Genomic DNA, 288358 nt, shown 5'->3' on the forward strand with positions numbered 1-288358 from the left:
TTTAACATAGAAAACTTTCAAGCTTGGGTTTCTACCTATAAATAGAAGAAATAGTTTCAGCCACTCCTGTTAGACTAGTACTGTGAATATGGAATTTCTAGTAAAGGTACCCATAGTGATAAATTCAGCCTGATCTAAAATACATTCTGCCTTCCTTGGCCTAGCACCCACAAGCTTATTCTCACAGGAGTTGGCCAGATTTTTATCAACATACATTAGCAAAATCTAGTGGTAATTTATTTGGTCTTTAACTTTTCTCCTTCCACTGGTGGTACAGTGGTTAGAGTAACTGACTGCTAACCAAAAGGTCAGCAGTTCGAAACCATCATCAGCTCCAAGGGAGAAAGATACGGCAGTCTGCTTCTGTAAAGATTTACAGCCTTAGAAACTCTTTGGGGTTGTTACGAGTCGGAATCGACTCAATGGCAGTGGGTTTGGTTTTTTGTTTTTTTCAAATTTAACTTGGTATTTGCCCCTCCCTGCTATTAGTCTGCCACCACCCATCTTTCAGTTTGTTGTACTGTGATGGTCTGTGTGTTGCTAAGATGCTGGAAGCTATGCCACCAGTATTTCAAAGCTGGCAAGGTCACCCATGGTGAACAGGCTTTATCAGAGCTTTCAGACTAAGACAGATTAGGAAGCAAGGCCTTGTGATCTACTTCCAAAAATTAGCCAATGAAAGCCGTAGAGATTACAACAGCGTGTTGTCCACTCTAGTGCTGGACATCATCAGGGAAGACCAACAGCTAGAAAAGGGCATCATGATTGGTAAAGTGAAGGGCCAGCAAAAATGAGGGAAACACTGAATGAGACGGATTGGTACAATGGCTGCAGTAATGGACTTGAACATACCAACGATTATGAGGATAGTGCAGGGCCGGGTTATGTTTCTTTCGTTATACATTTGATGGTTATAAGTCGGAGCCAATCGAATGACAACTAACAACAGCTGTATTTAGAGGTCTGAAGACAAAGAACAATAAAAGTGGGTGGGACGTGAGGAGAATTGACTTCTCCTTACAGGGTTCCTTGCTCAGGCAAGGACCTTTTTTATGGTCTTCAATCAGACAGTAACAACCTCATAAAATAGGAAAGAGAGAATGTATCAGTTGGCCAGGAACTATCAGTGGAGGCTGGAGATTCAGGGTAATCCCAATCATCCGAATCTTCTAACATATCCTCATTTCAATATGTGGGATCCCTTTTTTTTTTTTTACATCAGCACCCTAGTTTTCACATAAGAGACCTGGTGTTCCTGTGAAGTCACCCAATACTATAACCGCAAACTTACAGGGTCAAACTTTTAATTTGGCTTCTAGCCAGTTTAGCCTTACAACTTCAAGAAACTGGCCAGTTTAACCTTACAACTTCAAGAAATTAGAGTCCTCTAAAATTGTTATGTACCGGGTCAGCAAAAAAGAGGAAGATCCTCAACAAAACAGATTGACACAGTGGCTGCAACACTGGGCTCAAAAATAGCAATGGCACAGGACCAGGCCGTGTTTCGTTCTGATATGCTTGGAATCACTATGGGTCAGAACAAACTCAGTGGTACCTAATAACAGTAACTACAATATTGTCATAGAAAACCTTTGGGTTTCAATTCATACCTTAAGCCAAGAATCTGAAAATTTAAGTTTGCCATTCTCTTTCATTAAACCATCTTGCACTTTTATAAACAACCACCTATCTCACAGACTTTGAATGACTCATGCACTTTAATACTCTTCTATGAACAACCGTGTGGTCTCCAAAGCCTTGCATTCACTGCTCACTTTATTCCAGGAAAACGGGGTCGATTTTTTATTAACTGTTTCACCCTTGTACATAAACAGAGATGTTCCACCCTCTAGAGTCAATTCAATTTTTACTGCTTTCAGCCTCAACCAGGTCAAAAACCAATCCCAGATTGACTCATTTCCCTGATGTTAGTTTTCTTGCAATGTTCCTGGTTTTGATTTCAATTTATTTCACTGAAAGTCAGAGAAATCAATTCTGACAATTCTGGACCCTGGCAGGGGTCAACAGTTGTCAATTTGAGGTCTTTGCACATTCCTGTGATTAGTGGAGCCTGAGTTATATGCCCATTCCTGGCTGCAAAGAAGGAGAGAAATGTGAGTTCCTCAAACATACAAGGTACGTTCAGGTGCCAGGCAGCAAAATAATGGAAAATATCACCATGAACTTGCTCTGTGGACTCATTTTTTCCCTCTGGGGTAACTGATACGTATATCATTTGACCTTGAGTTCTCAACCCAAAGTGAAAGGTAAAAAGTCCCATTTTAATTTCCTGTTACATTAATCATAGAATTATAATTTGTACTTCTCCAGCCTGTCGAGCTACAGAGATTATTCACAATAATGGGTAACTTACAATAAAGAATTACCTACAAAAAATATAAGGGAAATTTAGACCCACCCTGAAGAATCTCTGACCTCCCAGTTCTGCAGAGTGTGTCGGTCTCTAAAAGTAACAGGAAAGTTGTATACTATTCAGGGCAGCAGCTGAAGGCCAGGACGTTCATCTTCTCTTTACTCCATCCGTATGTGTGTTCCCAAGAGAAAGGGTTTGATGGGTAATTTTGGCACCTGTCAGTATGAAACCCCAATATTTAGTAAAATTAGTATCAACCACTTTTGGCTGCCTTGTGGCATGTTCAACCCATCTGTGGCTGCCTTCAATTCAGGCAAAGTTTCTTCTACCAATTGATAGGGGCGGCAATGGCTATCTCTACATCCTAATACAGGATGTACACAAGCAATGTAAACTAGAGTTGGGGAGGAGGAAACAAAAAGCAAAACTTCTCAAAATGTGGCAGACCTTTCATGAACTCTTCCTTCAAATCATCTTTCTTGTGACTTTTATAAAATGTGTTTCAACTTTTTGAAATCTGTTTAACTATGTCCAGTGTACATTTATTTGCCTGTTACACAACCTAAAATGGTTGGTCACTGTCTTACTTATCTAGAGCTATTATAACAGAAATACCACAAGTGGATGGATTTAACAAACAGCAATTTATTCTCTCTCAGTTTAGGATGTTAGAAGTCTGAATTCAGGGTGCCAGCTTCAGGGGAATTCTGTCTCCATCAGCTCCAGGGAAAGGTCCTTGTCATCAATCTTCCCCTGGTCTAGGAGCTGCTCAGCACAGAGACCCTGGGTCCAAAAGATACCTTCCACTTCTGGCACTTCTTTGTTGATGGTATGAGGTCCCTTTACTCTCTGCTCAATTCTCTTTTATATATCAAAAGAGATTGTCTCAATATACAACCTAATCCTGTAGATTTGAATCCTGTCTCAATAACATAACTGCCTCTAATCCTGCCTCATTAACATCATAGAGGCTAGGATTTACCACACATAGGATAATCATATCAGGTCACAAAATGGTGGACAACCACACACTACTGGGAATCATGGCCTAGCCAAATTGACACACATATTTGGGGGATACAATTCAATCCATAATAGTCACTTTGACCTAATTTAGAACTTCCAGTTCTAAATAATCTTTTCTTAGGGCTCAAAATTAAGTACAAGTTAGTAGTTTCCCCCATTGTTTCCTCTTTCTTCTGCTAGATGAAATGGAGAGCAGGATTTTTGGTCAAGAATTTAACAAACAAGGACAAATATTGTGTGAGATCACTATTACAAGAACGCAAAAAAATGTTTACACACAGAAAAAAACATTCTTTGATGGTTACAAGGGTGGGGAGGGAGGAGGAGAGGGAATCGTTAACTAGACAGTAGACAAGTGTCAACTTTGGTGAAGGGAAAGATAACACATAATATAGGGGAAGTCAGCACAACCTAACCAAAGCAAAGGCATTGAAGTTTCCTAGACACATACACTTTGAGGCACCAAGTTGGGGACTGGGGGCTGGGAACCATAGTCTTGGGGGACATCTAGGTCAATTGACGTAACCAAACCAAAAAAACCCAAACCCACTGCTGCCAAGTCGATTTTGACATAACATAGTTCATGAAGGAAATGTTCTACATCCAAGAATAGAAAAAAAGAATTTAACAAACGGTCTGCTTCCAAATGTGCCAGGAGGTTGAGGTTCCCCAACACTTCCATATTTTGCTGCTATGCCCTTTTTGTGATTTGTACTTAGAAAATATCATCTGTATCTTCCACATGGCCAGGTTATTTCTAATATAGTCTGCATGAGCATTGACTCATGTAAATTCTTCCTTTTATACTAATGTTATGAAGTGCTTCAGGAAAATCTCTAATGAGACTGAGAGCCTCAATTTCAACTTGTGTCAATTTTTCTTTGCCATAGAAAGTAGATGTGATTTACAGGCTGTAATTACTGTGTATTATTTTTAAGCAAGTTACTGCAAAAATGCAAGTGTCTCTTCCCAGAAGATAATGTATCTCCAATAAGGAAAAGAATATTGACTCTGCTTTAAGCTCTTTTTTTCCCCCCTTGAAATCACTTGCTGCATTCCAAGCAGAAGAACTAGTGTATATGAAGTCCTGGAGTCGAGGATGATCCCTTTGAGAAACTATACGGTGTTTCAGACATGTGATAGAATAGCCAGGAACAAAAACTGAGAAGCAAGCAGGAACCACAGTATGGAGTGTCTGGATGGCCCAGCTACAGAGCTTGGATTTTACTCATCTCAGCCCTTGAAGGTTTTTTAACAGAAGAATAACATTTATTTGTAACCCAGCTCACTCAAAAATTTCAAGAGGCAAAAAGGAAATGACATAAATTGGTATGTGTTTTATAAAGATCACTCAGAGGACATTAGTTTAGACGTGTATTAGATTCAGGGGTCTGGAGACTGGAAAATCAGATAGGAGGCTTTTCCAATAACTTCATAAGAGAAGGCACAAGATGAGAGAGGTATTTAGGAGGTAATTGCTTCAGCACTTGGTGACAGACTGAATGCGAGGGCTAAGGGAAAAAGAGAAGCTGTGGAAACACTGGCGTGTAGTGGTTAAGTGCTATGGCTGCTAACCAAAGGGTCGGCAGTTTGAATCCACCAGGTGCTCCTTGGAAACTCTATGGGGCAGTTCTACTCTGTCCTATAGGGTTGCTATGAGTCAGAATCCACGAGACAGCACTGGGTTTGGTTTTTTAGATTGGTGACTCCCAAGTTTCTTTCTGGCTGGGGCAAGAAGGTGGATGGTGGCAACCCAAAATGAAGAGTATCTTTAAGAAGAAAGGAGGACAGAGTAAATTTAGAATGGCTGAGTTTGAGATGACTGTAAGATTTCCTCACGAATACATGTCTAGGAGGCAGTTATATACCCAAGCCTGGAGTTTAGGGAAGCCATGATTGGCGATAATAATCTGAAAGTCCTCTGACATAAATAAAAGTTAAAAGCCACGGTGGATGAGATCACTAAGATACCAAAAACAAAAGCAAACCCACTGAACAGAAGCGTTGAGATCCTCAACTCTTAAGGTGTGTACGAGAAAAAGCAGCCATGCAAAGACCGAAAAACAGGGGAGTGGTCTATCTGGCTCAGCCACTTTAGTAAAATTCAGCGTCTACAACAATTAGGGTTTAAGAGCAAATCAGCAACTACTCCGTCTTCCCTCTCTTTACACTTTGTCCCACTCTCAAAACACATCAAACGCGTCCACTTTCCAGAGACTCTTCACTCCAGCCTTCCCCTTTTTGCAAAGTTGTCTCCCACGTCCTATCACCCGCCAGAATCCTAAGCACCCTTCAGAGTTGCTGGAGTGAGGGCTCGGGAAGTTTCCCTGATGGGGCTCCCTTTATTATTCTCACATCTTACAATTCTCTTTAAGGAAACTCGACGGTGAGTCCCTGAAGGAGCTGCATTTTCCTCAGTCGAAGTCCCACAAGACTTGGCACCCAAGTGTGCAGAAGGGAAGGAAACAGGCCTCTTACTTTTTCTCACGCGCTCCCAGTGAAATTCCCGTTTCCTCACCTTCTCTTGGAAGCCTTATCTACACTGCCTAGGCTAAAGTTACACGAGGAAACCCTCTCCTGAGACACGTTCTGTACCCATCCAGCCTTAAGGGTGAAACTGCCTCAGCGCCTACTTCAACGGGCCTGCACCACGCCCCACGCCCCGCCCCTCCCTCCCAAGGCTCCGCAAACCCTGCCCCTCGTTCTGGAGGAGAAAGCCGTGCCGGGCGCACGCCCCACCCACGCCCCGCCCCCCTGGCCCGGCGGAGGAGGAGCCGCGACGGCCGCAAGCCAGGCTCTCGGGGCGCTCCCGATGCCTGATGGAGGCGGGGCTGCGCCTCGCGCAGGCTCCGCCCCCTTGACGTCCGCGCCCGGCGCCTTCCACGAGCAGACCTGAGCTAGCGGACATGGCGAATCAGGTATCTCAAGCCTTGCCCGGGGCCCGAGTGCGGGGAAGGGAGGAAGAGCATGAGTGGAACCAGGCGGCTGGCTTCGGGGGTCACGCGGGGTGCGCTCTGGGACGGGTTCCGACTGCCAGAGCTGAAACGAGGCCTCTAGCGAGGCAAGCGGCTCAGCAGGAAGGGAGAGAAGAAAGCTTTTTTTCGCTCCTCTTTTGGGAGGGTTTTGCTGCTTCTGGAACAGCCGGAGCGGGGCGAGGGGAGAGAAGGGGAGGAAATCGGATACTGGGGGAAGGGTTGTTGTGTGATGGCTTTCGTCTGTTGAGCGCCAGGCTTTGCCCTTTGCGCAAAACTAACTTGCCTGCTGTTCAAATAGCCAAAAGGTGGAAACAGCGTAAATGCTTATCAACAGATGAATCCTGTTGCCATAGTCAATTCAGACTCATAGCTACCCTATAGGACAGAGTAGAACTGCCCCTGTGGTTTCCAAGGAGCGGCTGGTGGATTGCAACTGCCAAGCTTTTGGTTAGCAATCAAAGGTCAGCAGTCGTTGCTCTTAATCGCAGCACCACCAGGGCTCCAAACGGATGAAATGGTAAAATATAGTACATACATACAATAGGGAAACCCTGGTGGCGTGGTGGTTAAGTGCTATGGCTGCTAACCAAAGGGTCGGCAGTTTGAATCCACCAGGTGCTCCTTGGAAACTCTGTGGGGCAGTTCTACTCTGTCCTGTAGGGTCACTATGAGGCGGAATCGACTCTACGGCAATGGGACATACAATAGAATACTACTCAGCCAATATGAGAAATGAAGTCTTGGTACATACTACAGTGTGGATGGAGCTTGAAGACATGCTGAGCAAAATAAGCCAGTCACAAAAGGACAAATATTGTGTGACCTCACTTACATAAGAACACGAGAAAAGACAAATGTATAAGAGGCCAAAGTTTTTCAGTGATTACCAGGGTGAGAGGGAGGGGAAAAGGGGGTTCACAGTGATAGAAAAATTGCATTGATTAAGGGTAGAGTTACACAGCCGATTATTGTAATTACTGTCAATAAGTTGTATACTTGTAAAAAGTACTATTGGCAAAAGTTGTCTGATGGATACATTTATAACAACAACAACAAAAAAGATTAACTGCTGAGGCTGCTTATGTACAACCAAACACCTCATGGGATTTGATTCCTTGGTTTGGAGGCTCAGGGTCGTGGTTTCATGGGACATCTCAGTTAATTGGCCTAATAACGTGTTAGTGCTTCTGTTCTACCTCCTAGTTTGTGCATAGTGTCTGGGGTCTTAAAAGTTTGCAAGTGGCCATCCAAGGCACAGTTGGTCTCTATTCACTTGGAGTAACAGAAGAAGGAGGAGAGTCAGGAATAGGAGGAGGACATGTAATGTGTAGTTAATTGCTTCCATGAACAACTGCTTCCTTTGCCATGAGACTAGAAGAACTTGATGGTGCCCAACTACCATTACTGAACATTTTAATCAAAGATTCCCTAGAAGAATCCTGATCAAAAAGGAGAAAATGCAGAACAGAATTTCAGATTCTCATGGACTGTAGAGTTTCTGGAGCCATGGAGGGTAGATGAATTCCTAAAACTACTCCCTTGAGAAAATCTTTAAACCTTAAACCAAAAATATTCCCAGAAGTCATCTTAAAACCAAACAATAGTTCAGCTTAACTAGTAAAAAAAGGTCTGCCTTGAGCATTACGCTCTTTTAAGAACTATCTTTACAGAATCAAAATTGACAACAGCAACTTAAAAGATGAGATAGGAACCTTACGGGGCAGTGAGTTTATGTTAATGAGAGAGGAACAGCTCAGAAAAGATGGGGAAAATAGTTGCACAACTCGAAAAATGTAATCAGTGTCACTAGATTGTACATGTAGAAACTCGATTTTGGTACATGTTTTGCTGTGTATATTCTCAACAACAACAAAATAAAGTTTAGAGAAAAAACTAACTTGCCTGGGGTCATGCTCTTAAGTGGCAAAGTAGCTGCAGAGCCTGTGCACCTAGATTGTCTTCCATTTCATAATTATAATTCATAATTGAGCCTAAACTCAAGTACTGTGCCACCAAGGAGTGTATTTGAGGAAGTCTCCTAGGTCCCTTTCTGTAACATTTTTGAGCACTTAGGCACTAGAAGTGTTATATCTTCTTCATTCTTATATAACACCTTGAGATATTATCCCTTTTTCTCAGAGCAGAAACTAAGGCTTAGAGATTGGTTGTGCTTGGTGGTCACACAAGGGATAGATAGTGAGGTGGAATTCCCACCCATGTCTGTCCCTTTGCAACAGAAACTATTCCAGGATCCTGCAATACAAGTTAGTCTATAAAGAAGGGTGGAAATACACCAAATTACATGAATAAATCAAAAGTTGCTAATTGTTTTAATACTTTGCAAATTATAGACATTTTCTAGAAAAGTTTATGACCTTAAATGTTGACATTTAAAAGAAAAGGTAAACTCTAAAACGATCTTTCAGATTTCACAAATGAGCAGTTGTTTTTCCATATTACCAAGCATCTTTATTCAGAGAAGATGGAAAAATATTCCTTTGATATTACCAGGAGTGGGAAGGAGGGGAAAAGGGGGTTAACAGTGACAGAAAAATTGCATTGATTAAGGGTATATTTTACTTCAGCTGTTGAAGTAAAGTAGTTGTCTGTGGATTTAAAGTGGGTTTTGTTTTGCTTAGAATTGTCATTGAAAGGAAAAGGTTAAGCTCCTTCAGTAGATTGTTTTTTTAAATAAAACTTAAAACTTAGATTTTGGATGAGTTGTTTATTCTTGTTGCTTCCGAAGTAACTCTGGGTTACATGACGTCATTGTTAGTATTCTGAATTTGACCTTTGGGATTTTGTTTTGAGATTTCTGGCATCTTGAGGTGAAAAAGATTGTAATGCAGTGTCTGAATTCTTTGTACAATTGGGTTTAATATCTACACTTCAGTATTAGAACTGCCAATTTCCAGCCTCACCAGTTTACACAGACCATTCCTTAGACCTATATATACAGTAGTTTACCTCTCTTTTTCCTCCATTCTTTGTTCTACTGCTACTAATAACTAGTAACTTTTGTTTGCAAAGCTACACTGTGCCGAGGACTGTATTACAGGCTTCATATTCATTTTCATTTACTTTTTAAATTATCTTCTCTGGGTGTTTTATCACCATTGTAACTCTTCCTCATCTATCCCACCCAATCCCTGCAACCAAACACTCTTTCCCCACTTTTTGCTTTCTGTAGCGCTTTGTGCAAATCTCTTTAATCACACCGTTTTATAATTATTGACTTTTCAGGCCTGTCATAAACCCAGTGGTTTGTGACCTTTAATCTTTCAACACATTCTCTAAGCATTATATGAATTGATCCGTACCTTCCTCATTATGCTTGATTCTCTGGTTGTGAAGGACTGCAGTGACTGGAATCTAAAGCAGCTTATCCTATAGAATTTTTTTTCTTAATGTTTTCCTTATTTTTTAAAAAAAATTTTGTGTTTTAAGTGAAACCTCTAGAAATATATGAATCAATACGTAATTTTAAATTTTCTAATAACCACATTCAAAAAAAGGAACAAATGAAATTAATTTTAATAAAAGGTTTATTTAATCTGGTATAGTATTCAGCATTACTATTTCAACACCTAATCAATATCTTTTTTTTTTTTTAATGTTAGTAATGAGATATTTTTACTTTTTTTGGTACTAAGTCTTCAAAATCCGGGCTTATTTTACACTGAGAGCATCCTCAGTTCAGTCTAGCCACTCTTCATGTGTTCAGCACCACATGTGGCTAGTGGCTACTGTCTTGAACAATGCAGTTAGAAGGGACAGATGTCATTTTAAAACGTTCCTCTATCCTGCTACTCCTTTTCCCCCTTCCCACCCTGCACTTATTATACTAAGCCATTGACACTTAAATCATCTTGAAGAAAAGAATTCCATAGGGCACATGTTGAGCATACAGATTCCTTTTCCCTCATGCCAGACCTACTGAATCAGATGTTCCTGGAACCTGTATTCTTAACCTGCTCCTGCTTACGCATTGTGGAGAATCGTTAAATTTTTGTCAAATAAAATTTTTAACCAAAAGAGGCATTTGTATCTTATTTTATGTGTGGTCATCTCAGTTTTTTTTTAATGTATGACATACATGAAATCTAAAAACATGGAAACAGTTCTTCGTTTCACTTAGGGGTACATGTTTCTTTGTGAATCTCTGATACATTTTCCAAGATTTGCATTCAGCAGTACTAAACTGACTAAAAAAAAAAAAAAAAATTGACTACTAAGTACTTTATTATTATTTTAGGAGAATAAACTGCTTGCTCTTTCTCCTCATTTTAGGTTATCAAGTGCAAGGCTGCAGTAGCCTGGGAAGCTGGAAAGCCCCTCTCCATAGAGGAGGTAGAGGTGGCACCCCCAAAGGCTCATGAAGTTCGAATTAAGGTAGAGATAAATCTAAGGCACTGAAGAAGAAAACTTACTATTAGGTCTCTTGATAGATGAGTAGATCTGAGGTCTGCAGCAGATAAATCCCAAAGGACAGTGTCAAGGAGAGGGTATCACAACAGCCTCTCCTTCTTTCTCTCATGTCTGCAGCACTCTTTTAGCTTTGAGCTTGGGCAGAGCAGCGCCATCCACACAGATCACCGGGTTACTGCAATTTATCTTCTGTAGCCTGGGTTTAAAGTGACGTTGTAAGATGCCTCCCTTTCTGCTGAGTCTATAAATTAAAATATCTATGACATACTAGAAACAAAAGAAGAACCGGCCCTTAATTTTGTTAGAAAGGACTTCAGATAACATTCGTGAATGGAGTCCTGACTGGCTGGTGCAACAAGCAAGTGAAATGTTGCTTAGAGAGCTTTAAAATGTACTGACACTTGGAGACAAGGCCAGAGTTCAGGAGATTCATTATTCAGTGCATCTCAACTCTGCTGTGACAGAGGAATTAAGTTACCCCTGAAGAGAGGCGTATCGCACAAGCACCCAGCTGGAAAGATCTTTGAAGCCTTGAAATTTATGAAACCTACTTCATGTCTCCAGCATTGTATTCTGTGCTTGTTTGGATGTGAAATTAATGCTTTAGAAGTAGTCACCATTGCTTAAAACTAATATTTTAAAGGAATAACCTTTTTTTTTGTTGTGGCTTTGGGTATACGTCCCCTCATCTGACCTCCAAACACACACTACACGTATTCTGTCCCTCTCCCAGGATCACACACTTAACGGGAGCTCAGGGCCAGATAACTGTTCAAAGTCCTTTTCAATCCATGCTCAGGATCTGAAATCTCGACAGTAGTTAGTATTTTTTCCTTTAAGTTCAGAAATTAAGCTGATTGTGATTTTGCCACAGATGGAAGAAATTGTTTGTCCTGGATGTACAGAAATGAGCTGGATGGGGCATACTGAGTTCAGCAGTCTTCCCTGAGAGATTGTTAACACGTAGCAAAAGAATGTTACATTTTACACGGTTATGTGGGTGGGAAGCAGAGCAACATAAATACAATACATTCCAAGACTTTGCATTTCTGTCCTTTCGGTGATTTAGAAAAATAAGAGATCCTTGAGAACCAGGGAGATTAAGGGCTTCTTTAAGTAGAAGTTGTGTGTGGCTGCTAATAAAGCAAGTTGGTGCAACTAAAAGCTGTGAGTTTTGGTCCAGACCCAAGCAGGCGAGCATATTTCAGAAATATTAAACTTTTTAGGAATGACATTTCCTAACAGTCAGAAGGACGCCAGCAGTGGGATAGCTCCACCTGTTTTTCCCAAAGTGATGTTCCTCTGCACACCTGAAGGCCCTGTGCCCCGTAGTCACCTTGCTTACCTTCTTTTGTTAAAACGCTCTGAAAAGCAGAGTAGAGTACCTTGTTTCATTGCATATAAACACATCGATTATAAGATGCACCATTATTTTTATGCACCACTGAAAATACTGCCAATTGTTAAGATGCCATTGATTGTAAGCATGCTAAATTTTACCAAAAAAAAAACCCCAAACCCACTGCCATCAAGTTGATTCCGACTCATAGCAACACTATAGGACAGAGTAGAACTGCCGCATAGAGTTTCCAAGGAGCGCTTGGTGGATTTGAGCTGCCGACCTTTTGATTAGCAGCCATAGCACTTAACCGCTATGCCACCTATGCCACCCGGGTTTCCATGCTGATTTTAGAAAGGTTAAAATGTGAAAGAAATGTATCTTAGAATCAATGCAATGTGATACTAGAGTAACTGTCTTTCCTTTGACCCCATACCTTATTCTAGATTGCGTGCACACATGCTCACTTTAGCGCTGTTTATCTCTTAACATCCTCATAGATTATTGCCACTGCAGTTTGCCACACTGATGCCTACACTTTGAGCGGGGCTGACCCAGAGGGCTGTTTTCCAGTGATCCTGGGACATGAAGGAGCTGGGATTGTGGAGAGTGTTGGCGAAGGAGTTACTAAGCTGAAAGCAGGTAAGGAGAGTATTTGAATCACTTACTTGATGATTTTGGCTTAATTCTATAGGGAATCTATTTTTTCATACACTTCACACTATTTATTTATGAACAGGTTATTGCCTAAGTGAGTTGTCAGGATTGGTTTTGCTCTTCATCTGGGAAGCACAAATACTTGTTTTTATCTCCAATGTTGTAGGTGTGGCTTGTCTGAAGCAATAAAAGGACATTTCCAAAGCCAGTTTTGCCCAAGCAAGTTAAAACTTTTAGAGATGTATCAATGAGTCAGTATTTTGAAGCACACGACCTCCTTTTTCTCCAGTTAATATTGTAAGAGTTTTATTTAGAAAAAAATTTGGAAACTTGTGTTTTTGCATGGTCATGGAGTGTGTGAATGATGTTGTGTAGGTAAAGTTCTAAGCCTTGAAGTTGTTAACTTGCAAAGCAGCATAAATTAACAGAAATGGGAATTTGCAAGGGCTGATGTATTCATTTAGGAACAGATGCTACCTATTCAGGATGATGTTTTTGCATTTGTTTCCTAGGTGATACCGTCATCCCACTTTACGTCCCACAGTGTGGAGAATGCAAATTTTGCCTAAATCCTAAAACAAACCTTTGCCAGAAGATAAGGTTAGTATCTTATTTTTTTCTTAAAACATGAGTTCATTTAAGAATGATAATAAGTAATTGTGTGGCAATTTACAAAGTACTTTTTATGTGAATTATTTCATTCCGTCTTTATAGCAACTTCACTATCATTATTAGTATCCCCATTTTCATAGATGAGATAAATAAGACTCAAAACTTAAGTGGTTTACCCAGTATCACCAGCATTTAAGAGAGAAAACCGAGCTTCCTGAGCCCATTCTCTTTCCATAACATGAGACTAAATTTGCCAAAATGTAGAGCAAGGGGGAACATGCTTATGAGATTAAATAAAATCATTTTTATCAGCCATTTTATTATCCTTTAAATCAAAGTAATAAAACTTACCTCATGAGGTTATTGGGAAGACTGCAAGAGGTAACGTAACCCCTTGACACAGAAAAGGTAGTTATTTTATTATAGTAAGGTAGAAGCGCTTAAATACTATTTGGAGGCAACTTAATATGTTTTTGTGTTTGTTTCTTTTTTAATAACATACATATAACAAAGTACTTAAAGTATATAGACCTTAAAGGTATAGCTCAGTGAATGTTTATGTATATACTCACCTGATGGTTATAATCATCACCTAGACTAAGATAGTCCTTTCAGCACCCCACAAAATCTCATATCCCTTCCAAGCAGACACCCTCCTGACTCAAAGATAACCACTATTCTGATTTCTTTTACTGTAAAACTTCATATATATAGAATCATGCAGCATGTACTCTTTTGTCTGATTTCTCACTCTTTGTAATGTCTGTGAGTTGTATCTAAGTTGCTGTGTACACCAGTAGTTCTTTTTTATTGCTGTGACATAGTCCATTCTAAATACCACTTTTTATCCATTTTTCTGTTGATGGGTATTTAAGCTGCTCCCAGTTCAGGGCTATAATTATTAATATTGCTGGAAACATTCTTATACATATCTTCTGGTGGTTATGCACACTACTTCCTCCTGGGTATTTTCCTGTCATAGGATTGCTGAGTTATGTGTATATACATATCTCCAGTAGGATTGTACCACTTTTCACTCCCACCAGCAGGCATGGGAGATCCAGTTGTCCTTGCATTCATTTTCTAATGCCATTGGCAAAATTAGATTATTTTTGGAAAACAAGATTCCATTTATTTTATAATGTAAATCTGGTTATCTTCGTTAAAGCTAGAACCAAAACCAGTCTAGTCATTTTGAAATGGAATTTTAAACAGTCTAAAACATTTTGCAATATATCAGGTATAGTAATGGTAATGTGCCTTTTTGTGACTATCTGTAACCTTTTAAAGGGAGAGGTTCTTTCAAAGCATAAAAGTATCTTACATTGCCTTTTTTTTCTTTCCCAAGGAACTCCTCTGCAACAGAAGTGATTTCTCACACTGATAAGGGCCAAACAGACTTAAATTTCTCTCATAAAGATAAAACAGTTATTTTTGGTTGGATTTGTCATCCTGTTGTTCTCTGTTTCTTGTTGTATTTTTATTTTTTTCTCAAAGCAACTGTTAACAGACATATTATCAGGAGGGTCCAGTCCTTGGAGTAGGACATCATCCTTGGTAAGGTAGAGAGGGTCAGTAAAAAAGAAGACGACCCTCAATGAGATGGACTGACAGCGGCTGCAACAATGGGCTCAAATATAGCAACAATTGTGAGGATGGCGCAGGACCAGGCAGTGTTTCTGTTGTAGCTAGGGTTGCTATGACTTGGAACCGACTCAACAGCACCTAAAAACATTTTTTTTTTTCATTCTAAAGGATTTACCAAAGAGTGTATATCAAATTATAATGTTTGTTTTTATTTAAGATAACAGACATTTACTAAACACTCTCTGTGACAGGAACAATGGTAATGCTTTACATAACATCTCATTTGATTTTTATAGTAATCTAGGAGGAAGATACTATTGTTTCTTCCCATTTTCTAGTGAGGAAACCAAGTCGACAAAAGGCTAATTAGCTTGCCCAAGATCATACAAGATTTAAACCCAAGTGTGTCTATCTTTAGGGTCCGTATGCCTAAGCAAGACGTTGTATCTTCTGTTGAGAATATAAAAAAGTAGTTTTTGTTACTATTTATTGTATTGGTGGATTGTTTTGTTTTACCGATGTAATCAATTATATAGGCAAAGTGAAGAGAAAAGATAACTTAAATCTTTGAAGAGTGTAATAGTTTTTGAAAAAGGCCTCCTGATAAATTAGCCAGTTTGGCTCTCAGTCTTAATCTCTTGACCTGTATAATTGTTTGTAATCTTGGCTTGGCATAGATGCTGGTTTTGGCTGTATCCTTTATGAATTTAAAGTTGCTCACAGAGATTTATGATGGAATTTTAAAATAATTTCATCTGATCCATAAATGTGTACCTGCTAAATGGCATATATTCTGATAAAAAGATCCAGAAGGATATTGAATGTTGAAAAGATGGATTAGATTATAAATCTTTTATAAAGCATTGCTGAAAGTTACTAAGTATTAACGAATACCTTAGAAATTTGACTTTTTGGTCTTAGCACACTTTTCCAAATACTTATTGGTCATTATTTTTAAAACCAGTTTCTTTCTCATACGGGTTTTAAGCACAGTAGTGGAAACAGTGGACTTAGACATACCAACAGTCATGAAGATGGTGCAGGACTGGGCAACATTTTGTTCTGTTATCCTTAAGAATGCTAAGTCGGGACCAACTTGATGGCAACTAACAACATGGGTTTTAAGAAGATTGATCCTGCCCTGCCTTTTTACTCTTTGTGTTTTTACTCTTTTCTTTAGAGTCACTCAAGGGAAAGGATTAATGCCAGATGGTACTAGCAGATTTACTTGCAAGGGAAAGACCATTTTACATTACATGGGAACCAGCACTTTTTCTGAATACACAGTTGTAGCTGATATCTCTGTTGCTAAAATCGATCCTTTAGCACCCCTGGATAAAGTCTGCCTGCTGGGTTGTGGGATTTCAACTGGTTACGGTGCTGCCATAAACACTGCCAAGGTAAGAGATTGGCCTGGGATTTAGCTTTCATCTTCTAATTTGATTCAACAAAACTTTGCTGTAATAATGAAATTGGCCCAATCCGTAAGAAACCTAGTGATTTCCTTGACTTTTCTGGAACAAATATCTTACAGACTGTTTACTGTTAGGTGGAGCCTGGCTCTACTTGTGCCATCTTTGGCCTGGGAGGAGTTGGATTGGCAGCTATCATGGGCTGTAAGGTTGCTGGTGCATCCCGAATCATTGGTGTCGACATCAATGAAGATAAATTTGCAAGGGCCAAAGAGTTTGGAGCCTCCGAATGTATTAACCCACGGAAATTCAGTAAGCCCATCCAGGAGGTGCTTATTGAGAAGACAGATGGAGGGGTGGACTACTCCTTTGAGTGCATTGGTAATGTGCAAGTCATGGTAAGTGTGTTTGGCTTCATTCCCTTCTTCATGGTACTGCTTTTTTTTTTTTTTTTAATGTCATTTCCTTAATTAAGATTAAACAATGTTTTATTTTTGTAAAGGAAGTTGAATTCTATTGAAGATGAGAAAAGTAACTGTTTGAATTATAAATGGGAAGTGATAGAATGGATCAGGGAAAGATGAGAAAAAATGTTCCTTCACCTTTCAGTGACTGTTCTAAATCTTAGAATGTGTGTCATGAGATGAAAAGGCAGAATGATGCAGTAGTGAAGAGCGTGGGCTTTGAAATTAGTCATCCACTTGCTGACTCAGTGACCTTTAGCAAGGAACTTAACTTCTCCAGACCTGAGTTTGCTCATGTGTAAAATGCAGGCAGAATAGTACCTACTTGACACAAAGTAAACACTTGGTTAGCTAACACTACCTACTCTACCTCCTTTCTGCTGCTTTTATTAGTAAAGTCATTAGAATTGGGGGCTAAGATTTACTTTTTAAAAATATAAAGCAAATAAAAGCTTTAAGCCCTTTCAGTTTATGTTACTGTTAAACCAAAACCAAACCTGTTTCTGTCAAGTCAATTCCAACTCATAACAACCCTATAAGACAAAGTAGAGCTGCCGCATGTTTCCAAGGAGAGCCTCGTGGATTCGAACTGCCAGCCTTTTGGTTAGCAGCCATAGCTCTTAACCACTGCACCACTAGGGTTTCCGTGTTACTATTAGGCCAAGTTAATAATTTTTTTTATTTTAAATACCTGTTAAAAATATTATTGTTCATTAAAATTTAACTTACTAAACACTCATTTTGATCATTTTTTTGTGCCATTTTTTAAAGACTCTGTGCCCCTGCCCCCTGCACCTTGCCCCCTGCCCCTGCCCCTGGAAGTTTCTGGGAAAGCCGATATTCTTAGCAAAATGCACTGACTTCTGTGATTTGGTCCTGTCTCCGTGCCTGCAGAGAGCAGCGCTGGAAGCATGCCACAAAGGCTGGGGCGTCAGCGTGGTGGTTGGAGTAGCTGCTTCTGGTGAAGAAATCGCGACTCGTCCATTCCAGCTGGTAACAGGTCGCACATGGAAAGGCACTGCCTTTGGAGGTAATTCGATATATGAGATGGTGACGTTTTCTGTTTTGTCATTTTCACTGGCAGCATTTTAATCCCAGGCTAATTTTTTTTATATTAACAAGAATTTTCATGGGCTACGTTCTCATCATCACTAAGCTGCTAACCAAAAGGTCGGGGGTTCGAACCCACGAGTGGGAGAAAGATGTGTCAGTCTGTTTCTGTAAAGATTATAGCCTTGGAAACCCTACAAGGCAGTTCTCTTCAGTCCTACAGGGTCGCTGTGAGTTGGAATCGACTCAGCATCAACGGGTTTGGCTTTTTGGGTTTTAACCTTGTCATCATAAGTCATTGAATGAAGGTTATTTTAATGAAGGATTTCAGAGTCACTCAGTATTTACTTCTGGGGGTGGGGAGCTGCACAACACGTGGTCAGCTGTTACAAACTTCTTAAAAAATCAACATTCAGTTAATATGGAAATAATTTGGGGAAGGGCAGGGATGGGAAATTGGTTGCAGGGTAAGCAAACAACAGTGCTAGCCATGCTGTTGTATGTCATGGAGTTAAGTAGGTTATCGGCATTTTTACTCATTTTTTCAGCGAGGGAAAAAGTAATCACGGGATGTGACCACTCTGTCTGAATTTTCAATGTTAACCAATACTGAGTCTTTAACTGAAAATATTAGACAAAACCTTTTATCAAAGTTGAAAAGCTGCCAGACTGGTAATTTTTCCACTGTATAATCTTGAAAAGTGCTTTGTTGTTTGGGATTGCCTAACTATTAGTAGAATATTGGGGAACAGTTTTCATGATTGCTCAGCTAGGGAAGAAAAATATGTTTGTATATTCCAACTATTGTGAATGAATGAAATCTAAAACTTTTTTTTTTCTTTTAAGTGAAAGTTCACACATCAAGTCAGTCTCTCATACAAAACTGTATATACACCTTGCCATATACTCCTAGTTGCTCTTTCCCTAATGAGGCAGCACATTCCTTCTGTCCACCCTGTGTTTCCATGTCCATTCAGCCAGCTTCTGTCCCCCTCGCCCTTCACATCTCCCCTCCAGACAGAAGCTGCCCAGATAGTCTCATGTGTTTACTTGATCCAAAAAGCCCCTCCTCACCAGTATCATTTTCTGTCTTATAGTCCAGTCCAATCCCTGTCTGAAGAGTTGGCTTCGAGAATGGTTCCTGTCTTGGGCTAACAGAAGGTCTGGGGACCACGACCTCTGGGATCCCTCTAGTCAGCCCATTAAGTTTGGACTTTTTACTAGAATTTGGGGTCTGCATCCCACTGCTCTCCTGCTCCTTCAGGAATTCTCTGTTGTGCTCCCTGTCACGGCAATCATTGGTTGTAGCTGGGTTCCATCTAATTCTTCTGGTCTCAGGCTGATGTAGTCTTTGATTTATGTAGCCAATTCTGACTCTTGGGCTCATACTTAGCTTGTGTCTGGTGTTCTTCATTCTTGTTTGCTCCAGGTGGGTTAAGACCAATTGTTGCATCTTAGATGGCCGCTTGTTAGCGTTTAAGACCCCAGATGCCACTCTCCAAAATGGGATGAAGAATGTTTTCTTAGTAATTTTTATTATGCCAGTTGACCTAGATGTCCCCTGAAACCATGGTTGCCAAACCCCACCCCTGCTACGCTGGCCTTCGAAGCGTTTGGTTTATTCAGGAAGCTTCTTTGCTTTTGGCGTAGTCCAGTTGTGCTGACTTCTCCTGTATTGTGTGTTGTCCATCCCTTCACCTAAATTAGTTCTTGTCTGGTTTCTAATTAGTGAGTCCCCTTCTCCCTCCCTTTTTCCCTCCCCCCCTTCCGTAACCATCAAAGAATATTTTCTTTGTTCAGACTGTTTCTTGAGTTCTTATAATAGTGGTCTCATACAATATTTGTCCTTTTGCATCTGACTAATTTCACTCAGCATAATGCCTTCCAGGTTCCTCCATGTTATGAAATGTTTCACAGATTCCTCACTGGTCTTTATCGATGCGTATTATTCCATTGTGTGAATATACCATAATTTATTTAACCATTCATCTGTGGATGGGCACCTTGTTTCCTTCATGTTTTTGCTATTGTAAACAGTGCTGCAATGAACATGGGTGTGCATATATCTGTTATGTAAAAGCTCTTATTTCTCTAGGATATATGCCAAGGAGTGGGATCGCTGGATCTTATGGTAGTTCTATTTCTAGCTTTTTAAGGAAGCGCCAAATTGATTTCCAAAGTGGTCGTACCGTTTTATATTCCCACCAGCAGTATGTAAGTGTTCCAGTCTCTCTACAATCTCTCCAACATTGATTATTCTGGTTTTTTTTTTTTTAATTAATGCCAGCCTTGTTGGAGTGAGATGGAATCTCATTGTAGTTTTGATTTGCATTTCTCTAATGGCTAATGAACGTGAGCATGAAATCTAAAACTTTTATTGGCTTTTAAAAAAATATGTTTCTATTACCCCATCCGTTTAGGAAAAGTTAAATCACATGAGTTTTGAATGATCTGTATTAAACAAGGTATCTTTTAATATCCCCTACCTCATTTACTGTCCTTTTTTTTTTAGGGTTAGAAGATTAGGAAAAGTATGCTGAAATGACGGGTGTATCCAAAGGTTTCCTTCTTTTTATTAAAGCATTTGCAGTAGAAAATTTCAGGCTGACTACCCCCATCTTTCCAAAGCCCTTGATGTCTGCCACAACTGCGTATCTTAGGACAGACTCTTTAAACCACCCATGCTACTTTGGGCCATCATCTTAGGGCCCCTAGCAATATGTGAAAGGGCAGTCTGAGCTTGGGTGCCTCCAGCCCTGTGTCTGGGTAGAAACCTCCAACTGAAGCTCATCTGATCACATGCCAGTTGGGAAATAAGCAAGAACATTGGGACCACTTGGTGTTGCTAAAATATGACCCAGGGATGTAAATAGAAATTTTGGTTTAGAGAAATAGTGGTGGCCATAAAGTCAGTTACCAGATTTAAAGGAAAAAGAAAAAATCCCCACAATAACAGAAAATAATTGATGGAAGACATTAGAAGGGAGATTTGGAAAAGTCTCAAAAGGTGTTAGGAATATGGTATAAGACATCTTTGGATTAAAAGGTGGGAAGGCTTCGCTGATTTATTGCTTCTTTCAATACACATGGGAAATTGAAGCATCTAATTTTGTTTACAGTTGTGTAATGTGGCTAAAGATTTCCTACTTTTTTCTCAGTTTCATGGTTTTCTATTCTGAGATGCCATCACATACTCATTGTTGAATTTAAGACCAAGAAATAAAGTCAATTTTTTTTTTTTCCTTGAATTTCATGATTATAGCTATCTTTGTTCCTGTGGACCTAAATAAGCTTGTTCTAAGAGTTCCAGACTTCTATCTTGGGTAGTCTAAAAGTCTTGATTGCCCAAAACGTTAGTAAGATTTTAGTAAATTTTAATAGGACAAAAAAAAAAAAAAAAAATACTCAAAAGCCATTTACTTTTTTCTTAACTAAAGATGTGTGTCAAATTCTTTTTCCTCCCCAAGCTAATTTTGGAGATTTCCATTCCTCTTTAACTGGTCAGAAAAATCATTCTCTTAAATATCTTTGTGTTACCCAAAGAAAACTAAGTTATAAGCATATAGTAGAGATTTGTTAAATAATTTAATGAATAGACACATGATTTCTTTTAGGATGGAAGAGTGTAGAAAGCGTCCCAAAGCTAGTGTCTGAATATATGTCTAAAAAGATAAAAGTTGATGAATTTGTGACGCACAGTCTATCCTTTGACGAAATCAATGATGCCTTTGAACTGATGCATGCAGGAAAGAGGTAAGCTTCCTCTTTAGCTTTGTATCATGGAATGTAATAATGGTTTGGGGTTTATGGGGGAGGGGGATCAAAAATAATACAATTTCAGTGGCCTTAAAAAAAGATAACATTCGTAACCAATTTTTATTGCTTCCTTCTCTTATAGCATTCGAACTGTTGTAAAGATTTGAATTCAAAAGAGAAAGTATGTCCATTCTTATACCTAACTCTTGAGGTCTGATGGCAGCAGCCGGACAGGCAGGGAGCAGCTTTTCCAAGTTCACAAGCTCTTAGACCCTCAGTAACCTACTCTAGAGAATAATGTTTTCTGCATGATTCCTAAATCTCTATAATCAAGGACAAGGCTAATTACAGTCATAAATCTGTTTTCTGGATTCTCCTTCATATAAATAATTGCTAACTCATTAAAGAATATTTTAGCTTAGTAAAAGCAATTTTTGCATTTGTGTGGAAATTGTCGTTTCTGTTATATGCTGCAGTCATTCTCTTGATGCCTGTCCGAGCTGTCTTCATTCTGTGAAGGAAAAGTGGAGGGCCTTGTCTGCTGCCACCCTTGGTAACTTTCACTTAACTTTTAAGAGTCTCAGGCCCGTTTACTAAAGGACAGATTTCCCTAGCCATCAGTGGAAAGTTAATCAAAACCCATGTCTGCTTCTGTGAGACTATATTCTTGGGGACAGGTACCATGCCATGTTCAAATGTGTACCCCCAATTATTGGAGGGAGGGAAGTACTCTTGAGATAGTAGACACTTGTTATTTTTGGTGCTGGCAAAGGTACATTGAACATGGGTGAAGTACACACAGTTTGACCAAGGTAAATGACGTCACTAAGAAGTGCACAAAAGAAAAGGGTGTTTTTGGTAAAGGATATGACAGATACAATTTTGCAACACCAACAACAAAAAAAAATGCATGGTGTTAACACACAAATACGTATATAGGCATATATATGTATGGGTATAATTATGTGGGTACATAACGTGTGCATAGAAAGATGGATCTATAGCAACTGTACATACAGGTATGTGTGTGCATGCTTGTATATATATCCATATATATAATAAACCACATAAGGGACACAGTTACGGATATATCTTAGACATAACCAAACACCTTGCAAGTTTAGTTTTCTTTGAGGGCTTGGGAACATAGTTTTGTGGGACAACTCAGTTAATGTGGCATTATATAGTTCATAAAGTATATGTTCCACATTCCAGTGTGGTGAATAGCGTCTGAGGTCTTAAAACTTTGCGAGCAGCTATCTAAGATACAACTATTGGTCTCTAGTCATCCTCAATGAAAGCGAAAGGAGGAAACTGTCTTAGTCACCTAGTGCTGGTATAACAAAAATACCACAAGTGGATGGCTTTAACAAAGAAATTTATTTTCTCACAGTCTAGTAGACTAGAAGTCCAAATTCAGGGCATCAGCTCCAGGGGAAGGCTTTCTCTCTGTCGGCTCTGGAGGAAGGTCTTTCTTGTTAGTCTTCCCCAGACTAGGAGCTTCTCTGTGTAGGAACCCCAGGTGTAAAGGATGCCCAGTGCTTCTCTCTTGGTGCTATGAGATCTGCAATCTCTGCTTGCTTCCCTTTCATCTCTCTTAAGGTAAAAGGTGGTGCAAGCCACACCCCAAGGAAACTACATTGGATCAGGGATGTGACCTTAGTAAGGGTGTTATAATTCTACCACAATTCTCTTTAACATAAAATTACAATCACAAAATGGAAAACCACACAGTACTGGAAAGCATGACCTAACCAAGTTGACATATTTTTGGGGGGACACAATTCAGTGCATGATAGAAACCAAAGACTCAGAGAAGGTAATAGTCTATGGGACTAATAATCTCCCGGAACCATGGTCTCATCTACATTGAGACCAGAACAAGACGGTACCCAGCTACCACTACCAACAATTCTAATCAAGGCCAGAATAGATGGATCCTGCCAGAACCGGAGGAAAATAAGGAACAGAACTCAAATTCTTAAGTCCAGACTTACTGGACTGGTTGAGACTAGAGGACTTCCCAAGACTATCACCCTGAGATACTCTTTAAACTATAAATAAAATCCCTTGAGGTCTAAAGCAAAAATGAAAAGGTAAGAGGCCAGGGGAACTAGACTATTGGAAATGGTACAACTGGAATGAAATGAATGAGATTGATAACACATTGTGAGAAACAACCAGTATCACTAATTTGTGTAGAAATTGTTAAGTGGAAACCTAATTTGCTGTGTAAACTTAAACCTTATATTTTTTTAAACATAAAATGTGGGCGATTCTGGGGAGATGGCAGAATGAACAGACCATCGTTCCATCCGTTTTCCAGAAATACAAGGACAGACTTGACTTTGAAAGACTGAATAAGGGAACAGAGGAATGCAAACAGATAAGAAGGAATCAACAAGGAGTTACATACAAAAGGAAACTTGCTTCTCCCACCATCCCTGCCATTCCCCCAGCCACATGGGCCACCATTGCTGTGAACTGGGGAAGTGGCCTCAGAAAAGGAGCCTGTTCCCCTAATGACCACAGCCTCTGCCTGTACAAAGAGACAGAACCCCAAGCTTCTGCTCTAAAATCAACAAGGCAGACCTCACAGGGTTGGGGGGGAGGGGTCAGTTTGGAATGTGTCAGCACCACTCCCACCTGGATATGTTGGCTGCAAGTCTACTCTGAATTGCAATACAACGGCTGTGTAGTGGAGTTTGCTCTCATAGTCAACACTCTACCTGCCTCCCTATGCACCCCATAGCTCAGGCCTTTGAAACCAACAGGACAGACCTCTCAGGGAGTCAAGTCAGGTCTGTCTGCTCCCCCTTTCCGTCAGTGTTGAGGACTGCTAACTGAGGCTGCTGTGTGCTAGGAAGCAAGCATCTTTAGTGGAGGCTACACCTACAGCCAGCATACTACAGGCGGGCCTCTGGTAGCAATAAGGCAAACTTCCCTGGGGGTCTATTTGGAGCATGATAACCCCTCCACCATCCAGAAACTGTCACCTGCAAGCTGGCTGTGAATTGCTCCAGAAGGCTCCTGCAGAGGAGTCTGCTCCCATAGTCAGCACTCTGCCTGCCTCCCTGTGCAGCCCCACACCTCAGGCCTCTGAAACCAAACAGACAGACCTCCCTGGGATGAGTTTGGATCTGTCTATTCCTGCTTCCTGTTGCTGCTGAGGACTGCTGACTGATGCTGCTGTGTGCTAGAAGCAAGCATCTTTAGTGATGGCTACATTCACAGCCAAAATACTATGGTGGGGGGGGCAGGGGGAGGGATATGATAGCACAAGGCAGACCTCTCTGGGAGTCTGTTCAGAGTGTGACAACCCCTCCCCCAACTGAAAACTTTAGGCTGCTAGACTGAAGGTTTCCTACAGTGGAGTCAGGAGGTGGGTCACAAACCTCCCTGGGGGTAAATTAGGCTTACTCTGCCCCTGCTTCTGGTTGATGCTGAGGGCTGGTGATTGAGGCTACTGTGTGCTAAGTGAAGACTCTTCCCCCAACAACCCCAGGGCCACTGGGGCTGTGAAACAAACAGATCTTTCAGAGGTCCTTCTAGGGAGTGCCAGGCCCTCCTCCTCCTGAGACGGAGGAAATTCTGCAGCTTCCCCTGAATGCCAGGTCAGATATAAATAACCTCCAAAGAGCAGAAAAAGAAGCCGTGGGCAAAACTGGAGGGCAACACCCAGCCTCAAAGGGAGTTTGCTGGGTGTTAAGTTTTCCAACTAAATACATTGTAGAAACAGAAGGGAGGGAGTAACAACCAGGGAGAGAGGACTTCACCCCATGGTGGAAAGATAAGTGCACAATACCTGGCCTGAGTGGCAGTGCCCTCTGGTGGACAGACTGACCACAGAATATTCTCTGGTGTACTTGGGAGAGATTGAAAGTTGACAACTGAGATCTAGAACTTTTGAATCCTACTTAAACCAGAGAGGGAGAAGGAACTATCACAGAGAGGAGGAAGAAACAATAAGCAAAGGCCAAAGGCTCTGCCCACCTTAGAAATTTTTGCAGATAGTATGGGCAAAAACACCAAATACTGCAGAAAACTGAGAAAGTAAACACCCTCAAAAATTCCAGTGCCCTAACAAAAAAAATCACAACACACACAAAAAAACAGAAATAATGGCCCATTTAAATGAACATGATAAGGGAGTAAAAGCACATCTAGGGATGACCAAATAATGAAAAAATGGAAGATATAATACAACAACATTAAACATAATTAAAGACATTAGGGAAAATATAGACAAAGAGCTACAGAAATAAAGAAATTTAATACATAAACAAAATGAGCACCTCAAAAGAGATATTGCAACTGAAAAGGACAATAACTGAAATGAGAAACACAATAGAAGGATTTACCAACAGATTTAATCAGAAAGAAGAGAATCAGTGAATTGTAGGATAAGAGAATTAGAATTACAAATGCTGAAGAGCAACAAGAATGGATATTCAAGAAGGCTGAGCACAGTCTAATGGAATTATGGGACAACAAGAAGAGATCTAATATGTGCATCATGGGAATTCCAAAAGGAGATGAGAGAAAGTGACAGAAAGAATATGTGAAGAAATAATGACAGAAGATTTCCCCCAATCTGACGAAGGATATAAATCTACAAATACAAGGAGCTCAAAGAACCCCAAGCAGGATAATCAGCCCAAAGAGATCTACACCAACAAATATAGCTAGGCTCTCAGAAAGTAAAGACAAGAGAATCCTGAAAGCAGTGAGAAACAGTCACATACAAAGGATATCCAATAAGATTAAGTGCCAATTTCTACTCACAAACATCGAAGGCCAGAAGGCAATAGAATGATATGTTTAAGGTGCTGGGGGTGGGGGGTGGGGGGGGACCGTCAACCAAGAATACCATACCAAGCAAAACTATCCTTCAACAGTGAGGCTGAAGCTAGAACTGTCCCAAACAGCAGCTGAGAGAGTTCATATCTACCAGACTAGTTCTACAAAAAAATACTGGTGGGGGTTCTGTAGATGGAAAGGAAAAAACAATAGAAAGTAATTCAAAGCTATACATAAAAAGAAGTATCCCTAATAAGGGAAATGCATGGACAAGCATGAGGGCTAATAATAAGGTATGCATGCTTGATAATTCTAAATGTTTTGTCCTTCATGTTTTTTAAAAACAAATACTAAAAAAGCAAGAATAAAATTATGTTACAGGGCACATGAAATATAAAGGCATAATTAGTGAGAACAACAACAAAAGGAGGGGGGAGGAATGGTACACAGAGTTTCTTGTATGTTACTGAAATGAAGTTGGTACCAACATATTCTAGAATGTTTTAAATACAAACTGTTAAATGTAATATTTATGGTGACCACTAAGAAAATATATTTTTAAATTATACACAAAATAAAAGGAGACGGGCACCAAAAACACTCACCACAAAAAGCCAACAAAACACAAAAGCAAGCAATAGTAAAGGACAAAGACAAAGAAGGCATAAGACACACAAAATACAAATAACAAAATGACAGACCCTTATAACTATGGCCCCTGGATGCTCTGCTAACCTAGAACAGAAACCATTCCTGAAGCCCACTTTTCAGACAAAGATTAGACAGGTCTATAAAACAAAACAGAACACATGTGAGGAATGTGCTTCTTTGTTCAATCAAATATATGAGACCAAATAGGCAGTTTCTGTATAAAGCAGGAAGAAGAAGCAGGAAGGGGCAAGAACTGGACGAATGGACACAGGGAACTCAGGGTGGAAGGGGTAAGCATGTAGTCACATTGTGGGAATTGCAACCAATGCCATAAAACAATATGTGTATATATTTGAATGAGAAATTAACTCCAGCTGTAAACTTTCACCTGAAGCACAATAAAATAAAATAAAGGTAGCAGGAGTATAATGAAACAAAAAATGGCAGAAGTCACTTCTTATCAGTATTTACAGTGAATGTGAATGGACCAAATGCTCCAATCAAAAGGCAGGGAGTAGCAGAATGGATTAAAAAAAAAAAATGACCCAACTATATGCTGTTTACAAAAAGACACACCTTAAACCCAAGGACACAAATAGGTTGAAAGTGAAAGGATGGAAAAAAAATATATATTCCATGCAAATAATAACCATAAGAGAGCTGAGGTGGCAGTCTTAATATTAGACAAGGTAGACTTTAAGACAAAATCTGTCAGAAGAGACAAAGAGGGACATTACATAGTGATAGAAGAGTCGATTCTTCAAGAAGATTTAAAAAGAAAGAGGCCCCAGATAAGTACAGCATTATTGCAGAAAAAGAACAAAGTAGGAAGTCTCACACTACCTGACCTCAGAACTTACTATACAGCTATGGTACTCAAAACAGCCTGGTACAGGTACACCAACAGATACGTTGACCAATGGAACCTAACTGAGAACCCAGATGTAAATCCATCCATCTACAGCCACCTCATCTTTGACAGAAGCCCAAAGCCCATTAAATGGGGAAAAGACAGTCTTTTTAACAAATGGTGTTGGCGAAACTAGATGTCCACCTGTAAAAAAATGACACAGAACCCATACCTCACACCATACACAAAAACAATTCAAAATAGATCAAATACCTGAATATAAAACCAGAAACTATAAATTCATGGAAGAAAAAACAGATTCAATATTTGGGGCCCTAATATACAGCCTAAACAGCATACAAACCATAATTAATAATACACAAGTGCCAGAAGATAAGCTAGATAACTGGGATTTCCTAAAAATTAAACACTTATGCTCATCAAAAGACTTCACCAAGAGTAAAGAGAACCTACAGGCTGGAAGAAAAAAAAAACTGGCTATGATGTATCTGACAAAGGCCTAAACTCTAAAATCTACAGGAAAATCCATCACCTCTACAATAAAAAGAAAAATAATCCAATTAAAAAATAGGCAAAGGATATGAATAGACACCATACAAAAGAAGACATTCAGACAGCTAAAAGATTCATGAAGAAATGCTTGTGATCACCCGCCATTAGAGAAACGCAATACAAAACTACAATGAGATACCATCTTACCCCGACATTACTGGCATGAATCAAAAAAAAAAGAAAAAGTTGGAGAGGTTGCAGGGAGATTGGAACTCTTATGCCCTGCTGGTGGGAATGCAAAATAGTACAACCATTTTGGAAAACAATATGGCACTTTCTCAAAAAGCTAGAAATAGAAATACTGTATAATCCAGCAATCCCACTCCTAGGAATATATCCAGGAGAAATAAGAGCCATCACACGAATAGACACATGTACACCGATGTTCACTGCAGCATTATTCACAATAGCAAAAAATGGAAACAACCTAAGTGCCCATCAACAGATGAACGGATAAACAAACTATCGTATATACACACAATGGATACTACACAACAATAAAGAACAATGACGGATCTGCAAAACATCTCACAGCATGAATGAATCTGGAGGGCATTATGCTGAGTGAAATAAGTCAATCACAAAAGGACAAATACTATATGAAACTACTATTATAAAAACACGAAAATGTTTCCACACAGAAAGAAACAATCTTTGGTGGTTATAAGGGAGGGGAAGGGTGAGGAGGGAAAAACACTAACTAGATAGTAGCTCAGTGATAACTTGGTGAAAGGTAAGACAGTACACAATACTGGGGAAGTCAGCACGACTTGACCAGGACAAAGTCACAGAAGCTTCACAGACACATTCGAATGCCCTGAGAGACCAAGTTACTGGACCATGGTCTCGGGGGACATCTAGCTCAACTGGCATAACATAGTCTATAAAGAAAATGTTCTACATCCAACTGTGGTGAGTAGCATCTGGGGACTTAAAAGCCTGCAAAAACTAATCATTAACATTACATGGAAAGGGAAAAGGCCCCAGATAAGTAAACCACTGCTGAAGAAGAAGAATGAAGTAGGAGGACTTGCACTACCTAATCTAAGAACCTACTATACAGCTACGGTAGTCAAAACAGCGTGATACTGCTACAATGAAAGACATCGACCAATGGAACAGAATTGAGAACCCAGATATAAATCCATCCACCTACGGTCACCTGATCTTCGACAAAGGCCCAAAGTCCATCAAATGGGGAAAAGACAGTCTTTTTAACAAACGGTACTGGCAAAACTGGATGTCCATCTGCAAAAAAATGAAACAGGACCCATACCTCATACCATATACAAAAACGAATTCGAACTAGATCAAAGACCTAAATATAAAAACAAGACAAAATCTGCTCCCATAAAGATGTCAGCCTAGGAAACCCTATCAGGCAGTTCCACTCTCTCCTGTAGGGTCGATACAAGTCAGAATAGACTGGACGGACGGTACACATTAATAACAACAAACCTGATATTGTCTTGTTCTGCAGCTTTCACTTTTTATTTATCATTACTGTGTGATTTGTACATGTTGTATGTGCAGCTCTCATTCATTTAATACTGTGTAGTATTTAGAGTGTACGAAATACCATACTTTATTCTCCAATTGGTGACTAAAGTTGTTTGCAGAATTGTTTCTGTATTACCAATAACACTGCAGTGGAACATTCTGTTTGGTATTTATTACTGTACTAATAACACTGCAGTAGACACTGTGTCAGTATGTTAGTTACTGCAGTAGACATTGTGTCAGTGTGTTAGTTACTTAGAATGTAATAAAAAAAAAAAAAAAAAAAACTCTGTTGCCTTCCAGTCCATTCTGACTTATAGCAACCCTACAGGACAGAATGGAAACCCTGGTGGTGTAGTGGTTAAGTGCTACAGCTGCTAACCAAAAGGTCAGCAGTTCAAATCCACCAGGAGCTCCTTGGTAATTCTATAGGACAGCTCTATTCTGTCCTATAAGTCGCTATGAGTTGGAATCGACTCGATGGCAGTGAGTTTGCTTTGGGTTTTGGTATAGGACAGAGTAGAACTGGCCCATAGGGTTTCCAAGGAGCGGCTGGTAGATACAACTGCTGGCCTTTTGGTTAGCAGCCAAGCTCTTAACCACTGTGCCACCCGGGATGTATACAGACACTGCTAAATTGCTCTCCAAAGTAGCTGTAAATTTTTGCCAATCATATGAGCATGAAATGGTACTCACTGTAACTATAGTTTGCCTTTCCTTCAATTAACACTTAGGTTGAGCATTTGGATATCCTTGTTTGTAAAGATGCCATTCATACTAGGAACTGGGGTACACATTTTTTTTTTGCCAATTCAATTTTTTGCAGGTGTACAACTTATTGACAGCAATTACAATCATTGGCTATGCAACCTACCCTTAATCATATCCTTTGCCCTTTTTTTCTATTGGGTTATCTCTCTTTTTCTTAGTATTTTTAAGTAAATCCGTCAGTCTTTTCCTGGTGGTGTTGTTAAGTAACATTTAGGGGTTTTTTGTTTGTTTGTTTTTTATCCTAAGAAGTATAAAGAAGCAAACAAATTGGTCTATAATCCTACCATCCAGGTAATCCATAAAAATAAACACATGAAATCAATACATGCAATGATTAGAAAACTCAATTAGTACTATAACAAAAAAACTCATCCCCCCCCAAAAAAAAAAACAAAAAACAGGTAACCACTGTGAAGTTCCTTGTGTATCTTTCCAGAAGTTTTTATGCATATAATAGAATTTATATATACCCTTGTTTTTTTTTTTTTTTAATTACACATAGGGATTCTATTAACACTATGCTGTGCCTTTTTCTTTTTTCTACACAAGGGTGTATTTTAGACATTTTTGTACCAGCTCATCAGATCTGCCTTGCACATAACTCTTGGTTGGGTTGAAGTTTATGTGCTTTAAAAAAAAAAAAACAAAAACTCGATGGATGGTGCTTAATTGCTTCTCTCCTGTTCTACCTAGAGGACTGGAAATACACTAAGGGTACAAATGGCCCTGAACTATTGGCCTAGATGACTGGAAGGAAACTAAAAGTAGCTTCTACCTCAACTGTAGGAAATTAACTTTCAACCCGGTTTGGATTAGGGCAGCCTTCTTTTTTTTTTCCAGGAGCCAAGTAAACTGCCTTGGGCAATTATAATAGCAAAATGGGGATGGAGGATAATAATGGAGGAGAGAAAATCTCTTAAAGTTTCTGTTCTGCTATTTCTTTTCTCATACACAAAGTATACACAAATAGGAAATGTCAAGCATTTTTATATTCACCAATTTAAAAATATAAAGCAGTTTTAAGATATCAAAATAATGTTACTCCAATTCTTATAGCTAGCCAATTGAGTTTACTTTCCATTTCCATCATCAACAAGTACGTACTTTTGAGTCAGTTAATTCAGTTTAGCATTTCCTGGCTGAAAGCACAATTGTCTCTTTCAACAATCCAGTACAAAGAATCAATATTTTACAAGATCCTTATTATAAGGATTCTTGGATCATGGGACTCAGCTATAGGTATAAAGTCTTTAGAAGAACCTTTAACTGCATTTTCTTGGATGAAATCTGGAGTGTTACAGATGCATTGCTGAACCAAATAGTTTTTGGAACATATAGCACAGGTCACAAACCTAGGTCCGAGTCCGAATTTGCTTTTCCAACTGCTCCCTACGTTGTCCTGTCTCTTAAAATCTAATCTCTGCTTACACACTGGGAGACAATTTTGGGGAATTCTGGGTATATCTGATAGGGTCTAACGTCCAAAATATATAAAATACTACAACTTAATGACAAGAAGACAAACAATCCAATCAAAAAAATGGGCAAAGGACTTGAACAGACATTTCATCAAAGAGGATAGTCAAACGGCCAACAAGCACATGAAAAGATACGCATGATCATTAGTCATTACCCGTACCCCCCTTTCCTCTTGACTCGATTCTGACTCATAGCAATTCTACAGGACAGAGTAGAACTGCCCCATAGGGTTTCCAAGGAGCGGCTGGTAGATTCAAACTGCTGACCTTTTGGTTAGCAGATGAGCTCCTAACCACTGCACCACCAGAACTCCCATTAGTTATTACCAAAACCAAAAAACCAAACCCCTTGCCATTGAGTGGATTCCTACTCATATCAAAACCACAATGGGATGCCATTTCACCCCCATTCAAATGGCGGTGATTAAAAAAACAGCGGGTATTGATCAGGTTGTGGAGGAGCAGCAGCCCTCATCCATTGCTGATGGGAATGTGAGATACTGCAGCTACTATGGAAGACAGTTCCTCAAAAAGTTGAGCATGGAACTGCCATGTGACTCAGCTGTTCTACTCTTGGGTGTACACCCAGGAGACGTGACGCAGGAGTAAGAACAGACACGTGTACACCAAGGTTCACTGCAGCACTGTTCAGGATGGCCAAAATGTGGAGGCGACCTAAAGGTCTATCAACAGATGAATGGATGAGCAGGGTGTGATATGTGCATGCAGCGGAGTATTGCTTGGCCATGGAGAGAGGTGAAGTTCTGGTGCACGCAGCAACGTGGATGACCTCTTAAAACATTGTGTGGAGTGAAATGGGTCAGTCGCAAAAGGGTAGATACCATATGATCTCAGTTATATGAAAAAAGTAAACAGAATAAAGATTATTGGTGGTTATCGGGGTGAATGGGAAGGGAAAGGAGAGTTTTTGGTTAGGTGGCAGTGAGTTTATGTTAAGGGTGGAGGCATAGTTTGGAAGAGGATGGTTGCACAGCTTGAGGAATGTTGTTGATGTCACTGAATTGTACATGCAGGAATTGTAGAACTGGTATATGTTTTGTTGCGTATACTTTCACCACAATTAAAAAAAAAAAAAATCCAATCTCCAAAAAAAAAAGATGCAGCACAGAGCTAAAAACCATTCACCATGTGGATGTCAGCAAAGCTATCCTGGTTGTCCAATATTAACCCAGGATTCTGTCCCCTTAGAATGATTGTTAGAAATTTTTTGAAGGTATTTTTAAATTGCTTTCTTGGACAAAAGACATATAATTTTAACACAAATGGTTTTTAACCTCTGCTGTGTATTTCATGAGACAGAGGAAAAGTGATTTTTTTTTTCCAAGGATTAAACTTGGCAACGTTAGGAACAAATTTGAAGCATTTTTATTATGTTTAAGTGGGAAATTTGCATGTATCTAGCATTTTTCCAACCTTGCCTGTATTTCCATTTTCAGCATGTTGTGCTATTCTTTCTATTTAACCCACCTGGTGACAGTCCCTGGGTGGCATAAATGGTTTGTGCTTGGCTGGTAACCTAAAGGCTGGCAGTTTGAACCCACCCAGTGGCACTTCGGAAGAAAAGTCCTGGTAATCTGCTTCTGTTAAGATTACAAGCCAAGAAAACCCTACGGAGCAGTTCTTCCCTGTAACACATGGACTTGCCATAGGCTGACACTTGTAATCTTCTCTAGAAGAAGGGAGCAGAAGAATGCAGCTCTGTAACACTAGTCAAGGTCTGCCTTTTTTGGAGTACCTGGGTGGAGCAACCCTTGTGGTGTAGTGGTTAAGTGCTGCAGCTGCTAGCCAAAACGTAGGCAGTCTGAATCCACCAGGTGCTCCTTGGAAACCCTATGGGGCGGTTCTACTCTGTCCTATATGGAATTGACTCGAAGGCAATGGCTTTGGTTTTTCTTTTTTTAGTTACTGACTGCCAAAAATATCAAAATGTGTTAACACAATAAAAAACAGAAATTCCCTTAAAAATATCGGTTGATCCTTTTTCTATTGTACATCTTAGTACTAAAAGTTTTTATTCTTAGCTGTTTTGTTTCCTCAGAATCACCCAGGGCTCAAATTCACTGATTAAGTATTTAAACATGGGATTTTATAGCCAAGTAAGTTTAAAAGTTCTAGTCTGATTTTTCTGTTGACCTCTGCCCCAACTACTGAAATAAAGCAAATTTTTCTTTCTAATCACATTACATGTACAATAAAATAACTGCTAAGTTGTGTCTTTCCACAAACAGATCTCCACAGAGAAGTATGAGGACTTGTCCTCCTATCCATGCAGTTAATAAAAGTGTAGAAATTAGAGGCTTGGTGACCTGATTGTTGGTACTGTCATCTCTTCATGGCACTATGCCATGCTGCTTACAAGTTTTGGGAAGTATATATCCTTAGCACATGTTTGTTGTTGGGGATGTGGTGAAGGGGTTGAAGTAATGGTAATAGGGCTGAAAAACTCAAGTTACCCAGGAGATGGAAGCAATTACTCTACTAAAAGCTTTACAATAGCAAAGGCTGGATATCATTGGAATTTCCATAGGAAAAAACTATTAAAATACTTTGAACCTACTAACACATTAGTGGTAACTGACAATCTTGCCAGGAAGCCCTTCTTGAGCACTCCATATTAACTGTTTGGCACATTTTATTAAAGTAGCATACTAGTATGGATACATCAAAATAAAATAACCACATAACTGCCATATGCAGACAGTTCCGTTGCTCATCTACAGTCCCCAAAATGAAAAGCAGCAGATAACATGTAGCCAAGGCCATATTATTCCTGTTTTCTTTTGCAAAACACCCAAATGCAAAGTATTATTTTTCTCCTTTTCATATTTAGCACCAAAAAGAAGGAAGAGATATGGCAGGAAGCTGCTGCAGAGCTTTGAGTAGCAGCCACCATAGCCTGCTCGTGTTCTCAGAGTTCCAACAGCTGGGCCAAAATTTCCACACGCAGAACCTGTGCTATTATCTTTCCTTAGGTGTTCATTTTTTCAATGAAACATAAAACACATTAATAACTTTTAGAATACTGGCATACTGCAGCCTGCATGGTGAAACAATTTGTTTCTAAAACATTAAGGTCCAGATGTTATTTTCAATTATAAAGGTGTTGTGGACCATACATTCAAAACATTACAAGTGGTAAAAATTTTTTCCTCTGTGGCAGGAAAGCTTGCTAGAAGTCTAATACTATTAAATGTAAATAAAATCTTATCACACTCTCAAGTAGCTCCAGTATTTCTAACTCCCTGGCCATAAAAATATCCTCTTCACTCCACTGTATGTTTTGCCCCCAAAATTCACTACACTCATTGTTTCATAAAATTCATGGTTTATGAAATGTGTAAGATAAAAATTACTTCAAATAATTTTTAAACCAAAACTCTGACTGCACCTCTACAGTGAGATGTTTTAACAATAAAAAGAATCACAAAGAAATTTTGCACTTAGTAAGTTTATCGTTGGTAGTGATACTGGTGTAATAATTCTGAAATTTGTATGTCTTATACCTTCTCACCATAGGAGAAGGAAGACACAAATATGGAACAGGGAAGGGTGAGAAAAACTAGTGTTAGATTTGAAATGGAAGTATCAGAATGAATAAAAATGTGTTTCCTCTGTTTCCTGAATGGCCCTAGAAGCAATGGCACCCCAGTAGCATCCAGATCTTGATTTCGAAATACCATCCTCTACCAAAAGAAACAAGGTTTCCTTGAAGAAATAGCCAATTCCAAGTCTGGGCAAGAAAACGACCTGATAAGCCTAAAATATCTTGCGATGGCAAAAAGCAGGAAAGTGCTCAAAGACTGATGTTAGATGCTGCTGAGTCGGTTCCAACTCACAGTGACTCCATGTACAACAAAACTAAACACTACACGGTCCTGTGCCATCTCCACATGCTTGAGCCCATTGTTGTAGCCACTGTCAATCCATCCTGTTGAGGATCTTTTTCTCTGACCCTCTACTTTACCAAGCATGATGTCCTTCTCCAAGGACCGGTCCCTCCTGTCTGATAGGCACAGGTCAAAATGACCCATATATGACCTTAAAAGTGGTCACTGGCCAAATTTAGAACAATTACAGTAATGAAATAGAATTTTAAAAAAGGACGCACGAGCTCAGAGTGATGGCTCAAAAGAGGGTAGAGGGAGGAAAAAAGTGCTTCTTTGTAGAATACTAGCTAATAAATGGGGGGGGACCAAACCCACTGCCATCGAGTCGGTTCTGACTCATAATGGCCCTACACAAGACAGAAGAGAACTGTCCCACAGAATTTCTAAGGAGCGCCTGGTGGATTTGAACTGCCGACCTTTGGTAAGCAATCATAGCACTTAACCACTACACCACCAGGGTTTCCAATAAATGTAGGAAAAAACCAACAAACCAAACCAAGTGCCGTTGAGTCGATTCCGACTCATAGTGACCCTATAGGACAGAGTAGAACTGCCCCATGGTGTTTCCAAGGAGCACCTGGCGGATTCGAACTGCCGACCCTGTTGTTAGCAGCCGTAGCACTTAACCACTACACCACCAGGGTTTCCAATAAACATAGAAGGTAAGCTAAATTTAGAATATCCCCTTTTGTTGCCTCCAATGTAATGAAATAATTGATTCAGGTAACGATTATCACTGAATGCTAAAACCATTGCGCAAACAGGATATCCAAATGGTCTCCAAGTATCTCCTCCCAGATTACTTATTTAAAGAAATTTTTACAATGGAAAGACCTGACAGACATCAAGTGATCAAATTAGTATCAGCAATGGGACAAGCTAACATTACGTGGCTTCCTGATGTGAGGCAAAATGTGTAACTTAAACCCATCATAAGGAAAAAATCAATACAGATTTCTATAGGCTAATCATCTGATTTTCAAACATGTCAGTCTCATAAGAAATAAAAAAAAGGGCAGGGGAATTGTTCTAAAACAAACAAAAAAAAAAGAGTACACAGATACATGACAACCAAATGCCATGGGTTTGGATCCCAGATTAAAAAACAAGTAGAAAAAAAAAAATATATATATATATATATAGAACATTTTGGGGATAATTGAGAAAATGGGAATCTGAACATCAGATAATTCTCTGTCAATGTTAAATTTCTTGGGTGTGATCACTGTATTATGGTCACATAAGAGAATGTCCTTATTTTTAAGAGATACATGATGAAGTAGTAGTAGGTAAAGTATGATGCCACTTCTTTCAAAAGAAATGTGCTACAATACTGGAGAGGTCAGCACAACTGGACTAAACCAAAAGCAAAGAAGTCTCCTTAATAACCTGAACACTTTGAAGGCAGGGGCAGGGGTTTGGGGACCATGGTTTCAGGGGACATCTAAGTCAATTGGCATAATAAAATCTATTAAGAAAACATTCTGTATCCCACTTTGAAGAGTGGCATCTGGGGTCTTAAACGCTAGCAAGCAGCCATCTAAGATGCATCAACTGGTCTCAACCCACCTGGACCAAAGGAGAATAAAGAACACCAAAGACACAAGGTAATTATGAGCCCAAGAGACAGAAAGGACCACATAAACCAGAGGCTATATCAGCCTGAGACCAGAAGAACTAGATGGTGCCTGGCTACAACTGATGACTGCTCTGACAGGGAACACAACAGAAAATCCCTGAGGGAGCAGGACAGCAGTGGGATGCAGACCCCAAATTCTCACAAAAAGACCAGACTTAATTGTCTGACTGAGACTAGAAGGACCCCGGTGGTCATGGTCCCCAGACCTTCTGTTAGCCCAAGACAGGAACCATCCCCAAAGCCAACTCTTCAGACACGGATTAGGCTGGGCAATGGGATAGAAATTGATGCTGATGAAGAGTGAGCTTCTTGGATCAAGTAGACACATGAGACTACGCTGGCATCTCCTGTCTGGAGGGGAGATGGGAGGGCGGAGGGGTCAGAAACTGGCTGAATGGACACAAAAAGAGAGAATGGAGGGAAGGAGTGTGCTGTTTCGGGGGAGAACAATTAGGATTGTATAGCAAGGTGTGTATAAATTTTTGTATGAGAGACTGACTTGATTTGTAAACTTTCGCTTAAAGTACAATAAAAAATTTTTTAAAATGTGCTTACCTAGAGATGAAGCAAAGGTGGCAAAATAATAATTGTTCAATATAGGTGAAGGATACATGTTTATTTCACTTACTACATTTTCAACGTTTCTGTAAATTTGAAAAATTCCCAAATAAAAAGCTAGAGGTTAAAAAAAAAAAAGGAAATAAACTTAAGCATCTTGCTCTCAGTTTTAACAAAACCCAGTGAAAAAACAGAAGTACTTGCAGTCCAAACTGAGGAATCAAGATGACAAATTTCTAAACCTCCTCTTGCCTGTTTAAACGTGTAGCTGGCAAGTGGTATAACCAAACCCAATGCCGTATAGTCGATTCCGACTCATAGCGACACTATAGGACAGAGTAGAACTGCTCCATAGTTTCCAAGGAGCACCTGGCGGATTTGAACCGCCGACCCTTTGGTTAGCAGCTGTACCACTTAGCCACTAGGCCACCAGGGTTTCCAAGTGGTATAAAGGAGCTAGTAAATGGGTTTTCATGTACCTTAATCCATTTTATCAGCAAAAGGGATAAAATGAAGATAAAAGGCAAACATTTTTCCCTTCTTCTAAATTATGATTCTAAGAGGTGTGGAGGATTGGCTGAAAAAAAATTTTTTTTTAATTCATAGTCTTATTTTGTAAAAAGTTGGCAGAATGATAAAACCAGATTTTTCTCTCCTAAATCTAATAAATATTTCTCATTAAATACATACAATTAGACTAGAGTCCACATTATTTAAAAATTTCTCAAACTGAGAAAAGCATGGCACCAGTGAGATGTTTTAATTTTTTTAAAAAAAAAATTATCACAGGATTTTTTTCTTGAGCTTATGTTCTAATGACAGGCATGGAATAAGCACACACGGTTAATTCCACTACCAGCACGTAAAACATTCTCTTAAATATTCAGCATTCTCTAAATCAAAAGCTCTCAAAAATACAGTCGCAGCTCAAATGCTGCTGGCAGAATGCTAATTAAGCACAGTGCTGGAATTACTATACAGCCATTAAACCTGAAAAAGTATTTTTACTCAACTGGTCATGAGTTTATGTTGAATTTTAAAATCAGCCACCCATTCCCATTACTTCCCTCTGAAATCCCAAACAAATGCAGCAAAGTTAATGACTACGTGGTGGGATAATCATTCAAACTTTTTAATCTCCCTTTACACATTATATTAACATTCATATAGCAAGACATTCCATTCACAAATATTACAGTTTATTAAAAACTTCACACACATACCCCCAAAAGTCTGTAGCAGATTCAGTCATTTTACTAAATCATTAAAATAATAAAAGTAATGAAAACATTATCATAATTCTTTTAAAGCAGTAATGGTCTGAGGCACTCCGGGAAAGATGTTCTCTTACGAGTATAATGTGTCAGTGGCATCAGATTGTATTACAAGAAAGTCGTCAGACATCCAGGAATCAAGTACACCCTAATGAACATGACCTTATGGTCTGATATGTCTTCATCAGATACTCTCCTATTTGAACTGAAATACTGAAAGGAATATAAGCACTGGGCAGCTGAGGTCACTTCTAATGAGGTTCCTAACTATGTAAAGGTGAGGTGTGTTTTCTGCACATTGCTGCCTCCCCACTGCCAAAGAACAGTCCTCAAAGTCGTTCCTTTCTATCAGTATTAGGTGTACTAAATGTTTGAGGGTAAGAAAGGGGGCTTTCTTCCTCCCATTTCTGACCAAATAGAGGTCTGAAATAGCAGTATATTACACAAGTCTCATCCCTACCACAGCCAGCCACCACTTGAGTGTGGTAATTTTTGTCATCAACTAGATTAAAAAAAAAAAAAAGCCTTATAACATTTTTCCAGACTTAATTTTGCCACATTCATTCACTGACACACAGAGAGTCCACATTGGAGGAAGACTCATTGACCGAGTGCTTCCTTAAGCACAATTACAAAGGTAAATAATTAGCATGGGGCGGGGGTGGCAATTCCCAATTGAGAATTAAATCACTGCAACTATCGGTCCATTTATGATAGCATCTAGCCCTGTCAGAGCAGCATCAACACAAACCCCAGGTCACATAGTGTTCAGTAATTATGTATATGGAATTTAAAATGTATATATTTTCATATATAGAATAATAGAAAAAAAATCTGCAGCAACATTATGTTGCTAAAGTTTCAAGGATTCTCATCTTCAACACTGACCTGGAAAGCAGCTGGCTCTTGATGGCCAGTGGTGGCAGTGATAAACGCAACTAGAAGCAGGTTTAGGTAAAAGTGCTCAAAGGGCAAACAAGTAAACGGGGGTGCAGAGATTATCTGGGGCAAGGGGGCTCTGAAAGGAGCTAAGAAATTTTTCCTTTATTCTTCTCAGTTTTTTCAGACCCAAGACAAGTTCTTGAGGATACATATCAAATGTTGTAGTTCTTTCTTATCTATGGTCAAAACAGAACAAGTGATAAAAATTTCCTCTTCCTCTGTACTCTCAACAAAATGCATAGTACAGACAGAAGTAATTCTTGAGATGTGCCATCTTGGGAGAAGTTAAAACTGGGACATGAAGTGAGGCCGTGCACTCTCCAACCGCCGAGTGAGGATCTCGCAGCCAGTGTCCGTGACCAGCAGAGTGTGCTCAAACTGTGCAGAGCGCTTCCCATCTCTTGTCACTGCCGTCCAGCCATCCGGCCAGGTCTCATCCTGCCATCCGCCTTAAACAAACAAAGACAATGTCCTAATTCTACCACCCAGTTGTATTCTAAATAAACTCTCCAGGTAAGTGTATTTGCATGTACTGCTGCGTCCCTGGATAGCAAACAGAAAACTAATTAGAAAATTCACTTTTAAGATTCCTGTTTATACTTCCACCTTAATTGTTTTAGCTAAAGCCTTTCTAACTTCATTTTGATCCTTAGTGCCAATGAAGTAATGATGATGTTTAAATTCCTCAAGTCATTATAAGTTCACGTTTTTTATATTTCCCAAATAGCAAATCAAGATTTCCAAAATAAAGGCAAGGGGTTTTGTTTTAGAAGACAAAGTAATACCCACTCATCCCAGAACAAGGAAAAGCTTGAGTTAATTTAGCTATTTCCTGGTATACCTTTGGCAGCTGACTAAACTATAAAAACTATAGCCAGTGCATATCGTGAAGGAAATAATGTAAATTTCTATTTTTTATTATACTATTTAATTCCTAATTTAATTTTAAAATGACAGGCACACAATCAGACGGTGAAAATAGATTTATTTTGTGATATTTTTGTGTATCACACCACTGAAACCAGAGACAGGGGCAAAGAGAAAGAAAATACGGACTGGAGAGAGGGTAAGAAAAATCTGATGAGGCAGGATGGATTAAAGAGGGATGGGCTTGGGGAGAGCGAGAGAGAAACACAGAAGCACATGGAAGGATAAACGGAAAAAGTAGGAAGGTACCCTCTCCAAAAGAATCTGAGGCAGAGGTGAAATGAGAAAGTGAGGATATTCTAGGTAATATGGTCTTCTACTATAAATACACGTATTTACAGAGATTTTCTTATTTTCAAATTAGATTGTCAAGAAAATTCTATATACTCTTCAGTAATCTTTGGATGAAACATTAATACTTCTAGACCTCACTGACTCACACAGAAAGATCCCAGGGCAGAAAATCTGTAGTGAAGTAACCTACTTCTGTAATACTAAATCCTAGGCTAAAAAGAAAATATGGGGCAGCTCAAAGAAAGTTAACTCATGCTTTGTCAAAAAACCTATGGGTAAATAAATCCGTATTTTCCAATGTAATGACCCTTTCACAAGTGGATTTAGGACATAATGCTCCTTTGATTTTACTGCAATCTACTAAAACAGGTTCTTTAACAATGTCAAGTCAAATCTGTATGTCCACTATTCTGAGGAAATTCCTCTGCGGGATTCAAGATTGTCCATTTCGGGGCTGGGATTTAGCCAAGTTGAGTTACAATGAGGTATAGCAGTTACAATCTGATGATAATCTGAATTGGCTCAATAGAAAGTTATTTGCTTACTACTGGAAATACTACATTATATCTCACCAAAAATAAATATGTAACCAAATGGCATTTCTCTCACTATCTTTCCTTTCACTGCTAATATACTTACTGCCTTTGCAACTGGTGGTAAACAATCAGAACTTTATTCTTGAATGACAAAAACAATACCCTCCATTTGCATAGTTCTTTAGGCTTCCTTCATGGTGCAGTGGTTAAAGTGCTTGGCTGTTAATCAGAAGGTTGGTGGTTCGAACCCGCCACCCTCTCTGCAGAGGAAAGATGTGGCAGTCCACTTCCGTACAGATTACAGCCTTGGAAGCCTTATTATGGGGCAGTTCTACTCTGTCCTATAGGGTTGCTATGAGTCAGAAATCAACTTGACAGCAATGGGTTTGGGTTTTGGGGTTAAAATATGCAAGGTGCTTTATGCTAATCTAAATCATCTCATTTCCTTCTTACAGCAGCCCTGGGGAGTTGGCAAGGTAAGAACTAATATTCATTTTACAGAAAAGGCAACCAAGAATTGGGTTAACAAGGCAGCCTCTAAAATGTCCCCAATGATCCCCACTTCCTGCTACTCACGCCCTTATATAATCCCTTCCTCCCCTGGAGTGTAGGCTGGATTTGGCAACTCACTTCTAAGTAAGGGAACAGAGCAGACATGTGAAGGGGTGTCACTCCCAGGATTCCTGAAACCTGTTTTAGGCTATTAAAAAAGCCTGGGACACTGTGATGGGTATGTCTGCTCTCTCTTTCTCTCTCTGACTGCTCAAACCGGGGGAGCTAGCTAGCTACCACAGTAGAGGAGGTCGTCTGTGGAGTCCCACAAGGTGAGGGACTGAAGCAGGTCTCCTGCCAGCAGCCAGTAAGGAACAGAGGATAAAATGAATGAGCTTGGAGGTGAATCCTGCCCAAGCAGAGTCTTCGGATGAGACCGCAGCTCTGGCAGACATCATAATTACAACTTCATGAGAGATTCTGAACCAGAAGCACTTAGTTAAGCCATACTTGGATTCCTGACCTATAGAAACTGTGAGATAATAAACATTTGTTGTTTTTAAGCCACTAAGTTTGGGGGTAATATATTACACAGCAAGAAGTAACTAATACACTGTCCAAGTCACACAGCTCCCAAGTCCTTAAGCCAGATCACTCTTCTGACTTATGTAGCCCTTCCATTACAGGTTTTAGATGTTTCTCCCTGACCAAACTCAAGAGTTCTTTTTCAGCAAAGGCCACGCATCACATTTTTTTTCTGAACTCAGTTACCTAGTAGAAAGCTGGCCCAACGGAATCCACCAATGAGACCCATCTACACACAGATGGCTTTCAGTTCCTTACTTGTGGCCAAAGGCAGTAATGGTACTGCCGTTGCTAATAAAGATTCAGTCAAGTGTGGAAAGATGGTGCTGAAGCTACAAAGAAAACAAAAAGCTATTTCCTACTCCAAGCCACCATCATCTCACCTTAGACTACGAAATAGTCTCTTACCCAGCTTCCCTGCCCCCAGTTTCTCCCCTAGAGTCCATCCACCACACACAACAACTGATGTTCAGTTCAGAAAGGCTGTACTAACTGCTAACAGGGCTGAAGCAAGTAGGTTCCTCCAGAGCAGCAGTGAGTGCTCCTTCTTGGAGCCAGCAAACCTCTGCAAACCTGTGCCAGGAAGGATCCAGAGAAGAGGTATCCTTTAATACAGGGCTGGGGCCTCCTCCTATTGCCTCACATCTCACCTCTTATCCCAGTAAAGAACTAATAACAATGGTGAGGCGTTCCTTCCGTGTTAAGACAGAGCTGGGGAAAATGAAGGTGAAGGCTTCACTAAGTAGATTCCACTTATTACAATCACTCTGATAATCACTGTAAGAAGCGCTAATTGTGGCACTGAGTCCATTACCACCGCCACATGCATGTCACAGAGAATAACAACAATGGGGACATAAAGGCTACCAGAACAAGTGTGTGTGTGTGTGCTGACATTTCTCCACAAGAGTTGTCTGATGCCACATCAGGTGACTCATGTCCCACTCTCATGTAAGTGCAGACCCTGAAGAGGTAGCACAGCACCACAAAAAGGACATGGGTTTAAAGCCCAACTAATTCTGCCACCTAACTATCTAAGTGACCTTGGGCAAGTTACTTAGCCTCTCCAAGGATCAGTTTTCTCTACTGTACAACAGGGATATCACCTACCTCCTACGTTGTAGAGAATTAAATCATACAATTCTATTTGCCTCAAAGTGGTGTTCAACAAATACTATGCTTCTTTTTGTTTCCTCTGCCCCCTCGTTGGTTCAGCAAGAACTTCTACACAGGCTTGACATAGGCTCCCAATTACGACAGTGCACCCTGTGACAGGATCTTTATGAAGAGGGGCCAGAATTCAAATACATCAGCACTACCGAAAGCAGGAGAATTCACAAGTGCAAAGTATTACTTTCTTGCCAACTCTTACAATTTTCAGGTCTTTATTAATGCTGAAGCAAGTTCCAAATAGAATAGAGAGTGTGAATGAAGCAAAAAGAAATCAAGTAGAGCAGACCACTAATCTGACCACAAGCAACCAAAAATAATTTAAAACACAATTAAAGAATGTTACAACATCCTTTTTCTCACCTTCACAAATCATTGGCTCAATTGTAAATACATGGCCCGCCTTCATCACTCCAACAGCTTTATTTTCTGAAATTTAAAAAACAAAAATTTCAACATACAGCAAAAATCAATAGTGTGCTGCTGAAGAGTTCACTGGAAAGAGACCACAAGTTATAACTCATCAGTAGTTACTTTCCCCTCTCCCAATCCCCTTCCTTAAAGTGTATCATTCAACAAACAAGTATGTCACTGATAACCACCTACTTCTGGGCAGATATTGTCCTAGGCACATTTCGTTCTGCTTATGTTTTCTCTTAAGAAAATACAAAAATGTCCTTAGGCTAGACTTCAGATATGATTATCACTTCTATAAGAGGAAAGGTGCCACCATGTATGTTCTCTGATATACTCCATAATTAGAACTGCAATCACTGAACCAAGCAAAACTGCTTTATTTATACAGGTATAAAAGTTTAAAGAATGACATTTCAGATGACACTACCTCTTTGGGTGTGTGCATGTGTGTGTGCATGCATGCGTGCGCCCATCTAGAGGTAGAGCCTGTAGAAACAACTACATGATTTTCATATAGTTTTGATAAATGTCGTATTTTTCTCATCTTGAAAAAGGAACAAAGCTTCTGCAGACGAACTTTTTTTTTTTTTTTTTAATGCTTGAAAACAAATTTTTCCCTCCAAATATTTTTTAGCTTTTGTGCCCAAATTCACTAACATGAGTGTATTTTTCAGGACCATCATGAGAAACTACTATGAATTAAAGTATCCAGACCTGTCATCCTCAAAACAAGGACAAAAAAGGGGGGCGGGGGGATGGATAGGCTTTTTCAGACAACCCCAGACAAAAGTAGAGAACTAGTTTAAATTTCAAATTTAAAAAAACCAACTGATAAGGACATCAGCTAACTGACTGACTGCATTTGCTCTGCCTGACCACCAGATGGCAAACGCACTAGCCCTTCCAGATTCCTTAGCAAGGTACACACAGAGCTGTTGGCCTTCACAATCCTGACTTTGGTAATGAAAGATCAATGTGCCCATTAGGGTCAAGCTACTAAACGCCACTACCTTAGGGGTCAAAATACACTTACTGCTGATTCCAAATCTGGAGTTTCCAAACTGCCATAAAATCTTAGGGGCAAAAAAATTGACTTTTTATTTTTAATCTCATGGTGTTTCTTTCAAAATGACATGCAATTTGCTACATATACAGAATTGGCCTGTATTCCTTTAGGGACCAAAAAGGAAATGCCGGAAGTGTCAATGTGTGTCATGAAAAGGAAAAAGGATCTAGTACTCTACAGAAAATGACAGCCACTGGCCACATAGCTACTGAGCACCTGAAGTGTGGCTAGTCACAACTGGAATGTACTGAAGCATAAAAAACACACTACTTAACGACCAAAACAACATGGAGTAGAGCTTGATTTTGACATTGATTACATGCTCAAATGCTAATATTCTAGGTGTAAAGGGTTAAATAAAATATATCATTAAAATTAATTTCACTTATTTCTTTTTGCTTTTTTAATGTGGCTACTAACCAAAACCAAATCTGTTGCCCTCGAGTTGATTCCAACTCACAGTGACCCTATAGAACGGAGCAAAACTGCTCCATAGGGTTTCCAAGGAGTGTCTGGTGAATCTGAACTGCTGACCTTTTGGTTAGCAGCCGAACTCTTAACCACTGCAAACTCTTAACCACTTCACCACCAGGGTTTCCAAAAATTTACAATAATGTACGTTATCATATTACATTTCTATTGGACAGCGCTGCTACACTCCTGTTTCTGCCACTGATGCATTATTCTGGACAAGTTACAACTCCTACTCATCTCCACTCTTCTGGTTTCGGTTTCTCAACATACCTCACTCAACAAATATACATTAGCTGAGTGACTACACTATTACAGACATTACGCTGGGCACTTTCAAAAATGTATCTGCTCTACTGTCTACCTCACGTAAGTATTTTAAACAATTGAACAAAGTAAGTAAAGACACTTTTGAAAAGAGAAACATGCATTCTTCATGTAGGATATCGTCATCAGTACTTCCAAACCACTAGTGACTTAAATAAAGAAGCAAATAAATTATCACCCTTTTTATGGACTACTCTTACATAGTAAACACATGCCTGAGAAAACAGGAATCAAGATAAGCTGACCTGGAGAAGGAGGTGGAGGGAAGTTATACAATTTCCTGGTTCCTCCCTCAAATGGGTTAGGATATGGAATTACAAACCAAAGTAGAGATTATTTACATTTCAAAAAGGTTCCTCTGCTATACAAAGAATCTACCAGCAGTTTCCTTTAACCCTTCCTAGAGTGATCACAGGAAACCCTGGTGGCGTAGTGGTTTCCAGGAGCTCCTTGGAAACTCTACGGGGCAGTTCTACTCTGTCCTATAGGGTCGCTATGAGTTGGAATCGACTCTACAGCACTGAGTTTGGTTTTGGTTTTAGAATGATCACAAGGAGCCCCGGTAAACAAGGGTTAAAAAAACCAAAAGGTTGGTGGTTCAAACCTACCTAGCAGCTCTAAAGAAGACAGACCTGGAGATCTTACAGCCTGAAAAACCCTATGGAGCAGTTCTACCCTGTCACATGGAGTCACCTAACAAGAGTGATCACAACCCATTGTGATTTATATAAACCCAATTTACACTTCGTTTTTCTTATACAGGAAACGCTGGTGGCATAGCAGTTAAGTGCTATGGTCTGAATACACCAAGTACTTCTTGGAAACTCTATGGGGCAGTTCTGCTCTGTCCTATAGGGTCACTATGAGTGGGAATCGACTAGTTGGCAATGGGTTTTTCTTAAACACAGGAAACCCTGGTGGCACAGTGGTTGAGTTTGCAGTGGTTAAGAGTTCAGCTGCTAACCAAAAGGTCAGCAGTTCAAATTCACCAGGCACTCCTTGGAAACCCTATGGAGCAGTTCTACTGTGTCCTGTAGGGTCGCTATGAGTTGAAATCGACTCGAAAGCAACGGGTTTGGGGTTTTTTTGTTTGTTTGTTTTTCTTAAACATATAAAATATATGAAGTGAAGTATACCTGGTCTTCTTTTATCACAATTGTTTTTTATTTCTTATTAAATGGCTTAATATGAAACTGAGGTGACACTTGTCGTGTATCAGCACCACTGTATTTTGCTGACACCACCATTACTGACCCACATCCCCTTCTTCCATAACTTCTAACATCTTCAGGTAGTCCCTCTATATAGCTCATACCTGAACCTGAGCCTGTTGCCTCTGCAAGGGATGTTTTTCATTCCCACCCCTGCACACACTTCACATATACACATACATTCCCCACAACACAGCCGCTACAGTAATGAGAACAGCTACTTCCATTCTGTGAAGCAGAATGAGCACTCAGGTAATTACAGAGCTTATCAAGAAGGAATAAAGTAGGCTACTTGTTTTCAGTTGCTAGCTTTTATTTCAATCATGATTCACAGCTTACAGCAAAAAAATTCTGTGGTCTGCTAGTGAAATGCTCATTAATGTCTGTCAAATGCGGTGCTCTTCTCCAGCTTCTCCTACCTCACCTCGAAGCACTTATTCACGCTTCTCCTCCACCTGGAATGCTCTTCCTCATCTGCTCCACCAAACTCTATTCTCAACAATCCTTTGGCACATCTCCCCACCACAGGGCCCTGCGCCAAACCGCTTCAGTGCTTACAAGTCGGCACGGAAGTGGAGGAAAGAAGACTGACTCTAGAAAGACAGAACCTCAGGTGTCAATCCTAGCCCTGGCGTTACAACTCCTATTCATCTCCACTCTTCTGGTTTTGGTTTCTCAACATACCTCACTCAACATATATACATTTGCTAGTTTCTGTTACCTTGATTAAACATAGTTTTACTTCTCTTAACACAGAATCCGCTTTTAAAATAGGGCTAAGAAAGCACTCATAGAGTTATGCAGATGAGAAGAAATAACATTTATCATCATCATGGTCATCCTCAGGGTTAATATTTATTAAGTGCTTTTCACGTACTGTTTTCCTTGCACAATTCTAAGTGCTTCCATGTATCATCTCACTCAATCCTCACAGTAATTCGAAGGTAGATGTCATTCCTTACTATGGTACAAATGAGAAAACTCAGGCACAATGAGACAGAGCAAAGTGCCTACACAGCAGGGGCTCAGTATGTTTTAAATTCCTTCCTAGATCACTCACTGTGAATAGCATTCATGCCAGGCTCTAAATAAGAGACTTATTTCTGCACATGTCTTATATTTCCAGAAAAAAGTTTCTGGAAGACACTGATTGTCTTATATTTTCTTTGTTTTTTATGAGACAGCACTCAACTATGTCTATTCCCTCTCATTTACACCAAGAATTAGTACAGTATCTGACATACGCTAAGAACTCAAATCTAATGAAGCGGAACTTTCTAATCTAACCGATCTCTTCTAAGGACAGAATAGTGATGGCTAGACCTGTGGCAAAGACTGCTGACTGTTCATCACAATCAGTTACTTTTCTCTCAGAGCACTCAGCTAGATTACATTTCCCAGCCCCCTTTCCGTTTAGATGAGGCCATCTGACTGAATTTCTATGAATGGAAAGTAAACATAAATGACTTATGCCAATTCCAGGCTGGCTCATCAAAACCTCCCAAGCACACCCATCTACTGACTGGGATGGCAACCTCCAAAGTGTCGAAGATGACATAGGTTGAAGATGGCAGAGTATGAGTCACAGGATAACTGCCCAGCCCCACAGTGACCAAAAACACCCGCCCTGGACTGCTACGTGGGCAGGTACGAACTTACATTGTGCTTGAGCCAATATACATTTTGGAAGTCTATTTGCTACAGCTCATAGCAATACTCTAGTGAATACGAAACAGTAGATCCTGTTTAAATATTTGCTAAAAAAGTATTTGTTGAGTGAATGGTGAGCAAGTATCAAATGTCTAGACAGTACTTACTGGCATAGTGGGGTACATTGGGGGCTGTATGAAAAAGTTTGTGGATTCCATGTCCACAGTAGCTTCGAACAACTGAAAACCCGTTTGCTTGGGCATGCTTCTGAATAATGTTTCCCAATTCTCTGTATCGAACGCCAGGTTTCACTGAAAGGGAAAGAGAAGAGTCATGACAGAGGAACAATGACTAACATTTATTAAGTGATTACCATATGTGTGCCAAGGACCTTACTAAATGCTTTGTATGCCTACATGCCTTAACATACAGATGAGGAAACCAAGGCACAGAGAGTCGCGCAGCTAGAAAATGGCAAATCTGAGACTTAAACCAGAAGCCTCTGTAACTCCTCCTTTGAGATCAGAAGAGGAGGAAGTGTGTACGGTATTAAGGGGTTAAGGAGAGTCATCTTTTGCTTACTCTAGCAGTAGAGAATAAGTGAAGGACAGTTCTCTTCCTCTCCTTCCCTAAAGTCAAGTATCTTCTATTCTAATTTTAAAATGAGTAGAGTAAAGAGCACAAGAAGAAAAAGGAATATCCAGAAAGTAACTTGACCTGTTCTGTGTTACAGTCTAGTCAACTTCAGAAAGAATTACTTCCCTTCCCCTAGTCTTCTTTATCTCCATAAAAATGGTCACAGACAGATAGCTTGAGAAGAATTCTACAGAAATGCTCATACCTCTACTCAAAGATATTATTCACTACAATAGCAATAACAACAAAATCCATTAGGTGAATAGTTACAGAAAATTTGATAGTATGGCCATTAAAACAGCAAGGTAGATCTACATATACATGTATTAATTTGCAAAGATCTCTAAGATATTATTAGTTGAAAAAATGCCAAATTACAGAATATCATGATGTAATTTAAACCCAATTAAACACATATGTGTGTGTGTGTGTGTGTATGAGTAAATGAAAACACGCTGCCGTTGAGCTGAATTCGATTCATAGGGACCCTACAGTACAGAGTAGAACTGCCCCACAGGATTTCTGAGAAGTGGCTGGTGGATTTTAACTGCTGACCTTTTGGTTAGTAAACAAGCTCTTAACCACTGGGCCACCAGGGCTCTGTTTGTGAATGAACAGGGGAGAAAAAACCTAAATGCTAAGAGTAGAAACCTATGGGGAGAAGGGAGATTTAGAAAAAGGAAAGAGGGAAGTTAAGTGTAAAGGAAGTTTACTCCTTTTGCTGTCATAATCTTCAGTCTTGTTCTACTTTTTTTATATAATAAGAATACTTTAGTTGAAAGCAGAAATAAAAATTGTTACTCAAGAACTACCTATATACACCTTGACACTTATCAGTCAAAGAAAAGGAAAATAAATCACAGGAGAGCTAAAAGGTGCTAAGGGATCTCTGGTTTATCCTCATCAGCCCCCCCCCCCCAAAAAAACTACACACGTTGCCATCGAGTCGATTCTGAGTCATAGTGACCCTATAGGACAGAGTAAAACTGCCCCATAGGGTTTCCAAGGAGCATCTGGATTCACACTGCCGACCTGTTGGTTAGCAGCCATAGCTCTTAACTACTACACCACCAGGTTTTCCATCCTAATCCCTTGATGACGATTCTCATCAAAGGATTCTCAAATCATCCTTAAACTTATTAAAACCTTACGTTAACTCAGGTAGGGTAGAGGCGAAACTGTTAGTACAAGAAATGTACACTGCAGTGCCGAGTCATTTGTTGCCCACCAAGGAAGGGCAGTACCAGGGAGCACCTTAGCACTGAGGCTGACCTGCATCGATAGCTTGCATCAGGCACTCATACGTGGTCTGGACTAGCTTCCGTGCTCCCTCATCCACATCTCCAACAAAAAACGTCTCATTCAGGTCCCCATGATAACCATTGCGATAAAGAGTGATATCCACTGCAAAAGAATATGCAAATATAAAAATCACTTCTGTTTTTATTTCAAAACAGAACTTTAGTACTTTCAAACATTACAGCAGCAAGCAGCTTAATGAAAAAGATAAATTGATTTCTCAAAATAGACACCAACGGATGGGTAGTTATTGCCCAATAGAACTCTTTGCCTTTAATGCAATTAAACTCGCTCCGTAGAACAGTGATATGGACACAGCACAAGGCAGATGGAAGGTTTTTATACTCTCATAGAATTAATTAGATTATTTGTGGCAGAAGAAAAATTGTATTCAGGATATAATAACACAAGATCAATAAGCAGAGTTAGTGACATTAAATTAAAGACTTTGCTACATCTTGACATTAAAAACAAAACACTACTTTTACATATTTATCTTTAACGAGTTTCTTCCTCCTCCTAAGGAATAAGTAAATAGACATACACGGTTCCACACTCTTTAAAATAAAAACTCTGTTGGCTTTCATTTATTTGTAAATATTCATCCTTCTCATTTTCCTCATGTTTAAGAAATACAGGTTACTAGTACACCACTATCATACACTAAATATATATCTAGAGAGCACATAAAATGAGTATTTTGGAACCATACACTTCATCCAACCTCCAATATCACAGTATTTGTGTTTCAGCTCCAACACCACATGTACGGTCCTAAGAAAACCTCACACATTCAGCATATGCTAAAAACAACAAGGTTTATATGAAAAACTGCTATCAATCATAGACTACATCACAGTCGGTCCATTTTCCACAGCCTTTAACACTTGAACTTGTGCTTCCTGATTTAATATGTAGGTCCTTAAAGATATTTGATTATTAAAGAGACTGATTTCATAAGTATTAAATGTATCATTTAAAGATTCTGAGGTGATGGTGGAATAAATACGCCATCGTTCCACCCCCGCCATCCCCCACAAATACAATAAGGAAACAATGCTCAGCTTTAAGAGACTCTGAATCAGGGAGCAGAGGAAAGTAGCAGGGAACTGCAAACAGGCAAGAATCAAGGAATCAACATTGAGTCACAAAGTGTAGGAAAATCACTTCTCTCTTCATCCCTGACCCCTCCCCCTCAGCCACGGCTGCTGTGAACTGGGGAAGTAGCCCCAGAAAAGGAGTCCACTTCGCTAACCACCACAGCCTCTGCCTGTATAAAGAGACAGGACCCCAAGCTTCTGCTGTAAAATCAACGAGACAGACTTCCCAGGGCTCCTGTTTGAAGTGTGGCAGCATCACTCCCACCTGGACAATATCGGCTGCAAGCCTACTGCCAACTGATGCAGAAGACCTATGCAGTGAGTCTGCTCCCACAGTCAATACTCTACCTGCTTCCTCATCCACCCAGCAGGTCAGACGTCTCAAACCAACAGGACAGACCACCTGGGGAGTCAAGTCAGGTCTGTCTGCTCCCCCTTTTGGTCGGTGCTGAGGACTGCTGACTGAGGCTGCTTAAGTGCTAGGAGGCAGGCATCTTTAGTGGAGGCGACACCCACAGCCAACATACTACAGAGAGGAGTTGGAGACATGACTCTGACAGCAATAAGGTTGACCTCCCCAGGGGTCTGTTCAGAGTGTGACAACACCTCCCACAACAAGTAAATGTCAGCTGCTGGACTGATATGAACTCCTACAGAAGGTTTCCTACACTGGAGTCAGGAGGTGGGTCACCTAAGTGGAGACTCTCCCCCAACAACCCCAGGGTCAGTGAGGCTCTGAAACCAACAAAACAGATCTCTCAGAGGTCCTTCTGGGTAGTGCCAGCCCCAGATTTATTGATATCTTGCCTGAGTAGTAATGCCAACTGGTGGACAGACTGACCACTGCATGTTCTCTAGTGTGTTTGGGAGAGATTGAAAGTTGAAAATCAAAATCTGGAACTTTTAAATCCCAATTAAACCAGGAAGGGAGAAGGAGCTATTACAGAGAGGGAGAGGAAATGATAAACTAAGGCCAAAGGCTCTGCCTGCCTACGAGTTTCTGGCAGAAAGTAGAATGGGCAAAAATGTCAAATACTGGAGAAAACTGAGAAAGTGAAACCCTCAAAAATTCACAAGACACACAAAGAACAGAGAGATAATGGCCCATTCAAATGAACACAATAAAGGGAGTGAAAGCTCATTGAGAAATGACCAAATAATGAAAAAACAGAATACAACATTAAACATAATAAAAAGTTAAAGGAAAACACAGACAAAGAGGTAAAAGAAATAAAGGAAACAATGAACGAACAAAATCAGGATCTAAAAAAAGAGATATTGAAACTGACAGGGACAATAACTGAAATGAGAAACACAACAGGACTTACCAACAGATTTAATCAGAAAGAAGAAACAGGCATCAAATTACAGGATAAGATAGTTAAAATTACAGACACTGAAGAGCAACAAGAATGGAGGTTCAAGAAGGCTGAGCAGTTTAATGGAATTATGGGACAACAACAAAATACCTAATATGCGCATCATGGGAATTCCAGAAGGACATGAGTGAAAGGGAAAGAAAGAATATTTGAAGAAATGACAAAAAATTTCCCCAGTCTATCAAACGACATGAATCTACAAAGAAGCTCAAAGAACCCCGAGCAGGATAAACACATAGAGAACTACACCAACACACATCATAGTCAGGTTCTCAAAAAGTAAAGATAAAGAAAGAATCCTGAAAGCAAACAGTCATATACAAAGAATCCCCAATAAGATTAAACGCCAACTGCTACTCAGAAACAGTGGAGGCCAGAAAGCAATGGAGTAATATTTAAAGTGCTGGAAGAAAAAAAAGGTCAACAAGAGAGTACTATAACAAGTGAAACGTCATTCAAGGGTGAGGGTGAAATTAAAATTCCTAGACAAACATAAGTTTAGAAAGTTCATTTCCACTAGACCTGCTCTACAAAAAAATACTAATGTAAGTTCTATAGGTGGAAAGGAAAAGATAACAGAAAGCAATTCAAAGTTATACAAAAAAAGAAAAATCCCTAATAAAGGGAAATGCATGGACAAGTATAAAGGCTAGTAATAAGGTACTTATGCTTGATAATCCTAAATGTTTTGTCCTTCATGTTTTTAATAACAAATATAAAAAAAAGCAAGGATAAAATTATATTACAGGATACATGAACTATAATGACATAATTAGTGATAAAAAACAACAAAAGGTGGGGAGGAATGGTATACAGAATTTCTTGTATGTTACTGAAGTTAAGTTGGTACCAACTTACCCTACAATGTTATAAATACAAGTTGTTAAATGTAATAATCATGGTACCCATCAAGAAAATATATAAAAAACATACAGTAAGGAAAAGGGAACCAAAAAGGCACACCACAATAAACCAACAAAACACAAAAGCAAGCAGTAGTAAAGGACAAAGAAAGTTTAAAACACACAAACAACAAAAGTCACTTCTTATCAGTAATTACACCAAATGTAAATGGATTAAATCCTACAATCAAATGGCAGAGAGTGGCAGAATGGATTAAAAAACATGAAACAACTATATGCTGTTTACAAGAGACACACCTTAAACCCAAAGACAGAAATATGGTGAGAGCGAAAGGATGAAAAAAAAAATATTCCATGCAAATTAAAACCAAAAGAGAGCTGGGGTGGTAATCTTAATGACAGACAAAATGTCAGAAGAGATAAAGATGGACATTATATACTGATAAAAGGGTCAATTCATCAAGAATATTTAACAAACATAAATATATACACGCTCAACACTGGCGGACCTAAGAATATAAAGCAAACATTGACAGAACTGAAGGGAAAAGGAGGTTAAACAAACAAATTCATTGCCATCAAATCAACTGCAGCTCACAGTGACCCTACTGGACAGAGTACAACTGCCCCATAGGGTTTCCAAGGCTGTAAATCTTTACAGAGGCAGACTATCACATTCTTCTCCCGCACAGTGGCTGGTGGGTTTGAGCCATCAACCTTTCAGTTAGCAGTCGAACACTTTAACCGCTGTGCCACCAGTACTACAATAATAGTTACTGACTTCAATACACCACTTTAAATATTTAATAGAACATCTAGAAAGAAGATCAACAAGGAAACAGAGGACATGAATGACACTACAAACAACTAGACTTAACAGACATATATAGAACACTCCATCCCAAAACAGCACAATATATATTCTACTCCAGTGCACGTGGACCATTCTCTAGGATAGACCACGTTAGATCGCAGAGCAAATCTTGATAAATTTAAAAAGATTGAAACCATACAAAGTATTTTCTCTGACCACAATGAAATGAAGCTAGAAATCCATAACAGAAAAAAAAGGCAAAATATACAAACATATGGATATTAAATGAAACCAAAAATCCACTGCTGACGAGTCAATTCTAACTCATAGCAACCCTACAAGACAGAGTAGAACTGCCCCACAGGGTTCCAAGGAGCACCTGGCAAATTCAAACTGCTGACCTTTTGGTTAGCAGCCATAGTACTTAACCACTATGCTACCAGGGTTTCCGGATATTAAACAGCACACTATCAAACTGTCAAAGGATCGAGAAAAAATATAAGAGAAATCACAAATTTCTTAGAGTCAAATGAAAATGAAAGCACATCATACCAAAGGTTATAGAATATAGTACTCACAGGGAAACTCACAGCAATAAAAGCCTATATAATAAAAGACTTCAAATTAAAAAACTAACTCAACAACTCCTAGAAAAAGAAAGAACCAAGCCTAAATCTACCAGAAGCAAGGAAATAACAAAGAACATAAACCCAGAAAACAAAGAACATAGCAGAAAGAATCAATGAAACCAGAAGTTGATTCTTTGGAAAGATCAATAAAATTGACAAACCTTTAGCCAGACTGACAAAGATGCCAGTAACTAAAATAAAAAATGAAAGAGGGGACATTACAACTGACCCAACAGAAATAAAGAGAATTATAACTTGAAGTACTTACTGATGAAAATCAAAGCCAACAGCCTTCAATAAGAATTACACTTCAACATAAAGAAAACAAAAATCCTCACAACTAGACCAATAAGCAACATCATGATAAATGGAGAAAATACTGAAGTTGTCGAGGATTTCATTTTACTCGGATCCACAATCAATGCCTATGGAAGTAGCGGTCAAGAAATCTAACGATGTATTGCATTGGGCAAATCTGCTGCAAAAGACATCATTTAAAGTGTTGAAAAGCAAAGACGTCACTTTGAGGGCTAAGGTGAGCCTGACCCAAGCCACAATGTTTCCAATCACCTCACATGCATACGAAAGCTGGATAATGAATAAAGAAGACTAAGGAAGAACTGATGCCTTTAAATTATGGTGTTGGTGAAGAATACTGAATATACCATGTACTACCAGAAGAACGAACAAGTCTTATCTCGGAGGAAATACTGCCAGAGTGCTCCATGGAAGGCAAGGACGGCACAACTTTGTCTCACGGACTTTGGACATGTTAGCAGGAGGGGCCAGTAAGACAGAGGGTCAGTGAAAAAGTGTAAGACCATGTCTTAGTTATCTATTGCTGCTATAACAGAAATACCATAAGTGGATGGCTTTAACAAAGAGAAATTTACTCTCAGTCTAGTAGGCTAGAAGTCCAAATTCAGGGTGTCAGTTCTAGGGGAAGGCTTTCTCTCTCTGTTGGCTCTGAGGGAAAGTCCTTGTCATCAATCATACCCTGGTCTAGGAGTTTCTCAGGCACAGGGACCCCGGGTCCAAAGGATACGTTCTGCTTCAAGTGCTGCTTTCCTGGTGGTATGAGGTCCCCCTGTCTTTCCGTTTGTTTCTCTCTTTTATATCTCAAAAAAGATTGACTTAAAATACAACCTGATCTTGTAGACTGAGTCCTGCCTCATTAACATAACTGCCTCTAATCCTGCCCATTAACATCATAGAGGCAAGATTTACAACACAAGAAAATCACATCAGATGACAAAATGGTAGGCAATCACACAACACTAGGAACCATGACCCATCTGAGATGGTATACATTTTGGGGGGACACAATTCAATCCATAACAACCCTCTACAAGATGGACTGACACAGTGGCTATAACAATGAGCTCAAAAGATAGCAATGACTGTAAGGATGGTACAGGACCAGGCAACGTTTCTTTCTGTTGTTCACAGGGTGTCTATGAGTCAGAACTGACTCGACAGCACCTAACAACACGAACAACATGGCAGAATGTTATGAACATCTGTATAGTACCAATCTGGATGACTTAGGTGAAATGGATAAACTCTTAGAAATATTCAACCTATCCAAACTGACTCAAGAAGAAACAGAAAGTCTCAAGAGACCCATAAGAAGTGAAGAGAACAAATCAGTGATCGAAAATCTCCCAAAAAAAAAGGCCTGGACCAGACGACTTCACTAGGGAATTCTATCAAATAGTTAAAGAATTGACACCAATACTGTTAAAACTCTTCCAAAAGACAGAGAAACAAGGAATAGACCCTAACTTATTCTATGAGCAAACATAACTCTGATTCCCAAACCAGAGAAAGACACCACAAGAAAACTATAGGCCAGTATCTCTAATAAATATAGACACAGTATATCTAATGAATATAGATGCAATATCCTCAACAAAATATTAGCAAAGAGAATCCAACACCATATGAAAAGTCACACACCACGACCAAGTGGGATTTATTCCAGGAATACAGGGATGGTTCAACAACAGAAAATCAATCCAATGTAATGTATCACAACAACAGAACAAAGAAAAAGAACCACTGATCATCTTTATGGATGCAGAAAAAGCATTTGATAAAATTCAACACCCTGTCTTGATGAAAGCCCTAAAAATTTTCAGAATAGAAGGGAAATTCCTCAGTAAGATCCAGGATGTAAATAAAAAGCCAGCAGCCAACATTATACTTAATGGAGAAAGACTAAGAGCTTTCCTCTTGATACCAGAAACAAGTGTGCCCACTCTCACCACTTCTATTCAATATTGTACTAGAAGTCCTAGCCAGAGCAATAAGACAAGAAAAAGAAATAAAAGGTATCCAGACTGGAAAACAAGAAGTAAAATTATCTCTAGTCACAGAAGATATGATCCTACAAATAGAAAATCCCAAAGATGTGAAAGAAAACTTCTAGCGCTAAGAGAGGAACTTAGTAAAGTTGTAGGGTACAAGGTCAACAAACAAAAATCAATTGGGTTTCTACCCACAAGCAATGAGAAATCTGAAAGGGAAATTAGGGAAACAATTCCATTTACAAGAGGATCTAAGAGAATAAAATACCTAGGAATAAGTCTAACCAGGGGCATGAAAGATTTATCCAACGAAAACTATAAAACACCGCTGATGGAGATTAAAGAAGACTTAAATAACTGGAAAAATGTACCCTGTTCATGGAGTGGAAGACTTAATATCGGTAAGATGTCAATGCTACCCAAAGTGATCTACAGATTCAATGCAATCTTGATCAAAATTCAACAACCTCCTTTATAGAAAAAGAAAAACCAATCCTCAACTTTATGTGGAATAGCATGAGGCCTCGAACAGCTGAAGCAATGTTGACAGAGAAGAACTAAGTAGGAGGATGCATACTTCCTGATTTTAAAACATACTGTACAGCTACAGTAATCAAAACAGCCTGGTACTGGTATAACAACAGACACAGACCAATGCAACAGAATTGAGAGTCCAGAAATAAACCCACACATCTTTGGCCGACTGATTTCTGACAAGGGTGGTAAGTCTATCTGATGGAGAAAGAAGAGTCTCTTCAATAAATGGTGCTGGGAAAATTGGATTTCCACATGCAGAAAAATCAAACAAGATCCATGCTTCGCAGGATCCATTTAATTCAAAATGGGTTAAGGACCTAAATGAGTAAGCTAAAGCCATAAAATTCTTAGAAGAAAAAGCAGAGGCAAGGCTGTCAAGCCTAGCTTTGAACAATGAATTATCTAATAACACAAGCACAAACAGCAAAAGACAAAATAAATAAATGGGACCTCATAAAAAATTTAAAAATTTGTTCATCAAAAGACTTTATCAAAAAATTGAAAAGAAGCTACCAACTGGGAGAATATCTTTGCAACAACATATCTGACAAGAATCTAATAACCAAAATAGATGTAAAGCTTTGACCCCTTAACAACAAAAAGACAACCCAATCATAAAATGGACAAAGGACTTTAATAGACATTTCACTCAAGAGGACATTCAAATAGTCACCAAACACATGAAAAGATGCTCAGTGATATTAGCCATTAGAGAGATGCAAATCAAAACCACAATGAGCTACACAATTTAAAAAGAAAAAATCAGAGAATAACAAATGTTAGCGAACATGTGGGGAACTGGAGCCCCTACTCATTGCTGGTGTGAATGCAAAATGCTATAGCCATTATGGAAAACAGTGTGACTGTTCCTCAAAAAACTAGAAAGAGAACTACCATATGACCCAGCAATTGCACTTCTAGGTATACATCCAAAAGACTTGAAAGCAGAGACTCAGAGATTTGAACATCAGTGTTCATCGCAGCACTATTCGTAATAGCCAAAAGGTAGAAACAACCTAAATGCACATCAACAGATGAATGGATAAACAAAATGTGGTACAATGGAGTGCTACTCAGCCAGTAGGAGAAATAAAGTATTGATATGTGCTACAATATCGATAGAGCTGGAAGACATTATGCTGAGTGAAATAAGTCAATCACAAAAGGACAAATATTGTATGACCTCACTTACATAAAAAGACAAGAAAAGAGAAATGTATAGAGACCAAAGTTTATTTGTGGTTACCAAGGGTGGGAGGGAGGGAGAGAAGGGGGAGTGGTGGTGAAGGCAGTATCAGGTTTTAAGGAGAGGGTTGCACAGCCAATTACAGTAACTGCTGTCAATAAGTTGTACACCTATAAAACGTTCAACTGGCAAAAGTTCTGTGATAGATACATTTACAACAACGACCAAAAAAAAAAAAAAGGAGTAGCTGCTGAGGCTGCTTATATACAACTAAATACCCTCATGGGCTTTGATTCCTTGGTTTGGAGGTTTAGGGTAATAGTTTCATGGGACATCCCAGTTAACTGGTCTAATAACATGTTCAGTGCCTCTGTTCTACCTCTTAGTTTGATGCATAGTGCATAGGATCTTAAACGTTTTCAAGTGGCCATTCAAGGCACAACAATTGGTCTTTATTCACCTGGAACAAAGGAAGATGGAGAGTCGATAATAAGAGGAGGATATGAAATGTGTTGCTAAATGCCTCCATGAACAATTGCCTCCTTTGCCATGAGACCCAAAGAACTGGCTGGTGCCTAGATACCATTACTGAACACTTTGATCAAAGATTCCATAGAAGAATCCTGATCAAAAGGGTGAAAATCAGAACAGAATTTCAAACTCTCATGGACACCAGACATCCTGGAGCCATGAAGGTTGGATGAATCCTGGAAACTATCACCCTGAAATAATCTTTAGACCTTATACCAAAAATATTTCCTGAAGTCTTAAAACCAAATACCAGTTTAGCTTAATTAGTAAAAAAAAAATGTCTGCCTTGAACATTATGGTCTTTTAAGAACTATTTACATGGGATTAAACTGACAACAGCAACTTGAAAGATTAGATAAAAATCCTTGGGGGCCAATGAGTATATGTTAATGGGGGAGGAACAACTCAGAAAAGGAGTGAGAACTGTTACGCAACTCAAAGAGCATAATCAATGTCACTAAATGGAACATGCAGAAACTGTTGGATTTGTGGTGTTTGTTTTGCTATATATATTCTCAACAACAGAACAAAATAAATAAAATTATTAAAGATATACATATATATCATTTAGGGGAACCTTTGTACCTTCTTCTTCTACACCTGCAGCTTCCCAAGACAGCTTAATACAATGTTCCATAAAGCCACTTTCTGAACTTTTTACACTAAAGGAAGATTCTACTGCAGGATTTTTAGCTTTCTGTCTTAAAGTCTTCATATATTACTAAGGGTTTCTCTTTAACTGTAAGAACACCTGCCCTGATCTCTTCAAACCATTAGTGGACTGGGGAAAAAAAATTACACTTGAATTAACATGACTTCCACATAAACTAACATCTTTCATCTATTTACCAATCATATATGAGATAATCTGCATTAAAAAAAATGCATACTGTACCAAACAGATCACTAGCGTTATCTTAAAAACAATATGCACAGAAACATTAAAAAAGTTTCAGTAGAATTCTGAGTAAGACTAAATTTTAAATATGAAACCACAGAAATTAAGCACAGGAAGCAAATCAGGAAAACACACATCACTTTATCAGACTCCCAAAACCTTGTCATTTCTTTGCTCATGGTGACAAAAGTTACATTTATATATTCTTACCATTTACAATATCACCTTCTTGCAAGGGCCGTCTATCTGGAATTCCATGGCAAATAACTTCATTCACTGAGGTACAACAAGACTTTGGAAAATTATAATAATTCAGGGGAGAAGGATAACAATTTCTTGTGATGCACGCCTATAATAACGGAAAGTATGGAAAAATAATTTGGAATATGCAAAAGGAAACATTTATTTCTATGCAGTTTTATGACATTCTCTCATGAATCAGATTTTTTAGCTGAGTTGAAAAATCTGTTGGACAGATGCACCTTTTAAAATATTTTATTAGAACAGAACTTTTAAAATATTTTATTATAAAATGATAGTAAATATTATCATAAACAGTATGCAATAGGGTTTGTGCCAGACAGACTGTACGCAAACCAGTTTACTGTTGATTACAAAGGAAAAGTAAATTCACATATTACATATTACAAATATATATAAATGTTATATATGAAGATTCTTCTACTTTAGAATTAGAATTACTTATGAAAAAGAAATTGTATTTAAATATTAACAAGTTCTTTCAATGTAATTATAATTTCTTACATAAAAACAAATCTAGGTCCCTTTGGCCAAGAAATGAATGCTAATACAATGAAACGGTAAAGTACTTCCAGAGACATTTCAATCACTCTCTTCATGTGGAACAAAGGGACTCTTGGAAAATAGCCTGGCTTTCCATAACAAGTCTCATTTTACTTGGGTATTTTTACACAGTGGTAATCACAGCGTAAGGAGCCTGGTGGCACAGTGTTTAAGCACTCGGCTGCTAACCAAAAGGTTAGCAGTTAGAACCTACTAGCCACTGTGCGGGAGAAAGATGTGGCAATCTGCTTCTATAAAGATTATAGCCTAGGAAACCCTATGAGGGCAGTTCTACTCTGTCCTAAGATGAAAAACCAAACCCACTGCTGTCAAGTAGACTCTGGCTCATAGTGGCCCCACAGGGGTCTGTCCTACAGGGTCACTGAGTCAAAATCCACTTGACGGCACACGACAACAAATCACAGCATAGATAATTTCTCTTTCAGTATTGCCGCACAGTCTTCAAACTAATAATTTTTTAATGGTTGCATATAGGTACTATTTATGGAATACTCCATAATTTCACTGGCAATTCCACCATAATTAGAAATTTCAATTAATTTAAAAAAAAAACCTCACTGTCATCGAGTCAATTCTGACTCACAGAGACCCTACAGGACACAGTGGATTCAAACTGGCAATGTTTTGGTTTTCATCTGTAGCCCTTAACTACCACACTACCAGGGCTAAAAAATAGTACAACCAATAACACCATGCCTGTGGTTTTTCCCTCATTTAGGGCTATACTTTCATAGTATAAACAGTGGTTAAGGACACATAGAATCAGAAAGCCTTGGTTCAAAATGCCAACTCCATAACTTGTAAGTCATATAACCTTCAGCAAGTTAATTAGCCTCTTCAGTTTCCTTATCTATAAAATGGAGATAGTAATAGTATTTTTTTATGTAATGGGGCTGCTGGGGAATTCAATGAGTTAACGTAAAAACAAGCACTTAAAAGAGGACCTGGCACACAGAAAGCATTCAAAATGCTACTAGTGCATATGATATATTTTATAATTATAACACAGAACAATTTCCCAAATCAGGAATCCCAAATAAAAGATTATTATAAACAATTTTTATTGTACTTTAGATGAAGGTTTACAGAGCAAATTAGTTTCTCGTTAAACAATACACATTGTTTTGTGACACTGGTTGCTATTATTAACATTTTTATAGCTCAAGGCATACTGTCAAATTTCCTTTCAGAAGGGTTGTCTCCATTTACAATACTATCACTATATAAAGGAGTACCAGTTTCATCATTTCCACATCAGCGTGTATATAAACATCTTTAAAATACATACTAATTTAGTAGGTATTTTTACATTTGTTTACCAGAGTAGTTTTGTAATTTTTCCATATATGTTTTATTTACTAATTTCATCTCTTTTTTTCCATATATTATCTCATATAATGTGTCCACTTATTTACTAGTCTTAAGGTCTCTCTTTGAAGGACAGGCAATCTTTATAAAGATATCCCTTATCACATTTACTACATATCTAGTTTGTGTTTCGCCTTGCTTATTACGGGTATGACAAGGAACCTTTTTCTACAAATTTGGCTTTGTAAGTTGTATTCTTTTCTTATTTCAGGATATTTTATATACAAAGAGACCATGGTGTGTTTTATATAAAACACTGGTAAAAAGTAATCATTTTATAAAAGCTAAACTAAAACGCTTGCAAAATTTGAGGTTTTGGAAACAAGATATTTTAACCTCACCTCAGAGTTCAGTATCACAGATACTTAAAGATGGGAATAATCACTTGAATGTTTTCCATATATGAAACAAAGTAAAAATGTGCTGAGCCAAGTTACTTTATGTTTTCGGAATTTAAGTCTATTTATTTTTCAGAATTATAAAATACCTAATAATGTGAAAAAATTTGCAAAGTATGAAAATCAAGTTCTCTTACTAAGTGTACAGCATGATCTATTTCTTCAGTAGTTACACCTGGTTTAATCATCCCAGCGGCGATATCCAAAACTTCTCTAGCAAGCTGTAAAAGAAGGACACTTAATATATTCAGAAGAAATAAAACAGTAATTTGTACCTTTTGTACTATCTTAGACTTTGCGGAAGATGGGTAAAATGAACCTGTCCTTGAATAGTACAACCCTGAATTTTCTTTTTAAAACCATTTGTATTTGTAATGCCTATCTGTCTACCTGTCTATGTGTCTGAGTGTCTATCTATCTATCTAAATAATCAGGCTAACTAGGAAACAGCCTAATAAGTAAGCTTGACTGACTTCTATGTGAAAATGTATACCCTAAGTAATCTAAACAAAAATTAACTACAGGTGACTGAGTCCTCTCACATTTCTATAAGGGAGGAGGGATAAAAGAATAATGAATTTCCTCAAATAATCACAGCAAATAAGTGGTAAGAATACAAAGTCCTCAAGATAATCAAAGAAAATTATTATTAAATCACTCCTAAATTACTGCATGAAAACCTTAAGGATCATTTCCAAATGAACAACATTCAACATATCCATTATTTTTTCTTAGAAAAAGAAAACGTTTTAGCTGGTAAGTACCAGCCATGACTACATACCCCACAGGTATTTCACAAGACCTTTAACCAAACCCTATACAAGTCTTAAACTTTACATATATACACTGTCAACTAACTATAGATTGCCTGCCATATTAATTTTCAAGTATAAATCTACTGTTTAAGTAGAAATCAACTGTTGTATAAAGTTAAATACTAACAATTTTATGAAAAATAATTATGACTAGTCATACTCTTACACAATATAACATCTGATACCTTTATAAACCAGCAAACCATTGACTTCCTGTCTAATGCCTGCTGAAGCATGTCCTACCCCATGGGAAAAAAATAACTCTTACCCTACATACAAGTCGCATCCCTTCTATATCTTCAGATGAGAGTAATTTAATTTGAGAAGTACCTTTAAGAGCCTGTTCAGATTCAGACATTCCTGAAACGGAAAATCAGTAAGTGAAACCAAAGTGAACAGAAAAGATGTAGTATTTATTAGTATAATTATTTGGCTGATACATTAATAGTCAAGTCTCGCTATTTCTAACAATGGTATTTCATAATTTGGGGGGTCCAGGTTAGATTTTTTTCCCTTCATGTTTTCAACATGAGAAGGAAACTTGCTAATAAGCAAACTGAAGGAAGATTCCTAAAGAACAAAATATTCAGATCTACTAGAAACCAGTCACTATTTATATAGTACTTACAATACACCAGGTAGTGTGCTCAGTAAATGATTCCTACTTGAACTGTGGTATACAATTTACAAAGTGCTTTCATAATAATCATCTCATGAAGCAACAATATGCCAACAACTGATGAATCAATTACACTCATTTATTTTTTGAAAGGAACCTAAGTCAGTGTTTTTCCAGTTACAGTTTGTGACATTAGTGGAATTATGACTAACATTTTTTAAAATAAATGGAATACAAAATATTAGAGTATATCATTAATAGTAGGGTTAAGTGTTATGAAATGCTTGATTGTTATATTCCTTTACATATAAACACATATACATTTACACATAAACACATATACATTTACACAGCTGATGATATTAAATGAATTTCTTACTGTCGGTTATAGCCAAAAAGTTTGAAAAATACTGCCACCTAAGAGTCATCACTGATAAAATTAATTAGCCTAAATCACGTTACATTTAAAAATAAAGCCAGCACAATTACTCTAAAATCTGACAAAAAATTATAATAAATCATCACCTAATCTCACTTATAAATACAAAACTCCTAAATAATATTTTACCAAACAGAATCTAAAAAAAGTATAAAACACCGTGACTTAAGTGAGATTCATACCACAAAGGCAAGGATAGTTCAATATTAACAAATTTATTAGTATAATTCACCATGGTCATAGAGTGAAGAAGGAAAAATAAATTATCATCTCAAAAGAAAGGCAATTTTGGTAAGATGGCCAGTTACCACTTTAACATGATAGATATAAACCTGAAGCTCAACATCATGAGATGCCCACTCTCAGCACTAATATTTAACACTGGTCTAGAGGTACCAGCAGCAACTAAACAAGAGAAAGAAATACGATATATAAAATTGGGAAGAAAAGGACAAAATATCAATTTCAGATGTGATTATATATCCCTAGAATAGAGAATCACCTGGAAAATGACTAGAAATAAGAATTCAGGAAGTTTGGCAGATTATAAAGTAAATATTTCAAAATCACTAGCTTTCCCATATATAAGGAAACTTAAATAAAACAATGCAACATATCCTGTACTTGGATAGGACGATTCAATATTGTAAAGGTGTCAATTCTTTCAAAACTAGTCTATAAATTTAATCCATAACCATCTGTTATGGATTGAATTGTGTCCCCCAAAAATATGTATTGTAAATCTTAACCTCTATGCCTGTGGTTATAATCCCATTTGGTAATGGGTTGTCTCTGTTACATTAATGAGGTAGGATTAGTGTGGGATGTACTTTTTTTTTTTTTAATTAATACTTTATTGAGTTTTTGGCAAAAGTTTACACAGAAGTCAGTTCCCATTTGACATTTTCCTTACAAATTCTTCAGTGACATTAGTTATGTTTATCACAATATGTCAACATTCATACGTCAACATTCTCTTTTTTTTCTGTGTTTTCCCTTTCCAGCACTCTAGTTTCCTTGCCCCCTTACCTTCTCATCTTTGCTTTTGAGCAATTATTGACCTTTTGGTCTCATACTGATGGTTTTTAAGTAGAACACTGATGTTATGGGTAATATCCTTTACTTTGTGTGCTACTGTGCTATTTTACTAAAAGGCGGTCTCAGGGGATATGCTCAGTTCTAGGTTTAAAGAATGTCTCAGGGCAATAGTCTCAGGAAGTCCTCTGTTCTCTACTGTTCCAATCTGCCTGACTTTTTTCTTTGTAAGTAAGAATTTGAGTTCTGCTCCATATTTTTCTCCCATTCTATTGTGACCCTGGTCAGAACAGTCAGTGGTAGTAGCCAGGCACCACCTAGTCCTTCTAGTCTCAGAGTAGATGAGGTTGTGGCACATGTACACTTGCTTCTTCTCTGAGCTTTGGGTTACCTTCTTAAACTGTTTTGCTCCTGGCAATTAGAGACCAGCAGGTGTGTCTTAGATGGCCGCTCTCAAAGCTTTTAAGACCCCAGATGCTACTTACTTCATCGGGATGCAGATCATGAAGTTTGTTAACTATGTTATATCAACGGAGTGAATCATAGTGTAGGGTGTGTCTTGCATCAATCTCTTTAGATATGAAAGAGATATAAACCAAGCTCATTAGGGAGAGAGAAGCAAGCAGAGATGGGGGAAGAGAGATGCCAAGTCCCATGAAGACTGCCCAGGAGCAGAAGCTCAATAGAAACAAGGCCCTTCCTCCAGAGCAGACAGAGCCATCCCCTAGAGCTGGCGCCCTCAATTTGGACTTCTAGCCTCCTGAACTGTGAGAAAATAAATTTCTGTTTGTTAAAGTCACCAATTTGTGGTATTTCTGTTATAGCAGCACTACATAACTATGACACTACCAAATAAACAACACCAACAGAATGTTTTTGGGAACCAGACAAGCTGACTAGATTTTACACGGGAAAACAAACATGCAAAAAAAAAAAAAGCCAGGAAAACTATGAAAAAGAAGGAAGGTGGGGCAAAAAGGCCTACCAAATATTAAAATGTTATATAGCTATAATAATTAAGAGTTTGGCAATGGTGCATGATTAGATAAATGAGCTAATGAAACAGAATAGAATCCAAGAATAGACCCAGAGACGTGAGAATTTAATATAATGATATAGGTTACATTTCAAATCAAAAAGGAAAAGACTAATTTTTTTTATGTACGTATATATATATTTTTTTATATATAACTGGTAATGTGACATATTCTTCTAGGGAAAAAAATAAAGTTGCATCCTTATTTAAATCTTAATACTAAGTAAGTTTCAGACTGGGCCATAAAATTTTACCACACACTCAAAAAGAGTGACACCATAAAAATACTGGAAGAAAACATGGGACTATATTTTTATAAGCTTCAAGGAAAAAGGTCTATGTCATAAAACCATGCACATTTTACAAAAAAAAAAAACACTGATAAATTTTACAACATAGGAATGTTAAAAGTTTGTCATGACATATGCATACCTATGCTCACTACAGCATTATTCACAATAGCAAAAAGATAGAAATAACCTAACTGCCCATCAGTAGATGAATGGATAAACAAACTGTGGCAAAAACACACAATGGAATACTATGCAGCCATAACGAATAATGAGTTCTCAAAATATAACATGGATAATCTGGAGGACATTATGCTGAATGAAGTAAGTCAACCACAAATGGACAAATACTATACGATCTCACTATGATAAAAAGATAAAAATAGGTATACCTACAGAAAGTAACATTCTTTGGTGGTCACCTGGGATGAAAGGGAGGGAGAAGGGGAATCACTTTCTAGATAGCAGACACTTGTTAGTTTTGGTGCTAGGTAAGGTGGTACTGAATAAGGGTGAAGTCTGCACAACTTGACCAAGGTAAAAGATACTAAAGTATACAAGAATAAGGGATGATTTTGGCAAATGGCACAACATACACAATTTTCCAACAACAGTAATAACCAAAAAATATGTATGTGGTTACATAGGGAGATATGTATGCTTATTTATGTATAGGTAAACATATATGAACATATGGGTGCACATGTATAGGTGTTTTTGTAGGCAAATGTATATACATGTTTGTGTGTGCTGCGTATATATTCACATATAAAATATAGCACATAGGGGGCCCAGCTATGGATACTTCCTAGACATATCCAAACACCTCATGGGACTGGGCTACTGGGTTTGAGGACTTAGGACTATAGTGTCGGAGGGCAACTTGGTCAATTGGCATAACATAGCTTATAAAGGTAATGTCCTACATCCTAGTTTTATGAGTAGCATCTGGGGTCTTAAGAACTTGAAAGTGGCCATCTAAAATACAATTAATGGTCTCTACGCATCTGGAGCAAAAGAGAAAAGAAGAAAGCCAGACTCAAAGAAGAAACTAGTCTACAGGACTAACAGTCTACACAAGCCATGGCCTCACCTACCTTAAGACCGGAGAAACTAGATGTGTCCAGCTACTACTAACCGTTCTGACCAGGCACACATTGATGGTCCTGGATAGAATCGAAGAAAAATGTAGAATGAAACTAAAATTCCTAAAAAAGGCCAGACTTATTGGACTGGTAAAGACTAGAGGAACTCCTGAGACTATCGCCCTGGGATACCCTTTAAACTTGGAACTCAACCACTCCTGGTGGTCACCTATCAATCAAAAGACAGAGTGGCTCATAAAATAAGCAAAATCACCCGTGAGTACCGTGCTCCTCAAAACAGTCATCTAAATAAGACCTAACAGCCAACATTTAGCCTAGACCAAAATGAGAAGGTAAGGGGAGACAAGGAAGCTAGATTAATGGAAAGAGAAAACTAGAATGGAAATAATGAGAATGCTGACACATAGCGAAAAGTATAACCAATGTCACTGAGTATGTACAGAAATTGTTAAATGAGAACTTAATCTGCTATGTAAATTTTCTCCAAAAACAATAAAATATTTTTTAAACAAAAGTTTGTCACAAATACAATGCTATAATCAAAAACAATATGCAAATGGTCATTTGGGAAAACCATTCGTAACATATGCATCAAAAAACTATTTCCCTTAATATACAAAGAGAATTTATAAATCAATAAGAAAAAACCAGTAACCTAACAGAAATAATAAAGGCTAAGTTTATGAACAGGTAGTTCAAAAGAAAAGAATATACAAATGACTTTTGATATATGAAAAGATGCTCGATCTTATAATAATTAAAATAATAACAAAAGGCTATTTTTCGTCTTTCAGATTTGCAAAGATCACAAAGCTTGATAACACACTATGTTGGGAAAGATACAGAAGAAAAGAGACTCCCATATACTTTAGTGGCAGTATCAATTGGCAAAATCTCTGAAATCTGTAATATCTCTGAAAATCAAAAATGCCTAAATTCCTTGGTCCAGCTATTTTACTTGGGGAAATTAACCTATAGAAATACTCTCACATGTGCACAAAGATATAAATACAAGAACAAGTATTGCAGTCAAGCTGGTAGAAGCAAAAAAGAAAGAAGGAAAAAAAAAATCTGGAAATAAATTAATCTTTGGCAGGAGCCTGATTTAATCAATGTTGATGCAGCCACCCAACAGAATAATATGAAATCATTAAAACAGGCAACTTATGGGCTTAAATGGAATTATTTCTAAGATAATGTTCAGAGAACACAGCAAAGTGAAAAGGTATATAGTTCTTTCCTTTTGTGTATAATGATGGGCGCATGGAGGCCTAATATGCGTACACGCAACGAACTTCTCTGGAAAGTTCAGAGTAGTAGTACTTTTCACTGCATACTGTTTCAATCTGTTAGAATTTACCTTATCTATGGATTTTGAAAAAAATACTGTTTAATACCATGTTTAAGGATATTAAATAGCAGTAATGAAATTATACATTCTCAACTGTATTCTATCACTTATACTGTCTTTTCATTCAATTTATCTGAAATAGTGAGGTTTAACTAAATTTTCAAAATAAATCCATAAAAGTGATTTCCCACTTCCCAAAAAACAAAGAAAGATTAGCTTAGTAGATTGAACCTCATGAAACTGCAGATATTCACCCACTTTTGACATGCAATATCAGGAATTTCACATAGTTCAATTTAAGTTATGTGTACAGACTGTACGTCAGAGACTACCCCACTAGCCCTCGTTATATGTTACCTATATTCTCTCACTATCGTTATCTATAAAACAGGGAGGACGACAGAAGATACCACAGGAGTGTTAAAAGTATGAAAGGAGTAACACATGTAAAGAGCTTAGAACAGCTTCTGACACATAGTTGAGCATAAATAAATACCAATTACTGTCACATCATCATTATTTTTACCATCATCATCATTACTACTGCCACCATTACTATTTATTATGGCTACAGCCCAAAGTCTTTAGTTAGGCATTCACCAAAAGGCGTCCAAAGTCTGCTTTTATCTAAACACTGGCAACAACAACAAAAAAAACCCAAACCCGTCGCCATCGGGATCCAACTCACAGTGACCCTGCAGGACAGAACAGAACTGCCCCACAGGGTTTCCAAGGAGTGGCTGATGGATTCAAACTGCCCACCTTTTGATTAGCAGCCTGAACTGTTAACCACTGTGCCACCAGGGATCCTTTATCTAAACAGACAATTTAATTAAGGTAAAAGAACATATTAAAATCAAAACTGTTTTTGAATCTAGAATTTTACATAGCAATACAAAACACAGTATTACTTTGAATGCAGCCCTTAACAGCTATGTAAGCAATGTTTTTGAAATATGGTAGATGGGGGAAAGAATCTTTAATTCTCTCAAATGTTCTAGTATGACTTAAAAAAACAAAATGTTTACATTTATAAGAAGTTCAGGACTGAAAAAGTTCTACAAGAAAAGAGCTCCTTTCCTTTGCAGTAGTTACCAAGCTCACAAACTGAAAAATGAAGAATCAGCACAGGAGAACTCACCTAAAGGGTGATCAGCATAATCTGGTCTTTGAATATAACTTGGCACTGGCCTTGTTGGCATCTAAAACATCAAAGAGGTTAGTTAAAACTGACTGGAACACACAAGTAACTTTCATTATTAAAATCTGCAAACAAAGAAAATGAAGCTGAGAGAAGAAAACACTAAAAAAAAAGTTCATTCAAAAGTTTTAAATGCAAAAAATAAGTTTAAAATGATTTCTTAAATATCATAACAGATATCTACTTCATCAAGATTAATCTTTTTTTTCCTGCTGCTATTTTTTTTTTTTTTTTAATGCCACCCCCTTTCTCAGGATGTGTAAGGGAACAAGTGGCCAATGACAGCAAGGATTTAAGACTGCATATACACTAAAATTGTGTCAGCCAGAAAACACCTATTCTACTCTACCCTATTCTTTTAAGAGTAAAAATGGTTTTAATCCTTTCATCTAAACGTTTTTCCACTTCTTCCGTGGTTGCTAATTATCCCTATTAACTTGCAAATAATGTAGCATGAGAGCTAAAGAGTTACAATGCAAGTTCCTCTGCAAATTTAATCCTGGATTAAATGGCTCATTATTGGAATAGGAATTAAGAATATCATTTTTGGGAAACTGAGAATTCTAAAAATTGGCTTAAAGAACATTAAATTTTTATTACCTTATTTACTCACCAGTGGATAATGTGGCCTGAGTTTACCAGTATATCGATAGCCTGCCCATGGGTCCGTGTTAATATCACCTTCCACAGTCCAAGCAGAAACTTCTCGCTTTGCCTTTTCATCTTCTGATAGATAGATACAGATAAAGGTATACTTCTCTCTTCAGTGCTCAAGATGCTGAACATTAGCATACTGTATTATTACTTTTTTAAAAAATCAAGGCAGGGAGCCCAGGCACAAAAAACTTTCACCCTAACCTAAACGTATACTTACTACTGTATTCACAACACTTATGACTCCTTGTATCTTGGAAGAAAAATCCTAAGCTAAACATATTCTAAGATTTTTATACAATACCAGTAGGAACAGATCACAGAAATTCTTTTCTCAAGTGAACAACACATGCACTCTCTCTACAATTTATAGGAAGTCCATTTTAAAAGAGGAAATCTGAACCCTAGCAAAATGCTGCCAACTGAGGGCAGATATTTTGTGCTCTTACCGAAAGAACAGGTTCTATGCACCTCTAAAGCAAATTTAAAGTCAAAAATAAAATATCCCCCTTATCTGATGAATGTCTTGCAAGTCAATCTTTCAGATTGGTTTGGAAATGTTAGAAGCATCATTTGTCTCTTGGGAAAGTGGTTAACAGGTGGCAGGAAAAAAGCAGGGGGGCAAGTGGAAGGAACAGTCTGTTGAAAGTTACTAAAAACTCGGCAGAAAAATTGAGAAAAGACTCTTGCTCATGCATGCACATTCTCTTTTTCACATACACCCTATCATGTTACTTATTATTATGTTGTGCTTACTAAAATGAACCTAAGAATCCTTTTCACAAAGAATAGATCCTCTATGGTGTCTGATGTCAGCACACTGACTGTACCTCTTATCCGCCAAGAAAAATGGAAAATACAAACACAAGACTTTAAATAGCAAGAATTCAAGTCCCTCCTAGAGTATCAATCTGTACACACCACCTCCCAATCCACACAAAGCTATTCCTAATTAATGTCATATTATTGTAAATTTTCAAAGTTGGACTTCAAACTAATTTTAGAAGCATGAGGGGAAAAAAAAACTTTAAACAATCAATTTAAAATAAGAAACAAGAGAGAGTAGATGGAATCATATAATATTAAGCTAGAAAGGATCTGAAAGACAATCCAGTCTAATTTCCTCATTTTACAGATGAGGAAACTAAGGAGACCCGGTTCATGTGGGCAGAGTGCTGGCAATGCTGGTTCCCAGTCCGGTACGTTCTCCGCACAGCATGCAGACAGCTTTGGATGAAAGGCCTCTGAGGGTGCAACTGCCAAGAATGCGTAAGTATAACCAGTCCATTCCTACTGCTTTTGAGTGAATACATTTATAATATCACATATACAGTAAAGGAAAAGATGAGAAGGCTCTGCTATCCTACTGAATTTTAAATTTCTTTCACCCCTCTGGAGTTGAAAAAAGTGACCGTGAACGTTAATGTCAGTAGAAAAACTGTTTCTCAACCCAGGACAAAAAATGGACTCCAGTTATTGCCACTTGGGTCAAACATTACAGAAAATAGTTCAAAATGCAAACCAATAGATGCCTGCTTTAGCTGTGAATTATATGAAGTGATTTTGTCTGGAGCATGAACTTCACGACTAATTTTCATCCGAAACCTAGGGCGGAAAAGCAATCAAGATGCAGGCTTTTTGCCTTAACATGCCCCTGGGAAAGAGGCAGGGAGAGAGGAAGAGAATGTAAGATTTTTCCAAGGTTCCTGCTGACCTGCGTGCCTAGCCTTCCAGTATCTATCTTCAGGAGAATTGCAAGCAGACCTCAAACAAATAATATAACCCAAAAGCTACCCCAACAAGTAAGACTGAACTATGACATGTTCTTTTCTAACCTTTAGGTATAATTTTACTTATGGCAATTTACACTTCAAAAGTTATTTCGTTTAGATTTTAGGATAAATTTGATCCGAACCCTAAGTGCTAGACACAATTCATAAATCTGAATTGAACCAGGTGTTGAAAACAAAATTGCACACCAATTGGTCTTTTTTAAGACTGTGAAAGCACAGGACAGTGTAAATAAACACCTGTAAGCTATGTCTTTCAAACATCACAACGCAATAAGGTAAGCTAAGCTGCAGTAGTGTCAGAGAGTACTTGATACATGCAAAGTCTGACCCAAAGTGCAAGACATCCAGGCTTTGACTTTAGTCTTTAAAGGTTTTATGCAGGCTGGCTCCTCCAGTCACAGACACAAAATAACTGCACATGTATAAGCTTTTGTCTGGGACAGGTTTTTGTCCATCAAAATTCTGAATCAATTTTTCCAGAGATGATTATTAAATAGTTCTTGAGCACTTACTATATGCCATACACATGCTAAGCCCTTCACATGGATTGACTTATTTAATCCTCACAACAAACCTATGATTTTCACATTTTGGAGGTGAGGCTTAGAGTAATCCATGGCCACAAAGCTTAGTAAAGCAGCTCTGAAACACTGCACAACACTTTCTCTCTGCATTTCAAAAATCAAGCACACAAACTACCTACTGTACACTAGTTTAGAGGCGCAGGAGGGTAGAAGAAAAAATACTATTAAAGTTCTTTTTTAAATAGGGTTTTTATATCATATCTTTGCTTATTCAAAAGGCATCTGTCAAAAGCTTCCATCTTTTACTTTAGGAAAATAGGAGACAGAAAAAAAAAACCCACAATGAATACGTTAGAGATAGATATAAAGAATGCAGAATAATAGTCTTCAGACGTGATGTGCTACACACAACTTTCACAGATCAGACTAAAACCCAAAAGCAGATGCTATTTAAGTACACTCTGGCAGAAGATAAGATATAAGAAATATGCGCCCATACATCAGCATTAATTAAGGGCTTTACAATCTGACTGGTCTCCTTTGCTGTAAGAGCAAAAAAATAAATTCTGTCCTTATTCAGTTATTTTACTCACATTTTAAGGCCAGCACACAAAAAAAATAAACCTCTGCAGTCAAGAAAACTCCGAGACCAGATGATTTCACTGGTGAATTCTATCATACATTTAAGGAAAAAAATAATGCCAATTCTACACAACAGAAGAGAACATGTCCTATCTTATTTTTATAAGCCAGAAAAAACCAAACACATTGCTGTAGAATCAATTCCGATTCATGGCGACCTAGGGTAACTCTAAAACCAGAACCAGACAAAAATATTAAAAGTAAACTACAGACCAATATCCCACCTGAAAAATAGATGTAAACATTACACTTAAAAAAAAAAAAAAACCACATGCCTGAGTATATCATCATCTTCAGGACATGAACATCTTGCTGCTGTTTCTTAGAATAAAGTACTACTTTTTAAGATACTGTGAGGTAAAAAATTACTTTACCTCAAATAATTTGGCCTTTGTCCTAGGCTGCTGAGAGAGAAAGCTAAACCTCTGGAGTTTCCTGAATATGTAAAGTACCTTTGTTACCTAGAACTCTACCTAGACCACGGAAACCCTGGTGGCATAATGCATAAGAGCTACACCTGCTAACCAAAAGTTAGGCAGTTTGAATCTACCAGGCACTCCTTGGAAACTCCATGGGCAGCTTTACTCTGTCCTATAGGGTAGCTATGAGTAGGAACTGACTCGATGGCAACAGGTTTGGTTTGGTTTGGGTTACCCTAGACCACACCTGGGGGTAATGTGCTAATACTTGGGGGCTGGCCTGACCAAAAAGACCACCATACGGCCTGATACCAGCTGACCTCTGATCTATACAACTAGTAATGAAGCCAATAAAGGCCCTGGTCGTGAAAGCTCCATGGACTTCCTGGTTGGTAAAAAAAAAAACAAACATTGATGTATGTGGGAATGTAGTGCATTCTTTGGGACATGGAAGCTCCACACTGGGAACCCCCCGCCCCAGACCTCATCCTATGCATCTCTTCATTTGTATCCTTTTTTGTTATAATAAAGCTATAATTTTAAGTATATCACTTTCTGTAAGTTCTGTGAGTTGTTAAAGCAAATTACTGAACTCAAAGGAGTAGTGGGAGCCAGCAGGTCAGAAGTAAAGACACCCAGAGGGACTCACAAGCTTGGGGCTGGCATCCTGAAGGAGTAGAAGGAAACCCCAAACTTGTAGCCAGCAAGTGAAAAGTTAGGGAATACAGAGTGGGCTCCTAAGCTTGTAGTTGGTATCCTAAAGAGGTAGAGAGGGAAACCCCTGAACTTGTAGCCAGCACGTCAGAAGTTAGGGGGCCCGGAGGGACTCTCTAACTTGCGGCTGACATCTGCCTACTCGGCAGTCTGAAGAATGGCGCCCTTTTAACTTGTGAGATCTGACGTAAATCCGGGTGGCTGGGGCCAGAGAAGAACTGCAGCTACACAGTCGGCATCAGAAGCAACACAGATGCCCTGGTTCCTTCCTAGCTCAGCATTCTTTTTTCCTAATCCCTTTCCAGACAGTCTTCTTAGCTCTGGAGATCACCCATCCCCACACCATTCCCTCTTCTAGAGCTGTCACCCATGCAGTGTACTCTGTATCAATTTATTAGGGTGTAAGATAAAGGGCTGAGTCAGTTGAGGGCTGCCTAAAACCAACACAGCCCAAAGGGATCAGGAACATTAGGTTCGGTGACTGAAGAAAATCATCCCAAAAGATCCAAGAGGCACCATCTAAAAGATGGCACCATACTAAAAATGAGAGGTATAAGGCAAATTCAAATAGACTACAAAAAGCCCAATGCAGTAATAATTATATTCTTTTTGCTTAGGAAACATCAGCTGTTTAATTCCCTTGTAGTGTACCTTATGGTGAAATACTCCTGCCCTTACAAAACATGGAAACCCTGGCGGCATAGTGCATAAGAGCTACAGCTGCTAACCAGAAGGTCGGCAGTTCAAATCCGCCAGGCACTCCTTGGAAACCCTACGGGGCAGTTCTACTCTGTCCTTTAGGGTCGCTATGAGTCGGAATCGACTCGACGGCAATGGGTTTGGTTTACAAAATCCAGTATTGAAGAAACAGAAAAATGTCAATGAGTTAACAAATGCTTAGGGCAGAGACCCACTATAAGCTTTTTCACCAACATACTGTTTGACCTCAAGTAACCCTTCACTTCCCTGTACTTTAACTTCCTCGGTATAAAATGTTAATAACTGCCTCAAAGAGTTCTGAGAAATACCTCGCACACTAGAAATACAATATTTAATAAACCAATGAATAAAGTTAATTAAATGGCATTATTTAAAATTATCTTTATACTTTGATTTAAGGTAACAAATCCTGTCATTTATGTTTTGATGAGCACCTTCAATTTATTCACGGTAATTTTCTCTCATCTCTAACCGTATTTCCTCCCACAATACACCAGCATTTCCATTAAATATAGACTTCACTTTATACAACCACAGAGGATGTATCTTTTTAAATTTTTATTTCCTTTTCCCTGAAATGGTTGTTTAGCTGAGCTCAATGAGATTTTTTTAAAGTAGTATACAACAATCTACCAAATTTCATTAGATCAGCTAACTCCTAAAAAAAAAAATACAAGAGCAAACAAATATAAAGTACCAAGATCAGCAAGTTGAAACAGAAACCTTATACCACGTGCTGTCTGCCAAGCTTCGTTCATCAAGACGGTAATGCTATAAGAATGGAAAGCCCTTGTCAATTTTCAGGAAACTGAGATGGGCTGTCTTAAGCCAGCCACACAAATGACATGAATTTACAGGATGAGTGGCTACAGCAGCAGGAAAGACCATTTGAATCCGATATTCAATGTGGTTGAGAGCAACAACTAAGAAGCAGGCAACAAGTTGACTTGGTGGTGTCTCACAAGTAACTTCAGAAAAGAAAATCAAACATTAAAATTGCAGGTAATAACATTAAATCACCAAAAAAACAAAGTAATATAATTGAGTACAAAACGCAATCTAAACTAAATAAAAACAAAAGGGGTCTAGCTAAATGAAGCCAGACAGCTCTTGTGGCCCCTTGCCTACAATATGCAAACACTTCTCACAAAGAAAAGAGGGAGCCAAAAGATTAGGGCATTATCAGGCATTTCAAGCGTGATCCAACTATCCTAGTAACCACCTCTTGTTTTCATGTTAAATACATGATATAAAATGAACAAGGGTATTATTCAGTCACATTTTATTTACATGACTACACATCACAAAAAATAATAAATGTCACAACCCTAGCTTTTAGGACTTTCAAACAGACACTTTCAGAACTGTAAGAATTCTTGCCTTATGCACAAAAGCCACTTTTAAGGCAAACAGTACAGGATTTTACTTACTTGCTTTCTTATGTAGTAACTTGTGAGTAGCCCAGCTGCCTTTAAAACATTCCTAAAACAACAAACATAAAAATTAATTCTTTAATTAGAAACATTTTACAACATGCTGTTTATAAGAAACGGTTATTGTAAACTTTATTTGCAAAAACCAAAACCTGTGACTTCATTCACTATACTATTTAGAAAAGCTTAAAAAATGACTATTCAAATTCACTTCAAAAAGAAATCTTTAAACTACTTCAAATAAGCAAGGAACACTGGCCTACATATTAAATACTAGTTATATTACAGTTTTATATCACCAAAATTATTTGAAATTAGCCAATTAATCAATTATATACTGGGTAAAACAAAGAAAATCTTGTAGATTCCTCCCATTATTTACAACAGTTACATTCCCAGTCATACACTAAAATTATCTTTCTGAGCAGGTACCACATTTACTGTGTGCTGACAGTAAGCTTCCAAGTTTACCACTATATCCCCAGAGTCAGGCAGAGTGCCAGGCACATGGTGGAGTCGTCTCAGAAAGTACTTTTTGATTGACTGACTGATGGATAGGGTTTTCAAGGCTGTGACCTTTCAGAAGCTGAACACCAGGCCTGTCCTACCGAGGCACCTCTGGGTGGGTTTGAACTACTAACCTTTTGGTTAGTAGTTGAACATATAATCCTTTGTGTCATCCAGGGACTCCTCAACTTGACACAGATCTTATTTATGCTTTAATTTTCATAGTCTTTCCTTCAAAGAATTCAAAATTACTCAAATAAATCATTAAAAATACTATGAAAATTCAGATATTTCAATATATATGCTTTTTTTATCTTTGCAAACAAAAGAAGCAAGGCAAGGACAAGAGAAAGGCTGTGAAAAAAATACAAAGAAAAAACCCAACAATAATCCCTAGCACTATGTAGTGATCTAATCACACCACACCAGTGACACTAAAGCTGTTCTCTCCCCAGGGCCTCTCAGAGCTAAGTGTATCCCTCCTGGGCCAGGATCTTAACTACTTACCCTTTCTTTACTTGTATCCTCCACAGCCTACAGCACTTAAGGCAAGAAAACCTGAACAGACTCCAAATGCATAAAAAAGGTATCCAACATTAAAGGTTTTTCAGGGATGAAGCCAAAACTGAGCTAGGTCTTTTAAGTAGGTTAAGAGGTGTGGTAAGCTGACTAATGGCCCCTCAAAGATGACCACGCCCTAATCTGTGGCTGTGTTAGGTTACATGGCAAAAGGGAATTAAAATTGAAGATGGAATTAGTCAGCTAACTTTAAAATAGGGAAATTATTCTGAATTATCTAGACGGACCCAATGTAATCACAAGGGTCCTTAGAGGTGGAAGAGGAAGTCAGAGGAGGAGATGCAGTGACAGAAGCAGGGTTTGAAGGTGAAGGAAGGAACAACCATGAGCCAAGGAATGTGGGCAGATTTTACAAGCTGAAAAGGGCGAGGAAATGGATACCCACTAGGGGTGTCCAGAAAGAAACGCAGACCTGCCAATGCCTTGGTTTTAGCTCTGAGACAACATATATCAGGCCTCTGACCTACAGATGGAGGATAATGAATTTGTGTTGTTTTAAGTCATCAAGTTTGTGGGTAATTTGTTAAGGCAGCAATAGAAAACTAATACAGGAGAAAAACAGAGTTTATATCTGTTGTCAAACAACACAACCGGCAAAAAATCAGTTTGTTCCCACCCCATAGTTACATGAAATTGGTAGAAAAACAAGTATTTATCAATGGTTCTGCCACAAGAGAGGAGATATTATGAATCAAAAGTCACAAGAACTAAAATGGAAATAAGTGACTTCTTCAGTATTACCATACCCATTACAGAATTAAAAAAAGAAAGGAAAAGTCAATGTTAAACTATAATGACGAAGACAATAACAAGGATAAAAACTGTAGAAGCTACTATTTACTGATTATCTATGCTATATGCTTGGGTCTGTGGGTGGCACAAATGGTTAAGCACTGGACTACTAGTCAAAAGGTTGGCAGTTCAAACTCACCCAGAGGGTAGTAAATAAATAAGGCCTGGTGATCTGCTTCTGAAAAGTCACAGCCTTGAAAATCCTATGGAGCAGCTCTACTCTGCACACATGTGGTCACCATGAATTGGAATCGACTCGATGGCAACTAACAACAACATATGCCTGGCACTATCTCATTTAATCCTCACAAACACCCTGCAAGGCAGGTTACATTATTCTTATTTCACAAGTGACAAAACTAAGGCACAAAGAAGCTAAGTAATTTGTTTATCCTATAATAGAACCATATCTGGCAGAACTAGAACTCAAACCCAGGACTGCCTGAATGGACATCATGCTTTTCCACTGCTTTTACAATGTATGCATGTGTGTTTGTATGTACATACTATATGCAAAGCACCAATAAAGCTCCAAACTTGGAATTTTCTAGAAAAAATAGGTCTGATTATAAGTTGCACCATGATTTGCTCTAAAGTTTACTGATCTTAATTTACAAATCTGGATAATGGCAATAATTAATATCCATTCTCATGGATCCTCAGTTGCCTTGTCTATAAAGCAAAATTGATACCAGCTATAAAGTGGGACTGATCGTCTCTGGGAGCAGAAAACATAGCAGATTAAATGAGATAATGTATACAGAAACAGTTAACACAGTGCCTAGCACATAAAAAAACAAACCAAACCCATTGCTGTCCAATCGATTCCAACTCACAGCAACCCTATGTGACAGAGTAGAACTGCCCTAGCGGGTTTCCAAGGCTGTAATTCTTATGGAAGCAGACAGCCACATCTTTCTCCCATGAAGCAGCTGGTGGATTCCAACCACTAACCTTTCAGTTAGCAGCCAAGCGCTTATTCACTGAACCATCAGGGTCCTTGCGTAGCACATTGCAAGTGTCAATATACGAGAGCCACTGAAGCTACAGTGTTTGTTTATCACTGTGTCTGACATCGAACAGGTCTTCAATATATGTTGGAGAATGATATTGATTAATGTGATCACATACAAAAAAGCCTTTTTCTAGTTGTAGATGGAAATGTAAACTTTTTTCATTATTACCATCCGGGGCAGACAGACTGCAAGCTGCCTACCCTATAGCATACTTCCCTTTCCTTACCATCGAGGGAATCCTGCTGTAGTTGAAGCTGTAAAAGAGCCCAGCTAAAAACATTCCTAGCCTCTGTGATCATACAGGTAGGTAGTCACGTGCTCTAATCTGGCCAAGAAAATGTAAGCCCAGTTGTTGGGTGGGACGTCCAGGAAAGCTTCTTAGAAAAGAGAGAGATTCATTTTTCTGCCCTCTGCCCTTTCCCTGCTTCATGCTTCAAATCCAGAGATACTACTTGAGGTGAATCTGCAGTCTTGTGATCACAAAGCAACAAGCACATCCTAAGAACATCAAAAGAGGCCTGGGTCCCTGGTGACATTGTAGAGCTGCTGTTTCAGTCCTAAGCCACCCTCCTATAGACTCATTATATATAGGTGAAAAATAACATCACAGACATAAAAAACTTAAGTTCTACACCTTGATTTCTAGAAGGGGTATTGGTTAGAAACTGCGTTGGACTGTGAGAAAGCAAAGACTCAAAGAACGGTGGCATAAATCAATTACTTAACTTTTAATAACAAAACAAAGGAGGTTGTCAAGGTGGCAATGTTGAACATTGTGGGTTAAATAATGGCCACCTTAAGATATCAGATCCTAATCCCTGGAAACGGTAAATGTTACCTTATTTGGAAAAATGGTCTTTGCAGATGTCATTATGTTAAGTATCTTACAATAGGAAGATTACCCTAGTTAATCCAGCTAGACCCCAAATGCTATAACAAGTGTCCTTATAAAAGACAGGCAGAGACAGAGTTCACACACATAGAAGAGAAGGAGGCAATACAACCAGAGAGACAGGTACTGGAGGGATGGGGCCACAAATCAAGGAATGCCGATGGTCATCAGAAGCTGGAAGAATTAAGTAACGGATTTACCCCTAGAGACTCCAGAGGGAACATGGCCCTGCCAGTACCTTGATTTCACTGATTTTGAACCTCCATCCTCCAGAACTATGAAGAAATAAATTTCTGTTGTAAGCCATCCAGTTTGTGCTGATTTGTTACTGCAGACACAGGTAACTAATACACTGACAAACAAAAGATCTGGGGACACCAGAAGAATGAATCCAGTACCACAGTGAAACAGGGTGAAGGGCTTTCTGAAGCTTTTTCTACTTAAGTGTACTTATTTTTAGAGTCAGCCCCCACTTATTCATGGTACTTTTTAAATGGGGACAACAAATGCAGATGACTTAAGAAACATAACTTCACTGAGCAATTTCAACCTCTACTCTTCCTTACCTTTCCAAACTATTCCTCATCATAAGTATGACTGGCAAAAATGATAAGACAGATTCAAGTTTGACTTTTTTTTTCTTTTTCCAGTCTAGCCTAGGCCAGAGATGTTTGTGGCAGTGGTGAGATTGTCAACAAGGAAAAGGATGGCACAGGAGAAGGAAGAGAGCGAAGACAGAAGTTCAGAACACATCCTAAATCCCCAGACCGATTCATTTAGAAACGCCAGGGTCTGCCAAGCCCAAAAGTCAAATCCCACCATGAACACACATTAGGTACACCATTACTTTTTTCACGTCAAGGCCAAAACTCCAGTATTTCCTTAACATCAAGTAAACCATCTGCATACCCACTATGGATGGTACAATTTTCAATTCATTTTCATTACACCAACTTAGGATAAATGCACTGAAGATGCACACAAGTGTATGGCTCAAATGGTTCACATGACTTTTAGGAACTAATGCAGCCAATACTACAACAACACTTTGAATAGTCTAGCTTGAAAACATTAAGGGCAGATCCTTGGCCCATCACACATACCTTCAACCCAAAAATCCAAAGCTACTTCAACTGTTAGATAAGCATAAGCACAGCCTTTACCTTGAACTTGGCTCTCCCTTTCCTGCCATCATTGAAATTAGGATACGCAGAAGCAAAAGACCATGAAAAATGGGAATCAATCCATACAGAATTCTGGACAAGGAGGAGTTAACATGGATGATCATTTGGATCCCCTTCAGCTCTACAAACCTATGATTTCACTTTACAAGTCATTATGGAAGAGACTGTGCAAGTTCTTAGAAATGAAAAACATGAGGGCAGAAATGAATATCTCAAAGAAAAAGTTAGGAAAACTCCCCCAAAACAGATAACGAAGTGACAAAAAGATGAAAATAAAGAGATGGTATTTTAAAAACATTACAGAGGATTTAGCCAGCATATCTAACATCTGAACAATAAAAATTTCAGAAAGAAAATGGAGGGGAGAGATCAAAGAAACAACACTAAGAAAGTTAACCATGGCAGAAATATAGGTGCTTCCAGATTGAAAGGGCTGACAAAGGATTAAAAAAAAAAAAAAGCTCACCCAAAGCATACAACATGAAATTTCGTAATACTTAATATGAGATGATTCAAAAAAGCTTCCAGAGAGGACAGGGGAAAATGATGGTATACAAAAGATTATGAACCCAGAGGCATCAGACTTTTCAACACCACCACTAGAAGCTAAAAGAAAATGGAACTACAACATAAAAATCTTGAGAAAACAATTTCCAAACTAGAATTCTTTACTCAGCTAAAATGAAAATCAAGTGTCAAGGCATTTTCAGATATGGAGGATCTTAAAAATTTACCACGTAAACAATTTTTTTCAGGAAGCTACTGGAGGAAATATTCCACAAAAACGAGGGAATAAACAGAGAGAGGAAGATAACGACACAGACAAGACAATACAGAAGTAAACGGAATCTCAAGGATGAGGCAGCAAGAAGTTCTGATGGGAGGAAGAGGTCAGATAGTTCTGAGAGAGATAGTCCCAAGACAAAATTCATTAAATGTCTAAATGTATTTAAAGTATTGAGAAGAGTTCTGTAAAACTGTGGGAATGCTTGGGATGAATCGGTAAATTACCAAAGGAAATTGTTAAAAGAATAGGAAATAAGACGGGGAGAGAATTTGCATTAGATTTCATCAAAACCATTTGACTAGGTGTGAAGCCAAGAACTCAATTTGGCCTTGGTCTCTGGTTCCTGGTAGAAAATCTTTGTCTTCTACAACCACCAGGTAACATTTGCAAATGAGTGAGGGCTATAGAGACCACATCTGGTCAAATAATCTGGGGTGGGGGAGACAATTTCAATCATGCCTATTCAATGATTCAGTCAATCCTTGATTATGCAATGAGGAGGCCCCAGTGGTCACTATTTAGTAAAGCCAATAAAAGGCCCTGAACCCAGAAGTTCTGGGGGCTTCCTGATTTGTTAAGAGTGCTCAGGAGAGTGTTGTGTGTCCCTGGGGCAATGGAAGCTGGGGCCCCTCCCAGATCTCACCCTGTGCATCTCTTTGTTTGCAACCTTTCTGGTTATAATAAATGGGGAATTGTAAATACAGATACTCTGTGAATTCTATGAGCCATTCCAACAAATTAACAAACCCACAGGGGCAGTCAGCCAGCAGAAGCTGGCATTTGTCTATCTGGCAGCCTGAAAGACAGTCCCTCTAACTTGAGGATTCTGACACAGCTCTGGGTGACTGGAAATCAGAGAAATGCTGCATGAGCAGCTGGTCTGATGGATGGTGATCACGTAAGTTGTGATCTAGCTCTGAGGAGCTGGAGTTGGAAAGAGAATGCTGCTTGGTGGCTGGTGACAAGGACAAAAAAGTGAGAAGGTGAGGACTGGATCCATTTCCAGGTGGGAACTGGATTCATACTGATCCTCAGCATCGAGTTAGCAATAAAGGTGAAATTTGCCCGTGTGCTCCTTGCTTAGCACTAACCACTAACGCCAGAGAGAAAAAATCTGAAGCTTTTTACCAACTTCCACAGTCTGAAATTGATCAAACATACAATCAAGATGCATTAATAATTACTGGTGATTAGAATCCAAAAGAGGGAAATGAAGAAGGATCAGTGGTTGGAAAATATGGACTTGTAAGAGAAAGATGCTGAGATTGTACGATAGAGTTCTGCAACACCAATGACTTCTTCGTTGCAAATACCTTTTCTCAACAACACAAATGGCAAATATACTTGTAGAACTTGCCAGACTTAATTCACAGGAATCAAATCATCTACATTTGTGAAAAGAGATCATGGAGAATCTCAATATCATCAGTCAGAACAAGGCCCGGGGCCAACTGCAGAATGGACCATCAATTGCTCATACACAAGTTCAAGTTAAAGATGAAGAAAACTAAAACAAGTCCACGAAAGCCAAAGTACGACTCTTAGCATGTTCCACCTGAATTTAGAGAACATCTCAAGAATAGATTTGACACATTGAACACTAAGGACCAAAGACCAGATGAGTTGTAGAAGGACATCATACACAAAGAAAGCAAGAGGTCATCAGAAAGACAGGAAAGAAAAAAAGACCAAAATGGACATCAGATGAGACTGAAAGTTGCTCTTGAACATAGAATAGCTAAGGCAAATGAAAGAAATGATGAAGTAAAGATTTCAAAGGGCAGCTCGAGAAGACAAGCTAAAATATTATAATGAATTGTGCAAATACCTGGAGTTAGAAAACCAAATCGGAAGAACACACATAGCCTTTCTCAAGCTTAAAGACCTGAAGAAAAAAACACAAGGCTCGAGTTGCAATATTAAAGGATTCTATGGGAAAAAAACTGAATGATATAGGAAGTATCAAAAGAAGATGGAAGGAATACACAGAGTCACTGTACCAAAAAGAACTGGTAGTGTACGATAAAGAACTGATGGTACTGAAGGAAGAAGTTGAATCTGCACTAAAGCCATTGCCAAAAAACAAGGCTCCAGGAACTGATGGAATACCAATTCAGATGTCTCCACAAATGGATGCAGAGCTGCAGGTGCTCACTTGCCTCATGCATACGAAAGCTGGACAATGTAGAGGGAAGACTGAAGAATCAATGCCTTTGAATTATGGTGTTGGTGAAGAATGCTGAATATACCATGGACTGCCAGAAGAACAAACAAATCTGTCTTGGAAAAGTACAGCCAGAATGCTCCTTAGAAGCAAGGATGGAGAGACTTAGCCTCACATACTTTGGACATGCTATTGGGAGAGATCGGCCCCTGGAGAAGGGTATTATGCTTGGTACAGAGTCAGCAAAAAAGAAGACAACCATCAACAAGAGATGGATTCATACAGTGGCAGCAACAGTGGGCTCAAACATACCAACTATTGTGAGGATGGCACAGGACCAGGCACTGTTTCGTTCTGTTATACCCAGGGTCGCTATGAGTTAGAACTGATTCAACGGCACACAACGACAAGAAAAATCAACAGGTACTTTTAAAAAGAAAACACAGAATGTTAAAACTGGAAGAAATTTATAATTTTACAGATGATGATACTGAGGCATAGAGAGGTTAAATGACGTATCTGCAATCACATAACTAGTTAGGGACATAACTGGAAAAAAGAAAACCCAAGTTTCCAACCTCCCCACTCAGTGACAGCTCTACCCTGCTGCCATTTATCTTATGTGATAATTGACAGTGATCATTAAAATATTATATTAACAAAGCCCAAAACAGAAAACTTTTTAAATGAACTTTATGTACCGTAACAACACAACTTAAAATGCTTGCTCGTAGCAATATATATATCTTATATGTCTAGATATTTACATGCAGTTTGAGGCTGGTAAGCAAGCATTTTTAATGTTTAATGGAACTTCTAGGCTGAGTATTCTTTCGCTGTATCAATTCCTATGGCATACTTCTTAAAACCTTTGAGAATCTGGGGAAAGTGATGATTGTACTCCACAGAAAAATTAACATCTACACACATATAAACATGCACATACAATTCTATTCGTTCATTCAGCCATACAATACTGAATGCCTGTTATTACCGACACACTGCTAAGTGCTGGGCACTCAGCAGTGAACAACACAGGTGGGTTCCCATCCATTCAGGTAGGATGGATAAATATTATACACAGAATTACACCAATAACTGCATAATTTAAATCAAGAGTGCTGAAAAGAAAAATACATGTTGCTGTGAGAAGAGGTAAAAGAAAAAAGCTAAAGATACAGGCAGGATCATGATATGGATTTTGTTCTGAATTTTGCTCTATTCTGGTAGCAACAGAAAGACACTAAAGGGTTTTAAAGCAAGGAACATCCTGATAAAGACTTGAATTCATGGCATCCCTGGTATCCATCCTCTATCCAAAGTTAGAACTTCTTTTTTCTAAATAATACACAGAATGGTCTTGAAGAACTCCATGAAACTGGTTTTTAATATGAGCAGTGCTCACTTTGCACAGTAGTGTGGAAATATAAAAATGACCGTGCAAGATATAACCATGCAAAGAAACCTTCATAGTCAATGGGAAAAATCACAATTGTTCCATGACTTTTGAAATTTTTTGTCAAAACATTAAAAATCCTGTCTGTTATAAACATATAAAACCCAAAAACCAAACCCAGTGCCATCGAGTCGATTCCAACTCATAGTGACCCTATAGGATAGACTAGAACTCCCCCATAGCGTTTCCAAGGAGTGCCTGGTAGATTCAAACTGCCAACCTTTTGGTTAGCAGCCCTAGCTCTTAACCACTACGCCACCAGAGTTTCCAATAAATGTATAGGGAAATGGAAAAAATAGTAAAATTAATATTTATTTAGTATACTGCTATTTAAAACATTAAAGCATTGAGAATTAACGTGTTTTATTTTATTTGTAAAAGAAACTTATAAAGAGTTGTTTGAACAACACTTGCCTTCTTTTCATCATTTAACCTATAACAAGCAACAAGCATCTTTTTTTATGCTTGGTGAATTGTCGTATTCATTTCTAGGTTTGGGTCAGCTTCCAAATGTTATCGATACCTTTGAGAGTTCCTTTAATGTGAAGCGTTCTCCCTGGAACATCTTCATCCTTTCCTCTCATTTACTTTCCTTGTTTATATTGGTAAGTTCTCTGTTAAAAAATTCCTTTGGCTGCAAATTCAGAGTCTCTAGAAAGGTAGTAATACCAACATTTGGCAGTCAGCTATTTCTTCTGGAACTCCATTTATTCAAATTTCTCTTCCAGCATTATCACTTATTGCTTCTTTGTTGCATTTTCATCTTTGTTGGTCAATTCCCTCTTCAGATTATCCAATTTGTAAATGTCACATGGGTTTATCACTGGGAGATAAGGAAGAAACACAACTATACACTTTGTTGTTTGCATGTGAACTGAGTAACAGATACGTAGTACAGTTATCATTTCTTTGCTGCACTTTCATCTTTATTGTTCAACTCCGTCTTTTAATTATCCGTTTTTGTAAAATATCATAGGTTTATCACTGTGAGACAAGGAACAACAGAAATACATGTTTTACCATCTATGTGCTAACTGGATAACAGATGCATAGTGGTCAACCAAGAATTTGAAAGAAATGGAGTAACTGGTTACTGATCAAGATGCACATCTGTTATTCACATAGTGATGTGTGGACTGAGGAAACCCTGGTGGCATAGTGGTTAAGTGCTACAGCTGCTAACCAAGAGGTCAGAGGCACTTCAAATCTGCCAGGTGCTCCCTGGAAACTCTATGGGGCAGTTCTACTCTGTCCTATAGGGTCGCTATGAGTCGTAATCGACTCGATGGCACTGGGTTTTTTTTTTTTTTTTTTGGTTTTGGTGTGGACTGAAGAGCTAGCAGCAAAGTTTCTACTTTACATAATTAGTCAAAATTAATATACTGTGTTTGTGTGGAACATAATCTAAACCATATCGGTGGGGGACTGGTTTTAATTAAATAAATCGTGTTAACTAAAATTTGTATATATTGAAACTATGCAAAATAAAACTGCCTTATATAGCTGGCAACCTGATACAACCTGTGTATAAAACATTTGTAAATAGGCTATGTGAACAAAACACTTTTGTAAAGAGCTATGCATCACCCAGCATCTTTCTTTTACCCTCAAAGAAGCTGACACATTTTCTTAAATGAAATAACATTCCTATCTCAACTGACTCCTTTAGAGAATACAGGAAATCTACACGCCAATTAAAATAGAGGCAAAACAACAAAAGGAGGGGTAAAAGAGCAATTAAAATGTTACAAGAAATGAGTATCTTCACCTAAGGAGTTTTAATACTTAAAAAAAAAAAAACTGCCATTTTCTCCTACTGCTCTGGAACTCCGATCACACGCGCATTTTTGATCTTGGTTGTATCCCACATAGCTCTCAGGTTTTCTTCATTCTTTTCTCTGACTTTTCCTCAAAGTGGTATCCAAGGATTTGTCTTCAATTTCGCTGATCCTGTCTTCTATTGTTTCAAATTTGCTCCTAAAACTTTCTACTGCATTGTCCATTTCTGAAATCTTGTTGCTTATCTTTTGGCACAAATCAAAAAAACAGAAAATAACAAATGTTGGAGAGGCTGTGGGGATACTGCAACTCTTACGAACTGCTTGTGGGAATGCAAAATGGTACAACCATTTTGGAAAATGATATGGTATGTCCTTAAAAAGCTAGAAATAGAAATGCCATATGTAATGGATTGAACTGTGTTCCCCCAAAATATATATCAATTTGGCTGGGCCATGATTCCCAGTATTCTGTGGTTGTCCTTCATTTTGTGATTGTAATTTTATGTTAAGAAGGATTAGGGTGGGATTGTAACACCACCCTTACTCAGGTCACCTCCCTGATCCAAGGTAAAGAGAGTTTCCCTGGGGTGTGGCCTGCACCACCTTTATCTCTCAAGAGATAAAAGGAAACGGAAGCAAGCAGAGAGTTGGAGACCTCATACCAAGAAAGCAGCACCAGGAGCAGAGCGCGTCCTTTGGACCCAGGGTCCCTGAGCCTGAGAAGCTCCTCGACCATGGGAAGATTGAGGACAAGGACCATCTTCCAGAGCCGACAGAGAGAGAAAGCCTTCCCCTGGAGCTGACGCCTTAAATTTGGATATTAAGCCTACTTGACTGTGAGGAAATAAATATCTCTTTGTTAAAGCCATCCACTTGTGGTATTTCTGTTATGGCAGCACTAGATCACTAAGACCCCACACAATCGAGCAATCCCACTCCTAGGAATATATTCTAGCTAAATAAGAGCAGACACAGAAACTGACATATGCACACGCATGTTCACTGCAGCATTCTTCACAGTAGGAAAAAGATGGAAACAACCTAAGTGCCCATGAACAGATGAATGGATAAACTACTATACATACACACGATGGAATACTACGCAACAATAAAGAACAATGATGAATCTGTGAAACATCTTACAACATTAATGATTCAGAAGGACATTATGCTGAGTGAAATAAGGCAACCACCAAAGGGCAAGTACTGTATGAGATCACTTTTATAAAAACACATGAATATGTTTCCACACAGAAAGAAACAATCTTTGATGGTTACAAGGGAGGGAGGGGAGGGGAGAAAAAAACACTAACTAGATAACAGTTAAGCGGTAACTTTCGTAAAGGGTAAGACAATATACAACACTGGGGAAGTCAGCACAACTTGATGAAGACAAACTCACAGAAGCTACATCGGAAGTCCCTGAGAGACCGAAATACTGGGCTGAGGTCTGGGGACCATGGTCTCAGGAGACATCAGGGTCAATTGGCATAGCATAGTTTATAAAGAAAATGTTCTACATCCTACTTTGGTGAGTACCATCTGGGGTCTTAAAAGCTTGTGAGAGACCATCTAAGATACTCTACTCATTCCATCCCATCCGGAGCAAGGGAGAATGAAGAAAGCCTAAGATGCAGGGGAAAGATTAGTCCAAAGGACCAATGAACCACAAATGCCACAGCCTCCACCAGACTGAGTCCAGCACAACTACATGGTGTCCGGCTATCACCACCAACTGCTCTGACAGGGATCACAACACAGGGTCCTAGACAGAGCTCAAGAAAAATGTAGAACAAAATTCGAACTCACAAAAAAAGACCAGACTTGCTGGTCTGACAGACACTGGAGAAAACCTGAGAGTATGGCTCCTGGGACACCCTTTTAACTCAGTACTGAAGTCACTCCTGAGATTCACCCTTTAGCCAAAAATTGTTGTTGTTGTTGTTGTTGTTGTTGTTGTTAGGTGGCATCGAGTCATTTCCAACTCACAGCAACCCTATGCACAACAGAACAAAACATTGTCCAGTCCTGCGCAACCTGCACAATCGTTATGCTTGAGCCCACTGTTGTAGCTACTGAGTCAATCCATCTCGTTCAGGGTATTCCTCTTTTTTGCTGACCTTCCATTTTACCAAGCATGATGTCCTTCTCCAGAGACTTGTCCGTCCTGATAACATATCCAAAGTATGTGAGATGAAGTCTCTCCATTCTGGCTGTACTTCTTCCAAGACAGATTTGTTCGTTCTTCTGGAAGTCCATGGTATACTCAATATTCTTTGCCAACATAATAATTCAAAGGCATTAATTCTTCAGTCTTCCTCAGTCATTGTTTACCTTTCACATGCTTATGAGGCTACTGAAAACACCATGGCTTGGGTCAGGCACATCTTAGTTGTCAAAGTGACATCTTTGCTTTTAAGACTTTAAAGAGATATTTTGTAGCAGATTTGCCCAATGCAATGCTGCATCTGATTTCCTGACTGTTGCTTCCATGGCAGTTGGGATTGTGGATCCAAGTAAAATAAAATCCTTGACAACTTCAATTTTTTCTGTTTATCATGATGTGGTTCATTGGTCCAGTTGTGAGGATTTTTGTTTTTTTTATGTTGAGGTGTAATCCATACTGAAGGCTGTGGGGTCTTTGATCTTCATCAGTAAATACTTCAAGTGCTCTTCGCTTTCAGCAGGCAAGGTTGTGTCATTTGCATACCACAGGTTGTTAGTGAATCTTCCTCCAAACCTGATGCCATGTTCTTCCTCATATAGTCCAGCTCCTTGGATTATGTGCTCAGCATACACATTAAATAAGTATGAGGAAAGGATACAATCCTGACACACAACTTTCCTGACTTTAAACCACACAGTAACCCCTTATTCTGTTGGAATGACTGCCTCTTGGTCTATGTACAGGTTCCTCATGAGCACAATTAAGTGTTCTGGAATCCAAATTCTTTGTAACGTTATCCACGATTTGTTACGATCCACACAGTCAAATGCCTTTGCATAGTCAATAAAACACAGTGAACATCTTTCTGGTCTTCTCAGCTTTCAGCTAGGATCCATCTGACATCAGCCGTGATACTCCTTGTTCCACGTCCTCTTCTGAATCCAGCTTGAATTTCTGGCAGTTCCCTGTCAATACACTGCCTCAACCATTTTTTAATTATCTTCAGCAAAATTTTACTTACATGTGATATTAATGATATTGTTTGATAATTTCTGTATTCTGCTGGATCACCTTTCTTTGGAATGGACACAAATATGGATCTCTTCCAGTCGATTGGCCAGGTAATTGTCTTCTATATTTCTTGGTACAGATGAGTAAGCACTCCTAGCATGACATTCGACTGTAGAAACATCTCAATTGGTATTCTGTCAGTTCCTGAATCCTTGTTTTTAGCCAATACCTTCACAGTGCAGCCTGGACTTGTTCCTTCAGTACCACTGGTTCTTCATCATATACCACTTCCTGAAATGACTGAATGTCAACCAATTCTTTTTGGTACAGTGACTCTGTGTATTTCTTCCATCTTCTTTTGATGCTTCTTTCATAGTATAGTACTTTTTCTTGTAGAATCCTCCAAAATTGCACCTCGAGGCTTGAATTTTTTCTTCAGGTCTTTAAGCTTGAGAAATGCTGAGTATATTCTTCCCTTTTGGTTTTCCATCTCCGGGTCTTTACACATTTCATTATAACACTTTGTCTTCTCCAGCCACCCTTCTGTTCAGCTCTTTTACTTCATCTTTTCTTCCTTTCATTTTAGCTACTCTACATTCAAGAGCAACTTTCAGAGTCTCTTCTGACATCCATTTTGCTCTTTTCTTTCCTGTCTTTTTAATGACCTCTTACTGTCTTCATGCATGATGTCCTTGATGTCATTCCACAACTCATCTGGTCTTTGGTCACTAGTGTTCACTGTGTCAAATCTATTTCTTGACATGGTCTCTAAATTCAGGTGGGATATACTCAAGGCCAGACTTTGGCTCTCATGGACTTATTCCAATTTTTCTTCAACTTGAACTTGCATATGATTGATTGATGATCTGTTCCACAGTCAGCCCCTGGCCTTGTTCTAACTGATGATATCAAGTTTTTCCACTGTTCCTTTCCACAGATGTAGTAGATTTGATTCCTGTGCATTCTATCTGGCAAGGTCCATGTGTATAGTTGCCGTTTATGTTGTTGAAAAAAGGTATTTGCAATAAAGAAGTCCTTGGGTCTTGCGAAATTCAGTCCTTGATCTCTGAAATCATTTTATCACCAAGGTCATATTTTCCAACTACCAATCCTTCTTTGTTCCCAACTTTCACGTTCCAATCACCAGTAATTATCAATGCATCTTGACTGCATGTTTGATCAACTTCAGACTGCAGAAGCTGGTAAAAGTTTTCAACTTCTTTATCGTTGGCCTTAGTGATCTGTCCGTAAATTTGAATAATAGTCATATTAACTGGTCTTTTTTGTAGGTGTATGGATATTATCCTATCACTGATACCACTGTACTTCAGGACAGATCTTAAAATGTTCTTTTTGACAGTGTGACACCATTCCTCTACTGTATCTCCCACTATAGACCATAAGATTGTCCAATTCAGAATGGCCACTTCCAGTCCATTTCAGTTCACTAATTCCTAGGATATCAATGGTTATGCGTTTCATTTCATTTCTGACGATTTCCAATTTTCCTAGATTCATATTTCGTACATTACACATTCCAATTATTAATGGGTGTTTGCAGGTGTTTCTCCTCCTTTTGAGTCGTGCCACATCAGCAAATGAAGGTCCTGAAAGCTTGACTCCATCCATGTCATTAAGGTCGACTCTACTTTGAGGAGGCAAAGTCTTTTGAGTGCCTTCCAACCTGACAGGCTCATCTTCCGGCACTATATCAGACAATGCTGTGTTCATAAGGTTTGCACCAGCTAGTTGTTCTCAGAAGAGACCACCAGGCCCTTCTTCCTGACCTGTCAAAGATTAGACAGGCTTGTAAAACAAACAATATTACACACAGTTCAACCACGTATACAAGACTAAATGGACACACCAGCCTATAGGCAAGGATGAGAAGGCAGGAGGGGACAGGAAAGCTGAATGAATGGAAATGGGGAGCCCATCACTGAAAAGGTGAGAGTGTTGATACATCATGAGATTACCAGCCAATGTCACAAAACAATATGTATATTAAACATAATGAGAAACTAATTTGGTCTGTAAACCTTCACCTAAAGCACACACAGAAACACACACACACACATACACCACTGCCTACAAATTAGTAGGGATAACCCATAATGATGGGTTTATGAGTAGGGACAACTCAAACATCCTTAACTTTTACTAAAACATATTCAATTTCAAAACTAAGTTTAGGAAAGTGGCTAAAATCATGGGCTTTGGAGTCAAACTCATACCCTCACTTGGTCACTTATTGCAAGGCACTGGGGAAAAAAAACCTAGTATCTCTAAGTTCCACTTTCCTCAATTTTAAAGTATGGAAAAAAACTATGAAATCTGTAGTCAGTAATAAGTGCTCAGTTCTAACTATCATCAATTACGCTGATAATTTTTTAAAGTAATGGAAATTTTATATTTGTACGTAAAATAGGTATCTTGAACTTATCTGTGTATTTATCAACCCTGACTCAAATTCTTGGCTTATGAAAATTAATTTGGAATTAGTGGTTACTGTGGCTTTGTATGTTACTTGTATCTCTGGCCTACAGAACCTGCACAGTCAGAAACAAGATACAATAGCCTAGAAGGTCCTGAAGTCTAAAGCGCTCCCTGGCCTACACACAGACAATCCCAGAAAATGAAAGCCTGCTGGCTTAAGGTATCTGAGCACAACCTGTGGCCAATCTTTGGTAGAACACTAAGATATGCAGACACAGAGAAGCCCCTAGGAAACAAGCCTTAAAAATAAAAACTAGCACTCAAAAATTTAATAAATTAATGAATAAGCAATACAATTTTATAAACACCTATAGGTAAACTCATCACCCAAGAAGCCCTAAATTACAAAGGAAGTCTTCACTACATTCATTCATTCAATTGTGTTTGACGTCTTACTTTGTGTTCATCCATATACAGGGTACTATGACAGTGATGGAAACCCTGATGGCATGGTGGTTAAGTGTTACGGCTGCCAACCAAAAGGTCAGCAGTTCAAATCCGCCAGGTGCTCCTTGGAAACTCTATGGGGCAATTCTACTCTGTCCTATAGTGTCGCTATGAGTTGGAATCTACTCGATCGCACTGTGTTTGGTTTTGGTATGTCAGTGATGCTAACTGCTAAGGCAGTTGATCTTTGACCTCTGGGATTAAAGGGAGATCAAAGATCCTTTAGAGAATCTGAAAGAGGCTATAATTTTAAAAATCAAATACAAAAATAGAGAACAAAATCCCTAACTATACATGTGAATGATCATCTTTAGGCACATGTACAAACTGGCAGAGCCCACTGAGGACAGTGATAACCTTTTGATAGACTGGGAATGTAATTTCTCTCCTCAACACTGTAAAATTGCTTTGGTACAAATAGGAATTATATTAATGTCTGAAATAAAATGTTGAAAAACCAATCTCAAAGTTCACATTAAAAAAATCAAAAATGAAAAAGTTTTATATTCTCTCCCAACTTTGTAACACTTAGAACTCAAATTAAGGAATTAGATAACTCAGTGTTGTTGAGTCCATTTCAACTCATAGTGGCCCTACAGGACAAAGGAGAAATGCCCATAGGCTTTCCAAGGCTGTACGTAATCTTTACAGAAGTAGACTACCACATCTTTCACCCATGGAGCAGTTCAAACCACTGACCTTTCAGTTAGCAGCCAGGCCATTAATTATTTTGCTAGCTTTATGCTCAGGATCACTGTCATTGTTTAAAATCTTAAAAAAAAAAATCTAGCATCAAAAAGGAGGGTAGGATACTATGCAACCATACAGAACAATGATTAATCCGAGAAACTTCTTACAATATGGATGCAACTGGAAGGCATTATGCTGAGTGAAATAAGTCAGTCACAAAAGGACAAATATCATGTAAGACCACTATTATAAGAACTCAAGAAAAGGTTTAAACAAAGAAAAAGTATTCTTTGATGGTTACAGGGATGAGGACCAGAAATCACTAATTAGATAGTAGACAAGGGTCAACTTTGGTGAAGGAAGGACAACACAGAATACAGGGGAAATCAGCACAAATGGACCAAAGCAAAAGTTAAGAAGTTTCCTGGACACATCCAAACACTCTGAGGGACCCAGTAGCTGGGGCTGGGGCCTGGGGACCATAGTTTCGGGGGACATCTAGGTCAACTAGCATAACACAGTTTATTAAGAAAATGTTCTACATCCCACTTTGGCGAGTGGTGTCTGGGGTCTTAAAAGTTTGGGAGCTGTCATCTAAGACACATCAATTGGTCCCATCCCACTCGGAGGAAAGAAGAATGAAGGAAACCAAAGACACAAGGAAAATACTAGCCCAAAGGACTAAAGGACGAAATGAACCAGAGGCTTTACCAACTTGAGGCCAGAAGAACTAGATGGTGCCTGGCTACCACCAATGACTACCCTGACAGGGAACACAACAAAAGGTCCCAGACAGAGCAGGAGAAAAATGTAGACAGAACTCAAATTCACATAAAAAGATCAGACTTAATGGTCTGACAGAGATTGGAGGAACCCCTGAAACTATGGCCCCCAGATGGACTGTTAACCCAGAATTGAAACCATTCCCAAAGCCCATTCTTCAGACAAAGATTGGAGAGGACTATAAAACAGAAAATAATACACATGAGGAATGTTCTTTGCAGTTCAATCAGATATATGAGACCAAGTGGGCAGCTCCTAACCAAAAGCAGGATGAGAAAGCAGGAAGGGACAGGAACTGGTCAAATGGATGCTGGGAATCCAGGGTGGGAAGAGGGAGGGTGCTGTCACATTGTGGGGATTGGAACTACTGTCACAAACAATATGTGTATAAATTTTTGAATGAGAAATTAACTTAAGCTGTAAACTTTCACCTAAAGCACAATAAAAAAAGAAAAGATTACAACCTAGGGAAACCATAGAGTTGTTATGAGTAGTAACCGACTCGACAGCATGTAACAACAAACAAGGAATCACATAAAATCCTCCAAATAACTTATTTTTTTTACATAAAATGTAAAGATAAATCCTGTAAATTTTACTTCTGTTAAAATTTTTACAGCGACAAAAGTCAAAATGGTTTCCCTAGGCCAAGAGCCAAACACCTACTTTCCAAAAAAAGGCAAGATTATTTCCTCATCTAAGCTTTAAAAGGCCCCATTGTATCCATGCAAACTTGAGCCCTTTGCCACTTTTGACTTGGATGCTCCATGTTCTCAGGCAGCTTCCTCACTCAATAAACTCTGTTAACTCAAAAAAAAAACAGAGGGGGGGTAGGAAGGATAAGCAGATGAGATAAAAACAATGAACAAAAGAGACAATAAATTTAAGAGAAAAGTCTAGGAAATTTTAAAAAAACAAACATGAAAAATGCATAAACATTTCTCAATATATGCTAACAACTGGCAAAAGGATGAAGTCAAAGGAAAAAACCATAAAACTGGCCTCAAGTTGAATCCTAATTGTACTTAGTTATAAACATTCTACAAAAGACCTGATGTTTTCATCCACAGAGCTTATATTAACTATGCTAATTCTAACTCTTAACAATAGAAATTATTTCTTTATTAAACACTATAGTAACCCATTTTTGGGTATAGTAACCCATACCATCAAGCACAGACAAGAGAATAGAGTGTTTCTGTTGAAGCCAATATTCTGATGAAGAGATACACCATGTACATTGAAAAGTCCCTGGTGCTACAGAGTAAATTGTTACTAGGAATAAAGGGGAGATCACTTTAAATTCTCTACAAATAGCACATATGCTTTTTAATAAACAAATTACTGTAATAAGACACAGATTTTCATGGAATTAAAACACATACATAGAAAAATACTCGGCTTCAAAACTATAAAATTTAACCATCCTAATGTTTCAGTGGAAACCCTGGTGGTGTAGTGGTTAAGAGTTCGGCTGCTAACCAAAAGGTCTGCAGTCCGAATCCACTGGGCACTCCTTGGAAGCCCTATGGGGCAGTTCTACTCTGTCCTGTAAGGTTGCTAAGATTTGGAATCCATTCAGTGGCAATGGGTTTGGTTTTGGGTTTAAATTTATCAGTATCTCTCAGAAAGGGTTTTTACATAAGTAAAATAAATTCATACGTTTGTAAACTGTGTCATTTAAAAGGTTATTAAAAGTCACTCTGGTAGATTACTAATCCTGCATTGTGGATATGATGCAATCCTCTAAATAACAAAAATAAGCAAGCATGGCCAGAATGTTATAATCAGTATGGTTTTTTCTTAACCCCCTCCTGGTAGGTTACCAGGAAACCCTGGTGGCGTAGTGGTTAAGAGCTGGGCTGCTAACCAAAAGGTGAGCAATTCAAATCCACCAGGCGCTCCTTAGAAACCCTATGGGGCAGTTCTACTGTGTCCTATAGGGTTGCTATGAATCAGAATTGACTTGAGGGCAAAGGGTTTTTTGGTTTCATAGGTTACAAGCACGTTCTTCCTTCCTCTTTTTCAAATGTAAGAAAGAAAAAAAACTACCTGGTGTTCTAGAAAATCATCAAGACACAAGGAAGAGGAAGGACAAGGGTGACATTTAAAAGTTCAGGAAAATGTCCTTTCAAGAAGCTATTACTCCCTTTACATTCTACAGATACTGTAACTAACAACCACATTACCATATTGTGGTTTCATTACTATAAGACTTGGCTGCTTGTATTTTTAAACTTTCAAGAAATATAAGGCTTAACTGTTGTCAAAATCAAGCAAGTAATATGTAATGAGTGTTCAATATGTAGAAAGCACTCCTGAATGTAATTTACTGCATATGAAAATACCTAACTTTTGGTGCACACTAAGGTATTCCACGTAAAATTGCTATTTAAAAGCATTCAACATTATTGATAAATGTATTGATAAATTCTAATGTAATACCAAAATTAACTCTTATTAACCCACTGCCACTGAGTCAATTCTGACTCATAGCGACCCTGTAGGACAGAATAGAACTGTACCACGGTTTCCAAGGCTGTAATCTTTACAGGAGGAGACTGCTAGATCTTTCTCCTGCAGTGCAGCTTGTGGGTTGAAACCGCCAACCTTTCAGTTAGCAGACGAGCACTTAACCACTGTGCCACCAGTGTTCCTCAACTCTAATTAAAGGTCATAAAATATAAAGCTGTTATCACTAAGTAGTTTTAAATTAGAAACAAAATAATTTATAATCCTAGAAATAAAAACGTTTTCTCAAAAATGAAAATTTATTTTTCAAAGAAATTTACAATGAAATATTTTAACACAGTACTTTTTTCAATACGGTAAAAAGCATGCGTTTCTTCAAATGGTATTTTCCAAAGAAAGTAAGTAAGAAATATAAGCTTACCAGACTTAATTCAAGGCAGAAATTAGCAAATCTCAATACCCTCGCCTCTGCTTCAGGAGAATAAAAAGTAAATAATTTTCTCTTTATAAATGAGGCAATACTAGTGATATTTTTACATCAATCCCTAAAACAGGTGCTACTAAGTCCTTTATTTCTTTTTTTTTATAAGTAATATTTTATTGTGTTTTCAGTGAAAGTGAACTCCTTTATTTCTTTCAGTTTCAACTGTCTAGGAATATTTAAGTTAAATAGTTATTATTATCTTAAAAATCAAAGCATTTTTTATGCTAGGTTTCCAAAGTTAAGGAAAGTGAATTATTTGAAAAATGAAAACATGACTCACCAAATATGTGCTTTCCTACACTAAAAGTACTCTAGAGGAAAATGTCTTTGAATTAGTTTCCTTTTCTAATATTTGGGTTTTATTTGTCCCCATTAAAAAAAAAAAAAGACTACAGACCAATGCTATTTCAGTAAGAACTGGATCTTTGGATGTATGACCAATCCATAGCTCCTTGATATAATACTTCCAAAACTGATATAAATATTCTCATTTAAGGGAACGTATACAATGCCAACCCCACATTTATAAACATGATAAATCTGAGACACTATTTAAACTACACCTATTAACGACAGAAGTCCCAGGATGGCATAAATGGTTAGGCACTGGGCAACTAACTGAAAGGTTGGAGGTTCAAATCCACCCAGGGGTACCTCAAAAGAAAGGCCTGGCAACCTGCTTCCAAAAGGTCACAGCCATGAAAAACCCTATGGAGAGTTCTACTCTGAAACACATTGGGTCACCAGAAGTCAGAATCAACTGGACAGCAACTTGGTTTTTTTGTTTTGTTTTTGTTTCATTATTAAAAACTAAAGTTGGATGTTATAGTACAGATTTATAAGAGACTACTAGAATTAATACAGAGAACATTATTAAACAGAATCACTGGCAGCCAGAATTATTCCAAATATTTGATTTTTTTTAGAAAAATCAAGCTTAACTCTTAAAGCAAGAAAATCTCTTTTATTTCACTGTTGCAGAAAATCTTCCTTCACAGTATCACAAAGTTCTTTACTCTTAGACTACACACAACCTTGATGGCTTGGACAGGAGCCACAAACTCAAGTGCCAACAAAGACCAGGCAGGTGTCAGAGTGAAGGGCTGGGTGGGGAATGTGGCATGCAAGCATGCCTAGTACAGTCTAAAGAAGGTAGTCATTGCTCATTTCCCACAACGGTTGCCAGGTTAGCTGTGGGCCAGTGTTGCTGGATTTTCTAATTTTTCAAGAGAAGCTAGAAATTTGGGAATTTTAGATAAAATCTCCCGCTTTTAAATGTTGGTAACTCATCTTTTTATTAAAAATAATTTTTAAACAGTGCAGGCCAGACAAAACAGATCTCCACTAGGTACTATGCTAGGCACTTTACATATATTATTGTATTTAAGTATTAATCTCTAAAACTGTCCTTACATGGTAATATTATCCTCATATTACAGATGATGAAATTGAACCTATCTGTGATTAAACCTGGTGGCACTGCAGTTAAGAATTGGGCTGCTAACCAGAAAGTCAACAGTTCAAATCCACAAGGCACTCCTTGGAAACCCTATGGGGCAGTTCTACTCTGTCCTATAGGAATGCTGAAAGTCAGAATCAACTTGACGGCAACGGATTTGGGTTTTTTTGCCTTTTTTTTTTCCTATGATTAAGTCACATGCCCAATTTCAGTCACCCACCTAATAGAGTGGCCAGGATTCAAACTCGGATCTCCTTCAAAGCCCACGCCAGGCACTTTCCCATGTGTAGCACTGCCTCTTGGACTCAGGTCTACAGAAGTGCAAAGTATTGTTCCTTTGTAAAGCAGAATTACCAGAAAATTATTTTATTTTATATACGTGATTTTTAAATTGGCTAAATTTTTATATGCGATTTTAGTTACATTTAAAGTCATAATTTCTTTTATTAGAAAATGTCCTACTTTGAATGGATTTCAATGGGGCTCTGAAACAGAAGGGCAACAGCGATGGTCTGGAAGTTGGCAGATCCAAATTCTGGTCTACATTCCATCACTAGCTCTGTAACCTTGATTACTCAGAAACATGCTGGGACTCACTAGCTCCATCTACAAATAAAGACATTTGAGTGGGATGGTCACTTCAGTATAGGAAGCTTTAGATTTGATAAATCTTCTGGAAATGTATTTGATTTAAACTGAATTTCACACCCTAGTCTAGTGTTTCGGAAGCAGGTGCAACTTTAGAACTCTCAGTTAAGAGGTACCACAAAAAAAAAAACAATTCTTAAGCAAACTTCAATAAGAAAGCATTTTTCCCTTTCTATAATTCTCTCAATACAGAAAAAAATAAGCATTTCTGACTTTACTAAAATCAGGCATTCATAATGTCTCAATGTTTAAAAACAGGCCCTTATTAATAAATCACACAATTCAATACTATTTTTTCACTGATACAACTTCAGTTTTGAAATATTTGCTCTTTTTTAAGAAGATAAATTCTCTGGAAACTTAATATAGTACCAGAAGTGTGCTTACTTTCCAGATTGATTAGAGAACTAACCAAGGTAAATGTCAAATTAAAGATGAGGGACTGAACACATGCATGTACTCAACTTCCTCCTGACATCCCTCTAAAAACAGGAAAGTCAAGAACGGAGAAAATGGGAGAAGAGACAAGAGTAAATAAAAGGTGATGTTAGAAAAGAGAAGCACGTGTAATAGTTTAGAAGCACGTGTAACAGTTTACCTGGATCTGCTACGTTCGTTAACTCCTACTAAAGTGGCAGAGCCCTGGCGGCATAGTGGTTAAGCGCTCAGGCTGCTAACCAAAAGCTTGGCAGTTCAAATCTGCCAGCTGCTCCTTGTAAATGGGCCATTCTACTCTGTCTTATAGGGTCACTGTGAGTTGGAATTGACTTGACGGCAACGGGTTTTGTTTTGGTTAAAGTGGCAGAGGAGAAAACTAAGGGGCCTAATTTATACCATGAAAACTACAGCGCAAGGAATCACTGAAAGTAGGACTAAAAAAGGTGGGGCTAAAGAACTGGGTAAGTCTAGCCCAGGTCTGGTCAGAGCCCTGGATCCCCTCTGTCAGACAGCACAGTCAGGCAGCTGCCAGTCTCTACCCCAGCAGAAGATGCGAGGTTTATTTGTTATAAAGGACAAAGGAGAGGGTCTCTGGACTGGAAGATACAACAAGCAGAAGCCAAAGGCAAGGGCTGCATATAGAAAATGAGAAGGTTAAGCTAAAATTTATGTTCTGAATGCTGAAACTCCATCTGTCTTTCTCTATACTTCCCAAGACACTGGAAAAAGGCAGATTTGAAAATACTTATCTAGTCAATCTGACTTCGATCCAAAAGAAATAACCTCAATAATCTGAGTCAAGTATGAAAACAGAATAGAAACATTTTCAAATACGAAAGGTCTCAAAATACTCACTCCCATACAGTCTTTCAGAAGACTCCCAGAGAATGCCCTCCACCAAAACAAGGCAGAAGAAAGGTGGCACGGGACCCAGGAATCAGAGGATACTACAGGAGAGGGTAAAGGAAACCTCCAGAATGACGAGAGATGAGCCCCCCAAAAAAGCTATAAGGCAAACCCAGAATCAGCTAATTCAAGCTGGAGAGGTCAGAAGACTCTGGAAGAGACTGCTTCAAGAATGTGAAACCAAATGATAACACGCTGGATGTATTAAAATATACTAAAAAGAAATCTACACAACTGAGGGAAGGATTGGGGTAAATTAAAGTACACAGAAAACTAGTAAAGGAGTTGCACAAGAAAGTAATCACGATTTAATCATAAAAAATAACACATAGCAGATGTGTTAGTCACTATTCCAACTATTTTACATGCACTCTTAAAGTGCGCTTCAGCGGTACAACAGTTAAGCACTCGGCTGCTATCCAAAAGGTTAGTGATTTGAACTCACCCAGTGGCTCCTCAGGATAAAGACCTGGCGATCTGCTCCCATAAAGATTACAGCCTAAAAAATCCTATAGGGCAGTTCTACCTGTCACATGGGGTCAGTGAGTCAAAACAGACCTGAGGGCACCTAACAACGACTCTTAAAAATCCTATGAAGTAGGTACTATTTCTATTCCCATTTTACAGATGAGAGTTCTAACTGAAACATACAGAGGTTAAGTGACACGCCCAGCTATTAAGTGGCAAGTAGACTACAAGACTCTACTCTCAAAACCATTTTACACATTGGAAAGACATGCATATGCAGAGTGAGAGTAAAGAGAACTAACCCATCTTCTTCCATTCTGGCAAGTCTAGAGATAAGGCCTAAAAACAAAGCTGTATGGATATAATCATGTTATTTAGAGGTATGGAAATAAATGTCAAAATTATCAGTTTAAAATGTTAAAAGAGGTTACCTGGCATGGGGTGTGAGAATCATAGATTTGACTCTTTAAACCTCGTGCCTACATGTCTTTCTGATAATCAAAGGCAAATTTAAAAAGTAAAAATAATTAGTATATTATAAAATGTGTAGTGCAGATATATTATTGAGGTACGGTTACAGCCAGAGTTTCCAGTCACACCATCTAAACAAGTTGTTTTCTTATTTTGAGAAATGTTTATCTTTTTACTTGACACAGATATTGCACCAATTAATATGTTATTGATGCAACATATTTACACACACCTGTCCACAGTGTGGCTGGACAAGTTGACTCTCTGCTCCCCAGCTGAGTAACCTCCCAGTGGCCAAAACACACCAGCCCACCTCTTTCAGCCTCTTCCCTGGAGGACACCACAGCACCCTTCTGGTGAACTAGACAACAGACTGGCATCAAGACAAGCAGGTTACTCGTTTCTCTCACCTCAATGTCAATTCCTTAAGCCATTACGTTGTAACCGTCAGAGGCCCGCAGTGAGTCCTGCCTACAGATTGGCCATGATTTATTTTTTCTAGGTTCCCCCCTCAGGAGGTAATGTTATTTACAACATGCTAACATCCAGAACATCATCACCAAACCTTCCTGAATTTTAATAAAATGACTTTGCGCCTTTTTTTTTTTTTTTAAGACATTTCACTTTTAATTACAAATATTGGCCATCCGGAGTATACATCAGAATAGTTTCCAAATAAATGTTTTTCTTTTTACCTCTCTTGGTCACAGCACTCTTATGTAGAGAAATCTGGTGTAATCTTCAATATATAAAACAGAAAAAGCAGAGCAGCTCTGACACAGGAATAGGCAGTTGATATCCTCCTCTCACTGTACCCCAACTCCATGTGTCTATTTTCAAGGCAATAAACCTTAAATAGCATGCCCAGCTCTCCTCCATTCAAACTCTACCTACGAGAGTGTAGAAAATAACAATAACTGGTTTTAAATAATATCTTTTCCGCAAAACTTCTCCTGTCCCCAAGTAGGAAATGACCCTTCTTTCTCCTAAAATTTAACCTTTTCTTCCTTTTATTATATACTTCACCTGAACTACTTAGACTCAAATAAGAATGGTCACATCATGATTTTCCTCCTATCAAAGGAGCTCAAGAAACACCTTCATACAAATACAATGCATCACTGAAAAATACAAGGCAAACCAAGATGGACTGAATGGAAAGATCTATAAGATACATTTAGTGAAAAACCCAAGTTTTAGAACTACATTTTTTTTTTTTTTTATGATTAATCATGTGTCTGTCAGTTTGTCGTACTGTGACGGTCTGCGCGTTGCTGTGATGCTGGAAGCTATGCCACCGGTATCTCAAATACCAGCAGGGTTACACATGCTGGACAGTTTCAGTAAAGCTTCCAGACTAAGAGACCAGGAAGAAATACCTAGCAATCTACTTCAGACAAAATTAGCCAGTGAAAACCTTATGAATAGCAGCAAAACACTGTCTGATACAATGCTGGCAGATGAGCCCCTCAGGTCGGAAGGCACTCAAAATACAACTGGAGAAGAGATGCCTCCTCCGAAGGGAGTCGACCTTAATGACTTGGATGGAGTCAAGCTTTCGGGACCTTCACTTGCTGATGTGGCAGGACTCAAAATGAGAAGAAACAGCTGCAAACATGCATTAATAATTGCAACGTGTAATGCAAGAAGTATGAATCTAGGAAAATTGGAAGTTGTTAAAAATGAAATGAAACACATAAAGATCAATATCCTAGGCATTAGTGAGCTGAAATGGACTGGTATTGGACATTCTGAATCACACAATCGTATGGTCTACTATGCCGGGAATGACAAATTGAAGAGGAATGATGTGGCATTCATTGTCAAAAAGAACATTTCAAGATCCATCCTTAAGTACAATGCTGTCAGTGACAGGGTAATATCCATACGCCTACAAGGTGGGCCAGTTAATACAACTATTATTCAAGTTTACACACCAATCACTAATGACAAACATGAAGAAACTGAAGATTTATACCAACTTCTGCAGTCTGAAATTGATAGAACATGAAATCGAGATGCATTGATAGTTACTGGTGGTTGGAATGTAAAAGTTGGTAACAAAGAAGGATATGAAGTTGGAAAATACGGTCTAGGTGACAGAAACAACACCAGAGTGCAGGATAGAATCTGGCAAGACCAACGACTTCTTCATTGCAAATACCTTTTTTCAACAACATAAACTGCAACTATACATGTGGACCTCACCAGATAGAAAACACAAGAAATCAAACTGACTACATTTGTGGAAAGAGATGATGGAAAAGCTCAATATCATCAGTCAGAATAAGGCCAGGGGTAGACTGTGGAGCAGACCATCAATTGTTCATATGTAAGTGAAGTTGAAGAAAATTAAAACAAGTCCACAAGAGCCAAAATACGAGCTTGAGTATATTCCACGTGAATGTGGAGACCATCTCAAGAACAGATTTGATGCACTGAACACTAATGACCAAACACCAGATGAGTTGTGGGATGACATTAAGAACATCACACATGAAGAAAACAAAAGGTCATTAAAAAGACAGGGAAGAAAGAGAAGACCAAAACAGATGTCATAAGGGACTTTGAAACTTGCTCTTGAACGTAGAGTAGCTAAGGCAAATGAAAGAAATGAAGCAAAAGAGCTGAACAGATGATTTCAAGGGGCAGCTCGAAAAGACAAAATAAAGCATTATAATGAAATGCACAAAGACCTGGAGTTGGAAAACCAAAAGGGAAGTACACGCTCAGCATTTCTCAAGCTGAAGAAACTGATGAAAAAATTCAAGCCTCAAGCTGCGATTTAGAAGGATCCTATGGGCAAAATATTGAATGACGCAGGAAACATAAAAAGAAGATGGAATGAATACACAGTCACTGTACCAAAAAGAACTGGTCAAAAAGCAAACAAGTTTCCGGGATAAACTGAATGCTTCAAAGGTCAGTGGAGCAAGGGCGGGGGTTTGGGGACTATGGCTTAAGGGGACTTCTAAGTCAATTGGGCAAAATAATTCTATTATGAAAACATTCGGCATCTCACTTTGAAATGTGGCATCTGGGGTCTTAAAGGCTAAAAGCGGCCATCTAAGATGCATCAATGGGTCTCAACCCACCTGGATCAAAGGAGAATGAAGAACACCAAGGTCACACGATAACTATGAGCCCAAGAGACAGAAAGGGCCACAGGAACCAGAGACTTACATCATCCTGAGACCAGAAGAACTAGATGGTGCCCGGCCACAACTGATGACTGCCCTGACAGGGAGCACAACAGAGAACCCCTGAGGGAGCAGGAGATCAGTGGGATGCAGACCCCAAATTCTCATAAAAAGACCAGACTTAATGGTCTGACTGAGACTAGAAGAATCCCGGTGGTCACGATCCCCAGACCTTCTGTTGGCCCAGGACAGGAACCATTCCCGAAGACAACTCATCAGACATGGAAGGGACTGGACAATGGGTAGGAGAGATGATGATGAAGAGTGAGCTACTTGTATCAGGTGGACACTTGAGACTGTGTTGACATCTCCTGTCTGGAGGGGAGATAGGAGGGTAGAGAGGGTTAGAAACTGGCAAAATTGTCACGAAAGGAGAGACTGGAAGGGCTGCCTCATTAGGGGGAGAGTAAGTGGGAGTATGGAGTAAGGTGTATATAAGCTTATATGTCACAGACTGACTTGATTTGTAAACGTTCACTTAAAGCTCAATAAAAATTATTATAAAAAAAAAAAGAATTGGTCAACATTTGACCATCTCAAGAGGTAACAGAAGTTCAAGTTGCACTGAAGGCACTGGTGAAAAACAAGGCTCCAAGAATTGACGGAATATCAACTGATATGTTTCCACAAATGGATACAGAGCTGGATGTGCTCATTCGCCTATGCCAAGAAATCTGGAAGACAACTAACTGGCCAACCAACTGGAAAAGATTCATATTTCTGTCCATTCCAAACAAAAGTGGTCCAACAGAATGTGCAATTTATCAAACAGTATCATTAACAGCACACGCAAGTAAAATTTTGCTGAAGATAATTCAAAAATGGTTGAGGCAGTATATTGACAGGATTTAGAAGAGGACTTGGAACCATGGATATCATGGCTGAATGTCAAATGGATCTTGGCTGGAAGCACAGAATACCAGAAAGGTATTTACCTATTTTTTTTATTGACTACGCAAAGGCTTTCAACCGTGTGGATCATAACAAATTACGAATAATACTGGTAAGAATGAGAATTCCAGAACACTTCATGGTACTCATGCAGAATCTGTATACAGACCAAAGAGGCAGTCCTTTGAACAAAATAAGATACTGCGTGGTTTAGAATCAGGAAAGGTGTGCTTCAGGGTTGTATCCTTTTCACCATACTTAATTCAATATGTATGCTGAGGAAATAATACAAGAAATTGGACTACATGAAGAAGAACAGGGTATCAGGATTGGAGGAAACTTGTTAACAACCTGTGATATGCAGATGACAAAACCTTGTTTGCTGAAAGCAAGGAAGGCCTGAAGCACTTACTGACGAAGATCAAAGACTACAGCCTTCAGTATGGATTACCTCAACATAAAGAAAACAAAAATCCTCACAGATGAACCAATAAGCAACATCATAATGAACAATGAAAATATGAAGTTGTCAAGGATTTCATTTTACTTGGATCCACAATCAACGTTCATGGAAGCAGCAGTTAAGAAATCAAATGACGTACAGCACTGGGCAAATCTGTTGCAAAATACCTCTATAAAGTGTTGAAAAGTTAAAACATCACTTTGAGGACTAAGATGCACCTCACCCAAGCCATGATATTTTCAGTTACCTCATGTGCATGCGAAAGCCAGACAATGAATAAGGAAGACTGAGGAAGAAATGATGCCCTTGAATTATGGTGTTAGTGAATAACACTGCAAATACCATGGACTGCCAGAAGGATGAACAAGTCTGTCTTGGAAGAAGTACAGCCAGAATGCTCCTTAGAAGAGAAGATGGTGAGACTTCGTCTCATGTACACTGGACATGTTGTCAGGAGAGACGAGTCCCTGGAGAAGGACATTGTGCTTGGTAAGGTAGAGAGGGTCAGTGAAAAAGAGGAAGACCCGCAACGAAATGTATTCACAGTGACTACAACAATGGGTTCAAACACAGCAATGAGGATGGCACAGGACCTTCTGTTGTGCTTGGGGTCGCTATGAGTGAGAGCCGACTGGAGGCACCTAACAACAACGTAGTATGATCTCTCTTAGGGAAAAACAAAATTATTCCTATTATACCTATGCAAACGCACAGAAAATAGTCTGGAAAGGTGCATCTCAGACTTATAACAGTGATTACTTCTTTAAAGTGAACAGATTGGGAAGAGTATCAAGTCAGATTCACATTATCTCTCTTAACTGAATTTTTTTTACAATGAGGATGAATTACTTTAATTAAAAATAAAATTTAATTCCATAAAAATCAAAGTCATTGTAGGGTAATGCTATTCAGCTATACGCATCCCCTCCCTAGTAGAATCAGCCTTGCTCTTCCCCGAAGAATGGTGGGGATGAATTCGGGACGGACTCAGGCTAAGGTACAAGGCCGGAAGTGGCGTGACTGGGCCAGCAGCCAAGGCCGAGAAATGCCTTAGCAGCAAGAAGGAAAATATCTGGGCCTGTAAGTGAAGTCCCTGGGAACACTGACTGCACAAGGACGTTGGAGAAAATCGATGAGCACTGGTCCCAGCTGGAATGGTATATAAGCTTGGGTCCCTTGCTAGGTGGTGGCAGAAAATACTCCAGCCAGCCACCACTGGAGCGCAGCTGCTTGCCCGTGTCAGTAAGTTTCCCTGAACTCATGAATCTGGAAAGGGCTAAGTGTCAGTTCTTCAGATTATCTGCCAGGACACATAGTGAGGGTCTTTCCTTGCTGGGGCTGTCCCCTGACATCATCATCTACCTACCTTCCTTCTTAAAATACTTTTGGTGAGAACAAAGTGATGGGCAATGGGCTCCTCACTGTATGAATTCTAGAAAATAAGAACTATATCCCTCAAATTCTCCAATTTCCTCTAACATTACATCTATCATTCTATTATCCACACATGTACATGCCAGTGATTCTCAAACTGGTACCCCTCAGAGTACCAGTATTTTGGATATTAGTCAGCAGAAAGAGTACTGGGTTCAAATAAATTCAGAAAACACTGGGAATAAAAGTTAAAACAGGTTTCTGTACTATGAGATTCCTCAGAACCTCTCACATACTCAAGAAATAATGAACACTGTGAATCTCCGGGGGGGAGACAACAGTCATCTCTAAACTCATTTGATTCTAGAACCCCTTTTCCATGCATCGCATTGTGTGCCAGGAACATCACCTGCCCCAGAAGAGTTCTAGAAAAGCGCTGGTATTTGGATGAAGCTTATAACTTAGGGGATCAACTCTATCCCATATCAGTTGTTCTCCCAACTGTATTTTCAGTACAGCTGTCACATTAACATTTATGCATACAGAAAACAAATAGTTGCTGCACGTGTCACCAAGGCTCCAAGAAACTCACAAATAAAAATATTAATGGCAGCTCAATTATGGTTGTTTAATCTATTCCACCCACCTATTCAAATCAGTACTTGACTAACATTTTGAAATTCAGCACATTTATGACAAGTAGCTACCCAAATAGCCTTTTATTTAACTCAGGAGTTCGGAGTGCTTTACATTCAGTTCATGAAACTTGTATCAAATCCCAGCTTGTTAATAAGAGAGCTAATAGGATTATTCCCAATTTATAAACCAGGGAACTGTTTCATAAAATTGCTTAATTAGCTAAAAGCTTGCCTTTCAAGATGTATGAGCATTAAGTAAATGAAGGAACCAAAATATCCATAATAAACACCTCTTACCTGCACAAAGACACCAGCCTTCCTTTGCCTTGTTAAACGCATGAGGGACCCAAGTCATGGTCTTCAAAATCATTGATGGCATCAAGAACATTCCCATATATCCCAATAACTCTCTAGGTCTGGACGGTGTTTCATCCCTACACCACAATTTCACCTTTTTATTCCCCCCAGTGTTTAGTTCATTTGTCACTTTGTCACACTGCCTTATTCTCCAACTACTTAAGGCCACAAAGCACTGCTTACTTTATATGCTTTTATTACATGTTATAACTATTAAGTAAAACTTAAGTTTTCACCCCATGAGAACACATTTTTTATTTAGCACCAACAGACATCTACCAGTTTTAGGAGCTGGTATGGGGGTATTATGGTTCTCAGCCCTGGCTATTCATTCAGATCACCTGGGAAATTTTTCTTAAAAAAATTTTTTTCTTAAAAAAAATTGAGGCACTCACTGTTTCCCACGTCAAATTAAATCAAAATATCTGGGGATGGACTACACAGGTGATTCTAGTATATTTCCAAGACTGAAAACCACTGGCAAGTAAAAAGATTATCAGCAGAGTTAAGACATCACTTTGAGGACTCAGGTATACATAACCGAAGCCTTAGTATTTTCAATTGCCTCATACGCATATGAAAGCTGGACAATGAATAAGGAAGACGGAAGAACTGATGCCTTTGAATTACGATGTTGGTGAAATACACTAAATATACCATGGACTGCCAGAAGAACGAACAAATCTGTCTTGAAAGAAGTACAGCCAGAATGCTCCTTAGAAGCAAGGACAGAGAGACTTCGTCTCATACACTTCGGACATATTATCAGGAGGGACCAATCCTGGAGAAGGTCATCATGCTTGGTAAAGTTGTGGGTAAGCAAAAAAGCCAGAATGCTCCTTACAAGCAAGGATGGCGAGACTGCGTCTTGTCAGGAGGAATCAGTCCCTGGAGAAGGACATCGTGCTTGGCAGAGTACAGGGTCAGCGGAAAAGATGAAGACCCTCAACAAGGTAGATTGACACAGTGGCTGCAACAATGAGCTCAAGCACAATAACGATTGTAAGGGTGACTCAGGACTGGGCAGTGTTTCACTCTGTTGTGCACAGGGTCGCTATGAGTCGGAACCGACTCAACAGCACCTAACAACAACAACAAGCAAAAAAGAGGAAGACCCTCAATGAGATGGATTGATACAGTGGCTGCAACAATGGACTCAAGCGTGGCTAGGATTGTGAGGACGGCGAAGGACCGAAGGGCGGGCAGTGTTTCGTTCTGTTGTACGTAGTGTCACTATGAGTTGGACCCACTCAATGGCATATAACAACAACAGAGTTAAGAGATCTACATTTTCATTTCAATGCTACAAGTTGTTTTCTACTTTATCTGTCTTATCCAATTAATTGCTACAAGCCCCACCCTATTTTAGGCCAAACTACTGCAACAGCTTCCCAAATTGTCCCCTCTATCTCTAATCTAATCTCTTCCTGTTCTAATCATCTTACAAGTAACTGCTAAAATTAACATTAAATGGCTTTCATAACATGACCACCTGCCCATCTTTCCCCTTAAAAACTTATATTATCTGTTTTCCACTCTCAAATCTAAAACTAATTCATGTTGATGAGGGTGTGAGCAAATGAGCACACCAAACAATGTTAGTGAATATCAAATGGTCAAGGATACCTGGAAGGCTCTATGTATCAAAATATAACATGCATATAAATACTTAATACCTAAACACACACATAGATACACAAGCAAAAAGTATTTCCATTCAGTAATTCAACTTCCAGAAAGTTAATCAAAGGAAATAATTAACAAATGAGCAAAGATTTATGCAATTTAACGCTCACTGCAGCATTATTTATAATTGTGAAAAATCAAAGACAATTTAGATATCCATCAATATCCAAAGAGTTAGATAAATTATGATCCAACCATGCAACTGAATGCTATACACCAATGGAATAAGCCTCACAGATGGGCATATAAAGAGGTCTACAATGTTTTAGGTTTTAAAAAAGTGACAGATCTGTATAGCTATATATCATAATGTAGAGCAATTATCTTTTATTATGAAAAAATAAAAACATTTAGACCCTTACCATGTATTAACTTTAAATCTTCAACTCTCAGAGCTAGGTACTATTATTATTACTCCATTTTATAAATGAGAAAACTGAGGCACACAGAGATTAAACACACACATAGTCCAAAACACACAAGCTACTTAATGATAATGCCGGATTTTGAATGCAGACACTCTTGAAACAGTAGATAATAAACCAAACTATTAATAGTAGATACGCCTTGGGATGTTAGGATTATGATAGAGTTTTCACATTATACACTTCTGTTTAAATTTCTGCAAAGATCATCTACCACTTTTTTAAATGATAAAAGAAGATATTTACATTCTGAAAAAATAGATTTAATGGAACAGCAAGGTGTCTATTCCTACGAAGAATCATTTCATTTCCTTATATTTCTGTACACAGACTCTTCACTACAGTAAAACTTATCTGCCTACTACCACACACATGCTTCAGCTTGCTCCTACTTCCACAAACACATCCTTCTCCTAGAGAGAATATCCTCTCCTTTGCCTTTTTATTTACTCAAAATCCAGCTCTTACCTCTCCAGAAGGCCTTCTAGGGCCTATACTATTTTTCAGTTGTGTAGTGCGCTGCTTTGAAAGCTGCCTTTGGCTGTTTTATGTGTGTCCTCTACGGAGTCATCAGCAAAGTTCTCTGAAGATGTCACTACTCCTTCTACACGAAAGCACACTTCACTAGTAAGGAGCATAGCTGGCACCCAGATCTAGTTTTCTAAAGACATATTCACCAAAAACCTTGATGACAGAACTGATTCCAGATGTGAGGTGGGCAAAGCACAAGGTGAATCTGATTCATCTTGCATCAAAAAGCTAGGAAGCCATCAGACTAACAGAAAGGTCAAAGGGATACAAAAGTCACTTTGAAGGTAGTATCACTGACCAAATCTGGGACAATTTGAATGCCAAAAAGAATAAGGACTGTCATTGACTTTAACATTTAATGGAAAAAAATTCAAAATTTCCTAAACTGAAAAATGAGAAAACAACAAATATCTGCAACTACTGAAGGTGCCTAATACACTACCAAACAACAACAAAAAAACAAACCGTTGCCATGCAGTCGATTCCAACTTATAGTGACCCTACAGAACAGAGTAGAGCTGCCCCACAGGGTTTTCAAGGAGCAACTGGTGGATTCGAATCACCCACCTCTTGGTTAGTAGCTGAGCTCTTAAGCACTGCACCACCAGGGCTCCAATATACTACCATTACCCATTTTTCATAGAAATATTACACTACCATTTTAGGTAGAACATATTCATTAACCAGTTTAAGGGGGAAAATAGATAAAAAAAAAAAAAAAACCCAGCTTTTACATGACAGAATTGAGAGGGAAATCACCATTTCTGAACTGAACTAATTTATCTAGGTAAGGATCATCACCTTGAAGACTAAGGTACTCCTGACCCAAGCCATGGTATTTTCAATACATCATATGCATGTGAAAGCTGGACAATGAATAAGAAAGACTGAAGAACTGACACCTTTGAATTGCGGTGTTGGCAAAGAATGTTGAATATACCACTGACTGCCAAAAGAACGAACAAATCTTCTTGGAAGAAGTACAATCAGAATGCTCCTTAGAAACCAGGATGGTGAGACCGTGTCTTACATACTTTAAAAATATTGTCAGGAGGGATCAGTCCCTGGAGAAGGACATCATGCTTGGTAAGTACAGGGTTAACGTAAAAGAGGAAGACCTTCAACGAGGTGGACTGACACAGTGGCCCCAACAAGGGTCTTAAGCATAACAACGATTATAAGGATGGCACAGGACTGGGCAATGTTTTATTCTGTTGTGCACAGGGTTGCTTTGAGTTGGAACTGACTTGACAGAACTTAACAACAACAACAAGGATCATCACGGATGCTAAAACCATTAAGAGTAAGACTGTTGAGGAAATGCATGCTCTCATAGTGCTTAATATCACTCCAACAGATTACATGCTTACAGCAAAGTAAAAAAAATGGTGATCGGGTAGCAACCTCCTTAACCAAGTAATCAAAATTAGTACTGAAAGACCAGCAGTTCGAACCCACTAGGAGTGGGACAGACAACCAGGAATTCTGTGCCTTTTGATGTGATACAATATGAAGAACACTGCCTCACCTATGAACCTTGTCCAAAGTTTTTAATTAGAATCTAATCAGGCCTTAAGACCTAATCTCTGGCTTACAGAAAAGACCAAAAACTGAACCTATTGCTGTTGAGTTGGAATCAACTCACAGCAACAGTACAGGACAGCGTAAAACTGGCCCATTGGGTTTCCAAGGCTGTAATCTTTATGGAAGCAGATGCTCCTGCGGAGCGGATTGGAGGGCTCAAACCGCTGACCTTTTTGTTAGAAACCGGGTGCTTTCACAACTGCGCTTTAACCAAGCCTCCTTTACAGATAATACAGGAGAAAAAAGAACAACATGAAGACACTCTTAAGAAATAACCAGATAATCAAGAATGTGCGATATTCAACAAGACAACTGACTGGTCTCTTCAAAAAGTTAGCATCATGAAAATAAAGATGACAGGACTGATACAGAGAGGCGGAGCCAAGATGGCGGAATACACAGACGCCTCCTGTGAGCCCTCTTTACAACAAAGACTCGAAAAAACAAGTGAAATGAGTGTATTTGTGACAAGCTGGGAGCCCTGAGAATCAAAGGCAAGCTTAGACAACGAACTGAGGGGCAGGGGGAGGAAGAGATAGTTCAGAAGTGGAGAGCTGTTTCCAGACCTAAATCGCGGGGAGCCCTCAGGCACCCTTTCAAGAGCAGTGGCGGCAGGGGCCGCAGGCTGGTACTAGCGTTCAGCCGCAGTTTCCTCAGGGAGAAGCAGCCAGCCGTACAGCCTACTCATACCTCTGGAACCTGTGGATAACGGCGCTCTCGGCAAAAGCTAAGTACTTGCATATATGTTACCACACCCCCCCATCCCCAAACCAGCTTCAGCAGCTGAATCCTGGGCCTGAGATGGACGCTGGGGAGCACCTAGAGCCATCCTCCCGGCCTTGGGGAAGGAAAATATTTGCAAATGGAGAGGAAAAGATAATTTGCTAGCTCCATTAATCACGGGAGCTCAGGACAGAAGCGGCTCCTGTCCAGGCCTAAACCGTCCATGGACCTTGAGCACCTTTCCCGTCTGCATGGAACTGCGTGGGCCTATTTCAGGAGAAGAGGCCCTTGTTGGCAAACTCCAGCCATCTCAGCTGTGCGGTGGAGAGGTGGGTGTTTAACATTCAACGTTGCTTTGCCTATTAAACAAGGTCCTCACCTACCCACATCAGGGACTAAGGACTCGTAGCTCCACTCAGGTCACCCAGCCACCCACGACAGGGGTCCAAGGATAACTGGTACCTCCCAGTCCTTACAACCAAAAATTTTGGGTGCCCATGGTCCCTCTGCAGAACCCACTCACCAGCACGTTCTAGGGAACAGAGACACGTTTTCCTCAGAGACACTTGGGGGTCAGTTCTGAGCCCCCTGCCTTGTTCAGAGCGTGACCCCCTGCTACAATCAGATACTGGTATATACGCCAATCACCACTGCCCCTCTAAGACTGTAGGACAGAGCCTGTACCACACACTTCATGATCAGCTACCTGGAAACCTGAGCTGAATTGGTACAAGAAAACTGAATGGACTCCTAGACTGATATACCTGATAACAGCTCTAGCCAGCTGGGGACAGGACACCAGAGCTCCAAAGGCGAAAATAATCAAGCTAGTTCACTCAAGCAACCCATAGGGGTATACCAAAACAACACAAAGCAAGCAGCTAAGATGCAGTAAGCAAGCATACACTAATACAATAACTTATAGATGGCTCGGAGACAACAGTCAATATCAAGTCACATAAAGAAACAGACCATGATCACCTCAACAGGCTCTCAAAACAAACAATCCAGGGATCTTCTAGATGAAAGTGCATTCCTGGAATTACCAGATGCAGAATGCAACAGAACCCTTCAAGACATCAGGAAGGAAATGGGGCAATACGCAGAACAAGCTAAGGAAGACACAGATAAAGCAACTGAAGAAATTAGAAAGCTTATTCAGGAACATAATTAAAAGTTTAACAAGCTGGAAAAATCCATAAACAGACAGCAATCAGAAATTGAGAACAATAAAATTACAGAATTAGACAACTCAATAGAAAGTCAGAGGAGCAGAATTGAGGAAGAAGCAGCTAGAATTTCTGCACTCGAATATAAATCACTTGGCACTAATATATTTGAAGAAAAATCAGATAAAAGAACTGAAAAAAAAAAATGAAGAAACCTTAAGAATCATGTGGGAATCCATCAAGAGAAATAACCTATGAGTGATTGGAGTACCAGAACAGGGAGGGATAACAGGGAATATTGTTGAAGATTTGTTGGCAGAACACTTCCCTGATATTGTGAAAGACGAGAAGATATCTATCCAAGATGCTCATCAAACTCCACATAAGGTAGATGTTAAAAGAAAGTCACCAAGACATATTATAATCAAACTTGTGAAAACCAAAGATAAAGAGAGAATTTTAAGAGCAGCTAGGGATAAATGAAAAGTCACCTACGAAGGACAGCCAATAAGAATAAGCTCGGACTACTCAGCAGAAACCACACAGTCCAGAACACAACAGGATGACATATTTAAAAAAAATTGAAGGAAAAGAATCATATATTCAGCAAAACTGTCTCTTAAATATGAAGGTTAAATTAAGACATTTCCAGATAAACACAAGTTTAGGGAATTCGTAAAAACCAAACCAAAACTACAAGAAATAGTAATAGCAGTTCTTTGGTTAGAAAATCAGTAATATCAGGTATCAACCCAAGACTAGAACGCTGGGCAGAGCAACCAGAAGTCAACCCAGACAGGGAAATCCAAAAAAACAAAGATTATTAAAAAAAAAAAAAAAAGCCCCAAACAGGGTAGCAGCGATGTTATTATATAAAAGAAGACAATATTAAAATAATAAAGAGGGACTAAGAAATGTAATCATACACCTTCCAAATGGAGAGGAAGATACAGCAATACAAAGAAATAAAAGTTGGTTTTAAATTTAGAAAAATAGGGGTAAATAATAAGGTAACCACAAAGGAGATAACCTATCCTACTCGTCAAAATAAAATATAAGGGAAAAATACAGACTCCGCAGAAATAAACATCAACAACAACAAATATGAAGAAAGGACAATATATAAAGAAAATCTACTCAGCACATAAAATCAAGTGGGAAAAAACAAACTGTCAACAGCACACAAAAAAAGACATCAAAATGTTAGCACTAAATTCATCCCTATCCATAATTACCCTGAATGTAAATGGACTAAATGCACCAATAAAGAGACAAAGAGTGGCGGAATGGATAAAAAACAAGATCCATCTATATGCCGCCTACAAGAGACACACTTTAGACTTAGAGACACAAACAAACTAAAACTCAAAGGATTGAAAAAAATATATATCAAGCAAACAACAATCAAAAAAGAGCAGGAGTGGCAATATTAATTTCTGACAAAATAGACTTTAAAGTTAAATCCATCAGAAAGCATAAGGAAGGACACTACATAATGATTAAAGAGACAATACAACAAGAAGATACAACCACATTAAATATTTATGCACCCAATGACAGGGCTACAAGATACATAAAACTCTATTAGCATTGAAAAGTGAGATAGACAGCTTCACAATAATAGTAGGAGACTTCAACACAGACCACTTTCAGTGAACAGGACATCCAGAAAGAAGCTCAATAAAGACACGGAAGATCTAAATGCCACAATCAACCAACTTGACCTCATAGACATATACAGAACACTCCACCCAATAGCAACCAAGTATACTTCCTTTTCTAGTGCACATGGAATATTCTCTAGATCACATATTAGGACATCAAGCAAGGCTTAGCAGAATCCAAAACATTGAAATATTACAAAGCATCTTCTCTGATCATAAGGCCATAAAAGCGGAAATCAATAACAGGAAAAGCAAGGAAAAGAAATCAAACACTTGGAAATTGAACAATACCCTGCTCAAAAAAGATTATAGAAGACATTAAGGATGGAATAAAGAAATTCCGAGAATCCAATGAGAATGAAAACACTTCCTATCAGAACCTTTCGGACACAGCAAAAGCGGTGCTCCGAGGCCAATTTATATCAATAGATAACACATATCCAAAAAGAAGAAAGGGCCAAAATCAAAGAATTATCCCTACAACTTGAACAAATAGGAAGAGAGCAACAAAAGAAACCCTCAGGCACCAGAAGAAAACAAATAATAAAAATTAGAGCTGAACTAAATGAAATAGAACACAGAAAAACAACTGAAAGAATTAACAAGACCAAAAGCTGTTTTTTCGAAAAACTCGACAAAATTGGTAAGCCACTGGCCAAACTGACAAAAGAAAAACAGGAGAGGAAGCAAATAATCTGAATAAGAAATAAGAGGGGTGATATTACAACAGACCCAACTGAAATTAAAAGAATCATATCAGATTACAATGAAAAACTATACCCAAACAAATTTGAAAACCTAGAAGAAATGGATGAATTCCTAGAAACACACTACCTACCTAAACTAACACAAACAGGTAGAACAACTAAATAGACCCATAACAAAAGAAGAGATTGAAAAGGTAAATCAAAAAACTCCCAACAAAAAAAAGCCTTGGTCTGGAGGGCTTCACTGCAGAGTTCTACCAAACATTCAGAGAAGAGTTAACACCACTACTACTAAAGGTATTTCAGAGCATAGAAAAGGATGGAATACTACCAAATTCATTCTATGAAGCCACCATATCCCTGATACCAAAATCAGGTAAAGACACCACAAGAAAGAAAATTATAGACCTTTATCCCTCATGAATGTAAATGCAAAAATCCTCAACAAAATTCTAGCCAATAGAATTCAACAACATATCAAAAAAATAATGCACCATGACCAAGCGGGATTCATACCAGGTGTGCAGGGATGGTTCAGCATTAGGAAAACAATTAATGTAATCCACCACATAAATAAAACAAAAGACAAGAATCACATGATTTTATCAATTGATGCAGAAAAGGCATTTGACAAAGTTCAAAGCTCATTCATGATAAAAGCTCTCTGCAAAATAGGAATAGAAGGAAAATTCCTCAACATAATAAAGGGCATTTATACAAAGCCAACAACCAAAATCACCCTAAATGGAGAGAGTCTGAAAACATTCCCACTGAGATCAGGAACCAGACGAGGATGCTCTTTATCACCACTCTTATTCAACATTGTGCTGGAAGTCCTAGTCAGAGCAATTAGGCTAGATGAAGATATAAAGTGCATCTAGATTGGCAAGGAAAAAGTAAAAGTATCTCTATTTGCAGATAACAAGATCTACACACAGAAAACCCTAAGGAATCCTCCAGAAAACTACTGAAACTAATAGAAGAGTTCAGCAGAGTATTGGGATAAAAGATAAACACACAAAAATCAGTTGGATTCCTCTACGCCAACAAAAAGAACATCAAAGAGGTAATCACCAAATCAATGCCATTTACAGTAGCCCCCAAGAAGATAAAATACTTAGGAATAAATCTTAGCAGAGATGGAAAAGACTTATACAAAGAAAACTACAGTACACTTCTACAAGATACCAAAAGAGACTTACATAAGTGGAAGAATGTACCTTGCTCATGGATAGGAAGACTTAACATTGTGAAAATGTCTCTTCTACCAAAACCAATCTATACATTTAATGCAATTCCGATCCAAATCCCAACGACATTCTTTAATGAGATGGAGAAACAAATCACCAACTTCATATGAAAGGGAAAGAGGCCCTGGATAAATAAGGCATTACTGAAAAAGAAGAACAAAGTGGGAGGCCTTACTTTACCTGAGTTTAGAACCTATTATACCACCACAGTAGTCAAAATAGCCTGGTACTGGTACAAAAACAGATACATGGACCAGTGGAACAGAATTGAGAATCCAGACATAAATCCATCCACATACAAGCAGCTGATATTTGACACAGGCCCCAAAATAGTTAAATGGGGAAAAGACAGTCTTTTTAACAAATGGTGCTGGCATAACTGGATATCCATCTGCAAAAAAAAATGAAACAAGACCCACAGCTCACTCCTTGGACAAAAACTAACTCAAAATGGATCAAGGACCTAGATATAAAATCTAAAACGATAAAGATCATGGAAGAAAAATTAGGGACAATGTTAGGAGCCCTAATACATGGCACAAACAGTATACAAAACATTATAAAGAATGCAGAAGTAAAACTAGATAAATGGGAAAGAATAATAGTGCTATGATAACTGGGAGCTCCTAAAAATCAAACACCTATGCTCATCCAAAGGCTTCACCAAAAGGATAAAAAGACTACCTACAGACTGGGAAAAAGTTTTTAGGTATGACATTTCTGATCGGCGCCTGATCTCTAAAATCTACATGATACCACAAAAACTCAACTGCAAAAAGACAAATAACCCATTAAAAAATGGGCAAAAGAGATGAATAGACATTTCACTAAAGAAGACATCCAAGTAGCTAACAGATATATGAGGAAATGTTCACGATCATTAGCCATTAGAGAAATGCAGATCAAAACTACAATGAGACTTCATCTCACTCCAACAAGGCTGGCATTAATCCAAAAAACACAAAATAATAAATGCTGGAGAGACTGGAACACTTATACACTGCTGGTGAGAATGTAAAATGGTACAACCACTTTGGAAATCGATTTGGGGCTTCCTTAAAAAGCTAGAAATAGAACTACCATACGATCCAGCAATCCCACTCCTTGGAATATATCCTGGAGAAATAAGAGCCTTTACACGAACAGATATATGCACACCAATGTTTACTGCAGCACTGTTAACAATAGCAAAAAGATGGAAGCAACCAAGGTGCCCATCAACGGATGAATGAATAAATAAATTATGGTACATTCACACAATGGAATACTACGCATCAATAAAGAACAGTGAGGAATCTGTGAAACATTTCATAACATGGAGGAACCTAGAAGGCACTATGCTGAGTGAAATTAGTTGCAAAAGGACAAATATTGTATAAGACCACTATTATAAGAACTTGAGAAATAGTTTAAACTGAGAAGAAAACATTCTTCTGTGGTTACAAGATAGGGGAGGGAGGGAGGGTAGGAGAGGAGCATTCACTAATTAGACAGTAGATAAGAACTACTTTACCTGAAGGAAAAGAGAGCACACAATACAGGGCAGGTTAGCACAACTGGACTAAACCAAAAGCAAAGAAGTTTCCTGAATAAACTGAATGCTTCGAAGGCCAGCGTAGCAGGGGCAAGGGCCTGGGGACCATGGTTTCAGGGGACATCTAAGATGACTGGCATAATAAAATCTATCAACAAAACATTCTGCATCTCACTTGGAAGAGTGGCATCTGGGGTCTTAAACGCTAGCAAGAAGCCATCTAAGATCCATCAATTGGTCTCAACCCACCTGGATCAAAGGAGAATGAAGAACACCAAGGACACAAGGCGATTAGGAGCCCAAAAGACAGAAAGGGCCAAGTGAACCAGAGACTACTTCATCCTGAGACCAGAACTAGATGGTGCCCGGCTACAACCGATGACTGCCCAGACAGGGAACACAACAGAGAACCCCTGAGGGAGCAGGAGAGCAGTGGGATGCAGACCCCAAATTCTTATAAGGCTAGACTTAATGGTCTGACTGAGACTAGAAGGCTCCCGGTGGTCATGGCCCCCAGACCTTCTGTTGGCCCAGGACAGGAACCGTTCCCGAGGCCAACTCTTCAGACATGGATTGGACTGGACAACGGGTTGGAGAGGGATACTGGTGAGGAGTGAGCTTCTTGGATCAGGTGGACACTTGAGACTATGCTGGTATCTCCTGCCTGGAGGGGAGATGAGAGGGCAGAGGGGGTTAGAAGCTGGCTGAATGGACATGAAAAGAGAGAGTGGAGGGACACAGCAGGCTGTCTTGTTAGGAGGAGAGTAATCGGGAGTATGTAGCAAGGTGTACATGGGTTTTTGTGTGAGAGACTGACTTGATTTGTAAACTTTCACTTAAAGCACAATAAAAATTATAAAAAACAAACAAACAAACCCATTGCCATCAAATCAATTCCAACTCACAGGGACTCTATAGGAAGGAGCAGAACTACCGCCACAGAGTTCCCAAGGAGCGCCTGGCGGATTTGAACTGCCGACCTTTTGGTTAGCAGCCACAGCTCTTAACCACTACGCTACCAGGGTTTCCAGCACCTGAACAGAACAAGAGAATAAAGCTGTATCTAGAAGAGGCGCCCTGATGAGGGGGGCCAGAATCCTGCAGGAACTCCCATTTGTTATGGGTGAGGGTATAAGCATATCAGACTATGCCGGGGAGAAAAAACTTCTGTATATACACAGCTGCTAATCAAAAGGTCGGAGGTTCAAGTGCACCCAGAGGCACACTGGAAGGAGGCCTGGTGATATATTTTCAAAAAATTAGTCATTGAAAGCTGCACAGAGCGCAGTTCTCCTCTAATACACATGTGGTCAATACGAGTTGGAATCAACTTGAGGGCAACTCATTGTTCCCAAGGTGGGAAACCACAATAAGGCAACCAATTAAAAGACTACCACTCTCGACTTCGTGAGAAATTTTAAGAAACGGCCATTGAAAGTGGTACTGGAATAAAGAAAAAAGAGACTTCTGTGAGAGCCACTCCAGATATGCCTGTCTACCGGTATAGCAGTGGTAACAGAAAAATACCTGCTGAATCCAACATGGAGGAATACCTCTGAGCCTATTATACTGAATAAACCTTGGATGTTTTCACAATGCATTTTTCTACGAACCCCAACGATTTAATGTTCTCTCTACTAAATAACATGTGTAAAAGAATGTCACCTATTCTTAATGAACATGGTATATAATACAATCTTTTAAAATTTAAATGCAGACAGGTATCAGTATATAATAATCCTAATAATAAAAAAAAAAATCAAACCCACTGCCGTCGAGTCGATTCTGACTCATAGCAATCCTGCAGGACACAGTAGAACTGCCCCCTATAGAGCTTCCAAGGAGTGCCTGGTAGATTCGAACTGCTGACCTTTTGGTTAGCAGCCATAGTGCTTAACCACTACACCACCAGGGTTTCCATAATTCTTTTTTTTTTTTTTTCTCTTGGCTGTAATCTTTTTTTTATAATCTTCATTGTGCTTTAAGTGAAAGTTTACAAATCAAGTCAGTCTCTCACACAAAAACTTATATACACCTTGCTACATGCTTCCAGTTACTCTCCCCCTAGTAAAACAGCCCACTCCCTCCCTCCACTCTCTCTTTTTGTGTCCATTTCATCAGCTTCTAACCCCCTCCACCCTCTCATCTTCCCTCCAGGCAGGAGATGCCAACATAGTCTCAAGTGTCCACCTGATCCCAGAAGCTCACTCCTCACCAGCATCCCTCTCCAACCCGTTGTCCAGTCCAATCCATGTCTGAAGAGTTGGCTTCGGGAACGGTTCCTGTCCTGGGCCAACAGAAGGTCTGGGGGCCATGACCACAGGGGTCCTTCTAGTCTCAGTCAGACAATTAAGTCTGGCCTTATAAGAATTTGGGGTCTGCATCCCACTGCTCTCCTGCTCCCTCAGGGGTTCTCTGCTGTGCTCCCTGCCAGGGCAGTCATCAGTTGTAGCCGGGCACCATCTAGTTCTTCCGGGTTTCCGTAATTCTTATAGCATTACAAAATGTCACTAAATTTTAAACACTCAGTGTAAACCACATTAGTCTACTCAGATGGTACACAATGCCCAAAAGCAAATCACTGGTTTTTGTTTTATGTCCAGGTCCCACATAGGCCTCAACAAATGAGAATCTGAAAATTATTTCAAAGAACCAAAAGAACCTGTACCAGGTTTAGTATGTTGAGTAGTTCCAGTGCTATTTTTAGATTGCGGAACACTTCTTCATGTTCAACTTTTTCCAAATGATACTAACAAGGTCAAGGATCATACCCTATTTAAAAACAAGCCCTATACAACACAGCTAAGATGTCTTACAATGGCTTATCCGCAAGTGCTGTGGCCTTAAGAATTTTATCTATGTTTCTAATCTTTATATATTTTATACCTTAGAATAGTTACATGATTTGTGTTTATAATTTTTATGTATTAGTTTTCACTATTATTCATTATTTTTTCATATGGTACTGTTAAATTTGGAAACCCTGGTGGCTGAGTAGTTAAGTGCTAGGCTGCTAGCCAAGAGGTCGCCAATTCAAATCCACCAGGCGCTCCTTGGAAACTGTGGGGCAGTTCTACTCTGTCCTGTAGGGTCGCTGTGAGTCGGAATCGACTCGACGGCAGTGGGTTTCGTTTGGTTTTTACTGTTAAATTTTACTGTATCCTTTTTAAAAAAAATGCTTTTAATCTTCCAGCATTTTCACATTCCTTGAATAAATTTGGGTCTCAGAAAACCTTGTGAAATATGTAAGGAAAAGTGTCACCGTCCCTCTGTACAGTGGCGGGGTTGGAGCTCAGAAATGTTAACTTGACTAATTCAAGATAGCAAAGGAACTGGGGCTAATCAGGCTTTTGGACTCTGTTCTGCTCTTCCTCCCCCAGGACACTACCTGGACTGTAACTAAGAGCCGTGCTATTGCTGTCCTGCCAATATTCTTGAGTGTCGAAATGCAGCAGGAACACTAGTACTTACAGTAAACATAAACAGGAGCACAGGCTTCAGTCAGGACTGCATTCAATGCTGGGTTTGCTTCACTGCACAAAACTTATTAAAATACATTATGCCCTTAAAGCATAACCCCTCAATGGAACTGTCTTTTTCACTCAATGGGAACTTCAGTAACAGACAGGTGACTCCTCCCGTTAACTTATGATTGTCTAAATTAACAATTTTGGATGTCAAATGAAAAGAATGAATTACGCAGACTCCTCTCCACCCCCAAAGTTGCTGAAGTATCAAAGCGCGGTAGTAAAGCACAAAGAAGTGGAGCTGAACCTAGCATCCCTCCTCCCAGAGTTTCTCGCCGCCCCCAGGCAGCCCACCCCTCCAAGTCCAGCGGGTCGCTTTCTCCCCCCAGTTCAGCCGGTACCAGAGTGACTACCCAGCCCCACTACCCCCCGCGCCCGGGCCAGAGCCCCGGCAGGAGCTGCAGCTGCCATGACTTCCACGGCTTGTGGCTGCCCCCATACCCTGGCGTCCCCACCTGTCCGAGTGTCTCGAACACCTGGCAGCCCCTTCCCGGGCAGAAAATGCACGGCAGGAACCAGCCCCTAAACCGGCACCCTGGCGTGGCCTGGCGACCTGGGGCAAATCCATTTCCGCCCCCAACCCACATGGCCGCGGCCGACCGCGCCCCCACGCGGCGTCCAGCGCGGCCTCGTCCCCATGGGCCCGGGACCCCTGGAGACGCGAGGAGGCGGCGGCGCTGCGGGCGGTGGTGAGGAGGAAGTGCGGCCAGCGCGCCCGCCAGGAGAAGAGGTGGAGCGCTTTCCCACCGGCCGCGAGGGCGCGAGGAGAGGGAAGTGGAGGGGGTCTGGCGAAGGCGCCGCGGAGAAGCAAATGTCTACCTGTGAGCAGAAGTAGGAGCCCTGGATGCCCAGCTTGATGCAGGTGGGACACTGGAGCTTGGCCTCGCTGCTGCAGCCGTCTGTCTCGCACACCCGCGTCTCCACGGCCGCCATGCTGCCTGCTACCGGAGCGCCTCACCGAGGAAGAGGAGGAGGCGGGAGAGAGGAACGGCCGAACGGAGGGGAGGGGGTAGGAAAGGAGAGAGAACAAGCCGGGGGAGGAGCTCGGCCCGCAGTGGGCCTGGACGCGGAAGGGGGAGGAGCGCCGATCAGCCCCGGGCCACGCTGCGCGCTCCGCCCCCGGCCCGCGCGCGCGCAGCTGGCGCCCCGCCCCCGACCAGCGGCCCCTCCCTTCAGTCGCGCGTGGCCTTTGCCCCGCCCCCAACCCACGGCCCCTCCTCTCAGCTGACGCGCTGCCTCCGCCCCGCCCCCGCCTCGCGGCCGTTACCGCGCACGTGGGGACAGCGCAGGAGCCGGGCAGGGAACTCCGTCGTCTCCGCGCCGTCCCACGTCTGCCCGCGTCGAGCGCGACATCATGGTGTCGGGCAGTGAAGGCCAGGTGAGGTCCACGAGGAGAGGCCCTTACACCACGCTCTCTGTATCAGGAGAGACCAATGCCCGGTGGTCCCTTATTGCCAAGGATCCCAGGGCCTGGAATGTCCCCCACACCCACAGGCGGTTGGAAAGGGCACTCCACTCCTCCGCAGGGTTGTTTCACCTGGCTGCTCCTCGGAAAGTAATTCCCTTTTGTAAGTTCCGCTGTGAGACCTACTGACCACAGCTCATTCACAAAAAGGGGAGCCAGAGAGCTGTCAATGAGGAGGTGGGCTGGGATTTGCATATGCCCGCCCCCTCCCCACTCGCAGTCTATACGCTAGTAACACAACTACCAGATATTTAATACAAACAATACTTTCTTGTATTATCCAAGTTAATTGTTTTAAGAAATACATAGGAGAGAGTTGTCCTAATCATGAAATGTCAGGGTTGAAAGGAGTTTTAAAGGTCGTCTCATGCATCCTGCCCTGTTGCCTAAATCTCTGCTATATCCCACATCTGCCATTTTCTATTACGTGCTTGAACACCTGTCATTAGGTCTTATTGACCGTCAACTAAATGCTGTGAACTTTTTCATTATCTGATCCATGTTTTTTAAAAACAGAAAACTTTCCCGTATAATAGATGAGAAAAACTCGTACTGCTTTTAGTTTTAATAACTTTGTTTTGCTATATAAATAATATAATCAAGTAATAAGTTTTTATATACACGCAAGCAAAAAGAACAAAATCATCCACAATTCCCCCATTCAAACATTATTAATGTTTGAGGTTGATTAGAAACTTCAGACATTCAGGAAAACATACTGCCTTCACAATTTTTGTGTACTCCATCCCCACCATTATGTTTCTTTGTGTACTCCATCCTCACCATTATGATTTTCTTTAAATCAACTCATTTTTTAAACTTACGTACATTCTATAAACTTATCGTAAGCAATTTTTTTTTTTTTACTATCTATAAAGTCATGGCTTTGATGTTCTAGTGGTATGTTTTTCTGATACATATAACTATAAACCAAAAAAGCCAGTTGCATTGGAATCATTTCCAACTCATAGTGACCCCATGTGTTTCAGAGTAGAACTGCAATAGGGTTTTCAATGGCTGTGACCTTTTGGAGGGTAGATAGCCTGGCCTTTCTTCCTAGGCACTTCTGCATGGATTCAAACCCAAAACTTTTGGTTAGTTGCCCAGCACCCAATCATTTTGTACCATCCAAGAACTCTACCTATGAATATTAACCCCAAAAGCTGAAAGAAAAATGGAACCCGTTCTCACCTGAAGTGTGATATATACACCACACTTCGGGAAACAATGCTGTATAGCCATTTGAGTGTGATCTACATGTGTCTTTCCAATTATCTAGTGCTATGGAGGAGCCCTGGTGACACAGTGGTTAAGTGTCCTGCTGCTAACCAAAAGGTCAGCAGTTAGAATCCACCAGCCACTCCTTGGAAACTCTATGGGGCAGTTCTACTCTGTCCTATAGGGTTGCTCTGAGTTGGAATCGACTCAACGGCAATGGGTTTGGTTTTGATTTAGTGCTATGGAACAAATCACCCAAACTTTATGATTTAAAAAACATTTATTTTGCTCATGAATCTGCAATTTGGGCAGGGCTCAAAGTTACTGCATCAAAGGGTAGTCACTGTTTATTGTTTTTTATATAGTTTGCCAAATTTTTCTTCAGAAAGTATGTACAAACTTGCACTCTGGTCAAAAGTACACTAGAGACCTTATTTCCTGAGACCTTACTAGTGCTGGATATTATCTATTTTTAGTGCTTGTCATTTTTATAAATGGAAAATAGTATCTTTTTTTTGTATTTTTCCTATATTATAATGAGGCTGCACGTTTTTCTCTAATTGTTAGCATTTTTTTTATGTGTTTAGCTTTTTTTTTTAAGTTTCTTTTTTGCAAAACAATGTTAAAAAAAATAAATAAATGAAAGCCAAGGTACAAATTGCCCTCAATACCATCATCTAAACACATTAGTGTTTCATTTGTCCTTGTTACCTTATAATGCTTATCTACATGCATATTCAGTGTTTACATATTTGCAGTTATTTATAGAACTTTTATTCTATGTTTTCACATAACAGAATGTCATTTAGAAAAAACAATAACTAATTCTTACTCCTTTTCTACATGATAGCTGTTTATGTATTTGAGAATAACTTTTTTTTGATGGGTATCATGTCTGCTGATTTGTTAGTTCTTAAACATTCTCTTGTATTTTTTAGTGTTTTTAGATCCTTTGCAATCTTTGTCCATTTAAGTTAGACAATGGTCTGTTGACTCTTTCTGCATTGTGTCCAGAATTCAGCAAATCAATCAGAGGAATAGGAATTTCTGAAAATTCTAGTCAAAAAGACCCTAAGGGTTCTTATCAGGCACAGTAAGGCTGGAAACTCTCCTGCTCTTCCTGGCCACCTGCTCCAGAGGCTGCTGCTTCGTTGCATCTTGACAAAACCAGTGCTGTGGGGCAGTTAAGAGCACAGATGTTGGATTTGGATTTAAATCAGACTTGGGTTTGTTTCTGCCTCCAGCGACCTTCCCTTAGTCATGTTTCCACGGGCAACTTGTTTAACCTCATTTGCCATATCTAAAAGACACCTACCTCAGAGATTTATGATAATTAGATTGGATAGAACTTGCAAAGTGCTGAAGGGGTCAATCAATGGTAGTTATTATTATTATTCCATTCGCTCCTCCTTCCTTGGTCCTCTTCACTTCCAAGAGACAAGCTGTTATGTGAGATAGGCTTCCTAAGAAGACCTTTTCTGGCTGTTCTTAAGATAAAAACACGCAGATCCCTTTTGCTGAAGGATAAAAAGAGGTTTTTACAAAATTATGTCTGTCTTACTCCATGTTTTATTGTTTTCTTCCTTCTGAGGTTTTACCTCAAAGTCTCTGTTTTAATTCCTGTGGGTAAAGGCAGTGAGCCTACTTCCAGGCAGAAGACCAGAAGACTAGACTTCAGAGTCTCAAATGGGGACTTAGCCATTTCTAAAGAATCCTTTGGCCTTGATGGCACCTGCTATGGACTGGAACGAGCCCTGGTGGCACAGTGGTTAAGCGCTCATCTGCTAACTCAAAGATTGGCAGTTCAAACTCAACAGTTGCTCTGCAGGAGAAAGATGTGGCAGTCTGCTTCCATAAAGATTACAGCCTTGGAAAGGTTATGGGGCAGTTCTACTCTGCCCCACAGGGTTGCTATGAGTCGGAATCAACAACAACAGGTTTGGTTTTTGGGGGTTTTTTTGGTTATAGTTTGAATTATGTTCCCAAAAAATGTATGTTGTAAATCCTAACCACTATGCCTGTGGTTGGGAGCCCTGGTGGTGTAGTGGTTAAGTGCTAACGAAAAGATCAGCAGTTCAAATCCACCAGCTGCTCTTTGGAAACCCTATGGGGCAGTTCTACTCTGTCCTATAGGGTCCCTATGGGTATGAGTCGAAATTGACTCTACAACAGGTTTGGTTTGGTTTTGGTATGGCTGTGGTTATAATCCCATTTGGGAATGAGTTGTCTTTATTATGTTAAGGAGACAGGATTAGTGTAGAGTATGTCTTAAATCAATCTCTTTTGAGATATAAAATAGATTAAACAAGCAAGCAAAAGAAGCAGGGTTGGGGGAAGAGAGATGCGAAGCCACATGAAGATCGCCCAGGATCAGAAGCTCAAAGGGATGAGGACCTTCCTCCAGAGCCAACAGAGAAAGCCTTCCCTTAGAGCCTGAAATCAGACTTCTAGCCTCCTAAACTGTGAGAAAAGATATTTCTGTTTGTTAAAGCCACCCACTTGCAGTATTTCTGTTATAGCAGCACTATATAACTAAAACAACACCTGTTTCCCTGGACTTCTGCAAAGAAAAAAAACACCTTTGAGATAGCGTCTAAGCACATGCCCCAGTCTGTACAGCAAGCTACTATACTTTCAGTGTCCACAGACAGTTCACATTCAGATGGCCAGAACAGAAACATTTTTTATTTACCCAGCTTCTTCTACCCTTTTAAATCTACTTTTTCCCCTGAATTCCCTTTTTTGGTGACATCCTTTGTCCACCCTTATTTCCCAACATAAAAATTAGGCCCCTTCCTCTTCCTCATCCTCCACATTAACTTAATCACTCAGTCTTGTAGATTTTATCATTTAAATATTTCTCATATGTATGCTCTCTTTTCTACACCTACTGCTGCAGCCTTAGTTTAGGCCATTTTAAAACTTCACTTGGACCATTACAGTAGCCTCTTCTAAAAAACACCAAACCTATCGCTCTTGAGTCAATTCTGATTTTGAGTCAATCCCCACATGTAACAGAACAGAACTGCTCCATAGGGTTTTCCTGGCTGTAATCTTTACAGAAGTAGATTGCCAGAATTTTCTTCCATAATGCTGCTAGGTGGGTTCAAACATCTAACCTTTAGGTTAGTAGTCGAGCACAAACCATTTGCACCACCAAGGGACCTATACAGTAGCCTGTTAACTACCTTTAATCCATTGACTACTCTGCTCTAAAACTGATTGTTCCAAGAGACAAACCTGATCATGCCTTTCCCCTGCTTAAAATCTTTTACAAATGTGGGACCTGTTGAGCTGGAGCCGTGGCCCAGGACATGGACAGAGCCTGCAGAGTTGGGACTGAAACAGCGCTGAGGGTACCTGTGGAGCCTCCAAGTCCAAAGCTGAGGAAGCAGTTAGGGCCAAGCAGGCAGCTAAGGAGATCAGGTGCGTGGTACCTAAAGAATAAATGAGCAAATATGTAAATATATTAAGGATAATGTGAACCAAGTTTTTCACTGTCAGAAGAGGGAGTTACAAATATGGAGAGAATGAAGACTAGAATAAATCCTATGGTGTTGGACTGGAATCAAAAGAACTGGTATGAACTCATTGTTATAGATAGATAAATAAATAGAGGATGGTAGATAGTTCAATCATGTAGACGTGTGTTATGGATTGAATTGTGTCCCCCAAAAATATATGTTGTAAATCCTAACCTTTATACCTGTGGGAAGGAGCCCTGTTGGCGCAGTGGTTAAGTGCTCAGCTGCTAACGAAAAGGTTGACACTCCAAACTCACCAGCCACACCATGGGAGAAAGATGTGACAATCTGATTTCATAAAGATTACAGCCTTGGAAACCCTATGGAGCAGTTCTACTCTGTCCTATAGGGTTGCTCTGAGTTGAAATCAATTCAATAGCAATGGGTATACCTGTGGTTATAATCCCTTCGGGGAATGGGTTTTCTTTGTTATATTAATGAGTCAGTGTTAGTGTAGGGTGTGTCTTAAGTCAATCTCTTTTGAGGTATAAAAGAGCAGATGAAGCAAACAAGCACAAACATAATAGAAGATACATGGCACATGATCTCCAAGGAACCTGGGAATAGGAGCTGAAAAGAGACAAGGACTTTACCCCAGAGCAGACAGAGAGAGCACCTTCCCATAGAGTCAGCTCCTTGAATTTGGACTCCTAGCCTCCTGAACTGAAAATAAGTATCTGTTCATTAAAGCTACCCACTTGTGGTATTTCTGTTATAGCAGCACTAGGTAACTAAGACAACTGTGTGTGTGTGTGTGTGTGTGTGTGTGTGTGTGTGTGTGTAAAGATCTAACAACTCAGAGGGCCTCATGGCAATGAGCACACAGTTTCCAGATCTAGATCTCTAAATACCATTCTACGCTAAAAGAAGCCAGGGCTCCTGGAGAATTGGCTGATTCCAGAACCAAAGCACAGAAAACAGAAGAACGGTCTGGAGGATCTCATTGTGCCAGAACATAAAGCTTAGCTCAAAAATGATGGAGAATATAAAATGGACACAGTAGCCAACTTCAGTGTGCTCCCCCTAGCTACGCCAGAGACATCTGAGCATCAGAATAAATAATGATACTATTGGATTATAACCCATTAAAAAAGTAGTAATCAATGAACTCACACTGATAAAAATAAACAAATGGGGCACAAGGATAAGCTCCCCTTTACAATAGAATGTCAACTAATAAATGTTGTGATGAAATGATGGAGTTAGAAAGTCACCATTTGGCAACCATTATAGTAATAATTTATTCAGGCAAGGATCATCAATGGATGATAAAACAATTGGGTGAAAGTTTGTTGAGCAACAGGATATTTACACAGTGTCAATGTAACTCCATATAAAACATGTATAATTTAGAAAAGGAAAATAGTAACTTCACAGTGGAAAAACCTGGCAGATTCTCTGTCTTACTTATCTAGTGCTCCTATAACAGAAATATCACAAGTAGATGGCTTTAACAAACAGAAGTTTATTCTCTCACAGCTAGGAGGCCAGAAGTCCAATTTCAGGGTTCTGGCTTCAGGGGAAAGCTTTCTCTCTCTGTTGGCTCTGGGGAGGATCCTTGTCATCAATCATCCCCTGGTTTAGGAGCTTCTCAGCACAGGGACTCCGAGTACACAGGACAAACTCTGTTCCCGGCTCTGCTTTCTTGGCAATCTCTCTCCTCTCTGCTTGATTTTCTCTTTTATATCTCAAAAAATATCGACTCAATATACAACCTAATCCTGTAGATTGAGTCTGGCTTCATTAACACATCTGCCTCTAATCCTGCTTCATTAACATCATGGTGGTAGGATTTACAACACATAGGGAAATCACATCAGATCACAAAATGGTGAACAACCACACAATGCTGGTAAGCATGGTCCAGCCGAGTTGACACACATTTTTGGGGGACACAATTTAGTCCATAACACTCTCTGAGTGAAGTTATCAAACTTAATGTCACCAGTAATGGGACACATCCACTTTGCCCGTGTCCTGATATGAAACACTGAGAACACAGTATATGTTCTGTAGTGTTCCTTCCAAAAATGCATAATTGATTCTAATCATGAGGAAACATCAGAAAATCCCAAATTGAAGGCATCCTGCAATTAATTGATCTGTACTGTTCAAAAATGGCAACGTCCTGAAAGACAAGGAAAGATTTGAGGAACTGTTCCAGACTGAAGGAGACTAAAGAGGCATGACGAGTAAATGTGGCATGTTGGATTTTAGACCTGAAGAAAAAAATATTTTTCCTTTAAAGAAAATTAAATAGTATTGTATCCTTGTATATTCCCTGATTTTGACAGTTGTTCTGTAGTTACATAATTGTCTCAGAACACAGACGGATGAACAGACAGACAGGTAGATGATAATAGATTCTGAGAGACAGAGAGAAAATGAGTGATAAACATGGTAGAATGTTAACAATTGGAAAACCTGGGTATACCAGAGTTGTACAATTCTTGCAACTTTTCCTTAAGGTTAAAATTACTTCAAAATTAAAAGTTTTTTCTTTTTTTAAACCCTCCCTAGTTGCTCATCACGAAACCAGGCTCTTTGTGTATACCCCTGTCAAACTTGTTAGCCTCATCTCTCTCTGTTCTTAATGTCTTGGCCTTGACAAAATAGCAAACTGCTCATGGTTCTCTGAACACATGAGTTATTTCATTCTTCCATGTTTTCATACATGCTGTTGCCTCTGCCTGGGCTGCCTTTCCCCTACTTGATCTCCTTGGTGAAATTACTCTTTCTTCAAAATCCAATGCAGACACCAATTCACCCAGAAAACTTTGCTGACCTTCTCAGCTCTAAGTAACCAATCCCTCCTCTGTGCTACCTCTAAGCCAGATACTAAGTACTGTGTTGCAATTAACAATAAGTTTTGTTGTTAGTTGCTATTGAGTCAATTCTGACTCATGGCACCCCATGTGTGCAAAGTAGAATTGCTCCATAGGGTTTTCAAGGCTGTGACCTTTTAGAAGCAGATCTTCAGGTCTGTCTTCTGAGGCACCCGTAGGTGAGTTTGAACTGTCAACCTTGTAGCTAGTAGTGGAGCGATTAACCATTTGTGCCACCCAGCAACACCACAACAGTAAGTTTAGGTAGCATTTAGTAAGGTTTTACTATATGATAGGCACCATGCTATTTACTTTTAATCCTCACAATAACCTTCTGAGGAAAGTACTGGTATTAATCCCATTTATATCTCTCTTTATATCTCTCTAGCCCAAGGTCACACAGCCACTAGTTGGCTGAGCCTGAACTTGAGTTCAGATCTGTATGACTCCAGATCCCGTACTCTTAACTAGTATATTTCATTGCTTAATTTTTTACCTGTTTTCCTATTAGACCACGAATTCCCTGTAACGGGAGGGCTTATATCTTATTTTTCTCTCTATTCCCCCTAAGCTTATCACAATGCTTGGCATATAATAGGTGCTCAACAAATTTTTTCTTTCTTGACTTTTTTGTAGGTTATTCTGTCACATATGCAAAAAGACACATATACATATATATCTTCATATACATATGTGTGTGTGTATAACAGACAGAATGAACCTATTGTATCAGTCAGAACTTAGCAGAAAACAGATGGCACACTCAAACCAGATAATTTGAAAAAACTTTAATAAAGCGACTGTATATTAAGGCACGCACAGGTCTTAGAAAACGATAAGGAATAGTGAAATAACTGGGGGTTACTAACAATGGGGTAACATTTCCCAGGCAGGAAGGAGTAAGGGGATTGGGCGATTACCAGGACAGAGCTGAGTGGAGACGGCATCCAAACAGGCGATGTGACCTTTGGTTAAGAGACTCCACTGGCCCAAGGCAACCCTAAGGATAGGAAGTTGGAACCTCACTCTCCTCCCTTCTCCCCATCTCCTGAAAGCTAGAAGGATAAGGAACACATTGCTTTACAGTAGACTATACAGGCAAGGGCAAGATTGAGAAGGATGAAGAATGGATCTGGAGTGGCAAATAGAAGATAATCCAGCAAAATGGTGTACCCACCACCCAGCTTAATAAATGGAATATAGCCAGTACAGTTAAAATCCTTCATGTACCCGTCCTCAGTCTCATCCCCCTTCCTCCTAAATTTTGTATTTATTGTTCTCATGGATATCTTAAAATTTTATAATGGCATCATACTGTGCATAAGTCTAGACCTTGCCTTCATCACTTGTAATTATGATTGTGAGATTCATCCTTGTTGACATTTATAAATATTTTCCCTATCATATAGATTTCCATTCTCTGAATATACAACAATATATCCATTCTGTTGATGGACATTTAGTTTGTTTTACCTATTTTGCTTTTATAATCAGTGCCGCCATAAAAATTCCTATACTTCTGCAAAAAAAAAGTTATTTTAAACATAAAATCGAATAATGGAATTATCTGATCAGGACTAGCACTTTCCTCGTTTTGACGTATTCTCATACTTGAGAAGCATCATGGTTCAGTGGTATGAACAATGGATTGAGAGTCAGAAAGCTCTAACTCATGTTTCTTGTTCCCAGCTCTTTGTCTTGTGAAGACACTTAAAATTTTTGAGCTTTTGTTTCCTCGTCTCTAAAATGCTATTACGAAAATCAGATGAGTTGATGCTTATGAAGACACTTTGTAAATCATAAAGCTCCATACAAATGTAAGTTATCACTGCTTATTGTTGCCTCCCTTTCTATAATGTAAGTCCTGTGAGAGCAGGAACTTTGTCTTTCTTTGCTCTCCATTGTATCCCAAGGACACGGAATGAAGATTGGCATAGAACAGGCATTGCATTTGTGTTAAGACTACCTGTTTTAACAAACAACCTCAAACTCTCAATGGCTTAAGAAAATCAGTGTTTATTTCTCTCTTATGTCATAGTTAACTATAGGCCAGCTGGGAAAGCCCTGGTCCACACAGTCAATCAGAGATCCCAAATCCATCTTGAGGCTCCACTACCTCCTAAGTTCTTGGGAGTTCTCACCCGAGGACAAGCTGGCACATGATTGTGGAGATCATGCAAGAGGTTTAACAAGCCAAACCTGGGAGTGGTGTACACCATTCCACTGGCCAGAATTCAGTCACTGACCACATCTTACTTCAAGGAATGCTGGAAAATGTAGTTTAACTGTGGCCTCAAGAAGAGGAATAAATGAGTTTCATCAGCAGCTAGCCAGTCTAATATTTCAAGAAATATCTGTGAAATGAAAGAAATGCATATATACAAATGCAGCCTAATAGTCATTTGATTTTTTTGTTAACTTCACACTAATGTCTTAACACTGAACTTGCAACAAATCAAATGGCTACAGCATTTTCACTGTGTGTGCTGTTAAGGCCTCATTGAGAACCTAGTAGTTTCTCAAGAATCCCAGTTTCCCAGAGGTTGGTTACCAAATCCTACTGCTGACCCATTCGTAGACTCCTGCTGTAATACCACCATGGCAGTATTTATCTTCCTTAGGAAACAGAGCCAGAGCTATTTTTCCTGAAATGTTTCTTCTAAAGTTCCCTGAAATGATGGACCTGCTGGTCAAGGGACTAATCCCTTTCTAGTCCATTCTGAAGCAACAGGGGATCTACTTGTGGATTTGTTGCTTCTTCACCTCAATCTTCTTCACAGGTGAGCACCCCTGGACTAAGTGAATGTTAGAGCTTCCAAGATCAGGGCTTAAAAGATCTGCAGCTTCAACTTTAACCTCTCTTGGAACACCCTGTCTTTGTAACCAGCCACCATATAAAAAGTCTGACTATCCTGAGAATTTTTGTATCGACATCACATTTCTTTCTTCTTTTTTTTTCCTATATACCAGCAGCTATATAAAAATTCAGTTTTACAGGTTTGTTGATGTAAGTGTGAAAGGTAGAACAACAAAGCTTCTAGATGATGTTGGTGTTGTATGACATCAACTTGATTCCAAATCATAGCAACCCAACAGGACAGGGTAGGCTATAATCTTTATAGGAGCAGATCATCAGGTCTTTTCTCCCTCGGAACAGCTGATGGTTTTGAACCACTGACCTTTCTGTTGGCATCTGAGTGCTTAGCCATTGTGCCACCAGGGCTCCTTATTTCTGTATGGTAACATTGTAAAGTATCTTCATGACCTTGTGGAAAGCAACAATTTCTTAAACAGGACACAAAAGCTTCATTTATTGAAGCCCACGCTTTCCCCCCGTTCTGCATACCATCTTTGTCTTAAATAAAGTGTCCATATGTAAGTGGATTCATGCCTTGACACTACTGTTATATAGATCTATTTGGATATCCCTTGTCTCTATTCTAAGGAGCCCTGGTGGCACAGTGGTTAAAGTGTTCAACTGCTAACCCAAAGGCCAGTAGCTCAAAACCACCAGTGGCTCCGCAGGAGAAAGATGCGGCAGTCTGCTTCCATAAAGATTTACAGCCTTGGAAAACCTATGTGGTCATTATGAATTGGAACCAACTTGACAGGAGTAGGTTTGGTTTGGTTTTGGTTTTGCCTGTATACTAACCAAAAAAAAAAACAAAAAAAAAAACACCAAAGACCCGTTGCAGTCTAGCCAATTCCAACCCATGGCAACCCCGTGTGTTTCAGAGTAGACCTGTACTCCACAGGGTTTCCAATGGCTGTGACATTTTGGAATCAGACTGCCAGGGCTTTCTTCTGAGGTGCCTCTGGGTGGATTTGAACCACCAGCCTTTCAGTTAGTAGCCAAGTGTTAAACCATTTGCACTGCCCAGGGACTCTGAGTCCATGATAGTAATAATTACAACCCATTGAATAAAACAGGATGAGTCATGGTCATCATAAAGTGATAAATTAATAAACTGAGTTTGATGAGCAATAGAATATTTATATGGTTTCAAAGTACTTCCCCACAAAATGTTTTATTAATTATAAAGGGGGAAAAGTAACTTTAAAGTTGACAAGCCTGACAGACACCACTTTAGTCCATCAAAGTAAACACCATCAACAATGGGACAAATCAAAACTGTGTGCTACCTGATAGAATGAGTGCTTCATTCCCGTGATGGCTCTTCCAAAGATGCTTAATCTGAATCTGATCATAAAGAGACATCTGATAAACCAGAATTGAGGAAGATTATACAAATTACTACCTTGTAACTATCAGAAAAGGAGCCCTGACAGTGCAGTGGTTAAGCACTCAGCTGCTAACCAAAAGGTTGGTGGGAAAAAGATGGGGCAGTCTGCTTCCATAAAGATTACAGCCTTGAAAACTCATGTTTATCTTGTATCATGATAAAAAAAAAAAAAAAAAAACTGAAATCTTCAAGTAGTTCCAGTAGTTTTCTTGTGGATTCTTTGGGGTTTTCTGTGCATAAGATCATATCACCTGCAAATAGGGATACTTTTACTTCTTCCATACCAATTTGGATGCCCTTTATTTCTTTGTCTAGCCTAATTGCTCTGGCTAGGACCTCCAGCACAATGTTGAATAAGAGTGGTGATAAAGGGCATCCTTGTCTGGTTCCCGATCTCAAGGGGAATGCTTTCAGGGTCTCTCCATTTAGGATGGTGTTGGCTGTTGGCTTTGTATAAATGCCCTTTATTATGTTGAGGAATTTTCCTTCTGTTCCTATTTTGCTGAGAGTTTTTATCATGAATGGGTGTGGAACTTTGTCAAATGCCTTTTCTGCATCAATTGATGAAATCGTGTGGTTCTTGTCTTTTGTTTTATTTATATGATGGATTACATTGTTTTTCTAATGTTGAACCATCACTGCATACCTGGTATGAATCCCACTTAGTCATGGTGACTTATTTTTTTGATATGTTGTTGAATTCTATTGGCTAGAATTTTGTTGAGGATTTATGCATCTAAGTTCATGAGGGATATAGGTCTGTAATTTTCTTTTTTTGGCGAGTCTTTACTTGGTTTTGGTATCAGGGATATGGTGGCTTCATAGAATGAGTTTGGGAGTATTTTGTCCTTGTCTATGCTCTGAATTCCTTTAGTACTAGAGGTGTTAACTCTTCTCTGAAAGTTTGGTGGAACTCTACAATGAAACTATCTGGGGCAGGGTTTTTTTTGTTGGGAGTTTTTTATTATATTTTCAATTGCTTCTTTTGTTATGAGTCTATTTAGTTGTTCTACCACTCTTTGTGTTAGTTTGGGTAGGTAGTGCATTTCTAGGAATTCATCTATTTCTTCTAGGTTTTCAAATTTGTTACAGTACAATTTTTCATAGTAAGCTGATACTTTTTTTTTAATTTCAGTTGGGTCTGTTGTAATATCACCCATCTCATTTCTTAATCGGGCTTCCTCACCTGTTTTTCTTTTTTCAGTTTGGCCAACAGTTTATCAATTTTGTTAATTTTTTCAAAGAACAACCTTTTGGTCTTGTTAACTCCTTCAATTGTTTTTCTATTTTCTAGTTCATTTAATTCTGCTCTAATTTTTATTATTTGCTTTCTTCTGGTGCCTGAGGGTTTCTTTTGTCATTCTCTTTCTATTTGTTCAAGATGGAGGGATAATTCCTTGATTTTGGCCCTTTCTTCTTTTTGTATGTGTGCATTTGTTGATGTACATTGACCTCTGAGCACTGCTTTTGCTGTGTCCCAAAGGTTCTGATAGGAAGTGTTTTCATTCCACTGGATTCTGTGAGTTTCCTTAATCCATCCTTAATGTCTCGACAGCACTGGGTTTGGTTTTTCTCGTCGTTTTTTTTTTTTAATGTCTCCTTACGACCCAGTCATTTCTGAGCAGAGTATTGTTCAGTTTCCAAGTGTTTGATTTCATTTCTCTGCTTTTTCTGTATTGATTTCTACTTTTATGGCCTTATGGTCAGAAAAGATGCTTTGTGATATTTTGATGTTTTGAATTCTGCTAAGGCTTGCTTTATGACCTAATATGTGGTCTATTCTAGATAATGTTCCATGTGCACAAGAGAAGAAAGTATATTTGGCTGCTGTTTTGTGGAGTGTTCTGTATATGTCTATGAGGTCAAGTTGGTTGATTGTCTCATTTAGATCTTCCCTGTCTTTACTGAGCTTCTTTCTGGGTGTCCTGCCCTTCACTGAAAGTGGTGTGTTGAAGTCTCCTATTATAATTGTGGAGCTGTCTATCTCACCTTTCAATGCTGTTAGTGTTTGTTTTATGTATCTTGCATCCCTGTCATTGGGTGCATAAATATTTAATATGGTTATGTCCTCCTGGTATATTGTCCCTTTAATCATTATGTAGTATCCTTTCTTGTCCTTTGTGGTAGATTTAACTTTAAAGCTTATTTTATTGGAAATTAACACTGCCACTCCTGCTTTTTTTTGATTGTTGTTTGCTTGATCTATTTTTTTTCCATCTTTTGAGTTTTAGTTTATTTGTGTCTCTGAGTCTAAGATGTGTCTCTTGAAGGCAGCATACAGACGGATTGTGTTTATTTATCCATTTTGCCATTCTCTGTCTCATTATTGGTGCATTTAATCCATTTACATTCAGTGTAATTATAGATAGGTATGAATTTAGTTCTGTCATTTTAACGTCTTTTTTGTGTGTTGTTGACAGTTTTTTTCCCACTTAATTTTTTGTGCTGAATAATTTATCTTTATGTATTGTCTTTTCATCTTATTCATTGTTGTTGATTTTGTGTCTGCTGAGTCTCTATTTTTTTCTTGTATTTTGTTTTGATGAGTAGGATAGTTAGTCTCCTTTGTGGTTACCTTAATATTTACCCCTATTTTTCTAAGTTTAAACCTAACTTTTATTTCTTTACATCGCCTTGTCTTCCTCTCTGTATGAAAGATCTATGGCTACATTTCTTAGTCCCTCCTTATTGTTCTAATGTTGTCTTCTTTACATAATAACATAGCCGTTTTCCAGTTGTGAGTGTTTTTTATCTTGATTTATTTTTGTGGTTTCCCTGTCTGGGTTGACACCTGATTGCTCTGTCCAGTGTTCTAGTTTTGGGTTGATAGCTGATATTATTGATCTTCTAACCAAAGAACTCTTTAGTATTTCTTGTAGTTTCGGTTTGGTTTTAATAGATTCCCTAAACTTCTGATTATCTGGAAATGTCCTGATTTCACCTTCATATTTGAGAGACAGTTTTGCTGGATATATGATTCTTGGCAGGTAATTTTTTTCTTCAGTGCTTTATATAAGTCATCCTATTGTCTTCTTGCCTGCGTGGTTTCTGCCAAATAGTCCGAGCTCATTCTCATTGACTCTCCTTTGTAGGTGACTTTTTGTTTATCCCTATCTGCTCTTAAAATTCTCTCTTTATCTTTGGTTTTGGCAAGTTTGATTATAATATGTCTTGGTGACTTTCTTTTAGAATCTACCTTATGTGAAGTTTGATAAGCATCTTGGGTAGATATGTTGTCATATTTCATGATATCAGGGAAGTTTTCTGCCAACAAATCTTCAATAATTCTGTCTGTCTTTTCTGTTATCCATCCCTGTTCTGGTACTCCAGTCACTCATATGTTATTTCTCTTGATAGAGTCCCACATGATTCTTAAGTTTTCTTCATTTTAAAAAAAATTCTCTTATCTGATTGTTCTTCAAATATATTGGTGGCAAGTGCTTTGTGTTCAGGCTAACCAATTCTGCCTTCCACTTGCTCATTCTCCTCTGACTTTCTATTGAGTTGTTAATCTACTGAATTTCTGATTACTGTCTCTCTATGGATTCTTGCAGCTTATTAAATTTTTCATTACATTCTTGAATAACATTTTGAATTTCTTTAATTACTATATTTGTATGTTGCTTGGCTTGTTCTGCATATTGCCTTATCTCCTTCCTAATTTCTTTCCTGATGTCTTGAAGAGCTCCATATATTAATCTTTTGAATTGTGCATGTGGTAGTTCCAGGAAGGCACTTTCCTCCAGAAGATCCATTGATTTTCTGTTTTGAGAGCTTGTTGAGGTGATCATGGTTTCTGTATGTGACTTGATATTGACTGTTGTCTCTGAGCCATCTATAAGTTATTGTATTAGTTTATTTAATGTTTGATTACTGTATCCTAGTTTCTTGCTCTGTTTTGTTTTGATATGTCCAAATGGGTTGCTTGAGTGAGCTAGCTTGATTATTTTCACCTTCGAAGCTGTGACGTCTTGTCACCTGATGTCTGGATCTGTTATCAGGTATATCAGTCTAGGAGTCTGTTCACTTTTCTTGTATGAATTCAGCTCAGGTGTCCAGGTACCTGATCATCAAGTGAGTGGTACGGGCTCTGTCCTATAGTCTTAGAGGGGCAGGGGTAACTGGTGTAAGTACCGGTATCTGGTTGCAGCAGAGGGTCACACTCTGAACAAGGCAGGGGGCTGAGAGCCATTCCCCGAATGTCTGTGAGAAAAGCACATCCCTGTTCCCTAGAGCATACAGGTGGGTGGGTTCTGCAGACGGACCATGGGCACCCAATGCTTTTGTTTGTAAGAACTGGGAGGTACCAGTTATCCTTCGACCTCTATCGCAGGTGGCTGGGTGACCAGAGTGGGGCCACCTGTGGTGTCCTGCTCTAATGCATATCTAAAATGTGGAAGTGGTTCTGAAACTGTGAATGCATAGAAGACTCAGAAGGAAATGAGGAGGACTGTTAACAGCAGAAAAGGCACAGTTGTTGAGAAACAGCAGCAGAGAAGAAGTGGCAGCAACAGCAGCAAACGCAAACCAGCAGCAGAACCAAGAGACCAGCACCACACAGCGCTGGAGCCAACCCACGGAGCGAGAAAGCCGAGTGCCTGTGTGTGGGAAGCTTCCTGGCAGAGTGGGGTGCTACCAGGCACGTATCGGTGGAGCTAGGCTTGCCGACCCATGGAGCAAGAAAGCTGAGTGACTGTGTGCAGGAGGCTTCCTGACAGAGTAGGGTGCCTCCAGGCACTTATTGGTGGAGCTACAGAGCTTTGGAACACTTGTCCCTGTAGGGCAGATGCAGGCGTGAGGCCTGAGAATTGAGAGGTCAAGAAACAAAAAAGTGGAAGCTAAAGAGACAAGGAACACAAGAAGCCAAGCTGCTTCAGCCTCAAAAGGGGTTTCAAAGTGTGAAGCCATGGTGTCATAGATTGAACCATGTCCCCCCAAAACTGTGTGTATCAACTTGGTTAGGGCATGATTCCCAGTATTGTGTGGTTGTCCTTTTGTGATTGTAATTTTATGTTGAGAGGATTAGGATGGAATTGTAACACCACCCTTACTCAGGTTACCTCCCTGATCCAAGGTAAAGGGAGTTTCCCTGGGGTGTAGCCTGTACCTCCTTTTATCTCCCAAGAGATAAAAGGAAAGGGAAGCAGGCAAAGAGTTAGGGACCTTATACCACCAAGAAAGCAGCACCAGGAGCAGAGCACATCCTTTGGGCCCGGGATCCCTGTGTCTGAGAAGCTCCTTGACCAGGGGAAGATTGAGGACAAGGACCTTCCCCCAGAGCAGACAGAAAGAGAAACCCTTCCCCTGGAGCTGATGCGCTGCATTTGGACTTTTAACCTACTTTACTGTGAGAAAATAAACTTCTCTTTGTCAAAGCCATCCACGTGTGGTATTTCTGTTATAGCAGAACGAGATGACTAGACCATATGGCTTCTGGTGTCTCTAAGGATGGAGTTACCATTCAGTTAAACTAGGAGAATTGTGGCTCTAAAGCTGAGGGAGCAAAGTTGCTGTTTCAGTGGACCTGGAAGGAAGAGCTGAAGCCTGGGGCTGAGGGGCCTCCACTCAGAATCCGGAGAGTGTGGCCAGTACCTAGAGTCTGGAGGACAGGGCAGCTGCGTAAATAGTCTCAGAGAACAGAGGCTTATTTTCAAAGCCTTGAGGGCTAATGTAATGTGTTCTGCTGACTTGGTTGGTGCCTATTATGCCTTTTTCCCCTCCAATTTCTCCTGTTTGTAATGGAAATGTCTAGGCTGTGTCCGTTCTGCCATTGTACCTTTGGAAGCAGGTAACTTGTATTCTAGATTTCGCAGACAAAGGGGAATTTTTGGATTTGGGACTTGGAGTTAAGACTTTTGCTATGATATGATAGGATGAACATGTTTTGCATGTTGCAAGAATGTGATTTTTGGGGGACCAAAGGGTGGAATGTCATGGATTGAATTACGTCCCCCCCAAAATGTGTATCAACTTGGTTAGGCCATGATTCCCAGTATCGTGTGATTGTCCTCCATTTTGTGATTGTAATTTTATGTTAAGAGGATTAGGGTGGGATTGTAACACCACCCTTACTCAGGTCACCTGCCTGATCCACTGTAAAGGGAGTTTCCCTGGGGTGTGGCCTGCACCACCTTTTATCTCTTAAGAGACAAAAGGAAAGAGAAGCAAGCAGAAAGTTGGAGACCTCATAACACCAAGGATGCATTACCAGGAGCAGAGCGTGTCCTTTGGACCCGGGGCCCCTGTGCCTGAGAGGGTCCTTGACCAGGGGATGATTGAGGACAAGGATCTTCTTCTAGAGCTAACAGAGGGAGAAAGCCTTCCCCTGGAGCGGACACCCTGAATTTGGACTTTTAGCCAAAAGTCTACTTTACCATGAGAAAATAACCTTCTTTTTGTTAAAGCTGTCCACTTGTGGTATTTCTGTTATACCAGCACTAGGTGACTCAGACAATGTCTATGAGGTCAAGTTGGTTGATTGTGTCCTTTAGATCTTCTGTATCTTTGTTGAGTTTCTTTCTTTATGTTCTGTCTTTTACCAACAAAAATAGTGTTGAAGTCCCCTACTATTATTGTGGAACTGTCAGTTTTACTTTTTAGTGCTGTGCTTTATGTATTTTGGAGCCCTGCCATTGGGTGTGTAGATATTTTTTGTGGTTATGTCTTCATGATGGGTCATCACTTTAATCATTATATAGTGTTCTTCTTTGTCTTTTATGATGGATTTTATTTTAAAGTATATTTTATCTGAGATTAGTGTTGCTACTCCTGCTCTTTTTTGGTAGCTGTTTGCTTGATATATTTTTTCCATCTTTTGATTTTTAATAAATTTACATCTTTGTTTCTAAGGTATGTCTCTTGTAGACAGCATATGTATGGATTCTGTTTTGTTTTTTTTTTTTAATCCATTCTGTCACTCTGTTTATGGCCATTTACATTCAGTGTAATTATTGATAGGTGTGAGTTCATTGCTGTCATTTTGTGGTGCTTTTTTTTTTTTTTGTGGTGCTGACATTTTCTTTGTCTTGCTCTCCTGTGCTGAATTCTTTTTATTTGTGGATTTTTCTTTTCTTTTTGTTTTTAATGAGACCTTATGTTTTTCTTCTTTGATGAGTAGGTTTGTTAACTTTTTGGGGGTTACCTTGAAATTAACCCATGTCTTCCTAGGTTTGAACCAGTTTATTATTACTTGGTATCGCCTTGCCTTCCTCTCCATTAGAAAGTTCTACACCTACATCATTTATTACCTCTTTTATTGTTCTGATGTAGTTGTCATTTACAGATTAGCCTCTCTGATTCCTTGTTGTAAATCTTTTGGTTTTGAATAGTCCTTGAGTGTTCATTTCCTAGGTTGGTATTTGGCTGGTGTGATCTTGTGTCCTAGATTCAGGCTGTCATCTGGTGTTATTTGTTCTAAAAACTGAAAAAAAAAAAACTGAAAGGCTCCCTTTAATAATTTTTGTATGTTTGGTTTTTACATATTCTATTAATTTCCGTTTATCTGGAAATGTCCTAATTTCGCCATCATATTTGAATGAGAATTTTGCAGGATATATTATTCTTGGTTGACAATTTTTTTCTTTCAAGGTTTTATGGATGTCATCCCACTGCCTTCTTGTCTTCATTGTTTCTGCTGAGTAATCAGAGTTTAGTATTTTCGTTTCCCATCCATATGTGACTTTTCATTTTTCTTGAGCTGCTCTCAGGATTCTTTCTTTGTATTTGGTTTTAGCAAGTGTGATTATGATATACCTTGGTTATTTTCTTTTGGGGTCGATACTATATGGGGTTTGTTGAGCTTCTTAGATCATCACCTTTTCATCTTTCATGATATTAGTTTCCTGGCAGCAGGTTTTCAATGATCTTCTCTTTGTTTTCCATTTTCTCCCTCTGTTCTGAACCTCTGGTCACTCAAAAATTTTTGCTTTGGATTTTATTCTACATAATTCTCAGAGTTTCTTGATTTTTTTTTTTTTTGTTCCTTTTTCTGCTTTTTCCTCAGACAAAGTGGTATCCAAGTATTTGTCTTCAATTTCACTGATCCTGTCTTCCATTGTTTCAAACTTGCTCCTCAGACCTACTGTGCCAGTGTCCATTTTTGAAATCTTGTTGTTTATCATTTGGATTTCTAATTGTTGTTTTTGTATGATTTATATTTGCGAATTTATTTTGACATTTTGTTCCTGTATTATTTGCCTGAATTCTTCAATTATTTTGTCTGCAATTTCCATGAATTTTTCCAACTTTTCCATGAATTTGTCTATTTGTTCCTCATTTTTGTATGCTTTTTTTCAACTCTTGGATAGCTCTGAATATTAGAGATTTGAATTCCCTATCAAGTAGTTCTAGTGCCTTTTCTTTTACTGGAAAGTCATCTGGTGTTTTATTTTGAATGCCTATAGAGTCACTATGAGTCAGAATCGACTCTACGGTGATGGGGTACTGGAATCATCCTGTCCTGTTTTTTAATATGTTTTGATATTGTGTACTGTCTTCAGGACATTTGGTAGTTATTTTCTTCATTTAATTGATTGTAGATTTGTTTGTTTCATCTTGCTTTTTTGTTTTATTTGATTATGTCTGAGCAGGTGGGCTGTGCATTCTTTGTTGTTTGCTTTGTTGTTGTGGGCATGATACTTTTCACCCCCTTGTCCAATGGGCAGGGCCAGTCACTCAGCTATGGTGTAGCAGGGCAGGTCCAGCTGAATTGGAGGGGCTGGGATGGGTTGTTTGCAGCATGTGCTGGGGCCAACAGGGCAGGCTGGGGGTCAGTGCAGGACAGGTTAGGCTGTGCCTGTGCTGCTCAGAAGTGTGATGTTCATTTCACAGTGCAGGTGAGCAGGACAGAGGCGGGACGTTGTGATGTGTGGAGCTAAGATGGGTATGGAAAAGAAGAGATGGACAAGAGATTAACAGGAGCCAAAAAACAAACAAAACAAAGTGCTGAGGGAGCTTGCCATTGGAGTGGAGAGATGAGAAACTGAGAAATGAAGAAAAGCAAAGAGAAAAATAAATAAATAATATATATTTTGAAATGCCCCCAGAGATCCAGCTACTGGAGAAGTGGCTTCTAGGTCTCAGGCATAGCCTGTCTAGAAGAGGCAGAGTTGGCACACAGTGCAAGGTATTCAGGAGACAGGAAAAGAAGGAAAGCAGAGAGAGATGACAAACTGAGAAATGAAGAACAAGGAAAAGAGAAAAAAAAAAAGGACCTGAGGGATCCCACTGATGAGGCTCCGCAGACCGGAATGGCTCCCAAGCTGTGCAGTACAACCTGGCTAGAAGGGGCAGAGATGGCACACAGTACCAGGTATTCAGGACACAAGAAAAGAAGGTAAGTAGAGAAAGACGAGAAACTGAAAAATGAAGAAAGACAAAAGGAAAAAAGAAAGAAAATCCCCCCGGGGTCCTACCAGTGTAACTTTGCAGACTAGTAAAGTGGCTTCCAAGCCGTGCAGTACAGCCTAGCTAGAAGGGGCAGAGGTGGTATACAGTACCAGGTATTCAGGAGACAGGGAAAGAAGGTAAGTAGAGAGAAATGGGAAACTGAGAAATGAAGAAACACAAAAAGGAAAAAAGAAAGAAATGCCCCCAGGGATCCCACTGGTGTGGCTGCACAGACTGAGGAAGTGACTCCCAAGCTGCACAGTACAGCCCAGCTAGAAGGGACTCCTAACACAAAAAAGAAAAAACAAACAAAACAAAACAAGAAGGCCCCAGGGACCCCACCGACGTGGCGGTGCTGACCAGGGAAGCAGTTTCCAGCCAAGGGGCATTTCACAGCCTGTTAAAAAGAAGTGAAGATGGCACATGAAGCCAGGTGTTCAAGGGAAAGGAGGGGGAGGAGGTGAGAGGCAGGGAAGAAACCAAAAGAAGCTGAAAAAAGCAACATCAGCAACAATGAAAAGGCATTGAAGGAGATGTCAGTGTAGGTGGGATGAATCCAAGTGGCATGGAGCTGGCACTTCCCAGCCAGCCAAACAACCTTGGTCTGCTGGGAAGCGGCAAAGGCTGAGCAAGGGGAAGAAGGGTGGGCGGTAGGAAAGCATATATCACTGGTTATCAGGTTCTCTGTCTCCTGCTGAGAGCTCCGTGAAGCTCCTTTCCCATACTCCCTGTCCGCCAACCTCTGACAGGAGCCCAAGATGGAGAATCCATGGTGCATTAGCTGATAGGGGACCTCCACTTATATCTCCTTGTTCTCTGTTCTCTGTTAGATTTTATTCCGTTCAGTGCTTGGCTGAATTCTTTATCTCTTCCTCTGACACTTAAGGTTCCAGGATTGATATTTATCTCTGTTTTACTTAGTTTTTCAGGTCTTTGCTGTGGAGGGATGGCGTGGTGCTTCTGTCCATAGTGCTATGTTGGCTCTGCCCCTGGTAGTATCTTTTTCTTAAAGGTCTTCAAATCTGATTTCCCTTCTGGGGAAAAAGTCTAAATTTATCTAAAATTCAAAATATTTTCAATGCATAAAGATATTCACAATATCATACTTTATGAAAGACATTTATCAAAATAAATGTCTAAAAATTAGGGAATAGATAAGTAAATTATAGAGCATATATCTAATGGAAAGTTGTGCTGCCCTTAAAATTGTTTATAAATGTATGCTTTAACATAGGGAAATGTTATTATATACTATTAAGCAAAAAAGGAAAGGATAAAAAATTATAAAAACAAACACAACTCAAAACAGAAGCAAAAAAAAAGTATTGGAAAACATAGCAAAATATGGATAATACCTATCTTTGAATGGTGGGACAATGACAAATTTTTTTTTTAATTTTTCTATATTTTCCAGTATCCCTTAATGAATGTATGCTTTCTTAAAATGAAAAAAAAAAAAAAATGGTATCTAAAAAAAAGAGCATTATTTCTTTAGCTTACATAAAATGCTATTTATAATAATATGAAGTTCACATCATTTGTCCAAAATTCCCTATTTCTTTTTAATCAGTTAAGTCTTCTGGGTTTCAGTTCAATTATAAAGATGGACAATTTTACAACATTCATTTCCAGAAAATAGGGTTTAAGGAAGAGTTCTGAGCTCACAAGCCAAATGAACTCCTGGGACTGTCTTTTCTACTTTTCATAGAAAACATATGGTTCATTCTACAATTCAGCTTCAGAATTAATTGACTCAAATTCTGTACTAATAGAATTCTACCATTTATAATGGAATCCCTCAGATAAATATCAACCAAGTGCTATAAAGTTTAATTTGAAATGTGTTCCACATCACAGTCTGGTTTCCCTTCACACCATTTAACAAATTAAAATGGCAAGTGGCATCATCTGCTAAGCCTTTGGAGACAGCAAGAGATATTAAAGAGTTGCTTGAATTTATTTCTGCTGATATACTCTACACTGTGTTATAAAACTGTTCTAAGATTGATTACACAGACAAGTTAAAAGTGAATTTTTCTTTCTTTTAGATTGATCTGGAGATGTGGTATAAAATAAGTACCATTCTGGTCTTTGGTCTTTAGTGTTTGTGACAAATTCAAAAGAAGTGAAAACTTTGAGTAATTAGAGTAAGACAAACATCCATAAACTGTGAAATATTTGATAACGACATTAACACCAAAGCCACGTTGCAAATTCTGAACTTTCTCATTCAAGTTGTAAAAGTAATTCATCATCTACAGGCTAGCAGGACCTAAAACATGGAGACTTGATTACCCAGGAACATAACATTTATGTCTAAGAAAATAGCCTTTTATATTCTGCTGTGTCCATAGCAAGCCTTTTAGCAAAGAGAGGAGCCTAGGAAAGAAGCAAGAAGTACAATTCTTTTATATCTTTCAGTTTGGGCTCAAATTACACAGAATGGTTTCTTATGCCTTCCAAGTAGGTAGCAGGAAAGCAAATACACTATCCCAAACCAGTTTGTAAGTTAAAAGCACACATCCATTTGTTCTATAAATTAATCAGCTTCTTTTCTGATAGTTTAGCCAAACTTCTTAGGAGCCTTTCTACAGCTGCCATTTCACACGGTTGGTGGTACACTCACTCACATGAAATGAGTTTACTGATTTCTCTTGCTTCCTTTCTTAGCGAAATGGTCCTTTTCTATCAGTGCTTTCTGGTTCCTCTATTTGCATGGCCTTATGTCTCTCAGAGGAACACACACCACATAGCATATAAATTAAGAGTTTTATAGTATCCATTCATGGACCTTGATTTATAGCAGGACTCCATTTCAGTTCTATACTGGGCATGTCTGAAAGCAGTGCCAGAGGTGAGATCTACAGAAGCTAGCAGAGAGAGCTCAAAGGAGAGGTCAGACATGCTACCAAGGTCAGAATGCCTTTGTGAGAATGTAGTTCATCCAGTGGTGAGTACAGCTGCTGTTTTGAGACTGACCACCATGACTGTGTGATGCTACTTAATCAAGTGTCTCTTGGTAGTACAGAAAGTGGCAATGAGCAACCTGGCATTGAATAAGCCATCTAATTTGCTTTACTCCAGTCTCATCAGCATCAAAATGAATAATGCAATTCAGTTCTCTTTCCTTATTTTGCAGTTAAATCATATTTCTTCTCACAGCACTTCGTGCATTCAGACAATTTTTTTTTCAATAATAGTCTTTACAACAAGAACATTAGCAATGAGTCTCTGAGGATTCTCAAGTAATTTTATATTCAGTACTGTTTATGCCATGTATTTCTGATAGTCTTTGTAAAGATGAACAAAATAGTCTTCCAATTCATGATGTCAATTCAACTTATTTACAGTATTGATACTACCTACAATTACCTGATTCTATAATTTATAAAAACTGAATGACATGACCACATACGCTTTTGGAGGGCTATCTTAAAAAATCTAATATTAGTGAACCTGCTCCTGTAAGGTTTCTATCCTCTTTTAAAATAAGCAAAAGTAGAAGTTCCTGAACAGAATCATGTTATACTCCCAAAAATCTTGAAGACTGAATAATATTGAAGAATATTTGCCATAATAAGATTTCTCTCTTCTGTTTCACTTATGAAGAAAGCATTTGATGTTTGTGGGATTATTGAAAGAATCTTTCTTACTAACACTGTTAGTGATATTCAAAGATTGAAATGCAATCAATAGCTTAGTGGAGATATTCTTGATTTAATTGAATAGTTGGATTTTCTTTATCAATTCAGAAAATAAAGGAGGGGCTTCTAATATAAAGGGATTTCATAGGATGCCAGAGAGCTTTGCTGGGTCAGTGGTAGAATTCCTTGCAGGAGACCCAGGTTCATTTCCCGGACAATACACCTTATGTACAGCCACCACCCATCTGTCATTCAAGGCTTGTTTGTTGCTATGGTGCTGAACAGGTTTCAGATGAGCTTCCAGACTAAGACAGACTGGGAAAATAAGGCCTGGTGATCGACTTCTGAAAAATCAGCCAGTGAAAATCCTATGAATCACAACAGTCCAATCCCATTTTGGCTGGGGTTGCCATGAGTTGGAGGCTGACAATGGTAGCTAACAGCAACAACATAGGATGCAAATAGAGAGCTCTTGCCCATGGAATTAGTAAAACATAAAGTGTTCATGTTCACAATAGGTAGAGCCTGGGCTCATGTATAAAGAATTCTACCCACGCTGTGGTTACAGCTGTGATGATTTAGGAAATTTGAAGATGTCGAATATTGATTGTGAGTGACAAAGGGCCTTTTGGGGGTAATATGCTACCCTAGATCTCAGCATTCACAGTATTTTCATTGAATAACCTTGATTACCCACGTGATGATTCTAAGAGGTCCAGGGAAAGATGTCCTAACATACAACAGTGTTTGCTCATATGACTACGCACATCATGGACAGAAGTCAATTACTGTTGCAATGTATTAATCTTCAGCAAAGATCAGCAAAGAATTAGTGTTCTCCTCCCAAAGCCTTTGTCAAAGTTGTTTAGGACATCATGCTAAATATTGGTGTCCAAAACCTTTATTGATTAGAGCATCTCAACCACATATTTATCAACAAATTTCTAAGTATTCAAGAAATGAGTACTTCTGTGTTATATTTGTCAGAGTAGGCTAAGTGCTATAACAAACAAAACCCCAAATCTTAGTACCTGGCACAAAGTCTAGGAATTGTTCTTGGCTGGGCAGCTCTCCTAGGCTATTCTTCTTCAAGTGGTCACTCAGGGATCCAGGCACTCTTCATCTTATGATACTGCCATCTTAAATATGTGGCTTCCAAAGTTGCCATGGAAGGGAAAGCACAGTGGATACTTACCTCCTTGACCTGATATGAAGCCCAACACTTCTGTTCACATTTCTTTGGCTAGATCCAGTCATAAGCCCACCTAGATTCAAAGGGACTGGAAAACATAGTCTCTGACTAGAAAGCTGCTTCCCAACAACAACTTTACACTAAGAAAACAAATTTTGAATGTTTCTTTTTTAAAACAATATTTTATTGTTTTCAGCAAAGGTTTATACAACAGTTTAGGTTCCTATTCAACAATTTCTACCCAAATTTTCAGTGACATTCGTTATATTCTTCACGATACATGAACATTCTCATTTTCTCTTCTGGTTGTTCCGTTTCCATTAATCTAGTTTCCCTGCCCCTTACATTCTCATCTTCGTTTTAAAGTAATTGTTAACTGCAGAATTTGAATCTTTGGTGGTCAGCTAGCCACCTCTGCTACTAACAGCAATTCTGATGTACATTTCTCTAAATTCAGTTGAATTGGAAAGGCAATGATTAAGAGCCAGACTGCCTGGCTCTGCTATTTACAGGCTGTATGACTCTGGAAATATTACTTACCTTGAACCTCTTTGCACCTTAGCTTCCTCATCTGTAAAATTGAAATAATATTATTCAGAGGTTTGAACACACTAACTTTAAACAGTGTCTGGCACACAGTTAGTACTCCATAAATGTTAGTCATTGTTATTATTCTTCTCACAGAGTCTGCCACAACTACAGTTCCTTCTGAGGTAGGCTCAAGAGCCCATAGCCTTGGCTGCATCTTAGACTAGGGATAGACAGCAACTTAAGTGTGAGAGCTCTTCACATTCAGCTCTTCAGAACTGAATGAATGGACCAATAGTCTCTCTTGTGAAGACTGAGTGTATAACACACAGAGTAAGTCAGCAGTGGGTGTAGAATTAAAAAAAAAAAAAAAAACCCAAACACACAGGTAGAAGGCAATGATCAGAAACCATCAGAAAATGAATAAACAGAAGCATAGTCAGAAGCCAAGAATGGCAAAAGCTAAGACAGTGGAGAAAAGTCAGTTCCTTGCTCAGTAGTAGGAAGAGCAGCTATAGAGAATAGTTGAGTCACCAGAAAGGTATAGACTGCAACAGGGATCAAAAACAGCATGATAACACAATGGAGAGAGGTTTATTCTAGTGTGTGTGTGTGTGTGTGTGTGTGTGTGTGTGCGCATGCACGCGTGCACGTGTCTGTGTGTTGGAGAGAGGGGGAGGTGGCTGACTGTATGGCAGATTTTTATCTTCCTTACTTAAAGCCCCATTACTTGAGAATTTCAAGGGATGGATTACCCAATAAGTAAGGTATGAACAGGCTTACTTGTGCTTACTTACTAATCTGTAGTGCACAATTTCACCTGTTTTTCACCACATCAAAGATGTGGTACAACCCTTGTAAAATTGTGCACTACAGATCAGTAAGGAAACAAAATGAAGCCCATGCATACCTTGTTTACCAGTTAATCCACCCCTAAATAATTTATTTCCTAGCATGTCATTTTGGCTTGTGATTTGAGAAAGCCTAACTGCCAACACAGCCACTGTGATTCATTTGAAATTCAGAAATTCAATTTTTACTTACAGCCCAGTCTGTCCTATGTCCCAGACGCCCACTCAGGGAACTTGTAAATGAGGCAGAGCTTAGTGATAGCTACCAGGCTGCCCACAGAGTGCTATTCCCCTAAGGTTCTCTTAAAAACTCAAGCTCATGGTTTCCAACTTGGTCTTTCTTTAAGATGATTTCTACCAAAAGGCAACTTGGTCCTCATGCAAATGGTTCCTCATGGGTCTATCCTACCAGTTTACCAGACATCCCTGTTCACATCTGAAACTTAACTAATTTCAAACTGGGACTCCTTGCTATGCTTAGATACTATCTGGTATATTGTTTCTTCCTAGTTCTACCTACCTGATTAGAAGAAAGTCTTCAAGTATTATTGCACAAATACATATGCTATTGTCACCACTAAGGCATCTCTATAGACATTAGCAAGTGCTAAGAGTGACACAAAATATTGTAGAGATGAGAGAAACAAAACCCACTTCAATCATGTGCCAGTCAACTGCTTAATAATAACCCACTGCCATCTAGTTGATTCCAACTCACAGGGTCACTGTGAATCGAAATCGACTCCACGGCAACACATTTTGGCTTAGTCTAATATGTGTAATTAATCATAGATTTGCCAGGCTTCAGCAGCTTTGCAGAAATTTTTCACAAATAATAAATCACTGAAAGACAGAATCTTAGAATAATCTAGAAAGCTGTTGGTAATTCACAGGACCAAATAACAAAGAAAATAAAGACTGAATCTATCATAATAAAAATAATAACACATGGAAAATGACTGAATTAGATTTGTCCAAAGCAAATTGTTTATCCAAATTGAACACAATTAAATACAGAAAATGAAGTTTTGAACTAGTATTGGGGGTTTTGGAACAATTTGCCATGATCTAGGTAAAAGTTAACTGTAAATCTGATTATAATAAATCACTAATATAGTTGATTGAACTGTTTTATTCTGAGTTTACGTATTTCTCTGGTCTGTAGCACTTGTTCATTGTTTATTTGCTTTCAATGTCTGTACTTTTCTCAGAAAAGTATTTTTTCGTAAGATGCTCTCCAAAATAGTTTGATAAAAGAATGGGCAGTGAATGATTGGCCTGTGTAAAAGAAAGAATGTTTTTCTTAAGTATTTTGGTCATTGTTCTTGAGGCGGCATGGCAAAGTGCCTAGGAGCACAGACTAGAGCCAGACTATCTGGGTCCATACTCTGACTCATTCTGACTCTGCACTTGTTAAGGCATGAACCTGTATGATGCACATGGTCCCTCAGTTTCCTAATCTGAAAATGGGGATAATAATAGTGCCTATTTTATAGAGCGAGATGAGGATTAGATGAGATTTCAGATGCAAAGTCTTTAGAGAACATGCCTGGCATATAGTAAATGGTAAGTATATAGTGAGTGGTTTCTGTTATTATTCCTTCAATCTATGTATGAATACTTTTCATTTCACTAAAAGAAAAAAAAAAGCTTTAAAGAAATTTGAACTTTAAGAACTGCTATTAATTTGATTTACATAAACCGAGTGTAACTTAAATTTTCAGGCTAGAAAATGTCATGCATACTGAAGAGGAAAATATCCAGGACATATGAAGTGAAAGAATTCTAAGGTTTGAGGAAAATTCCTATGGCAGGAGACAGCCAAGGAACTGCAGGTGAGCACAGCAAAGAGCAGAAGCAAGAGATCCCATATGACAAAGGGACTAAAGAAAACCCCAAACAAATATGCCCAGCTGGCATGCCACAGGTCTGGCTCTTAACCACTGCCTTTCCAATTTGATCTTAACAAAGCATTTCAATTCGATCTGTCGGTGATTTTTCCCCCCTGTGGAACCATTTCTTCTATTTCATAAGTGGACACCGTAGGCAGACACTTATGGTGCCCACGTCACGTGCCTCAGGCCCACCTCTGATTACCACAACATGCTGTGAACAGTTACGTACAAGTTAAGGCTCAGACTGACAAGAGGCCTACCTGAAGTTCATCTTGTGTTTTTCTGCTTCTGCTTCTGCTTCAGGGTCTTCTCTGAAGATGCAGGTGCTTGCTCTTGCAGCAAGCACAGAGTCACTACCACCTTCTAGAGTTTCCCCACAGTAATGCTGTGATCAGTTACTGTTTATCATTACACTTACGTTGTGTTTCTTAAAATTCAGAGGAGAATAAAATCTTGCTTGTACCCATGTGTCATTTGCTGAAAAAAGAAGACAGCGGTGAAAAATATTTTATCACACCCTGGCTGCTTCACATGTTTTTGAGACCTACCTTGAGCTGTAGTTACTTACTTGAGTTTCTGGGCCATATTTAGAAACTTTAAGTTGATCCATATAGAAAATCATAACAACCATTATCTTGGTAAAGATGAAAAAAAGAACGAGAATGTTCAAGACTGGCCAGTAGCATTTCATTGTTAAGTATGACATTGGCTATTGATTTCAGGTAAATAATTTTTATGATAACCAGTAATTCTAGTTTGAACCCAAGGTGGGCATTGGATTTAAACAATATATTTTTTCAGTATTTATCTAGATGAATTTGTGAACTTTTTCCTTTAACATTTTAATATGATCAATTTTATATGTAACACATACATATATTGATAGACTTTCAATAAATACATTAGTTTGCTTTGCCGGAATGAATCTTATTTTGCCATGGTTTTTAAAAGACACAGTTGATATATTTTTCAAAAAATATTTTATTTGGAATTCTTCTTCCTCCATTTTTAAGTGATTCTGTAGATTTAATTTTAATTTTTTGTCTTGGTGTGATTCTGAAATTAGAATTATGTTAGCCTCTTAGAGTGAACTGAGATGTTTTCCATCTTTTTATATTTGCTCCAGAAAAGCTTAAATAGAACATATAATATGTGTTCCCTGAAACCTGATGTAATTTATCATTTAAAAAACCATTTGAGCCCTGTGTTTTGGAGAGACTTAATTCTTTGATCACCTTCTTGATTTCTTCTGTTGTTACTAGTCTATTTAGCCATGACTCTTCTTGGCTGCAGTCTTCAAAATTTTTTGCAAAACGATGTTCTTAGAAAATCATTAATATCATGCACCTTTTCAAACTGATTACAATAAAGTTACATGTAAAATTTTCTTGTAACTTAAAATTATGGTTAAAATTTAAAAAATAAAAGACAAGGTACATTCACTTTCTCATTTCTAGTATGATGTATTTGTTTTTTCTCTCTCTCCCTTTTGTTATCATTTAATGCCATCAGGCTGAGGGTGACCAAGGTACTCATATACACAGAAGGAATGGTTTTATCAATAAAATATCTCTACTGGTCAAGATTTTCCCTCCGCATACTTAGATAGGCACTATCTAAGTTTGTTTCTCTGGATTCTTTTCATTCAGTGCTTCAATAGTTGACCAGTCCCCCCACCATAGGATATATCCACACATTCTTTCTTTAGATATGTTAGTACTTTCTATCTTTTACAGTTCAATCAGGTTGGTCTAGAGCCTTTCTATATGAGGTGACTTTACCATTATTGGTTTTTGCTTTTGACATGAAAGTAACATTTATCTTATGATTTAAAAACAACATTAGCTAGCTGTAAAGCATTGAAATATTCCAGAACAGTGTTGAAACAGTAAAATGGACCAGAAATCCACTACCTAGTTGTCATGGTTAACTTTATGTGCCATCTTGACTACCAAACCAAACCAAACCCAGTGCTGTCGAGTCGATTTCAACTCATAGCAACCCTAGACGCCAGAGTAGAACTACCCCCTAGAGTTTCCAAGGAGCACCTGGCAGATTTGAACTGCCGACCCTTTGGTTAGCAGCCATAGCGCTTAACCACTAGGCCACCAGGGTTTCCCCAACTTGACTAGGCTATAACAAATACACAGTTATTCAATCAAACACTAATCTAGGTGTTGCTGTAAAGTTATTTTGAAGATGTAGTAAACTTCTACAAGCAGTTAACTTTAAATAAAAGAGATTATCCTTGATAATGTGGGTGAATCTCATCCAATCATTTGAAGACCTTAAGAGCAAAAACTGAGATTTCCTGGAGAAGAGGAAATTCTGCCTCAAGACTACAGCTTTGACTCCTGCCTGAATTTCCAGGCTGCTGGCCTGTCCTATGAATTTCAGACTTAAGACTGCAACATAAATTCCTGTCTGTTTCCAGCCAATTCTCAATCAAAAAAAAGATAATATCATTTTATACATAACTTTTTATAACCTAGTTTTTTACTCAGCAATATACAATAGACATTTTTCTATGTTCTCTATAGTTATTGAACTACAAATGTATGTTATCATTTTAACAGTATGCATTATTACATTTCATGGATATTCCATGCAATTATGGATGTTCTATATTTTATTTGTACTTAAATTCTTGAAAGTTATCTCACCATAATCCTGTTAGAGCAAGTACCCATTTTTAAGTTCACTATGTGTCCAGCCCTCTGCTAAGACACTTTATATGCATTAGCTTATTTCATCCTTCTTATAAAAGCAGTGAGGCCTGAGTGAAAATCAAAATCATAGTTGGTATCTCAGGTGACAGGTGATAGGTTTTCCACAAGGTAATTTTTTCCCACTTGTTTTCAAAGCCCTCTTGAAGATATTCATTGACATTTTAACTGAGTCATCACTTTTACCTCAACTAGCATTTGTATTGGACTCTTACCGAGACCAATTTAAGACTCAGTTTCTTTGTCTATAAAATGAGATCATTAAATGTTTCTAGAAATCTTTTCAGAGGCGGAGCCAAGATGGTGGAATAGACAGATGCTTCCGGCAAGCCTTCTTTACAACAAAAACCTGAAAAAAAAGGTGAAACGAGTATATTTATCACAAGCTAGGAGCCCTGAGCATCAAAGGCAAGCTTAGAAAATGAACTGAGGGGCAGAGGGAAGAAGAGATGGCTCAGAAGCAGAGAGGAGTTACCAGGCCTGAATCGCTACGAGCCCTCAGGCACCATTCCCGGGAGCGGCGACCGCGGGCTGGTACTAGCGTTGGGCCGCAGTTTCCTCAGGGAGAAGCAGCGAGACACACAGCCTACTCACATCTCTGGAACCAGAAAGAACAGTGCTCTCAGCAAAAGCTAAGTACTTGTGTATATTTTACCGTGCCACCCCACTCAAGCCAGCTTCAGTGGCTGACTTCTCTGGGCCTGAGACAGGCCCTGTTGAGCACCTAGAGCCATCCTCCCAGACTTGGAGAAGGAATAAATTTGCAGTGGGGGGAAAAGATAATTTGCCAGCTCCACTAACCGGGGGAGCTCAGGGCAGAAGCGGCTCCCGTCCAGGCATAAACAGTCCGTGGACTTTGAGTACCTTTCCCCTCTACATGGACCTGTGTGGGCCTATTACAGGAGAATACACCCTTGTTGGCAGACTCCAACTGTTTCAGCTGTGCAGCAGAGAGGTGGGTGTTTGATATTTGACATTGCTTTGCCTATTAAACAGGGTCTTCACCTACCCACATCAGGGGCCTAAGGACTGGTAGCTCCACTCAGGTCACCCAGCCACCCATGACAGGGGTCCGAGAATAACTGGTACCTCCCAGTCCTTACAACCAAAAACATTGGGTGCCCATGGTCCATCTGCAGAACCCACCCACCTGTATGCTCTAGGCAACAGGGACATGCTTTCCTCAGAGACATGTGGGGGACGATTCTCAGCCCCCTGCCTGGTTCAGAGTGTGATCCCCTGCTGCAACCAGACACCGGTACCTACACCAATCACCCCTGCCCCCTAAGACTGTAGGACAGAGCCTGTACCACACACTTCATGATCAGGTACCTGGACACCTGAGCTGAATTCATACAAGAAAAGTGAATAGACTCCTAGACTGATAGACCTGATAACAGCTCTAGCTAGCTGGGCACAGGACATCAGAGCTCCAAAGGTGAAAATCGTCAAGCTAGCTCACTCAAGCAACCCATTCGGGTGTATCAAAACAAAACAAAGCAAGAAGCTATGACACAGAAAGCAAACATAAAGTAAACTAATACAATAACTTATAGATGGCTCGGAGACAACAGTCAATATCAAGTCACATAAAGAAACAGACCATGATCGCCTCAACAAGCTCTCAAGACAAAAAATCAATGGATCTTCTAGAAGAAAGTGCCTTCCTGGAATTACCAGAGGCAGAATACAAAAGATTAATGTACAGAACCCTTCACGACATCAGGAAGGAAATGAGGCAATACACAGAACAAGCCAAGGAACACACACATAAAGCAATTGAAGAAATTAAAAAGGTTATTCAGGAACATAATGAAAAGTTTAATAAGCTGGAAAAATCCATAGACAGACAGCAATCAGAAATTCAGAAGATTAACAATAAAATTACAGAAGTAGACAGCTCAATAGAAAGTCAGAGAAGCAGAATTGAGCAAGTGGAAGGCAGAAGTTGTGAACTTGAAGATAAAGCACTTGGCACTAATATATTTGAAGAAAAATCTGATAAAAGAATTTTTAAAAAAAGAAGAAACAAGAATCATGTGGGACTCTATCAAGAGAAATAACCTACGAGTGATTGAAGTACCAGAACAAGGAGGGATAACAGAAAATACAGAGAGAATTGTTGAAGATTTGTTGGCAGAAAACTTCCCTGATATTGTGAAAGATGAGAAGATATCTATCCAAGATGCTCATTGAACTCCACATAAGGTAGATGTTAAAAGAAAGTCACCAAGATATAATCAAATTTGCCAAAACCAAAGATAAAGAGAGAATTTTAAGAGCAGCTGGTGATAAATGAAAAGTCACCTACAGAGGAGAGTCAAAAAGAATAAGCTGGGCTACTCAGCAGAAACCATGCAGGCAAGAAGGCAATGGGATGACTTACCTAAAAAACTGAAGGAAAAAAATTGCCAGCCAAGAATCATATATCCAGCAAAACTGCCTCTCAAATATGAAGGTGAAATTAGGACATTTCCAGATAAACAGAAGTTTCGGGAATTCGTAAAAACCAAACCAAAACTACAAGAAATACTAAAGGGAGTTCTTTGGTTAGAAAATCAATAATATCAGGTATCGGCTCAAGACTAGAACACTGGGCAGAGCAATCAGAAGTCAACCCAGACAGGGAAATCAAAAAAATAAGTCAAGATAGAAATCTTTTCAGCTCTACAATTTTTGTTTCTGTGTAGAAGACACTGTGACAGGTGGATCTATGTGTTTCCAGGGCTAGGGGAAACAAGATGATTGTAAAATACCCCTTACCATGAGGAGTTTATAACATATCAGGGAAGACCAATTCATACACAGCTCTTAGTAAAGTGTAATGTTTACACATTTTAAGTGGAGTTGTGTGGGAACACATTGGAGGGAAAATCAACTAAAGAAGTCAGAAAAGGCTTCATGGAGAAGGCTAGAAAAAACTTCATGCCAACAGCAAAGCTGCAAATATACAGATATGCAGAAGCCTAGTCTGTGAGTTAAGATGGGCTGGAGAATGTGCCAGGTATCTCCCATTTACCCCTTTGGGTCCCCTCTCCACTATGCTCCACTCTGTTCCATTGTGCTCTGTGCCCTGGAAAGCTTACCTGCATCAGTGGACTTGCTTATCCTCTGGCTTGCAGTTGAGTGCAGATAACTGGAAGACAGGACGGTGGGGTAGAGAGGGAAGCAGGGATATTAATTCCCCTGGTCTCCTCCCTGCCAAGTTTCCATGGCTTGGTTCCTCTACTAAAGGTCACAGCTCTTGTTTAGAGTCCTGCTCCACATTCTTCCCTCTTGCGGTTCTGGTAACTGCTCTTTCCTCTCTCAGACTTGGAGGTTGTAAAAGCCCTCCCACTCATGCCTCAGAGCTAGTCTTGGAATATTGCACCATGCCTTGTGGGCTCCCTAAACTTTGCCCATGTCTTAAATAATTTCCTTATTAAGCTTTCTTCTGATTACCCACTTTAATATGCCATACATTTCTTGCTGTTACCCTAATGCTGTATCTGTGATTCCAGGAACTACTTAATATGTCTTTACATTTTAATAATTCTGAAATTGTAATCTTTCTTATCATGATATTTGGGTTTGACCATGGCCCTTTGTCCCTGACCCAAAAGCTGCTGTTATATCAACAATAGGTCTTATAATCAATGGCATCTTAAAGTTAAGGAAATATGTTGTTAGTCAAGTCAGCCCCTACTCATGGTGACCACACGCATAATAGGATCAGATCAGCTGTGTTCTATAGGGTTTTCATTGGCTGATTTTTCAGAAGTAGATCACTGGACTTTTCTTCCTAGTCTGGAAGTTCCACTGAAACCTGTTTGGTATCATTGCAACACGCAAGCGTCTACGGATGAATGGTGGCTGCAATGCACTTAAGGTGCATTGGTCGGGAATTGAACCTGAGTCTTCCACACAGACGGTGAGAATTCTACCACTTGAACCACTGCCCCTTGAGGAGATAGAGTGTATGGTAAAAGGTGCTGCAGTGAACAGATGAAAAGCCTCACCTCAGATTCCTGGTGGATAAAAGACAATATGAATTTTATTCTGTGAGTAACTGAAAGCAATCGTTTGGCTTCTGAATTGAGTGCCATAATTAGGCTTGTGATATAAGAAGAATAATCTTTTGGCAGGGTGAACAGTTGACTGCATATAGAGGTCTTAACAGGAAGACCACTTAGGCTGCTATTGCAATAATTTAGATGAAACAGATGAAGGTCTCAAGTAGGGCAATTACAGTAGAAATAGGGTGGGACAGATATAACAGCCTAACTTGTTATAGTTGCAAGAAAAGCAGCTAAATCAGGATACCTCAAGTATTGGGTATAAGAGTTACAGGAAATCTGAAGGAATAGGTACAAGTCCACAGATCCTCCCTCTCCTAAATTAAACAATATAAGCAAAGAGAAGGGGCAATAACATCATCTGTGTGGAAACCGGCCAAGGGTTCCAACCTCATATCAAGAAATTTGAAGGCCATAAGTTGATAACAGTTGAAGTTGGGTGATGGGTAAATGGAGCTCATTATGTTATTTTTAACTACTTTTCTATACGTTTAGCATTTTTCAAATAAAAATATTAAAATAATGTGTGGTGTGTTTTTTTTTTTTTTTTTTTTAATTTTGAGACGTGTCTTCCAGATGCAGAAGAATTTGAACAATACTGGAATTTTTTTAAAGAGAGGCAGTTAATATTAGAGGTTAAGAGTACAATCCTTGAGGAAGGCTGCCTGGGTTCATACCCAAATCAGAAGCCCAAGACTCACAGTATTCAAGCTGTTCATGACCTCAGCCCTCTCTCTCTGTCTCCCATGCAGCAGGAGGATATAATAGCCAATACTTGCAGAACCTTGACTATGTGCCAAGCACATTTCAAACATGTTACAAACATTAACTCAATCCTCACAACGGTCTCATTTTACAGATAAGGAAACCGAGGCACAGAGAAGTTACGTTAAACCCAAGGGCACACAGCTAATTAGAGACAGAACTCAACTAGACATTCTGGCTCCAGAAGCTAGGGTCATACATACTACCTACTCACAGTATGATTTAGTGATTATTATGAGAAAGAGAAGACACTCATTCCACAATGCTAATATTACAGAAGCATTTAACAGTTTGCAGGTAAAGAAAGTGGGGAGTCAAGGAGAATTTGCCAACAATATTTTTTGGACAAAAAATAGACTTGGATAGAATTGCTCATAGATATAAATGGAAAAATTTTCTGCAATAATAAATAAGTAAATTAACTAAAAGAAAGAAAAGAAAACATGGTATTCTGGATAATAGTCTAGAAAAAAATTAAGTTGAACTCTTATATAATACATTATACCAAAACAATTGTAAATAATTCAAAGATTTAAGGTATAAAAACATGACTACATAAAGAATAATAAAAAAAATTCAGAGTAGAATAGAGCATCCTAATTATGAAATAAACTCAGAAGCCATAAAGATAAGACTGATAAAATTAATCACATTAAAAAAATTTAAGCGGCCACCTAAGATTCAGCTATTGGTCTCTACTCATTATGAGCAAAAGAGAAAGAAGGAAACCAAAGTCTCAGAGACAAAATTAGTCTACCAGTCTAACAGCCTACACAAACCACAGCCTCATCTACACTGAGACCAGAACTAGATGACTACTGACTGTTCTCTTCAGGGCCACAATAGATGGACCCTGATAGAATGGGAGAAAAATGTGTAACAGAACTAAAATTCTTAAAGGTTTTACAGATTAATTTACTGGACCAGTTGAAACTGGAAGACTCCCTGAGACTATCACTCTGAGATATTCTTTAAACCTTGAGCTGAAACTGTACCCTGAGTTCGCCTTTTAGCAAAATAACTGATTGGCACACAAAATAAAGGCTATTACTCATCAGTACAGGGCCCCATTTAAAAAAAAAAACTATATGAGACCAAAGGGTTAACAATTACTCTAAAGCAAGGATGAGAAGACAGGGGGCAGGGAGTGCTGGAAACGGGACAACCAGAACACAATTACTGAGAGTATTGACACAATGTGAAAAATGAAACTAATGTCACTGAACGACATGCATAGAAATTGTCAAACGGGAATCAAATTTCCTGTGTAAACGTTCACTGAAAACACAATATTATTAAAAGTATATTTTTTTAATTTTTTACATGGGAAAAACCACCAAAAGCTAAGAAAAATGACAAACCATAAACTGAGAATATTATTTGCAATTTGTATCACAAAGGGATAATTTCATTAGTACATAATGAACTTCCAAAATCAATAATAAAATGCCCTATCAACTCAATAGAATATTGAGCAAAGACATGCACAGACATTTAATAAAATAAGAAATTACGATTATTAAATATATGAAGAAATACTCAACCTTACGCATAATAAGAGACATACAAATTAAAGCTACGATACCATATTTCATAAAATTAGCAAAGCACAGTTTGTTAAGTTACTTTATTTGTGAGGGTTGTGTAAGTTACTAAGGACAGTACTAACTAGTTCAACCTCTGCCCAACACATTTTACAACATCTATCAAAATCATGGAGCCCTGGTGATGCAGTGGTTAAGAGCTATAGCTGCTAACCAAAATGTTGGCAGTTCGAATCCACCAGCCCCTCCTTGGAAACCCTACCCTGCAAGTCAGGTCTACTCTGTCTGTAAGGCCACTATGAGTTGTAATCGACTTGATAGCAACAGGTTAGGTATTGGTTGTATACATAGTATATTCCAATCTGGGTACATGCGTATTTTTTAATATATATAAAAAAATTCAAATTTCAAGTATATAAATATATACTCGAAAACTGGTTGTACAAAGACAAGATTACCATAGTTGCATGCAGGGAAATCATCAGCTCAATACATAAAGATGCAAATTTTTTCCATCTCTCTATTTTATATTCCTACATTTCTCTCTCCGTATTAGCTTTATCCCAAAGCTTCTTCCATTATGGTCAACCAGAGGGCTGCAGCAGTTTAAGTACTCATATGCAGATACAATAACTTCTAGCAAGAGAAAGGCTGTCTCTCTTCCAGATCACTTTCCTAAAAAACCAAAAACCAAACACATTGCCATCGAGTCAATTCTGACTTACAGTGACCCTTTAGGACAGAGTAGAACTGCCCCACAGGATTTCCAAGGAGCGGCTGGTAGATTCAAACTGCTGATCTCTTGGCTTCCCAGAAGCCATCTAGTGGACATCCACATTGATCAGGTTGGGAGACCAGCCCTGTCGTAAACCTACCAATTGAAAAGGTAATAGGATTGTAAGATTACGTAATATTTAAATAACCTAGACCAGTGTTTCTCAGACACCATGTAAAGATACATCAAGAAACACCAAGAAATGCCTTCCCCTAGAGTCTAATGCCCTGATTTGGACCCCTAGTGTCCAAAACTGTGAGAAAATAATTTTCTATTTTTTAAAGCCACTCACTTGTGGCATTTTCTGCTACAGTAGCACTGGGTAACTAAGACCCTGACTTAGACTAATCATTTGGGGAGGGACCAGTGTTGGGGAGTCTTCCACCATGACCAAATACAATAAGCTTGACTTGCATAAGGCCAAGGTTCTGAATGTACCCTTTTAGTCATGGCTCCCTTTTTAACTTCCTATCCTGAGTCATGTGCCTCTACTTGTGGATGGAGTAAAAGGAACTCTGAGAAGGCCCCCAATAGGACTACGTGGTTAGAGAAGGAAAGGAGTAGGTCCCCAAAAGAAGAGAATTGCTGTTTCAGAAAAAGAATGCTGAGCTAGGCAGACAAAGCTATAGAAGTTGACTATACTAAGACAGTGAAAATGAAGAGGAAAGGGGGTATTTGAGAATGTTGGAAAAATTGTTAGAACTTGGTGATTTTAGATGTGGAGGATGATAGATCATTGGAAGAATTATGGCAAGATTTATAAGAAACTAGTGATTGGAGGATAATTTTGTCATTAACCAGGATAAAGAATTCAGGAAAAGAAACATGTACGGTGAAAGGAGATTAGTACTGTTCTGAACTCCTTTTATCTTCATCTGTGTCTTAGTTTCCTAGTACTGCCCTAACAGAAATACCACAAGCAGGTGGCTTTAAAGAACAGAAATAAATATATTTTCTCACAGTTCTGGAGGCTAAAAGTCCAATCAGGGTCTTGACCATGTCAGTAGCCCCAACTTCCTTGGTTCCCTGGCAATCCTCACATGGTATCTGTCTTCCCCCATGGTCATATGCTCTGTGTCTAATCTGCTCTTTTTATAACTCAGGAGTGATTCGATTTAGAACCGATCCTACTCAGATATGATCTAATTAACATAGCAAAGAAAGTTCTATTTCCAAACAGAATTACACCCACAGGTGTACAGTTCAGGATTCCAACACATATTTGGGGGGACTCAATTTAATCTGTAATTATCAGCACTCATCTGGCAGCAATTAACAGGATTAATTTTAATAGGGCTGTTCTATCAAAAATGACAAGTGTCTTAATAAATAATGACAAGTGTCAACAACTCTTTTAGTCTGATATAGGGAGATTCTTGGCTCTTAGGTTAGCTACCACATTTGTGTTCCAGGGCCATGAGCAATGCAGACAACCCACAGGCAAATTTTTCTGGATTTTCATTTTACAGATGATAGACAACCCCCACTCCCTTTGTTAAGCACTTTTTTCCTCAGGCAGAAAATATTGCAAACTCTTAGTTTTACTTTTCTTGGATAAAATCATAACCTAGTTGTGCCTCCCTAAAATTCTACCTAGGTCGTCTTGATTGAGACACGTAATTTCTACTGATTATTGGGAGAATAGGCTCTCTTTCTGAAACTGATGCATTCAAACTATAGAATTGGCAAAGAATATTGAATATACTGTGGACTGACAGAAGAGCAAACAAATCAGTCTTAGAAGAAATACAATCACAAAAGTGAGGATGGCGAAACATCGGATAGCTTACTTTGGACGCGTCATAAAGAAAGACCGATCACTAGAAAAGTACATCATAGTTGGTAAAGCAGGGCAATTAAGTGCTTGACTACTGGCCCGAAGGTGGCAGTTTGAACCCACCCAGAGGCTCCTTGGAAGACATACCTGGTGATCTGCATCTGAAAGGCCGTAGTCTTGAAAACCCTATGAATCAGTTCTACCCTGAACACATGGGATCCCCATGAGTCGGAATCAACTCAAGGGCAACTAACAACAACAACAAAGTAGAAGGTCAACAAAAATGAGGGAAACTCTCAATGAGATGGATTGACACAACAGCAATAACAATGGACTCAAACATATCAATGATCATGAAGATGGCACAGGACAAACCCAATATTTTGTTCTGTTATACATAAGGTTGCTATGAATTGGAGCTGACTTGAGGGCACCTAATAACAGACTCTGTTTTGACATTTCCCCATGAATTATTAAAATACCTAGAAACTTACTCAGTCCAAAGAGGCCTGTCCTAATTCCAAACTGCTTAGATACTGAAGAAATAATTAGACACATGAACCAGTCCACTAAAAAAACAGCCCTTATTTGAGAGTTAGGATTTTTGTCTCCTACTGCAACCAAGATACACTTACTGGTCCAGATGCAGCACAGGTCACGCTAGGTTTGGGCCTGCAAAGCTGTAGCATTTTAACTTACATTCAGCAATACATGCTCTAAGACAAGTAAGATATAAAGTGGGGGTGGGGAAAAGCTTCCACATCAGTGGCAATGCTATGTCACATAGGGCTTGGTCACTACCTCAGAGTCCCCCCTTTCCTTAATTATATATAATTAATTATATATAATTACTAAATATAATTCTTGTTTTTTATGCCAGAGGTTATCAGTTGGGATCACCTCAATCTATTAGAGAGATTCTCATAAATTGGAATGCAAAAAGAGGAAGGGTCAAGGTCTTGACTGTTTCCACCCAGTAGGCTCCTCACTTCCTATGAAAATTTGCATACCAAGAGATATTAGGAAGGGCTGCGTTTGTCAAGCCACAAAATAAAGGGCAAGGGGTGCCTATGTTCTTACGTTTACATGACTAAGAACAGCCACTCCAGTGATTCTTCTCAGAAGAAAGATTTGCTTTAAGACAATTTCTATCTTCATTTAGAGTAGCAGCTGGCAATTTTTAATTTGTTAAAACAAATGTCAAGTTCTACCTAAGCAGACAATACATTACATTTTCTCCTCCCATTCTCACTGGGACCCTCAGGAAGACTTATTGCTTTGCAATATGCCTTGCTTTTAGCTCCACAAACCATTTAAATTCACCTGCCCCCTGCGCCTCCCAATCCCTCCCCATTTGCTATTATTTTTTAAATTCTTGGTTACAGGGCTCAACAACCTAGGCCTTAGAAATATTTATACTATTCCTATCCAATTTTCTCTTGCGTTGGATTTCTCTAATCGCCTATTTTTCTTTCTTATCTATTTAGACTCATTTGCACTTTGTGACCTCATATCAGTACCTTACCAATTTCATCAGCTTGGGTATTATTTCTCTTGCAGATACTCTTCTCCCAGAGAGTACAACAGCTATTCTCTCTTCAATTCAAATCTCAGAATCTGTGACCATTACATTCTGTGGATTCTAGTCTGTTTTTCATTACACATGACACCCTGTTAGTTTCCCAGTATATATAATATCTTCTTATTACAGCTGCTTAAAAGACTTTTAAGGAATCTTGGGTCTTCTATCTTTGTTTGCTATTTGTTTATAAGTTTTGAAATACTACAAATGTACACGTACTCATAAAATTTTCAAACACAATGGAAACACAGGAAGTGAAAATATCCTTATAACCTTTTCCCTCTACACATTCCCCAGAGATAACCAGTTAATACAGGAATATATACAAATAGTACATGTAGAAATTGTTGATGTATTTTTCATATTGTTCTTTCAGAATGTACTTTAGTCTGTATTCTATTGTTGTTATAGCTTATTCATCTTTATAACGTCTAGGTTGATCAATCTGTTTAATTACCCATCTATGTATGATCTTAAGCACTTGTCGTAGTTTTTCTTCTATAGTAGACATACGTAGCTTCTTGGCAGCAAATCACTCCTTCCCCTTTTCTGGAAGCTGCTCTGCTCTCCTCTCTAGCTCTCTGGCTCACACATGAGCTAATAATTTCTTACAAAATAAAATGTCAAAAAAAAGTCTGAAGCAGATATAGCAAAAGGGTAAGATCTGTTAAATCTGAGTACTGAGTACATGGCATTTGTTACATTAGTGTTTGCAATTTTCTGTATATTTGATACATAATTTATTTTTTCTCTCCTTCTTACTTTCTTTCCCTCCTTCCTCTCCTTGTAAGAATTCAATGTGAGTAAGAGTCCAACTCCACCATAAGTTCCCAGATTCTATTTTTAGATGAATATTCTAATGTCACATAAGTCTGGCCTTGGTGGTAGGGGTGGGGGACAATAGGGTCAGTTTGAATGCTGAATTTCTATCTGTTCTCATATGAAGCAAAAATAGAAAGGATGTTATAAGTAATATGTAGAATATATTTTCAAAATTTTAGCATATCCAAATATAGAAATGAGTAAGCTAACCATCCATCCGAGTATAATACTCAGCTACATTCTCAAACTGTATTATCCTAAATATTGTCGTTGTTGTCAGATGTTGTTGAGTCTATTTTTGACTCATAGTGACCTCATATGATGAGTAGAATTGCTGCATAGGGTTTTCCAGGCTATAATTTTTCCAGGAGCAGATCTCCATGTGTGATTGTTAAGGTCGTGTGTCAACCTGGCTGGACCATGATTTTCAGTGGTTTGGCAGTTATGATGTAGTTTGGTAGTCGTATGATGATATGATCACCTCCATGATGAGATCTACTGTGTGTAGCCAATCAGTTTAAGGGCCGTGCCTTGGGGGTGTGGCCTACATTGAATATAAGTGGACTTTCTGGGAAGGCTCACTGGGCTTTTACTCCATCCAGATCCTACAGCTGGCTCCTGTGACCTCTGGTTCTTGGGACTTGAGCTAGCAGCTTACCTGTCTTCTTGCCTGCTGATCTTGGGAATCATGAGTCTTTGCAGCCTGTGCTGCTTTACTAGTTTTGCTAGAGAACACAGCCTAAGACATCACGTCTTTCTCTCATGGAGCAGCCTAGCGCTTAACCGTCCTGCCACCAGGGCTCATTAGCCTAAATAACAGTAATAATCTCTTTGGTTAGGACATACGAATTCTTGATATAGTAGTTTAGGAAAAAACAGGGAAATCCCAGTTTAAGTTGCCAGATGTGTCACATCACAACTTAATACCTATCACCCTTTGGTTCATATATTTGGCTTAATATATGTACTCAGAGTTATGCTATAGTATATTTTCCCATTTATTCATAAATTGTAATTTTGTCATAAACTTTTTGGGTCAATTCAAACGCAGGTACATCTTTAAAAAACAGTTATTTTAAAACGTACTAAACATAGGCGTTCTTCCACAGTCTTACTTATCTAGTGCTGTTATAACAGGAATACCATAAATGGATGGTTTTAACAAAGAGAAATTTATTCTCTCACAGTTTAGGAGGCTAGAAGTCCAAATTCAGGGCTCCAGCTCCAGGAGAAGGCTTTCTCTCTCTGTTGGCTCTGGGGGAAGGTCCTTGTTATCAGTCTCCCTGGGACTAGGAGTTTCTCAGCGCAGGGACCCCAGGTCCAAAGGACGTGCTCTGCTTCTGGCTCACTCTTTCTTGGTGGTAATAAGGTCCCTCTCTTTACTCTTTTCTCTCTTTTATATGTCAAAAGAGATTGACAAAAGATACAACTTAATCCTGTAAATTGTGTCCTGGCTCATTAACATAACTGCCTCTAATCCAGCCTCATTAGCATCACAGAGGTCAGGGTTTACAACACATAGGATAATTACAGGAAACCCTGGTGGTGCAGTGGTTAAATGCTATGGCTGCTAACCAAAAGGTCGGCAGTTCGAATCTGCCAGGAGCTCCTTAGAAACTCTATGGGATAGTTCTACTCTGTCCTATGGGGTCGCTATGAGTCAGAATTGACTCGACGGCACTGGGTTTGGTTTGGTTTTAGTTAGGATAATTACAACAGATCACAAAATGCGGCAAAATCCCTACTACTGGAAATCATGGCTTAGCCAAGTTGACGTATATTTTGGGGGAACACAATTCAATCCATGACACACACTCATATACCAAATTAAAACCATTCAAAAATTTTAAATATTATCTATGTTCATTGATTATTGCTGGTTGGGTTCCCTGGAAGGTAGGACTTTGACCCAGAGTTTACGGCGACAAGTCATTCATTGAAGGAGAATCTTGGTGGCTCATCAGAGTGTCCATAGCCATTTTCTCCTTGGGCCACTCAGATCCACTTCTTCTTTTTAAATTGTGGTAAAAATATATATAACATCTGCCAATTCAACAGTTTTTACAGGTACAATTCAATGACATTGACTGCTTTCATCATGTTGTGCAACCATTGCTACTATTCTTTCCCAAATTATTCCACCACTAGTAACAGAAACAGTACCCCCTAAGCAATGAATCCTCTGTCCCCCCTTTCTCCCACCTCTGGTAACCAATAGTAAGCTTTGATCATTATATATTTGCCTACTTCATAGAAGTGGGTCAGATTCACTTCTGTATATACATTTTGGAACATCTCCTCCAGATTCCAGCAGACCTGTTTTCCTAGGGGACATTTAGAAAAGGAAGATTATTAGGAGGAGTTGCCATAGCACCTGATCACAGGGCTGCAACTGATACTCATAATTTTCCTCTTCCACTCTCTACTCAACATTCTTCTCACCCTCAAAGAGCACTTTTGCTGGTCTTGGTAGCTTGCCTGGTAGTTTGGACCATATCCTTGTCACTGTGGGTTCTGACTCACTAGACGTTATGTCCTTCTTAGGCCAGCGTTTCTGTACTTGTCCATTTGCCATCAAAATTGGGCAAGGAAACACCACGAGGCACCTAAATGGATTGCCTGGGCATCAAGCATATTCCTCTCTGCCCCAACTATGGAATGGCATCCTATCTCCACCTGATGATTGGAGTCAATTACCTCAGCTAAACTGGAGTTTGATAGTGGCAGTAGCTAGTTCAACCTTGGTGAGTGAAATTCATATTTCTGGGCCCATGCACAGTCTCCTTCCCCTGCCACTATGGCTATTTGATCCGTGCACCCATTATGCAAGCACTGAGGTAGCTAAAGACGTCAAGTGGCCAAGTCATTTCGTTTTCTTGTTTGTTTAGTGTCCCTTCCTTGATAGATGTTCTCTAGTGGACGTAAACATGTAATACAAATATCTTCATACTTTGTGCTCACATATGTTCATACACATGTTCTACCTTAGACCTACTTGATTACAATCTTATAATATCTCTACCTTTAGAAATCAGCCCATTCAGTCAGCCAATCCATTTGTTACTGTTCATGAATTTACGTATTCTAACCCTGGGCTACTAATCTTTCCACATAAAGCAGAGGATCCAGTGCACTGTCAACCCATTGGGAGGAATTTCATTAGTGTTTTTCAAGGCCACACCTATGCAGGGCTGTAGTTAAGTTTCTATTTTCTGCTTGCACCCACATATTGAGCTGACCCAGCTATGATTCAAGGTTCAGCTTTTCCTCCTTCATTAGCTGACCATTCCTCAAAGAGCCAGAGGAATGAACTGAAGGGAGAGCTGCAGAACCTGCTTGTGCTCTCTAGTCCTGCATATGCTCCATCCCCGATGTACCATTTTCAACTCACAGTGGATTGTTGGTATGCCTGCCTGACCTTTTGACTAACAGAACCCAGCTCATTTTAGGTAGTTTTGGCATATGGCCTCTCAATACCCTGTTATGGATTGAATTGTGTCTCCCAAAAGTGTGTGTCAACTTGGCTAGGCCATGATTCCCAATATTGTGAGTGTACATCATTTTACCATCTGATGTGATTTTCCTATGTGTTGTAAATCCTACCTCTATATGCTAATGAGGTGGGATTAGCAGCAGTTATGTTAATGAGTAAGGACTCAATCTACAAGATTAGGTTGTGTCTTAAGCCAATATCTTTTGAGATATAAAAAAGAGAAGTAAGCAGGGATACAGGGGACCTCATACCACCGGAAACAAGAGCCAGGAAAATAGCGTGCCTTTTGGACCTGGAGTCCCTACTCTGAGAAGTTCCTCGACCAGGAAAGATTGATGACAAGGAACTTCCCTCAGAGCCAATGGAAAGAGAAAGCCTTCACCTGGAGCTGGCACCCTCAATTCAGACTTCTAGCCTCCTAGATTGTGAGAGAATAAATTTCTGTTTGTCAAAACCATCCACTTGTGGCATTCCTGTTAGAGCAGCACTAGATAACTAAGACATACCCCATGGTCAGATACTTCCCTTTTACTAGTGTCCAACAGCATACAGGAATTATTTCTCAAAATGAATAAAATTCTCTCATTGATTCAGAGTAGGATTGCATAGCCAATTAATGTAATTTTTGTCAATAAGTTGTACACCTGTAAAAACTTGAATTGGCAAAAGTTGTGTAATAGATATATTTACAACGATAACAACAACAAAAAAAAGGAGTAGGTGCTGAGGCTGCTTATGTACAACCAAACACCTCATAGGATTTGGTTCCTTGGTTTGGAGGTTTAGGGTTTCATGGGACATCCCAGTTAATTGGCTTAAGAACGTGTTTAGTGCTTCTGTTCTGCTTCCTAGTTTGTTGTGTAGTGCCTGGGGTTTTACAAGCTTGCAAGTGGCCATCCAAGGCACAACAAGTGGTCTGTTTTCACCCAGAACAACAGAGGAAGAAGGAGAGTTAGGAATAGGAGGATGAAATGGAATGTGTGGCTAATTACCCCCATGAACAACTGCCTCCTTTGCCATGTGACTGGATGGTGCCCAGCTACCATTACTGAATGTTTTGATCAAAGATTCTATGGAAAATTCCTGATTAAAAGGGGGGAAATGCAGAACAGAAAACTGAAGTTGTCAAAAATGAAATTGAAGGCTTGAAGATTGATATCCTAGTTATTAGTGAACTAAAATGGACTGGCATTGGCCATTTTGAATTTACAATCATATGGCCTACTATCCCGGGAATGACAAATGGAAGAGGAAGGGTATCGCATTCATTGTCAAGATCTATCCTGAAGTACAATGCTGTCAGTAATAGGATATTATTCATGCGCCTACAGGAAGACCAGTTAATATAACTACTATTCAAATTTAGCCACCAACCACTAAGGCCAAAGATGAAGAAACTGAAGATTTTTACCAACTTTTGTAGTCTGAAATTGATCAAACATGCCATCAAGATGCATTGATAATTACTGGTGATTGGAATGCGAATGAATGTTGGAAAGAAACAAGAAGGATTAGTACTTGGAAAATACAGCCTTGGTGATAGAAATGACATAGGAGATCACATGACAGAATTCTGCAAGACCAACAACTTATTCATTGGAAATACCTTTTGTCAACAACATAAAGGGTGAGCATACACGGGGACCTCACTGGACTGAATACACAGGAATCAAATTGACTACATCTGTGGAAAGAGACAATGGAAAAGCTCAATATTATCAGTCAGAACAAGGCCAGGGGCCAACTGCAGAACACACAATAAACTGCTCATATGCAAGTACAAGTTGAAGCTGAAGAAAATTAAAACAAGTCCATGAGAGCCAAAGTACAACCTTGAGTACATGCCACCTGAATTTAGAGATCATCTCAAGAACAGATTTGACGTGTTGAACACTTATAATAGAAGAGCAGATGTGTTGTGGGGTGACATCAAAGACATCATACACAAAGAAAACAAAAGGTCAGTAAACAGACAGAAAAAAAAAAAAGACCAAAATGAATATCAGAAGCGACTCTGAAACTTGCTCTTGAATGTAAAGTAGTTAAAGGGAATGGAAGAAATGATGAAATCAAAGAGCTGAATAGAAGGTTTCAAAGGGTGGCTTGAGAAAGCAAAGTATTATAATGGAATGTGCAAAGTGCTGGAGTTAGAAACCCAAAAGGTAAGAACATGCTCGGCATTTCTCAAGCTGAAAAAATGGGAGAAAAATTCAAACCTCGAGTTGCAATAGTGAAGGATTCTCCAGGCAGAATACTGAATGACGCAGGAAGCATCAAAAGAAGGTGGAAGGACTATAAAAAAAAAAAAATAAGGAGTCACTATACCAAAAAGATTCGGTTGACATTCACTCATTTCAGGAGGCAGTATATGATCAAAAACCATAGTACTTCTTGAAGGAAGAAGTCCAAGCTGGGCTGAAGGCACTGGTGAAAGACAAGGCTCCAGGAATTAATGGAATACCAATTCAGATGTTTCGACAAACAGAAGCAACACTGAAAGCACTCACTCGTCTATGCTAAGAAGTTTGGAAGACAGCTACCTGCCCATCCGACTGGAAAAGACTCATATTTGTGCCCATTCCAAAGAAAGGTGATCCAACGGAATGTGGAAAGTATCAAACTATCATTAATATCACAGGCAAGTAAAATTATGCTGAAGGTAATTAAAAAATACTTGCAGGAGTACATTGTCAGGGAACTGCCAGAAATTCAAGCAGTATTCAGAACTTCTTCATTGCTGATGTCAGATGGATCTTGGCTGAAAGCAGAGACTACCATAAGGATGTTTACCTGTGTTTTATTAACAACGCAAAGGCATTCGACTATGTGGATCCCAACAAATTATGCACAATATTGCAAAGAATGGAAACTCCAGAACACTTCATTGTACTCACGTGGAACCTGTACATAGAACAAGAGGCAGTTATTTGAACAGAACAATGGGATGCTGTCTGGTTTAAAATCAGGAAAGGTATGGATCAGGGTTGTATCCTTTCACCATACTTATTCAATGTGTGTGCTGAACAAATAATCTGAGAAGCTACTATATGAAGAAGAATGCAGCATCAGGATTAGAAGAAGATTCATTAACAACCTTCACTATACGGTGGACACAACCTTGCTTGCTGAAAGTGAAGAGGACTTGAAGCACTTACTGAGGAAGATCAAAGACTACAGATGTCCTATGAATTACACCTTACCATAAAGAAAACAAAAATCCTCACAACTGTACCGATAAGCAACATCATGGTAAAGAAAAGACTGAAGCTGTCGAGGATTTCATTTTACTTGTATCCACAATCAACACCGATGGAAGCAGCAGTCAAGAAATCAAAGGGCATATTGCCTTGGGCAAACCTGCTGCAAAAGACCTCTTTAAAATGTTGGAAAGCAAAGATACCACCTTGAGGACTAAGGTGCACCTGACCCAAGCCCTGGTATTTTCAGTTATCTCATATGCATGCAGAAGCTGGACAATAAATAAGGAAGGCCAAAGAAGAATTGATGCCTTTGCATTATGGTGCTGACAAAGAATACCGAATATACTACGAACTGCCAGAAAACCGAACAAATCTGTCTTGGAAGAAGTACAGCCAGAATGCTCCTTAGAAGTGAGACTTTGTCTCAAGTACTTTGAGCGTGTTATCAGAAGGGACCAGTTCCTGGAAAAGGATATCATGCTTGGTAAAGTAGAGGGTCAGCAAAAAAGAGGAAGATCCTACATGAGATGGGCTGACACAGTGGCTGTAAAAATGGGCTCAAACATAGCAATGATTGCAGGGATGGCCCAGGACTGGGCAGTGTTTCATTCTGTTGTACATAGTGTCACTATGAATTGGAATGGGCTTTAAAGACCTAACAAAAGTAACACTTGAGTACCTTAAAATACTTTTTTGCCCAGGAAGGTTTAGAAAATAGCTTAAAATTCACTTGAATTTTCTGTGCTTAACATTCCTTTTTTGCTTTTTTTAAATAATAATTTTTTTTTAAAAACTAACTTATTGTGAATAGGGGACTCTGGTGGCACAGTTTAAGGTGCTCAACTGCTAACCAAAAGGTCAGTGGTTTGAACCCACCAGCCACTCCGTAGGATGAAGATGTGACAGTCTGCTTCCTTAAAGATTTATAGCCTTGGAAACCCTATGGGGCAGTTCTACTCTGTCCTATAGGATGGCTATGTGTTGGATTCTACTCCATAGCAGTGGATTTGGTTTTTTGGTTACTGGGGAATTGTTCACACACAATGTAACATTTCCTCTTAAGACAAAAAACAAACAAATGTAAAAAGCTAAACTATTTCAGTGCTTTCACTCTTATTTTTAGTTAAGTGCTATTCATTACTCTGCCTTTCAAATATTAATTACATTTAGCTAAATCTCTTTTGTAATTAACAAAACAGTAAATTCCCCTAGTTTTTCAGATTTACAATGATTACTGATATTTTCCAAGTTCCTATGTGTTTCCAAAATTCTCTTTCGGAATGCTCTCATTAAAGACTATATTTAGTCACCCGGCCATCTTATTTTACTGTAAAATGAAACAGCTACCATATTTAACTCATCTGAATATTCTCTTGACTTTCAAGACTATAGGGCCGAACTATTAAGTGAGTTTTTTTTTTAAGGTGGCATTTCTATAAATTGCCTTGCATTTAAACCAACAGTTTGTTTCATAAGCCTGCCCAGCATTGTTTTTCAACCTATTTCAAAAGTCCATTTTTATAAGCTAAACACACCCAGTCTGATAATATACATATCTGAATCAAATCCTTCCCCCTTTTCCAAGCCAATTATGTATAATCTCCGGTGTTGATATGATAAAGTATGGACCCCGACCCCTAATTTTACATTTCAGACCTTTGAATGCTGTTGGTTCATTTCAACTTAATACATCCAAGAGCTGACAAACGTTCTCACCAGATTGCAAGTCTTTAATACAGATTTCTCATTATTCTCAAAAGATGTAAGTAGCTCTCTTGGAGTATTATTACCATTACTTTATTATCTATTTTTTATAAAACAATACCATGGTTTTTCATTACCTATCTGTTACGGATTAAACTCTGTCCCCCCAAAATCTGTGTTATAAATTCCAATCCTTGTGGTTATAGTTCCATTTGGGAATGGGTTTTCTTTGTTATGTTAGTGTTGCAGTATTGGTGTAGGGTGTGCTTAAATCAATCTCTTTTGAGATATAAAGGAAGAGATTAAGCCAGCAAGCAATCAAGCAAGCCAGGTTCAGGGAAGACTGATGCCAAGCCGCATGAGATCTCCAAGGAACCAAGAAACAAGATGAAAAGAGATAAGGACCTTCTCCCAGAGCCTACAGAGAGAAAGTCTTCTCTTAGAGCTAGTGCCCTGAATTCAGACTTCTAGCCTCCTGAACTGTGAGAAAACGAATTTCTGTTTGTTAAAGCTATCCACTTTTGGTATTTGTTACAGCAGCACTAGATAATTAAGACATTACCGAATCCTCTTTTCTCTCTGAAACACATAGGGTCATATCTGAGAATTTTTGTGCATCCCATGTTTTTAAGCAATGTGCTGAATAGACACATGAGGGCTGGTGTCTCTTCAAACTCTAAAATTAAAATAAGGGATTAGAGACTGATGAATCAAGAATTTCTAATTCACAGGTCTCCAACAATGCAGTAGAAATAGAAAGGCATCTGACAAGTCCTGGAGGAAGCTGATTGGCCACACAGACAATCTCTACCACATGGCATTTCCTCAGAGAATCACCATAATCTGAGGCCACAGAGAAAATCCAGTCCTCAGGGGTTTCCCTTAGCCAAACTCATAGAGGATAACTGACACAAACAAAAATGCCTAATGCCATTTTAAAAACTGATGCTGAGTAATATAACCACTGTGGTTTAGATATTCATGTTTCCCGATCAGACTTATATACAAATCAATCTGAAAAGATACATTTCTCATATGTTTGCTTGGTAAGCCTGGAATCAAAATGAGGTAAGTAAGGCATCAATAATGCGTGTCCTCAAGCCACCATCCCCAATTAGGTCCAATGGATCACAAATTCCTATTTTTGTGTTAGGACATCTTGTCCTCTGAACAATGCTGGAAATACATCACCAAATATAGCCATTCTGGATTTCTCTTTTATAAATGGCAAGTAGGCCAACTCCCACACATTAACATATTAACAACATAGGCACTTCCTCATGTATGTAGCAATCAAAATCCAGTCTGAAGTTACACCCAAACCTCTGACATCTGGGTGTCTACAATCCTGTGAGTTATTTCTAAAGACTATTTATCATATCTCATACATTTTAATTTTTTCCTAATTTCAATTTTACAAGGTAAATTTAGTTGGAAAATGTCTTATTGTTGGCCCAGCATACTACTTACATGGATTTTTCACATACTCTTATCAGATTATTACTGACTCTCTCATTGTTTTGGACAATGACATTCCTTATTTGGCTACACCACTTATAATCTTGTTACTGTTGTTGTTAGTTACTCTTGAGTAGATTCCAATTCATGAGACCCCATGAGTGCCAGAGTAGAACACTGATCCACAGAGTTTTCAAAGTTGTTACCGTTCAGAAACGGAGCAACAGGCCTGTCTTCAGAGCAGGGTTTTCAACCGGTTCATTTTTGTTCGAACTCCTGCTGAGAATCTGTATTTCCACCAAATGTAGTGAATCAGAACCTACATTTTAATAAGATCCCCTGGTGATTCTTATGTATAATAAATTTTGAGAATCACTGCTCAACTAGTAGGTCTCAGAATTGGTCCCTAACCAGCTGTATTAGCACTGTCTGGGAACTTGTTAGAAACGCAAATTCTTAGCAGGGGTTGGAACCAATGAACCAGGTTTGAGTTCCAGGCACCTCTACAAACAACAACAACCCATTGCATTCAAGTTGATTCTGACTCATAGCAACCCTAAAGGACAGAGTAGAACTGCCCCATACTGTTTCCAAGGAGCATCTGGTGGATTCGAACTTCTGACCTTTTGGTTAGCACCCATAGCTCTTAATCACTACACCACCAGGGCTTCCTAGGCACCTCTGAGTGGTTTCAAACTAACGGCCTTTTGGCTAGTCGAGTAGTCGAGTGCTTAACCATTTGCACCCCCTGGGTACTCCATACTTACAGTCTAGTCAATATCATATAAAGGTTAAGAGCCCTGAAACCAGATTTGGTTCTGTGTTTACTAGTTGAGAGATCTTGGGTAAATTGTTTAACCTAAGCCTTAATTTCCTTATCTGAAAAATGGGGATACCTACCCCACAATGGTGTATTGAAAATAAAATGAGATACTATAAATACATGTAAACTGCTTAACACAGTGCCTGGCATGTAGTAAATTCTTCCCATTAGTTACATTATTATTCCTGAAGTTAGAGCTTAGTTATTGTGCTTAGACTTTGGGCTTTTCCAAATATCCACAATCTACCTACAAATCATCAAGGAGGTAATATTTTAATGATGGAGACAATACACAATTAATTAAATAATGTTTAATACATCATCAGATTTAGAGCTAAGACTATAAAGTGGTCCAAAGAAAAATAAAGCCAGGAAAGAGGACAGAGAGTAGCTGGAATACTAATTTAGACAGGGTGGGCAAGGAAGGCTTCCCTCAGAAGATTACATTTGAGTGGAGACCTGAGTGGAATAAGGGAAGCTAGAACTATGTGACTGTCTCATTATGTGAATGAGTACTCATTATGGTGCTTGCTTAGATGCATCCTTTTGGTTCTTAGTCACGCTTCTTTATATGGGTACTGAACTATTTATATTTCTATGACTTAGTAAGCCAACCAGATTTTACAGTCCAACAGGGAAGTGCCTGTGCTTCCTGTGTCCTTTAAATATCCTTCAGTGACCACACGTTTGCCATTAGTAACTTAATATTTCTTGAACGGTTTCTTGTCAGTTTTGAAGACGAACTTAGAATTAAAAGTCCTTTGAGGAGAAAGAGGAGTTCTGCAAGAACCTATCAGAGGGAAGCAACTATGGTATGGAGGAAAGAAGGAATCTTGGAATCAAGAGAATTGTGTTTGAATGCAGACTTGGATGTCTCCTCTAACTTTACTAAATCTGTTTCTTTATGTATAAAGTGGGGATGATAGTGATTAATTCACATAATTGCCATAAAGATCAGATGAGGTAATTAATACGGAAAATACTTGGTATGTTATCATCAATAAAAGTTAGTTGACTTTCAACATTTGAAAGCCTGGAATACCCTCAAAGATCATGGGTTGGTATTAGTTCTCAGAATAAAAGAATCCATAATTATATTCCACTGTACTAAAAAACAGAGATAAGAAATCTGTGTCAACATAATAGTTGTTGCTGTTAGATGCCGTTCAGTCAGTTCTATACAATAGTACATCATACTAATGAAATAGGTAATATTCAGTATTTACTATGTGTTAGGAACCATTCTAAGCATGTTATATGAATTAACTCATTTATTTCTTACACTAGCCATCTAAGATTGGTACAATTATTGTGCCCCTCTAACTCATTAAGAAAAAGCAGACAAACAACAATAACAAAAAAGAGGTACAAAGAGAGTAAGTAACATGCCTATAGTCATACAGTAAATGTGGAGTTGGGATTATGAACCAAGATAGGCTGACACCAGAGCTCATGCTCTTAACCACTAAACTATACAATTGTAATTTAAAACACTATTTATCCTATTAGGGTCCATTATGTTGGGTCTTTCTGAGTGATTTTCCTATAAAAATAATAATTAAAAAAATAGAACATGAAATAAAGTAGCAAGTTTGACCAATTTAGAAAAAAAGCTGAACAAGGTTTAAAGAAAGGAATGTCAGATTAGTGTTAACTAAGGGTTGGTTTAGACTATGTCTAAAGTTACTAACATTACAGTAATAACGTTCACTTATTTATTACATAATTTCATATTTTCTATCTCAAAATCCACTCATTTTAAGAAAAATGACGGCTCTGTACTGTTCATAGACTAAGAAAGGTACTTAATCTAAACAGAATGTCTAAAATTACAAAGTCTGTCTTTAAAAGGAAAAAAGCCCTAGACAGCGCAGCAATAATATTTCTGAGGGACATACTGTAGTAATTTGAAACACAGTTGAAAAGCCTAGCAAAACAGTGACTTCGGTTATCTGCCAAGCCTAAATAAAGCTCCAATGACAAAACGGTAAATACGTAATAAAAACAACTGATGTGTTCCATCAAATTATTTAAAGTCATTTCCTATGAGTTAAATCTATTAAGACAAGTTATATACCAGTTTGAGAAACATATTATGCAGAAAAAAGATCATGATTATTTACAGATGCTAATTGATAACCGATCATCCCAGGCTTATGAATAATAGTTACCATGTTACTATGTTGGGAAATAAGTAGTTACGTATAAGCTAGATAATTTGATCAAATAGAATAGTATTCTAATATTACATTCTATTTCATAAATCTAAGCTTCGATTAACCTTTCTTTTCTCTAACTCTAATCATAAATAGGGTAGTAAGGTAACAAATGTAATTTGTTACACATTAATAGACAAAGTATAAAAGTTCTTCTCTGTATATTTCAGATCAGCAAAAACAACACAAAACTACCACATACACATACTCTTACATAAAAACCTAATCACAATGATAGGGTAGAATCTAACAGCGTTATTAAGACACATGAACGTGCCGTAAAACCCATGCAATAAAGCATATACAAAATGAAGAGAAATTACGTTATAAAATATAGGAGCACAAGTAAGTGTTCTAAAAGATCTAGGATGTTTACTAAGAGTGGGGAGTTTTGGGCCAAAGTTTGGGAGCCATTGTTCTAAAAAAAAGAAAAAAAAAGTTTTAAAACATCACTGGCTTTCATTTCCATCTGGGTACTTCCTTGTCAGCCTCCTTGATTCTTTTGTTATCTAGCACATCTATGCCTTCTCTTCGAAGAAGATAACCAGATACTACTTTTAACCAACAGAAAACACCATTAAGATCAACTGAAAATACTTAAGACAGTTTAAATAACAGAAGGTAGTCTTTAAGTAGGAATTCATTTAGACTTTTATTTTTTAGATTCTATCTACTTTAGGACCTACTTGAGCGAACCTGACTGTACAAAAGTTTTCATGAATCATTTCTGACATCCAGGTAAACCAAAACATACTAACAGGCAATGACTTTGAGTTCTTAAACATCCTCAATTATGTTAGTCAACTCAAGCATCCATTATGTACTCAACAATAGGTGTGACACAGCTCTGGACATCAGCAACACTACAAGCAGGCAGACACTGGCAGCTTGCTTACACTGATTTTCCTGGTGTTAACATTCTTAAGAAGCCTGGGAAATAGTCACGAGATAGTGTCTTTCTCATTAAAGCCTTACGGTAACTAGATTTATTTCTTTGTAGTAAGAGCCAGGCTGTGCAGAATAACACCATCTTGAGAATTAACAGCTGGGGAAGTTACCTTAGAAGGAAACGAAATGTAGGATGCTAGTGCGGGGACAAATTTCTAATCGCCAGTGATTGTTGTGAACATCATAATATTTTCCTGAACATCAAAGCCTCCATCAAAGGCACTACAATTACAAGGAAAAAAACATTCTTCAAACTTTAAAACTGCATCGATGTACATCACAATGTAATAAACAAAAAAAAAAAGAAAAGAAAAACGTTAAAAAAAAAAAAAAAAAAACCAGGGGAAGCAGCTGATCCTTAGAAAGTCACGCGGCTGCTTATTCTGAGGCGTTTATAGTCTGATGCCTTTTCAAAGCTGGTTATAGTCATTACCATAGCATACTCTTGTGAGGTAAGTGTATTACCACCTTTGGTTCATAAATGAAAAAGCCGAGGCACTCAATGCTTAAGTCACTAGCCTAAGGAGAAACCAGTCAATGTCAAGAGTTAAGAGTTGACCCGCCCAACGACTCCTGACGGTCAGTCCAGGGCTTAGTCAGCGGGGCCCAGAGTGGTTCCCTGGCTGGCACCTGGACTAGGCTATTTTCATTCACGTTAAAGCAGAATAGTGGAACCGAAAGGGCAGAGCTTCCAAATAATTTTTTACTTCCTGGAAGGATTTAGCCCTGAAGTCTTAATCTCAGGATTTGGGACAGGAAAAGCTGTAGGGTCCACTCCACCTCCCCCCCAATCAGTAGCAAGTGGGTGTTGCGGGCGGTTCCGTCCATCCCTTTTCGCAATGATGGCAAAGAATGCTCACCAGCGTTAGCGGAGCGGGGGACAGGAGAGGATTGATTGCTTAAACAACGACTTTTCATCGCCGCCTCTTTTTGAAACTAAGAGAGAAAATGGTGGGAGGTCAAAAGAAAACGAAATAAACACACAGGCCAACTTGTCCTAGGACCTCACCTAAGCAAATGAAGCCTTATTGTGCGTATTGAGTCTGCAGTTCCAACCTTCAGGGGAAGATGGGAGGAAAGGGCGACAAAGGGTACTGTAGGAATGCCTAGCAGTGAGTGCGACAGCAACTATCCAGGCGGAAGAACAGAAGACTGAAAACGACGCACTAGCACGCTAGTGTCCGCGGCGCAAAGAACAGCGCACCCACCCATAGACCACGTGACCAGCCTTTTTTTTTTTTTTCCCTTAAATGCTTCTTTGCCCTTAAAAAAAAAAGGGCGGGGGGGGGGAGGAGGGAAGACTCCACTTCCCAGAAGCCTCTCGTTACACACGCAGCCGCAGTCTTGCGCAGGCGCCGCCGGGGCCAAACGGACACGTTCGTCACGTGGACAGTAGCCGGCCAATCCGGTTTGAACCTCATTTTTTTCCTCTCACCCCCCCTTCAGGAGCGGTTGTGCGATCAGATCGATCTAAGATGGCGACTGTGGAACCGGTGAGTATTGCCTTTGGCCCCCACCCCCACCGGTCCCCGCGCTCCGTCTCCCCTCCGACTGGGGGACCCCGCGGGACGACGTTCCCGGCGCGCTCGCTACCCCTTACCGCCCCCTCCCCCTCTCCTTGGGCTTGACCTCCCCGCGGGCAACTTGGGGGCGCCCCGGAGACTGGCCGCGGCAGCGTGTAGCTCACACGTTCTGGTGGGGGCCGGAGCGCTGGGGGAGAGAACTGGGGGAGGGGCGGCGCGGCGCCTCCTGTGGAGCCGCGAGGTGTCTGCAAGGGTGGAGGGTGATCCAGGTCCTGGGATAGGTGTGTAGGGATTGTGTCCTCGGGTTAGGAGGGCCGGCTTCGAGCAGGCGTCGGAATCGCGGGGAGGGTGGGCGGCGAGCCGGCCTGGAATGAGGTGGAGGAGGGAGCCCCGGGGCAGCCTTTTCCTCTCTCTCTCGAGCCTTGGGTCGGGGGCGCGCGCGAGTCTTCCTTCACTAGACCGGTGGGCTTGGGAAGCCGGTGGGCGTGCGTTGCCGGTGAGTGGGTTGGGCGGGAGTGGTGCCGCGGCACGCGCGGGGTAGGTTCGATTTCGCCGGGGGTAGTGCAGAGGGGCGAGCGCGTGTTCTCTGGCGTGCCCGAGAGTTGCCAGGCTTGGTGGCTGGGGAGGAGAGACGGATTTGGGGTGGGGAGGAAAGCCTGGTGCCGCGCGGTGGAGCCTTCCTAATAGGATGAGGGTTTGCGGGGTGAGAAGGGGGACCACATTGTCTTCGCCCCTCCATGCTTGAGACTGGGCTGTCATGGAGGAGGGAAAGGGGAGGAGCGAGGCCTAGTGATGGTTGCTGCTGATCCAGTTGCCGGCCGGACCTGCTGCATTTCACACGCGCCTCACTTCCATTCATTCATCCTTTCCGCGCAGAGCGCACGCCTCAAGAGAATGCGGATGAGTCTAGATCCGTCTGCTGTCCCGAGTCTTTATCGTCTGGAATATTTCTAAGGAACAACTTACTGGGAATAGGAACTTAGCTTTTCAAGTTAATTTTCCATTTGGTACTTTTAAGCGTTCACAAAGGCTCTCTGCTTAATTTAGGCACCATTTTAAACTTAGTCGAAGCAAGCTGATTCTATGGCAAAGAGTTGGTAGTTAGCCACCAAAGGAGAGGGTATCTTTATCGATTTGGGTTTGCCACCTCTAGCTCACTTGAACTTCTTAGGCCTCCGTTGCTGTCTTAGGAATGTGACACCGAAGTGAAAATGTTTTGGGGGAATAATGTGAGTATATTAATAAACAGCTAGAAAACTTTTGACACTTGAACCAGTTCAAGACCTTGTTTGTCAAATTTTTGTTTATCTTTCATGGTAGTTAGTGATCTTGGTAATGATTTGCCAATTTGTTTTGACTTTTTAAGAATTTTTATAACTTTAAAAAATTCTAGTTGGGGAAAGGCCTATAGAATACAAAAAGGCTACTTTTCATTACATTGATGTAAACTTTTCTTGTTGCCAAAAGTTAAGGCATTTCTTCTGCTTGGTTACTTGTTATTTCACTGGCACCAGTTTTCATTTCTGTTTCTGGAAATTTGGTTGACTGTGAAACTGTCCCTTAAGTTGCTAATAACGATTAATTGACTTTAGCACACTAATGTTACATAAATAAAGAAGTAGGATAAATACGTAAAATTTTAACTGAATACTCCTTTTAAGAGGCTCCCATGTCCACTTTTGACACCATCCGTTCTCATATCTGTATTATCAGTGTCCTACACAGTAAAACCCTGGTGGCATAGTGGTTAAGTGCTACAGCTGCTAACCAAAAGATCTGTAGCTTGAATCCACTAGGCGCACCCAGAAAACTCTATGGGGCAGTTCTATTCTGTTCTATAGCATCACTGTGAGTCAGAACTGACTCGATGGCAGCGGGTTTGGTTTTTTTGTTGTTGTTTCAACAATAAAACAATATATTCTCTGAAGTTTTAGTAGCATTTCGGTCCTTTAGACCTTGCAGCGCTAAGCAGTTTTGTTTCCACAGTGCAAAACCACAAAGTAATGGACTGTTTTGAGTCAAATGTTCATAAAAAAAAGAAAACTCTCTTTTTCTTTTTTTTTTGCCATTAATGTATTTAGTTGTATCAAGTGTACTTTAGGATACAAGGTTATACAATATGTGATTCTTCAATGTAAACTCTTAAGGAGCTTAATTCCAAGTCGTGTGGTTAGTGACACAATATAGTATTTATTCCAGTGCTGACCCTGAGGAAATTTGAATATCCATTGCCTTGGAGTCAGTTCTGACTCATAGTGACCCTGTGGGACAGAAAAGAACTGCCCCATAGGGTTTCCAAGGCTGTAAATCTTTACAGAAGCAGACTGTCACATCTTCACCTGGGGAAGTGGCTGGTGGGTTTGATCTGCAGAACTTTCCATTAGCATCCAAGCACTTAATCACTGGGCCACCAGGGCTGCTCGAAATTTGGATAGTACATTTAAATTTCCGGAGTAAGCCAAAAAAACCCAAACCCGCTGCTGTCTAGTCGATTCCGACTCATAGCGACCCTATAGGACAGAGTAGAACTGCTCCATAGAGTTTACAAGGAGCGCCTGGTGGATTTGAATTGCCATCGTCTTGGTTAGCAGCCATAGCACTTAACCACTACACCACCAGGGTTTCTTTGGGGAGTAAAGGAACCTAAAAACCTAAAGTGTGTGTGTGGAGGTAGAAGCCAGATTGAAACTACAGCAGTTAGAAAATGTATGTTGAATAGTATTGAAGGCTTCATTTTTAATGAGAAATGCAAATTTTTAGTAATCTTAAAGCACCCTTGTTCACAGCCTAGTCAATTAGAATTCTTTTGACGATTTTAAATAGTGGGTTTTTTGTTTTTTTTAATCAACTGATTAGTATTGTCTTGCAATTGAAGTAACCATGCTGAAACCTGCAAAATCTTCATTTGCTGTTTCAGCTAGCTTGTGAGTTTCGTTTTTGCTCTTTTACTGGGCATTATCCTAAGCACTTCAAGAGCCATGAGTTTTCCTGTTTGTTCTACCTTTGATAGGAATTTGTGCAGTCTTATTCTATGGACATTACATAAAACAGAGTCATATTCAATTTGATATCAAGTGATTTACCCTCAAGTGTGTATGTGTGTGTGAGTGTGAGCTCGGTTACATAAGGCCATGGCTTTCATTTGTTAAGCTCGATGGGGCAGATTAAGGGAAGGGGGAGCATCTTATCTCTTTACAGGTAATATGGCAAAATTTTGAACTTTGGGGCAAATGATACTCCGTTTATCCTATTGGCATTTGAATTGTGGCTAGGTTTAAGTTAGATTTAACATTAGTTTGTGAAAGATGGCAAGGCACTTCCTTCAGGCCTTCTTACCTCCAATTGGGTATGTTTGTTTGTAGCTTTATGTTCTCTGAGTCCCATGTGCATTTTGTTGGATCTTTTTTTTTTTTTTAACTTGTAAGTAAATTTTGGTTTCTTTAAACTGAAGATATGTGATTTTACTTATTCTTACATTGTATCTCTTGAATTTTTTAAACTGTATATAATTTCATAAGTGAAATCAACTAGGATGGTCAGCTAATGTAATTTTTCCTTTTTTATTTAGAAACATGTTTGCATTGTAAAGAGTTTATTAGAGAAAATAAGGCTCAAATGTTGACAGATATTTAACAAATATGTTGTTGCATAATTCAGGTTTTTTCTTTGTTAACCCACGGACTGATTGACACCATTCTTAGAAGTGGGTGTTTTTGCTTTAATGAGAGAACCCAATATGTTAAAGTTCACTCATAAACTAAATAAGTTTGGTTCTGGTGTTTATATTACAAATTTTATTTCATTTATACTCTGAATTAATACTATGCATGGTTATTTGACTTAGAGAAACTCAGTTTAGACCCAAACACAGTTTATACACTAGTTGCAGAGAATAATATGTAAAACGAATTATGTCAGCTTAATCCAATTTGGACAGAAAATTCTAGGCAAGAAACATTTTTATAAAATAGTCTGTTTATTTTATTCAAGGTTATTTTTGGTGAGAATATGATAAATGTACTGGCAGTCCTGGACCTGTGAATTAATAGTTATTCTAGTAGTGGGAATTTATATCTTTTCTTTCTCTGCTTCTGGAAATTTCCTTGCTCTTCTGGTAACTGTGAGTTCCCTCCATCTTTGTTACAGACTTTTTCGAAAAGTGGGAATGAGTATAGATTTTAGTCTCATTTTAGTATGTGTGGGACCCTGAAGACTGAAATTTCTAACTTTACAGTTGAAAAAGTGGAATAATAAATATCTTACAGTGATTTTGATGTTCAAATGCATTATGAAAAATGATAATTTGTCATTTAACAAGTCCCACATAAAGTTACTATTCCATGAATGTGTTATGTGCAGGTGTATCCATGCATATACTCATCTTTCCCCCTCTTTTTTTGGAAAGTTCATGTGGCTGCCTTTTACCAATCCTTGGCCATCAGCAAGAAATATAAAGCTTATACTCTACAATTCTCAGATACCCTTCCCGCTCCCATCCCGATGATAAACATCAGTAGTGTTCCTTCAAAAATCCCTATTTGTGTCTAGAGAAAAAAGGATACCTTTTATAGTAAGTGGTAATTTCTAGATTTCTCCAGACCTGAGAATGTGGTTAGAAAAAGTAAGATTTTTTTCCCCAGTCGTAACTTTTGATCTTTTATTCCATAGAAACAATGGGAAGCTGTGGTTTAGCACATTGTGTTCAGTACATTTCTGTGGAGCAATGACATGTCTAAGCAGCATGAGATTTCCAGGCATATGGAACTGATTTTAGAAAATGACCTTCAAACACAATCTGTTTGTTACACAGTGCTTTTTGCTGTAGACAGTGCACCTACTCCTCACTTGTTGACTATCTCGTTATCCAACATTTTGCATTTACAACAAGAGTAAAAAACCTACTATCCCTCTATTTTGCACGTTAATGACATACATCTGGCAGTAATGAAGGCAGAGGTGCAAGACAAGACTAATTCTGGCTGTGATGGTTAAGGCTATGTGTCAACTTGACTGGGCCAAGATTCTCAGTGGTTCATCAGTTATATAATGAGGTAATTTGGCAGTTGTGAATGATTTAGTCATCCTTCATTTGTGATCTGATGTGATCATCCTCCATTTGCGCATAACTGCAACTTTTGCATAATGACCCAGTCTTTGAAACCTAACTGTCGATAAGTGAGGGGTGGGTATATAGATGTTTATTTCTTAATAATAGCTAATAGTAGCACTTGCTATGTGTCAGGCACTAAACTCAGTGATTTACATATATTAATTCATTTAATCCTTACAGTGGCCCTATGAGGTAGGTATTATTCTTTTACAGATGAGGAGACCAAGGCAGACAGAGATTGAATAACTGTATGTCGCTAACTTGCCCAAGATCACACCTATTAAGTGGAGGATGGATTTCAAACCACAGCATGCACGTTTCAGTGTGTTTAATTATGACACTGTCTTTGCTATAGGCATGAAACATGCTTTCCTTGGGTAACACCAGAAGGGGGGATTAATTTTGATAAAAGTTACTAGATATTTAGTTATAATTATAAAAGAAAATGTGTGGAATTTGTTTTTAACTACTATTGTACCCTTATGCTTGATAACCAGAGTAAAGAGTCTTAAAAAAATAGTGCCTAGATACCTGAACCTGAGGACCAAATACTGGTCATGTTTTAATGACTGGTCCAGTAGTTGGTGGGTAGATTTCTAAAAAAAAAAAGTGAATGGTCACTTATCTTCTCTCCTTTCTCCATTGATTTCTGGCATTTGTTCAGATGATTGTCAGTTATTTTGGTTGTAAAAACAGTTCTACTAGTAAGATTTTTTAATTTGTGAATAATTTTGGTGAAAAGTCTGGCAAAGAGTTATAGAGTTGCTTTGAAAAAGTTTCAGTTAAAATATGTTGCTAGTCTTCTATGAACTTTTACCTAAAGCACAGTTTAAAAAATTTTTAACTGACAGAACAGATAACATTTATTGAATGCTTCCTGGGATCTAGGTGTTGTGCTGAACATCTTACATATCAGTTAAGTCTCTTATCAGCCCTTCGTGGTTAGTACTATTACATTTCCCACATGATAATGAAGAAACGTGTAGTACGATTAAATAACTTACCCATGGTCACACATGGGAAGAGGTAGAATTCACCACTGTCTATTTAACTTTGAGCCCAATGTATTACTTTATTTTACTGCATCTCAGTTGTACACAGTTTTAGTCACTTCTGGCTCAGTATCTAAAAGGCATTAAAGAGTTTGCCTTGAACATTGTACTCTTTTAAAGAATCATCTATACGTGATCAGATTGACAACAGCAACTCCACAGGTTAGATGTGAAGCTTCGGGGGCACTGAGTTTATGCTAAAAATGTACAATTTGAAGAATGTAATCTTGTCACTAAATTGTACATGCAGACATTGTTGAACTGGTGTATGTTTTGCTGTGTATGTTTTCATCAAAAATAAATACATATGTAAAATAAAAATAATAAAAAGCATTAAAGGAAAAGATATGTTGCTACTCCTAAAAACTAAATTATTTCGGGGTTATGGTAATACGACCGTAAGATTTCTCCAAGATTTATGGCTTTACAGTAATCTCTGAAGCCGAAATGCACAATTACATGTTCTTAATGGTATATTTTAAACTCATTATTATAAAGTGTTATATAAAAGCTAGTTACTATTTCCTTCTGTACTCATGGTACTATTTGTATGTTTCAAGTAATTTTAGTATTATAAAAATGCAGTATTGTTATATTAGTATTGTGCCATATATCTATTATTATATTAATATCGTTATGGGGTCTTACATGGTCACCTTAGGGCAACAGCCTATTGTAACCACAAAGTCTGGTAATTTTAGCATTAACTGATGCGAGAAAATCTGATATCTTAATGGTACAGTGTAACATACATTTTTTCCTTTAAGTTTTTCAAATCCTCATAATGTTTTGGGGTATATACATTTTATGTATACCCCATGAGGAATTAATATTTAAAGTGTTTTTTTCCCCCCATCCTATCAAGGACGCATAATTCCGAAGAGAGCTAGAACTCAAACCCAGGTCTTGGCCTCAAGTATTACAACCAAAAGTAAAAAGGCCAAATATTTTCTTTAAGTAAAGCTCCTGCCTTGGGGATAAAATTGATGCATGGGTCATTATTATACACAAATACATTGAACATAGAATCTTAACGAGTAAGTTAAATATGATGTAAGTTAAAAATTATCACTGTACACAAATAAGTTAAACATAAACCCAGATGTTTTATAGGTGGTGGGGTTAGGAGTGATATATTTTTTTTCTTCATTTTAACTAGATTTTTTTATGTTGAGGATTATAAATTCTCTTTTTGAATTTTGGTTTATAGGTAACGGTATTTGTTTTTTTCTTTAGTAAATTATTTTTTGAATTAGTAATGCTTACAGCACAGAATTCACACGGATCCCTTCGGTGGTCTGGCGAAGCCTGTGGCCTCATTCTCAGAATGTTTTAAAATGCGTTAAGTAAAATATATACGTTACCAAGGAAGTCAATTATATTGAAATACAGTAAGATTAAGTGAGTTAATGTGAAAAATATTAAGGACATTTCCTGGCACAGACTAAGTCCTCCCTCCCACTTATCTTCCCAGCCACTTAGTTCCCCTCTCTAAAACATCGTTGTTACCATTTCTGTGTGTGTGTGTGTGTGTGTGCGCGTGCGCGCTTTAGGTGAAAGTTTACAGAGCAAATGAGTTTCTCATTAAACGATTAATACACAAATTGTTTTGTGACTTTGATTGCCTACCTCGAGATGTGGCAACACTCTCCCCTTTTTCCACCCTGGGTTCTCTGTTTCCATTCTTTCAGATTCTCTGTCCCTTCCTGCCTTTTCATCTTTGCTTTTGGGCTCGTGTGTCCATTTAGTCTCGTATACATGATTAAACTAGGGAGCATATTCCTTAGGTGTGTTATTGTTTGCCGTAAAGACCTATCTAATCTTTGGGTGAAGACCTATCTAATCAGGGGTGACTTCGGTACTGGGATAAAAGGGCCTCCGCGGGGCCATACTCTTACAGTTTCTCCAGTCTCTGTCAGACCAGCAAGCCTGGTCTTTTTCTTCTTTTTGGCGGGGGGTGGGGAGGTGGGATTTGAATTTTGTTCTACATTTTTCTCCTGCTCTGTCCAGGACCCTCTACTGTGATCCCTGTCAGAGCAGTTGGTAGTGGTAGCCAGGCATCATCTAGTTGTTCTGGCTCAGGCTGGTGGAGGTTGTGGTCGTTGTGGTCCTTTAGTCGTTTGGAATAATCTTTCCCTTGTGTCTTCGGTTTTTTCATCGTCCCTTGCTCAGCCAGGATGGGAATGGGACCAGTAGATGCATCTTAGATAGCTGCTCAGGCTTTTAAGACCCCAGATGCTATTCACCACAGTCAGATGTAGAACATTTTTTTAATAAACCATGTTACGCCAGTTGAGCTGCATGTTCCCTGGGACCATGGTCACCATCCCTGAGCCCAGTAAGTCAGTCCCTCGCGGAGAGTTACCAGTTTTTTGAAGATCCTTCTAGAAAAATGCAGTCCAAGAGAGCTTTTTGTGATGAAGGAAATACTTTATATCTGTGCCGTCCAATGTGATACCACTAGCAGCATGTGCTGTGAGCACTTGAAATGTGGCTGGTGGAACCAAGGAACTGAATTTTAAATTCTGTTTAACTTTAATTAATTTATATTTAATTAGCCACATATAGCTAGTGACCACTTGATTGGACAGTGCACTTGTAAAATCTAAACATGTTCTAGCGTGTGTATATAAACGTACATATTGTATTTATCTTTGTAAGCTGCTTCTGGAAATGACCAGTTTGGGTGAATGAATTACTGTTTAATTTTAGCTTAGAAAACTTTCTCTTCTCTATATGTTATACTTTCAAAGATAATTATTTGGTCTTGTATGGAAATAAAATTGTTCTGTGGTCTTCTGTGTTTTTGCTATTTTTATTAAACATGGATATGCAGTATTGTACATGGTTCGAAACTCATCTGTTATACAAAAGAGTGTATACTGACGTCTCCTCATGCTGATTCCTCACCCAGGAAGATGGCCTCTTAAGGCATGCGGCATTGTCATTCCATAGGGATTTATGTATATACAAGGAAATACCGTATATATTCATTTTTTTTTAAATATGGTAGCCAGCTATATACACTGTTAGGCACACTGTTTTTCATTTAATAATGTGCCTCCGAAAGCATTGCATACCACTACATAAAGCTTTTACATCTTTATTTTCTCTGGTGGTTTGTATTACACGTTATGCTCCTAACATAATTACTTCTATGTTGATCAACATTTAGATTGTTTCCCACCATTAGCTGTTTCATCCAGTGCTGGTTAAATAACCCTTTTACCTATATCATTCCGTATGTGAGCAAGTATATCTGAAAGGTGAATGTTTGGGCAACAGATTAAAAATTTAAAAATTCTCCTGGTCAGATAAAACATCTCAGTGCTCACTTCAGTAGCACATATATAGATAAAACACTTCAGCGACTATAGTTGAGTATCAGGCTGTAATTTTCTTTTTAGAGCTTTCCATCTTTCTCTAAAATTGTGAAGTTTATATGTAGAAAAGAGGTATAAAGTATTTGTATAAGTAATAAATTGAAGATCCGTGTACCTGCCTATTACCAAGGTTAAGAAATAGAGTATCATCAGCACCTCAAATTTTTTTATGTTGTTTTAGTTGTTGAGTTGATGCTGATTCATGGCAATCCCACGTGTGTAGAGTAGAAGCACTCCCCAGATCACCAGGCCTGTCTCCGAGGTGCCTCTGGGTGGGTTCTAACCACCAACCTTTTGGCTGGTAGTGGAGTGCTTGTTACTTTGTTGTTTACCCCACGTAGGGATCCTAGCTTTCTTTATACCTTTATACCTTCTCTTTTCTTTCGCCCCATCCCTCACCCACTATCCTGACTTTTGTGTTAATCATTCTTTTTTTTTTAACCTAATTATTTTATTGTTTAATCTAGAGTGTGTGTGTTTTTCAGCTATGGTATTGTTTAGTTTTGAAAAACTAAAAACCTAGATGATGTGTAAGGAAAGGACAGTACTGCCAGTGTTGAATGAAGACTCCTAAGAGAAGATAAACTGAACAGTTGTAAGAGTAGGTTAAAGTCGAACTCTCCTGGCATGAAATTCTTAGCTGATAACAGCAAGTATGACATGTAGGAGAGAAACATTAACACATAGTGAAGCTGAGTTAAGAATAGGTAAAAGTCTGGACCAAACATACCTGGTCATTTTGTGTGTTTTTAAAGGTGGAATAATAGGCATCTTGGTCATAACAGCAATCAAATGAAATTCACCTAAATTATACTGTTCCAGTCTGGACTGTTACTTTCTGTATATATGCATACCTGTTTTCCTCAGGGCTCTGAATGCTCCCGATTCTCTCTCATCTGAGACCTTGCATATTGGACAGTATCATAACTTGGACGGGTGTAAAAGTCTTCTGGATTACTTTTTTTCAGACTTTTAAGTCATCATTCCATGGTCATCTTCTGTTATAGCTACTAGGAAGGAATTATTTGATGGCTGATTTTTTTTTTTTTAACATGTGACTGATTCCCCTCCCACTCCTACTTCTTGGAAATTTGTAGAATCATTGCATGCCCCACTTAAGAGTGACATGCTTTAGTGTGTGTATCTATATTCACCCATTTTGCTGGGTACTCATTTTTAACATGGCATCTCTTATTCTTCACTTCTGGCAAATTTTTTGCTGACTTTTCTCTCTTTCCCCCTCTTTTCGTTGAAACAGTTATTATTCAGATAGCGGAGCTCCTGAACTGGTTCTATGACTTTTTTGTTTTAAATCTTTTCCACCTTTTTGCTCCGGAAAATTTCATTTATTTTCCAACCCTTCTTTTCTGCCTCATATTTTTAATTTCTTGATTTTTTTTTGGAGGGTCTTCTGAATGTTCGCTTTTATAGCTTCCTGTAATTGTCTTATGCGTGCAAAATCTTAATTTATCCCTTCGAATACTTAATGATATGTTTTTTAAAGGCATTTTCTTTTCCCTACCTGATCAGTTCCCTCCAAGTTGCTTTTTTTCCTGTTTATATTTGAACTTTCCTTCAAAGTTAAAGGCCTTTCCCATGCGTGTGGTCATCCTTAGATTTCTGCTCGTGACTAAGGGCTGGAAAATATGAAGTTGATTGGAATCACTGAGCCCGCAGACGGATCCTGTTAACTGAATTTTATCTGGCTGAGCCATTTACTTAAGGCACTGCAAGTGTCCTTATTTTCAGGTTTTTCTTTTTGGCTGGTCAGATTCTAGACACTGTTTTACCTTTTCTGGAGAATAAATCACTAAGGGAGTAAGAATGGCAGCAATCCTGGTGGCTTGGGGTAGGGGAGGGTTTGAGGGATCTGGCTGCCTCTCAGACAGCTTCACTCCCAGTTCCAAAGGTTCTGCCAGCTTCTGACACCAAGGATCTTTCTGTGTCACTTGGTCACTTACCACTTGTCCATCTATTTTCCACCTTTCCTTTTTTTCCCCATGCTTGTCCCATACTTGGTGAATTTTTGCGGGGGAAGAGAGAGCAAAATTATATTAATTTGTTTATTCAAACATTTGAGTGCCTGTATGTTCCAGGCACTTTTCAGTATTTAACCTAGCACTCTTTTGACTTCTAATGTACTGAATTACTAAATGGGGGTGGGGGGGCAAAATAACACCTTGACATCTTAAAGTGACTTATGGTGCCTTGTGATTATAAAGTACAGTGTTAAATTTTTGTATAACATTGGCAAAAATAGCGTCCTTTCTGAAGCGCCCAGTAATAAATTTAACAAGTTGCAGAATGCCTGACTAAAGCTGTACAAAAAAAAAAAATACAAAGGAGGAGTTTAATGAATGCATTATAGTTTGCTTTTGAAAAAGATTTAATAATGAAAAGATGTTAATTATCCCTGAATTTAATATGTAAATTCAGTATAAACTGAATCAAAATGTCAGAATCTTTGTGGGTAGAGTAGGAAGCTGTACTTTATGTAAGGGTCCACAAATGGGCTTGTGCCTCTGTGTTGACTCCTAAATTAGGAATGGTTTGTATGTTTTAAAGTTTGTTAAAAATAAAATGAAACAAAGGATGTGTAACAGAGAGATGACAAATCTAAAATATTTATTACTGACACTTTATAGAGAAACTTCACCAACTTCAGGTTTATAAAATGATTGTGAAGTTTGTTTGAAAGAATAAGCGAGAACTGGCGGTAAATTTTTGAAAAGGAAGAGGAAAGGATAATGGAGTGCTTATAGGGTCGCCATGAGTTGGAATCGACTTGACAGTGATGGGTTTGGGTTTGCTTTTGGTTACCTTCCCAGAAGGAAGAAAAAATATTGGGCAGAGGTAAATTTTTAAAATATGGTATTGGTATAGGAAGATACTGTCAGATCACTGGAACAGACTGAGTAGTCCAGAAATAGACTCAAGTATATATTTGGGTTTTATTATAAATCTTGTTAAAATAAATCTGGAAAAGTTAGACCGATGTAAAGAAAATAAAAATAACCTGTAATTCCAACAGCTAGATGTTCTTTGGAAATATAGTGGTTCACTTGTCTGTGGACTTCTTAAATAAATTAAAAATAAAATGTTTTTAGTATTTATAAGATTCTGTACTCTGCTTGGAAACCCTGGTGGCATAGCGGTTAAGAGCTACAGCTCCTAACCAAAAGGTTGGCAGTTCAAATCCACCAGACGCTCCTTGGAAACTCTGTGGGACAGTTCTACTCTGTCCCGTAGGGTTGCTATGAGTTGGAACTGACTCGACAGCAGTGGGTTTGGTTTTGGCTTGGTACTCTGCTTTCACACATTTATATTAGCATTTTAAAGTAATTTTTCCAGACATTACATTCGGTGCCTGTGTAGTGGATACTATAATTTAACTACTTGTTACCTTTTTGTTGTGTCTATTGAATATCGTTTCTACTTTATTTACTAATATAAAAAAATATAAAGCTGCCAGTGTTCTGACAGTTTCTTTCAAAAACTCCTAGAAGTCTAGTTACTGGGTTGAAGGATATGGATCTTTTTGTATTTGAAAGCTTGATAGTTCATTAACTTAAGCCCAGTAAGTAGAATGATGTAACCTACTCTATGAACCTGGAAATTTTCGAAACAAGTGACTACGCCTAGTTTTCTAATTTTTTGAAGACATGTAGATAAATTTATTTTAAAAGGTGATTTAAGTACTTCGGAGTATGAAAGTACAGGTCTTAATTTCCTTATTAAAACCACTATTTCGAAATGATAACCTTCAACTTTTAACGTTATAAAGCTGTTCTAAAAAACACATAATTTAGAAAGAATTCAGCTGCTTTTTTGTTTAAACTGTGATGTATAAAATGATTTTAAAAAGCTAACATTTAATGAGTATAATTTAATTTTAGTCACTATGCCTTTCAAAGTTTTAAAAGGTACAAACTTAAAAAGAAGCAACAGTTAAATTCTCTTCAAAAAGGTTTGCCTTACAAGTTGAAATGTAAATTTACGTTTATTGGGGCAACATAGTTTTGTACCATATGAATACGTGTCCTAATGCTATTTAGTGTTTATATATTGAAGTGTTTTTTGATTTTCTGCAATGTTGAACTTATGTAAATGTTTCCATAGTTAATTTTAGGAGTCCCTGGGTGCTGCAAACAGGCAGTTTACTGCTAACTGAAAGATTGAGAGTCCAAATGCACCCAGAGGTGCCTTGGAAGAAAGGCCTGGCCATCTGCTTGTGAAAGGTTGCAGTCTTGAAAATTCTATGGAGCGCAGTTTTACTCTGAACACACGGGGTCACCATGAGTTGGAATCAACTTGATGGCAACTGATTTTATTTTTATAATGTTCAACTTATGTAAATGTTTTCGTAGTTAACTTTAAATGTGAATCTTAATGGTAGCCTTTGGTTTAAGTAGCAGCAACATCTAAATTTTATTTTTCTCATTCTAGATCACACATCTGTTTGGCATTTATTACTGTGTTTTCGTTCTCATGTCTCGATCACATTTCCCCTCCTCCAATCTGAATTTATAATTTTGTCCTAAGGTATATAAGATGTGCAGAGTAATTTGGTTGACCGATATTAGTGTTCCCTTAGGAATTAGTTTGTTTTAAAATGTTACTGTTGTCATTAGCTGCCACTGAGTTGGCCCCTGAGCCATGGCGACCCCCCGCACAACAGAAATAAATGCTGTCTGGTGCTGTACTATCCTCATGGTTGGTTGTAGATCTGACCATTGTGATCCATAGGGTTTTCATTGGCTGATTTTCAGAAGTAGATCAGCAGGCCTTTCTTCCTACTTCATCTTAGGAAGAACCGCTGAGTCCTGTTCAGCATCACAGCAACATGCGAGGGTCTACTAATAGGTGGGTGGTGGTGACAGCCAAGTGGCATTGGCTGGGAATTCAACCTGGATATCCTGCACGGAAGGCAAGATTTCTCCCACTGAACCACCACTGTTCTCTCAAAATGTAACTACCCGTAAAACCGATCGCAACTTACGCTGACCGTGTAGGACAGAGTAGAACTGCCCCATGAGGTTTCCAAGTCTATAAATCTTTACAGAAGCAGACTGCCACATCTTCCTTGTATGAAGCAGCTGGTGGGGTCATTTATGTTTATATATTGAAGTGTTTTTTGGTTAGCACCTGAGTGCTTAACCACTGTACCACTAGGGCTTCCAAAATGTAACTAGATGGCCACAAGTCTTTCTAATCATTAATAGTTAAGGTTTCGTGTATCCAAGTTCTTAAAATTGTATTCTAGAAGATCAGAAATTCAGGTGTGGGCTGCAGTGATTTTTTTTTAATTAATGTGATTAAGTACACATGTTGACTGTCCAGAAATGTAAATTCTTAGTTATAGCCCAGCAAACTTAATAAATCCTGTTCATTTATAAATCTAGCGTTGGCCATTAATTTTGATCAGGTAATTAAATTACTGTTACTTAGATTGAACAGCTATTGGATTTTGAAATATTTTTAGACACAATACAATTTATATAAATCACAGCTTTTCCCTGCTGTACCCCCAGCTTCCATATTTTTTGTTGTTGCTTGGATGTCATTTTACATTAACTGAAAAAATATTAAAAAGTGCTATAAATTTCTCCATTTGAGTAGCCGTTTAAATTTAAAAAGACTTGTTATTTTACTAAATCTGCATTTGTTGCTTTTCTGCATCAGTCTTTATAGGCTAGGGCAGGAACATAAAGGTCACAATTTTGACCCTTTATTACAGACAAGGAAGAAGACCTGCAAAGTCCACAGCCCCAGTTCCCTGATGAGTGATGCCAAAGTAGCTGATATTCCTTTACCGTGAATAAAATATTTGAAAACTAAAAACCAAAACAATTGCTTTATTTTTGGCAGGTTTTCAGAGTTTACACCAGACTTTTAATTCCTTTTCAGGCAAATAGTGAGATTCTGCTTGTTGTTCTGTACTAGCTAATCAATTACACTAATTTATGTGGGCGTGCTCCTGGGGGAAATGTGCAGATTGCTAACAAGTGACCGGGGAACCTAGTGTTCGAATACTAGAAGGAAGAGGAAAGTATCATGAAGTCTATTTGCATATATGACCTATGTAATTTTCACATTAGAGTTATTTGTAAATGTAAAGGGAGGTTTTTATTTATACTTACTTAGCTGTATATACCACATAAACCAAAAAACCAAACTGCTTGCCGTTGATTCGAACCCATAGCGACCCTATGTGCCACATAGGCGTGTAATATGCTATCTTGCATAGTAATTTAAGCTCACTTAAATGTTGGCATTTGCTTGTGTTTTTTCCTAACTGTAATTTTGTGTGTGTCTGTTGGGTGGGGATGGGGTTACAGTTTAACATTCACGCCTTTTTACTGATTGGTTTTGGGCAGTGGCATGCACTTGCAAGATGAGTAAAGTTGACCCTGAGGCTCTGAAGCAAAGCAGCATACATACGGTGGGGTTATGTTGCCTGGAAAGAGCACCTTGGTAACCTTATTATGATCTATTGTGCAATCCTGGGTACTACTGAGAGCAAACGAGGATTCTAGTAATCATAATCATGTCGAAATAACAAGCTAAACAGACGACCAGGTAGAAGTAGGACATGGGGTATCCCTAGCCATAAACTGTCATACCCGGATTTAAATGTAGACTACAACTATAACCATTGCTGTTGAGTCAACTTCAACCCACAGCCACCCTGTAGGACAGAGTAGACCTGCTCCATAGGGTTTTCCAAGGCTGTAAAGCTTTACAGAAGCAGACTGCCACATCTTTATTCCATGAAGTGGCTGGTGAGTTCGAACTGCCAACCATTTGATTGGTAGCCGAGTGCTTTGACCAGTGTGCTACCAGGGCTCCCTAGACTACACCTGTGAAGGGTTTTTTGACTTTCTAGGGCTTACGTTTGTTTGTCTGAAGAGTGGAGAGAATACTAATTTCACAGTGTTGTGAAAATTGAATTTATTGACATAATGCATATAAAAATACGTAGCACATTGCCTGAAACATATTAACTGCTTTGTAAATGTTACCTATAAATTAAAAAAATTATACTGTTTGCATAATGGTGAGAGGGTTGATGTTACCACTCACTATTTTGCCTACCCGTTATTCCATACCTTTATTTAATATAGTGCCTTCAATTTGCTGAAATGTCGGGGTAGTAATTAGTAGGGATAATTACAGCTATCATTGCTATAATACCCTTTGCATTTCTGATATGGCCACGGATGGTCTTTCCAGTTCAATTAAAGAGTGATGTAAGGAAAGGAAAATTTAAGGAAGCACTACTGGAAATGGTTTACCAATCATGCTGTTATCCATAATTCGATGCTGTGACACTGAACTTGCACATTTATCATGTGTCATCAGGGAGTGTTGGTATCAGAATCAATGGAGTGTGGTAACAGATTCACCCAGTTCTTTACCTTTCTGTATCCACACATTGTGTATGTGGGGTGGGGGTGGTGGTGTTTAAGAAGTAAGTGTAAATGACAGAAGTTATTGGGTAGGCACTAATTTAGAGGGTACACTCCAGGCAGTTTACGTTACCACTCCCTCTCCAATGTATAACTTGTATATAAGTGTTACTGATAAAATTCTTATTGTTAATTTTTTTTCTCTACTATCCTTAAAATTTATAGAGTGCTCAAACCTCCCCACATTCTAGCCATTCATTAATTCTTTGAGGCCAAAAGTATGGGGAGCAGGACTGCTGTTACACGAGCTGATGCCTTGCCTTCAGTACAGGAAAGAGGAAATGTGATATTTGAGAGGACCTTTAGAAGTGGTGTAAAGGGGCTTCCCCACTTGAATCTTCCTTCAAAATGACCTTACACTGCCATAGGTTGCAGCTCTAGGGGAAGAAGGTACCTTATATCTAACAGAAGTATCAGATAGAAATAATTTAGGGAATAGCAGTTAGGGCTGTTTATAACAAATTGTAGGGAAAAAAGTTGTTCACAGAATCAAATGGCATACCTCACGCAGTGTCTGGCCATACAGTATGCCTTGAATAAATATTTTCTGAATGGGAAGCCAAGCAACTGTACAGTTAGTGTTTAGGCACTCTTTTTAAAGCCATTTATTTTGTGCTTGCCGTGTGCAAGACGCAATTTTATGTAGTTTGTTTGCATTTATTTGTTTAATCTTCACAACAGTCCTATGAAGTAGATGCTACGGTGTCTATTTTACACATAAAGAAACCGAAGCCCAGGAGAAAAATGATGGTGCCGCAGGGTCTAATATCTGACTTCACAAGGGGCAGGGGCGGGGGTGGTGGAGAAGCAGCAGCAGCCTGAGGCTGATTCCTATGAAGAGGAGGTCAGACATCTCCACTGTCCAGCCTTTTTAGCAGTTCTGACACCAGCCGTCCCTCCTATACTACTCTCTACTTCTCCTTTGGATTTGATAAGTCATTGCATTGGCTACACAGAACTCACAGACCATACTCACAGTTATGGGGTTTGTTTAGGGAGTAACAGGTTAAAACTGGACATCAGGATCAGAAAGCATATTGGCAAAGCCTCCCTTCTTCAGTGCAGGACAGCTCTCTCAGGTCTTCTCAGCCGTGCAGGGCTACTCAAGGCTCCGTCAGGATAGGTTCCCCTCAGTCTTCTTAGGACAGGCCTCCCCTCTCTGCCTTTGGCCCTCAGCCCTTGGCTCTGCTCGGGCCTGGCTTCTGACCTGCTTGGGCAAGTGTTAAGAAGCTCTTTACATCTCCCTGTAAGTTCCCAGAGGCACTCCACTCTGCCAGAAGCCTCCTGCCTGAAGGCTTTGAGCTCTCTTGCTCTAGGTTGGCATGTCCACTATACCCGCCTTGCTCCATGGGCGGGGAAACCCACTGCGCCATCTTCTGGTTCTGCTGTTACCATTTCTCTGACACTGCTTCTTGCCGTCTCATGCCGTCTCTGGTTTTACAGCTTTCTCTCTCTGTCTCCTGGGTCCAAAGGATGCACTCTACTCCTGGTTCTTTCTTGATGGCAGCGAGGTCCCCCTTTTCCTGCCTCTGTGATGGCTCATTTTAAGCCTAGCAGGATGGCAAAACTGACCAATCCCCTCATTAAGGTTCCATGCACAATGATTGTGTGGGAGTTACAATACCATGTATGGCTGAAAGGGGCATATCAAGTAATTCACTGCATTGCACCCAGAGAGGTTAAGTTGCTTGCTCAAAATTTATACAACCTGTGAATGGCAGAGCTGAGGTTTCAACCTGAGTAACATTGCTCTAGAGTGTTTGGTGTGAACCAATGCTTCTCATACTTTCTGTGTTGAAAAGTCAGTTTTTAAAAAGTTCTGATCTAATATGCTTGAAAAATGACAAGTGGATTACTAGAGAAATAAGATAAAAAATGCATATAAAATGTAAGCTTCACTTTCCATTTCTATGTTTATCTGATTGTAGGTCAGTAACCAGTTTGTGGACCAGTAGCAGTCTGTGGATGACACTTTGAGTTGCTGCTCTAAAACATTGTTAATACCTGATTAACTATTTATTGTTGCATACTTTAAAGGGTAGGTGATGTCTTCATATTTAGGGAGGAAAATAAAAAGCCTCGAAGTTGTGAGGAGTATTTATTGACGTAATGGAGGGTAAGGCTTATCGTTATTTCCAGAAGAGATAGTTTGTATGTGTGTTTGGATTAAGAATTGGCGAGAAATCTTGAATTCAAAATCATAGGAAAACGCACCACGGTTTTGGAATATAAGTAATGCAGATTTTGAACATGGGCGGTAGGAGAAATCTAAAATTTAGTCATATACTAGAGAAAACCCCCACAAAAATGGTACTGCATCTGGGAACTGTCTAGTTTTATAAAATTAGAAATGTTCTACGTGGTTCATATTATGCCTGATACATGTTGTAGTTTACAGAGTGTGGTATAGAGCTACCTGAAATTCTTTGCATCTAATTGTTAGACTTGTCCAACCCTTGGGTGCTGTCCAGTCCATTTCGACTCATAGAGACCCTATAGGAGAGAGTAGAACTGCCCCACAAGGTTTCCAAGGCTGTGATATTTATGGAAGCTGGCTGATGCCACATCCTTCTCTTGTGTTGCATCCTTGCTCAGTTTTTTTTTTTCTTTCCTTTCAACTTCTATTGCTTTAAAAAAAAAAAAAAAACTACTAAATTATAATAGCGTACATTTTTATTTGGATCTTATAAACTCAACATATCCAAAACCAGGTTTAATTAAACCTAGCACTTAAACTGGTTGTCTTTTCTATTTCCTTACTTGGCATCAGTTTACCTGCCATTTAATGGCTTTCGTTGCCCACAAGATGAAAGGTTAACGCTTTTAGCCGGACCTTGGAGGCCTTTTGCAATCTCCCTCTAAACTACCATTCTAATTCTTTGGTTTTCTGAACCCTCCCTTTCAGCCACACCATCTTCTAAACACTGCACTACATCCCATAACTTTGCTTTCACCATTCTAGCCACCTGAAATGTGTTTATCCAAGGCAGATTATCTTTTAGGTTAAAAATATATTTGTTTACTTTGAGAGTAGTTAAAATCTGTTAAATTAACCTTTTCTTAGTCCATGTAACATTTTTAAACCTAGAAATATTGGTAGAACGTGGATATTTAAGATATAATTTCCAATGAAATTTTGCTTATGGGGAGACCATCAGGTTGAGGGCGTAGAGAGGGAGGGATGTGGTGGAGTCTTTGTAGTAAAGCGTTTTGTTTTTAAACTGAATCCAAATTTACAACTGTTTTTTACTGTCTGCTCTTTAGGAAGGAACCATAAAAATGACAAGTTTGTAATCTTTCACAGTAGAACTTGTTCTTTGAAGTCCGTATTTTAGTTCCTATACAGATCAATAGTGATAATCATACTTGTTTGTTCAATTGCTTGCACAATTAAAACATATTTGATTAAAACAATTTTAAGACGTATCTCATTAAAATACCTGTTATGGTATTTTTAGAGAGAATTTTGTGAAATTGGTGTTTAAGCGTCACATAGCCCTGCTGTACCTATTTAATGGTTATTCCTGAATCCCAGATACCTCAGTGGTTGAATTGCTTTACAAAGAACTTTAAGAGGAGGTTCATATTTTAAAATATTTTATTTCCGCATTCAGTTCATATTAAAAACACTTGGAAATATAAAACTAATAATACATTGGAGATTTGTTATAGTTAAATTGAAGTTTATGTTTAACTGAGTGACCTGAAAGTATTTTTACATGGTTCTTTTCAAAATACAGTTGTGTGTTTCTTTGTTCTGATATGGCATTTGCCCATAGTTACAGTTTTTTGACTGAAGAATACAGAATGGCCATCATTCTGCACTATTAGTTCTCATTGTAATAATGCCATAGAGTCCCCATAAAATTGTACCATCACTATAGAATCAGCCTGAAAGCTTTTAAAGACATTCCATATGGATATTTGTTTTAAGTTGCATATAGGCAAGGAAAAAAGTCCTGGTTGTTTGAATCCAAGTTTCAAGAGGCTTTATAGCAAAAGAAATAATAAGTCAAAATAAATTAAGAAATTAACATGATTTATAGTTAAGCATGTCTCATGGAACAGTCTCTTAAACAAAAATTTTTTTTCCTTCCCAGTAATTTAGAAAATAATTGCAAATCAAGAAGCTTATGGAATGAATTATTAATATTGAGCTTTTTGGTTTAAATCGCTGCTGATTAAGAATACATTGTTGAGGTAAATAAATGGTCATAGCAAAATGTAGCCCTGAGAAAGTTTGTGCTGAGAAAAGATGTCCATTTATATATATATATATATATGGATTTTTTTTTATCAACTTTTATTAAGCTTCAAGTGAAAGTTTACAAATCCAATCAGTCTGTCACATATAAGTTTACATACATCTTACTCCGTACTCCCACTTGCTCTTCCCCTATTGAGTCAGCCCTTTCAGTCTCTCCTTTCGTGACAATTTTGCCAGCTTCCCTCTCTCTCTATTCCTCCCATCCCCCCTCCAGACAAGAGTTGCCAACACAATCTCAAGTGTCCACCTGATATAATTAGCTCACTCTTCATCAGCATCTCTCTCCCACCTGCTGACCAATCCCTTTCATGTCTGATGAGTTGTCTTCGGGGATGGTTCCTGTCCTGTGCCGACAGAAGGTCTGGGGAGCATGGCCGCCAGGATTCCTCTAGTCTCAGTCAGACCATTAAGTATGGTCTTTTTATGAGAATTTGGGGTCTGCATCCCACTGATCTCCTGTTCCCTCAGGAGTTCTCTGTTGTGCTCCCTGTCAGGGCAGTCATCGATTGTGGCCGGGCACCAACTAGTTCTTCTGTTCTCAGGATGATGTAGGTCTCTGGTTCATGTGGCCCTTTCTGTCTCTTGGGCTCTTGGTTGTCGTGTGACCTTGGTGTTCTTCATTTTCCTTTGCTCCAGGTGGGTTGAGACCAATTGATGCATCTTAGATGGCCGCTTGTTAGCGTTTAAGACCCCAGACGCCACATTTCAAAATGGGATGCAGAATGTTTTCATAATAGAATTATTTTGCCAATTGACTTAGAAGTCCCCTCAAACCATGTTCCCCAGACCCCCGCCCCTGCTCCGCTGACCTTTGAAGCATTCATTTTATCCCGGAAACTTCTTTGCTTTTGGTCCAGTCCAATTGAGCTGACCTTCCATGAATTGAGTGTTGTCTTTCCCTTCACCCAAAGCAGTTCTTATCTACTGATTAATCAATAAAAAACCCTCTCCCACCCTCCCCCCCTCGTAACCCCAAAAGTATGTGTTCTCAGTTTTTACTATTTCTCAAGATCTTATAATAGTGGTCTTATACAATATTTGTCCTTTTGCCTCTGACTAATTTCGCTCAGCATAATGCCTTCCAGGTTCCTCCATGTTATGAAACGTTTCACAGATTCGTCACTGTTCTTTATCGATGCGTAGTATTCCATTGTGTGAATATACCACAATTTATTTACCCATTCATCCGTTGACGGACACCTTGGTTGCTTCCAGCTTTTTGCTATTGTAAACAGAGCTGCAATAAACATGGGTGTGCATATATCTGTTTGTGTGAAGGCTCTTATATCTCTAGGGTATATTCCGAGGAGTGGGATTTCTGGGTTGTATGGTAGTTATATATGGATTTTAAGATTAATGCTTTCACAAGTAGTTTGCACCATCAAGTGACTTCTAAATATTTTTGTTAAATTTGATCTATGCCGTGTGAACAAGTATATTGGGAGGGAATTTATGTATTTGTTTTCTGCCTTGGAAACAATTGGCTATTAAAACCACTTTTACTTTATTAAAAGGATGTCTTAGTCATCTAGTGCTGCTATAACAGAAATACCACAAGTGGATGGCTTTAACAAAGAGAAGTTTATTCTCTCACAGTCCGGTAGGCTAGAAGTCAGGATTCAGGGCTCAGGCTCCAGGGGAAGGCTTTCTTTCTTTGTCAGCTCTAGTGGAAGGTCCCTGTCATCAGCCTTCCCTTGGTCTGGGAGCATCTCAGCACAGGAACCTCAGGTCTGACGGACGTGCTCTGCTCCCGGTGCTGCTTTCTTGGTGGTATGAGGTCCCCATGTCTCCCTACTCTTCTCTCTTTTATATCTCAAAACAGATTAGCTTAAGACATTATCTAATCTTGTAGATCTAATCAATATAACTGTCACTAATCCATCTCATTACTTCATAGTGATAGGATTTACAACACAGAGAAATCACATCAGATGATAAAATGATAGACATTCACACAGTACTGGGAATCATGACCTAGTCAAGTTGACAGATATTTTCAGGGGACACAGTTCAGTCCAGGACAGAGGATAAGAGAAATTCATGTAAGCTTAAAAATTTGAACATGAGACTAATAAAATGTAGATAGTAATTTAAAAGGCTAAAGGAAGCATCAATGAAATATTTACATTTTAAAAAGTTTCAAATGCTGAAAAGATTGTTTATGGCTAGGCTTTTTTTTTTTTTCAGGGTATTTCAAATCTAGTGTATTTAGTTATATAATATTAGAGGTGAATATTGAAATATTTTAAGTTAGCATGCTTGTTGACCCATACATCCACACAGATAAGTAGCTATTAGTGACAGAAAAAGCCCAAAACTATGTGTTGTTTTTAGTATTAATACTAAAATGTCAATTACTTAAAATTTTTATTTTAAACCAAAGAACTGTTTTTTTTTAATTCTAGGAGCTCAACAGATTCTCTTTCCTAAGTGATTACCTGATTTTCATGTGTCCAGAGATTTTTTGATACCATCTAAGTCTTCTATCATTCTATTAGTGAAAAGAATTGAATGACTAAAAAAAAAAAAAGTACAGAGTGAGTTAGAGGGTGACATGTTTGTACTCCATGAAACTTCTGATTACTTAAATTGTTATTACTCAATTGTCTATTATGTGCTGCTCAGGTAAAAAGTTTAAATAAATTTTGTAGAGGTATGGTTTATAATGAGGATTTTGGATTTACGAGTGAATTTTATTTATCCTTTGTCTCTTAATGTAGATAAACAAGAAAATTTAGAGTACTTCCTAACTTTAGGGAGGATTAACTTCTACTGGCACATCCAACCTCACAAACCCACATACCATAGTAATTATTGTTAAGTACTTGCCTGCTATCTGTATTATCTGGATCATCTGTGTCTCCTTTATGGATTATTTAATCTCTTGATTATCACTCCTTTTTTTTCTTTGCATATCTAGTTCATGTTTGAGTGTGTGCTAAATGTTGTAAGTAATATTTATAGAGGCTCAGGATTGTGTTATCTTCCTGCAAAGAGTACTGAGTTTGGTTCTTGAGGCAGTTAATTTATAGGTGGGTTGTCTTGATCCTGTCAAGGCTTGGTTTTAGGATTTTTAGGTAGGTGTATTTCAGTTCTCCCCGTACTCCTGGGCTTAAACCTTGTTCCTAAAGGCATAATCCTTATTCCTAGGGCATGACCTTTCTAGGATTTTATGTGAAAGGTGAGAGTTTTTCACTCACCGAGTCTGGCTGGATCTGAACTCAAGTCTCCCTAATCCTATGCAGCCTGCGAAGTCTTGGCTTAGCTGTTCATTTGTACTTGGACATGCCAGTTTAGTAGTAGTCAGCCAAGGAGCTTTGGGGGAGTTTTACATAGAACTCTGGAGCTCACCTTGCAGCTCACTTTTCTGTGGTACCCTATTTCCAAAAGCCTACCTGCCTTTTGAGTCCCAAACTCTGTTCTCTGTTTTCACTATCCATTCAGACTGCCACTCTGTTCTGGAAACCATCATTAATTTTAAGCTAGTTGGGTAAGAAATAGCATTCATAAATTATTTGTTTAAAGACAAATTGACTGATAGAAAAAAGCTGGCTAAAATGATTGGTGATTTTAAAGCATAGACTGAGTCAAACCCGTTGCAGTCAAGTTGATTCTGGCTCAGTGACCCTGTGGGACAGAATAGACCTGTCTCATAGGGTTGCCAAGGAGCGGCTGATGGATTTGAACTTCTGACCTTTTGGTTAGTAGTGAGCTCTTAACCATTGCACCATCAGGGCTCTTGGCATAGACTACTGTGTGTAAATTTTAGAGCATTAACTATGTAGACATTTAAATTTATTCAATTAATTGAGCAAATAATAAAATCCTGTTTTGTTAAGTACTGCGATAGACATTGGCAATACAATTGTGAGCAAAATTAAGACATCGTAACCCCACCGTGTGACTTTATAGACTAGTATAAAGAAGTTCTTGGGCATTATGTCACATGTTGATAAGAAAAATATTATTTAAAATGAATGCTATTATCCATTTTAACCTATCTCTTCCGAGGTCTTTTAGATCATATGTCTTTGATTTACTTATTATGTAAACATCTCTGAGTATTTTGTTGGTTCATTTGAAATCTGGTACCTAACTACTTGTTGCAGTGCTATCACTTTTGTTTCAGCTTTTGGTGGTTTTCCTTGGCTATATGTTTCCTTGAAACTAGTTTAATAATAGTGTGAAAAGCTACATGGAAGAATTTGATGACCAACTGCCTTAAATTATTATCCCCACACTTCTTATATTCTGACATTTTTAGATGTAAATATTCCTTATGCTTAGCCTAAAAGAAGATTTAGGTTCAAGCTAGTATCTAACCTCTTTGCTTAGGGCCAGTTGAAAATAATAGAAGTTACTGAGCTTTCAAGTTCCTGTAGGGTAAATAAATAGTATGACTTGAAGGCATTGGCTTGATTGTTTTTAAAGCTTTTTTCTCCATCATGATACGTAGTTATTATACTCTCCAGACTTTTGGTTGTACTGTTTTTTTGTTCCTCTCTAATACCATAAGCAGTACTTTAATGTAATAATAAAGATAGCTGATTTTCCCAACTTTGTTGTATGGCCTATGACTGTCTTCCTGATATAAAAAATGAGCAAGTGGGACGATAACTATCATTTCTATGTGTATGTATACACATATATGTTCATATATACATATGTATATAAAAGAATATTGTGTTTATAAATTTGAGAAACCCACTGCTCTTAGAGACATACTAGAATAGTGAATCTGGTGCCTTTCCTAGAGGTTAGTCCATGGTCTATTTTGTGTAATGACTGTGCTCTAATTCCTTCCCCTTAAAAAGTTAATATTGCCATATTGGTTTAGCTTTATTTATTGTTGTCATAGTTAAGTAATTTTTTTTTTTTTTTTTAACTAGGAAACCACCCCTACCCCAAATCCCCTGCCTACAGAAGAAGAGAAAACAGAATCTAATCAGGAGGTTGCTAACCCAGAACACTATATTAAGCATCCACTACAGAACAGGTAAGCCTTTATGCCCTCCCTTTTTAACCTGTTAAGGTCACCCCTTTGATTATTAATATAATAATATTATATTGGCATCGGGTCAGTTCCAACTCATAGGAACCATATAGAATAGAGTAGAACTGCCCCATAGGGCTTCCAAGGAGCAGTTGGTGGATTCGAATTGCCGACCTTTTGGTTAGCAGTCATAGCTCTTAACCACTGTGCCACCAGGGCTCTGTTATTAATACAGGGGCAAAAAGTCTTCAAGAATTTTTGGTATCTATACTTTAAAGGATAAATCAGCCACTGGCTTGCTTGATTTTCAGCTGACTTAATTATTCTTTGTTTAGCATGCATAATTTGTACCTCTGTGAGCACATACTTTACCAGTTGCTGTTCCAGGTGCTAGGAACACAGTAGGTACCAAAGATACAGACCCTGCCCTAAAAAGAGCTTAATTCAGATGCGAGAGACAGCTTAATAAAAAGTGTATGATGTACTTAGAAAAGAAGTATTTAAACCAGTTAAGGTCATAGAAGAGGTGGTACAGAGGTAGATGCCAGAGCAAGTTTCCTGGAAGAGATAAGGGCTAGGCTGGACTCGTAGGACAGGTGTGGATTAACTAGGTGGATGATAAAGTGTAGGAGAGCATTTCATGTTTTCAGAGGGGAGAGTAAAGTATGGAGTGTTATGAGACTCTGTGGTTCAATATGTAAGGACCATGTTGTTGTCGTGTGCCATCGTCGAGTTGATTCTGACTCAAAGAAACCCTATGTGACAAAGTAGAACTGCCCTATAGGGTTCCCCAGGTTGTAACCTTAACTTGAAAGAAGTACAACCACAATGCTCCTTCGAAGCAAGGATGGCGAGACTACGTCTCACATACTTCGGACGTGTCAGGAGGGATCAATCCCTGCAGAAGGACATCATGCTGGATAAAGTAGAGGGTCAGCAAAAAAGGAAGACCCTCAACGAGCTGAATTGACACAGTGGCTGCAACTGTGGGCTCAAGCATAGCAAGAACTGTGAGAATGGCACAGGACTGGGCAGTGTTTGGTTCTGTCGTGCATGGGGTCGCTATGAGTCGGAACCGACTCAACAGCACCTGACAACAGCAACAACCTTTATGGGAGCAGATTTGCAAGTCTGTTCTCCTACAGAGCTGCTGGGTGGGTTCAAACCTCCTACCTGTCTGTTCACACCCAAGCACTTAACCATTGTGCCACCAGGGCTCCTCATACGGACCATACAAAGAGCCAGATTTGTTGTTTCGAGTTGATTCCAGTTCATAGCGACCCTACAGATTACAGGAAATTAGAGGGAGAATGGTGAGAAGGAAGATTGTGGTATAGAAATGAGGGTGGAAATTATGCCTGGTTGGAGAGTTTGAGCCATAATTCATGATGGAAGGTAGAGCCTTTGGAGTTCTATATTAATGAAGAAATTTTAGATTTTAGTTTAGAATGATCATTCTGAAAGTAGTGTGGAGAATGGATTGGGATCAGAGGAAATAGTTTGGAGGCTCTTTGAGTATTCTAGGCGAAAGATGATGGTGATCTGAACTAAAGTGGAGATGGTAGTAGTGGAAAAAAGAAAGTTTAGAGATATTTAGGAAGGAGAAATCACTCTCTTCTTAATTTGGTGATTGAATGTGAAGGGCAAGGTATCAGAGGTGACATCTAAGTGTTCTGACTTAGGCAGCAAGATAATGGTCATAGAAAGAGGTTGGATACTAGTATTAGACAGGAAGATTGAGGATTCCGTTTGCACTTGGATGACCCATGTCTAGCAAGCAGTTGGATGTGAGTCTTGAGCTCAGAAAGGAGAACTGGGAAAGAGATTGGTTTGAAAGTCATCAGTATACTGGTGGTAATCAAAGCTGCGGTAGTAAATGGGAGTTCTCTTAAGTGAAGTTGACTCTGGACAGAGGTCTGGGACACCAGCATTTGGGAGGTTCATGTTGAAGAAGAATGTCTATGAGTGATATAAACATAAACTAGGACAGAGTGTTATTCATGGAAGCCAAGAAAATGGTTTCTTTTAAGAGCGACAGGGTAGTCAACAAGGTCAGTGAATCTCGTAAGAGATTCCTGAGAAGTGTCCTCATCAGGGAGTACCATAAGAACTATAAGAAAGATTTAATGAATAGGGTACAGTATATAAAGTAAAAGTTCTCTACTTCCCTGAAATACCCTTTCCTATTTTATTTTTCTTTACTCCTCAATATAGTTGATGTTACATTTAGTTTGATTCTTCCAGAAATTTTCAGTTTGTGTGTATGTACATTTTTATACAAATGACTGAACTGTTGACTTTTGTTTCTGTGTGTAGATTTTCCCTCATTATTTTAAACTACTACATAGTATTATACGAATGTACTCATGAATTTTAGCAGCTTACATTAATGAATATATAGATTTTTTCATATTTACAAATAATGCTGCAGTGTGTATCCTTATTATTTGTGCACTATGTGAATATGTTTACAGGGTAAAATTCAGACTTTCTGGGTCAGAGGCTACCCTTTAACAGTCTTTGTAGATGTCCTTACTTAACCACACCCTTGCTAACCATTATTGTCAGTCTTTTAAATTATTGCCCATCTGATCACAGTCTGGTTGGCAAAAATGTCTTTCTGTTTTTAGTTTGCATTTCTTTACTGAAGTTTTAAAACATATTATGTTGATCATTTCTGTGTTTCCTTCTCTGGAGAGTCTGTTCAGTTCTTTTGTCCATTTTTTTTCTTTTGGGTTATCTTTTCAAGTTTATTTCCAGTCATCATATATTAGGGATGCTGCGTGTTACAAATGGGTTAACTTAGCTGCCAACCAGAAGGTTGGAGGTTCATGTCCACCCAGAGGTGCCTCAGAAGAAGACGTGACGATCTGCTTCTAAAAAACCAACCACTGAAAACCCTATGGAGCACAATTCTTTTCTTTTGGGGTCACCACGAGTCAGAATCAACTGGATGGCAACTGGTTTCTTGTTTGTTTGTTTTTCGTAACCCACCCAAGGAGAGATTAAGTTACAAATAGGTTGTCCAAATCATTTAGCTTTTAATATTGTTTATAGAATTACATACTTTATAGAGATCTTTAATTTTCCAGTAGTGAAATACTGCTTCTCTTCCATGGCTACTGGGTTTCACGTTAGTTTTAGGAAAGCTCTACCCACACAAATTTTTTTTTTTAATGGACAGGATCTCGGAACACCCCCACCCTATCCCCATTTTTATTTATTTATTTATTTACAGTGTGTTTTATGTGAAGGCTTACAGAGCAAATTAGTTTTTTATTGTTTGATGTTTTGTGACATTGGTTGCCAATCCTGTGACGTGTCAATACTCCCCCCCCTCCTTTTTTTATTATTGTACTTTAGATGCAGGTTTACAGAACAAACTAGCTTCTGATTAAATAGTATAATACTGTTTTGTGACATTGGTTACCAACCCCACAACATGTCAACACTCTCCCTTCTCTTGGGTTCCTTATTATTGGCTTTCCTGTCCCCTCCTGCCTTGTATTCCCTGCCCCTAGGCTGGTGTGCCTCTTTAGTCTTGTTTTGTTTTATGGACCTGTCTAGTCTTTGGCTAAAGGGTGAACCTCAGGAATGGACTTTATTCCTGTGCTAAAAGGGTGTCTGGGTGTCATACTCTAGGGGGGTTCTCCAGTCTCTGTCAGGCCAGTAAGTCTGGTCTTTTTTTTTTGTGAGTTAGAATTTTGTTCTGCTTTTCCTCCAGCTCTGTCTTGGACCCTCTATTATGATCCCTGTGAGAGCAGTCAGTGATAGTAGCCAGGCATCATCTAGTTGTGCTGGACTCAGTCTGATGGAGGCTGTGACTGGTCCATTAGTCCTTTGGACTAATCGTTCCCTTGTGTCTTTGGTTTTCTTCATTCTTCCTTACCCCAGTGGGCTGAGACCATTGGAGTATCTGGCCACTCACAAGCTTTTAAGACCCCAGATGCTACTCACTAAAGTAGAGTGTAGAACATTTTTTTTTTTAATAAACTATGTCATGTCAGTTGAGCTAGATGTTCCCCAAATGAGACCATGGTTCCCACAGCCCTCAGCCCAGTAATTTGGTCCCTCACGGAGTTTGGATGTGTCTATGGAGCTTCCCTGACCTTGCTTTGTACAAGTTATGCTGGCTTCCCCAGTGTTAACACTCTCTGTTTCTTGACCTTGGGTTCCCCATTTCCATTCGTCCAGCTTTCCTGTCCCCTCCTACCTTCTCGTCCTTACCCCTGGGCTGGTGTGCCCATTTAGTTTCATATACATGGTTGGGCTACATGTATCATAGTTTATTTTATAGGCCTTTCTAATCTCTGGCTGAAGGGTGAACCTCAGGAGTGACTTCAGCACTGAGTTAAAAGGATGTCCTGGGTGCCGTGTTCTCAGGTGTTTCTCCAGTCTCTGTCAGACCAGTAATTGCATAGTATTCTCCTGTATGGATGTACTTACATTTTATTTAAATCAACAGTTCTCATACTTTTGGTGTAACAATTCCTTTGCACTCTTAAAAATTAAGGACTTCGGGGTTTTCTGGATTTTACCTATTGCTGTTTACTATATTAGAAAATAAACCAGAGAATTAAAAAAAATTACTTAAATATTCATTTAAAAATGTACTACAAAAAAATTACTACATCTTAATATAAATAATATTTTTCATGAAAAAATTTTTCTTAGAAGAAAATGTATATATATATATTTGTAGTGAGAAGAAGGTACTGTTTGCAGTTTGACAAACCTTTTTAAGTCCTGGGCTTAATAGAAGTCAACTGGGATTTGGATTTCAGAGCTACTTCTGCATTCAGTCTGGTGATAATATTGTTTTGGTGAAATATGAAGAAAAAGTCTGGCCTCATACAAAGGAAGCAGAATTTTTAATAGCCTTTTAAAATAGTTATAGGTGTTTTCCAATTTCATGAAGGTTAGTTGCCTTCTGGAATCTGAAACTATATCTAAAACTTTTTTCTCCTTCCTTACATTAAAATTTGTTGGCCTATCTTATATTTGCAATGGGTCTTTTACCCATGCATTGGTCATTTGGAAAATACTGGTTCATTGAGTTGTATAGGTCTTTCAAATGTTGAAACAGGTCATTATACAATATCAAAAAATAACAGTCAATAATATTACCACTAAACTCATCAGAGATACCTTTAACTATTAGGAAGCTGTCAAGCTCACTGTGGCAAATGCAAGCTTTCCAAAATTCTTGTTTTCTTCTGATAGGCAATAGGCTTACTTTTTTCATTTTTCAGAAAACAGCTTTGGATTGTCAATCTTCTTTGAAGTAAAAACGATCATGAAAAAAGCTACTGGTTCCCCTTCGCAATTCAAACACTTGTATAAGTGTTGTATATTGATACGCAGTAGAAGTGTTTTTCATGCACGATATGAAAAAGACTTGTGGACATGATTGAAGTTTAACGGTACTAATAATTTTACTGCTTCACCAAGGGCATTCTTAAGTGAAACTGATGTGTTACCCTGAAAGTTGATGGTATAAAGGATACAGTGACTACTAGTTCAGTTCAGAGCCCCTTTCCTGTTTCTTGTTAAGGTACCAACCGATTTACCCACCATTACTTTTTTACCATTAGTGTGAATGTCAACAGAGTAAAAAATAAAATAACTTCTTTGCATTAGTATGAAAATAGCTTTTATCTCTTAGAGCTCCTGAAAGGATATTGGGGTATACAGATCACACTTAGATAATGCAGATTTAAATAATTCTTTGTTGACAGGCGTTTAGACTATTGCCAAATTTTCCAAAATTCACATCTTTGTACAGACATTTTTGCTCAGTCACCCAGTTATTTTGCAAAGGACAAATATCGTTTAATGGGTGGTTGCAGTTTTTTATAAAATGACTGAATTATTTTTGAAAATTCAGAGTATACTACTTGACCATTTTTTAAATAGTTTTCCCTCCTTTGCTTTTTTTTTTTTTTTCCAATATATATAATGGTTGGCAAATGCAGACAAATTATGAAGCAAATATTGGAATGCATCTCCTTTTCTGTAAGTGGGGTGACATTAATCATAGAGTTATGAAATATATGTCCATTTGGAAACATCTTCAGACAGCATCTTTATCAATAAGAAAATGGAATTTCCTGTTGACTTACCTTTGGTATAGTAATTCAGAGAATACTGAATTTAATTCTACTAAAGATATCTTGGGATAATAACATTTAAGTGTAACTGATGATATTACATGAGTTTTTCTTCAAAGTATGAGAATAAAAAATTTGACAGATGTGTATACCGTATCTAGAAATTGTCATACATTATTTCAGAGCTTAACTGTGGCAGCATTACTCAGAAAATCCCTTTATTGAATTTTGTTATTTCCCCACTTGCAGGTTTGAGTAAACAGATTCACGTTTAATAGTTGCTCCCCATTTAGCATTTCCATCTCTCCCTCTTAACTCGAATACCTTTTTATTCCTCTGGAAACTTAGCGTTTGTGTTCCTCACTTTCTTAATCTGATTAAGTACCTCTGCCTTGCTTTCTTAAAGTAAGTAACCTACCTTTGATTATCTCTGTTTTAGCATTTAGTGCACTGTAGTCATCTCTCTACTATATTTCTGTCAATTCCACTGAGGTATGAGCTTCTATGGGTCTACAGAAAATCTGTTACGTAGTAGACACAAAACACATACTTTTTAAATGAAAGAAATAGAGAAACTACTCAATTGCCACTGTAAAACAACCACTATTTTTTGACACCAACTTTTTTTTTTTAGATGGGCGCTCTGGTTTTTTAAAAATGATAAAAGCAAAACTTGGCAAGCAAACCTTCGGCTCATCTCTAAGTTTGATACTGTTGAAGATTTTTGGGCGTAAGTAACTATTTACTTTAGGATATTTGTTTTATTAGCTGTGTTATTTTCACTTTGGATGGTATAATTTCTATGCGTTGATACTTGTGAGCCTGTATCTGTTATTAATTAAAGCTACCTTATAAGTTGTATTCATAAAATGAAGGGAGATTGTGGATAGTTAACAAGTATTTTTTATAGAATTGCTTTTTTGTTCATCTCCTCACAACCGTTCAAATTGGTAATTATTCTTCATCAGTTATAGAAAGCTTCGATTTTGCCACCCTTTAGCTCGGAGTATCCTCTATTCGTTGTCCATAAGATATCCTTCCACCAACGATATGTCAGTTTGTAGTACTGTGGAGGCTTGTGTGTTGCTGAAAGCTATGCCACTGATATTTCAAATGCCAGCAGGGTCACTCATGGTGGACAGATTTCAGCAGAGCTTCCAGACTTAAGACAGACTGGGAAGAAGGACTTGGCGATCTGTTTCTAAAAAAGTTGGCCCGTGAAAACGTTATGAACAGCAGCAGAACATTATAAAGTACGACCTTGAGTATATCTCACCAGAATTTAGAGACTGTCTTAAGAATAGATTTGATGCGTTTGAACACTAATAACCAAGGACTGAAGGCCATCATACGTGAAGAAAGCAAAAGGTCATTAAAAAGACAGAAAAGAAAAGAAAGACCAAAATGGACGTCAGAAGAGACTCTGAAACTTGCTCTTGAACATAGAGTAGCTAAAGATAATGGCAAAAATGATGAAGTAAAAGAGTTGAACAGAAGATTTCAAAGGGTGGCTCGAGAAGACAAAGTATTATGATGACATATGCAAAGACCTAAAGTTAGAAAACCAAAAGGGAAGAACACACTTAGTGTTTCTCAAGGTAAAAGAACTGAAGAAAAAATTCAGGTCTCGAGTTGCAGTATTGAAGGATTCTGTGGGCAAAATATTGAACAACATAAGAAGCATCAAAAGCAGATGGAAGAAATACACAGAGTCAGTTACCAAAAAGAAATGGTTGATGTTCAACCATTTAAGGAGGTAGCATATGGTAAAGAACTGATAGTATTGAAGGAAGAAGTCCAAGCTGTACTGAAGGCATTGGTGGAAAATAAAGCTTCAGGAATTGAGAAAGTACCGATTGAGATATTTCAACAAATGGATGCAGTGCTGGAAGTGGACACTTGTCTATGCCAAGAAATTTGGAAGACAGCTACCTGGCCAACTGACTAGAAGAAGTCCATATTTTGCACATTCCAAAAAAAGTTGGTCCAACAGAATGTGGAAGTTATTGAACAGTATTATAAATACCATCATATAAGGTCGCTATGAGTTGTAATTGACTTGACAGCAATGTTTTGTGATATCAGTAACGTCACATGCAAGTAAAATTTTGCTGAAGATAATGCAAAAATGGTTGCAGCAGTACATCAACAAGGAACTGACAGAAATTCAAGCCAAATTCAGAAGAGTAGGTGGAACCAAGGATATCATTGCTGAAGTCAGATGGATCTTGGCTGAAAGCAGAGTATACCAGATAAATGTTTACCTGTGTTTTTTTGACTATGTAAAGGTGTTTGACTATGTGGATCACAACAAATTATGGATAACATTGTGAAGAATGGGAACTGTGCTTATGCAGAACTTATACGTAGATCAAAGGGGAGTCGTTAAAACAGAAGAAGGGGATACTGCGTGGTTTAAAATAGGAGAGGTATGTATCAGGGTTGTATCCTTTCACCATATTTATTCAGTCTGTACACTGAGCAAATAACCTGAGAAACTGTACTACATGAAGAAGAATGAGGCATCAGGATTGGAGGAAGACTTCCTTAACAACCTGTGATGTGCAGATGCCACAACCTTGCTTGCTGGAAGTGAAGAGGATTTAAAGCACTTACTGATGGAGATCAAAGACTACAGCCTTCAGTATGGATTATACTTCAACATAAAGAAAACAAAAATCCTCACAACTGGACCAATAAGCAACATCATGATAAATGGAGAAGATATTGAAGTTGTCAAGGATTTCATTGTACTTGGATCCACAATCAACACCCATGGAAGCAGCAGTCGGGAAATCAAAGGATGTATTGCATTGGGCAAATCTGCTTTAAAAAAACCTCTTTAAAGTGTTAAAAAGCAAATACGTCACTTTGAAAACTAAGGTGTGCCTGACCCAAGCCATGGTATTTTCAGTTGCCTCATAGCATGCGAAAGCTGGACAGTGAATAAGGAAGACCAAAGAAGAATCGATGAATTTGAATTATGGTATTGGCAAAGAATATTGAATATACCATGCACTGCCAGAAGAATGAACAAATCTGTCTCAGAAGAGGTACAGCCAGAGTGCTCCTTAGAAGCGAGGATGGTGAGACTTCATCTCACCTATTTTGGACATGTTATCAGGAGGGGCCAGTCCCTGGAGAAGGACATCATGCTTGGTAAGGTAGAGGGTCATCGAAAAAGAGGAAGACCCTCCATGAGATGGATTGACCCAGTGGCTTCAACAGTGGGCATAAACTTAACAAGGACTGTGAGGATGGCGAAGGGCCGGGCAGCGTTTTGTTCTCTTTTACATAGGATCACTGTGAGTCGTCAACAACAAGTTATCCTTATTTGAGAGCCCTTTATACTTCTAGAACTTTTGAAACTGGTTGAAACTTGCCCTTTTTGTGGTTGCCTGGATACATTTGCCTCATAACTGAGTTTTCTGGAACCTTGTTAGGACTCAGTGTCTAGTGAAATGCGGGACTTCCTATGGCAGGGATTCTAAGACACTGAAGGCTGAAATTCTCAAAATCTAGTGCTTGTCAAGAGAATGACAGTATCTGTGACCATAATTTATTAATTTCTTTATACTTTGTGTCAGTTTTAGGAAGGATAGTTGAAATATTTTTGAGATTTCATATCAGATTTAGCTAAAATTTAAAAAACTGTAAAATCTGTTTCAAGAAGTTTTAGAATATTGGTTCTCTGTAAACGAAGTTAATTTGCGTCCTTGTTGAATGTACATAGAGAAACTATTAGAGAACTTGAAAGAAAACTTGTTAAAATCTTTTTAAGAGCTTTAAATTACCTAGCAATTACCTAGATACTGTAATTTGTACGTCTCGTTTATTTTAGCATCATATACTGAGTCAGTGATGCTACTCTTATGCTTTAATGTATCCCTTGAGTATGTTATGCTGTCATGAAATAAATAAATGGATTGTGGTCAGAAAATTCATTGATGCCCACTTCCTCAAGGACAAAAACCATATTCTCTGTTGTCTCCAGTGCTTGGCCCAGAGTACATATTTAATATACATTTTGATTCTTGAACGGTGCGAAGCATAAAGTACAAATTGTGAGTGAACCATTTTGAAAGTGGTTAGTTTTTATTTAAAGTGTTGGCCTTTTTTTTTTAATGTAATAGAACTCCACTTAAGCCCCACTAATTCATAGGTCTAATTGTCTAGTCAGACTGGAGTTATTGCTTTGTCCTTGACCCAAACATCAAGTATTTTTTCTCTAATTTGTGTTTATTCAAGTGTCCTCTAAAACATAAAAACATAGTAGTCTCCTGTGGAGGGTGAGGAGAAAGAGTCTTGATCTATTTTCCTACTCTGAATCAGCTTTGTATTTACCTAGTTTTTTTAGACTTATGAAGGAATCCTTCACCTTTTAAAAAATTTCTAAATCACTTCTTAATTTCTCATTGTTTTGTAACAAAATTAGTAGCAAACAACCACTGAGCCCTATAGAGTTTATCCACTCTGTAGTTTTAGGGTTCTGTTGAAATGTGCCATTACAAATTCTTATTACAGACTTAACGTAAAGATACCTTAGAACATCTTGAGGGATAAAGGAGGCATCAGAAAGGAGCATTAGTCTTTTCTACCTTGGATGCCATTGAAGAAGGTCACTCCTTTGTTGCCTAGTGGAAACTTTCAGTGATTATGTAGGTTGGCAAAAGTGCCCATTATTTAGAATGATTCAACAAACATTATTTGGTTTTTGGCTGTCTCATACAAACTGGATTTGTGTGTCATCCTGTGGAATATGATTTTGAAACTCTGCTTGAAATATTCCTAGATGGGTTAAAATAAGGATTAAAAAAAATAAAAACCTGGTTAAGGGTGAGGGAGTCATCCATGGTCTGTAGCCATACAGTTAAGCTCATGATTTCTGCCATTTAGGATTGTAGACAGGCAAAGCATTCTTACCTTGTGGACGATTTTAAGATTGTTTTGCTGTATAGTCGCTGTGAGTTGGAATCGACTCGACGGCACTGGGTTTGGGTTTAGGGAATATCTAAGTCATTCCAAATGTTACTTTGTTACATTGATACTTGGGAAATAGTTTAAATATACAGATTCCAGGGTTCTATCCCATATTTGGAAACCCTGGTGACGTAGTGGTTAAGTGCTATGGCTGCTTACCAAGAGGTTGGCAGTTTGAATCCACCAGGCGCTCCTTGGAAACTATGGGGCAGTTCTACTCTGTCCTTATAGGGTTGCTGTGAGTCAGAATCGACTTGACGGCAATGGGTTTGGTTTGGGGGGGTTTTTATCCCATATTTAAGGAACCAAAATCTCAAGGGGTACAGCCTGGTAGTATGTTATGTAAAAAAAAAAAAAAAGCTCTCCAAGTCATATTGTGTCAATAGACCATTAACAGCCTGTGGTGTTTGGGAACCATTGGTCTGTTGTAAATACTCTTAGATACCTCCAAGAATAATAATGTTAATTTATTTCAGTCACATAGTCCTGATGGTCTGGAAGTTCATCTTGCTCGATGTTTTTTTGTGTGTGTATGCAAACAAACAAAAGTGCTTATAATAGCTTCATATATTTTTTCAGCCACTTGAAGTCACCTCATATTTCTTTTCTCAGTTTCTTATATATGCATGTATATATATATGCATTGAATTAACTACATTAAAATTTTTTTTGTTAAGTTAAACTCATTAAAAATCTTTTCTTGAGAATAATACATAGCATCAGAAACTGATTCTTGAACTGTTAAGATCTGTTTTGCCCATTTCAGAAATTGACTTTGTAGAAAAACAAGTAAACATTAACTTTTTACTTTTATCTGTGTTCATTTTTCATTATATTCTCTAAATGTGTATGTAAGCATTTAAATTCTGCATTACATATTCTATGTTTATAATTGTCCTTTTCTTTTACCTAGTCTGTACAACCATATCCAGTTGTCTAGTAATTTAATGCCTGGCTGTGACTACTCGCTTTTTAAGGTATGCCTAATTGGTGATTTTGTATATTTATTATAGAATTGAACCATTCAGGTATTCATTAAGAAATCTTGCCACATACTTAAGAGTAATCACTACTGTGTCAAGTGGGCTAATAATTAAATTGGCTTCACTAGGCTTTAACATAAATATATTTTGCCCTACTTATTTATAGTACAAATAGACATTAAGTGAGAGTCTTACCCTGTGGACACATAGTATGCTTGATTTTGAAAAGAATTTGATTATCCAGTCCAATCCTTTTTTTATATATTTGAGGACACTGAAGCCCACAGTTTGTCAAGGATTTTTAGCCTGGAGTGCATCGGTCCTTGAGAGAGTTCATGAATGGGCTTTGTCAGGGATAGGTGGATGGGGTGTTCATTAACTCTGAAATTGCACAGTTTTGCAGGTATTTTTCTGGATATAAAAGTATACCACCACTGCTACAGACATCACTACTGTTGAGTTAATTGTGACTCATGGCAACTCCATGTGTGTCATAGTAGAGCTGTGCTCCACAGGGTTTTTAGTGGCTGATTTTTTGGAAGTGTGTTGCCAGGCCTTTCTTCTGAGGCACCTCTGGGTGGACTTGAATCTCAGTCTTTTGGTTAGCAGCCCTGTTTGTACCATCCAGGGACTCTGTAAAAGTATGTAGCTTCTCAAAGGCATCCATTACTCAAAAAGTTATTAAGAACTTGGAACTCAAGGTGTGATAATATGTGATAAAGCCACAGCACTAAATTCTACAACCCTATGCTTTTGGCTTTAAGTCATTTGTCCTTTTTTTTTTCCCAGTATAGTTATGGGGAATAAAGTAAAAAGTTAACAGAGTTGTTATTTGCTCTTTCTAATGATTCTCTCTCAAACGCAGGGTAACAGTATTGTCTAGTATTATTCTCTCTTAACTCTGTAGGATGGTATTGAACCCATGTGGGAAGATGAGAAAAACAAACGAGGAGGACGATGGCTAATTACATTGAACAAACAGCAGAGACGAAGTGACCTCGACCGCTTTTGGCTTGAGACAGTAAGGTTTTAAAATTATGAGACAGTTTTGGAATGCTGAACCTTAACTTGCATTGTATTTTATGTTGGCTACTTAAAAGATAAAGATGCTCGTTCTACACTTGATCTTAGCCAAAAGGCTGAGAAGCGATGGGATGCTCACTTTAGAAAATATAAGGCAGCATTTTTTGTTGTTGTTCTGTCATGTGAATTTGTACATTTTATGTACTAGTACAGTGAACCAACCTCCCACTACCACCACTGCCACACCACAAATCAGATATACGGTGATTGACAATTGACTCTTTCCTTCTACAAACTCACCCTGGTCATTTTGTTAAGAATTACAGATCCCCATTGACGCAGACAATGAAATTGTTACTTGACATACCATTCAACTTACATGTGACGTAGTCCGGAATTTTGGCTTCATGGGAAAATATTAAACATGAGATAATGGGCATTTTCTGTAGTCAGAGATGCCATACTGCAGGATTTTAGGAACAGGATTCATAATTTATTCTTCCTTGAATCCCTCGCACTTGGCATAGTGTCTGATGTATAGTTAGCACTTAATAAATATTTGATGAATGATTTTTTTTTTTAAAGACAAGACTTAATTTTGCTTTTGAGAGATGTTATCAATAAATGATGCTTTAGAATTCCATTTAAAAAAACCAGGCCAAAGAACTATATAAATAAATAAAATTAGACATTTTAAAAATCAACTCTAGTTAAAAAGTTGGGGAAAATAGAACAACTAAAATGGGGTAAGTTCAGATTTATAAAACAAAATCAGTCATGATTAATGAAGAATAATAATGTCCCAGATGTAGAAGAAAATCTTTTTGTTTTTAGTTTTGTTTATAAGAGACATGAGCAGTTTTGTAATTTGGAATTTTTTTTTTTTTTAAAGCTGCTGTGCCTTATTGGAGAATCTTTTGATGACTATAGTGATGATGTATGTGGAGCTGTTGTTAATGTTAGAGCTAAAGGTGATAAAATAGCAATATGGACTACTGAATGTGAAAACAGAGATGCGGTTACACATATAGGGTAAGTTTTACTTTTAAAAATGTTAAGATATCTAAAAATAGAAGGAATTTTATTTAGAGGTTTAGAAATATTTTCTGTGTATTGTTTGCATGTACACTTTTATAATTTTGAACTGCTCTATTGGTGTTTAATGTCTTGTTCATATCTGTAAAATTACTCTCTATTTTAGCATGTAGGATTTTATTCATTTACTGGGTGAGAATATGATTCTTCCTACTTTGAAATTGTAGCACTAATGTACAATACTCATAAATCAGTGAGTATTGGCAAATGGTTTATGTGTGTTTTGTTTGTGTGTGTGCACATACATACTTTTTACTGAAATTTAAGTGACATCTCTTGGTTTTGTGTATATTTAAAAGAGATAATACTTAAGTAATTCTCTTTTTCTGAAACATTTTTGTACTTTTATTTTAGATTTTATTCTTTGCAAAAATGATCACCTGTTTTCTGTTGTCTTTTTCCTCCAACATTAGTGTTAACTAGAATTTTCATTTAAATTAGTAAAATGACTAAATTTTATGCTAATATTAAGTATTGGTCATAGGTGACAAAATGTTTGATTTTGGCCCTTATTGTTTGATTTTTCAAACATTATAAATTCTCATATGAATATAATTCCTCTCCAAAACAAAAGATAAAGGAATTTTCCAGGTTTTCATTTACATGTGTTCTGTTGTTAAAAAAAATAAGAAAAATTGTAGATAATGTCATTGTATTCCTAATCTTTTTTGTCAGCTTCAAAACTTGTTAATTGTGGGGTTTCACGTTTCTTTGAAAATGAGAGTTAAAGAAATTAAGTATGGTTTCCTCTGAAAGTTTTGTATTTGTGTCAGCATTAAAAAGTTTTGACTTCAGTTTTTAAAGGAAAGATTTTTTTACCCTCCCCAGTTTGTATGGCTCATTATTCTTGCTTTCAGACATTTTTAATGGATTAAGTATAATTGAAAGGAATGTATTATATCATAACCCAGGAATTGTAAATCTGACAGTAATTAAAATTTTAGTTGTAGAATAATTTTTCCACAGTTTACCGGGGGAGGGTAGTAAGAGCTTCTGGAAGGTAGAGGTCATGATTGAAAAAATTATGCTAGTATCATGTTGGGAGACTTTAGCTCCATGAAAGTGTTTCCCTTTGTTTTTGATTCTATCATTTTTTTTCTTAAATTTCGCCATTTTTTCTTAAAGATCTCAATTCGTAAGGTGATCTGTTGCCCTCTGTCATCTGTCCTGAGATACCCCGTTATCCTTATCCCTCGTATCACCTTCTTTATGAGTGTACCACCACAGCCTCATGTTTGTTCCTCAGCCTTTGGATGTGCTTTTTCTTTTGGCATTATACTTTTGACCTCATGACTTTCCTAGAAGAACTTCCTCTAATTTTCTAGATGAGATTAGGTCCTTCCTGTTCGACAGTGTCACAACCCCAGTTCTTACCCTTTTTGGCGCTCATCATAATTTGTTTTACAATAAAGTAACATCCTACTTGAAAATTAGGTTCCAGAGTCAGTCAGTGTGCAAGGCTTTATGTGTTCTCAATTACCATGAAAATGTCATAAATCACCCTCAAAGTGTTTTTCTGTCTGCACAATCTTGTCAGTGATAGGTGGAGTAAATATAATTGTATATTAATATATAGCATTTACTAGGTTTCATATATAAAATATAAAGGAGCCCTGGTGGTGTAATGGCCTAGAGCTCAGCTGTTAACTGAAAGGTTAGTGGTTTGAACCCACCAGCAGCTCTACAGGAGAAAGACCTAGCCAGCATGGGAAACCCTGTGGAGCAGTTCTTCTTTGTCCTATAGGATCGCTGTGAGTCCGAATTGACTTGATGGCATACAACAACAGGAACATATAAAAAATATAACTATAATATTTTAGATCATATAGCAGATCAAAGAATGAGCATAGACATGTGCATGTAATTGATTTTGTGTAATTTAACTATGTATGTGATACAGCTTCACTGTATGTATTTCCAATGATTTAATTGTATTTTCCCTACTAGACTACAGACACCACAAGGCCAGGAATTGTCCCTGCTTTGTACACTATTGTTTTATCAATATTGTCAAGTCCCTGATATATAATGGGCTCTCAAATATTAAGTGATTAACCAAGATTGTTGTGAAAATGAAGAGTAAATTGTGCTGATAGGCAAAGAATATGCAGTTTCTCAAGTCCAGGTATCATATAAAGACAAACGCCTATTTTTAGAGAATTGAGTAATAAGTAATGGCTACTTTTCTTTTCTTCTTCTAGGAGGGTATACAAGGAAAGGTTAGGACTTCCTCCAAAGATAGTGATTGGTTATCAGTCCCATGCAGACACAGCTACTAAGAGCGGCTCCACCACTAAAAATAGGTTTGTTGTTTAAGAAGACACCTTCTGAGTATTCTCATAGGAGACTGCGTCAAGCAATCGAGATTTGGGAGCTGAACCAAAGCCTCTTCAAAAGCAGAGTGGACTGCATTTAAATTTGATTTCCATCTAAATGTTGCTAAGATATAAGAGATGTCTCAATCGCCTTTGTCTTGTACTTCTGTGTTCATTTTTTTTTTTTTTTTTTAATTTTGGCTAGAGTATCCACTATCCCAATCAAAGATTTGCAGTACACATCATCCCCAGAATCCATAAATGTGTTCCTGGCCCACTCTGTAATAGCTTAGTAGAATTCACATTACAAAATATTTACTCATCCACAATATTCAAAAAAGAACTTACATTTCTATACCTTACAGGAAAAAAAGTCATTTATGTACCATTGTACGCAGGAGCATATTTTGCTGGTTTGAAAGACTATGATGCATACAGTTTTCTAGCAATTTTCTTTGTTTCTTTTTACAGCATTGTTTTTGCTGTACTCTTGCTGATGGCTGCTAGATTTTAATTTATTTGTTTCCCTACTTGATAACATTAGTGATTCTGATTTCAGTTTTTCATTTTGTTTTGCTTTTGTTTTTTTTTCTCATGTAAGTTTGGTGAAGGATCCAGGAATATGACACAAAGGTGGAATAAACATTAATTTTGTGCATTCTTTGGTAATTTTTTTGTTTTTTTGTAACTACAAAGCTTTGCTACAAATTTATGCATTTCATTCAAATCAGTGATCTATGTTTGTGTGATTTCCTAAACATAATTGTGGATTTTTAAAAATGTAACATCATAATTACATTCCTAACTAGAATTAGTATGTCTGTTTTTGTATCTTTATGCTGTATTTTAACACTTTGTATTACTTAGGTTATTTTGCTTTGGTTAAAATGGCTCAAGTAGAAAAGCGGTCCCATTCATGTTAAGACAGTGTACAAAACTGTAAATAAAATGTGTACAGTGAATTGTCTTTTAGACAACTAGATTTGTCCTTTTATTTCCCCATCTCTATAGAAGCAATTGTACTCCTGTTGCGAGGCAGTCTCTGTTGTGTCTTCTTTTTGTCGTGTCTTCCACGTGAACACCTTAAGTTTGGAGCACTAGTTTGATTATTATGTTTATTAAAATTTTTAATAAATTTAGTAGGGAGCATTATATATATGGAACTAAATTGATGTGGCTATCTTTGTTTTTTATAAACTAAGGCACAGTCCTTTAGTCTTAGGTAAATAATGTAGTACTCTCAGTATGTTAAAGTAAGAATTGGTCTCTTGGTGTATCACCATTTGATTAGCAGGAACAGTGGTTTTAAAACTTGGTTGCTGAATAGAGATGCTCTTCTGTGTCAAAATGCTAGCACAGGGGAAGAGGACAGGTGGTGGGGGCATATGCACTAAGAATTTGGTTAGTGTTGTCTAATAGAATGGAATAAACGGGTATGAAGATGTATTTATATTGGTAAATTGGTGTAGTATGGTTTCGTATAAACTTGAAAACTTGATCTACTCTTTGTAGACAACATTTGAAAACAAACTTGAAAAAATTTTGTCTATTATACATAAGTGTATAATTCAGATCCTGTGAAATAAAAAATGACTAGCATATACAAAAGGGTAAGCTGAACTATAGCAGAATGAAAATCATTAGTTAAGGAAAATTTATTTTTAAATGGTGATTGTGAATTGATTGATCATTTTAAAACTGATAAACTTGATGAAAATTCTCCATAAACATGAAATTGGTAGCATTGATTTCATTGCAGAATTTTAAAACAGTTTAAAGGGTACCAGAGGCTACCATCTGGGTACTTTCAGTGCCACAAAATCCTCTTGTTCAGTATTTTGGAAATAGTGACTCTTTTGTGTTTATAATCTCAATATACCTAATATCTGCTGTCTAAGCTTGGGTGGTTAGTTCAGCTGATTTATTGTCTATGTTGATATGTATAATTGTGAGCACTTCAAGAGTTTGCTTAAAAGAGAACACGGTGGTTTGTGTTGGCAATGGGTGGAATTGGAGTAGTATGTCTTTTAGAAATTAATTCTGAGATGCTGTCCAGTTTTAAGAAGCATTAGCTTTTGGGGGCAGAGGAGGGATATTAAATGTACACAGTTTCAAAATTAAAAAAAAAAAAAAAATCTTGATAGCATGCAATTAGCCATACCATTACTTACCATTTTAGAATCACAATCAAAGTTTTATTTTAAACCTTTTTCCCAGGGAGTGAGGGAGGATTATAAATTAACTCTGAATTGCTTTTGGCAATTGTCACATATATCACAGTGACTTGTACCTTTTCACAACATATTTAATATCTTTTCTAAAAATTAAAATTAGACTACATTTAAAAAAAAAAACTTTTTTTCTCTTCTGTCCCAACTGGATATTATGAATAAATATATTTTCATATCAGAGAATTGAAAGAATTTCTAATGGATGAATAGTATTTCATTGTAGAGATGGGACACTTCATTTAACCAATTTTATTGTTTATTTCCCAATTCTACAAAAAGATTTGAAGCAGATTATATAAGAATTAAATAATTATAACACTTAACATAGTGCTTACTTTGTGCCAGGCAGTGTTCTAAGCACTTTACATGCACAGTAACCTGCCCAGTAACCCTTTCAGGTGTAGGTGCCATTGGCTCCATTTTACAGATGAAGAAACAAAAGCATTAACAATTTAAGGTCACAGCTTGTAAGTGGCAAAGTGTGAGTTTGAATCCTGGAAATTTGGTTCTAGAGACCCTAAACCACATTATACTGACTCAGTGAGATATGACCGTTCTGATAGGCTACAGTAAATCAAATCAGATTGAGGTCAATTTAAGCCAGGCGTATAAACATTTATTCATTTGATTTCCTTTGGTAATGAAGCTTTTAATAGATGGAGATTTACCTAGTTTCCGTTAACAACAAATTAGTCATTTGGGGAGTTTTGAGAACATGTAGGCAAAGGAATAGGAGTTTATAGAGTATAGGTTAAGTGACTATTTTCACATACAATTTTAAGTATCTATATCCTAAGTTATCTTCTAAGATAAATAGCAAAAGAAAGCAGAATTTTCAAGTTGATAGTTGAAATTCTCATTGGCTGAAATTGCGTTTAGAAGGATAATTTTAATAAATTTAGTGAAGCATTGTGTCAATGAAATGTTTTACATTTTGAAATTAAAACAAATTAATAAGTCTCTATGCTACCTTTTGTCTCTAGTTGTTTCTGTGGGTTATCTTCATTCTTGAATGGGGTGGGGAAAACACCTAGATTTTCTTGGAGTCAGACCCTCTTTAGGTGGACTCAAGATTTTTAGGTCAGATTTACATTAAACGAAATTGGGTCAATGCTACTCAAAAGTGGATCTGTGGAGTAGTGTACTGCAATTTAATATTGCTATGATGTTAAAGTATGTGATCATTTTTCTAGTAAAAAAAAACTTTAATGTCTGACAGAATGGCAGTTTGGGGGTTTAAACTGGTTCTTAACGTACAGTTTGAGAAGCACTACTCTTAAGGTTACCTTCCTCAGTAACCAAAGCTAGCTCATATTCATCAATCCCTAAACTAATTAGGTTTGTTCTCTCTCCACTCCGCTCCTCACAGCCAATGAATTTGATATCAAAACTTCAAGTCCTGTAGCATCTTTTGGTAATATATTTTTATTACTGTGAATTCCAAAGTAGACATTAGGCAGTCCAAGTGCCTTCTAGACTTTAGTATTCTTGTGCCTTTATTTCTTATACTGACGAAAGCAATTTTAGGCATGTGCTCAAATGTGACACTGTCTTTTCCAATCCAGAGGAACCAGCTTTCACATTTTAATCTTGCCCCCTTTTTCTTTAACTCAGAATTTATGATTATTCATAGTTTTGCACAGAATTTGGCTTCCCTCCCTTCTCCAAAAATATGTATGGAGCACCTCCTTCCACTAGGCACTAGGTGCTGTGCATACAGCAGAGAACAAAGCGAACTCTGCCCCTCTTCTGAAGAAGTTTATGGTATTTTTAAAAGGCTTATATTCAAAATAGTTCATATGTTTCTACAAGTTACTGAAATAGAACTGGAGTTTTTATTACTGGAGTTACATGGTCTAGAGGTAAATATAAAATGAGGTTGTGCGCTCTGAAGACCTCTAGCCCTAAGAGCCAGTCTAAAAGTTTATCACACCACAGGATTGTTTGAGCAAACCCTCACGTGCAAAACAAGGGTTTGTGCAAGACTTAATTTCTCCTTTGTATTACCGAACTCTGTATGATTATCCAAGTAAAGTTTTATGACTCTTTTTGATGATGTGATTGCAATTTTTTAAAAAAAATGTTGCCCTTCATTTAGTATACCATTTGAGTACGTTGAAGAAGCATTTCAAATATGATTGTGTCTGCATTGCTATGGTTTTAGAGACTGCAGTCCTCTCCAGCAACTATCCCAAAATACTGATCCATGATTTTTTTCTTTAATGTTCCATGGAACATAATATATGTTTATTTTGTTTTCTTTCTCTCTGCAGTTTTGTGTGTGTGTGCTTTAGGTGAAAGTTTACAGTGCAAATTAGCTTCTCTTTAAATATTTATACGCAAATTGTTTTGTGACACTGGTTGCAATCCCCACAATGTGTCAGCACTCTCCCCCTTTCCCTTTGCACTCTAGGTTTCTCGTGTCTATTTTGTCTAGTTTTCCCATTCCTTCCTGCCTTCTCGTCTTTGCTTTTGGGCAGGTGTTGCCCATTTGGTTTCATATACTTGATTGAACTAAGAAGCGGGTTCCTCATTTATGTTATTGTTTGTTTTCTAGGTCTGTCTAATCTTTGGCTGAAAGGGGACTTGGGGAGTGGTTCCAGTTTAGAGTTAACAGGGTGTGGTCTGGTAGCCATGGTCTGGGTTTTTTGTTTTTTTTTTTAAACTGCAGAAGGGTGAGATGAAAATTTCCTGACTCCTTCCATCCCACTCTTCTTTCTCAAGGTAACCCTCAAATTTCTTGTAACTTTTCCCTTTAGACACAATGGAATGTATTATTATTTTTTCACTTCATCCTGCGATTTTCTGCTTGTCATGGTACATATAGAACTCATTTTTATTCTAGTATTTTGGATGTAGGAATACTTCATTGGGCTTTTTTTTTTTTTTTAATAATACTTGCCTTACAGACCTCCAGTGTAAATTGTAGTCTGTCTTTTGTATACTGTAGAAAGCAGTTTATTTTTCTTCAGCCGTAGTAATGGCACTTATTCTTCTCCCTTCGACACCCAGAGCACTCTGATGTTCATACAGGACATCAGTGTACTTGTCAGTGTTCCTCAGTGCCCTTTTGCAGTTTTGGTCCTCGTATTTTTCTGATTGGTTTTTTTAATTTCTTTATCTTGTAATGAATCAACGTTGTTATAAATACAAGTAAAATAGTTTACTTGCTAGATTGCTCTTTTTGCCCCAAAACAGGCAGTGAGCCAGGAGCCACTTCCATTTTGGACCTGTAAATTTGAAAAAATTTTAATTACTACAGTGATATTGGGCCTAGTTTTGTCTTTAAGCTTTATAACGAATTTAACTTCACAATTTTTGAAATGAGAGCATTTGCTAGGTACATCTTGTTAGAGGCACTTTCCTTTGGCATTTGTTTTTAAGGATATTATTTCTTTGCTTCCACCTCCCCCCTCCCAACCGTTGACTCAGTTTTTGGTGACTGGTTTCTACGTGATGCCTGACTTTATGTATTGGTGTGTGGGATACTCCATAGGGCATAAGATTTGTCTCAAGTTTACCCTGTTTTGTATTAAGTGCTTGATGTGTCAAAGTGTTAAACACACTGTGTTCACATTTGGAGCTTTGTTTTAGTTAGCCACTGCCTTTTAGATAGTAAAAAAAAAAATTTTGTGGTTAAATATTGTAATGTCCTGCATGAGGGATTTGTAATTGAGCCAGAATTATATCTAAGGGAATCATAAATTCCCGTTTCACACACCTTTTTTTTTTTTCAGTAAACCACTCAAAAAAATACTGTCTTCCAATGTTCATATCTTCTATTTTTACTGTCTTTGGGTTATCCATCGTGGCACTTCCAAATATGTCTTTTTGACCCCCCCCCATACATCAGATCCATGTTTTTCCTTGTCTACTGGACATCATGCTTGGTAAGGCAGAGGGTCAGCAAAAAGGAGGAAGACCCTCGATGAGATGGATTGGCACAGTGGCTTCAACAATGGGCACAAACATAGCAGTGACTGTGAGCATGGCTCATTGTTCTGTTGTACATAGGGTCGCTGTGAGCCGGCACAGACTCAACGGCACCTACTAACAGCAACACTGGACCTCAGAGTCGGGTCAGTAAACTACAACCCACAGGCCAAATCTGGTCTGTCACTTGTTTCTGTAAATAAAAATGCATTGGCACGTGATCTCACCCATTGTTCACATATATCTATGACTATTTTTTGTGCTACAATGGCAGAGATGGTTAATTGTGCCAGAAACTGGCCCTTTACAGAAAATGTTTGCCAATCCTTACTCTAATGTTTTGTAGTGACAGTTTGTTGGCAAAAACCAGTTTACCCTCCTTTTAATTTCACTTCTAAGAAGCCCGTATCCTGACCTGATGACTTTATCAATTCCATCACATAAGCCTGATTTACACGCTTATCTACTCTCACCTTTTACTTAGACTTGGCCCCTGAGGTCACTGAAATTTTTAAAATTTATCTCCACACGATTGTCCCTTTTAGTTTCTGGATTCTTATCCTAAATGATCTCCTTACTTTTTGCCCCTACCCCATGCCCTCATGTGCACATTGTTTTTTCTGAATGTTAGAAGAATTCTTTTACAACTCTATAGAAAGTAGCCAAAGTAATTAAGGTTCTCTCAAACTGGAAAGTATTAGTGCTACTGTACTTGTTACCACAGTAGTAGCTGGTGTTTTTAATTTCAAGAATTGGTTGCAAAGTTCATCCAGTGCAGCTTGTTGTAATTCTGTAGGACTGTCTCATATATGGAAACTCTGGTGGCGTAGTGGATAAGTGCTGCCAGCTGCTAACCAAAAGGTCAGCAGTTCGAATCCACCAGGTGCTTCTTGGAAACTATGGGGCAGTTCTACTTTGTCCTGTAGGGTCACTATGAGTCGGAATCGACTCGACGGCAATGGGCTTGGTCTGGTTTTTGGTCTCATATATTTCCAGCATTACCTAAAATAGCATGGGATATGCATTTATTTGTTCATTGTTTATTACAGGTAGTAGGAAAAAAATGAGGGGAAAATGTGAGAAAAGATTGAGCCAAAAGTGTGGTTAGCATTCCAGGTTCATACCATAAAGCCCATTCTAATGATGAAAGAGAAGCAGGTCACTCAAAGATGTTTAAGTCCTGCTTGGGCAGCTGCCATTTGTGAGATGCAGGTTTTGCCGTAAGTAATCTAGAAGGCTACACCAAGTGAGAAAGGCTGCAAAGGGTATTTCACAGAAAGATTAAAGTAAAAACAGCCACTTGGTCCAGAACAGTGTGTACATGCTTTGGAGTCAAACACCGTAAGTTCAAATTCTGGTTCTGCCATCTATTAGTTTTATAAACTTAGTCAAGTTAAATGAGCTCTGTAAGCCAATTCCATCAGTTTTGGAGCAGGTGATATGCCTACAACATAAGGCAGTTGTGCAAATTAAATGAGGTCATATGCATACAGTCCTAGTGCAGTGCCTGGTATATAGCAAATATTCAAGGAAAATCTTCCATGGATCTTCATAAAAGAAGACCTATAGTGTAAGTAGTGACTGACAGTAATTCTAAGCTTTATGGGAGTGCTTTTTTTAAAAGTTCATCAATGTAGACTGATGGAATGATACAAATTGCCATTCCATGAATGTAATTGGGTGGGGAGTGGACTCCTGATTTGTAATCCAGCCTAGATTGTAGAGTCTCCGGGCCTAAAGCAGGATTTAATGTAATGGTTCTTAATCTATTTTTGATAGAATAAAGTTATCTCCCCTTCCTCCACAAACAAAATAAAAAAACCTGTTGCAGTCGAGTTGATTCTGTTTCATATTGACCCTATAGGACAGAGTATAACTGCCCTGCAGAGTTTCCAAGGAGCGCCTGGTGCCCGGTAGATTCAAAATGCCAACTTTCTGGCTAGCAGCTGCAGCTCCTAACCACTATGCCACCAGGGTTTACTCTGTGTGTGTGTGTGTAAATTGTGTGTATTTAGGGGTTCCATAGAGCTGAAGGCACTCCATGGATTCCTTAAGCTGAGTGTCCTTGTATGCCTAAATTAAGGTCCCCTGATCTAGAGGAATGGAGCCCTGATGGCACAGTGCTTAAGAGCTCAGCTACTTAACCAGAAGGTAGGCAGTTTGAATCCACCAGCTGCTTCTCAGAAACCCTTTGGGGGGCAGTTCTGCTCTGCCCTATAGGGTCGCTAGGAGTCAGAATCCACTCTGTGGCAGTGGGTTTGGGTTTTTTTTTTTTTTTTAAGCTAGAGGAATGGTAATGAGCACATAAATTTTTAAGTTAAAACACCAAATCTGTTGCCATCTGTTGATTCCTACTCAGTGACCCTATAGGCAGGGTAGAACCGCCCTATAGGGTTTCCAAGGCTGTAAATCTTTACAAAAGCAGGCTGCCACATCTTTCTCCCACGGAGTGGCTGGTGGATTCAAACCACCAAACTTTAGATTACCTGCCAGGCACTTAACCACTGTGCCACCAGGGCTCCTTTAAGTTAGTGGTTCTTAATTCTGTCAGACCCAACACCCCCTATGTAAAATCAAATACATTGCACCTTCTATTACCCAGAAGTGAAATTTGTGGGTGATAAAACTTGCTTACCCAGTTTTTGAGGAAAAAGAGAAGTACCCTAACTATATTATAGAGAAGAGAAATAAGCAAGTAATTTTTAATATATTTTAGCTCAAGCAACTTCATTATATAGTCTGATGCTTGAACTTATTCTGTACCTAGATCACTGTGATTGTGACAACTAAATGCCAGCTGTTAGTTACTCTGAAATAGTGAACAGTGCTTAGTAAAGTTCTGGACAAAAAGTATAATCTCAATTTACACATTATATTCCAGGAAAATTCACAATATATTAAAATTTTGCAAAAAACAAACTGGGCATTAATATGTAAAATGAAATCTAGATTCAGAGTTTCACAGTTGATGACTGGCAGGATATTTGAATGTCTTTTGAGACATTAATAATTCTTAGGTGTGTAAATCAGTTCTGTGCATTGTTCTTCCCTAATAAATGCCACAAACACTCTGGCAGTAATTGTTAAAACCAAAAAAAAAAAAAAAAAAACAAACCCAAACCCGTTGCTTTCACATCAATTTTGACCCTATATATAGGACAATGTAGAACTGCCCCATAGGGTTTCCAAGAAGTGGCTGGTAGATTCTGTCAACCTTTTGGTTAGCTCCTGATCTTTAACCGCTGCACCACTATGGCTCTTGTTGCAACCAAAGTGTCCCACAAATTTCCAAAATACTCTCTGGGGGGTGGTACTGTCCCCATTGAGAACTAGTCCTCTCATTTTGGATTCAGAGCTTTTTTAATTTCAGTATGCACATGAATCACCAGGCTCCAGCTGATTCATTACCCCTGGAGCCAGGCCTGTGATTCTGAATTTTGAAGACGCTCCCAAGTGATGATGATTCTTGTGATCCATGTAGCACACTTTGAAAATAGACACAGTGCTTTATATCTGTGTGGTCAAAATTGGAAACCACTAGCCACATATGGCTATTTAAGTTTAATTAAATAATTCAGTTCCTCATTGATAACCAGATTGCAAATGCTCAATAGCCACACATGGCTGTGTTGTTAGTTGCCTTTGAATGGAGACACTATGTGCAGCAGTCAAACATTGCCCATTCCTGTGCCATCTTCATTATATTGGCATGTTTGAGTTCATTGTTGCAGCCACTGTGCTTCCAACCTAGGGGGCTCATCTTCCAGCACTATATCAGACAATATTCTGTTGTGATCCATAGCCTTTCTTCCCAGTATGTTTTAGTGTGGAAGCTTCACTGAAACCTGTCCACGGGTGACCCTGCTGGTATTTAAAATATCGGTGGCATAGCTTCCAGCATTATAGCAACATGCAAGCCACCACAGTACCACAAACTGACAGACAGGTGGTAGCACCTGTGGCTAGCAGTTACTATTTTGGACAGCACAGATGAAGGACAAAGTTCTATTGAACAGTGGTACTGTATACATGGTTTCTCAAGTGAGTTTTTAGTAAGCTTCAAACAGCAGTGAGGTTGACTTTTTGACCAAGTATCTGAAGAGCTAATTATGTGTGAAAGCATATGCTTTAAGAGCCGAACTTAGAATGAAATTGTCATCCTTTTTGTGAAACTCAAACTGGATAAAAACATGGACCTGAGTGAAATGCCACCAAATCTACATAAATGTGGTTCTAGCTTCTACTTAAAAGATTCCTATAGCATAGAACAGTGATTTTTCAAAATGTTCCTTACTGCAACCCACAATAAGAAATACATTTTATATCATGCTCAGTTTATGTATATATGTATATAGCAAAACAAAAGTTTCACTAAGCTGTATTCAACTTCAGATGCATTCTGAGAATTTGTATTCTAGACCTTTTTTTTTATTTGAATATTCGTCTTCACTGTCTTCATCTAGTCAGCCATGACCTGTGGTTTGAAAAATTGCCATAAAATATCCTTGGTAATGTGAACCTATGAAAATTACAGTTTATAGCAGTTGGCTATCTTGACTATAAAAATTCTCTGTGTAGTCTGTTTGTTTACAACTTGCAGTTATACTGAAAGATAAACACAAAATTTGTAGATAACTGGATGAGTTACCTTGCCACATGGCACTGCTAAGTGTTAATCAGTTATACAAATATATGCCATGAGTGATACTGTGGAATTTTTTTTGAGGGGGAAGACATTACATTGCAAGACTAGTCTATTTAAGGCCACTCAATTCATGGCAATAAAACATGTCATCTGCAATAACATGAATACTTGTTTTGTATAACAGAAGGGCCTACATTCAAATTGGCCAAGTGTGTATCACGTTATTAAGTTACAAATTAAAAATAAGGTGAAGGGAATATGCACATCCCTCTTTAGTCTTGCTGGAATTCTGATCCATTCATTAAAAGATGTTTTTTAATACCCAATCTCCCACAAGTATTAAAGAACATACTATTCAGCTATTTAACAAATATTTATTGAGTAGCTGTTATAAGTGCCTGCTATTGTTAAGTGTTCAATGGACCAAACCGAAAAAAAAAAACACCTGTTGCCATCCAGTCAATTCTGACTCATAGTGACCAATGGACAGTGGAGAACAAAATAGACATGGTTCCACTTTCATGATGATTACAATCTGAAAGCTACATAGTGTAAGTATTGAAATCTCTAATACGTTCACTAAATGACTACTAAATGCAAAACATTCTTAAATGCTCGTTTACACTAATAAAAGAGAAAAATCTCTCATAAAGCTTTTGTTCTAGTGGATTTGTAGATATGCTTGTTTTCTCTTGTATTCCTAACAGTTTTCACCTTATACAATTTAATGCAAAGTTATTTGATGCAAAAAGATGAGAGTTTTTCTTGTTCGTTGTATGTTTTATCAGTATAAAATGGCTGATACTTCCCCACTGCAGCAGACATCACTGATAATTGTCTGCCCTAGTATTACCTGCCCTGAACTCCTCCCCCTGGGAACTATTGCTTCTCCCTGCCTCCTCAAATTGATATTGCTTTAATGTATATTAGAATTTTAAATGGGTAGGTTTTACTTCAGATCAAGTGAATTAGAATATTTATCTGTGAACCCCAAACCAAGTATATTTTTAACTTTTTATTTTGACATAATTTTAAAGTTACAGAAACATTCCAGAACAATACAAAGACTTTCCACATGCTCTTACCCAGATTCATCAAATACATTTTACTCCATTTAAATTTTTTTCTGAATCACTTGAGAGTAAGTTGTTAGTATAATGTTCCTTTAGCCCTAAGTACTTAATTATGTATTTCCTAAAAACGTTAGTGTGTATTTCTTAAAAGCAAGGACATTCTCTTGCATAACCACAGTGCAATGATCAAAATCAGAAAATTAACGTTAATATAAATTATTAGCATCAAGTTGTACACTTTTAGCAAGAATACCACAGAAGTGTTTTTCTCAGGGCATCATACTGGGGGCACATGATATCAATTTGTCCCTATTACTGTTGATGTCTACTTTGGTCACTTGATTAAACTGGTGTCTATGGGTTTCTCCTATAAACTTACTAGTTTTCCCTTTGTAATTAGTATCTTGTAGCAGAACTTTGAGACGATGTAAATATTCTGTTTCTCCTCAAAACTTTCATCACATAGTTTTTGTACCCATTGATGGTTCTTGCCTGAATCAGTTGTTACGATGATTGTCAAGTCATAATCCTTCTGTATTTATTGGCATCCTACTTTAAAAAAAACACATTTACCTTATTTCAATGTGAATTTGTGGTTTTAGTTTTATTCTATTGATAATAATCATTTATTTTGATGATCAAATTGTCCCAGATTTGGCCAGTGGGAGCACCTTCAAGTGGACACTTTTGCCCTTTTGACATGTTTATATCATTCTTTGAGCAGAATTTACTTTCTGGCACAAAAAGATGTCCCAGGTTCACCTTGATTTCTTATACTTACCCTGCTCCAGCCTTGAAATTGGCCATTTTTCCATAGATCCTTGATTCCTTTAGTGGAGAATGGTATTTACTAAGCATGATCTGGGTACTAGGTGTGCTCATTTCTACTGGGGCATCATTGCTCTTACAGCAGACAGCTAGGAAATAGATGCATGAGTGCATACCCATACACATCTCTATTTCTATAGCCATTTATACATATACCAAACAAAAAACCAAACCCATTGCCATCGAGTCAATGCTAACTCATAGCGACCCTATAGGACAGTAGAACTGCCCCATAGAGTTTCCAAGGAGCACCTGGTGAATTTGAACTGCTGACCTTTTGGTTAGCAGCCGTAGCACTTAACCACTACACCACCAGGGTTTCCATTTATACATATATATCTTAAAAACCATGAGTTCATCAGTATTCCAGTCCAACAGCACAGGGTTCTTTCTGTTTTCCCTTTCTGTATTTATTATTTTCTGCTTACTGTGAGAAAACAGGCTCCCATCATCTCCAGCATATTTATTTGTTCAATTCTATAATACACAGAAAATAGTTTCAGAATTACTAGCCTGCTCCTTCGCAAAAAGGAGGCCTACTTAAATAGAATTCAGTATTTGTTTAGAGTTCATTTTATCTTTAGCTTTAGGGCATAGAGTGTTCAAAATGCTGTGTTCAAAACCTTAGTTCTCCCACCCACTTCTCCTTACGGTGTGGTGATGTTTTCAGTTTGAAATACCATTGGATCATTCATTTCTGTATGTATTCCGTTTTAGGAACCCCTGCCTCCATCTTGTTTCTCTCTTTTTTTCTTTCCTTCCTTGTGTCCTTTCCTTCCCAGTTTATTCAACCATTCTGTTATGTATTATCATATACATTCCAATATATGCAATTATAAGCACTGCTGCAATGTATAACCTTGTGCGGATATATCTTCCATACTCCAGGGTAAGTTCTTAGAGATGGGATTGTAGAGTTAAAAGTGTTCATGTGGTTTTGTTATTTTCTTAAGGTTTGCATCAATGTGCATTCTCTGGATGCATATTTGCAGTGTATGAGAGTCCCTGTTTCTCCACAGCCTCACCAACAAAGTGTGTTAATGTTTTAATTTTTGCCAATGGTATTTTGATGTAGTTTCAATTTTCTCTTATTTTAAGGTCCATTTGTATGTGTGCGTTTAAGTTGCCTGTTAATGTCTCTTGCCCATTTCACTGTCAGGTTTTTCCATTTTGCTATTTTTGACAGATCCTCAGATAATTACTCGGTAATCAAATGTACAACTAGAGTGAAAATTGCTGCTGTAGTGACAGCTGCTCTGTTCTTATAAAGCATCTCCACATTTAGAGTCCTTTCCCAAGGAATTTTTTTTTTTTTTAGTGCCAGAATTGAGAATTGATGTTTTGGGTCCCTAGTTCTAGTTGTTCCTGAAGCCTAGCCAATTTAATTCCCTACTCTTCCTATTTTTCAATGATTTCTGCATTCTCTGAACCAACAAATTACTCCCCATACCTCTTTTTAATTTTAGTTAGTTGCATTTGAGTTGCTTGCTACCAAAAGAGCCTGATGAAACTAATCATTTTATTCCTTTTGACGGTAATTTTGTTATATTCTCTGTTGAGTATTCATCTGTTGCTAAGTTTTGCTGCTTTTTCACTTTATTTCTGATAGTATTTTTGATTTGCCTATCTTTTTTAAGGCTATTTATTGGATGAGTTGGAATTTAAATGTACCTTTCTGGCATTTTGTAAAATTTTCTGTTGCTGGGACTTCTTGATACTGTCTAAGCTTTTCATTTTTCTTTTGCCTCTGTCAGCCCTTCTTATTCCAGTTCTTAAACTAGTTATTTCAAACAAGCTAGTGCTGTCTGAGATCCGCTGGGCTGTCTCTTCATTTCTTCTGCTTGATCTCTCAGGTGCTTATGGCAGTACTTACTGTTTTGAATTATGTTTTTTCTGTGTTTCATTAATAAAAATTACTGATTCCCTCCCTCCCATGTTTTTGCCCCATTTCCAGGAGGAGAAAGACAAAGGTGCTGATTTGTAGAGCTGTTTCACATCAGAAATCCTTATTCTCTTCATTATTTCTTTACGATTTTGGGAAGGAAAAGATAAACTTATCCTCAGTCTATTACTTGGAAGTGGAAATCAGATTTTGGTCATTTTTAATCCTTTCTGACATTATCTGTCCTTAATATAGGAGATTAATTTACCTTTATTGTTATAATTGATATCTTTGATTATAGGCATTTTTTAGTTTTTTTTTTTTTTTTGCTTGATTCTTTTCTTAGTATTTAGGTTTAAACATTTTTTGCTTTTTGTCTTTCTAAAATACGTGTTTAATTTTGATTCTCGAGGTGGATGTTTAAAATTTTCAAAGTATTCTTTAAGCTATGGGGCCCTGGGTTGTGCAAACCATTAATGTGCTCAGCTAACTAAAAGTTGGAAGTTCGAGTCCACCCAGAGGTATCTCAAAGGAAAGATCTGGTGATCTACTCCTGAAAAATCAGCCATTGAAAACCCTATGGAGCGCAGTTCTACTCTGACACACAAGTGGTGCCACAAGTCAGAATCGCGTCAATGGCAACTGGTTGATATTCTTTGTGTTCTTTAGTTGTCAGTGTCAATCATGAAATGTAATCTTTTCAGTGCCACTTATTTAAGAAAATGGAGCCCTGGTGGCACAGTGGTTAAGAGCTCATCTGCTAACCAAAATGGCAGCAGTTCAAATCCACCAGCCACTCCTTAGAAACCCTATGGGGCAGTTCTACTCCATCCTGTAGGGTCGCTATAAATCAGAATTGACTTGACACCAATGTGTTTGGATTTTTTTGAGTTTTATTTAAGAAAATGCTTTAACTTTTAAACTTCTCAATCTTTTTTTTAATACCAGATTTTTTAATAACTCTCTTTTTTCACTGTGTAGTAATTTTTGAAAATTTGCATCCTACTTTGTAACCACATACGTCTGTTTTAATATCTACTGCCTGATCTTGATGTCATCATTTTTTAAAACAATGAAATCAGCTTTACTAGTTTTATCTGACTATATAAATGATATTTACTCATTTAGAAAATTCAAGGAATTTATAAAAGTATGGAGATTAAGTAAAAGTTACCTAGAATTTCCTCCTTTTCCCCTGCCCCATGATAATTACTGTTAATATTTTGGGTTGTCAGATTTTCATGTGATCATAATATCTACATAAGCACAGTATTAGCTAAGATATTGGGCTACAGTTAATGCGCATATGTGATTGAAAGTAGTATAAGCAATAACCAAACTAAACCCGTTGCCATTGAGCTGATTCTGACTCATAGTGACCCTGTAGGACAGAGTAGAACTGCCCATAGAGTTTCCAAGGAGCACCTGGTGGATTCAAACCACCAACCTTTTGTTTAGCAGCCATAGCACTTAACCACTATACTACCAGGGCTTCCATATCAATGACGGGAGTTCATTATTAAATATATATAACATATAATAAGAAAGCTGGACATTGGCGATTTTAGGATTTATAGCAGCTTAGCTGCGTCAAGACTTTGGATTGGCTTCTTTTGGTTTTCGTGAATTCACTGTCATACTCACAAGCTGAATCTCACAACTCCAGCCATAACGTCGTCAGATACACCCAGAACAAACCCAGTGCCATCGAGTCGATTCCAACTCATAGCGACCCTATAGGACAGGGCAGAACTGCCCCATAGAGTTTCCAAGGAGCACCTGGGGGATTCGAACTGCCAACCCTTTGGTTAGCAGCCATAGCATTTAACCTTATGTTCAAAAGCAGGAAGCAGGGAAATAAGCTGCTGCTTCTTGTGTCTCTTCAAGGAGAACAGAAATCTTTACTAGGAAACACTAGCATATTTTTACTTCCACTGGTCAGATCATATGGTCACACCTCAACAGCCAAAGAGGCTGTGAAAGAGTGCTTTTGGCATAAACCGTGGTTGCATAGTGGTTAAGAGCTTGGCTGCTAACCAAAAGGTCAGCAGTTCGAATCCTCCAGGCACTCCCTGGAAACCCTATGAGGCATTTCTACCAGTCCTGTAGGGTTGCTGTGAGTCAGAATTGGCTTTAAAAAAAATTTTTTTTTTATTGAAAGGTAGACTTTGCTCACAAAAAAGAAGGATGGGATGTGGCCATTGGATAGATAAACTATAGTATCTGCCACACAGGTATAATTGTACATAGTAGTTAATTGTCATTTGTGTTAATTTTGGTGTGGACATTTTTCAAGAGGTTTTTTGTTTGTTGCATAACCCTCTGTTCTCCTTACCATGTCAAAACTCTAGGCAATCCTTATTAACAGCTTTCACTATGCTCATATATACACATACCTAGAGTGGAGGTTTAGTTATAAAATGGGCTCACATAAACACTACCTCAATCCTGCTTTTCTTGCTTAATGTATAGTGCAGAGCCTTCATAATCTATGCTGTGTATATACCACATTTTATTCAACCATATACTTAGTGATAAGATGTTAACTGATACTCTTAATTCTTGACAATCTGATTAATGTAAAATGTTATATCATTGTTAATTTATGTTTGTATGTATACAGGAAACCCTGGTGGTGTAGCGGTTAAGTGCTGCAGCTGCTAACCAAGAGGTCGGCAGTTCAAATCCACCAGGCGCTCCTTGGAAACTCCATGGGGCAGTTCTACTCTGTCCTATAGGGTCACTATGAGTCAGAATCGACTCGACAGCAGTGGATTTTTGTTTTTTTTTTAATACAGTCATGTAGTCCGTAATGTCCGTTTGGGCAATGTCCGACCACATATACATTCATGGTCCTGTAAGGTTATAATAGAGTTCAGAAATCTTGGTTGGAGAACAGGATGTAGCAGATGTAACCAGACATAGTGAAAGCAACAGTTCCCTCACACAGCACGTGTATCTCATGTCTGTTGTATACAAAGTGATTGTGCTGCCAGGCATATGATGGCACAGTACATACATAACCTATAATACATATGTCTTGGCGGTCATAATAAACCCCTACGTTACTGGCTTATGTATATACTGTACTATACTTTCTATCGTTATTTTAATGTGAACTTTCCTATTTAAAAATAAAAAGTTTACCGTGTAACAGGGTATGCTTCAAATTGTAGGCAGCAGCATCCAATCCTGTGTATTGCACATATCTTGAGTGTTGTAACCTCATGTCTCTGTTTAATTTTCTTTGGAATACATTACTGTGAAGTGCAACAGGGCTCCCAAATGCAGCAAAACTAGTGCTAGTGATTGCAGCAGCAAGAGGCAGAGGAGGAGTATCAATTTGGAAGTGAAACAAAAGGTTATCAACACTAAGTTGGAAAATCAATGACTTATTGCTTACGATTTAGGTATGTTCACACAACATCCAAATCACATAACATCCTATTTCACAGAATGTGTCATGGATATTAAACAATGTGTGACTCTAGTACTGTTTTGAACATTTTCATATTATTTGAACTTTTCTAAAAGTAAATATTAATATATTTAGTAATCTGTATATTTATATACTTTGTCCATGTTTCTGTTGAGTTGCCTTCTGCTATTCTTTAAGAGCTACTTAACTTTTTTTTGCATTATAAATACTTTTGCAAATATCATTTATGGAATTTAGTTATACTTTTCTCATCCACAAACTGATGTGTTTTTGTAGTCAGATATATTTAAGTATGTTGTTGGTGCATACTGGTTTATGAATACTGTGTCTGCATGAATTGCTTTTTTCATTCTATGATGTTTTTCAGCTTATAGCTTTTGATATTATATCGCACATTGGCTGATATTAGCTGAGAGAAAAGTTTTTGCTACTGTCTTGGTTTTCTAGTGCTGCCATAACGGAAATACCACAAGTGGACGGCTTTAACAAAGAGAAATTTATTTTCTCACAGTCTAGTAGGTTACAAGTCCAAATTCAGGGTGTCGGCTCCAGGGGAAGGCTTTCTCCCTCTGTTGGCTCTGGAAGAAGGTCTTTGTCTTCAATCTTCCCCTGGTCGAGGAGCTTCTCACGCGCAGGGACTCCGTGTCCGAAGGACACGCTCTGCTCCTAGTGCTGCTTTCTTGGTGGTATGAGGTCCCCAACTCTCTGCTTGCTTCCCTTTGCTTTTATCTCTTGAGACATAAAAGGTGGTATAGGCCACAACCCAGGGAAATTCCCTTTACATTGGATCAGGGAGGTGACCTGAGTAAGGATGGTGTTACAATCCCACCCTAGTCCTCTTAACATAAAATTAAAAAAAAAAAAAATTACAGTCACAAAATGGAGGACAATCACACGTGGCCTAGCCAAGTTGATACACAGATATTTTGGGCGGACGTAATTCAATCCATGACAGCTACTTACTGGCTTGTGACTTTGGGCAAGTTCCTTAACCTCTGTACATCTGTTCTTCATCTGCGAACTGGGAATTATAACAGCGCCTACCTCGTGGGGAAGTTTTGAGGATTACAAGGCTTAACATTTCTAAAGTGCTCAGAACAGTGCGTGGCACATTTTAATTTCTGTACAAGCATCTGTTACATAAAGAATCCCATACCCAGCCGAGACATCCGTTACCTGTTGTGTGAAAAAAGATACTTCCAGGCATGAAATCATTCAGAAACTATACCACACACTTATATTATCTCAGCGAAATACTCAAGAAAGGACTCAAACTTAAGAAACTGAAGTGATTTTACTTTGTGGTGTTAATATATTAAAAAAAAAAAATCCAATGCCAATATTTTTGGAGGAAGATGTGATGATTCTTTTCCTCTTTCTTCCTCAATCTTCAGAATAGAAGTTTGTTTGTATGCTTTTATTATTGGCATTCAGAGTTATAGAAGCTACGTCTAGGTACGTTTATTTTTTCCAACGATTCTAACTGGGACTTGGTGGGCCCCTTCAATCTACAGACTTTTCTTTTATTAATTTGTTTAACTATTGCCTTTCCTTCATCTGTATTCCTTTAACGTCTCCTGCAACTCCTGTTATTTTCATCAGAGATGTCCTTGAATCTGTCTTCTGCAGTTATCTTTTCTTTCAGAAAGTGTATTCTGATGCTGAGTATTTTGAGATAGGTCTTCTATTTGACCTTTAAATCTGCTAATTGAGGTGTAAACAGTAACCTTTCTGTGCTTCAATTTATGTACTTAATTTTTAAATTTAAATCCTGTGGTTATGATTTGTAATCAAATTTCCTTAAGCAATTTCATTCTGTATGTTTAAAGTGACTTCTTTGTCCTCTAATAGTTCTGTTTCAGTAGGTAATATCAGTTCTGGGTATTCTACTTGTTTTTCCTCACTCTGCTAGTTTAGAGGCATTGTTACTTTCTTTCGCCTCTTTGTGACTCCTTTATCACTCAGGGCTCAAGTCCTGCTGCTGGTTTATCTCAAGTGGAACTTCATGCATTATCTGTCTGTGGCCTGCTGGTATACTAGCCAGGGTGTTGTTTATCCCCGATTGAGGACTTTTTACTCCCTTAAGTCCTCTGATTCTGGGGCAAGAAGGACTCAGTCAATCTGTCACATCTCTATTGGTCCCCAAGGGTCAGGGATGCTAACAGAAATATTCCTGAGGTCTGGTATGATTATATATCTGTGACTTTTTGACAATCATCCCAGGGCACTTTCTCTTTCCTACAAATCCAGCTTTCATCTGGCCTAAAGCAGAAAGTCCCTGAGTTCACTCTTGAAGAGATCTGAGGAGGCTTGAGGTTTAGCTCATAAACTCTTATCTACTTACATGGAGGAAAGTACTGTTATTTAGACTGGAGTTGAGAAAGTTGAGCAGCAGGAATACATTCATACTGCCATCTTCCCAGAAATTTCCCAATCTTGAGCCCTTAATTTTGGATTGCTTGCTTGGTGGACATCCTTAAATAGCTTTCTCAACAAGGATTTATATTTTCACAACCTTTGTATATTTGAAATGATCTTTTTGTTTCTTTTACGTGTGAAATGTAACTTGAATAGGTGTGAATGACTTAACATCCTTGGGTTGCAATATTTTTCCTTCAAAACTTTACAGATATTGCTTAGTCTTTCTTGTCATTTAAAACTGTAATCAGGCCCACCCCTAATGTTTTCAGAGCTCAAAGCAAGAGTTCAAATGGAGATCCACATGCAATATGCCTATTTAAAATTTTTGAATCAAGCTAACAGACTTAACATGTTCCATCCTCTTGCCTTGACAAATAAATTATTACAGCCACATTGAAAAAGTTTTGTAAGACTGGATTTTATAGACAAAAGCAAAATGTTAAAGATAACTGAATTTAGTTATGGTGCAGATCTGGTTGTTTACCAGCAATGTTTGGGTAAGTGATAAAGACATATATCTTTTGCTCTTCTGCCCCTTCAGGAACCCTGCTTATTTTGAGTTGTTCTCTGCTCTTTTTTTGTTTACTACTCTCCCAATGCTTTTAATCTCTTCTTGTCTTTTCAAATTTTTATTCTGGGGAAATTTTTTAAGTGTCTTGCCTTAATTTTAACAAATTATTAGTTACATTCTTATAATAGTGATTTTCTCATAATTTGTATTCTCTTGGCAGTAATATAAAGTACAAAAAATGTATTCCAAGTATACAATATTTGAATATTTTTCATAAAAAATGAAAAATTAAATATTAAAAATTATTTTAAGTTTTCAAAAAGTTATCTTTTAAAATATTCAAAATTATTTATTAAAGTTAAAAGGCAAAATACAAATATAATTAATGGTTCAATTTTCAATAAAAATTTAAATAGAAAAAGTTTAATTTTTAAAAATTTTAACAAAATGTTATTATATAATGGCTTATATAAATAAAACTTTTTGCAATTCTAGTGTTCAATGTGCATCTTGTTGCCAATGTAAAGAATCAATAACACACTTCACACGTGTTACTTCTACAACTATTTATACATCCTTAGAAGCAAAGATGACAAGACTTCATCTCATATACTTTGGACATATTATCAGGAAGGATCAGTCCCTGAAGAAGGACATCATGCTTGGTAAAGTAGAGGGTCAGCAAAAAAGAGGAAGGCCCTCAACAAGGTGGATTGACACAGCGGCTGCAACAATGGGCTCAAGCATAGCAACGATGGTGAAGATGGTGCAGGACCAGGCAGTGTTTCGTTCTGTTGTGCCTAGGGTCACTTCGAATAGGAACCACCTTGACAGCACCCAACGACAACAACAAATAGGTTGCTTAATATGTAAACTGCTGCACAACAATGTGTACCTATTTCGAATGCCTTACTATTGGAGTCATTATGTATTTTTAATTTAGTCTCATTTAGTCTTTTTTAACCTAGAACAGCTCTGTCACTTTTCCCCCTGACATTGTCGATTTGAAGAAACTAGATCCATTATCTTGTAGGATAGGCCACATTCTGGATTTGTCTGATGTTTTAATTTGTGCCTCTATCCCCAGCAGTACACAAACTAGAAGTTTAGACTGAAGGCTTGGCTAAAATAATCTTAAACATTTTTGGCAAGGGCACTTCACTGTTGATGCTGTGCTTTCACATTGCATCCCATCAGTAAGCACATAATGTCAAGTTTGATCATTTGTTTGAGGAGATACTACCAGGACTCTCAGTTGTACAGCTATCTTTTTCCTTTGCAATGAGCAAGTAATCTGTGGGGTGATACTTAAAAAAAAAAAAAAAAAAACCCACTGCTGTCGAGTCAATTCCAATTCATAGCGACCCTTATAGGACAGAGTGGAACTGCCCCATTGAGTTTCCAAGGAGCGCCTGGCAGATTTGAACTGCAGACCTCTTGGTTAGCAGCTGTAGCTCTTAACCACTACTCCACCAGGGTTTCCTGGGTGATACTTAGGGGGTGGTATTGTGCCAATATCCTTTCTTCAGCAACATTGTATCCAATGGTTTTAGCATCCTTGTCTGAATTATTTCACTGAGGTTTGCAGAAAGGAGATTTTTCAATTAATAATTCCTTCCACATTATTTAGTTGACATTTTCTTATAAAGAAGAATTTTCCCTCATCAACCGGAAATACATTATAGTTCCTTCCCAAAGACGGGGTAAATGTTAGTTCTTTCCTTTTAACTATCAACTTTCAGAGTAAAGACAGAGTAACTATAAGGGATGAGGAGGGCATGGGGAGAAAACAGGAATGGAAGCAAGACTTCTCTGAGTTTATTCTTTTATATAATTTTGATTTTTTTAAAGCTATGTTTATATATTTAAAAATAAATTAAAAAAGGAGGGTAGAAAGCAATTATCCAAATTTAACTCAAATGATAAAAGAGCATGTTTGTGCTCACATTGGTAGGATTATACAGAGAAAATTATTCTAAGTAGCTGTTGAATATGAACCTCTATCTTGTACATTCTGAGAACAAAAACAACTGCAAAGAAATGACAAACCTCACTAGTTTTATTGCTTTTAGTAAAATTGGCATTTGAGTTATCAAGAACCAAGATATTCATTGCCAGAGAAAAGAGATACAAATATAAAATCAAAAGTTCAGAAAGATTCTTTAAATATGAATTATAAAAATTAACATGAACTCATTTAAAAATAAGTGTATTTCCTAGTTTTGTCCATTGAAAAAGCCTAGCGCTAACGATGCCCCAACTGGTAAAAATAAATTTCCCGGGTTATCTATGTTCTCACTTATAAAATTTATACTTAGCCTGTGGCAAAACTGCAAAGCTGATTAAATCCTCCTCCCCACCTGTCAACTGCACCTATGCAGCCGAATGTAACTGGATTAAAACCACCACACTAACTGAATTGATCACCCTTAACTTTAACAAGGATGCTAAAACCATTGGATACTCCCTGATACTCGATGCTGCCTGACGATCATAGTAGGGACAGCCCATTCACTATCCTACTCTCCTGATTATTTCACAAGTTCTTCTCTTCCCTCATACTTTCAAGTCACTTCCTCTGACTTCATGCTGATAATTTTGTTTTCTAATTCTCTAAGAAAATGGATGCAATCAGAAGAAAACTTCCTAGGTCCCCATCACTCTATTTACCCAAGGATACAATTACAGGCAGTCCCCAGGTTATGAATGAGACCTGTTCCTAATGCTGCCCTTAAGTTGAATTTGTAGGTAAGTCAGTTATTTAGCCTTATTTTAGTGCAAGACGGAAACCCTGGTGCTATAGTGGTTAAGTGCTAAGGCTGCTAACCAAAAGGTCAGCAGTTTGACTCCACCAGGTGCTCCTTGGATACTCTATGGGGACAGTTCTACTCTGTCCTATAGGGTTGCTATGAGTTGGAATCAACTGGACGGCAACGAGTTTGGATTTTTTTCTTTTAGTGCAAGAAAAGAGTGTCTTTTCAGTGATTTAAAAGCTGCATGTGCAGCAAGTGAAGGTGATTTTGATGAAGAATTTGTCACGAGTACAGGTTGGTTCAATCATTTCAAAGTGAGGGCAAATTTACATAATTTACCATCTAGAAAGCTAATCCTAACCCCTCTTCCTCTGCCAGCAGCTGCCCCGATTCTCTGCTTTGCAGCAGAACTCCTTAAAAGAGTTGTCTCTACCTCCTAGATAACTCATCAGACCACCATCCATATCAATTTATGGGACATTCCTATCTCTCCAGAAGGTTTCCTCATGACCCTTTCTAGTCAATACCCCCTGCAAAAGGTAACCACTATTCTGACTTCTATCCTTATTCATTAGTTTTGCCTGATCTTATTAAACTTCATATACATACAGTATGTACTTTGTGTCTGGCCTCTTTGTTCAATACAATGAAAGATTTGTCCATTTGGTTGTAAGAATCGATGATTTATTTTTTATTGCTGTGTAGTATTCCATTGTAAGACTGTACCACAATTTATTCATTCTATTGATGGACATTGGGTGGCTTCCAGTTTTTTACAGTTAAGAATAACGCTGCTATGAACATCCTTAAACATATACTTTGGTGGACAGGTGTACTCATTTCTCTTGGGAATAGAATTGCTGGGCCATAAAGTAGTCTATGCTTCATTTTAGTAGATCGTACCATCAAATTTCCCATTGCCAAACAGTTTTCCAAAGCAGTTGAACTAATTTACCTTCCCATCAACAATATATGAAATTTCCAATTTTCGTTTCCTATAAATTCTCATTAACATTTGATAATGACAATCTTTTCAATTTTAGCCTATCTGGGAGGTATATTACTGTAGTTTTAATTATTTTGGTGACAAATAATTGTATTGAGCACCTTTTTATTGGCCATTTGAATAGCGTCTTTGTGACATACCTGTTCAAGTCTTTTGCCCGTTTTTTAAAAAATGGATTATTTGTCATTTTCTTACTGATTTAAGGAGTCCTGGTGATATAGTGCTTAAAGTGCTTGGGCTAGTCCAAAGGTCTGCAGTTTGAATCCACCAGCTGCTCTGTGGGAGAAAGATGTGACAGTGTGCTTCCGTAAAGATAGTTCTACCCTATCCTATAGTGAGTGTTGCTGTGAGTTGGAATGGACTTGACGGCAGTGAGCTAGAGTTACTGATTTGGACGTGAGTCCTTTATTGAACACATGTACCTTGAAAATCTTCTCTAAGTCTATGATTTGCTTTTTGACTTCCTCAGTAATGTCTTCCAATGACTAGAGTTCTTAATTTTAATGAAATTAGTCTTTTATGATTAGTCCTGTTGTTCTTTTTAAGATTGTCTTCAGGAAATTCTCCTGTTTTACTCTAAAAGCTTTATTGTCTTACCTTACACATTTAGAGCTGTGATACATCTCAAATTAATTTTTGTATATCATGTGTGCTAGTGTTCAAGTTTCATTTTGCTCCAGAAAATATCTAATTGTTCTAACATCAATTATTGAAAAGTTCACTCTTTCCCTTACAGACTTGCATTGATGTATTTGTCATAAATCACGTCTATTTCTGACTTGTCTCTCCCATTGGTCTATTTGAATATCCTTATGTGAATCCCTCACTATCTTAACTACCGTAACTTTGTACTGTCTTATATTCTGGTGGTGATGTTTTTCAAGCTTGAATGCACTATTCTGGCCCTAGTTTTTTGACAGCTCGAAGTCAGAGCAATGTACTTACATACGACTAGAACATAAGTAGTATATATTTATGGAGGACTCAATCAGATAAGGCCAATATTAGGTTATCAGGAATCTGTTGATTAAAAAAAAAAAATCACATGATGGTTGAGGTGAAATCTTACCAATGGTATTTTAAATTTCTGTAGTCTACCCATTCTCATTCCTTCATTTACCTCAGGCCATCATGTGTAGAGAGGCACTAGTTGTTAAAATGAGGGTGAAGTTATTGTCTCATACTAGATCCATAATGTTCATTTTGAGAATTCTGTTAACAATGATATTTACAACAAAAGCTCAGATAAAGATATGGGTAATAAATAGCCAGCTTTATTTCATGTATTATCATTAGGCACCATTAAGATGTATTTATAATGCTTTGAAAAATTTTACATGTAGAATCAGTGGTTCTCAACTAGAGGTGATATTTTTGTCCTTGAGGGGACATTTCTAGCACCATACCTGACCATGTTCTGTTATTATCTATAAGATTTTCATTGACTAATTTTGGAAGTAGACCCCAGGCCTTTCTTCCTAGTCTATTTTTGTCTGGAAGCTCTGTCTTAGTCTGAAATCTCAGTCTTGGAGGAAGTACAGCCAGAGTGTTCCTTAGAAGAGAGGATGGTGAGATTTTGTCTTCCTTACTTTGAACATGACATCAGGAAAGACCAATCACTAGAAAAGGACATCATGTTTGGTAAAGTAGAGGGTCAGGGAAAACAAAGGAACCCCACCATGAGATGGATTGACATGGTAGCTGCAACAATCGGCTCAAACATTCAAACAATTGTGAGGTTGGCACAGGACCGGGCAGTGTTTCATTCTGTTATACACAAGATTGCTATGAGTTGGAGCTGATTTGACTGCAACTAACAGCAAAGGACCTTGACAATATCTAGAGAGATTTTTACCTGTCATAAGTGAGATGGGGATGCCATTAGCATCTAGTGGGTAGAGGCCAAGAATGCTGCTAAACGTCCTACAATGCACCAGAATTATTACCCACAATCAAGAATTATTTGGCCCAAAATATCTTTGCAGAAGTTGAGAAATCTGATCATATTTTCTCTTACAGAATGGTTTGCAGGCAAATAACCCACCCATTTAGTTCTACCTGTGGAGTTTATAAAATTAAAGTCAATTAAGAACAGACAGCATGTGCCCTGGATATGGGGAGGATTTAAATGTTAAGATAAGCCACATCCATTTTACCAGAGAATAAAATCAAGAACAAAAGGAAGAAATGGTGGTATTGCGAATTAGGGACTCAACAGTAGCTCCCCCAGGGAGGGAAGGGAAAGACTGACAAACCCTCATTCACCTCTGCTGGACACCATTCTCTCCCGGCACATAATTGGAGCATTTGCTATGTGGATGGAGATACGCCAAACTACTTTCAAACTTGCCAGAGGGAAATTGTTTTTTCATAGATAGTATTTTCGTAAATAATATCTCACAAAAGTCTTCTCAGTGACTTTGCTCTCCAGTAGCCCCTTGTATCTTTCATTTTCTTTTCCCTCCCTTCCCTTTCACTGTTGTCTTTTTTCTCCTAGAGTTTAGAATCCCAGGTTTTGGGGGATCGCCCATGTTTTTATCTCAATTGGGTCATTTCCATCATCATCTTAAAAAATAAAACACTTGCTTGAATTAATTCTCTGCTCCTATTTTCAGCAAAGGGATTCAAAAACAGTTGTCTTTACTTATTGTATCCATTTTCTTTCTCTAATTTTTGCTTAAAGTCACTTCAGTAAGGCTTAGCTTCACCTTCTAACTTGTCTCCTTACATCCACCCTTGATCCTCTATATTCTGTTGACACAAACAGCCAGAATAATCCTTTAACATGATCCTTTAAAAAATATAATGCTTCTGCTCAAAACACTGTGATAGCTCTTTATTTCTTATACTAAAATCGAAAGTTCTTTCAATGACCTACAAGACCCTACATGATCTGGCCCCCATTACTTCACTGATCTCATATCTCCTAGTACTGTCTACCTTGCTCATTCTATTTCAGCCACTCTTGTCCCCTTGATGTTTCTTGAATATACCAGCCTCAAGACCTTTGCATTCCTTTTTCCTCTGCCTGGAATCCTCTTTCCCATATGACACTTTCCTTCACCCTCCTTCAAGTAATTGTTCAATGAGGCCTAAACTGACTTAAAAAATCAAGCCCATTGGCATCAAGTTGACTTGGACTCATGGCGACTCCGTGTGTTACACAGTGGAACTGCTACATAGGGTTTTCTTGGCTGTAACCTTTATGGAAGCAGATTGCCAAGCCTTTCTTTTGTGGTGCCAGAGGGTGGGTTTGAAACACTAACCTTTAGGTTAGTAGCCCAATGCAAACCATGTGTACCACCCTGGGACCTTGAATCAGTCTGTTGCTGTTGAGTTGATTCCAATTCATGGTGATCCCATGTTTCAGAATAGAACTGCACTCCATAGGGGTTTTCAATTTCTTTTTTTAAAATAATATTATTTTATTGTGTTTTTGGTGAAAGTTTTCACAGCAAATTTTTATACAATTTGTTCAGTGAAATTGGTTACATTTTACACAGTGTGTCAACTTTCTCATTATTTCCATTCTGATTGTTCTGTTTCTAGTAATCTAGTTTCCCTGCCCCCTTGCCTTTTCATCTTTGCTTTAGAGTCTAAGTGTTGACTGTTTGTTCTCATATAGATGATTTTTAAAGGAGCACAGTACTCATGGGTGATACTGTTTATTTTATGAGCGAATCTGTTATTTAGCTAAAAGATGACCTCATGAAATAGTTTCGGCTCAAGGTTTAAAGACTATCTCAGGGTGATAGTCTCGGGGAGTCCTCTAGTCTCAACTGGCTCAGTGAGTCTGGACTTTTTAAGAATTTTGAGTTCTGTTCTACATTTTACTCCCATGCTATCAGAATCCATCTATTGTGGCCCTGATCAGAATGGTCGGTGGTGGTAGCCAGGCACCATCTAGTTCTTCTGGTCTCAAGGTAGATGAGGTTGTAGTTCGTGTAGACTGTTAATCCTGTGGACTAGTTTATTCTCTGAGTCTTTGGTTTCCTTCATTCTCTTTTACTCCAGGTGTGAAAAGACCAATGGGTGTATCTTAGAGGTCTGCTTGCGAGCTTTTAAGATCCTAGACCTACTCATCAAACTGGGATGTAAAACAAAAACTTTATGTACTATGTATGCCAGTTGAGTTTTCCCATGAAACTACGATTCTAAGTCTTCAGACCCTGTAAACTAATTCTGCGAGATCTTTAATAAGTATCTGTGTTTGTGCCCCCCATGCGCTTTATTGTGTATATGTGTATATGAATATATAGGGATGCATACATTTACGTATATAAACAAACCAAAAACCAAACCTGTTGCCATCGAGTCGATTCCAACTCATAGACATCCTATAGGACAGAGTAGAACTGCTCCATAGGGTTTCCAAGGCTGTAATCTTTACAGAGGCAGACTGCCACATCTTTCTTCCGAGGAGGGGCTGATGGGTTTGAACCACCGACTCTTTAGTTAGCAGTGGGCACTTAACCACTGCATCATCAGGGTTAAGTGCAGTGGTTAAGTGCCCACTGCTAACTAAAGAGTCGGTGGTTCAAACCCATCAGCCCCTCCTCGGAAGAAAGATAAAATATATATATATATATATATATATACCCCTGCATATAGATACATCTATATATGCCCACCTATATACACACAGATGCATACCTATATAATTGTACGCTTAGGCACACACGCGTGTGTTCACACTTCTATCATTAAGTTGTTGCACAGTTGTATATATCCTAGCATTTACCAAAAAACATCCTTTTATTCTTGCATACTTTTTAGTCACATCATTTAACTTGGTCAAGCTGTGCATTCTTCACACACATTTGTTGTTATATTTCCCATCCTCCAAAATAACAAGTTTCTACTCTCTAGACACTTACTGACCTTCTATGCACACACCCACCCACCTATCCCTTTTAATCACTAGTGAACATTGGTTTCAGTATGTATACCTATTCTTTTTTTTCCACATTTTTAAAAATAATTTTTATTATGCTTTAAGTGAAAGTTTACACATCAAGTCAGTCTCTCACATAAAAACTTATATACACCTTACTACATACTCCCAATTACTCTCCCCTCAATGAGACAGCCTGCTCCCTCCTTCCAGTCTCTCTTTTCGTGACCATTTTGCCAGCTTCTAACATCCTCTATCCTCTTATCTCCCCTCCAGACAGGAGATGCTAACATAGTCTCAAGTGTCCACCTGATGCAAGTAGCTCACTCCTCATCAGCATCTCTCTCCAACCCATTGTTCAGTCCAATCCATGTCTGACAAGTTGGCTTTGGGAATGGTTCCTGTCCTGGGGACCATGACCGCCAGGGTTCTTCTAGTCTCATTCAGACCATTAAGTCTGGTCTTTTTATGAGAATTTGGGGTCTGCGTCCCACTGTTCTCCTGCTCCCTTAGGGGTTCTCTGTTGTGTTCCCTGTCAGGGCAGTCATCGGTTGTGGCCGGGCACCGTCTAGTTCTTCTGGTCTCAGGATGATGTAGTCTCTGGTTCATGTAGCCCTTTCTGTCTCTTGGGCTCGTAATTACCTTGTGTCCTTGGTGTTCTTCATTCTCCTTTGATCCAGGTGGGTTGAGACTCATTGGTGCATCTTAGATGGCTGCTTGCTAGCATTTAAGACCCCAGATGCCACTCTTCAAAGTGGGATGCAGAATGTTTTCTTAATAGTTTTTATTTTGCCAATTGACTTAGATGTCTCATGAAACCATGTGTATACCTATTCTTTTTATAATAATGAGATCATACAGTATTTGTCCTTTTGTAATTGACTTATTTCACTCATGATGTACTCGAGTTTCATCCACATTATAATATATTTTGAGAACTCATCATTATTCTTTATGACTGCATATTATTCCATTGCATGTAAGTACCACATTTTGTTTATCCACTCATCTGCTGATGTGTACTTAGGTCATTTCTATAGGTTTTTTTTTCTGTTGTTGTTATTGAGAATACACACAGCAATTCAACTGTTTCTACATGTACAATTCAGTAACATTGGTTACATTCTTCAAGTTGTGTAACCATTCTCACCCTCCTTTTTAGAGTTGTTCCTCCCCCATTAACAAACTCACTGCCCCTTAATGTTCCTATCTAATCTTTCAAGTTGCTGTTGTCACTTTGATCCTATATAGATAGCTCTTAAAAGAGCATAATGTCAGACTTTTTTTTACTAGTTAAGCTAAACAATTATTTGGTTTTAAGAAGACTTCAGAGGATATTTTTGATTTAAGGTTTAAAGATTATCTCAGGGCAATAGTTTCAGGGGTCCATTCAGCCTCCATTGCTCCAGAAAGTCTGGAGTCCACGAGAATTTGAAATTATGTTCTGCATTTTCCCACTTTTGTTCAGGATTCTTCTATAGAATCTTTGATCAAATGTTCAGTAATCATAGCTGGGTACCATCACTTCTGGTCTGTTGGCAAAGGAGGCAGTTGTTCCTGGAGGCAATTATCTGTACATTCCACATCATCTTCCTATTCCTGACCGTCCTTCCTCCATTGCTCCAGGTGAGTAGAGACCACTCATTGTGCCTTGGATGGCGGCTTGCCAACTTTTAAGTCCCCAGGCACTATGCACCAATCTAGGAGGTAGAACAGAAGGACTAAACACCTATTAGGCCAATCAGGTGATATATTCCATGAAACCATGACCCTAAACCTCCAAACCAAGGAACCAAATCCCACGTAGTGTTTGATTGTACATAGGCAGCCTCACCAGCTACTCTTTTTTGTTTTGTCATTGCTGTAAAATGTATCTTTTGCCAATTCAACTTCTTACAGGTGTACCTCTTATTGACAGCAATTACAATAATCGGCTGTACAACCCCGACACTTAATGCAATCTTTCCATTATCATTAATCCCCTTTGGCCCCTCCCTCCCACCCCTGGTACCCGCTGCTGATTTTTTTTCAGAAGTAGATCACCAGGCCTTTCTTCTGAAGTGCCTTGGGGTGTACTTGAACCTCCAACCTTTCAATTAGCTGCTGAGCATGTTAACCTTTTATGCCACACAGGAACTCTCATATACTATCTATAAGAGATGAACTATAAAGACACAGATAGGTTGAAAACAAATAAATGGAAAGAAATATGCCATGCAAACAATAAGCACAAGATAAGCGGGATAGGCGTATTAATATCAGGTTTAATATAACTGATACAACTTGCACCACAAAGGAAAGCTACAGGATAATCTCACATGTATCAATGCAAAAGTCTTAACTAAAATATTAGCAATTAGAATCCAGAAACACTCACTCGTCTATGCCAAGAAATTTGGAAGACAGCTACCTGGCCAACCGGCTGGAAGAGATCCGTATCTGTGCCCATTTCAAAGAAAGGTGATCCAATAGAATGGGGAAATTATCAAACAATATCATTAATATCACACAGAAGTAAAATTTTTCTGAAGATGATTCAAAAAAGGTTGCAGCAGTACATTGACAGGGAACTGCCAGAAATTCAAGCTGGATTCAGAAGAGGACGTGGAACGAGAGATACCATTGTTGATGTCAGACGGATCTTGGCTGAAAACAGAGAATATCAGAAAGATGTTTATCTGTGTTTTATTGACTATGCAAAGGCATTCGACTGTGTGGATCATAACAAATTATGGATAACATTGCAAAGAATGAGAATTCCAGAACACTTAATTGTGTTTATGCAGAACCTGTACAAAGACCAAGAGGCAGTCGTTTGGACAGAACAAGGAGATACGGCATGGACATCATGGACACCATGCTTGATAAAGTACGGGGGGTCAGTGAAAAAGAGGAAAATCCCCAATGAGATGGACTGACACAGTGGCTTCAACAGTGGGCTTAAACATAGCAAGGATCATGAGAATTGTGCAGGACTGGGCAGTGTTTCATTCTTTTGTACATAGGGTCGCTATGAGTTGAAACTGCCTTGATTGCACCTAAAAACAACAGTTATAACAACAAAAACATTTTTCATAAGCCCAGCTTACATGTATCAATGTATCTACAAGGCTAAAACTCTAGGCTAGTTTACTTTTAGAACCTTCTAATGCCCTCTGATCAGACCTGTCATCATTACCCAATTTCAATGACACTTCGAATCACGTGGTTTCGTCTGCACACTCTACAAGCACAGGCTGTTGTTTTTGTTGCTGCCGGTGTTTTCATAGTTGTAGGTTTTGTCGAATTTTCTGGTGTTTTGGCTACTATCTTGTGGTAACTAGTATTTGTGAACCTACATCAATAACTTCTTTTTTCTTTTTTTACAGTTTAAGTCAGTTTCTCATACAAATACTTATACACACATTGTTATATGACCATAGTTGCTCTCCCTGCAATGTGACAGCATACTCCTTCTCTCCACCCTGTATTTCCCATGTCCATTGAACCAGCTCCTGTCCTCCTCTGCCTTCTCATCTCGCCTCCAGACAGGGGCTGCCCACATAGCCTCATGTGTCCACTTGAGCTAAGAAGCTCACTCCTTACCAGTATCATTTTATGTCTTATAGTCCAGTCTAATCTTTGTCCGAAGAGTTGGCTTCAGGAATGGTTTTAGTTTTGGGCTAACAGAAAGTCTAGGGCCCATGACCTCTGGGGTCCCCTCAGTCTCAGTCAGACCATTAAGTCTGGTCTTTTCACTAAAATTTGAGGTCTACACCCCACTTTTCTCCTGCTCCATCAGGGATTCTCTGTTGTGTTCCCTGTCAGGGCAGTCATTGGTGCTATCAATAACTTTTTTTGAAATAAAGTAGCAATTAAAAGATAAGAAAGATTGATATGTGGAAGTCACGATTTATAAGTAACATTAGTACAAAAAGTATTACTAAGGATGCTGTGTGGTCTAGTATAGGAGGAGGACCATGGTAGGGGAGAGTTGACACCATGAGTTATCACATGGGTGACACCGACTCTAGTGACACCACTCCACGGACTGCCAGAAGAACAAACAAATCTGCCTTAGAAGAAGTGCAGCCAGTATGCTCCTTAAAAGCGAGGATGGCGAGACTTCATCTCATGTACTTTGAGCATATTATCAGGGGAGACCAGTGCATGGAGAAGGACATCGTGCTTGGTAAAGTAGAAAGTCAGCAAAAGAGAGGAAGACCCTCGATGAAATGGATTGACACATGGCTGCAATAATGGACTCAAACATAGCAACAATTGTGAGGATGGCACAGGACCAGGCAGTGTTTCTGCCGTACATAGAGTGGCTATGAGTCGGAACCGACCTGATGGCACCTAACAACAACAAGCACATTAATGCAATAATAGTCTACTTCAAAATTGGATTTATACCAGATATACAAGGACAGTCACTAAGAAGACAATAATTAACTACTGTAGTTTTCTAGTGCTGCTATAACAGAAATACCAGAAATGGGTGGCTTTAAAGAACAGAAATCTATCTTTTCATCGTTTAGGAGGATAGAAGTCCCAACTCTGGCCATGAGCTTTAGAGGAAGGCTCTTTCTCTGTTAGCCTTGGGGTAAGATCATTGTTTCAGCTTTTGTAGCCCCAGTGTTCCTCCTTTCCTTGGTGATATTCATGTGGCATCTGTCTTCCCTCTGTTTGTGCTTGCTTCTGTGTCTAATCTGCTCTTTTTCATATTTCAGAGGTGATTAGGTTTAGGACATACACTACACTTAACATAACAAAGAAAACCGTATTCCCTAACAAGATTATATCCACAGGTATGAGGGTTAGGATTCCAACACATATCTTGGGGGGAAACAATTCAATCCATAACAACTATATTACAGAAAAAATGAGAAATAGAATTATCTCTACAGATGCATACAGACATTTTATAAAATTCAACATCTATTCCAAATTTAAAGAATAATAACACAAGAATTGGTAGATTTTTGTTAACATATTTTTTAAAAACTCATGCTTTAAAACATAAAAAAACAAAAACAAAAAAAACTCATGGAATGGGCTCTTAGCTAGAGGCTCTGGAGAAGAATCTGCTTCCAGCCTCCTTCAGATTGTCAGCAATATTCAGTCCTTGTGATTGTAGGACTGTGGTCCCCATTTCCTTTCTGGTTGTCAGTTGGGAGCCCTCTTAGCTCCTGGAGTCTACTCCTAACCCTCGCTATATGGCTCCTTCCACCTTAAAAGCCAGCAATGGCATATCAAATCTTTCTTACACTTAAAGTATCTCTTCCACTTTTGCTATCAGCTAGAGAAAACCCTATACTTTTAGAGAGCTCATGTGATTAGTTAAGACCCACCTAGATAATCTCCCTATCTTAAGATCAGCTGATCAGTATGTCAGTCAGGGTTCTCTAGAGAAACAGAACCAATGATATATGTGATATAGGATATATATGATATGATATATGTGTTGTTGTTAAGAGCTGTTAGGTTTATTTTTGACTCATAGTGACTGCATGTGACAGAATAGAACTATCCCACAGGGTTTTCTAGGCTGTAATTTTTGGATAATAGCTGAGTGCTTAACCGATGCATCACCAGAGCTCCATATATATGTTTATGTATGTGTATATGTATATGTAAGCCGAACCTGTTGCCATTGAGCTGATTCCAACTCATTGTGACCCCATAGGACAGAGTAGAACTGCCTCATAGGATTTCCAAATCTGTAAATCTTTATGGGACCAGATTGCCACACCTTTCTTCTGCAGAGCAGTTGGTGGGTTCAAACTGCCAACCTTTCAGTTAGCAGTCTAGCACTTAACCACTATACCACTAAAAAAATGTACATCTATAAAAACCAAAACCAAGCCCACTGCTGTCAAGTTGATTCCAACTCATAGCGACCCTATAAGACAAAGTAGAACTGCCCCAAAGTGTTTCCAAGACTGTAAATCTTTATAGAAACAGACTGCCACATCCTTCTTCTGTAGAGTGGCTGGTAGGTTCGAACCACTGACTTTCTGGTTAGCAGCTGAGCATATATATATATATATATATATATATAACTTTCAAAAGCCAGAACTTGTGTAAGGCAAAAACCTGCCAGAGAAAAAAAAGGTCAAATATTTTCCATTAATAGAAACCAAAAAACCCACGGCCATCGAGTCAATTAATGGAGAGCTGTAGAAAAGTGTTAAGACGGCACCCTGTCAAAAGCGGAAAACTTGCAAGATCCGGAAAAACAAGGCAGTCCCATCAAGTTCTGGCTCTCACAGGTTTCACTATGTATATGTATCTCACTGATTCTGTTTCTCTAGAGAACCTTGACTAAGACATAGTCAAGGTTCTCTAGAATGATATAGATATAGAGATATGTGTATACACGCACACATATACACATATATGTATATCATTGGTTCTGTCCAAAATTTATAGGTCAGTCAACAGGTTGGAGACTCCTGCTGGATCACTGGATTGTGAGGGGCTGGCAAGCCCTATATCTATATATCCATAGGTCAGGTGGCAGGCATGTCAAGATCTGTAGGTCAGACAACAGAAAGAGTGCAGAGTGGAGAGAGAGAGAGTTCTGCCAAAGTATCTATTTATAGTCTGGAAGCAGAACATACCCTAAGGAAACTCCCTTTTTAACCGATTGATTTCAATTAGATTACATTATGGAAAGTGATTACATCAATTACATGGTGGAACAGCAACTAACCTAGTGTTTGGCTAAACCACTGGGAACCATGACCTAGCCAAATTGACGTGTAAAATTAACAGTTAGTAGCCTTAATTACATCTGCAAAATTCTTTTGCCACGTAAAGTAACATAACTACAAGAGAAACACCAGGGGGCAAAGATAATGGAGGCCACCTTAGAACTCTACCTGAAACAGAAATTTAGAGAAATAAGGATGGGAATATAAAGGTGGGGTATACACAGTGAACAGAGAGGTAACATGAGGTTATAAAAACATTTTAATAACATGTGATTCTTCCTCTGTAACTAAAAAATAGTCCGAGTAGAAAAAAATTGTTCTCATGAAGAAAAACGTTAAAAGACAAAAAAAAAAAAAAAAAAAAAAGATGAGTTACAATTTGTAAGTGATAAATATTAAATTGCAAACTTTTGGAACAAATTTGGCATTTTTTCCCATCTCTATTCAGCACAAGGCTGAGCACACAGCTCAATCATTAATGATTTGTATCCTTAATTAATGAAGACCATGTAACCTTGTATCATTAATTGCATGAACAGAGATTTTATTCTGTCATCAACACAAGAAGATTTTTATGTGGGATAATATTAAGATATGGTTATTAAAAACTTTTTATGAAACTTTTTTAATAACTATCTTTCAGAGGTAGTTTTTACACAATACAAAGATCAAATTGGAAGTATCTTTGCTTTTCATTTTTGGACCCAGTGGTTCAAAATGGATCACCAGGACATTTTCCTAAGGGGCCAACAGAAACCAGTCAGTTGTTGTTGTTGTTAGACGCCGTGGAGTCGGTTCCGAGTCATAGCGACCCTATGCACAACAGAACGAAACACTGACTGGTCTGGAGTCTTCCCCACAATCATTGTTATGCTTGAGGCCATTGCTGCAGTCACTGTGTCAATCCACCTCGTTGAGGGTCTTTCTCTCTTCTACTGACCCTGTACTCTGCCAAGCATGACGTCCTTCTCCAGGGACTGATTCCTCCTGACAACATGTCCAAAGTATGTAAGACGCAGTCTTGCCATCCTTGCTTCTAAGGAGTGTTCTGGTCGTACTTCTTCTAAGACAGATTTGATCATTCTTTTGGCAGTCCATGGTATATTCAATATTCTTCGCCTCCAACACAGTTCACAGGCGTCAACTCTTCTTTGGTCTTCCTTATTCATTGTCCAGCTTTCACATGCATATGATGTGATTGAAAATACCATGGCTTGGGTCAGGCGCACCTTAGTCTTCAAGGTGACATCTTTGCTCTTCAACACTTTAAAGAGGTCCTTTGCAGCAGATTTGCCCAATGCAATGCATCTTTTGATTTCTTGACTGCTGCTTTTATGGGTGTTGATTGTGGATCCAAGTAAAATGAAATCCTTGACAACTTCAATCTTTTCTCCATTTATCATGATATTGCTCATTGGTCCAGTTGTGAGGGTTTTTGTTTTCTTTATGTTGAGGTGCAATCCATACTGAAGGCTGTGGTCTTTGATCTTCATCAGTAAGTGCTTCAAGTCCTCTTCACTTTCAGCAAGCAAGGTTGTGTCATCTGCATAACACAGGTTGTTAATGAGTCTTCCTCCAATCCTGATGCCCCGTTTTTCTTCATATAGTTCAGCTTCTCGTATTATTTGCTCAGCATACAGATTGAACAGGTATGGTGAAAGAATACAACCCTGACGCACACCTTTCCTTACTTTAAACCCATCAGCATCCCCTTGTTCTGTCCGAACAACCACCTCTTGATCTATGTACAGGTTCCTCATGAGCACAATTAAGTGTTCTGGAATTCCCATTCTTCCCAGTGTTATCCATAATTTGTTAGGATCCACACAGTCGAATGCCTTTGTATAGTCAATAAAACACAGGTAAACATCCTTCTGGTATTCTCTGCTTTCAGCCAGGATCTATCTGACATCACCAATGATATCCCTGATTCCACGTCCTCTTCTGAAACCAGCCTGAATTTCTGGCAGTTCCCTGTCCATATACTGCTGCAGCCGTTTTTGAATGATCTTCAGCAAAATTTTGCTTGCGTGTGATGTTAATGATATTGTTCTGTAATTTCCACATTCAGTTGGATCACCTTTCTTGGGAATAAGCATAAATACTGATCTTTTCCAGTCAGTTGGGCAGGAAGCTGTCTTCCATGTATCTTGGCATAGAAGAGTGAGCACCTCCAGCACTGCATCTGTTTGTTGAAACATCTCAATTGATATTCCATCAATTCCTGGAGCTTTGTTTTTTGCCAATGCCTTCACAGAGCAGCTTGGACTTCTTCCTTCAGTACTATTGGTCCTGAAGATACGTGATCCCCACGTGTCTGTCAGTTTGTTGTACTGTGGGGGCTCGCATATTGCTGTGATGCAACTATGACGCTATGCCACCATATTCAGATGCCATCATATTCAGGGTCACCCACAGAGGACAGGTTTCAGCTGAGCTTCCAGACTAAGACAGACTAGGAAGAAGAGCCAGCAGTCTACTTCTGAAAAGCCAGTGAAAACCTTATGAATAGCAGAGGAATATTGTTTGATATAGTGCTGGAAGATGAGCCCCCCAGGTTGGAAGGCACTCAGAAGATGACTGGGGAAGTGCTGCTTCCTCAAGGTAGAGTCAATCTTAATGACATGGATGGAGTAAAGCTTTCAGGACCTTCATTCGCTGATGTGGCATGACTCAAAATGAGAAGAAACAGCTGCAAACATCCATTAATAATCGGAACCTGGAATGTACGAAGTATGAATCTAGGAAAATTTGAAATTGTCAAAAATGAAATGGAATGCATAAACATTGATATCCTAGGCATTAGTGAGCTGAAATGGACTGGTATTGGCCATTTTGAATGGGACAATCATATAGTCTACTCTGATGGGAATGACAACTTGAAGAGGAATGGTGCTGCTTTCATCATCAAAAAGAACATTTCAAGCCTCTCGGCTTTCGGCTGGGAGGAGGCCTCGGTGCAACTTTCTTCGGTCGTCCCGCATCTGGGTTCATCCGACACCAGGTGCCTCCACCATGCCGCCAAAGTTTGACCCCAACGAGATCAAAGTCGTGTACCTGAGGTGCACTGGTGGGGAAGTTGGTGCCACGTGTGCTCTAGCCCCCAAGATCGGCCACCTGGGTCTGTCTCCAAAAAAGGTTGGTGATGACATTGCCAAGGCAACTGGTGACTGGAAGGGACTGAGGATTACGGTGAAACTGACCATTCAGAACAGACAGGCTCAGATTGAAGTGGTGCCCTCTGCCTCTGCCCTGATCATCAAAGCCCTGAAGGAACCACCCAGAGACAGAAAGAAGCAGAAAAACATTAAGCACAGTGGAAATACCACTTTTGATGAGATTGTTGGCATTGCCCCTCAGATGCAACACAGATCTTTAGCCAGAGAGCTCTCTGGAACTATCAAAGAGATCCTGGGGACTGCTCAGTCTGTGGGCTGCAGTGTTGTTGGCCACCACCCTCATGACATCATAGATGACATCAACAGTGGTGCTGTGGAATGCCCGACTAGCTAACAACTACAAAAGGAGATATTTCAATAAAGGATCATTTGATAGCCAAAAAAAAAAAAAAAAGAACATTTCAAGATCTATCCTGAAGTACAATGCTGTCAGTGATAGGATAATATCCATATGCCTACAAGGAAGACCAGTTAATATGACTATTTTTCAAATATACACACCAACCACTAGGGCCAAAGATGAAGTAATAGAAGATTTTTATCAGCTGAATTTGATCGAACGTGCAATCAAGATGCATTGATAATTACTGGCATTTGGAATGCAAAAGTTGGAAACAAAGAAGAAGGATCAGTATTTGGAAAATTTGGCCTTGACGATAGAAACAATGTTGGAGATCGAACGATAGAATTTTGAAAGACCAGTGACTTCTTCATTGCAAATATTTTCTTTCACCAACATAAATGGTGACTATACACATGGACCTCGCCAGATGGAACACACAGAAATCAAATTGACTACATCTGTGGAAAGAGACCATGGAAAAGCTCAGTATCATCAGTCAGGACAAGGCCAGGGGCTGACTGTGGAACAGACCATAAATTGCTCATACACAAGTTCAAGCTGAAGCTGAAGAAAATCAGAGCATGTCCACGAGAGCCAAAATATGACCTTGAGTATATCCCATCTGAATTTAGCGACCATCTGAAGAATAGATTTGACACATTGAACAGTAATGACCAAAGACCAGACGAGCTGTGGAATGATATCAAGGACATCGTACACGAAGAAAGCAAGAGTTCATTGAAAAGACAGGAAGGAAAGAAAAGACCAAGATGGATGTCAGAGGAGACTCTGAAACTTGCTCTCGAATGTTGAGCAGCTAAAGCAAAAGGAAGACTTGATGAGGTAAAAGAACTGAACAGAAGATTTCAAAGGGCATCTCGAGAAGACAAAGTAAAGTATTATAATAAAATGTGCAAAGAGCTAGAGATGGAAAACCAAAAGGGAAGAACATGCTCAGAGTTCCTCAAGCTGAAAGAACTGAAGAAAAAATTCAGGCCTTGAGTTGTAATAGTGAAGGATTCTGTGGGGAAAATATTAAAAGATGCAGGAAGCATCAAAAGAAGATGGAAGGAATACACAGAGTCATTATACCAAAAAGAATTAGTCCATTTCAAGAGGTGGCATATGATCAGGAACCGATGGTACTGAAGGAAGATGGAAACCGGTTAGATACACTATAACTTACCATTTAACAATACTCCAGTAGGATATGGGTAACTAATTGTATTTTGCAAAAAGGACACTAAAGCTACATGGAAATTATTTCAAAAATTTAAAGTTTGTTTTTTTAAAAATTAAGCTTTGCTAAATTACTTTTAAACAACATCTAAATGAAAAAAAAATCCATTTTTAGGTATTGTTGTTGGGTGCTGTCAATTCTTACTTATAGTAATTCTTACTTATGTACAGCAGAACAAAACACTGTTCAGTCCTGCACCATCTTCACCATAATTGCTGTGCTTGAGCTCATTGTTGCAGCCACTGTGTCAATCCATCTCATTGAGGGTCTTCCCCTTTTTGCTGAACCTCTACTTTACCAAGTCTGATGTCCTTCTTCAGGGACTGATCCCTCCTGATAATGTGTCCAAAGTATGTGAGACGTAGCCTCACCATCCTTACTTCTAAGGAACATTCAGAAAGTACTCCAAGTACTTCCAAGACAGATTTTTTTTGTTCTTCTGGTAGTCCATGGTTTTGTTTGATTTCTTGACTGCTGCTTCCATGGGCGTTGATTGTGGATCCAAGTAAAATGAAATCCTTGACAACTTCAATATTTTAGGGGTTACTAACTAATTTGAACATATTTTATGGAGAGCTTACTTTGTTAGTGCATTATTTTGCATTCTTAGAATCAGTTGTCAGGCACATACCCAAAATAATCTGACACAGAGTATTCAAGTTCACACCTGTCCAACCCCTCATACTTGAATCCTTAGGCAGAGAGGGCTTGAGTGTGTGTGATGGTTAAGATTGTGTGTCAACTTGGCTGGGCCATGATTCTCAGTGTTCATATGTGATCACCCCCATGATGGGGTGTGGTGTGAGTAGACAATCAGTTGAAAGGGATTTTCCTTGGGCACGTGGCCTGCATCCAAATATAAGTAGACATTCTGGCTTTTGCCGTCTCTGGATCCTACAGCTGGCTCCTGTTCATTTGACCTCTGGCTCATGGAACTTGAGCTAGCAGCTTACCTGCTGACTTTGGGATTCATTGATTTTCACAGCCCGTGAGCAAGAGCCCTGCTCTCTGACCTGCCGATCTAGGGTTCGCCAGCCCCAGCAGCTATGTGAATCACAAGAAGCCTTGCAGTCCAGCCTGCTGATCTTGGGGTTCTTTGATCTTCATAGCCTGTGAGCAAAAGCCCTGCTCTCTGACTTGCCAGTCTTGGGTTTGCCAGCCCCTAAGGCTACATGAATCAGGAGAAGCCTTTATCCTGATCCACAGACTTGGGGTGTTCCATCCTCTATAATCATGGGAGCCATTTCCTTGATATAAATTTCTGTCTATATATATTTGTATGCTTTACTGGTTTTGTTTCTCTAGAGAACCCAACCTAAGACATTTGGTACTGAGAGTGGTTCTACAGAAACAAAGTTGTAAGGATGAGTTTTCTAAATTGGTTCTCAAGTCTGGTTAGTCTTAAAGATGTTGAATATGCTTCCAGCAGTAAAAAGGGCACTGCTAATCCATTGTGTGAGGTGCCAATACAAATACACAAAACATCACCACCAATAGATCAGGTATTGGTGAAAGGTGAGGCTATGGTGAACACATGTGTGATATCTTTCCACAGTTTTGTCAGTATGAGAAGTATAAGGAAGCTGGTTGATTGGTCCTACTTTTGCTGGACAAACTGGTGAAAGAAAGAGGTGCCCTTAGGTTTCAGAGTCAAAGCTCAACTGCCTCATAAATGATCTCAAAGTTTCCACTTTTGCTTTGAAAGAAAGTCATATTTCTTGCAGTAACAGAGCTGATATTGCCAAAAACCAAACGCAGAGTCTTATTGTAAGAGTGACTGAATTACAACGCCAACTCAATTGCCAACTGCGAGAAGTGTTTGAAGTTAAAGTGACAGTGTTGATTGGAAAGAAATGGGATCCTGAATCTTGGGATGGGGACATATGGACAGATAATCAGGAAGCTGGAGACATTGAGCCCCTAAATTCTGTTGAATCACTCCAGCCAACAGAGCCACTCCTGTCTGAAGAGATTACTTCATCTTTGTCTGCTACACCACCGTACCCAGAAAAACCATTAGTCCCTCCACTCCCATCTAATGAGATTAGCCCTAGCCCAGCTGCCTGTAAGGAGCCCTTGCCTGAGTCATTTCCTGGGACATTGTCTGAGGCAATGTTTTACAAGACAATGCTGAATGTTCTCAAAAAATGTTCCACGCTACCAATTCTTGCTTCTAGACCTATAACTAGACTTAACTCCCAGTGAGCTCCAAAAGGTGAAGTAGAAAGTGTGACCCAAGGGAGGTATGCTACACTCCAAAAGAACTTCTTGCCTTTTTCAGTATGTGCAAACAGAAACCTGGGGAATATGTGTGGGAATGGCTATTACGAGTGTGGGATAGTGGTGCTAGGAACATAAAGATGGATCAGTCTGAGTTTATTGATATGGGCCCACTAAGCACAGATTCTTCATTCAGTGTTTCAGCTCAAGAAGTTAGGAAAGGATCTGGTAGTTTGTTTGGTTGTGTTGCTGAAGCATGGAGTATGCGGTTGCTGCATTAAATCAAGTTGAAGTACCAGGTCTGCCTTGGTATACTGTAGAAGAAGGTATCCAAAGGCTTAGGGAAATTGGCATGCTAGAGTAGATTTATCAGGTTAGACCCACAGATGGAATGCTCAGAGGACACACTTTTTACCACAACTGTGAGGAACAAATTTGTGAAAGGAACGCCAGCATCTTTGAAGACTGCTGTGACTGCTATTTTACGTAAATCAGATTTGACAGTGAGAACTGCCCTAACTTAATTAAGACACCTAACTACAATGGGGCCGATTGGACCCTGTGGTAGCAGGGTCCAAGTGGTGACACTCAATTGACAAAGACAAGGTGGGCGTGGTTACAGTTATGGACAGCTGAGTCAAAGCGGTGATCAGAATAGTCTGACTTCTAGGGACTTATGGCTACTTAGTCACGCTGTCCCTAGGAATGAAATAGGTAGGAAGTCTACTAAATATTTACTTGATCTGTACAAACGGATGAATTCTAGCTCAGGTCAACAGCAGCCTAACTCAAATCGCCAGAATAGAGAGTCACAGTCCCTCAATCAATTCCCAGACTCAAGTGAGTTTAAAGACCCACAACCCCTTGAATGAAGGGGAGGCCAAGTCCCCTTGAAGAAGGACTCCAATATACTGCCAGAAATTTATGCTGTTAATTTCTCTCCCAGCCTTCCCTAAAAGGATCTATGGCCTTTTACAAGAGTGACTGTTCACTGGGGAAAAGAAAATAATCAGATTTTGGGGGGATTACTGGATACTGGCTCTGAATTGACAATAATTCTGGGAGACTCAAAACCTCACTGTGGCCTAATGGTGAGAGTGGGGGGATATGAAGGTCAGGTTATTAATGGAGTCTTGGCTCATACCATCTCACAGTAGGTCCAATGAGTCTCTGAATCCATCCTGTAGTGATTTCCCCAGTTCCAGAATGCATAAATGGAATAGATACACTCAGCAACTGGCAGAACCCCCACATTGAATCCCTGACAAAAAAAAGTAAGGGCTATTATGGTAGGGAAACCCAAGTGGAAGCCATTAGAACTCCCTTTACCTAGGAAAATAGTAAACCAAAAGCAATACCACATTTCTGGAGGGACTGCAGAGGTTACTGCCACCATCAAGGACCTGAAGGATGAAGGGGTGATGATTCCCACCACATCCCCATTCAACTCACCTATATGGCCTGTGCAAAAAACAGGTGGATCTTGGGAATGACAGTAGGTTATTGAAAGCTTAAGCAGGTGTTGACTTCAATTGCAGCTGCTGTTCAAGGTGTAGTTTCATTGCTTGAGGAAATTAATACTTCTACTGTACCTGGCATAGAGCTATTGATCTGGCTAATGCCTTTTTCTCCACACCTGTTTTGAAGGATGATCAGAAGTAGTTTTCCTTCAGCTGGCAAGGCCAGAAATATGCCTTCACGTGCCTACCTCAGAGCTACATCACCTCTCCAGCCCTATGTCATAATTTAGTCCGCAGGGAACTTGATCACCTTTCCTTTCCACAAGACATCACATTGGTCCATTACATTGATGACATTATGCTGATTGGACCTAGTAAGGAAGATGCGTCAATGATCCTGGACTTATTGGTAAAACATTTGCATGCTAGAGGGTAGGAAATTAATCCTGCAAAAATTCAGGCACCTTCCACCTCAGTGAAATTTCTAGGAGGTCCAGTGGTGAGGGGCATGTCAAGATATTCCTTCTATGGTGAAGGATAAGTTATTGCACCTGGCCCCTCCCACAACAAGAAAAAAGGCACAACACCTCATGGGTCTCTTTGGTTTTGGAGGCAACATATTTCTCATTTGGGTGTGCTCCTCCACCCTATTTATCAAGTGAATTGAAAAGGTGCTAGTTTTGAGTGGGGCCCAGAACAAGAGAAGGCTCTGCAACAGGTTCAGGCTGCCGTGCAGGCTGCTCTGCCCCTTGGGCTGTATGATCCAGCTGATCCAATGATGCTTGCAGTGTCAGTGGCAGATAGAGATGCTGTCTGGAGTCTTTGGCAGGCCCCTGTTGGTGAATCACAGCACAGACTCTTAGAATTAAAAAAAAAAAAAAAAAAAGCCCTGCCATCCTCTGCAAATAACTACTCTCTTTTTGAGAAACAGCTTTGGCTTATACTTGACCTTGGTAGAGACTGAACATTTAATCATGGGCCACCAAGTCACCATGTGGCCTGAGCTGCCCATCATGAACTGGGTGTTGTATGACCCATACAGTCATAAAGTTGGACGTGCATAGCAGCACTCCATCATTAAATGGAAGTGGTATATACAAGGTTGGGCCTGAGCAGGACCTGAAGGCTCAAATAAGTTGCATGAGGAAGTGGCCCAAATGCCCATGGCCTCCACTCCTGTCTCATTACCTTCCATCTCCCAGTATGCATCTATGGCCTCATGTGGAGTTCCTTATATCAGTTGACTGAAGAAGAGAAAACTTGTGCCTGGTTTACAAATGGTTCTGTGCGATATGCAGGCACCACTCGAAGTGGAGAGCGGCAGCACTACAGCGCCTTTCTGGAACCTCCCTAAAGGAGAGTGGTGAAGGGAAATCTTCTCAATGGGCAGAACTTCAAGCAGTGCACCTGGTTGTTCACTTTGTTTGGAAGGAGAAATGGCCAGATGTGTGATTGTGTACTGATACATGGGCTCAGGCCAATGGTTTGGCTGGGTGGCCAGGGACTTGGAAGGAACATGATTGGAAAACTGAAGACAAGGATTTATGCAGAAGAGGTATGTGGATAGACTTCTCTGAATGGGCCAAAGAAGTGAAGATATTTGTGTCTCTTGTGAATGCTCATCAAAGGGTGACCTCAGCAGAGGATGATTTCAACAATCAAGTGGATAGGATGACGCCTTCTGTAGAAGCCAGTCATCCTCTTTCTCCAGCTACTCCCGTCATTGCTCAATGTGGGCTCATGAAAAAAGTGATCATTGTGGCAGGCATGGAGGTTCTGGATGGGCCCAGCAACATGGACTTCCACTCACCCAGGCCAACTTGGCTATAGCCACTGCTGAGTGCCCAATCTGCCAGCCGCAGAGACCAACACTGACTCCCTAATATGGCACCATCCCTCAAAGTGATAAGTCAGCAACCTGGTGGCAAGTTGATTACACTGGACCACTTCCATCATGGAAAGGGCAGTGTTTTGTCCTTAATGAAGTAGACACACAGTCTGAATATGGATTTGCCTTCCCCGCACACAATGCTTCTGCCAAAACTACCATCTGTGGACTTATATAATATAATGCCTTATCCACCATCATGGTATTCCACAAAGCATTGCCTCTGATCAGGGGACTCACTTTACAGCAAATGAAGTATGGCAGTGGGTCCATGCTCCTGGAATTCACTGGTCTTATTGTGTTCTCCATCGTCCTGAAGCACTTGGCTTGATAGAACGGTGGAATCGCCTCCTAAAGACACAATTACGGTGCCAGCTAGGTGGCAATACCTTGCAAGATTGGGGCAATGTTCTCCAGGAGGCTGTATATGCTCTAAACCAGCATCCAATATATGGTGCTGTTCTCCCATAACCAGGATTCATGGGTCCAGGAATCAAAGGGCAAAAATGGTAGTGGCACCACTCACTATAACCCCAAGTGACCCACTTGCAAGACTTTTTGCTTCCCATCCACAAGACCTTATGGTCTACAGGTCTTAGTTTTAAAGGGAGGAAAGCTCCCCTCTGGAGGCACATCACTGGTTCCCTTGAACTGGAAGCTAAGAATGCCACCTGGCCACTTTGGGCTCCCTATGCCTCTGGATCAACAGGCAAAGAAGGGAATTACCATATTGGGTAGTGTGATTGATCCTAATTACCCAGAGGAGATTAGATTGATATCACGTAATGGAGGTAAAGAAGAGTATGTCTGGAATGCTGGAGATCCCTTAGGGCATCTCTTAGTACTACCATGCCCTGTGATTAAAGTCAACAGAAAACTACAGCAACCCAATTCTGACACAACTACTAATGTTCCAGACCCTTTAGGAAGGAAGGTTTGTGTCACCCCACCAGGTAAAGAGCCACAACAAGCTGAGGTGCTTGCTGAGGGCAAAGGAAATATGAAATGGGCGGTAGAAGAAGGTAGTTCTAAATACCAGTTATGGCCACATGATCAGTCACAGAAATGGGGACTGTAATTGTTACGAGCATTTCTGCTTTATATGTGTGCATCAAATATTTTTGCTTTCTTCACTTTTAAAATATAAGATGTAAATGGGGCTAGTGCATTTTTGGTTGTACCCATGTTAGTTTTGTCATGCAGATGCAAGTGTGACTTCGTAATTGTCTTTATTCAGAGATTATATATGGTTTGGGGAGATATGCACAGGTGCCAAGTTGACAAAGGGTGGACTGTGATGGTTAAGATTGTGTGTCACCTTGGCTGGGCCATGATTCTCGGTGTTTATATGTGATCACCCCATGATGTAATCTGCTGTGAGTAGCCGATCAGTTGAAAGAGAGTTTTCTTGGGCTTGTGGCTTACATCCAAATATAAGTGGACTTTCTGGCTTTTGCCTGCATTGGGTCCTGCAACTTGCTCCTGTTCATTTGCCCTCAGGTTATTGGAACTGAGGTAGCAGCTTACCTGCCGATATTGGGATTTGTCAATCTTCACAACCTATGAGAAAGAGCTCTGCTTTGTGACCTGAAGATCTTGGGTTCCCCAGCTCCTGTGACAACAGGAATCAGGAGAAGCCTCTATCCTGATCCATAGACTTGGGACGTTCCAGCATCTACAACTGTGCGAGCTGTTTCCTTGATATAAATCTCTCTATATACATATTTATACGCTTTACTGGTTTTGTTTCTCTAGAGAACCCAGCCTAAGACAGTGTGTTACTCAGAAGTTAACATGTTTTTCTCCTCTTTTCATCCATACAAACATATAATCTGAATTAACAGTACAAAAAACCCAAAACTGTTGCCGTCGAGTCGATTCTGACTCATAGAGACCCTATAGGACAGAGTAGAACTGCCCCATAGAGTTTCCAAGGAGTGCCTGGTGGATTTGAACTGCTAACCTTTTGGTTAGCAGCAGTAGCTCTCAACCACTATGCCACCTGGGTTTCCAGTATAACAGTAGCCTCTGGAAAAAGCAATTTCCCTACAACATCCACCAATCACTAGCCTCCCTTCTTCCTTATTTATGCTCATGCTTACCTTCAAGATTTTTAAATGTTATGTTAACAACATTAATTAGAAAGGCATGGAAATTGAAAAGAACAGGCTTTGTGTATCTACTTGGGCTTTCTCTATTTCATTTTCACCAGAGGCTTTGCATAATAGTTTATGAAGTTTTTAAGATATGAAAGAAAGGCAGCATTCATAGGAGAAACTTTCCTGTATTGGGATTCAGGAGGCCTGGGTTCTAGTCCTGACTCTGCCACTACCTACATTGGTAATCTTGGACAAATCTCTTCACTTTTGTCTGGCCCCTCATTTTTTTTTTTTTCTAGTAACTTTTTGTTGTTGTTGTTGTTGTGCTCTAATGAAAGTTTACAAATCAAGGCAGTCTCTCATACAAAACTTTATATACACCTTGCTATGTACTCCTAGTTGTTCTCCCCCTAGTGAGACGCACACTCCTTCCCTCCACTCTCTCTTTTAGTGTCCGTTTGGCCAGCTTCTGACCCCCCCTGCCCTCTCATCTCCCCTCCAGACAGGAGATGCCAACATAGTCTCATGTGTCTACTTGATCCATTCTTCACCAGCATCTTTTTCTGTCCCATTGTCCAGTCCAATCCCTGTCTGAAGAGTTGGCTTTGGGAATGGTTCCTGTCTTGGGTTAACAGAAGGTCTGGGGGCCATGACCTCTGGGGTCCTTCTAGTCTCAATCAGAATATTACGTCTGGTCTTTTTACAAGAATTTGAGGTCTGCATCCCACTGCTTTCCTGCTCCTTCAGGGATTGGCCCTCATTTTTTAACGAATAAAATGGGTTGTATTAGATCACTGTTTCCCAAAGTGTGTTTTGTGTATATTTGCCATAGAAAGTTTGGCAAATCAAACCAAGTTAAAAAGATTTCTTTAGTGCAAGATTCCTCAGAACCTTTAACGTGCCAATGTGTATTGTGAATTTCTGAAGGGTAATTATGCAGGATGCTCTACACTTTCCTTACCAAAGAACTCTTTTGTAGAATAATACATATCGGAAACAGTGTTGAGAAATGCTGAACCACCCAATACTATGGTTCTGTAAAGATATACAGGCCATTGTTCTAATCTTTCAGTGACCACACTCAACATTTTGATATCAGACTTTTGATTTACAGTGTTAGAAATTTGTGCAGGAAACAACAGATACAGATAAATGGTTTTATAAAATTTTTAATAATGCAAACTTTAGTCCTAAAATATATTAGAAGGGAAATATGGACAGTTATGCCATTAGTGACACTACTACCACTTGTTGGTAAACTACAATTGGTGTCAGGAAAGAAGTTTCAGACTTTGTATTAATATTTTAAATGGTGTAATGCTAGCTGAAAGGTTGGTGGTTTGAGTCCACCCAGAGGCACTTCAGAAGAAAGGTTCTCTACTTCCAAAAAATCATCAATGAAAATCTTATTGAGCACCATCCTACTCTGACACACATAGGGTATCCATGAATCAAAATCAACTCAACAGCAACTGGTGGTAGATATTGAAATAAATTAAATTGCTATTTTGTTTTCTCCTTTTTTTTTTAAACTATTTATTCTTATTAAAACAGGTTTCTGAAGCAAGTAGTGTCTTTAATAACAAAAAAGACTTTTTTATTAACTCTTCCTGTCTAATTTTTTGAGTAGTGACATGTTTGCACATCATTTGCAATTTAAAAGGACTATTTTTACACCTGCTAAGCAGTCCTACTGTTAAGTAATTTTTGATAGTCATTTGAAGTGCAACATTTTAACCATAATCCTATCTGTTTTGAACACATTTTACTGACACTGGATTTAACTTCCTGTGGCTTCCTTTGGACAGACATTTCAGACCGGTGTTTCCCAGTTTATTATATTCCGTGAGTCAGTAAGACATATATATTTTAAAATTATGGACAGAAGTTTTCCCAACCCTTTTATTTTGTGAGTAGGTCATGTTTAAAAGCAACTAGTGTCTACTAGCTCCATAAGATAAAAAAAAGAATGTTTTAACATGACAAATTTAGGAATGTAATATTAGAACCAAAGACAGTTATTTAAATAGAATAATTTTAGTTTTATAAAAAGTTTACTACATTGTTCCCATTCTCATCAGTTTCATATGTATTAGGAGAAATGTCCTTACAAAACTCATTTTGCCTGGAGACCAGTCACCATTTCAGACTGGAAGACTGAGGTCCTGAAAGGTCCTGGTGACAGTGGCTGAGGCAGTGGATTTGCCATGGCAGTTGCTCTCCTGAAGCTGTGCCTCTATTGCAGTATTCAGGAAAAGAGTTGGTTTTTTTGTTGTTGTTAATATCCTTTGTTATTTCTTTTACATTTTCTCTTTCTCTTACCTCCCTTTCTTTCTCCATTTTTCCCTTCTTTGGCACACAGTTTATTCCCCTGCTCCCTTTATACTAGTTGGAAAACTCAGAACCAAAAGCTATGCAACAATCCTTCAAATACAGCAGAGCAAATCAGAGAGGAGCCGATTTCTCTACGGGAGGAAGTCATGGCGTGAGGCATAGGGCAGGGTGGGATGGTTGTCCTAAACACCCTTTTTAAATTTGGCAAGTTAATTTTTTTTCATCATCTTCTCAGCCTTCATTTGCCCAGCAAGGAAGTACTTTGAGTCAATCATTCTTTGAAACATTTCCTTTAGTGCCAGCATGAGTTGGTGACATTTTCCTTGGCAGACACTCATGACCTATTTATAGTACCTGTTTTAAAAATATGCCTGGTTTGGCACTTCAGAGTCTATCAGAAACATGAGAACGTGAGTGAAAGAGGTATGAATGTTTAAAAAAATAAACAAACCCAATATTCTTTTTAACATTAAGAAGACAAACAAAAAACAAACCCACCGCCATCGATTCTGACCCATAACAGTAGGAGTAGTGTTGAAATCTAGGCCTCTCTGGTTCTGAATAGCAGAATCAAGGTGAGAGCTACTGAGCTGTTTCTGGGTTTTCCCACTTGGCCAGTGTCCTAGAGGCAAAGAAAAGGTCAGCCTGAAGAAGCACATAGGGAGCAGCCTAAGTATACTTTGCTCCTTTTGCATGGACAACCACAACTATGTGTGACCAACTCTATCTCATAAGAAGGAGAAGCACCCCTTAGAGCACAGAAAAACATTCTTAAACATTATAAATATTGGTCAACATGAACTCTTCATCCAGAGCATCCAAGAGGCTATTGGTCCACTGTTTATGAACTCTGGGTGCTGGTAAGGTGTTTTACTGATCATATTGCTACTTTCTCTAGATCCCGAATTCTTTACAGGTTGAGTTTGCAGCTGTCCTCCTGAACCCAATCTATGGTCTCGTGGTGGACACACGGTGCATTTTATGAAAAAGAACCAAAAGCATAGCTAGAGAGGTTATGAGTAAGTTACCTATTTCTTGGAAAAATTTTCTAACTATATTATTTAAAATTCATCAGTCGTGAAGCAAATAATATATGAATTCAGTCTTTTTCCTCTGTCTCTCCTCCCCAGCTCTCAGTTATCTGCACAGAATCATGTGAACATATTTTTATTTATTTTGCTTTTGTTTATATTTGAGTAGGGACTATAGTCCCATGATTTACAATTTCAAAAGTACAAAAGGGAACCCAGTAAATGGTCTCCTTCCATCTGTGCTCCAAGTCATCTATCTGGCACCTGTTCCCAGAGGCCTTCAGATTTATCAATTTTGTGTTTATCCTGTTGGGGCAGGTGGCAGGAAAGACACTCTTTACTCACTCCCAAGGTTTGCATGAAGAGAGTTTCTTTTTCTAAGACTCCTGGCCTCTGATCCATCTCTTTGTCCTCCTCTCAGGGTAGAGTGAGTTCCATGATTAGTGAGTTTGGAACAGGAAGTGGTGCGTGGAGCTCAGTGCTTTTTTTCCTCTCCTTCCTTTTAGGAGCCAAGATGACTGCAGCAAGTAGACTCTTCTGCTCCACCATTTTGAAAAATGGACAGGAGTGCCCTCCACTTGGGGAGACCTTGCCTAGGTAGATTAGTTTGCTTATCTGTGGGGTTCTCTTCCTCTTTCTCTATATATACATGATTTTTCTGAACCATTTGTGAATATGCTGCATTTATCATGCCTCACTCAAACCCACCCAACAGTGCTGCCGAAGAAAGCCCTGGAGATCTGCTTCTGTAAAGATTACAACGAAGAAAACCAAACCCTACGAAGTGGTTCTACTCTGTAACACATGGGGTTGCCATGGATCAGAATTGACTAGACAGTATCAGGTTCGATTTTTTTTTTTTACACCTTCGGTATGTATTTCCTATAAACAAAGATATTTTGATGCATAATAATTCAGTTATCAAGCTCCAGAATTTTTTAATATTAATTAATATTTATTGTGCTTTAAGTGAAAGTTTACAAAGCATGTCAGTCTCTCATACAAAAATTTATATACACCTCCTAATTGCTCTCTCCCTAATAAGACAGCATACTCCTTCCTTCTACTCTCTCCTTGTGTCCATTCGGCCAGCTTCTGGCCCCCCCTGCCCTCTCATCTCCCTTCTAGACAGGAAATGCCAACATAGTCTCATGTGTCTACTTGATCCAAGAAGCTCGTTCTTCACCAGTATCATTTTCCATCCCACAGTCCAGTCCAATCCCCGTCTGAAGAGTTGGCTTTGGGAATGGTTCCTGTCTTGGGCTAACAGGAGGTCTGAGAAGCATGACTTCCGGGGTCCTTCTAGTCTCAGTCTGACCATTAAGTCTGGTCTTTTAATGAGAATTTGGGGTCTGCATCCAACTGCTCTCCTGTCCCCTCAGGGGTTCTCTGTTGTGTTCCCTGTCAGGGCAGTCATTGGCTGTGGCCAGGCACCATCTAGTTGTTCTGGCCGCAGGCTGATGTAGTCTCTGGTTTATATGGTCCTTTCTGTCTCTTGGGCTCATCATTACCTTGTGTCTTTGGTGTTCTTCATACTTCCTTGCTCCTGGTGGGTTGAAACCAACTGATGCATCTTAGATGGCTGTTTGCTAGTGTTTAAGACCCCAGATGTGACTCTCCAAAGTGAGATGCAGAATCAAATTACAGAAATTTAACATTGATACAATAGTATTCATTGCTGTCCATATTCCAGTTTTGTCAGTTGTCCCAATAATGTCCTCCATAGCAATTTTTTCTTTCCTTGGACAAAATCCAATCCAGGGCTACATACTACACTGGTTGTCATGACCCTTTACTCTTCCTTAGTTTGTCTTTCATGAGATTGATACTTTTGAAGACTACAGGTAAGTTGTGTCATAAAATGTCTCTCAGTTTGGGTTTATCTGATGTTTTTCCAGGTCAAATTCAGGATATGATTTGTCTGGAAAACAACATAAATATTATTGTGTCCTCAGAAGCTTGTATGTTTGTATGTCTCTTATTAGTAATATTAATTTTGATCTTTAGTTTGTTTTTTCCATTACATTTTCTGATTAGTTGACATATATTTGATATATTTACCAGCATATGTATGTAGATATGTATATATGTGTACGTGTATATATATGTATATAAATCTATCTGTATGTATGTGTATCTATCTATCTAGCCATTTATGGAACCTCGGTGGTGCAAGTGGTTTGTGATCAATCCAAAGGTTGGTGGCTCTCACCCAGTCACTCCTTTGAAGATATGGCCAGTGACCTGCTTCCATACCATAAAGATTAAAAAAAAAAACCAAAAACCAAAAACCAAATCCATTGCGTTGAGTCAATTTTGACTCTTAGTGACCCTATAAGAGAGTAGAACTGCTCCATAGGGTTTCTAAGGAGTGGTTGGTGGTTTCAAACTGCTGACCTGTTTTTAGCAGCCAAGCTCTGAACCACTACACCACCAGGGCTCCATTAAGATTATAGCCAAGAAAACCCTATGGAGTGGTTCTACTCTGTAACACATGGGGTCACCATGGGTTGGGGGCTGACCTGACAGCAGCCAACAACAGCATCCATCCATCCATCCATCCATCCACCCATCCACCCACCCAGCCACCCACCCACCCATCCATCCATCCGTCCACCTGTCATTTATCTATCTATCTTTGCTTCTGGTGTTAATTTTGTATTCAACTACCTTTTGGGACACATATGTCTCTGATGTTTCTGCACATCTTGTGAGCAAAGGCACTGTCTACCTTCATCCAGACAATCTTTTTAAGGAATTTGATATAGTGAACAGCCTTGGAAGACAGAGATAATGTCTCTCTCCAGGACAGAGGGCAAGTATTGTGACCCTTGAAACTAACCTATGTTATGTGTTTGGCCTTCTGAGCCATTTGCAGTCTGATGATAGTACACCATTTATCACTAAAGCCGCTGAACAACGGACTAAGTGTGAAGAAATTTGATAGACCTACCATGTTCCCTAAATCCACAGACATCTAGTATTGTTGAGTGTTGGAATGGCCTCTTTAAGAAAAAGTCTACTTAAAAAGATTTCTGACTCTATGTCCTTCACTTCCTCTAGGTTACACACCTTACTAAAGCAGTTTGTTCACTGCATGTGGTTGTCTCCAGAAGGTAGCATTTCCTCTCGACATTTTCCTGGGTAGTGATCAGGGGTGGAGGTTGTATAGACTTACTGGGATTCTTCCCTGACCATTCCTGGGCATGGTGCTTCTTTGCTTCCACTATCAACCTGAGCCAGCCTGTACACCCTCCAGGTGGCAGTCCAGCCAAAAGGTAGCCTCAAAGATTCAAACTAAATTCTGTCTTAGACACCTGGACCCTATCTCTCTTTTAAAATTTTTATTGCAGTAAATATATATGTAACAAAACATTTGCCATTTCAACAATCTTCACATGTATAGTTCAGTGACAATAATTATGTTCATCATGTTGCTCCACCTTACCCTTACCCATTGCCAAATTTTTCCAGCACCCTTAACAGAAGCCCGCTATCTACTAAGCATTGTGTCTTCCTTTCTCTCTGCCTCCTGCCAACCCATGGTAACCACTAGTAAACTTTGGTCTCTATACACTTGTCTATTCTAGATATTTCATGTAAGCGATATCATACAATATTTTTTTTTGTTGGTTTGTGACTGACTTATTTTACTTGGCATGTTTTCAAGGTTCATCCATGTTGTAACATGTATCAGAAGTTCATTTCTCTTTATAGCTGAGTAATATTCCATTGCACAGTGGTTAAGAGCTAGGCTGCTAACCAAGAAGGCTGGCAGTTCGAATCCACCAGCCCTCTTGGAAACTCTATGCAGCAGTTCTACTCTGTCCCCTAGGGTTGCTGTGAGTCAGAATTGACTCAATGACAATGGGTTTTTTTAACGTATATATTGCATTTTGTTTATTCATTCACCTATTGATGGACATTTAGGCTATTTTCACTTTTTGACTATCATGAATAGTGCTGCAATGAACACTGATGTATATGTGTACATGCTTTCAATCCTTTTGGGTATATGCCTAGGAGTGGAATTGCTGGATTTTACAGTAACTCTATGTTTAACTTTTTGAGAAACTGCCAAACTATTTCCACCATTTTTTAAATCTTACCACCTCTTATTTCTCCATCTCCATCCCAGCACCTGTTGTTTTCCATTTTTTAAATCATAGCCATCCTAATGGGTGTGAAGTGATATCTCATTGTGGTTTTGATGGGACTCTCTTTCTGGGTTGGTGTGGTCCTAGATGATAAGGATAATGACCAATTAGGGGAATATACTGCTCACCCAGCCCACTAGAGTGACCATATGAGTCAAAGTAGGGGGCACAATGGGCCCCTGTGAATTTTATTAACAAATGCCCTTGTCCATCTTGTAACTGACCTTTACAGACAAAATGCCTCAGTGAAAGTAGTGGATTATTGGGGAAAACGTGGAGTTACAGTTACTGGAGGTGATCCAAAGATTTTGTGGCAGTAGAGGGAGATCTCCCATGTGTCTGTCAGTTTCTTGTACTGTGGGGACTTACGTGTTGCGGTGATGCTGGAAGGCATGCCACCAGTATTCAGATGCCAGCAGGGACACCCATGGAGAAGAGGTTTCAGCTGAGCTTCCAGACTAAGATAGACTAGGAAGAAGGACCCGGCAGTCTACTTCTGAAAAGAATTAGCCAGTGAAAGTCTTATGAATAGCAGCAGAACATTGCCTGGTATAGTGCTGGAAGATGGGCCTCCTAGGTTGGAAGGCACTCAAAATACGACTGGGGAAGACCTGCCTTCTCAAAGTAGAGCCAGCCTTAATGACGTGGATGGAGTAAAGCTTTCAGGACCCTCATCTGCTGATGTGGCATGACTCAAAATGAGAAGAAACAGCTGAAAACATCCATTAATAATCAGGACTTGGAATGAATGAAGTACGAATCTAGGAAAATTGGAAATCATCAAAAATGAAATGGAATGCATAAACATCAATATCCTAGGCATTAGTGAGCTCAAATCATATGGTATATTTGGCTGCTTTGAATCAGACAATCATATAGTCTACTATCCCAGGAATGACAACTTGAGGAGGAATGGTGTTGCATTCATTGTCAAAAAGAACATTTCAAGATCTATCCTGAAGTACAACACTGTCAGTGATAGGATAATATCCATAAGGCTACAAGGAAGACCAGTTAATACGATTATTGTTCAAATTTATGCACCAACCACTAAGGCCAAAGATGAAGAAATTGAAGACATTGATCAGCTTCTGCAGTCTGAAATTGATTGAACATGAAATCAGGATGCATTGATAATTACTAGTGATTGGAATGCAAAAGTTCGAAATAAAGAAGAAGGATCAGTAGTTGGAAAATATGGCTGTGGTGATAGAAATGATGCCGGAGATCGAATGGTAGAATTTTGCAACACCGATGACTTCTTCATTGCAAATACCTTTTTTTGCCAACATAAGTGGTGACTGTACACATGGACCTCACCAGATGGAGTACACAGGAATCAAATCAACTACATGTGTGGAAAGAGATGATGGAAAAGCTCAATATCATCAGAACAAGGCCAGGGGCCGACTGTGGAACAGACCATCAATCACTTATGTGCAAGTTCAAGTTGAAACTGAAGAAAATCTGAGCAAGTCCACGAGAGCCAAAATATGACATTGAGTATATCCCACCTGAATTTAGAGACCATCTCAGAATAGATTTGATGCACTGAACAGTAATACCAAAGACCAGGTGAGTTGTGGAATGACATCAAGGACATCATCCATGAAGAAAGCAAGAGGTCATTGAAAGGACAGGAAAGAAAGAAAAGACCAAGATGGATGTCAGAGGAGACTCTGAAACTTGCTCTTGAATGTCAAGCAACTAAAGCAAAAGGAAGAAATGATAAAGTAAAAGAACTGAACAGATTTCAAAGGGCAGCTTGAGAAGAGAAAGTAAAGTATTATAATGACATGTGCAAAGAGCTGGAGATAGAAAACCAAAAGGGACAAACATGCTCTGCTTTTCTCAAGCTGAAAGAGCTGAAGGAAAAATTCAAGCCTCTAGTTGCAATAGTGAAGGATTCTATGGGAAAAATATTAAACAACACAGAAAGCATCAAAAGAAGATGGGAGGAATACAAAAAGAATTA

General features: G+C 38.7%; 4 protein-coding genes and 1 long non-coding RNA gene across 5 annotated transcripts; 4 read left to right on the top strand and 1 right to left on the bottom strand.

Moving 5' to 3' along the window:
- The first annotated feature begins 6210 nt into the window (after positions 1–6210).
- LOC126076943 (alcohol dehydrogenase class-3) lies at positions 6211–22122 on the top strand. Its single transcript, XM_049885661.1, has 9 exons — positions 6211–6318; positions 10666–10767; positions 12643–12784; positions 13312–13399; positions 16179–16398; positions 16548–16808; positions 17769–17904; positions 21539–21677; positions 21823–22122. The coding sequence occupies exons 1-9, from the start codon at positions 6307–6309 to the stop codon at positions 21845–21847; spliced, it is 1125 nt and encodes a 374-aa protein (XP_049741618.1). The 5' UTR covers positions 6211–6306; the 3' UTR covers positions 21848–22122.
- Positions 22123–39516: 17394 nt separating this feature from the next.
- On the bottom strand, positions 39517–128231 carry METAP1 (methionyl aminopeptidase 1). Its single transcript, XM_049885658.1, has 11 exons — positions 127974–128231; positions 79331–79382; positions 73048–73160; positions 72375–72435; positions 65626–65717; positions 64680–64763; positions 62162–62300; positions 51679–51810; positions 49938–50081; positions 44992–45057; positions 39517–41073 (listed from the first exon to the last, which is right to left on the bottom strand). The coding sequence occupies exons 1-11, from the start codon at positions 128085–128087 to the stop codon at positions 40910–40912; spliced, it is 1161 nt and encodes a 386-aa protein (XP_049741615.1). The 5' UTR covers positions 128088–128231; the 3' UTR covers positions 39517–40909.
- Positions 128232–132578: 4347 nt separating this feature from the next.
- On the top strand, positions 132579–158602 carry LOC126076951 (uncharacterized). Its single transcript, XR_007517626.1, has 3 exons — positions 132579–133263; positions 157757–157867; positions 158231–158602. It is a non-coding gene; the product is annotated as an uncharacterized LOC126076951 (long non-coding RNA).
- A 28643-nt stretch (positions 158603–187245) lies between these two features.
- Positions 187246–232727, top strand: EIF4E (eukaryotic translation initiation factor 4E). The gene is made up of 7 exons (XM_049885672.1): positions 187246–187308; positions 213509–213615; positions 220357–220452; positions 225616–225679; positions 226593–226706; positions 227601–227740; positions 230005–232727. Exons 1-7 carry the CDS (start codon positions 187291–187293, stop codon positions 230117–230119), a joined length of 654 nt encoding a protein of 217 aa, XP_049741629.1. The 5' UTR covers positions 187246–187290; the 3' UTR covers positions 230120–232727.
- Positions 232728–269306: 36579 nt separating this feature from the next.
- LOC126076949 (60S ribosomal protein L12-like) lies at positions 269307–270004 on the top strand. The gene has a single exon (XM_049885673.1). The coding sequence runs from the start codon at positions 269322–269324 to the stop codon at positions 269943–269945; it is 624 nt and encodes a 207-aa protein (XP_049741630.1). The 5' UTR covers positions 269307–269321; the 3' UTR covers positions 269946–270004.
- The last annotated feature ends 18354 nt before the right edge of the window (positions 270005–288358 follow it).

The sequence above is a fragment of the Elephas maximus genome, chromosome 5 (assembly GCF_024166365.1).
Source record: "Elephas maximus indicus isolate mEleMax1 chromosome 5, mEleMax1 primary haplotype, whole genome shotgun sequence".
Classification (NCBI taxonomy): domain Eukaryota; kingdom Metazoa; phylum Chordata; class Mammalia; order Proboscidea; family Elephantidae; genus Elephas; species Elephas maximus.

Excerpts from the sequence above, each read along its gene's own strand:
- LOC126076943 (XM_049885661.1), top strand. Across the intron at positions 13,400-16,178 it reads AACCTTTGCCAGAAGATAAG|AGTCACTCAAGGGAAAGGAT; the intron begins GTTAGTATCTTA and ends TCTTTTCTTTAG. Across the intron at positions 17,905-21,538 it reads GAAAGGCACTGCCTTTGGAG|GATGGAAGAGTGTAGAAAGC; the intron begins GTAATTCGATAT and ends GATTTCTTTTAG.
- METAP1 (XM_049885658.1), bottom strand. The coding sequence starts at position 128,087 with ATGGCGGCCGTGGAGACGCGGGTGTGCGAGACAGACGGCTGCAGCAGC. Across the intron at positions 79,383-127,973 it reads GCTCCTACTTCTGCTCACAG|GAATGTTTTAAAGGCAGCTG; the intron begins GTAGACATTTGC and ends TTGTTGTTTTAG. Across the intron at positions 65,718-72,374 it reads TTATGCTGATCACCCTTTAG|GAATGTCTGAATCTGAACAG; the intron begins GTGAGTTCTCCT and ends TTTCCGTTTCAG.
- EIF4E (XM_049885672.1), top strand. Across the intron at positions 225,680-226,592 it reads GTGACTACTCGCTTTTTAAG|GATGGTATTGAACCCATGTG; the intron begins GTATGCCTAATT and ends TTAACTCTGTAG. Across the intron at positions 226,707-227,600 it reads ACCGCTTTTGGCTTGAGACA|CTGCTGTGCCTTATTGGAGA; the intron begins GTAAGGTTTTAA and ends TTTTTTTTAAAG.
- LOC126076949 (XM_049885673.1), top strand. The coding sequence starts at position 269,322 with ATGGTGCTGCTTTCATCATCAAAAAGAACATTTCAAGCCTCTCGGCTT.